At 40.0% G+C, this 219,022-nt stretch overlaps 4 protein-coding genes across 6 annotated transcripts; 2 read left to right on the top strand and 2 right to left on the bottom strand.

Moving 5' to 3' along the window:
- Window positions 1–5,322: 5,322 nt before the first annotated feature.
- Window positions 5,323–105,956, top strand: si:dkeyp-23e4.3 (rho GTPase-activating protein 7). Of its 3 annotated transcripts, none has more exons than XM_051399906.1 (17): window positions 5,323–5,564; window positions 78,950–79,021; window positions 79,143–79,224; window positions 80,429–80,492; window positions 81,661–82,289; window positions 82,641–82,854; window positions 83,243–83,632; window positions 85,845–86,209; window positions 87,920–88,093; window positions 91,283–91,442; window positions 91,740–91,938; window positions 92,136–92,349; window positions 96,592–96,706; window positions 96,817–97,053; window positions 98,372–98,601; window positions 99,629–99,802; window positions 104,271–105,956. In XM_051399906.1, the coding sequence occupies exons 1-17, from the start codon at window positions 5,444–5,446 to the stop codon at window positions 104,377–104,379; spliced, it is 3,549 nt and encodes a 1,182-aa protein (XP_051255866.1). In that variant the 5' UTR covers window positions 5,323–5,443; the 3' UTR covers window positions 104,380–105,956. The 3 variants fall into 3 exon arrangements, with proteins under 3 accessions (XP_051255866.1, XP_051255865.1, XP_051255867.1); XM_051399905.1 differs by having other exon boundaries at window positions 87,917–88,093; XM_051399907.1 differs by lacking the exon at window positions 5,323–5,564 and adding an exon at window positions 66,901–67,102 and having other exon boundaries at window positions 87,917–88,093.
- Window positions 105,957–111,180: 5,224 nt separating this feature from the next.
- On the bottom strand, window positions 111,181–134,755 carry rars1 (arginyl-tRNA synthetase 1). The gene is made up of 15 exons (XM_051399908.1): window positions 134,587–134,755; window positions 133,171–133,305; window positions 132,109–132,297; window positions 131,503–131,611; window positions 130,593–130,693; window positions 130,274–130,395; window positions 129,924–130,044; window positions 128,901–129,030; window positions 128,460–128,564; window positions 127,718–127,896; window positions 125,956–126,065; window positions 123,931–124,036; window positions 117,482–117,654; window positions 113,781–114,028; window positions 111,181–111,518 (listed from the first exon to the last, which is right to left on the bottom strand). Exons 1-15 carry the CDS (start codon window positions 134,629–134,631, stop codon window positions 111,409–111,411), a joined length of 1,983 nt encoding a protein of 660 aa, XP_051255868.1. The 5' UTR covers window positions 134,632–134,755; the 3' UTR covers window positions 111,181–111,408.
- Window positions 134,756–135,650: 895 nt separating this feature from the next.
- wwc1 (WW and C2 domain containing 1) lies at window positions 135,651–189,647 on the bottom strand. Its single transcript, XM_051400779.1, has 23 exons — window positions 188,548–189,647; window positions 174,747–174,856; window positions 174,352–174,555; window positions 173,546–173,622; window positions 172,152–172,231; window positions 166,161–166,290; window positions 160,908–161,054; window positions 160,499–160,569; window positions 159,539–159,784; window positions 155,878–155,967; window positions 153,220–153,908; window positions 150,128–150,245; window positions 149,145–149,315; window positions 148,672–148,864; window positions 148,176–148,316; window positions 147,570–147,622; window positions 146,495–146,652; window positions 146,411–146,433; window positions 145,632–145,802; window positions 145,398–145,490; window positions 143,633–143,863; window positions 143,364–143,482; window positions 135,651–142,125 (listed from the first exon to the last, which is right to left on the bottom strand). Exons 1-23 carry the CDS (start codon window positions 188,664–188,666, stop codon window positions 142,059–142,061), a joined length of 3,501 nt encoding a protein of 1,166 aa, XP_051256739.1. The 5' UTR covers window positions 188,667–189,647; the 3' UTR covers window positions 135,651–142,058.
- Window positions 189,648–194,298: 4,651 nt separating this feature from the next.
- On the top strand, window positions 194,299–212,226 carry arl10 (ADP-ribosylation factor-like 10). The gene is made up of 4 exons (XM_051401894.1): window positions 194,299–194,612; window positions 201,063–201,246; window positions 206,192–206,367; window positions 209,614–212,226. Exons 1-4 carry the CDS (start codon window positions 194,475–194,477, stop codon window positions 209,785–209,787), a joined length of 672 nt encoding a protein of 223 aa, XP_051257854.1. The 5' UTR covers window positions 194,299–194,474; the 3' UTR covers window positions 209,788–212,226.
- The last annotated feature ends 6,796 nt before the right edge of the window (window positions 212,227–219,022 follow it).

Genomic DNA, 219,022 nt, shown 5'->3' with positions numbered 1-219,022 from the left:
TTCAGGCTTCCAGCATTATTAAAAGACAACTCCTGGACAAGGTGTGATGACACATAGCAGAGACGTGTCTCATTTTTTGGCTCTACTGGTGACAGTCTGTTGGTCCACCATTTTGGTCGGGATTAAAATATCTCAACAACTTTTGGATGGATTGCCATGAACAGGAGCTTCCACTTATCCAGTTAAATAACTCAACATTTACTAGATTGATCTAGGAATTTGTTTTTTAACCAAATACCAGCGAAACTAATCGTATTCCCTTGTCCCCAGAAATGAAGGATTTAAGTGATCCGCATTTTGAGTTAACGTTCCATGATCACTTTAATCATTTTAATAATGATTTTCTTTCCAGGAAATCCCTGTGTATTTACATAGGGCTGATTATTTGGGGATTTTATTTTCAAGAAGGATTTCAGTCATTTTATTATTTAAAAAAACCAAGGGAAAAATCCATTTTTAAAAGCACCATTTGAAACACAGTCTCTGTGGTCCATAATCAGCTATTAAAGCTACTACGAGTAGTTTTTAACTGGTCTAAATTGAATAATGATGCCTCTATATGACCTACGTAAACACACAAGATCATAAGCGAGAAGACTTTCTACTTCTATATAGTTATATTTAATACCTGCCACCTGATCGGATTCAGTCGGATTCTCCTTGAAATTAATTAAACGGGACGGTGGAAACACTACCACTTCTGTCCACAGGAGCCACCAGAATCAACAAAAAAGGAAAGTTCCTTGTTGCTGCTTTCATTTGCATTTTTTTCTCCCTCACATTCTATTAATAGGAGGCTACTGAGATGTCCTTATCATAGAGTTTCGCCTAATGTGAACTGTGCTGATCAGTGTTGCAGGGAACACAACGTTTTTTGGGGGATTGTGGGGATATAGCAAGAGCAGGTTTTACATTCAGGGTAGTTTAGCAGAGGTGTTACACTCAACGTGGCCTTTGCTGTGACAGTCTGTCTCTGCTATTCTTCTGTGAATGCTAATATTACATCTGTAAAGTATAATTGGACAGGGTCAGTCAATCGTGTAAAAATAATAAAAAAAAGAGTGCATTACATTTACAGCCCTTGACAACTGAATTGATATTGATATAAATAATGATAAAATGAAATAATCTTGATACAAGAGAGGCAATAGTTTCACTTTGAGATAAGGGAATTCACTTCATTTGTCAGAGAGAAAAAAAAAGAAAGTTAAAGCATAATTTAACAAAAGAAAAGACAAATATCCACTTTAATGCCTTACACCTGTGTCTTTTGTGTCAATTTTATTATGTCACTTTGGTTTGACAGATCATCTTTGAAACCAAAGGCCACACAGCTGAATCCTGCAGCTACTAGACCGTCAAAGTGTCACAGAACAAGGAGCCGAACTCCCACCTGCTTCCTCAGAGCGGTGAGTCACTCTGGATATGTGCATTAGTTAGACGCATACAAATGCAAAGGGATGTGCTCTGTCACAAGTAAGACTGTGCCTCTTTTTGTTGGCTGCTTGGCATTTCACTCCAATCCACAGTGAGGGGAGTGCAAATCGTAGTGGCGCAGCATGCAGCTGAGTGCTATTTAATTACCTGCTTTTGGAAAACCGCTGGGAATGCAACTAATTTAGGTCTTGTTTGAAGGGTAAACAAATGTGCCAGTAGATGTCTCCCATCACCCTCCCAGCAGAGGGGGGGGGGGGAAGCTGCTTCCTATCACAAATATTATAATAGCCGTCTGAGAAGCTCTTGGAGGGGATTGAAGGCGTGCAGTAATAGTGACATTGAATGGGTTTTTTTTTTACTTTGCATAACACCACAGTGAATTGATCAAGCCGGGGGTTGAGCTGATATTCAAATAGCAAGCTTTGTTCAGAAACACTTGAGTGTAAAGGCTTTGGAAACAAAAGCAGGAGAATAAAACAGGAAAGACACTTGCTTTGATACTCAGGCACAGTGTTTCAAACCTGCAGGTGTAGCAGCAAGCTGAAATGTTGCCTTTCATGCTGACAGCTATGCCAGGTTTTGAGACTTCAGGTGGTGGATGTCTAATTTTGGAGCTTGAGGAAATAAGTTATTGTTCAAATGTGGAAATTCTCCACCGGTTTTACTGTGGATAAATTAGAAGCCAAAACGTCAACATAATTGCTAAGTTCAAGCCAAGTTAAGTGTTTCAAAGCTGCACAAAGTTGATGATGAATGTGGTCTCTGTTCCATTAGTGTGACTGTTTCTGTTGTTGTTTTGTCTAAAGCAAGTTGAAGAATTTATTTCATGTCAGGTTTTCAGCATTTGTCCATTCAATACAAATGTCTGTGCTGACACATTGGCAGCTTTTATAGTGGAGTCCAGTGGGTTTTAAGTATTTTGCATGCAGGATTAGCGTTTGGGGCGTTTGGTGCACTCTGAGTGCCCCGAGTTGATAAAAGGTTTTTGTCCGTGGTGGTTTGCCTTGGTGTTCAACGTCTTCTGCTGGTTCCTGTCAAAAACCTTTTATATCGCAGTGCTGGGTTCTCTTCATTTGAAAGTGTCACTAGATCCAGTTTTCCATGACCTTCCCTCAACCTCTGAATTATTTTGTCTCTTATCCAATGACATGACAGAATATTTCTTTCTTCTTTTATTAAATCAACACTGTACTGCAATCGTGGCCCCTCCTGTTGAAGTGGATTTTGTGTACTAATGAAAATCACTTCACCGATCATTTACTAAATGACTTCAGTGACCACACATACCGTTTCCCTTTCCATTACTGTTGTTAAGTTGTAAGCTGATAACACAAATTCCCATAATGGCAGTGCCAGTCAAGTCAGCAGGAAGTTTGTTGTTGATGAAAACAAAATTGGCCAAAATGAGCTCTCAGGTGACCAGGGGAGGGCCGTAAACGTATTAAAATTGCTTTGACTAAAATTGCTGTATGTACATGTTGATGAGACCCACTGATAGCAGCTGTTCCATTAGCATTAAACTGGGTGAAGGAGCAGAGTTAAATGATGTGGAAAGGCCAACGGGCAGGGGACTAAAGTAGGGTGGTGGTTTGGAACCGACTAACCAAAAACGCCTCCATCTGATACAACTTCCAACCATATTGACCATTTGAAAGTTTTGGATAACAAGAAATTCCTTGAATCCTTAAATTTGAAACCATCTCAAATACACTCATGATATTAGCATTTTTATCCAATGCAACCATCCTAAACCCCCCCCAAAAATCCAGATTTTTCTCAAATGATATGAAAAAGTGAGCATATCTTCAGAACTGTCGTGATTTATTTTATTAGCTAAATAACATTGTCCATATTGCTACCAAACATCCTATTTTCCATCAACAGATTGGCTCCATAAATTGAAGTTTAATCAAAGTAAAACTGAAAAAAATAAATCACTAAGTAAAATGAGCGGTTTGTGCTGACTTCTGCTGCTGATTTGACAGCTGTTGGTTTTCACTTGTTGAGTGTGTGGACGGAGCTGTGCTGTGTATGTTAATGTCTTTAATTCCACTCAGTCTCTGCTTGATTTGTCATTACAAACACATTTTGCATGGTGAGTGCTGTGTAAACAATTGTGACAGAGAACGTGATCATTTTATCAACTTAACCGAGAACATTTCTAACTTGCACTTCCCACCTGCACAAAGTGGACCCGGTATTTTACAGCACTTGGCTGTATTGCCCTTCAGTGCTCCAGTCACATTTGGACAAGGATTAGGTAGTGTTTTATGTATTAATTATTTGATAGGGTTGGGTTAAGTGTTTTGTGCATTTCCGATACCTATGCAGCACATTTTTTGGATACCTTTGTTCCAGATACTTGACGTCAGAGCTAAACATTTCAGTCGGTACTGTAGAAATACTGAAGTTCAGTCCCTAGATAGGACTGAACCACTTTGAGAAGGTCTACTCATTTACTTTGGACCAACTGCAGTGATGTTACCCCTTCAGTCACTATCCCCCTCTTTCTCTTTCCTCCACACATTCATAATTTCCCTCAGTTTTTTTCCTCCTTCCCAGCAGTACTGTCCTGTATTGTTTATGTATTCTCTCTCCCAAGAGAATATGTGTGTTTAAACAGATTTTAGCATTGATGATGATAATGATGATGGTGTGTGTGTGTGTGTGTGTGTGTGTGTGTGTGTGGTGATGCCTGGGTGGTTCATTAAGGCTAACTACATCTGACAGATGTGGTGGGCTAAGGGTTGAGTTGAGTGTGAAGTCTAATTAAGTCTCAAGTCATTGGGACCAGTCCAAGTAAAGTCTGGAGTTGCTCGAGGTGGATCTAAATCAAGTTTTAAGTCATTCGAAACAAGTCTGAATCAGGTCCCAAGTCAGCTCTCAATTGAGACAAGTCTTAAGTCTGTCTCAGCATGAATCAAGTTTGTCTTAAGTTTGAGACAAGTACAAGTCATTACAAGACAATTCCAAGTTAAATCTCAAGTAATTCAAGACAGTCAGAGGAAGTTACATGTCTTTTGAGGAAAGTCTCAAGTAATTCAAGTCTCATATGAAGTCACAAGTCCTCAAGGATGAAGTCAAATTTTTCCAGATGCCGGTCATTAAAATTACAAAGCATCTGGGACCAATGCAGAGGCCTAACAATTAAATATTAAAGGTCTGTGTGGTTTTGCAAGTGGAGGGGGCTTGCCAAACTCAAATCCTTTCTGCTTTACACACAAACACACAAAGCTTTTGACAGAACACCTAAGACTTGTCAAGTCCAACTGAAATAATGACAAGGCTTGACAATGACTTGAAACTTGAACGTTTTTGCTGGTTTGATTGTGTGTAAAGGAGAAATAATTTGAGTTTTGTGTTTATAATACTGTGTGTGTGTGTGTGTGTGTGTGTGTGTGTGTGTGTGTGTGTGTGTGTGTGTGTGTGTGTGTGTGTGTGTGTGTGCATGCTGCTGATGTCTTTAACCCAGGTTAGATGTCATTTCCTCTCTTCAGGCTGGCCAAATCCTTTAACTTCCCACGCAGACACACGCACTAAAGACTAACAGACTCACTCTCGCTCTGCTTCGCATTCATCCTCTTCAAAACGCACACAGTACACACTCACACACCGTCATAGTTTGTTCATCCACATAAACAGTTCTTCACACACATTTTCTTTTAGTCACCCTCCCTCAAACACACACACACACACACACACACACACACACACACACACACACACACACACACACACACAACTTTCTGAGGAGGGAGGTGTAGGGAGGGAGAGGACAGGGGTGTTTCACAAATTACATGCAGACTTTTTGCATCAAGTGTCAGCCCCCCTGCCTCCTCTTCCTCCTCCTCCTCCTCCTCCTCCTTCCTCACTTTGCTGAACTCTTAAGTCAAACACACCCTCTGCATGAGCCATGACGGAGCGAACGCTGCCCACATGGGTTAGAAACTCTCCAGAAACGCATAGTTTTTTCAGTGGGAATATGTAACTGTTGAACGTATGGAATATGGCTCAGACCCCGACGGTAAAAACTCCACTGCGGAGATCCTTCAGCGAGCATGTGAAAGACTCCACCAACAAGGCTTGGGATGTCTTCTGGAAGGGCGTGAGGGAGAGGCGGCTGTGGGGTGAGTTGGGATATGATGTGAATGTAGATTATTCAGCTGGTTGGCAGCTTGGAAAATTGAGTTTACATAGGTTGCAGCCGCATCTTGGTAGCAGTAAAGAGTCGTTTTGTGGAACTAAGCACAAACTCATTATAAGGTTATAAGGTTGATCTTCTGGTATGGTATATGTAATTTGATATTAAAATATCAATATATATATGTATTGTGATTTCAAGTTAAAATGATCATATACTGTTTCATATGTTTGTTCTGAATCCATCATCTAAAAAACTTGGTATGCATTCACTAATTCAAGTGCAGCTCTCAAGCAGTGATGTTACTCCTGATGAGAAACAATAAAAGCATCCAGAGCAGGTACAGTTTTCCGAACTGATGCTGGAGCTGTAGACTCCTTTCGACATTTGCAGTCCAGTTGATCGTGAACTGTGGCTGACACACTGTGACAGACAGTCACCACTATGCTGCACATTGCCTTGGGGAAACATGTTTTTTTTAACAGTTTACACCTATCCTGCTGTTAAAGTTTTTTCATTAATAAAGGATTCAACCCTGTTGAGGCTTTTGGTGGATAGGGGCAAGGTCAAGACCATTTCAAAGAGTTGGTGGAAGAGTTGGTGGAAGAGTTGGTGGAGCCAGTGATTAAAAGTACAGTTTCTGCCTTGACAATTGCAGTGAAGGAATATGTCATCCAATGTAAATGTATGGCTCTTTAACATGTTTTTAATGGCACAGAGACATGAGTTGTATTAGGCTTTGGCTACACTGGTACTTATTAGGTGGATACGATTATACAAATAGAAAATAACACCAGCCTCATCTGTTAATATTTAAAAAAACTGTTATAAAAGCTGTTATAATATTCTGGTCAGCTCTTGCTTTTTTCTGTCCATCATATAGTTGCAAGGCAGCTCCACCAGCATGTGAGCTGTAGCTGTGACTGATTGTGGTTTCACGTCTCATTGAAGCAGAGTGTTTTCCAGTGTTTGTTGCACAGTGAGTGTGACTCACGTGTTGTGTTGATACTCAGGGTGCTAAACGACGTCTTAGGCTCCAAACTTCCAAGAATCCGTGACCTTCACACGGAGAACTAATAAGTCTCTCTCCATCTGACAGATCCTGAGAGGTTAGAAGGTCTCAGAGCTTCATGGCACTGAACCTCCTCAGCAGGCATCTGGCTGCGTTTCATCACTATTAACACAAAGCAGGTTTTAATACATCAGTGAGCCTGAGACACACCGAGCTGTGGTGTGTGGTGAGAAAACGGGTGTGTGGTTAAGCTGAAGCTGCAGAGAATGGGGTTTGTCTGATTTTCTTGTGGGTAGATTTGTGGTGTGTGTGTGTGTGTGTGTGTGTGTGTGTGTGTGTGTGTGTGTGTGTGTGTGTGTGTGTGTGTGTGTGTGTGTGTGTGTGTGTGTGTGTGTGTGTGTGTGAGAGAGCCTGTGGTCTTGTTAGGTGAACTGACTGGAAAGTTAATTCACTGAACTGGTTGTAATTGTTAAGGTGACCCAGAGGGCGACACTTTTCCTCCACCTTCTGCAGCAGGAGCAAGTCTCAGGTGTAAACATGAGGGAAATAAAAGGAACTGACAATAGAAACCTGTAGAGGTTTAAATGAACTGCGGTGGTAATCTAAATAATGTTTTTGCTGTACGTATTTAATTTTTTAGCTCTTTTTTGAATGGAATCATTGTAATTTGATTCAATTCACTGAGCGTTCGTGTAAAGGTAGCTTGCTATTGAGCCAGTATTGCTAGGTTGATAGGTAGCATTGTCCTGTGAAACCATCTTGCTGCTTTCTGGTGTCACATAAGGCTGGCTTTTACTGATTGATGTCATTCCTTTTGGCAGTGAAAGGTATTTTTTAAATAGTCTTAAAAAAGTATGTGTGAAAATGTCATAAATCTATTATTTCTGTCAGTTTTTTTCTTACTATTTATTGATTTGAGGCCATCAAGCACATCATTCAGTAGCTTATTACTTTCCCACTCTAATTGTCTTTTTGATTATTTTATTATATTGACTCATTTTTGTTTCTCTTTTATGGAACTTATCTGAGTTGTGGAGTTGTATTCACTGTAAAATGCAGTAAAGAGTGTCTCTTTTTGTAGCTGTAAAAGTAGCCTACAACTTTTAGATGGGTTGGGACAGAAAAGGATGAACTTTAAAGGGCAACATACACCAGCACTGTATGGCATGCCACCCCTTGTTTACTATGTAAGCTTGTACACCAGCAGTCGGTTGACAAGTGTCTGCCTGCTTGGGATACGCCGCTGTCTTATTTCCCAGTGTCGATGCTTGTCTCCAGAGACACAGCCATTATATCACATCATAGTATACTGTTGCCTTAATCATATCTCTAAAACCACGTCAGTGTGCAACCGGCCTCTTTTTAACCGTGTGTGTGCTGATTCTAGTAGGTAAACACTGAGGACCCTGACAATGTGAAATCATGTTTTGTGACTGTAAAAACCCCCCAAAATCACCCTTTCCATAAACACACACCCACACAGAGTATGGAGTATAATATGTTACTGCGGCAGGCTGCAGGACTGGTGAGGCAGGTTTTTCTAAGCTGAGAAGCTTTTAGTCACGATGCTGCAAAATTCAAAACAACTACCTTCAGGGGATTTAATGAACTTCAGTCATAAAGTGAAAAGTTTAGAGTTGAATAATCCTTCTGCTGTACATTAACGTCCAGACCCTCACTGAGTGCTGCTTAAACCTCAAGGAATAACTCTGATTCTTTGACTACTACCTGTGTGTATTTGTGTGTGCCTGTCTGTGAGTGCATGAATGAGTGTGTATGTGTGGGAACAGTATTTTCGTGTGTGTGTGTGTGTTTAATTCAGACAGCTGGTTTTGCTTTTTCTGTGAGAGCTGATACCAGGCTCCAGCTGTGTGTACACATCTCTGTGTGCGTGTGTGTGTGTGTGTGTGTGTGTGTGTGTGTGTGTGTGTGTGTGTGTGTGTGTGTGTGTGTGTGTGTGTGTGTGTGGCTTGGTTGGATTAAATCAACATATGACGTTAGAGCAGTCCTGCTCACTGATTGGCTGAGATGGATTATGTAATCCTGTGCTTCATAATCCTGTAGCACCCACACAAATTTCAAACACAGCAGAGAGAAAAACAGAGAGATGGAGTTTTTATTCACAGCAATGGTTTGGCATTTAACTGTGTGCACTTTACATACATTTATATACAGTATTAAATACCTTCCAAACAACCACTGGTTTCCAGTCATTTCAATATGCTATGAAAATCAACCATCAGTAAATCATAAATAGAGATACCATAAGCTTAAATCATTTAAGGTGAGATGTAGGTAAGAATTCAGTAATGATTGCTGAAAAACTAATATGAATATATTTCTTAATCTATATTATTATTTATTTATTTATTATTATTAATTTAAATTAATATTATTTATGAATTCCATCAAATTAAACTTAGAGTTGCTACAATAAATGACATCTAACCAGGCGTTCTACTAGCCAATCAGAACACAATCCAGTCCATCACTTGAAGTGGTCACAATATACCAGAAATTAGCCATCCAGTCAGTTAAAAGTCAGTTTAGCCATATGATCTAAAATAACTTATTAGAAATTGAAAAGGAGCACACAGGGAAATCTGTGTGAAAATTGTGTAGTTTTCCTTTAAGGCACTTATACATCAGCAGTATCATATTTTCTTCCTGAATATTTTGGTCACCTCCCGACAGCAAAACCGACAGCAAGACCTCTGATGTATACTGCGCTGGCTGTCTATGTAAGTAGTCTGTCATACATTTTTTCCAGCTGTGCCTTACAGTTGTGGGGTCGAGCAGCTGACAAAATTGACTTCCTGCAGACCATTACGGATAAGTCGTTTGAAAATGTGAGGATGTCACATTTCGCAAATCTGTGAAAATGTGTGGTTTAACTACATCTCCTATTTGGGAAAAAAAAAATAATAATCCAACACACACACCTCAGAATGGCAATGGATTGACAAGAGAGAAATCAACCCAGTCTGCACTTTATCAAAGCTGCTACTCTGGTGATAGAAGATGTTTTTTTTTTACTTCTTTTCATAACCGAACTGTGTGTGAACTGAACCGGATTTGCGTCTCTCCTGAGGAGTGACGACCGTTTTTAGCTGCGGTGTGAACACCACCCGTGAGAATGACTGCTCTAATCCTCGTTTCTGCCTCTTACTAGTCATCCTCCACTTTTCTTTCATCGCTCACCGTCTGAGCCTCTCCTCCACAGGAGCATCTCCTGTCCATTCTCCTTCATCAGCCCGTCCTAATATTTACTCCTCCGCTAAAAGGTTGTCATAACTCACAGCCCAAATATGGTCTTCCATTCAAACATCGAAGGTGATGCTCTTCCAAACACAGTCTTTGCCAGACGCACTCTGTAAACGTTGTTGTAACTTTTTCCTCACGCCTGGACGGACTCATCACCAATATGACATTATGAAATTCAAACGTCACCGCCTGATGCAAATTGAAATTTAATCCAGAGGCCAAGACGTCTGATGAGGCTGAGCTACATGTGCAAATATCCATTTAGTCAAATATAATGTTAGACTTTTGATAAGCAAAAACAGTCTTGTCCTGTCCTTTTGTTGAGCTGTAGATGATGTCAAAGGATTTAAAAGGACTAAATCCAGATTCATAATGGTTTTACTGACTTATTATATACTTGTGCTTATTATAGGCTCTTCAGCAGGATTACTTAATGTGACAGGAGGTATTTGGTCAGGTTTTATAAGGCCAGTGTGCTGCAAGTCCACACAGTATCTGAAGATTTTCAAATAAAATGTGTGAGGAAGTGCAATTAACCTTTGCACTTGGGTGAGTGGAGCAGACAGAAGCCAGGAAGTTTGAACTGAAGTTCAGCTGTTATTAGAATTTCTCTGGTGATCAAGTTGTTCATGTGTAGTATCTGCATGAAACTAATGGTTGTTGAGAGATTTGGTTGAAGTGCAACAACCGAGTCTTTGTAGATTTGAGCTTAGAAATAGGAAAAAAACTTTTACTTTAATGGGTGAACAAAATAACTTTTTCAAGTTGTCAACACGTGTTTGGGTGCATTTACCACAACTAGGTTTGTGATACTGGAGGAAAAATAAGTTGTTTTAAATATGAGTAAATCCCACAACAACAGTAAAAAACAGCCAAGTTTACAGCCATGAAGAATGCTGGGAGAAGAGTTTTCAAGCTGAAAACATAAAACGCATCATTTCCTGTCTGAGCGTTTTTCTTTCGGAAGGAGACCCAGAAGCCACCACTGTTTATTTACATAAACAGGCAACTAATTATACAATAATTTTACAGTTTAACAGCCTTACATAATGAAGTGGTTCTTGAGGATAAAGATGATTAAAACTGAAAATGAGAGAGCAGAGAGACACCAGGGCTCCCAAATGTGATAGGAGGAATCAATGTGAAAGCTGGTGTTTATTCTGCTGTGATCAGAGACGGGCCAAACTAAACAGCCAAGTGGGGAAACTGGAGTGGGAACCCGGGGAACACACAGAAAACACACAGTTCTTCCTCGTGTCTCTGCAGCTTTCACAGAGAGAACACACACGTAGTCACACACACTCAGGCACAGATTCTTTATCATCAACTTTCAAACAAACACACACACACTCACTCAAAGTTTTGTGTTTGGTCTTGCATCTTGTGTGGTAAATTATTCTGGTTTGTGGCAGAGGGAGCAGAATGAATGAGAGGGGGAAGAGTAAACGTGTGTGTGTGTGTGTGTGTGTGTGTGTGTGTGTGTGTGTGTGTGTGTGTGTGTGTGTGTGTGTGTGCATCTGTCTCAGCTGCAGAAGGATGTGAGGAAGAGCTTGTGTTACAGAGAAGGACCTACAGGGTTTAAACACTGGGAAAAAAAGGGAAAATAAACAGTTTTTTGGCTGGGTTATATCAGCATTTACAGTGAACAGTAAAATTCAGGATTAAAATCAATCCATCGCAGTCGAGTATTACCTTTTGCAAGTTTTTTGAGTTTTTTAAGTTTTAACCATTGTGCCCCTTCAAACATCAGCCGCAGTGAGTCTCTCTCGATAATGTCCACAGGCTAAAAAGATCTGATTGTACTGTCTGTACTTAGATGGTGTTTTCCATTAAAATTAACTTTAGTTCCCAAACCAGTTCTGTTCAACATTCCTGGAACCTTTGTGCTATCTAGCGAACCAGCCCACATTTCTGCTAGTTTTGAGTAGAACCATGCTTATAGGATACATCATCAACAGAGGGTGCTTGACCTGTAGAATATGACAGTTCCAACAGTGACTGACAAGCACTTGGCGACAGCAGCAAGGAAAAACTTTGAGAGAGAGAGAGAGAGAGAGAGAGAGAGAGAGAGAGAGAGAGAGAGAGAGAGAGAGAGAGAGAGAGAGAGAGAGAGAGAGAGAGAGAGAGAGAGAGAGAGAGAGAGAGAGAGAGAGAGAGAGCTACCTATAGTAGCATAACTGACTATAAGCTTTATCAAAGAGGAAAATCGTATGCCTACCTTAAATGGAAAACAATTCCAAACCTCAAAGCCCAAACATCATTACTAAACAACATTATCTTGGTATTCTCAGCAACAGGTGGCAGTTGGCCGTACAGGAAGTGTCAAGAGCAGAGATGTGTGGGAATTAGGATCACCAGTAGCCAAGTCACGTTGAGTGTACAGAGGTACTGAATCTCAACGAGTACATTATGGGCTTCTACAGCTACAGTAAGCCCTGAGAGGAAAACATGTCAGCCAGTCATCACACAAACTACTTTAAGTAAGCTAAACTTTGTCACAGTACTGAGTGATTTCATAAAAATGTTTAAGATTATAGTGCTTCCATGTCAATTGCAGGCAGTTAGTTCTGTAATTTATAAAAGCAGCGAGCAGGAGAAAGTGATTTCTTTGTTGGAGTCAGAGTACAATACTGCGTGTCCTGAAAGCAGTAATTATCCAGTATTGAAATAAAAAATATACACCGCATTCTAAATTATTATGCACAATGGATTTAAGTGTCATAAACATTTAATTTTTAATTTTTCAATTAAACTCATGAATGGTATTGTGTCTCAGGGCTCTTTGGATCATTGAAATCAATCTCAGACACCTGTGATAATTAGTTTGCCAGGTGAGCCCAATCAAAGGAAAACTACTTAAGAAGGATGTTCCACATTATTAAGCAGGCCACAGGTTTCAAGCAATATGGGAAAGAAAAAGGATCTCTCTGCTGCCGAAAAGCGTGAAATAGTGCAATACCTTGAACAAGGTATGAAAACATTGGATATTTCAAGAAAACCTAAGCGTGATCATCGTACTGTGAAGAGATTTGTGGCTCATTCAGAGCACAGACAGGTTCGTGCAGATAAAGGCATAATGAGGAAGGTTTCTGCCAGACAAATTCGTAGGATTAGAAGAGCAGCTGCTAAAATGCCATTGAAAAGCAGCAAACAGGTATTTGAAGCCGCTGGTGCCTCTGGAGTCCCGCGAACCTCAAGGTGTAGGATCCTCCAGAGGTTTGCAAGTCTGCATAAACCTATTTTTCGGCCACCTCTAAACAATGCTCACAAGCAGAAACGGTTGCAGTGGGCTCAGAAATACATGAAGACTAATTTTCAAACCGTGTTGTTTACTGATGAGTGCAGTGCAACCCTGGATGGTCCAGATGGATGGAGTAGTGGATGGTTGGTGAATGGCCACCATGTCCTAACAAGGCTGCGATGTCAGCAAGGAGGTGGCGCGATCATGTTTTGGGCTGGAATCATGGGGAGAGAGCTGGTAGGTCCCTTGAGGGTCCCTGACGGTGTGAAAATTACCTCTGCAAAGTATGTAGAGTTTCTGACTGACCACTTTCTTCCGTGGTACAAAAAGAAGAACCGTGCCTTCCGTAGCAAAATGATCTTCATGCATGACAATGCACCATCTCATGCTGCAAAGAATACCTCTGTGTCATTGGCTGCTATGGGCATAAAAGGAGAGAAACTCATGGTGTGGCCCCCGTCTTCCCCTGACCTCAACCCTATTGAGAACCTTTGGAGCAAAAGATCTATGAGGGTGGGAGGCAGTTCACATCAAAACAGCAGCTCTGGGAGGCTGTGCCTAAGTACATTTCTTTCTTTTTCTTCTTCTTCTGAGTCTTCCTTTATTTGGGGGGGGGGTCAGTATCGATTTAAATCCAGGCATTTTCTGAGCTATTTCTGTTTTGGTTTGGATACGCTGGTGAATGCCTGGTGAACACCACAAAGTGAGGGCATGCAGTAAAAAAATACAGGTATGTGTTCCCAATTTACATCCTTTCAGATACTTGAACATGTAAATTTGATGCCTTTTTCGGTATCTTTCTTCTCTTCCCTTTTTCCCTCTGTCTCTCTTTCCCTCTCTTCATATACGCACTGTGTGTCTCCTGTCACAGCTGCCTGGATTTCATCAGAAGTATTACCTCATCAGAGCACCAGTACCACTTGCCTTCCTTTCTTCCTTTTACGTACCCTCCTCTCCTTTCTTCTCCACTCTTCTTTTTTAACTTTCCTTTCGCTCTGCTTTGCCCTGTTTCTCTCTGTTCGCCTCCTGTCCTTCTCTTCTTTCCTGTCTGTTTGCTGTCACTCTGACTGTATTCATACGACAGGCTCAGGGGAGTGCCGAGAGTGTGTGAGGGCTTTTTACTATTCCGATGGAGGCTACGTTACAGTTAAAAAACCTTTCCAGATGGGAAGTAAAAAAAAATTCCCAGCTGAAGAAAAGAAAGAAATTCCACCTGGAATAAAAGAGTCAAGGCTTCAGAATTGGGTTTCTTGACACACACATCAGGTTCCCCCTATGTATTCTTTCAGCATTCATGAATATTTTACGGTATTGGGCCCTCCAAATCATTTTTATCAAAAATTGGTTAATTCCTTAAGATGCAATCTGTGAGTTGGAAAATAGGAGTCAGGCCTTCCCCTCCAGACTGATTTACTGATTGAAGCTGAAAAGAAAATGTGGCTCTAATGCTGCAGCAGATGAGTCAGAAAGTGGCTTGGTTTGCTGTGCCATTCAAGAGCCTGTTAACACTGGCATCGACCACATCTTCCTCTGTGAGTGAATGCGCGTGTAATCATTTCAGGGCAAATCGCTTTGTGTTTTTCAACCTTTACGTAGGTCCAGAGAAAGTCTGATGAGCAGGTGGAGGCAAGTCAACAAGCAGCTAACAGTTTACCTTCGATTTCTGTTCCACACAATAGGAAAGATGGCCATTCTACCATCCATTCGCCCATCCATTTTGCTCCACTTATCCCTCTCTGCATCATGGTGGAGGCAGGCTGAACTAGACAGCCCAGACATCCTTGTCCCAGGTCACAACCTCCAAGTCCAAAAATCTGTGCCTATTTCTCACAATGTAATTGCACGTCAACCAGGGTTAATGCTCCACAAAAGCCTCAATTTTATCACATACAAAACAACTACAACAAAGTATGTCATTTGGAAATGAACTATTGTTCCATACAGAGTAATGTGAAAGGAATCTGAAAAATATCACTTAAATCATTGTGTATTTGGAGTGCTCAACTCAGATAGTATTTTGCTAGCGATAACGTCAGCAAGCAAGCTAAAGTGAGTGAACTTAACTTTGCTGCATTGATCTTGCATTGGTTGCTTCATAACATTAGCTGATAGAGTATTTTGCAAATGGAAACCAACCAAATCAGTTGTTTTTGTGGCTTTAGGTCACATTAACTAGTGTTGCACACTGTTGACAAAGTAGGGAAGCTGAAGAAAAGGCACAGGAGTGCACATAAACATAACATCCTTTGGATTTTCTCAGAAACTGGCAAGTCCTTTACATGGACTGTTAGGCAACCAAGAAAGTCAAGGATGGTCTAATTTTTAAAGTTACATTACAATCCCTACAGCAGTGGCAATACAAACCAATTATTGCATGTAAATTGCTTCACGTATTCTTACATACTGTACCTTTTAAACTACTTTAATTTATTTGTAGGTTGGGAGTTACACACATACACAAAAAGTTAAAGGGCATAAGATTTTTGGGATAAAAGTTTTATAAGAATCAATTAACCTAGCCTACAAGTAAAGATACAACTTCAAATAAAATTGCGGACATTTTTGGAATCAAATAAACACAACTGATTTATCCTGAGTTGTTTTGAATGCATGCTAACTCAAACATAAAGCCAGAATGCACTTTTAGGTGTTGAAAGAGTTTATCAGCTCCAGATTGTTGTGCATGCAGTGTTACACCGTGTTTTAAGAACTTGTCAGGGTCACATCCACTGAACACTGCACATCCTGTTTATGCAGATCATGTGACCCCTGGGCTGAACCACAGTTGTTAAACTCAGCAAGCCTAGTGTTTGGTTTAATGGTTCAGTGGCTGTGACTGCCTTCATCAAAACATAGCGCTGACCCCGGAACTCTTAATGGACAAGCTGAGTGTAAATCCTGTGGTCTAATGAGCTGTTTGCTCTGTTTACAACTTTGACCGTGGCAGCGCAGTGTTGAAGAAAAGAATTTATAGACTCTGCCTTCCCGATAGAACGTAACAGCAAGGCAGTCCCAATGACAAGCCAAAACTTTATTTATATTGGGCCAACTTAGTCTTTCAATCGGCCGCCAACATATTTTAAAGTTGGACCTGTGTGGTTTTGTAAAGTGGTACCAATATTCAGGATTCAAGTTGCCAGTATATTGTGTCCATTTTCCTGCCAAAATTGGTGACAGTGTAGAAATCTGAGATGGAGCAAGTGTTCTGCACTCAGCCTTTAAGTGTTTTGTTGGCATTTTCTATCTCTTGAAGAATACCAAATCAGTCCAATGCTCCATTAACAGTAACACACAACTTCTCAGTAGTGGAAGTCTGCTGAAAGGACCAGGATACCTGTGCATACACTGCTGCATACACATAAAAGCCTACAAACTGTGATTTCCCCCCATAAATATGGTTATCTTCTGATGAATTTAAATTTGAGATAAATTTACATTGAACATTTACATTTTTTTTAAAGTATAAGCTTTAGTTTTACTGCCAACCTTTACCAGCATCAGAATACATTAATAAATTATAGTTGTTGCATAGTTGTAGAAACTGACCTGTCAATCAGTTTGGTCTTGGGGCACTGTTGTTCATTTTTGCCTTTAAGTCACTTAAATGAACCATTATACACATTACCACAGTGTCACATTTATATTCTGCTCCTTAAATTTAAATAAAATATTATCTTGTACATCTTTCATACACATTTCACCCAAATTCAGCCAACATATTTGGCATATTGGTATCTAGAATCCACTTGAAAGTTTTGAACATTTGATTAAAGTTTATCCACACAACAATTTGTTAGAGAGGTTGACATGGTTAAGAAACAGCTGCCTGTGTCTCCATAATGAAATACAATGGAAAGCACCTGAGGTTGTATTAAAGCATTGGAGGGACAGGGCTTTGAAAAGGAAGAGTGAAAAGAGGAAAAATATGCTGTTGGCAGAAGCCAGAGTCCCATATTCTACAGTATTTATTGTGTGGTTTTATTATCTAGGAGGAAATGTGCTTTAGAAGCTTCCAAAGAGAGAAGCGAGGGGAGGAGGAGGCCACCTGAGAGCCACAGAAAGACCCAAAACGACTGCTTTTCTCATCACCTTGCTGTAGGTTTTCAGAGCAGAAGGGTGTGGCTGTAAACCAGGGCACAGCAGAGGAAAAGCACTTATCTGAAATGATTCTGCTCTCCGGGAGCAGCAGGGTGTTCTATGGCTTAGAGTGTGTGTTTATTAAAGCCAACTTTTCATCCTGAGGCAGAAACAGTTTTGCCAGTTTCAGTGTACTTTTATTCACTTGATGGAATTCTCTTCACCTCTTCTACCTGAAACACTTGTTTATTTTTGTAATCAATTTACAACTGAATTGGCAATTTAAAATACATGTGTAGGGATTAGGAAAGATTGTCTTCATTGTTGAAAGAAACCACCAGATCATGCTGGTTCCTGCCTTGCTACTGAATGTGAATATACTGTAGGTTGTTATAAGGTGTTTAAAGAACTAACTAATTCAGCGTTTTTTTTCTGGCAAGTCTTCCGTAAACGCATTACGAGTCCAGCTCTGTGTTAAATACCGTCCAGGCCAGATTGAGGAGTGGTAGGAATGGAAACAATTTTCAATTAAAAAAAAACATGAAATAAACATTTAATTATACCAGCAATGAATGAGGCTCCAAAAATACTCGTCTGATAATGCTGGAAAAACTGTGGCAATCATGCTGAAATGTGGTCGGAAGCTTGCCATTTGTGCCAGTGCAGACATGCCAAATTCAGTGAAGCATTATATTAAGAAAACCTCTAAAATATCCTTTGGTAGCAGACTATAACATGTTTGTCTTGGTCACTATGTCAGATGATGGCAAACAATTAAGCATAGCGTAGTTCAGGCAGGCCACAAAGTCAGGCTCAGCTCTCAATTCCAGCTATATCATATGATCACAGCTAATCGTAAACACACATCAGCTGATGGCTCAGCTGATTTCTCCTAAGCTTCCTATTGGAAGCCATACACAGTCAGCTGACAGCTCAGCTGATTCCCTCAAGCATCCAATTGGCAAATATCATTCATGGCGTCTTATTTAAGCTGCTTTAGCCTGCCTATCTTTGCTGCTTCCTCTACAAGCTGTTTTGCAACCCACCTTCACCCCTGCTCCTCCTTTTTATGTCATATCTAATTAATCAATGTCATTTTCTGATTGTCATTAATGCTTGCTCTGTTCTGTACTCTGGGGGGTCTCTGCTGCCGCTATCCTTGTCTTCAACTTTTCCATGTATGCACATGGAAGGGCCTTAAGGTTTTCCACGTAGGGACGTGGAAGGGCAAGGAGGTCCCAGAATAGAGCCATACCGTCAAATGTAATATTCTGCTTTGGAATTAAAGTTATTTTGACAAAAGTGGTCCTGACTGAACTTCTTTACGTATTGAACCCAAACAGTCATAACTTTCAGGAGCAGGAATGTTGGCATGGAATCATATTATCATCCATTATTGATATAATGGAATCTTTCTGCCGAATTGTGGCATCCAACCACATCTGCAGGGTAAAGTGTTTTGAATGACCACACTCAAACACGCTTGAAAAGCCTGCCGTCATAGAGAAGGGCAAGGTGCAATTAGTTGAGTATAATACCGCTGACTTTCAGTCTGTTCTCAAAGGCATTTATGGTGCTGTACTTGGTTGTACTGATAAAAGGACGGAAATAGTTGGGGAAAAAAAGACCAGTTCAAATCCTGCCATTTTTCACACCAGGCCAATCACAATACGAGGTGGTTGTGCCAGTGGGATTGTTTCAGAAAGGTATAAAAATTGTCAGAACAGTGTGGGGAGAGGAGGTTTCAGACGCCGTTTCTACCCACCTAGCAAGCACTTTGTTTGAAGCATGCTGACCCCTCAAAGGCTCATTTATACTTGATCCAGATGGCCACACATGAAGGAGGGGGAAAAAGCCTGCCATCCTGGAGAAGGGTGAGACGTGATGATTGGTACAAATGGGGATAACAGCGGACACTTTTGGACAATCTCTCCTTAAAGGCATTCATGGTGTTGCACAGCTATAATCACAAAAAGTGACAGAAACAATGTGAAGAATGAGAAGAGAGAGCTTGAGAGAGAAATTCAAACCCTTCCCACTTTCATCTTGGCAGACCTTCAAATTGTCAGTTCTGTAAATTACTCAAATTGTCAGAGATAGTCCCTCCTGTTCTGCATTTGGGAAGGGGGTTTCAGGCCCTCTTAGGCAATCTGACAAGCACTTCATTGGAAACATAATGAGGCCTTTATAACATTTGATTTCTGAGATTAACTCAAAGAGGTTTTAGATTTCAGTAATTTATGGTGTTGTTTTACTGAACTGCATTATGATGTCAGGCTTACTCATACATTACGTTATCAACAACCTCAATGACCTTAATGACCTCCTCTCTGACTCAACAAAAACATGACATGTTGCAGAAATAATTATTCCGAGTCTGTTGTATTGGGTTGTATTTTTCAGGTGTCCAAGATATTGTGTTCACTCCCCTGCAGTTTTTCATTTGTTTCTCTAACCTCAGCGCCTTTGTGAATTGGACTGAGACAGTACCAGCCTTGTCCTCTCAGGATGATATTCGACAACAGTCAGATCCAGGCACTCTTCAACTTGTGTCTGTTTCAGTCACCGGGAAATGAAAATTCACTAACTTTTTAGTTTTACACGTCAAACCGAATCACCCTGTACCTTTTTGGTGCTCATAAGCTGATTAGCTCGTCTTGTTGTTTAAATTAATCCCTCATGAACCTCCTGTGTCATTGTTCTACTTCCTGCTGCAGGCCTAGTTTAAACTAAAGCCCCAGCATGATTTGTGTCATAGTTTTCATGTCCACAGACTGTTCGGGTGATGAGCTCTTGTTAATATTTGGCGTAAAAGAGAAAAAGTTGAAAACCAGCTATGCACCTTTCTCTTCAGTTTATGCATGGTTTGATTGCTGCTGTTCTTTCACAATAAGTTATTTAGCGTATGTGCCTACCTGAATGGAGGTTATGTTTATTTTCATATCTATAGAAACTGTATTTTGTTATTATTTATGTATCTGTGGCTGAATAACTTTCCATATGACTACCCAGGAAAAAAAAGAATTGACTGTTTATTTCTTTCTTGCTACTCTTCCAATCCTGTACAAGGACACAAAATAATGGCCCAGGCGACAAATTGGTTGGTACAGTGCAGGAAAACAGCATTGTGTTGGTGAGGCGGACGGCAGCAAGTGCTCTCACACAGTGTTGCCCCCAAGCAGACCTCATTCTCCCTTTTGTTCGAGATTGCATATGCTGTAGTTTGAAGAGCTTCAATCTCTGGGAAAAACTGCCTTTTCCAGTTTTTCTTCTGATTAAACAGCTTTTTAAAGTTAGTATGTGGATGGATTAGCTCATGTTCCCATCGTACATACTGTGGCCAAAGCACTGAAATTATATGCCGTTATTTCTGCATACTGTTATAGCATTTTGCTCAAGAATATGAATTTAATTGATATTTAAGCTGTTTGATGAATGATTTCTCCAAAAGATTGAGGAGAGCATATTGGCTATTTGCAAATAATGCATCTCCCATCACTTACTGACTTTTATCCTGTGTGCAAAGTACAAACATTCCAGATATTTTGTTTCTTGATACAAAAGTCTGCACATTCTTTCCCGGCACGTTTCACGTGTCACCTCTCCAGAGAAATAATCAATCAATACATCCCTGCTACTGAACCTGTGACACAAGGCCAAGATGAATGAAAACATGTAACACTCACAAAAAACAGTTATCATATGAACCCTATATATTTATTCTTTCTTTAAAATGTTTAAAGACAGTGTTCTCATACTTCAAGTTCAGATTTTATTGTCGCTCATTCACATAAGAGTATACCATTGAGCTAAAAAAAATTTTTTACCTTTATTTATTCAGGGAAGGTTCACAGAAAGGAAGCCTCTCTTTTGCAGGAACACCCTGATCACATTCGCACAGTTCCACATTGATACCTGGTAGCTGCCCAGTACAACCACAGAGCAGCTCCACTGGAGTGGTTGGGCTTTGGGGCCTTGCTCAAGGGCACCTCAGTGATGGTAATGAGGGTGAGCCAGGTGCTGTCGCCTCACTTTCGACCTCCCAGTCATGAGCTCATGTCTCTTTAGGCCACCACTGCCCCTCTGGGATAGGTGGTTGGATCAATGCCCAAAGTATCAATTCTACCACTACATATTGTGGTTTTGAATAGAATTGAATTGATAGCATCAATAGGATCGATCTACCAGGGCACATGAACAGTGCTTTAGCTGCTTTTAACAATGGAAAATACCCATATCAACACATAGCCCAAAGCAATTCCTTAAGAGACCTATGAAAAAATAATATACATGTGCACCTTGACATAATAAAATAAATATTAGATCATTATAAAAGAGTGAATGATAGAGCTATAACCATAACAGAGTTTACAACACAATCCAACAGTACAACTGCTTAGTAACACACAGAGTCTAACCACAGGGTCAACCAAAGCCGCATTATGACACCAAAACCCGGTTTCTAGAGTCCAGGATTACACTTTTTAAAATGAGCTATAAACACAACATTGACATACTGTCTCCTTAGAATGCTGATGTGGTAAAATTGTTAGCAAATAGTTGCCTATTTACACACCCAGCAGACAAAAAACCACATTAACATTCATTTAGAGTCATATTTCTGGACAGTTGAAGAAAAGTCAAATATTTGCTAACTTTGCTGCTGGGCAGGTAGTATACCAGAAAAACTGCCGCCTGGTGCAACTGGTAGTGAGGTTTATGAGTAGTGACAGTGAATAAGTTGCCAAACAATGAGCTGAAAGTCGTTAATTCTACATGGGTTCATCTCTATGATCACCACCTTTCACATTACAGCATGAAGAGTTTCCACTAACAACCACTACAGTCATTTTTCGGGTAAGGTTGGTCTTCATTTGGCCTCCCAGGAGTTCTGTCAGTTGACTCGTGTTGTTTGAAAACTGCCAGACCTCTTTTATAGCTGGGGTTCGTGACTGGCATCCAACATAATGTGAGCCACCATTGTAGCAGAGTCTGTAATTCGGGTGAAGTTACTAAGCTCTTTTCCATAAATTGTCTAGGTCCGGTCATAGACTGTCTCATACATTTTTATGTCAGTTTAGACTCACTGATGGCCTGATCGTTTGGTACAGCATAAAAAGTGAATAGTCAGATCATTTAGATATAAAAACACCTCATTTCAAACTGAGCATCAGTATTCTAAAAAGTATAATAGCCAATAGTTTGTTCTGTAATCCTGCTGACAGTCTAACACATGGCAATGAAAACATAACGTCCTTGGCATTATGGATGTTTCGGGGGTTGATGGTTAACCGTCCCAACAGTAATGTCTTTAGGACTGAACTTAACTCAATTTTGCTGCTATATCTTTCCTGAGTGTCTTCAGAGAGCATCATACCTAAAACATAAAAATGTAAATTATGTTTTGTATTTATTTTTCAGTGTTTGTTTAGGCTTAAATGGGTTTTGGTCGTTGTGGAATTACTCCTGATCATTATGTGCGTCAGTAAATGATTCACTGTGTGAGACTGCCAGTCATTTGACATTTCAAATGTTCTTTTCTTAAACTATTGAGTATGCAACAGGAGGCCTGCAGTTCATACATGTATTCATGTGTTGTAAATGCGTAATGAAGTGAGAGTGTTTAACTCTGTGGTTGTTCCTGCCCACTGATGCGCATCTCTCTGCCACTGCAGGATTTATATGTTTACACTGTGCAAGTCTGATCAAATAATACCACAGCTGTGTTTGAGAAGCATCATGACAGACTTTCACTTGCATCTGTGCACATACACACAATCAGAGCATAAAAAATGCAGAATATTCAATTAAGTAAAGAGAGTCAGACTTGTGTTCCAGTCATTGTTTGTTCGCCTAATTTGTACATTTGTTTTTAACATTACAACTTGCATTACTGTTATTAATTGCACTGCCATTCAAACATGTTGATTTTAATAAGAGCTGCCTTCTCATGGTGATCATATTGCGCTCTACAAATTCTCCCTCCACTCAGTATTAATAAATAAATGTCTGTTGGCCTGTGTCTAGATTCAGACACCTCAGTCCATAAGTATCATCTGATATTAGATGTTTATCAAGAGTTATATTGAGATGAAGTCTATTGTCTGTTTTTAAATGTTCTTTGTTGGGGTTGGGTGCCAATATGGCACTGGTTCCTATATGACCAGTATCTACCAGACCAAAACACAACACATATCGGTGCTTCATTTCGGTGCTACTTAAATTCCTGAGCTGACAAATATTGACTTCTGGTGCTCCAAAAAGGATGTTACAGGCAACTGAGACATCATCACACATTCCCTGGTTGACATTACACTTGCTCTGATAGAAGCTAGTAGCTACCTTAAATGTGGCTAAAATGCCTAAAATGTTCAATTTGTAGTAGTAGTAGTTAGTAATGAAGCAAAGTGTTAGTTCAGGCACCGTGTAAGCACTGGTACCATTTTATCGGTAGTATTGGTAAGTATCGTTTTAGCACAGTTTTGGGAAAAAATGCAAACAATACCCAACCCCAGTTGAGAATGATGGAGAAGTCATGTTTTCCAGGTATTTGGTCTCAAATCACCCCTGGAAAAAAATATAATTTCACTTTATGATTGTGCCAAATATAAAGTTAACTGATCACCAAATTCATTCTGAGGTTGGCATGTATTCTTTAACCCAAAACCGCAACTGTGAACCTATTCTTGGTGCTATAGGAATCAGAGTCTTTAGGATTTATCGTCTGGGAACCATGAATGTCTGAGAAATTTTGCACCAGTCCATCCTGTAGATGTTAAGACGTTTCAGTGGAATCCAATGACAATACAGGAAAAGCCAGGGGATTTCCAAAGACACAGCCTTTTAGTAATCAGGGTCTCTGTCAACAATCCTCCTTGTTCTGTAGCTTTTTTATCTCATGCATGTACACTCATTGATGCAGACTGTTCACACTTAGATGTTTTATTAAATCTGCATTCCCGTTGAGGAAGATCTTTACTGAGGTTTATGGGTGCTGTGGTGGTTTTTTGTCGTATGCCTGCCTGTCTCACCGTCATTCATATCATCACAGGACAGAATACTTTCTCTGGTTTTATGGCTTCATTCTAAAACCACTAACAGATGAGTAGATGCTAAGTGGTTCTCAGCAACAGTAAGAGAGTGTCCATATTCACTATGTATCTGATTGTGTGTGTGTGTGTTTGGATGATTGTGACAGGATTGGCTGTCTAACAAGTAGCTCTGTTGTTAAGGAACTTCTGCGGTCGAGTACAGACTCCCACGTCAAAGCACCAGAACCTTATGGCCCTAAAAGGAGTCGGGCTGTCGGGTGAAGACGAACGCCTGTGGTAAGGTTTGTGTCTGAACGAAAGCTCCTCCTGAACCTGGCATCTTCAAAACAAAAGCTTTATCCTCCATCATTTCTTAGCTGGAGGGTGACTGGCTCTGTATGCAGTCATTTTTCAGATGTGTCCGATGTGTTTGGCATGTCTTGCTGCTCTTGTGACCTTTGAAATTAGTCGCATATGATAAGGTCATATGATGAGTCAAAATAAAATAAAGTGTATGTATTCATGGTAATGAAGTAACAGTGTGTTTTATAGTTTTTGGACAAGAGTTATGTGGCATATAGAAATAAGATATAGGCTGTCAGGCTTTGATGCACACATAATGCTTGTTAGTAGAATAAATTCATTGTGGGTTTTGGTCTTGGTGGGATTTGTTGACATTGAGAAAAACACCGAATATAGCCAGGCCATCACTTTGAGTAACTGCTACTTAAGCTGAAAATTACAAATAATTTTATACTGGTTGGTTAGGGCAAAATGAAACAAAACAACCCCCTTCCCTAGCAGAATTTGGCTTGTGAAAATGAAAACAAAATGTCAGTTCAGCCCAATCATCAGGCTTGGCAACTTGAGATTTGGCTGCAAAACATTTACAACAACCTTTGTAATACAAGAAGAAACCAAAATCATATTACCCTATTCACAATGACAGTGTTTGCTTGTTGTTTGTCTTCTGAATCACATTTTCTGTGCTCACAAATGTGATTCTTTTCGCCAGATCACTGTACATTGTGGTTTGTTTCCTTCAATGTACCAATATTTTTTTAAATGGCACCTGCTCACAACTGCAGTGTGACTCAAATTGACTACAAAAAACAGTATCAACAGGAATTCACTGTTATGGATGACCTACAGCAGTCCCAGGTCAACGAGCCTCCCCGCAATGCTGCTACAGCCCCCAGGAGGGCAAAGACCCACAGTTTGAGAACCACCGACCTAGACTATTCCAACCACATTTCAGTTATTTTAAATGCAAACTCTAAATAATAAATAATACTTGAAAGGTAGGAAATCCATCTAAGCAGTGGCCTTAAAATGATATTTGCTAAAAAAATGCAAAACCTGTGGCATCCGACAAAGCATTATTCCAATTTCACTATAAATCATGCTTACAGCTCTGTAGCTATCCCACAGTGTCCTGGTTAGACTTCATTTCACTGCAAATGTTAATTTCTTAATGATCATTTTCTCTATTACATTTCATTATGTTCTCAATCCCAATCCCGCTGTTTTGAAACTCTGGGTCGGCCAGCTCATCAATCTTTAATAATGAGTTTGTTTTGATGCCGACAGTCGATTTGTCAGAGTTGCTGTGTGAGGTTGTAAGGTCCTCATTTACCTGGAGGACTCTGTCTACCTGTCTGAGCCCAGCTGTGCCAGACTGATTCCTTGAGACGGCAAACAACAGCTCACAGTTTTAGTTTAAGACCTCGACTGTGGCCCCGAGTGTTTTGCATAAAGTGATACAGTAAGTCAGCTGTGTAACATTGCATTGTTACTCATTCGGGAACTCCAGCCCCAGAAGCTTCTCTGTACAACGGGAACAATTTCACAACTCCCTCTTCACGCTCTCACACGTCTTTTATCGTGCATTATTCCCAGCAAACAATTCTTCTCTGATTATTCTGTTAAATCATTGTAATTCAAGACTGTGAAGTCTTTCAAACAACAAAACAACCAGATCATTTCTTGTAGGTTCTTACAAATGAAAAGAAAGCAAGGTGTTGGTTGCCTTTGTTTTATGTCTCTTGAGAGTGGAACCGGATTACAGCAGACACACAGAATTTCTTTTATGGCTGTATCTGTGAACTGGGCAGTATGGCTTCCACATTAATCCCAATCTAGTTGCTCTTTTTGGAATCCTGTGATACTAGAGGCTGAGGATTACTCATCACCTGCTGCGTCGTTGGCTCCCGCCGCTCGTCGGGGTGGCTGCGAACCCCTCCGCCGATTCATCTTCATGCAGCGTGAATGTGGTCGCTGCTGATAAAGCGGGGATGCAGCGCCGGCGTTGTTCCCATCGGCAGGAGAGGAGGTTCTGACAAAAACAGGAGGGGAGGGGGGAGTTGGATCGGGGTCCAGTGATGCTGCAGAGTCCGTTGCGCCATCTCACTTTCATTATCCACCTCAGTTTTGTCACCCTCACATCTCTCAGACCCCTTTTTTTTCTGTTGACTGTCTGTCTTCCACTGCTCCTCTTGTTAGTTTTCTCTCCTCTGCTGCTCCATCTATTTGGCCTTCTCTTTCCTCCTGTTATTACCTTTTCCATTTTCCTCTCTGTCATCTTCTCTTCATCGTTGGTCTCACCTTCCTTTCTTTTCCTCACCCACTGTCTTCCCTGCAGCCGACAGTGCACAATTAGATAACTCATCCCAAGATAAACACACAGCATACATTTTGTACAACAACAGGGTACCATATTCCTCACCTGGTCCGTGCTTGTGTAACATCCAATGGGTCCCTGGGCGTTAATATACCTGGGCTGACTACCCAATTAAAGCCTATGGGGGAAACGGTTTCCCAAAACATACATACATTACATTACATTACAGTACATTATCATGTAAACCTCACATTAGGGATGTCACAAGAACTGATACTTCAGTACCAAGTCAATGCCAACATTTAAAAAACTTGACGGTACTCGCTTTTGCAGATATTAAATGGTGATCGGGGGCAAAAAAACTTGTTGGGACATTTTGTATGTTTGGAATTGGTATCGAGAATCGTGGAATTTCACTGGTATTGGTATCAACTACTAATATTCTGATATTGTGACTTCCATACCTCACTTTAATGGAGACTTTTTTATCCCATTGTTTTCTTAATTCAGAGAATAGGAAGTCTTTTCAAAGCTTGAAACAGAGAGTGCAGCTAGGAGAAACTGACACTTCCTCCCCACTAAAATGTTCCTCATTATAAAGTAGACACCCTGGAGGGGCCCTTGAGGACCCCCAGGGGCCCTTGATCTGTAATTTGCTACCATCAGACTGCTGATAGTGGAGTGTGAGAAAACCAACACAGCTAACTTCATGACAGCTTTATTAAAAACAAAACAAGATGTTCAGCTGAGACGTGTGTGTGTGTGTGTGTGTGTGTGTGTGTGTGTGTGTGTGTGTGTGTGTGTGTGTGTTTTACTATGTGTTTGTGATTGCGTGTTCTGTAATGATCTGATATTGTTTTATGGGTTTGTTTTGCAGTGTGTGTGTGGTTGTGGTTAGCAACAACAAGCCTGCAGGGATTGAGATGTGGGGAGAGAAAAAAAGAGAGAAAACCCAGCCAAGAGGCTCCATATCTGCCAGGGAGGGAATGGAAACACAATACACACAGCAGCCAAACACACACACATAGTGTTGCAGTGCTTTGCAGCAGACCTCACCTCTGCTGAACTCTCAGAGCCAAAAATCAGGATCTGTGACTCTTGACTTATTGAAAATCTGAAGGAGACAGACACACACACACACACACACACACACACACACACACACACACACACACACACACACACACACACACACACACACGCGCTCTTCTGAAGATTATCCTGAATTTGTGAACTCTAAAAAAGATGCTGCCCCAGCAACTTTTGTTTTTGGAGGAAGTCAACCTGCTACTCTTACCGTCTCTCACACCAGACCCCTCTGTTAGGCGACATTCAATTTGCAGTTATCCCGTTTTCCATTTGCAGTTAGTTGGCTAAATGTGAGACTCCAGGGATCTGAGGAGCAGAGTGAAGTTGAGCTATTATTGTGGTACTTCATTAGGCCAACTTAACTTTCCCTTGTTGAGCCAATATTCAGCGTGGATTTTGGTAAGTTGAGAAATTTGGCAATGAAAGTTTGATTTGATGGTACTGATGGTTGGTATTGACGTCATAATGTAAAAAATTAAATGTCTGTCAAAGTTTGTGTAATGATGGAAAAACTGTCAGAGATTGACTATAGGGGTAAGGAGAGGACCTTTTTACTTAAATAATTATTAATTACTGTTTTTCTTGTCTTAATACTGATATGTTTACATGCATCAACCCAAAATCCAATCACTTGTAAAGAATTTCTAACAATTATTTATTAAACATTATTTTTGAACTGCCCTATGGGATAACCCAAATATATATATAAACTACTATAACTACTATAATATATGAAACTACTATAATAAGTAACAATATTACACAAAGTTGGTCTGATTTGATTTTGGATTATTAATGCTAAATCTTTAAGGTTTCATTTACATATAAAAGGTAACAGATGCTGATTCCCTGAAGACGCTGATGTGAAAAGCATAGACATTAAAGGCAATATCTCCTTGTATCTGAGTCCAAGGAACAACTAACAAGCATCAAAGCGACAGACAGCCAGACACTTTTACACTTAATGATTGAGAGGGTTTCAGATTTAAAAGGACTTAAGGAAAATTGGGACTTTGGCCTATATAAATAAAATATACTTGACTTTATTTGACGGCTGTGGAAGGGAACATTCTTACTAAATTGACAGACATAAAGTTGATAGAGCAATTTACGGAGGGATTTGAAAACCAAGAGCAGAAACTTCTGCTCGGTCTATTTTAAAATTGGTAAAAGGACTTTGACACAAGTGAGATGTTGTGTTCTCTCTGCGCTGCTGCGTTTTAATGAACAAACTGGCTTCAGGCTAATGACACTGTTAGAGCTGCTGAACATAGTTAAAAGGTCCATCCAACAAATCCATCGTGTCATTACCACATTAATTTTCAGTTAGTAATATAATTACCATGAAGGCAATCATCAAGAGGACTGGAGGCTCATACTTGACTCTGTGCTGTGTTTTGCAGCCATGTTTTGGGGTCAGATATTCTGGATTTGTTCATGGCAAAAAAATGTTAATGGTTTCACTTTACAAGAAATATAAAACTTTATTCCAGTCTCATTATTTGAGCTGCATATTTTAACTTCAATCTCAAAGCCGTTTCGGTTAAATTAATGGCTTTATAGACTATTTATTTAGTAAAAGTATTTAATTGAAATGAATTGGATGACTACATGATCTTTTTATGTGCAATTTTGGAGAGAAAAAAAACACAAGGCCTAAAGCAAACGTATGTGATCTTGTGGTGCCTTTTGTTAAAACTGCAGTTCTCACATTCTGGATGTTGGTTTTTGTGGTTGGCTGGTGTTTCCGCCTCTGATTCAGAGCTGGCAGCTTTTGAAAGCATCGCACAAACTCCACCCAGCTGCTCCATCACCACCTGGCCGGGATCCCTTCAACAAGCGCTCCCATACACGTGTGTGTGTTTGTGTGTGATTGTGTGTGATTGTGTGTGTGTGTGTGTGTGTGTGTGTGTGTGTGTGTGTGTGTGTGTGTGTGTGTGTGTGTGTGTGTGTGTGTGTGTGTGTGTGTGTGTGTGTGTGTGTGTGTGTGTGTGTGTGTGTGTGTCTTTGCATCTGTGCAAGTGTCTTTCTGTCTATCAAACTCATACTTGTGTGTCTGTGACTTCATGTTAATACTTCAAACAGTATTCAATTCACATTGTTTATAACTGAATAACTTTGTTGCCTTACGTGAGGTCATAGCTTAAAGCTCATCTTGGATAGTTTTCAGTGACTCATCATTTTGCTCTGTGAAAATTGCTTTATAATTTTATCCCAATTGAGACGTCCACAATTATAAAAGTGACAAAAAACTCTTTTGACAAATTGATTGCTGGCATGAAAACCTCCAACTCATTATTGAGCAACTATTAAAATTTCCAGCTTTAGACATTTGTGTGAATATGTTCCCTGCTTTTCAAAGGATGCGACCATTTTCATAATCACTGTCATAATCGTCAGTCTCATCATTGTCTCAAATGTGTGCAGCGTCTCCTTTTAATGGATGGAGAAATTCAATAAAAAATTACCCTTAATTTAGCCCACCATCTGTTACAGCCAAATCCTGATTGTCATCATCATCATCATCAGTGAATAATGGAAAACTACCAAACAGATTTGGCCGCTGCCCAGCAGTAGTCTGATTTTCAAAATAAGTCTTTATGCAGTTACTCTACATCCAGCCTGAGTTAATACACCAGAAAGTACTTAATTGAACCATAAACATTGGAGCAGAACAACATGAGTAAAACTCAGATTAAAAGAAATAACTAACACCAGAAAATTCCAAGCAAATCTTGTTGGGGATATAATATCTAATATGAAAGCAGAGCTCCAGTAGTGAAAGATTACTATCATCCCTTTATGTTCAAACACAGATGTTTCCATGTTGTGGACTGTAAATGTACAAGTAATGGGCACTCTTAAAACAGTATGAATAACTTTTGATCCAACATAAAGAGCAAAGTATTTTCAGTAAGGAACAAAATGTACCAAGTCAGTCTGAAATATAGGTTTAATAAAGCTTACAGTAGGTATGGTATTAAGCTAAAGATAAGCACACACTAGTGTCATTACTGCCCCCCCTAACATCAACCTGGTTCCCATTTCCCAGTGTTGATGCATGTCAGCACACTAAAAAAGCACCAATTGTATCACATTGTGTGTGTGTGTGATATAGGTAAGGGATGTTATCAAATGTAATGACATTAATGGAGTATTGCTGGCATCTTTCATCTGAAAACCTTGCATGTGTAATATTGCTGAACATTGGTTACTGGTGGGAAGTCAGTGAGGGTTCAGGGTCTTGTAACTACACTTTCAATGTGTTTCAGTAAGAACGCAGAAGGGATTTTTAGGTGTGGTGCTTAGAAACAGAAAGATTCAAATCAGATATCGAAATTTAGATACTTATGAAATTAGGAGCCTGAGCTTGCTACATCAGGGCGTTTCCACAGTCAAATTTGTACAAGAATGAAAATGTTCTTCCTCCTGCACACTAGTCCTGAAACCCCTTGACTCAACCAAGCATATAGGTGAAACTACGAACGAAAGGCCCTGTCTAGAGCCAAAACAAGACCCTGTGGATAAAAATTCTCATTCTAAGGTTCTTATTTTCTGATGTGTTGATGTGTTGAAGTCTAATGAAAACATACCTATGACTATAATATTTAGTTTCTGCTAGATCTTCCTAAATGTTACTCTCTGGACCTGTAAGATTGCTGAGATTGTTTTATAAACTGCTGTGTTTTGCTGTCCGGAAATATACCTAAAGCAACACGCCGACACCAACTCAGACCCTTATGTTTTTTTAATGCAGGACAGGGGATAGCATGAACCTCTGCATGTGTTAAACTCTATTCTACAATACTAAAGGTGCCATTTTTCAATCTTAGTAATATATACCTAATCTGTTGTTGTACAACACTTGATCATCAGTGTCTTTATCTTTGCGTTATTTCCTCTCGTTTTAAACCAACCAACCATTTGGCTGTTGTTTGTCTGTAAGCATGGCAAATGCTTACTGGTAAAAGCCTTTATTGACAGTAAACGCACCATGTGTATTTGTACTGAGAGTCGGACACCTAACATAAGGCACGATGGGTAGTGTGTTTGTTATTTTTAAAGCAGAGTTACAACCCGCGGGGCAGAGTGAGTGAGGGGAAGTAAAGCGTCTCCAGAGCCCATTTGGGATCAAATGTTTTTTCTCTTTAGCTCATATTTGTTCACTTTGTCTTTTCCTCCCTCCTACTGCAGCCTATTTCTTTCACTATTTCTCTTCATCCAAAACATATTCTGGTCATTAAGAGTCTATTTGGTGTCTATCTTTCTCTCTGGTTCTTTCTCTTCTTCTGGTAGCGACCATTAAAGTTACATTTTTTCGGTTATTTTTCAGCTCTCCTTGCCTACATTTTTGTTCAAAACCAATGCATCAAACTTCCTTCCTCCTCTATAGTCAGTTCAAACAGTGTAGACCAAAAAAACATCCAAAAACAATAAATTGATTGTACAGTAAGATGCCTCCTTCCTCTCCCTCATTGATTAGAGATGTTCCTGATTGAAGCAGCAGTGCTGTTCTTGCTAGTATTGTTTTGTTCTGGAAAGCTGTCTCTGAGCTGTCGGGGCTCCTGTCGAAGACTCTGCCAGCGCCCTCCACACCGCCAATGCCAGACGTATTGTTGGAGAACTTTAGTATGTAAATGATTTGGTCTGGTTGCTTCAGTTCAGTCATTTAGTTTGATGAATAGCTTCAGGCTGTTAGATTAGTCCCAGTGATACACCACTTTCTCATTGCTAAACAACAACAAAGAAACACAACTAAAACTATATATATGTTGCATTTATTACACACTTTGTTGCATTCAAACAAACGTCGAAAATAGAGTAATAATAGTAAGTAAAAAATGATCATGTGAGTTTGGCAATTTGTTTAATTACATTTAAATATTCATCAGAGCTTACTTAAATGTACCAGCAATAATACGTACAATAGAGTCCCTGGCTGCATAAATTGGTCTCTTAGTTCCAATGAAAGGATGTTAATGCTACAGCATACAATAATATTTCAGACAACAGTGCTCTTCCAGCTTTGAGGCAACAGTTTTTGTCTGTCCGTTTCCTGTTTCAACATGACAATGTGCGCACAGCCAGGTCCTTAAAAAATATTTTTCTCAGTTTGCGTGGAAGAACGTGAGTGGCCTCAACCCCACCCAACAGCTTTGGGATGTACTGGAATGGCGACTCCAACATCAGTGTCTGACCTCATTAAAGGCGCCTGTTCCATAATAACAATCTTACAAGTTCATTGCATGTCACACTGTGCGAGATGGATCTAATAAAGTCTTTGTTGCAACCTGTGTGAGATTGAACCTACAGTATTACTATACATTTCATGTTGTGTTCGATTTGTTTGTACATGTAGGTTGTAGCAGCAGTGCCATTGTGGGATTTTCTTCCTACTTTGTCTGTCAAAACACAGTCCGCCTTTAATCGACCAAGTTATAAGGTGGCTGTTGTTGGGCAGTGCAATCTAAGACTACTAACTTTCAATCTATAGGTGCCTTTATGCTCTTATGGCTCAATGGGAGTAAATACCTGCAGCTTGGTTCCAAAAAGAGTGGAGGCAGCAAATTAATTCACATGCTAACAGCATATGTCACTATCACATCTGGCTGAGATGTTTGAAGGAACACATATTTTCTTTGGGTGTTCACTTTTGGCATTTTTTGTAAGCTACTGTGGTGTGAGTAAGCATTATACTACACCAAAGACATAGAAAATAACACCCTTTGTGGAAGAATTGACATTCACATTGTGGCTTTCTGTCTTCACGTTGTCATATATTTTTGTACGTCATGACACCTGGCTGTGTATTATCTCTTATATAACAACCGATCTTATGGAGGACAAACGGGCTCTCCAAACGTTCTGTCCTCCATTATGACTCATATTCTTCTGGTGTTGGTTACAGCCTCAGGTGACACTGACTGCAGCAGTAGCACTGACTAAGCCAGGGTCAACTCAGTTCTCCAAACTGAATGCACTCACAGTACCAAAACAGCGCTTTAAAGCCATTCAGCAAATGGCTTGTCACGCTATGCTAAAAGCAGGACAGAGGGAGGCCCTCCTCCTCGGCTGCTACTTAAACATTCAGCTCTGTGAAAGTTACTTTCAGATGGTTTTATCTCCTGCATAGCGTTGAATGTATAAAAGCATCAACCAAATGTGATCTGATATCAGCCTCTGTGGTGCGGCTGCAGACTCATTTCCAATGAGAATTTGATCACAAGGTCTCTGGTGTCTGACTTGGAGAGAATACTGACTCGACTCCCCTGGACCTCCTCCGGATAAATAACATACACAAATTCTTATATTGAGTGGTGTTTTCCTTTAAGTGAAGTAGATGGGTATCATTGAGGTGACCGTAGGTTCATGGAAGCCAGTCGCGATCCTGGTTCTCATTACATTGTGATGCGGCCCCTTAAACCTCATTCGTCGCTGCAGGGATGGACAAGATGAGCAGGGTACAGCCGAGACGAGGCAGGAGGCTGAAAAACAATCTGTTTGTGTCTGAGTTGCTGCTCGGAGGGAGATCACTGTCTGAGGATCAGATTTAGAGTCCTGCTGGTTTGTAAAGTAAAACATACTGTATATATGAGGATTTTCTTATACTTTGGAGATGACATTTGTGTTGCAAACTTGTTAGAAACTGGTGGATGGTTTTCCAGCCATGACTCATCCAAGAAATATTGGAATACTGTTATTAAGAAACACACATTATAAATCCACATATATCTTCCTATATAACTTCCCATTACAATCCTGCGCAACCAGGAGTACCACTCCACTGAACCCTTGGCCACTGCAGACTGGTGTAAAAGGACTCAATAGTGAAATGGTTGATTATAACTTAAATTTCTGACTCAGTTGCTGCTTTCATGCAGTAGTGTTCCCAGTAAATCAAAGTAAACACTGGCTCCTTATTTACAATTCATAGTACACCACAGGAGAGCAGAAATTCAATGTTAGTCTTTTGAGAGAGCCTTGTTTATCTAGGACAACGGGTGATATTTGTATTTCAAGTAATATATAAATCAACATATATATGGTATATGTTTGTAGGTTATATAACATATAGTACATTTAACAGCAACCATCCAAATTAGTTTCTAACATGATTAAGAGTCTACAGCCACACTAGTGGCTCTGTGAAGTGATCACATTGACAGTGATGATTTGACATAACCCTAACCCAACATGTTGTTGGGTTTATGTACAAAAACTGTGTTTATTTAAGCCATCTCTCCACCACACTACCTCCATATGCAGACTTTATCACTCTTTGTACTGCATCACTAGACCAATGGGAAGCGGAGGGCCACTCACCAGTCTTATGACAACATGAGACCGGGTTGGATATGATAACAGCTAATGTTTGCCATGGATTGGAATATATGAATGGGCATGTTACAGCTAAAACGGTTTGTTACATTGCTTTTTAATTATGCTTTAACTGATTTGTTGTATCCCCTGATTGTAAACTACTGTCGTTAGCAACTTTATTTTTTCTTCCTTTAGTTCTGTTTGTTGAAGGAAAATCTTTGACAGTTAAATTTTTTATCACAGTAGATACAGTAGAATAGTTTGAAGTAATTCAGTAAAGTAAGTCATATTAGAAGATACATTTATTAATCCCTCTAATCCCTAATTAAATGTTTTCACTCTGTTATTTTACACACACATGCGCAATGAATGGTTTCTACATCTACATTAATGTATGGAGAGATGTCAGAGCGAGGGGGCTCCTACGTAGTCAGGCAGTTTAATTGTTAATATGAAAGTTTTTGATAAATGTATGGAGCTATAAAATGGAATTGTTTTCTGTGAGAAAGTTGTTGCATGAAGCAAATTATGACTGTTAGATTGACTGTTGTTACATTCTCTCAACCCAAAGCAGCTTGTGTGGCTCATTCAGGAAACCCAGAGGGTGAAAGTGAAAATATGCTTTAATGTTTAGTCCCGGAGTAGCACAACAACTCTCTCACATTTCTGGGGGTCCCAAGCTGAAAAACTTGAGACAAAGTACGCCGCAGGAGTTTATATGTCAGTTAGACAAAATTAAGAGCTCTGCGGGTCTGACAGCGCTTGCCTCCCAGCCTTGAATGAATCAGTTTTTCCTTTTTCAGAGGAGAGTGCGCTGTTCAGTCGCCTGTCTGAACTAAAAGCTCAACATGAAGATTTATGATAAAAGCCTGAGAAAACGACTCTTATCATGATCTATTTCTGAAAAAACAGCATTGAAAAACAACGGGGGCTATCCAAAAAACACAGAGGCGCAACTTGAGGAAAGATTCATGATTCATACAAATGAGCTGTTACATTTCTTAATAGTCAGAATTTTTATCAAAACAGCAACTTGATATTTATTTTTACACTGATGATAATATCTTGTTTGAAATAGGACTCTCAATAAATTTTAGCTGGTTTTCATGCTGTCCAGATATCTCTTATCAGTCCTAACGTTGTTGTAACCTCAGACCAAAGAAATATATCTTTCACTTAAAGTCCCAAACCTTGCAATAGGGCGAGGTTATATATTATCAATCAAAGAAACAGAGAGAGAAAACTGTATAAAACAAAGAACAGTTTGTGAAACACATTGCATTCCAATAGGCCAATTAGGACAACAGACCTATTTCACAGCAGCAATTTGACATGAAGTAGTAGGGTAAACACAAGTGTTACCAATGATACTTATTAAGGTTCAGTTAAGGTTAGTATCATTGCTAACAGTAGCCACCACTTTACTGGTCATACCAGACCAAGTAAGGCTGTAGTAGCAAAAAGTGTGATAAATTTAGCAAGGACATTAGTGGGTCCCCATTTTATATTCCTTTCATCCTGTTCATAAGGACACAGGTGATGCGTTATGCACTGCTGCTGTCAGTTTCAGGGAATTCAACTTTTTGACAATTGGAGACTTTAATGCAGCAAGAAGCACAGCAAGGTATGAGGAACAGGACTAGCATCAGGTAAAAAATATATTTTATGAGGATGGAAATGCACTCAACATGGTTCTTGATCTGTAATGCGTAATCACTTTAAAAAGTGTTTGTGCTTTTTCTGTCCCGTTGACTTTTATTTCTTGTCAGTCTCAACACCAAACTTGCAGTTGCCACGGTAACCACTGTTTTCATTGTAGACACCAGAGGTTCAAATCACCTATTTTGATGTTTGCGTACAAGGACTACAATAAGCTAAATTAACCTTACTGCTCTATTTATTTTCATTATTCTATCAAAATTCTGGTGTGATGTTATCCTACAGTCTGAGGGCCTTAATTGGTTTACGCAAAGAGTACAAATGTTTCGTTGACTTTTGGTTTATTGGTTAATTCTGCTGCCAGGCTGAAGGTTATACCAGGTGGTGAATCATTCGTTCTTTCTGTCTTAATAAATTCAAGAGTCCACTTTATGCCACCTGTGCAGCATCAGTGGTTTTTGGCAGTGGTTCAAAGCGTCTGGAATTCTTTTGCGGTCCTAAACAAAATCCAGCACCTAACAGTGAAACGCATTATTTCAGATGTGAGCAGACACTTCACTGCCTGCAGTTGTTTTTGTCTGTATGATTGTGATGAAAACAGAAACAGAGAGCAGAAAAGACAAAGGAGAGGAGCTAAGGTATCAGTGGGTGGATTTTGTGATCCAAAGCCAGCAGAGCAATGTGTGTGTGTGCGTGTGTGTGCGTGTGCGTGCGTGTGCGTGTGTGTGTGTGCGTGTGTGTGTGTGTGTGTGTGTGTGGTCAATACGATACCAAAACAAATATATTCCCAGGGTTAGGTTTAAGGGTTAGGCATTCAATGTATCTGTGTGTATCTTGAATGTTAAAAGAATGTGGAGATAAGGTAAAACAAATAAAAAAATCTGACCAAATTTTATTTTATAAAACCCATTAGCAACATATCTGAGGAGATCCGGTGCATTATCAGCAGCACCACTTGCATTTTGTCCCACTTTTCTCTGCACTTTCTATCATCAGAAGTTTATAAATCTGTTATAAATCTGCTCCATTTAATAAAGGTTCTTACATTTTTTGGAAAACATAAGAAAATGTCTCTACATACAGCACTGTAAACTGAGTGAGTAAAGTTTGCTGTTTATCTGAGGTCACCTTATCAAGGACACACTGTCATCACAAACTGCCTGTTTGGTTGATGCTGTAGCTCAACCTAGTAATGGAATTTCAAAGCTTATGCAGTTCCCCCAGTTGCTACAACAGACAGGTGTTCAAGCATCTAGCAATCACTTTTGTTAAGCACACTGGAGCCTTGAAAGACCTCAGACATGTCTTTGGCATTTCTACACTGACATTTCTCATTATTTATCGGCTGACAGCTGATAATAATCTGCAATAATCAAATATCAACTGACCTATTGTCAAATTTATCCATCTAGCCCTAGTTAATGTCTTGGTATTGCAAATTGCTTCAAAAATTTACATTGCAAACAGAAACTACTAATAGGTAACATAGGGTGACAAGTTAATAGTTTTTAAGTAATTTCCAAGATGTAAATTACTCAAAACGTATTAATAAAACAAATAGGAACCAAAAAACTAGACTTCTGCAGATAATGTGTGGCAGCTCCGACACGTAGTGACTTCACTTGAGCCAGTAAATAATGGGAGTGAAAGCCAGGTAAAAGCAGCCCGATGAGGTGAAGGTCTTTCCTCTCTAACCTCTCATTTCTTGCGTCCTCTGTGTCTCTCATGCAGTTTACCTGACATTTTATCGATTTCATGCACCTGTCCACACTCCCAAAACCCTGCTGTAAACCTGTAAGCCAGTATGTTACTCTATATGGATCGGATTTTTTTTTTTTTTTTGTGCAGGGAAACTCTGTGAGGTGCCAACCTCTCTGCACCAGTGCCTCCGAGGCATATTCCTGCACATTTATCATACTTGTCGGATAAAGTGACTCTGATTTAGATCTCCCCCACTTTCCTCTTTCTTCCTCTGAGCTTTTCACATGGAAATGGCTTATTCTCCTCTTCCCTAGCCCGTCTTCTCTGTAAAAAAGAGATGCATTTATCTCTGGGTGGCCAAGCTTTTGCTCCCCTTATTGCTTCTTGTCAGCTGTTTTCTCTGCGTACACGCCAACTCCATCTGACCTGCTTATCCAGCACTATCCAGAGCCGCTGTAGCCCGGGAGCAAACTGTTCCTGGCCCGACTGAAATCCATCATGCCACCTGGGCTCCTTATCACGTGGAGAGAAGGATAGAAAGGAAACATGGGTGGTCCTAACACAGGGATGGTGGGGGGGAAAGATAAAGAGCGAGTAGAGGAGAGAAAGATCATAGAGGAGGCAGAAGGTGGAGAGGAAGAGATAAGAAGAAAAGGGGGGGAGAAATGGGGAGAAAAGATGTGAAATAGACCAACAAGAAGTAGAAAGTAGGGGAGGGTTTAGGGGAGATGGAGAGGGAGTCGGGGAGAGCAGGAGGGAGAGATGTAGTCTGAGAAGCAGCTTAGGAGCTGTGACGGGTCGGATAAGGCAGAGATGCGACAGTCTGGGAAGACGTGCTGCAGATAAGATGGACGATAAGCTACAAGCAGCACAGGGTGAATAAACAGCAGCAGGCTGCGTTAAAAGAGAGCTTGGTGTGAGTGCCAGATTGAGAAGAAAAGAGAAAGGCGCCCAGTAAACCTTTTAAAAGTGCCCCAATTAGCAGGAAGGAGGGACATTTGGTTACGTAGGTCCACATAAAAGTCCGAATAAACTCTTTCCAGATTATAAACTCTCTTTTTTGGGGGGATTTTGGATTTCTACCAACTTTCTGCTAATATTCTCCTGAGATTTCCTCTAACTTTGTCTTCTTATGCATTTATGGAGTTTTTCCATACCTTTTTATAGCACAGCACTCAGGGGAAATACTTTTGAACCGCCAGTAAAAGATTGCGATTGCCAGGTTGGGGGTTTTTTTATCGCAAAGTTTGAGGTGACAAAAGCTAAAACTATTTAAACTTTTTAGGGCAGTCAGTTAGGTGCCAAATACAACTTGGTTAGGTTTATGTAAAGATGAAGGTTTCGGTGGAAATAAGTACTTTGTTAAGGTTAGAAGACATTTGTCATCACGATGAAAAAAACATGGTTATGGAATGAGTGCGGCCATCTGTAAAAAAAAAAAACCCACGTTGATTATCAGTAAGAAACAGGAAACAAACAGCAGGTTCCCTTGTCAAAGTTTGACGAAGTTATAATGTTACAATGATCTGTGATGTAAAATGATTGTTAATTTGTGACTTAAGTTTGAAGACAGAAATTTGACTGGAGAGTCATCCAAATGAATCGCAGTTCGTAGGGAGACTGAGCCGACTTCACTGGCAGGAAAAGCTGACTGGAGCTGATTGCCATTGCCATAAAGAAGAAGGGATGGCTAGCATGTTAGCTGTTAACTATAGTGGTTTAACAACTAGCCCCAAATTTAAAATGAATAAATAACAGATGTGTGTGTTTAACGGCATACACCTGAGAGTGTCATTGTTTGTGTGTAAGAGCAGAAAAAAAGAGAGCGAGAGGCTGCAGGTGGAGAAACTAAATGAGCTTCTGCCCTCCACACCTGCTCACTCTCTCTCTCTCTCTCTCTCTCTCTCTCTCTCTCTCTCTCTCCCTCCCTCTCTCTTTCCTGTCAGGCACCTTGTTAGTGCTAAGACATCACTACAACTACAGTCCACAGTGACAATACACACACACACACACACACACACACACACACAAATTGCAAATGTGTAGACACACATGTCAATATAAAAAGATGTATGTATGTATCTGCACTGTAAACATACAGACACACTTTAACACACATACAGCAACACTGAACTGCAGTGTGTGTGGATTTGTATCTAGCAGTCTGTGCGGTGTGTGTGTGTGTGTGTGTGTGTGTGTGTGTGTTTGTGTGTGTGGGCATTAGGATTCTGTGGTGTTCATCTCTTTGCACGACTCGTCTCATAAATCACACACAGCATGACATGAGATTTTGCCAGCTGCACTCACATACACACATAAACACAACTCTGTACTTGTGAGGATGGTTATTGGCATAATGCATTACCTAACCTTACCCCCAAAACTAAGTTTTAGGGCCCTATTTGAATTGTACAATGACAAGTGCAGAGCAGCAGGCGTTGGGCGCAAGGACTATGTGGGCATCCACAAGCACACCTGCTAATTCTTTTTCGTGTTTGTGTAGCAGCGGAAAGTGCAAAAAGGCTGGGTGAAGGTGAATATAGATAGCCAGTCACATCACTGGTCTCATTGCTCTAAAACAATGAACGGAAGCAGAACCTTTTAACACAGTATGAAGAAGCTGCGGTTGATAAACAGGTGTGGTATGTTTTCAGTGTAAACTCTGAGACCCAATTAAAACGTTTTTTCTTTTTTAGGTGACCCCTTCGCCTTTTGTATGAACCAATCCCCTCATTTAAACTGCCTCATGTTTGAAAAAGTCCCACCCCAAAATGTTTTTATGTTTTTTTTCTTTTTTATACCCTGAGATGAATTCTATTCCATTCAGTTGTATTTTTAATGGTTGAGATGACAAATACACATGAAAACTACCCAAAAATGTTCCAACTCAAATGCACTAAAACTAAAAGCTGGTCTTGACAAAGAAATAAGGACAGGACACACACATACACAGCATGGACAGTCAGTTGATGGCCATGAACTGATAATGCATGCAAACAGAAAAATACTTGCTCTGTATGCTTGACTACACACCTTTCTGTCCTTCTTTCTCACTAATTTTTCTGACACACGCACACATTTTTGATACACACACACACACACACACACACACACACACACACACACACACACACACACAGATTCGTGCCTCTCCTCTCTCACAGTCATTTAAGGTCCCAGCAGCTCTGATCAGATTTCAGAGTCAGCCGAGTGTGATGATACAGACGAGCTGCAGCACATCAAAAAACTGGGCTCACGCCGCTTTCGGTGTGTGTGTGTGTGTGTGTGTGTGTGTGTGTGTGTGTGTGTGTGTGTGTGTGTGTGTGTGTGTGTGTGTGTGTGTGTGTGTGTGTGTGTGTGTGTGTGTGTGTGTGTGTGGTTCAGAAAGAAGCCAGCAAAAGTGTTTCCCACCTGGGATGTGAAGCATTAGCTGTTTAACAGAGCATCAGGGTCAAAGCTCTGTGCTGCTCTCGGAGTTTCACCAACTGCTCAGTTTCAGGTTTTAACAAACGATGTCAGATCAGAAAATATCTGACCACAGATGTAAAAGCACTTCTACGATTTCACAATAAATACTTTTAATGCTTCACATGGAACCGAAAGAACATTCTGGATGAAGAAATTATGCTAGATACACACATGGCCATTGCTTTTAAGAGCTGATCTGAGGTAAGTGTGTGCTGCCACATAGGTTATTTGAGCTCATTGGTCAGTCGCAAGCTTGTGTAAGCTTGCATATAGACGAATTCCATATGTTTCCATGACTGCCATGCACACTTTATATTTTGACTTCTAATTAAATAAGTTCTTTACAGGAAACATGCTTAGGACATTGTTCAAAAATGATAGACCCATAAAATGAAGTGTGACGTTGCTCCCTCATTTGCATATTTGAATATAAAATAAGTCATACATTCACATAAATGCTTTGATGGACACTCAGCTTCTGCTTTAATTTGATTGTCGACCCTCTCCCTCTTTTAAACACTTTTCTTTTGTCATTTTGTCACTCTCCATCACTTCTCCTCTCACACAGCAGACCTCTCCTGTCCATTACTGAGCTCTGAAAGCATTCCACAGAGAGAACAGGACATGTGTCAATCATATGGTTGTCTCAGGCTTTTTAAGAGAAAAAGGCCCACAGTCATTTCGGTGTGAGTGTGAACAACGCTCTCATCTCTTTCTTTTCCCTTTTTGTGTGTCGTCAAATGTCGCTATTATTCTCCCGCAGCGTTCAACTTGAGTTGACCCATTTGATTCGAATGGGTGCTCATTGGGCACAACGGGACACAATTGAAGGTCTCTTGGACGAAACAACAGCTGAATCAGAGGTGAAACTATTGTTCCAGCTAAGGGTTTTAGCTGAATTGACGGATGACTTCATTTACTTCTTCTCTTCTGGAACATATAGATTCAACTGAGGTCCTATTGCAGTGTTCGTCTGATGAAGGTGGATGCTCTATTTAAAAACATGTAGATGTTTTTGCCTTTAAACATTTGTTGAGGTGGAGATAAAACTTAGCAAAATGCACAATTTAATGTCTAATGAAAGTAAAGTAAGAGCCGTTGCAGACTGTAGTGATTTTAAAGTTCACTGATGGTCAATGGAAGTTCAAATTCATATTTGATGAACACAAATCACAACACCCTGTCCAGTATTTGTTTGTATTACAGCAATCAAAAATTATTAGGGCTGTGTATTGGCAAGAATCCGGTGATACAATATGTATACAGGGGAGCTGTTGTGCTTCTGGCTGAAAGAAGATGCCAATCACTGTAGTTTACAGTGTTGCAACAAACACTGCTCAAAAAGAAAGTGAAGACAAACATGGTGAAACTAACTATTAATTTTGTCCCAGAAGTTATAAAAAGAAAAAACTTAAACTACTGAATGTTTCTGCAGCAATTTGTACAATTTACAACAGAATGTCCAGCCCTAGCTCCTCTCCCTGCACAGACTGGTAACATATACCAGCAGTAAACTAGTAAATGCATCTCAGAGGTCAACTCCCACCAGAAACCTTCCAGGCACTGAAGCCATTAGTGGAGAATGCACACACAGGAATACACAACACATACTTGAACCCACATGCTTAGAATCAATGTCCTGTTGTAGTGTCAATCTCCTCCCACCAGGTGTAGTGTTAGAGTCACACAGTGAGACAATTAAAGAGAGGAAGAGAACATTAAAGGAGCTAAGAGACAGAGCGGAGATGAATGGACTGACTGACACAGACGCCGATACAGTACAGACTCCAGAATAACATGTTTGCAGGCAATAATCATGCGGCTCATTAATCTGAAATAACTTAAAAGAGTTTCCACACCAATAATCAGTGTGGGTTCTGCTCCTGGTGGCAATCTGAGTTATATATATGAGGACAGATGATGTAGAATTTACATTTAAGGAGAGACTGTTAATAGCACCAGTGTGGAAAAAAAAACTTGGAAAAACATGGAAAACTGATATTGGAAAATAGTAAAATATGTCATGTTGATATTTCAAACTGAAAGAGCTAACATACTGGAAATATTTTGGAGAGTTTTCTAGGGTTTTAGATCCTTTCGGCACATTGTTTTGGTTTTACTAGCAACTTTATTTCGGTTCGTATTGCTCTCATCAGCGTCATTTCCAGCAGCAGCTGTTCATGGTTCACAGTTACCAATAGCTGGTGAAGAAAGCAGAACATCTAGCAGATAAAGAGCTGGATATTTCCCTCAGGAGATGGTGGAGACCCAACCAGAGCTAAAAGGAGAGAAAGCATTGGACAACATTCATCAGATGGACACAAACACACGTACAAATACTAGCCTTTCTGCTAGATGTTTTAATTTGTTAACATGTTAGTCATGTGAACTTTTTAAGGTGATCATATGTGATCACATGGCCTCCACAGCTTTCTACCTTGCTACTCAAGGGACACACTACTGCTATACCATTGACAAAGAATGTTGGCATTAGAAGTAAATTGCGAGGTGCAGCTTTGTCCGATATTGGGCCAGTTAAGGGGGCGATACTGTGCTTTAATTTCATTTACAGTTTGTTACACTCTAAACAAACTTTTTGGCCAGTTGGGGGCAGCAGGAACACATTCACATATCACCTTTTAAGCTGAGATGGTGAACTTGTTAGCAAACAGTTGCTTATTTACTCATCCAGCAGTTAGGAGCAACAGGATCATTCATTTAGAGTCATGTTTGTGTTCACCTGATGAATGTAAGTCACCATTATGTTACCAGCGAGTCTCTAACTGTGAGCTATGAGCTGAAACTCACTATAAAGCTCGGTAAAGCCGAAGGGAGCTGCAGATTCAGCTGATAACTCTCTGTAGGTTCACAATTTTCAGAGACACCTTTCATATTGTCACATTGTCATTTGATACGTACAAAAATAGTGATTATAGGCGCTTTGCCCCATTCAGCAGCAGTTTGAGGCTTTTCAGGTTTAGCTTTGACAAATTTGAAATGCTGTCAACTCCTTCTACACCAATATGATTAGTTTTAAATTCCATCACAGCAGCAGCTCTTACATAAGAGGAAGGTGGTGTTTCCCCCTCTCTCTCTCCATCTTCCAGCACTTCATACAATTGAGTTTTGCTTTTCACAATATTGATTCTTTAATGTTTAGTTGATGGAGTGCTTTGTGTTGGTCAGCAGTTTCACCAACTGCTGATGGTGTGCTGCCAGTTATTTCCACCTGCTTCAGGCTGCTCTCTGGTGTTTTCTGCAACATTTTTCTCCGCAAAGACTTCACCAAATCAGAAAGTCCAACAAATCGGTTACATGAGCCGAAGGGGGACAGTAGCTGCATTTAACACATGAAAAGTTGTGAATGAATTGCATGTGAAGGGTGAAATTGAGGTTTTGAATGCATGTCTGAAAAGTGATAAACATAATATGAACTTCACAGGGAGAATTTCATTATTGCCCTGCCCTAAAAGGCCTTATTTCCATACTGCTTAACTCAATCTGCATTTTGTAGCACAAATCAAATGACTATTTTTTGCTCTGAAAGCCAACAGACTGAAACTTCCCCAGATTTTTATTTTACAGACACAAAATGATCAAGAGAATATACATCTGTGTTTGCAAAATGTATGAAATATACCCTAACAAGCCCCATGAAACTGTGATATACCAGTGGATGTTGATTGTAATTTGGCTCAGAAATGTTGAAAACAACAATCATACACCACCGAGGTCCTATATTCTCCCAGAAAGCACAATTAGCTGCTACTGACGTGTTTCTGCAATCATCAAAACACTCACAAAAGGCTTTTGTACAGTAGACAGGAGACTAAAGGCAGAGTTTAAGGTTTTTCAAAGCAGGTTCGTTATAGTAACATGTCTCATTATGTTCTTTTTTCCTGCAAGTATTTGTATTTAGCAAGTATTTAACTGAGCTGAAAGGACATGTTCTTGTAAATGGTGTAACACTTAAGACCTTAACCACAGTACGTTCAATGACTGGGTGACTTCATGCATGCAGGTGTAGTAGTAGTTTACCTTTGTGACAGTTTACATTGATTTTACGTACTTCAGACTGCCTCTGAATGCACATTTGTTCTTATAAGGTTCATTAGAGGGAGCGCTGCAGGTTGAGGGGTTCATTTGTCTTTCTGTGAAAGAGGTGAACAACATGATCTCCAACCTTTTAAGAAGGGGAAAAAAAACCTTTACCACTGAAGAGTTTCATTAGACTTTGGAGGTTTTCATCAAACATCAACTAAATAAAATAATACATGAAAATATAATAATGTTAATAATTAAAAAGACAGCTAAACTTTAGAGTTATAGAAGGTGAAAATGTGTTTTTACCCATCAGATTGTTTGAACAAGAACTGTTAAGCTGCCTCTCATTAGCGACCTAGAGTATAATCAAATGTAATCATCTCATGACTAGGCAGAGAGATTTCATGCTATCTAGTTGAACTACTCTTCCTTACAGCATTGATATTCAGTGACCCAGTTCTATGTTTTCGGTGGAAAAATAATCTGTTGGTGGATATATTTCTGTCATTCTATACGTAGAGGATTATATATACAGCACTGACTTACAGATACTGTAAGAAAACCACACACACAAAACTAGGTCTAGGACCAGGTCAGAGAGCCTTTATGAGGTCTGTGCTGAAAGCAACCCACACACACTCACCCAACACACACACTGTGGAGCAGATCTAGGAGCATGGCTTCTTCACTCTTAGCTCTGCAGGGTTTGTCTGCTGCTCTAATCATTTGGTTCCGCTGAGACTCTGTTAGCGCAGTGTTAGCCTACATACAGTATGTCTAATTCTTCAGCCTTTAGCACATTGGCCTCATTTCACTGTGGGTTGACAATTGATTTTATGGCTAAATGTTTCTCAACAGTTTGTGCTTTCAAACCACTTTTTTAACACACGAAGTAGGACAGTAAACACTGCTGGATGTTCCAGTAAAACAGATGTTGTTATTTACACTGTGATATCAATGCTAAAGGAAAAGCCCTTCCCAGAAAACACTGCGGTTCCACTTGCTTTTGGTTCTCAAATTTTTCTCAAAGATAACTATTTCCTCACTTTTTTCTCCTGAAACACGTGGCCCTGATGTATTATATATTCTTCTGCACTGTACAGTAAGACTGTTCATGAACAGTTGTTTTGTATGTTACAACATTAACTTTATGTGTTCTCCTTTGAGAAAAGGAAGACATTTATATGTTTTCCATCCATACAGAGTGACTTGTTTCCAAACAGCCAATCAAATCTTTGCATAAAGCGGTAGCATCACCAGCAGGCTGCTGCACAACACAAGGGCTACAGGCTCTGAACAACAACCAGCATCAGCTTCCCTGCTAAAGTCTCCTCCTTATCTAACTAACGGACACACTTCTCATCCTGCGCCAACAAACATTCACTGGGAAAAGTGCCCTGCCAATGCCAGTTTGCAGACTAGATTGTTAATTTGCTGTTCAGCAAATGTACCTCTTAATGTCAAATGTACCTCTTAATGTCACTTTGGTCTGGTTAGATGCTAGTGTGATCCCAAACGTTCCCATCCTAGGTCATCAAATACCGATTTTGCTTTGTCACGACCCTATACATATACAGAAGCATAAGGTACTCTTTTGTATCTGTATGAGTAGCCTTTTTAACATTGTGAAAGGGTTGCAGATTCATTAGGTGTAGGCAAGAAGACTACTGGTTTTGGTTTAAGAAAAGATCATGATAGAGCATAGTTTAAAACTTTAAATAGGACAATGTTTACTTTTGGTTTCAAATGGGACACAAACGCTGGTCTCCTGGGTGAAAGTCCTGCATTTATTTGAGCCATAAATACACCCCCCCTTCTCTTTCTTTACACTACGTTACCTGACACAGATGAAAGCATATTATAAAGAATATTTGTATTCAGTGTGATTTTAGTATTTTTGCAGTACTTTTGCCCTTCTTTGTCTCTCATTGTCACTTTTTCTCTCTTATCCTCTGGTACTCACTCTCACTCTCTCTTTCTATTGCCATCCGTCCATCTTTGCCACCACTGGCTCATCTGTTCTTCCTCGCTGCCGCTCTCTTATGGCCTCGCTGCTCATACCTTTAATGTCATGATCTTTAGCAGCCAATGATTTTCAATAGCGAAAGGTGGCCTGACCTTTTCGTCAAAGCCTTCTTTCCGAACCCTCCTAATACAAGGCGGCAGGTTGTTGTGAGATTCGGTCTCCTGGCTTTGGTCTCCAGTGTTGGCAGGATGTGAACTGTATACAAAATGTTTGGGGAAATGGCTCATTTTATGAAGTAGACTTTGTGAAGGGGAAAAGCCAGGTGAAGGTATGGACTCCTGATCAATTTTTCATCTTGTGAATCCTCATCAGTCAGAAGAACAGATTTAAATTGTAAATTTTCCCAATATCGCAAATATTTTCAGCTAAATCAGCTCTTAAAGATCTATTGTAAACTACCTGCTCAGCGCCAAATGGCAGACAAACCAAGTCTGAAACTAGCTGACGAAGGTAGTGGTAAATATCCGACCGGACTTACATACTTACAAACATAATGTTCCTTTGTGTCTGCTGGATGGGTAAGTAGCCAACTTACATGTTAGAAATAACAACTTTGTAATGTAACACTATGTCAGAGGTGTGTGTGTGTTTTTCAGGTTGTTGTGCAATTCCTCTGCCCCTCCAGCGGATAAAAAATAAATTAAGGCAGCTTTAAAACCCATATTTGCACACAATTTTTCAAATCTTCCACTGATGGCATTATAAACATTGATCTGCTTCTTTCATCCTTGATTTACAAGGAGTGCATGATGTCCCCTGCCCAGTCCTGCCACCTCTGTATGGCGAGTGTATTGCAGCATTTGTTTGCCTGAGAGTATCGAAACTGGCAGGTATCCAGAGTTAAGGTTTTACACTGAATTCCTACTTTAGAATTAAAAAATGTAGCATTTGGCTCAATATAAAATGACACTGATTATGAGATTATTTCCCGTTTTCCAGCACCTGTTATTTGAAGATATGAAACACTTTTAGATCAGTCCTGTGTGAAAAGTTTCCCTGAGACAGTCCAAAGAGAGGATAGTCACCATCCTTCCCTCTCATAAAAGTGAAAGTGAAATACTTGGAACAGAAAACCCACATTTGTGTAGCTTGTCCATCAGTCATACTGTCAGGCTCAGGAGGATTTTCTCTATCAATTAGCATTTTTCAGGCTTTGTCTTTTCAACTTTTTTAGATCCTCATCATCTGTGACAACAGTAATTCTTTGTGGTTTGACAGATGATTCGTTCCCCAGTGTGTTTCTGCAGTAAAGATGTCTGAAGAAGATTTCAGTTTGTTTTCACTCGTCATGAATTTATTTCCTTCCAAACCAGAGCCGTCAGAAACTCCTGTAGTTTACACTTGGCCAACCTATGAACAGAGTTTTAAAGCTTACTAGCAACATGAGGCTAAAAAACAACCCACTGTATAATGCAGTATTCTGATGTTACACCAGTACTCCATTAAAAAATAATCTGCTTGTTCAAATATGTATGTTCAAAAATGTGTCTTCAAATATTCTAAAACCCACATTTTTACAGAGATCATTTCCATAAAAAAAAAACTATCATCTTATGTTCAAGCCACTATGGTACTGGATAAAAGGACACTAACTCATCCTGTAAAATACTTTGTCAAAGATAATGCAGCGTTGTACTAACAACATAAATCTTCAATTAATAACCCAGGGTTTTATTTGCTTCAATCAGTGACCTCAAACTGCCTATTCTTGGGACAGGCGTCTATATGGGGCAGACCTATAATTTCATACACACAAAAATAAGAATATTATGAAATTATTTATCTAAATTTGTCTGAATATTACTTTTATAAAAGTCAAGAAAAACGATTACGAAGCATTCATTTTATCTAGGAGTGAAACCTAAACATAGAAAAGTGGGGACGCTTTTATTTTTTACCCAGCAATGTAAAAAATACGACCATACACAACAAAATGGTGTAGGAAGAAGGGAACATATTGTTTATGCCAGTATCTAATTGAGATCTGTGTTAATTCGGGAGCTTATAATTGAAATTTTATACTATACATGTACAAAAACTCATTAAAATTGTCATATAGTGTGTTTGCTAAGGTGCTAGCTAAAGTGTAAACAAGAAATGTCATACCAAACGTTATTGAATTTGGAGAACTTGTTTAGTTCTGTGGTGACGTCTACGTTAAAGCATAGTTAGTCTGTGAATGCTAACACTCATTTACCAACAACCTGGAACAGCTTCTGCTGCTGCAATAACTTAACCTTTTGTATGAGTGGATGACTCAAGTAATTCGAAGCTATAATTTCGTAATTTAAGGGCATCAATTATTAAATCTAGGTAATGAATAACTAATATGTGTGCACTAATTATCAGAACATGTTTACCCTTGATATCTGCTGGGCTCTGTATGATTGTGAAATATTTTAATATTGTTTCTGACCTCCGCAGTGGATGAGGTTCATTACTGTAGAAACTGCTGAAAATGCTGACAGAAAAAAGAGAAACAGAAGGAAGTCAGAGAGAGTTTACAGATAACTCACCAATGTTAATCTCTGCTGCATTTTGGCTGAACTGCCGGCTGCAGATTTACTGTATTCAGTGTCAGAATTAGCACCATCTGCATCCAATAAGGCAATTAAGTACATCTAATATGTTTGGCAGGCTAGTTGACCTCAATGGATACACACTGACAGTAAAAGCAGAGATGTTTGGGTTGTTCTTAGTCGATAACCCACAGGTAAAGGTGGTCTGTAAATGTGGAAATTGTAGTCTGAAAAGTCTTAAATGACATCAGGTCAGCTGTTGGGTGGAAGTTTACATCCTGTCAACCTACCGCCTGAGCAGCGTGTGGCGTCTGTGGCGCATGACGGCTGCATCTCTCTCATGCATGGCTATCACACAGAAAGAGTGGTGTCAGCTGTATGGACAGATTTCTTGACAAAAGTGCTTAAAAAGTCAAACAATACATGTGCTTCACATTTTAAATATGGGTTTACAAGCGTGGTGCCACTGCAGTAATAGCAGTTGTTTACTTCGACCTATATAAATGTATTCTTCTATAGTTGGTTGGGAAAAAAGAAATGGAAAAAGCTTTTCCAGACATACACTACACTTCATGAGGCTTCTATATTGACAATAAATGCCATTCTTTGCCATTCTTTCATATTACACAGTAGCGGCGACAGTTAAAAGCATGAAAATTACTGATGTCTCAGATCTCAGCTGCTGCTTCAGTTGTCAACATAGTTGGTCTGTCAATCTGCACTAAGTTACTTTTCATCTGTGTTGTAATGAAATCGAAGGAACCCTGTTGATTTTTTGATCAGAGCAATGTGCTGATGAGCATGTCTCCAAATCTTGTGTTATACCCACACACACAATTACAGGTGAAAAGTGGTAGGTGGTAAGTGATATAAAAAGCATTCAACATGTTTACAAATGCACACAATGGGCCTCATGCAAGACCCTGTCATACGAATAGATCTGTTCGAGAGGAACATAAGATCAATTTAAGAGAATTTGTTCAGAGTAAATGAGCAGTCCAGAGCTGTCATACGAGCCATGTACGGATAGTCTGCCTTTCTTTATAGGGGGAAAACACACATGGTCCAGTGTGCAGGTTCTATTGTCAGAAACGGAATATGACATTCATAGGTATATTTTCATTTGTGTATAATCACCATGTCTCTGTGTCGATGGCGTTTGCCATGTTGAAGGGGCAAAACAACCACTGGCTGTAGATAGGGGCACTCGTTTTGCAGCCACCATAGTTTCTCCTTCATGCTTGGAACATACGCCAATAGATACCACTAAATCCTACACACTGGACTGTTAATCTAAATATTAAGTTTAAACATGGTGAAATGAATTCCATTCACTCAATATTCATATTCTGTTTACCACACCATCATCATCATGGCATGTCATGGATTTTTTGATTATTGTTTGTTGGTTTTTTGACTCTGGTAACATTTTTGTGAGTGAAACTTTCCTGAAAAGGGTAGCATGTAGGGGCATTGATAATGCTAATGACCACCTCCTCAAGAACAGTTGGCACTCATGAGGCTGAAACGAGTTTGGTTAAGTTTTGTTTAGTAAGGGATAATGCCCAGCGAGGTGTCCATTATAAGGAATTATGGACTATATGGAGGCCAGAACTGTCCGACGCTCATTATTAGCATTAGCATATGCTTTAATAATAATATGCTGTAGATGCTGTAGATAGACCCATTGTTTTAGTCTGAGATGCTGGTGCTCTAGTGCTACATCTAGTGGTTCTTAATTATGTATATAGCACCTTTAAGGCAAGCGTTCTCTCAAGCTTAGCAGTGCAATCAAATATCGAGCTCTGTGTAAAGAAGACGGATTGTTAATCAAATAATTTTCCACCAGAACATGATTTATTTTTTCAGGTATTATCACGTTACTTCAAGAGTTTTGAACTTTTTATAGGTCTGATATTTGCAAACTGCATTGATCCATTAGCACTGCGTGAGGGTCCATATTATTAAGTCTGGCATTAAAGGCAAATGTCAGAGGGATTACAGCCCCAAAGCTCAGGTACTGACTCACCGTGGCAATTAAGATAAAAATGAATGCATTTTTACTGTTCCTTCGAGCTCTTGCGTGGTTTGCCTAGTCTCATCAGTCTCACTGCGCCTCATTATGTTCACTGTGATTCAGAGAGCTCGACTACAGCATAAAAAGATGCCTCACAGTCCAGTGTGTATAAAAGACAGTAACTTGGGTTCCCCAGAACAATAATCTGTGTGAAAAACAGACCAAATCTGGTGCTAAAGGAATACTCCACCAAAAACTTTTTAGTATCAAACAGTCAACAGAAAGCTTGAAAGGTGGCTCTGAAAAGTTTTAGGCTGCACAGACACACAGAAAGACAGCATTAGTCAGCATGCTTTCTCAGCAGCTCCAACGGACCCCAATAGCAATCCAGTTCACCACACCACTACTGCAGCTCCTCCACCATGCATTTGTTTGCTCGGACTGGATCATTAATATGATTCTTATGAACAGTTTTTATTTTTTTTGTTACCTAATAAAATGTTGTGCATCTAGTGATGGAGTTTCAGATTGCAACTAACTGAACACTGCTGGCATCCATATTTGGCATCTTGAGAACAGTGAAATGTGTAGGAGAAACTATGCTGGCTGCAAAACTTGCAAAACCCAAATGCCCCAATATAGAGCCAGTGTTTGGTTGGTCCATTCTGGGCTACTGTAGAACCATGGTGGTTCAACATGGCGGACTCCATTGAAGGCTACCAGAGGTGACAAAAACTAAAGGCCAGAAACAACAATCTACTTGGCAGGGACAAGTTAAGTTTTTAACCAGTACAACTGATACTATATTGAAAACTGTATTGGTAATGTTTCTAGTAATAGTAATCTTAACGTTAACCTGTTTATATTTTTGGGATTGTGTATATTTGGATTTGCACCTTACCTTTAACCAGTTGCCAGCTGGCAGTAGACATAATATACATAGTGTCTGGAGCACACTGCATAGTGACTGAGAAGTAGATTATGCTGCATGAGTGGTTTGATAAGTCTTTGTGGATGTTTTGGAAGCCACAGCTGCCACCCGCCACAAAGAAGAAAGCTTTGAGAGCCACCTTTCTAGTCTACAGTTTGATATTCAAAGATAGGATTTTGGTGGAGTATTCCTTTAACAGTCCAGTGAACAAGAGAAAGGGCGAAAGAGATGAAACAAGAGATGCACTGCGAGAGAAACTGAAAAAGAAAGAGAGACAGACGAATCCGACGCAGACAGATAGTGATACTGAGTAAAGGAGAAAGATTGAAAAACATAGAAAAATAAAATCCAAGGAGAGGCTAACGGAGAGAGATGAAAAGAGAGATTGAGAGTGAAAGAGTTATCCACGAGCTGTATATCCAGGTCACTTCAAAGTGCAAAGAAACTCAAAAGCAAAGTCTCGTCCTGGGCAGACAGCCAAGTCTGACCTGCCCCTCCACTCCTTCCATTAACACCCCTCCCCAAACCCAAAAAACTGCAGGAGATTTAGTGCAACTGCAGAAAGTGTATATTAAACATTGGCAGCTTAAATACTGCACCCCATTAACACTTCAGAAGTGGATTATGAATCACCAATAACGAAGCGGCCTAATTTTTTCTTGTTCCCAAGTTATCAGTCATTGTTCCCATCAAAGGTTTATAGTCCCCAGGAGGGGACAGAACCGGAGTAGTCGGCCCCACCACAGTAATTGTAAGTTGGGAGTTGAATATGAAGTGGAATTAAGTTTTAGAAACAGAGTGAGTAAGAAAGAAAGGAAGGAGGCATCGTTCCTGAAATATTAGTCTGCGTATGAGACTTTTATGTTGTCATTTTAATCACCAGAACAGGAAGACATCTTGTTGCTACAACTAGGAATTTTTTATTGTTAATTTGTTGGATCATCCATACTTAATGTGTGGAGAATGAATTAATCTTTTGTTATTAGATATTTTACATTCAACTTATGCCCGACAGACTTCTAGGAGCAAAATAATCTTAACTCTGGTGGACTTTATTGTATATAAGAGATTGGAAAATAAAAAATCGTGTCTTCTGCATGTCTTATTTAAGCCTACAAAGTTTTTACCATTTGCTTTTCTGTATTAATGGTAAATCTGAAAACATGAACATGGCATTTACCCCAGAAAGTCTAAACTTCAATCAATTGAAAGCCGTTTTGAATTTTGATGCCCCAGGAGGACAGCTATTTGTGCTCCTAAAGAAAAGCTTGTTGAATGGCCGAGTAGTTCCCAGGACCTTCCTTGCAATTATTTATGTAACTTTCCAAAACCAAATATCCAAGTTATACCCATTTCACTTAGCAGTCTGCCAGGTGGAGGTGTAAAAGTAGATCAGTAACTACTTTTGTCACTTTGCGTGTGAACATCCGAGTGCAACACCATAAATGGTTGCAGTTTGGTTAGGTTTAGGCATCAAAACAGCTTGGTTGGCTAAAATAAGTAGATTAGTTACATCAGTTAAGTTACGTATGTGAGTTGGTGATTCCAGAGTGTGTGTTTTCAGAAGACAATGGGCCTTTGGAGCAGTGGGCGTTTGTTCATTAGACTGTTGGACAAACAGGCTTTTGGTTCATTGGGATGTATTTTGGACAGTTGGGAATAATGGGCCGTCAGAACAATGGCGTTGCATCGAATGTCTTCAGTGAGAGACTGTCTGAAAGTCTACTCTGTTATTGCCATTCAAACAATTCATTGCTCAGAGTTCTTGAAGCAACTTTTCACCCCGCCTTCAAGTGTGGTTATTCTGAACAGGTGTAAACACTTTTGACTTCAGACGTATTTTGTAGGTAACTCAGTCAGCATAAAAATGAATGGCTGAGCTACAGCTGTAGATTTAAGAATTTAGACACGGACTTGAGTTCATCTGTTATTTTATTTTTTTCTTTCATTTGTTCAGTAATTTGTTCAATTAAATCTATTGTTTCTAAGCCTAACACCCACAAGAAAACAATTGTATTTACTCCTTAAGACTTCCTGGCCCTCAGAGTCCACCGGCTTTTCTAAAGTTAAAGAGGTATTAAGTCATTTAGAGTCTAGACAGGGAGTGTTTCTTCCGATACAGAGTAAGTTTTTGCAGCCAGAAATCTCAGTCGTTGAAGAAGTAGTTGTTTAGTCTCTGGTATTGATCTGCAAACCCTATCAACCCTCTGCAGATGGGGATTTTGTGCTGCGGGGCAATAAAATCTTATTGCTCCTTTAAAGCAGAATGAGGTTGAATTAATAAAGTCAACAGGCAGGAAGTCGGGGAGACAGACAGACAGGTAATCAGATGTACTATATGGTTCATACAGCCCGAGCTATTACACTGTAATAGGCAGACAGACGGGCAATCACACAGCCATTCAGGAAGGGTCAGTTAATCACGGGGGATTTCCTGAGCAGGCGAACAGGACGGAGCGGTCAGAACAGCATGTCTCTAAAAGGCTGTGTCGTGATGTGGACTGCAGCGTGCTGGGCGGGGACATCCTGCAGTCACGCTACAATGACAAAGACTCAGAGGAGTGGATGCTGGTGTTGTCACAGGAGGCCTCTAGAAGAAACACGTAGAGAGACTGTTTTGCATTTTCACAGCACTTCCCCTTAATCAGGTTTCTTTTTTTAACCACACAAACATTGCTCTTGCAAATGATTTAGGTTTTTTAAATGTATTGATCCAAACATGCAACGGCAAAAAGCTTTGAGGAAAATGTGGAATTGTTCACTGAGAGCTCAGCTCTGTGTCATTTCATAACATGTGCGTATAAAGGATTATGCAAATACAGGACTTGGAATAACTTATAATAAAACTTATAAATAAACTAATAATTTGCACATGTTTTGCTTAAAGGCATACTCCAGTGATTTTGTATTGCACTATTGTATAGTTGGGGGACTTGCAAGTCACTAATTATAAGGAATGGTTAAAATGAATGCTGCACAGATCGAGATATTATATTATTTTTATTATATAATTGAATACCATCTTTCATTATTCTCTCCCTGCTTAGTGAACTGCCATATTTTGACATCCCCAGTCTGCAATTCATACTTTCTGTTCTATCTATCCTCTTGAGTCATTTTGTCAGCCTTAACTCCCTCAAGAGGGTTAGAAAATATTATACAACACCCAGAACACTATCTTCATGTGTAAAATCAGTGGAGTTAAATATTTATATACTTTACACTGGGAAATGTCAGTTTTCCATTTCCATTTCACTCCCCCCACGATTCGATGAATATCGTGCGAAATCTACTCACTAGTAAAACTAACACCTCCATGTTTCAAGTTTTGCCCACATTTAACAGCACAGAGGCACTTGAGCGACCCAAACGCTATCCAACTGCCCTTCTGGTTGGCTCTCATACCCCCACTGTTCGGTGCCACCTCGATGTAACCTTTCGCCAGAAAAACGAACTGTCATAGCGGAGGTTCCTCTACTTCACTGAAACCCTGAAAGAGTCTTCACACACTATGGCAGGTGCTCTGGTGTTTTCTGTTTGTGCCCGGTACTGTGCCCCTGTGTTTACTCACTGTTTTTCAAGATATTTTCGTATTTGATGTTGTTCTCTCATCTCATTTCAAAGGAAACATGTTGCTATCATACATGGAAATTAGGCTTTCAGACAGGCTTTTACTGTCAATTTGATGGTAATTTTCATCTCTGATAATGACTTCTGAGAAATGTGTCTTGGTATGACACACACTCACAGACACGATACATGCATAGACGCACAGTCACATACACATCTGCAAAAGGAAAGTACACACCATTGCGCTCAGAAATGTCTCAGACAGAGAGAGGAAATCCCAAAGGTCAGCCATCTTGGCTTTGCTCATGTACTGATTGTGGGGTTTTCCTATCTGTGGAAATACTATTAATAACCACTGAAACCAGATAAATTCCAGTTAAGTGTTGGCGCGTCATAGACGTTACAGTTAATAAGAATAGAATAAACCACTCATTGGTAAAGTAAACTGGAAGCTTAGCATAAAGGTCTGTGCAGATTTAAATAGGAACAGGTTTCTGTGTCAGCGTCAAGTGCCTGATTATATTATATGAAAAAACTGTAAAGCTTGCACATTTCGATCCTAGTTGGACATTCGTCAGGTCATAGAAAAAGTACAGAGAAATAATACGGAAGCATGTACTTCAGAATATCAATATACACATTACATCAGATAAATCAACACATATATCAGAATCTACACCACTATTATACATACATTCAAGTGGCTGTCTGCCATGACTGTTTGACCACAATGCAGCACTAAATGTTCTCAACCAGAGAGGACTGAGGACAAGGGAAGCCTCATTAAGAAGGCAATGATGGTTGAGAGAAAGGAATTCGCACACACACACATAGTGACAGTTACCACTTTGTGTATTTTCCACTGTTAGAATAAAAGGATTCTCTGTAGTGGTATGACTGTGCGGGCTGTGGAGTGTGTAGGAAGAAGTACGGTGGCCGCACAACTCTTGAATATTTCATAGCTTTGTTATTTGTTGACACTGCAGTTAATGTGAGCCCGATTGTCTGCTGAAAACCTGGTCCATTCATGGGCATCCTGCAGGTTTTGCTGTCTAAGGAATTAACTGCACTTCTGAGTCTTGCTGTTTCTCTCCATCACTCCACTGTCATTCAGAACGTGTTGGTAAACGATGCCATGAATCCCTTAAAGTGACTCACACGGTGCCACACCTAAAGAGAGACAGCACTGACGGACTGGAGCAGGGGGTGACACCTAAATCAGAATCAGAATTAGAATCAGAAATACTTTTGCTACATATACTCCAGATGTAATAGACATACAATTTATTAAGAATATAATGGTTTAAAATGTACAGTGTAAACCAGATCAGTGCGTGTGGCCAGAACTGGGCCTTTATCTGGTTTTAAACTGAAAAAAATTTGCTAAATGTTTATCCTTTTTTTAGCCGTATGAGTGCACAAGTTTTGAAATTGAAAGCACAGCAAAACTGTGGCTATTGTATTGAGGTTCTGCCTCACTTTAATGGTACAGTACTAGAGAAACAAGAATTTAGTGGTTTCGATGCCCCTGGTGTGAACCCTGCTGGACGACCAGGTCAGGCAGTGGCATTGAAGGTTAGGTTTCATGTTGGACATGACATTCCAGCTGAAGGTGTTGATAGATTCTGGGCAGTGGGGGTGGTGAAGCTGCTGTTGGAGTAGGATTTCCTGATGGGAACTGTCAGACCTCTGACAGTGACCGGCGTGACCTTAGGCACCAAATGCAAGTTTCCCTAAACTCTTCTGAGCTGAACAACAGATTTATTTATAGTGCAGCAATGCGCTTTCGAATGTCTTAAGGCCCCTATCACACAAACATAGCTCAGCTTTAACAGAAACAAATGGCCAAATTCTTCTTGTAAGCAGCAATTTCTAATTTTGTCATCACACAACTAATATGGATCCTACAGTTCCTACAATGATCATTTAAACGTCATGCCTCCAGTTTGTAACAAAGGCTTTCAGTTAAAAATGTATAGTCTCCAAGCCCAGGGTGAGGAAGCCCTGATTACATTATTATTATATTATACTAATATAATTATATTATTAAGGCATTATGCTCCAGTTTCCACAAACTGAGTAGTGCTGCTGATCAAGAGTAAACTGGAGTGCCCCATTAATGTTAACACAGGTGTGCTGATATTACAGGTGTAGTTAATAACATTAATATTTCACAATATGCAAAATAAAAAGAAATCTTTTCAAAATGGAGTGAAATTTCAATAAACTACTCTGCTTTAAAAATGCTTGGACATTTGCGGTCGTGAAGTGGCTCTAGGTTCAGCTTCATTCCCTCACCATTGTTCGCACTTGGACTTTTGTCAGAGGAGGATGTCAAACATTGCACCAGTACGGCCCAACTGTCACACTTGGTGTTTAGAGGAATTTTGGAACAACAATCATGCTGAAAGCCTGGTAATAACATCTCTGAACATGGTGCCAGGGGCTCTGCTGACCCTTGGCAATGTCCCCGGGTTTCCATCCACTGCCCAGAACAAAACAACAGAGGACACTTTATTTATAGTGTTTGTCAACCAGTACAGTTGGAAGGGTCAGCTGTGGGGCGTCCCAGTGACTCAGCAGGATATAGGCGCCTGTCGAACTGTGTGTGAAATGCTGCAGGGCCATGTATGAATCTTTTATTTGCCTGTATTTTATCTGCCTATTTAGTTTATGTTTCTGGTTTTTGTATTCATGTCACAGGTTTATTTATTTAGTTTAATTCATGCTTCTACATTATCTTTTTCTCCTATGTCCCATTACCCTAATTTCCTGAATGAATTAAATGTAATTGCAATGAAAAAAATAGATAAATAACTTAAAAATAAACATAAAATGTATTGCTTTCACATTTATTTTGTAATCATACTTTAATAAATTTCTTTGTAAACGGCTCTTTCTCCAGTATTTATTTTCTAGTAACAACTACACAATGGCCAAAAGTATGTAGACACCAAAATATTACACCCATATGTGAGCTCTCAAGCTGCAATGAGCATACAGTGATTTTAACAACTCACCATTGCTGTATTGTTGATTTTAAAATAAAGCTGCTGAGTGATGCCCTTTTCCTTAATTCATTTTCATCTTAAATTAACTATGGAAATGTCCTGAACATGCACAGTGCTTTTGGTCCCAGTTACACTTACAAACAGATGCAGACATTCGCATCCGCCCAGTCCAAATACACTCTTCTGCGACTGGCTATTTATCAAAAAGAAAAACATAGCTGACAGTATGGTAATGTTTGGGCTTTAGCATGGAAATAAGGATGAACTCTAGAAGAAGATAACAAGATGGTAAGAAGAATGCAATCCATCAAGTAAATCCCCAAACAGCCATTTCTGCTTGTTATATTAACAACACTGAAGCTGAATGAGCATTTTTTTTGGAACAAACAGCTCTCATCTATCAGTTAAGTAAACCAGTTGGTGGTTCAAACTTTATTTTCTTGTATTTTTTTTTACATTTTTTAAAATCCCAATTAAAAGTAAATTAGGGATGCCTAATTTAAATATTTACTGCAGTAACTGTCCTGCTACCTGTACTGTTAGCCTGGAAAGTGTTGCAGACAGACAGAGCTACCTTCATGACACAATATAAAGTACTATTTCCCCATCCACTTCTGTATGGTCATGACTAACCTGTAGGAGAGATCCCTTACTAGCTTCCCAGCAGTGAACATGGCTAATTGTGTCAATAATTTTCCCCTTGTGCAACCAAGTTCACACTTTCCATGCCAGCACTTGCTCATTTGTTCTAGATATGTAGTAGACTGATTGCCATTTTGTCAATATCTAAATGGATAATTTGTTTTGTGTAAACCAGGAGTAGGCAACCTGCGGCTTCCGAGCCACAGGTGGCTCTTTAGCCCCTCTCCAGAGGGTCCCTGTGGCTTTGACAAAAAATGATTTGGAATTTAGGCACCCTGATAACTGACCTGGTAGAGCTCGAGTCTCGGATTCCAAATTCCAAAAAAAGGCTTGGAGGAAAATAGAGAATTTGAAACTGCATGGGCTGATTGGTTTGCTGCTGGCTCACTGGTATGCTTGATCTGCAGTGAGACGTTGATATTATAAGGCTTAAATAGGTTTTGCTTCTCTTGGGGGGGGGGGGTTGCCCTAAACGATGACAATTGATGCAATTGATCATTTTCAGTCGACGAAGGTTTTTTTCATGGATGTAGCTAGATAGCTATCGAGCTATGTAGAGGAATGACATCCACATTCTTAATGCTGCCAACAAACCTCTGATTGGCTTGGTTGTCTCCCAGACCTATTTAAATTTCTGAACTAGTCAGAGATGTGAACAGCAAAGTAAAAACAAAGCACCAAGGCCATCTCTCTCCCTCTTTCTCTCTATCTGTTGAATACAAGACCAGTACATTCTGGCGTTTGACACCTGGGTTATACACACCTAACCCAGAGGAAAATAGCAGTCTCACTTATACTAGACTTTCGTGAGCAGCTGGGTTCTTTGATGAAAGAGAATGAAAGCTGTATAGAGCTCCAGCTGCTCAGCACACAACCTTTTCCACAATACCGGGAATCATTTGATTGAGAGTAGAGAGAGTGGGGCTTTGAGATAAAGTGCATCACAGGTCTTTCTTAAAATGTTTTCTGTTTACAAAAAGTAAAAAGAAAGTAAAAATGAAATTATTTCGCCAGTGTTTTGGAGAAATGGCACCTTTGCTCACAGGTGTTATCAGAAAACAAAGGATGCTGTAACAGCAGCCTGGATTGTTAAGAAAATCGTGATAACCTCTCCATTTAACAGTTTTTGCAGTATTTTGTACCTCACTGTCCCCATTAAGGGGGGAAATGAATGCACTTGAATGGTCTTACTCTTGAGTTTTCTGACAGCAGCAAGTTAAGCATTTGTTTTTCTTTGCTTAGTCCTTACAGATGCAGCGTCCCCACCTTACAACAACTTTCTGGCTTTGTACCCCATACATAAAGACTTAAAACCCATCTCCAGGCCTCTTTGCTATTTTATTTTACAGAGAGATGAATGCTGTTTGTACTTCGCCCTTTTGGGCAATTGTGAATTCAAATAAACAACATTTTGGGTTTCGTATCACAGGAAGACATGCCACTGTTTGTAATACTTTCTTAAAGATCCCAAAGATATCAGAAACACTTTTCTTGCAGTGGCAAACAGCAAAAAAAAAAAAAAAACTGAAGGGACCGAAAATAAGACATCAATCTTCCAGAGACTCCTCTGAATCCAGATAAGGATCATTATGACAGAAACATAGTGGCAAGGAAATGAAGGCCAAAACTGTCTGCCATGTTAGCTGCCAGAGTATCCAACCTTTGGTTTTAGGAGTTGCACTCCTCATAAAGACACTTTCCAAATGAACTGTTTGTCGACGGCCCATTGCTTCACACTCTCAGATCATTCCTAAGTGCTAATAAAGAGCAGCTCTAAACAGATTCCCAATTAATTGATTGTGACCATAGGAGGCTGCTTGAGTCGGGATCTGCCTCTTTCGAAGCCGTATAGCAGTGTTGAATGTAGTGGAGAATATTGACTTCCACAAAGAAGAAAAAAGGATTTCAGCATTTAATCAAAATATTCATGCCTGGGAGGAAGCTGTGGTTCTTGTTGTTGTGGGGGGTGGGGGCTTAGCTGGAACGATGGGTGTAACAATCAAACTTTTACTTGAATTACAAACACAGAAGGGAATTTGCTATGATGTGTAAATTAAGTCAAATATACTTGTTTGTGGGAAGAAAATGCCATCATTCTGAGTCAAAACAGATGTGTGTCACGCTGGCAGCCACAGAATTCATGACTCAGAGAGCCAGCTCAAGAAACAAAAACACTTAGTGTTATTTTCACCACCTTGTTTCAAAGAAATCTGGTCCTGACTGTCTTGTACTAAAATAGACATTGGTGGGATTGCTAAAGAAAATACATTTTTCGCAAATATCGCGCTTGTATTCAATCCACACCCACTGTGTGTCCTCTTTACAAGTCCTCATACCTAAATGACAAATAGACTGTTTGGTTTTTTTTTTAAGTTTAGGCAACAAGCACTTCTTGTCTAAGCTTATGGAAAATCAATTTTGACGCCCGCCCGACCACCCACCTCAGCCTCCCCCCGAAGAGGTTTTGGTATATCATCACACTATTTCCTCTCTTGCTTCTGAGAGACAAATTGAGCATAGCGTTAGTTCAGGCAGGGCACGTGGAAGGACAAGGAGGTCCCAGAACAGAGCCATACCGCCAAATGTAAATTCTGCTTGGAATATAAGATATTTTGACAAAAGTGGTCCTGACTGAAACCTCATTATTATCCTCCTGACTTCAGTGCTCCCCTGACTTTTCCTCCCTGACAGCTATTAGAAGAATTGCCATGACATCCGGCTCAGATTCATGTTGAGGTGATAGCTTAACATTTCATCTATGGGCTGCAACACAACACAAGAATATCTTGATTTATGATTAAATACAATGACAAGCTAACTTGGGGTTTATTACTGATTAGCAATTCTCAGTGCACTAACACAACAAACTAAGATGGTGAACTTGTAATTTTAAGCATGTCTGCACACATTCAGCTCAGAGCACAGCGTTGCCTATAAGCACAGCCTCACAAAGCTGCTAGCATGGCTTGTTTGTCAGCGTGTTGTTCTCACATGAAGGTGCAGGTTTGGTCATTCACATTGTGTTTTTACATGTGGATGTTACATAATAATTTGGTTGGTGAGCTATATTATTACTGTCTACCTTCTAAATTTACAGTGAATTTACTGGTTACTATCGTATATGATGCAAATAATTATTGTCTACTGTATCATTTAACTCAATCATTGTTTGTTGTTGTTTTTTTATTCATCAACTTCAGTAAAGCCAAAGATATTTAGTTTACAATTATGCAAAACTGAGAAAATCAGCAAATCCTGACAGTTGAGAAGCTGCAACCAGCAAATGTTTTAGTCAATTTGTTACTAAATACTGACTTTGGGTCCATGCTGTACTGTATGTAGAAAGGTTAGTTTACCCTGTCTCTTTCTCTGTCACACGAACTCAAACACACGGAGATGAAGGGAAGTTTTGTGTTTTGTCGAGTGTGTGCTGCAGTGTTCAGAGGGAGGGACACAGTTCAAGAGAGCTGACCGCTTCCTGTCCTGCTGCATCGGAAATACCAGGCCCAAAGCTTCTGAGAGTGGATTCAGACTATACACACACACACACATACACACACACACACACATATTCACAACCACACAAAATAAACTCAAACACGTACACACCCCAGAGCACACATGCAAGCAGCAGTGAATATGCAGCAAGGCTACACTTGTGAGAGTAAACACAACACATTACATCCTTATGTACTGTAGCTGCCTCCCTCAAACACCAAGACACACACACACACACACACGCAACTGACACACACATATCTACACAAACAAAAACACTGCGCGTGCACACACACACACACACACACACACACACACACACAGTAACTCCCATCCGCTGGGAGTATTGTTGGATTCTTCCTCCTCTGACGCCTGTGAGGCTCTTACTTGGGAAAAGGAAATGCAGTCTTGTGTAAACTTTATACACACCAGAGAGCGAGACACACACACACACACACACACGCACACGCACACACACACATACAGTGAAAAAGAGTCTTTTTGTTAGTAGAGCCAGAGGTCAGGCCCTGAGCTCTGCTTTAATCCTGATTTCTACAGTCAACATCTTGTCAGCTCCAGAGACTGAAGGCCTTTCCCCTCTATGACTTTGGTATGAGGGCTCAACTGCATGACTAAATGCATGAATAAGCTAAAAGAGGTTGAAAAACAAATGTCATTGGTGGCAAATTATTTAATGGTTGTAAGGTTCTTTCAAAAACTGTTATAATGTATTCCACTTCTTAGTCTGTTGCACATAGAATTTAGATTAAAGCTGCAATAATCAATCTCTGTGCTTTGCTGTCTTATTTCTAATTTCCCCCCCCGTTTCCAGCCTTTAAGCTAAGCTAAGCTAACTGGTCGCTGGCTCCAGCTTCATATTACGCTGACAGATGCGAGAGTGGTATCAATCTTTTCATCTGACTCTCCGCCAGAAAGCAAATGAGTTAATTTTGCTGTACGACACTCTCCGTAAAGTTTACTGCATTGTATGAGTATCACACTAGCTCCTGATTTGCTACCCAAACGTTAAACGTTTAAGCTGTCTGAGCAAATAACTAATGCTGTCATGTTTATCTTCCTCAAAGAAAAAAGTTTCTCTGTTTTGAAGTCTAAGCACCCCTGTGTACCTCTGTAAGACCTTCAGAGTGTGAGCTGCTGGGGAGGTCTGCATGCCAAATATCCCAAACGCTTCTATAAATTATAGATGTAAAAAATCACAGTAAATATAAAGCAGGCAATAGAACTGATTGAGGGGGAACCTGCTGCTCTGTCTGTTCAGAACAGCTGCTGCAGCTGTTGGGGTGGAGTTAGGCTGTTCACACACAAATACGTAATAATTAATCAGTTAGAATTAGGGCAAATTGATTGATGACACTGACCAAACTGTTACCTCGACATTGTTGCTGTAACAGCAGTGGAATGTGAGAAATATCTAATTGGGTTTTGTATATTTTCCACAACCAAAAGTTTTTAGAGTATAAAAGAACTTCTCAGACCTATGAAATCTTCTCAGAAATGTTTCCAAAGAGAAGACATTTCGACCTCATTTTACTCTTCCTCCTCTTGCTCTGTGACTCTCAACAGACTGTGAAAAAGTCCATTAGTTGTTTACATACTCCCACTTTCTCCTCCTCCACTTGTGAATTAATGTAGCGAATCACGCTGACTGCTCTCCTCTCCTCTCCTCTCCTCTCCTCCGAGGGAGTTATTCACATTTAAAATCCCATAATCAAACACCTACACATTAAATGAAAGGCCATTAACGCTAATGGTATACCTTGGACTGAGCCAAGATGAAACCTTGAAGAACTACAGACTATTAGGGCACGGCAAGGACTTTATCCTCCTCGTGTGGAGTCATTCTCTCAGTCGGATATCTCTTTCATTTCATCTGAAGTGGCTCTTTTTCAAAGCCCCCCGTCACCAAACAGCTATGAGAAGGTCAGAGATCGGAGCTGGTGGAAAGTATTCAATCTGAAAAAGGAGAAAATCTTGTTAATTTCCCCTCTCTCTCTCTCTATATATATATATATATATATATATATATATATATATAATTTCATCATCTGAGGGTTGTGATGCAGGGCCCGAACAGAGGAGAATATTGATCTGTATCATGAGTTTCACTGTGGACCTCATTTGAGGCAAAGTGGAACTTCTGACTCCCCGTATGGCCCATTTCAAATGATAGTATTTTAAAAGGAAAAAAATAAAAAATTGCTAGCCTCAAAAGCCAGCTCCTGCCCTGTGGAAATCTGTGGTCACTTATGCACCAAGTGGGCAGCCAGCTCACTGTGGGATCCATCATTTCCTCCCAGGGAGAGTCAGCAGCATTCCACTTTTACAGATTTTATCTCCCAAATTTGAATGCCTTGTCCATGACTTCTTCCAAGTCTCATCCAGTCACAGAGTTTCTAACACATTTCTGTCTCCTCTGGCAGGCGCTCATGTGTCTGAAGTGTTTTCCCTCGGGTTATTTTTAGGATGCCCCCACCCCCCTTTCCCCTAGTGTTCAGATGGTCCGGTCCGGGCCAGAGGAAGGGGAGTGGTAGGGGAAAGGGGAAATCTCCAACAATGACTTCATTAACATGATGCCCAACATGACCAGTACAACTGGACTTTACTGCTCCATTACAACACTGGATATATGACTTTTCCCTTTGGATTAAATTCTTTAAATATCAATTTTTCTGATTATACATGAGTTCTCGTCTATTAAAATGGAAGTTTGCTAAAGGTTTCCTCCATCCAAGACTTCAGACCTCAGAAGCATGTTGATCACAAGTGAGTATAGTTCAGTTACAGCTCATATGTTGGCTCATATGTTGTGTTATATGACAGGCGGGGAGATAATGAGAATCTTAGCTTCTCAGTTCTGCCTGTTTTCTTTCTGATGACAATTGACAATTGGTGCTTGATGACATTCATTAGGGAGATGATTGGTTAATTAGCCTAATAAGTGATATGTAATGAGGACCTGATTGAGCCTTGATTAGACAGAATATGACTCCTGGGCTACTTATATAAGTGTTTTCTGGTAGTGCTGAATTAACTAAAGAAAGACTCCACATTATAGGGTACATAAGATGCTGGAATTATGCTTAAGGTCTAGTTTTTTCAACTGTTTTTAGACTGAATATGTATCAGCAGATTTAATCAAAATGTAATAGGGTTGGTTTTGATTCATGAGGCAGAAAAAGGAATTCAAAGCACTCCGGTATCAACTGAGAGTTCTTTGTTGTTTGAAGGCCGTGGGCCTGAAAACATCACAAGCACGGTTTTGAACTCTGGTTGAATAAAAGCTTTTTCTCTGGCAGGAAGAGCGTAGGAATCACTCTGAATGTGTGTGGGTTATTTTTAAAATGTGAACTGTTGGAGAGAACTGATCACCTGCTAAAGAAAACTGTCCAAAAATGTAAACTTTGTGGTATGAACTCGGGTCTAAAAACTTTAAAATGTACCTGTCTGAGTCGTAATGTATGAAAATCAGATGCAAATTATTTTAAAATAGATGCCTTTATTCTGAAATTTGTGCCCTGATATCTGCAGTTTTGGTTTTATTTTGCTTTCAACAGTAACATTTGTGGACCTCACATTTTCACTCCTGTTACATAACATGTAGAAGTAATTTGTTACTTCCTCACTATTCTGTTGTGTGTCAGCAATGTGTGAAACATAGTTGAGCTACAATAAGAATGTTATTCAAAATATCAAAATGTCCACATTGAAGGTTTATGCACAACATTTTTTAGTTGGTTAATCACATAATATCCACATATGGGAAATAAAATATGGTTAAAGGTTAAGAGTGTAGGATTTTGTGGCATCTAGCGGTGTAGTAGCAGATCACAACTCTGTCACTTCCCACTCCCCTTTCAAGTGCGCAGGAGAGACTACGGTGGTTGCAAAACATGGGAAAACGTGAACTCCCCTATCTACAGCTAGAGTATGGTTTGTCCCTTCTGGACTACTGTAGAAACATGGCGGTTTAACATGGCAAACTCCATGGAAGGCAACCTGCAGCGTCTGTAGGTAGAAATGGCTCATTCATTTAATTCTGGCTGATAGATCTTCCTAGATGTTACACACTGCACCTTTAAATGTTATGAAAACTAAAACCACTTTGTGAGTGAACAATTAGTGGGACTCTCAATTAGTTGGATTGATAGTAAAAAACACTTGCAGCCTTATGCAGTAACTTTGACTAGTACAACACTGACAAGTAGACAAGTCACAAACCAAGGAGGCAGTTGTTAAAGACATGATGCTTCCCACCATTTGGGATGCTTTGTTGTGGAACTTAATGATTTTTACTGATGAGTTTAATATAAACAGCATTATGTTTTCCCTAGGCTTAGTTCATGTTTGTCATATATTTACATTTTAGTCACAGAAGTAAGTGCCTGTTTCTTTGAAAAATTAGATTTCTGAAAAACCTGGAGGGCCACTTAACAAAACTTCTGAAGGTATTTCCAGAATCCTCTGAGACTATTCCACAAAAATATTCCATCTGCTGTGCAATAAAACAGCTTGTTAATCCAGTTCTCAAGTTGTGAATCTGTTTCCTAATCTATTGCCAGAAATTGCACATGCCTTTGCTCTACTGAAAAACACAACTGGTAATTTCTTTTTTTAAAATTTGCTTCATATTGTATAAATTAAGCAAGGACATATGTCATTTCTGGCTAACATCTTTGTTTGGATTAAAAAAAACTGAGTCAAAACTTGAAAACTTTGAAAAAACTATGTTATCATTCAGGGAAGGAAGTCTTTGAGGACCTTTTAGAACAGTTTTGTTAAAGGACTAATTGGGTTGAGTTCCTCTATGATAACATGTTATAGTTCAGCTTTTTACCTACAGTCTGACTTTTGCACTACTTACATTAGTGATTTCCTACTTTCCAGAATGCCTTTCAAATTTGTCCATGGATTCCTCCATGTTACATTGCATAGTAAGAACACAAAAAGTGTTCCCAGTCAAGATAAAGGAAGAATAATTTCCTATTGCTTTTTGCTAGAAACATCTGGCTGGCACACTTTAGCACCCGGGCCCCACTTTGGACGGCCTGCCTTTGATAGTTTAAAAAAAAAAACTACTCTGTAAGTGATGGTAATCTCAGTGTAATTTCATCAGTACATACAGATATACAGGCCAAACAGGCCCCCCAAAAGGTACAATAGATAGCATTAATAATATCAGTATATCAAAGGACTTTTTTTCTTTAATTACTGAACTTTGATATATTTTAAAACTATGCTGTCAAATCCCAGACTCATGCACTGTGGGCCATGCAGGTGTTTTTTATGCCCTAAAAATTAATGAGCAATTGTGGTTGTACAGTTGATTTTACCTAAATGCACAAGTGGCTCATTAACTATCTAAACATTAAACACCCACAGGAAAAAATAAAGTTTTAGATTCATTGTACAGGTGAGAAATTTAGTAACCCAAGCTATCTGCAGTTGTTTCTTTACTGTACGACTAACACCTGATTAATAACTTCTCTGTGGAACGAGCAGTTCTTTCTCATTTGTTTTGATCATAGTTGCTGGGGAGTTCTAAGGTTTGAAAAGGACCAAAACATGGTTGCATAAAATGTCACTAAATCTAACTAAATCTAGCGTACAGACTTCCCCCTTATTTATATACAACACATAACAGTGGGTTTAGTTTGCAATAGCCAGTGCCATTTGAGATCTGGTAACAAAAACAGAAACTACAAAAAGCACAGAAACAAGTACTGTAGCTGCCTGCTAAGCTACAACCTTAAAAATGGAACTTCCTTTTGTACTGAACTGATGTAGCCTGAGCAATGATTCGTTCAGTAGTGAAGTAATATAGATATATTTTTTATTCTATTTATTTATCTATTTTTGTATTATTTAGTTGGATAATCTAGTGGAAATTTTACATTCTCAGATTCAAGCAAGTTGTCCACTCAGGTTCAGGAAAGTTTTAATGTCACAGCAGTTATATTAACTTCTCAGGCCTCTGCTGTACGGCCTGGATAAAATGATGGTAAAAGGCTAGCCCAATTGCTTGCAGAGTAATTTGGCAGTAATTTCCCACTAACAATGTCTAAATTCTAGCATATGACTCATTGAGCCTTCCCACAGTGAGTGAAGCAGAATGGCCAGAATGATTCAGTGCACAAAGCAGAACTGATTACATGGAGGGAAAAGTTCATATCATTTAATGTGGCAGGTTAAACTCTTAGTAGCCGCTGGCAGGTAAACTGAAGAATTAATTTTGGAAAAACAGGTGAAGTGCTACAATTTTAAAGAAAATAAAGAGATGAAATAAAAAACTCCTCTCCATGCGGTTTAGTTTGTCTTGGCTTGGTGACAGCTGGTTTTCTGCCCGGTGGCACACTGCTGGGCTGTGTCATATCTGTTTCTATGAAATACCCCTGTAGTTCCTCCAATTTGCTTCACGGTAACATGAGAGTGTTTATCTGAACTTAGTAAAGCCATCTTTCCACTGGCATGAAGGCTTAGGACAGGCAGTGTTGTTAGCAACGGAGGGCAACAGCATGTAGGAATGATTATAGTCTACCTACGTATGAGCTAATGCAGCTATACCTGCCAGCTGAGGTTGAGCCAAGTCGTACTCTGTGTGTGTGTGTGTGTGTATGTGCATGTGTGCGTGTGTGCGTGCGTGCGTGTGTGTGTGCAGCCTGGTCTAATGAAATTTCATGAAAAGTCTGAATCATGATATTCCAGTATATTAGACTACCAAAAAAAAGAATAAAATGACCAGTTTATTCAATAGAAAAAACCAAACATTGAAGGAAAGTGAATAATAAACTGAAGTTGGTGAAGCAGAAATATGTTGTCTCTGTTTTCCTAACCTGTGACCCCTTAGATTTGACTTGCATGATCATGATAATCTGTCCTGGAAGTTAACCTTTGGCTAACTCCTTTGCATGGCAAACAGGTGAAAGTTGTGCTTTCAGTCCACACTGTTATCACTTAATCTCTCGTAGTTGTAGGAATGTAATCTGACTCGGTCGCTGATGTTTCACAGCAGCTGTAGCTCTCTGAGCTGATGGTCTGTGTTAAGTGAATTTATTTAATTTTTTTCAGTGACAATAGACAGGGATCAGGATCACCGTCACCGAGGGCCTCATGACTGTTTCCATTTTTACTGTGGAATTTGCCCCTGAATGACTGCTCCTGGTTTATCCAGGTCTGTCATGGTCACTTAAGGTCATCCACTTCTTTGCAGAATAAAGCACCAACTACATTTATACCATTTCAGAATAAAATCTGATTCTGATTTAGACTACTTTTCGCCTGAAACTAAATTCTGCAGTGTGTGTTTCTTGTTGTTCGATTAATCAAACTTTTGGTTGCATTGCTTTTCCCAGGTTGACTACAGGCTCGAAGCAAGTCTGACTACTTCTGTGTGTATTTTTGAAGATGAAATGGCAGGATTAGCTGGTGGCATTTTATTGATTACATAGTGAACTTAGTATACTCCCAAAACTCGTCAAGGCCGCTGGTTCGAAATGAGCCACTGAAAAGGTCTCGAAACTAAAACTGGGTCAATGCATGCACATTCCGTCAACTTTCCTTTCAACACACTGCAGTAGATACCTGACTACTCCTATTGGTTTTGGCTGAAGTGTTTTATTATTTTAACAAGAATAAAGTAAGAAGTGGCTACATTTGCTTTTTCCCAAGATCTATTCCAGTGAGCGGGTCTGAGTCATGACAATCTGTGGGAGTAAATTGTCTCTAATAGCACAGTAATTGGCAATCAACATGAAGGACTTTAACCTCTTCAACCTCACAGACTGCATGGTCCATCATTACAAATGTGTCCTTTGACAAGCATCAATCTGCTTATTTTTTCTAGTATAGTTCAAGTGCTTACAAGACACATTAACAAATCTTTTTGCGTGTAGTTTAATTTAATATATTATCTAAGTACAACTAAAGATTCTTCAAATTCTTTGTGAATTATTATTATCAAAGGATGTGTAGCATGCCAGGGTCTTCGTATGCTTTATGTTCCTTCTCATTGTTGCTTCTGGCACAAAGAAAAACAATGATTCTGGGTTCATGGCATCTTCCAGTTGAAGCAAGGGAGCTGAATATCATTCAGGAGAGCTCTTTGCTGAGGCAAAGTCCTAAATAATGATGATAATGTACAAATTGAAACATCAAAATGCAACACTTTGTTTGGTATCTTTTAACGGATTTTAGCTTTTACTCTAAAAATTCTACTTTATATGTGTGTTCCTGCTGTAATCACCACAGGCTTCTGTGGATAGGAGGGTCATCTAAATGCCTGAAATTAATGCAGCCTATTATATTGGCTGAAAAACATGCACCCGGGAGGTTAATACATTTTTGTTCCCTTTTGACAAGTGTGAAATGCTTTTCTTTCCTGCTTTACACTTTTAATTTATAATGTGATTACTTTTCCTCTTGGATAATTAATGGATGCTCTATGTGCACACTGACTAAGTTCTTTAACAGTTCACGTCTGATTTTTTTTTTTAACAAATTCTCCTGGTTTGTCCAGTATCCAGTTCTCATTTATACATTGTATTACGAGAACTGGACTCCAAGATCCTGCCCATTCATTTCAATGAAAGTTGCTCATCCTCCAGGTTTTACATATTATATATAAATTAAATTATTTATAAATAATAAAACACATTTCCTCTGGATAATCAAAATAAATTCTGTTGTGCCAGCAGGCTATCAGTCAAGGATGTATAATGAAGTTTGATTAGATAGAAGGGACATTTTTCTGTAGTCTTTCTATTTTTTAGTTCACAATACAACATCATGGCCCACATCAACATACACCAACAGCAGTATTTGCCCCTACGGCCCTTCATGAGTGCAGACATTTTAAACTTCCCCTCTCTGAGCTGACTAGACTGGACTGGCAGGGGAATACCAGTAGAAGACAGTGAGTTGGAAGAGGGAAACCATGTTCGCTGATTTGACAGCTGACATACCTCTGATCTTCAACCACACTTCTCAAGCCCTGTGAGACAGTCATGATGAACTTCAAGCAGAGCAGTGACTGCACTTTATCACTACCAGCTATGCAGGTGTTTAGCAAGGTATAAAAGTGGTGAAAGCCCTTAAAAGTCCGTTAAATATTGGACATTGACGGAAAGGGGCCTCTCAGAAATATGTTGTTTGAAACAAGAGGAGAAAGCTGAGTTTGTTCGGCTTTGGTCCTTTGCAGATTTGGTCCGATAGCGGACATGTAGCTCAATGAGGGATAAGACTGCCTAATGTAGTGTGCGACGAGTTGCCCTGACACTCATTCACTTCCACTTGAAGCAAAAGCTTGACATTTTGGGAAATGCGCTCACTTTTTTACCAAGTGTTGAGAAGATCGATACCAATATCACTCTTACGTCTGCATGTCCAGAGCATTAGCTTGAAAAAGGGGTAAGGGAAGGCAACTGGACCAGTTTCCAGACAAGCAGCTGAGAAAAAGCTTTGCACATAACACCAGTAAATGGCAAATTGTTGTTTTTACGCTTCAGTTTATGTACAGATTTTGTGTCAGACATTGACTAATCTTTACTTCTTTATTGTGATTTTTATGGGAGAAAAATCAGCATGATGTGTTCACACAGATGTGGCCATGTGATTTTAATTCCTAAAATGGCAGCCAGGTAATGATTGTTGCTAAGAGATAATTGTTGGTTGGTAATGATGATACATAATTGTTGAGAATAATCTCATATTTGACATCTATCGAAAAACATCTTCTTCTTGTTAAGTAATTAGTAATGATTGCCCTGATCAAAAAACTCTAAACCTGTAAATTACCCTAATGTCTGGAGAGGAGTAACCCTGTTACTCCAGGTCAAAGCTTTGGTGTCCACACAAGCATAAACACCCAAACACAAACGGTCCACCGAGCACGTAACCCCACCATCCACAGTTCCTCTCAGTATCCAGACACACACTGTCCAGCTTCCTGGCGCTAGCAGGGCGGAGTTGCCCTAATCACACATCCAAATCTCTTATCAGAGTCCGGAGGGGCCAAATCACAACTTCCTCAGAGACAAAATCATTTGGAAAGGGAAGAGGCCACTGCCTGCTGTGGTCATGCTAAAACGGGAGCCCAGTAGATACAATCACTTACGCAAATGCTGAGCCGAGTAGAGAGGGGCCCTTGAATGTGGTAGTTGAAGTCAGTGAACAAACACACAGGCAGAGTATAAAGTTTATTGTTGTTTCTGACAAGTGTGGAGTGTTTTGTTCCTCTCTGGACTCATATTTCACTTGGTAATTATGTCAGGAATGTATTCGTCATTCATCATTCTTAAACATGTCACTTTCTTCTGAATACTTTTCTCCAAGACTTGTTTCGCTTAAATGACTTATTGTCACCAGAGACCATTAGGAGGTTGGTTGTCTACTCAATCACTTGTGATGTATCCGGCAGCTCTGATGTCATTCACTGGCGATACAAGTACTGTATGCAGAGAACAGCAGGCAATGTTAAAAATACATAATACATTTAAAGGTGAGGTAAGTGATTCTGAGGAAATCCAATATCGTGACAAATACCATGGTACAGTGTGAACGACACAGCGAGTAATGTAACTAACGTTAGCTACGCTGTGGGTTTATAAATTGTCGCTAAAGTTGCTGCTGTGGGGTTTCCATGCACAGAGGCGGTTTCTCAGAACCAGCACACAGCAGCTCTAGACAGCAATGCTCGCAACTCTTCTTCTACTATAGCTAACATCACAACAACAGCATATCTTGGAAAACTATAAAGTAGGCTGAATGTCCGTGGGCAAGTCATTTGACATTACCTGACACACAAATCCTGGCTGGAATAACAAGTGTTGTGTGGCACAGTCCAGTACACTTTGTTTTCCAATTATAGACCAGGTTTTTTTTTGTGTGCTCACAGAGTAGAAAGCTAGTGGTCCGTGAGGAGATATTTGCTTGAATTTAAAAGAAAAAAAGCCTATTGGATTAGATTCACATTACCTGGATGAATAAACAATAACAAGTCTTGATCTAGGAAAATAACACAAGTCATTTGAAGTTTTCCACAATGCAAAATGTGCACCCGAGTCCACTGTTTTCCTCTATCAACACACAAAAGGGCATTATCACTGTTATACCAAGTTTAATGAACCAAAGAAACAAAGGGGAGGCTGTGTTTAATTAACGGAAGACAAATAATCTGGGAAATCATCAAGACTTATTGAGTCTGTTATCCTTTTAGCAGACAGAGACTAACTGGCTAGGCAAGCTGGCTAATGTTTGCAAGCAATTTAACTTAAACTGTTGGTCTGAACCAGAATTTATTGATGTACAGGTGTTTTGCTATTACTTACTTACTATTATCATTTATTAGATAATAGTGTGTGGGGTTTTTTTACTCCTTTTTCCTAAACATGCCACCAAAATGCAAATAACCTTGAAAAAAGTCAGTAGAAATATTACTATTTCACCTTTTTTTTAAGTAACTTTAGCTAATACCAAAGTTTCCAGCTGTTTTAGGAAATTATTTAGCATGTTTTAAAAAATAAAATACTACACATTTGTGACTTTTTAGACTTCACTACCCACATGAAAGAGGTGAATTAAATCTAAAGTCTGAAATCCAAACTGTCTCCTGCCCAGAAGTAAGTTGGCACTCCTTGTACCAAACACTGTCCTCACAACATTGGATCTTTTTCCTCCTTCCACCTCTTTGGCATGGTGATCTTTGGATGATCACAGACAAAACAGCTGGTAAACTCAAGCACACTGGGTGCCTGGCTTCCAAGATAGTGCCATGTTTCATTTTCTGTATGTCTTGCAGCCTTCTGGAGCCTCCAAGTTGCCTAGTGCAGGTTAACACCTTGTAAGGTATCAAAGAAAACAAACTTTTGTGTCGAGGCTTTCCCTTCTGATCCTGGTTTGACTCACTCTTTTTGACTTGAAGTTATATCTCACTTCTATGCACAGTGCAACTGCAATCCATTTCTATCTACAACTACGCTGGAGTGATTTGGGTTTGAATGCTTTACTCAAGGACTCCAAGATAATTTTCCCTACTAAGATTTTCCCTGCTGGCTTTATGACTATAACCTCAAACCTTTTTAAAAGAAGTTCCTTCTCTAAGCTCTGAGCCACAGCTGCCTTAAAGCAGTATATTAGACCTGTTTAAAGTGGAAAACTGGTTTAAATGACAAGAGCTTTTAACTTGTGACCCCCAAGGTTGCAAGACGACAGGCTGTATTTTTCGGTGTTAGTAACGGATCAGGACGATGCTCGGAGTGATGTCAGCGGTGAAAAAAAGTGGTGTGGGTACCACGCTTAGTTCAGGGCTCTAACTCTGGTAGATCCTCACATCCCCTGGATTTACAGACCGCCGCTTGGCAAGCACACTTGATCCCTTTTCTATCTCAAATGTCACATCTCCATCGCGATGCCGGAAAATGGGCTCTGCACTCAGATGTTTAACCAGCAGGACATTTGAAGGGTCAGGATAAGCACACTTGTGGTAATTCCTCTGTATTTAACCATTCAATCTTTCATTTCTTTGCCTATTCCTCACTTTAAGTCAGTTGTCATTTTGATGATTGCCATCTCCGCTGAATTTCCCACCAGTGTTTATATATGTGGGCCATCTGCTTTGTGTCGCACTGTTCTTCTGACCCCCGGGGCATCTGGGGAAGCAGTGAGACCACATCATAAGCCAAGTTTCCATCCTGCTGTCAAGTGAATTTTAAGCAAAGTTTTTGAAAAGTCACAAAAAATAAGATGTGAATGAGGTGCCTCTCCTTCATCTCAGCTGGAGTGAATAAGCGGGCTGTAAAAAACACAACCACCAGACAAGAAGTGTTTGAAGAACCGATCAGTCATGGGCAAACTGCTGTTGTTGTTCTTTAGTGGAGACTAATGTCGGCCATATTTCATGCTGTCTGAATATGAAAACAAGAAATGCCCTTGGCGGTATTCTAACTGTGACAGGCCCCTTACGCATGGAGAGAGAGCAGGTTTAACATTTCAGGGAGGGTTGTGGTGGACAAATATTTTGAGACCTCTCAGAAAAGCCAAATCCTCTTCTAAGCTGTGCACCCAGACTGAGAAAATGATTTTTGTGGCTCCTTATTGGAAACACCCTCAATTGGGAAAACATTTTTATGCTTTGAGTAAGAATGTTTTATTGTATTTTTTTTCAGTATAGTACACTCAGTATTTTCAAATACTTTGAGTCTCCACAAAAATTCTTGACTGCGGTGGAAGTTTTTTTAGTTGTATGTGTTGGTATATGTGCCCCATGCCATTGTTCAGACGGAACACTATTCCAAAACCATAATAGTCCGCAAACTTGTCCCATTAAGCAGCTGAACTAAACTGACATAAACGTATTTTAATCCAAAAAATTATCTTTTTTCCTAAATCTAATCAAGTAGTTTTGATGCCTAAACTTAAGAAAACTGACTGTTTCACTGTGTTTCAACATGTGTTTATTATTGTTACCTTGACAATGGAGGTCATTCTTTACTGCATGTTGAAAACTCCAGGGAGAGTGTATATTTTTGGAGCCGTGGGCTTTTGTTTTAGTGTTTTTGTTTTGTTTTAATTATCAATAAATATGTGTTACTTTTAATAGATTTGATCACTTTAACTAAAAGGAGTACAGAGGAGCAGTAATTTAATCCCATCGTGTTCCTGACATTGCTTTAAAAAACTGTAGCAATTAGTAATGGGAAATACCACAAACTTTTTGATACCAAGTAATACCAGACTGGGAATCACCAATACAAATACTTTTCAAAAGTATGGATATAATGTACTTAAAGTAAGTACATTTAGAATCACATAACAGTAAAATTTACAGAGTAAACAGAATATAATATAATTTCAGTTCTACTTTAAAAGTATGGATGCCTGGATACTTTCTACCTTTGGGATCATGTCTTTCTTTCTCACTGGTTGCATGTGTGTTCTTTAATTTCATCAGCGCAGGTTTGAACAAATGTTAATGTAGCAGATAGTCCTTCAAATTTCAAAAAGGAACCACATTTTGTTACCATTTTGTTAAATATAGAGGATGGGGATTGTGCTGGTTACCCTCTTCTTTGATACACCAGAGAAAGACAAAAGTGAAGGTGCCTGTGGTGTGTGGGTGTGTTTACATTGTTATAATATCTCAGGATTGGCCCAAAGGTTGCCAGTGGTCAAAATGTTAATTTTATTTGCATAAGAAATTCGCAATCATGTTTACACAACATACATTTGAAATCAATCATTTTTCATGGGCATCACCAGCAAATGAGTTACACGTGAGAATAACAACTCAGAAGCTGAAGCAAGGCAGATGGAGAAGATGAAGAAGAGGGAAACATGGGGAAAAAAATCTATTTTCCTTCTCTCTCAGAAGCTTCCATTCCCACACTCAGCCAATTAGCAGTAATTAAAATGGCCTCTTCCAAGAGTCACACATAATTAATAGCCTGTATGTGCTTCCAGTTTTTCCTCCCTCAGTGGTTTTTTTTACCCAAATGCAAATGTAATTAAACTTAATAAACAGATGACTGATTAAGTGCAAATATTTGCCCTCTTAAAGCGGGCAGAGCATGAAATGATTATAATTGAATCAAATGCTGTTTTCCTTCTCGCTGTTTGCAGAGATTGAAGCCAAGGAGGCCCGTGATTGGCTGCAAGCGGCCGGCTTCCCACAGTATGTGCAATTATTCAAAGGTAAATATGAGGCTGTCAGTGTAATCCTGTGTCACACAGCCTGCAGAGTCAACTCCAAGATGATACAAATGATGATCTCAGGCAGCATCTTATTGTTTCATTTGTCTTGTTTGTGTGTCAGACTGCAGGTTCCCTATTGACATCGAGTGGGCGAAGCGTGATCACCACTTCTTGGACAAGGATGCCCTCGATTCGCTCTGCAGGTAATGCACTTATGCAGACAACTGAGTATACAGGTGCACTTCTACTTCCATATGCTCTACAGAACACAATATCGTGAACAGCTTTTACAATTGAATGTCATCCAATACACCCACGCAGCAGAGTATACAATCTTTAAATACAGTGTTCAGAGAAGTGTTCATTAAACTCTAGGGTTACTGTATTATAAGTACAGTATCCACTTCAGCTCCCCACACACCTTATGTATATCACAGTTACAAATAACCATGAAATTTCATACTTTTTAGTCTGAATCTAAGAGCCTATGTAATTTAGAGGATATATTTGAGGGATATAGAAGGCTATTATCGATTTGTGAGCAAAAATCTGTTAACATATTGATTTATATACAGCTGTGTATTGAGAATTCTATCTAGTATAATTATTGAAATCAGTGTAATGAAACTGTAATTGAGTGAAAGTCGACGCCCTCTAAATTAACACAGCGAAAGTGAGTCTGCCCTGTTTGATGATGCCAAACTGAAAAGATAATTAAGAAAAAAAGTTCATGCCTACAGCGTCAGTCAGGTTCAGCTCTCTGCATCACGGCTACAGGTGCAACAGAGCTCTTTTGACCGCAACCAAAAGTAACAGGATGCTTTTCAATGTTTTAAAGAGTTCAGTCTAGACCTGCTCTATTTAAAAAGTGTCCTGAGTAACTTCTGTTATGAATTGGCGCTATACAAATAAAACTGAATTGAATTGAATTGAATTGAATTTTCTGCTGCTTAAATGTGGTAGTTTCACTGGGCAGGAACACTGTTTTTGCAGGAAGAACCTGCTACACGATCACTTACTGATTAGTGGCCAATACGATGCACCACTGAAGCAGTTGGAGGTTTAGTGCCTTGCTCAAGGGCACCACACTGGCGGTAATGAGGGCAAGAGCTGCTATTTCCTCAGATTTATCCTGCTGGTTCAGGGATTAAAATGGCTGCCTCCTGGTCACAAGCTTGCTTCTAAAAGGCCACTGCTGTAGCACCTGCAGTACTATCATATATGATTTATTTCTGTATAAAAACATAAAATGTTAGTGTTTTTCAGACAGTTACTGTTGCATTTTGAAACATACTCGTTGTATAATATACAGTAGCAGCATATATATGTATGTATTGCAGGTCACTGTTAATAAATGACACTTCCAGTCTAACTACCATCCACTTTTCTCTCTTCTTCGTCTTTAAGGAGATTAAGCACTTTAAACAAATGCGTGGAAATGAGGCTGGAGCCGCGGAGATCCAAACGCAGGGTGAGTGTTGAGAGCAAACACAGAGAAACTCAAACACAGCAAGACTCTCATATAGAAGCAGCCGGAGCCGTGGGGGGTGGTGACATACCATGAAATCTCCACATTAGGCATCACTTGATTTTGACTGATGTAAACTGATCAGTCCTCCTCCTCCTCCTCAACAGCTTCTCTTTCTAGGAAAAAGTGACATCCAGGAGGTGTTCAGACAGGAAAGTCAGGAGGAAACAGAAGTATAAAGCCTTCAGTTTTACACCTTTTATATTAAAGTTATGTGATATTTAGTTATGATATGATACCTCAGGCTGCATGTTAGTGACTAAAGTGTAAAGGTGAATCTGCCTTGCAAACATTTGGTAATCAAATCAAATTTGTTAACTACTATTTGTTCTATATGAATGCCAACCAGGTAAGCAAAAGTAAAATAACAAAATGTATTTAAAACAAGGATAAAAATCTCAATATAACACACTTTCTGGCCTGAAATGTTAGGAATGAACTCATCATTCAAGACATCCTTCATTATTCTGTCTTGTATTCTGTCAATCTAATATTGATTTCTGGTAAATTCTTGAAACAAGTGTGTTTGTTTTAAAAATGTGTTATGTTTCATTTGTTATGATAAAATCAGACTCTAAGGACTTTAGCCTAGAGGTGTTTCTCTTGTATCAAGTTTGATAATATTGCCAATAAAGAATTGAAGCAGCAGATGGTCAAGGCAAGGGTCAAACATCTTACATTTCCCATAATGCAACTCAAAAGCAATTTTTTTTAAACATTCCCTGCCTGGTCTTGATGTGTAAAATCTGTAAATCTGTCTCCTTTTGCTTAATCCATAATAAATAAATATTTTATAGTCAAAACAATCCAACTCCACATACTCATACTGTAGATACTGAGTGTAGTTTTTTGCTTTGTGTGATGTTTATATGATTTAGTTTGTATGAATGTATAATGATGTTCATTCTTGTGTGAATTATTAAGTTTGTGTGCATTTCAGGCCTCCTTTCTTGTTTGAGTGCGTGTATTCTGTTTGCAGATTGTTGTTCAAGCCTACATCTCTCCTCTGTATGTATTAGCGTCAGTGTTTGTATTCTGTTTGAATATTTGTGCCATGTTCAGATTTCTGTGAGCTCCTCTCTGCGTGTCTGAACCCTCCTTGTTCTTGTAGGGAGACGACTGTGATGAAGAAGACTTCTGTGCCATCAGCCCCAACTGGACCTATGACAGGCGGACACGACGATGGCGACGCCTGGACTCCACAGTGGACTTCCTCCGCTTGTCTGACAGCCCCACCAGACCCCAAGATGTGTCTCTGTGTGATGTCAGCGACCGACATGACGTTTGCTCCATCCACAGCTCCAGCAGCACCGAAAGTGAAGGCCAAGATGGACACCACAAGAGTCACGCTGGTACCAGCACAACAGCCTCCGCAACTGCCACTGCCAGCACCACAGATGACCAGGAGACCAGTAGGAGCTCCTCCCGGTGTTCCTCCACCAACAAGACCCCATCCCTGGACACCTCGTTCAGTGGACCCCCGTCCCCCAGTGGAAGCGGTGGAGGATCATCCAGCGTGATTCTGGAGGCCGAAGGCTGCTTCCCAGACAAACCGCCCAGGAAGAAGGGCACCTGTCTGCTGAGGAAGATGGAGAAACTGAGGCTGAGGGGGACGACTGGCCTCCTCCCTTCTGCTCACAGTGGTGGCAGTAAAAGCAGGAGTGGGGCCCGGCACGCTATCAGTGGGCCTGTTCTGGTCCAGGAGGAGGAGAGGATGGAGAGGCTGCACTGCCCCTCAAGGTGAGCTGGATTACAATCTTTAAAAAACCCAAAAGTTCATTTAACAGCCTTTACTACTACTAAGAGCTACTTCCAGGATGATCAAAGACTCTGCTGTCCATCTGAATCATCAAACATTTTCTCCGCTGCACCATAAAATTCATTTTTAACCAGATCCCCAAGTTTCAGCTTAACCAAAAAAAAAAAAAAAACTATTTTCTACTTCTATTTAGACTAAGAAACTTTGGAAACATGTTAGATATCTTTTTCTTGTGTCGTGGATGGAATATTTTTGATCCAGAAGTACTTGAATTACATATTGTTGCCAGTGCGGCTCTAACTGTAGAGCTCTACCTTCCTGAATGTCTCCAGTCTGCAGGGTCGACCCAACAGCCGTGCATCTTCCTCCCCGTCGTCTACTCACACCATCAGCAGCAGCAGCAGTAACAGCCACTCAGAGAGCAGCAGCACTGTCAGCACGCCCAGCCCGGTCACCAGGGTCAGGAGTAACTGCAAGCGCTCAAACAGCGGTGCCGGGGTCGGTGGTGGAACAACCCGGAATAACCAGAACCACACAGGAACAGAGGTCAGTCCAAGTGATTGAGGAAAAAAGAGTTACCATAACCATACTTATGGTAGTCATGTGTGAACTGTGTGCACTCACAGTTTTCCTGTACTATGAGATATTATTACCAACCTTTTAGGTGTGACTTTTAGTTTTAACTCCAAATAAAGTGAAATAAAGTAAATAGAGATAATCTGGATGCACTCTTAACTTGTTATCCACATGGATATGTTTTACTTATGTTAGATTGAATAGCTTGTATCCAGTTTTAGACCTATGCAGAGCGGTTCCTTTTGACGCTAAGTGGTGTATACAGTATTGGGTAATCATTATAGTATTTTTATGCACAATAATATGCTAAAGTAAAGCTGGTGATTACTGTCACTCATCCATCTATTCCCCATTTCAGGACTACAGAAACCAGATCAACAATAACAACAACAGCATCCACGAGAGTCTGGTCTTCCAAATCCCCCACGGACACAAACCGGGGACCTTCCCCACCTCCCTCGCGCACAAACACACCATCCTGTCCCCCATCATCGACAGCACCTCCGTCAACTGGAGGACTGGAAGCTTCCACGGTTACCGGGGGCGACACAGTTGCCATCATGGCACGTCATCGCTGGCCACTGGTGACCCGGACCCCTCATCTTCTTCTTCTTCGTGTGATGTTGGGGCCCCCAGCCCGCTTGCTGCGCTGGATCATCGGCTGAGTATCTACGACAACGTACCCGACGACCAGCAGCTGTCTGGAAGTGAAGGCGGCAGTGGTGGAAGTGTCAGCGAGGAGTCAGAGGTGGGTCAAAAGACTATTATTCCACTGCTACTTCTAATCATTAATTTATTTTCTTTCAGGGGAGAATAAGGTTGCCTGGCATACATTTTTTGATATTTTGCAAAGAAACAAATTGGATTTTGGTCAGCTGATACTGCTCTCTTTATGCAGGTGTTAGTCACACAGTTACTTCCAGCACTTTTCATGCAAGTGCAACACCATAAATGTCTTTGAGGACAGACTGTGTGTGCCATAATCCCCATTTGACGAAGTATTGCATCAGTAACACAAAGTCACACAAAAGACACAGAAACTTTTCCTTGTTGTTTTCCCCACTTTAAAGTCCTCCCCTCAGGAACACGTTAAAACATTTTTGCCTTTAGATGTAGTCACAGACATGTCTTACATCCCCGTTCCTTTGAAGCATCCAGAGGCCTTAACAGTTTCCATTCTTTAACAGTTTTTACTGATTAGTCACTGCATCTAATGCCAACAAATACATCCCAGTATGTACAATAACTCTAACTAAAGGCCCTACAAGGACCTTCGTGTTGTTTCTGCTAGCCCCTGTGGACCAAAGCGGTATTGTTTCTACCGCCTTGTTTCATTGATTTCAAGGGGAATCCGACTGAATCTGACCTGGTGGCAGGCAGACTATCTGTGTAGAAATAGCCAGTCTTTTCCCAGGTGATCTTGTTTCTTGGTCATATAGAGGCATCAGTATAAAATTGAGACTTTTTCATGAGCAGTTAAAAACTCCTTGTAGGGTGTTTAACAATATTGTTAAAGTCAAATTGTTTTAGTTTAGCTAGCTAATCAAAGAAGAGTTAATATATCCCCTCCGAAAATGGAAGATGGCAAAAGAAAGGCTGTGGTGCCACTCATTCACCTCCATGTTGTTGTAGTAGTAAGGAAGTGGTATTTAATAAAAGGCAACTGCAGGGAACAAAGCTCCTTCTTCTAACTGTAGGAACAGTGGCACAGCAGAGTGGAGCTGTCCAGGTGCTGAACAGGTGACCTCTGTGGAAGGGGGTCTGTCCATGGTGCTGAACCTCTGACTGTCACTCTGTTGGATGAGTGGATTCAAGGGCCCAGATTTACTGTAGTTATACCTTTTGTTCCATCGCTGTGACTAAGTGACTTTGTGGATGTAGAGATTCATTCCAAAATGACAGAACAGGTCAGAGAGTGATAAACGGAAAATGATTACTTGGTGAAGTAATTGATGAGTCACTGTCTGGGATCAACATGTAGAATATGGTTATTTTGTGTAACAAGGCTGTGAAATTCTGCTTTTATAGAGTGCAAACCAAATACAGATTCATACATATCAAACAGGCAACACACGCAGGAGTCTCTTTTCTCTCTCTCTCTCTCTCTCTCTCTCTCTCTCTCTCTCTCTCTCTCTCTCTTCTCTCTCTCTCTGGCTCTCCACTAAAGAGAGAATAAAATCCCCTGAAGAACTCTTAAATGAAAGTCTATAAAAACACAGGTAATTCAATCGGGGCTATCGATTCTGCTAAGCTAAGGTCCATATGGAGTTTTCTCATAAAGCCGGAAATCATTTTGTGAGTGCTCGTATCAAATTCCAGTTTATATTGAAACTATACAATAATCTCTAACTAATAATATTAATCATCTTGCTTCAGACGTGTTTCTTTCCAAAGTAGGAAAGGAGCCATTTGGAATAAAGTTAGAACCTTCTTTGACAAAAAGATGGCAGCCATGGAAGCAAAAGTTGACATAAAATATTATAGAAGTCATTAGGTAATGGCTTTTTAAGGAACCCGTTATTTTTACTTCTGATCCTTGGAGAAACTGGGTAATATCTGTCCTCTGAAAGGGATATATTGCAATGAAAACCTTAATTCACAGAATCCTAAATTCTGCTGACTCAGCTGACTGGGAAATGTCTCTTATTGGCATTGTAATTCAATTTTAATGATGCTGTGTTCGCTTTTTCTTGATTTTGAAAAGCCCCTCATCTAAAGTTTGGAAAAACATTCAGAAAGATTGTTTGCCTTTTTATCCTTAAAAAGAGACACAATTTAAAAAATGGTAATTGAACAATGTAATATTTGTAGTTGTAGTTTGTTATAGTGAAGTTCCTTATTGAAACTAGTAAGTACAGTATGTCCTGTAAGCTTCCAGTGTCGGGTATTAACTGCTTTTGGTGAGAAAGTCTCTTTTGTGGGAATTTTCCTGTAATTTTTTCCCTAATTCCTTTCCTCAGGTGAGTCGGCTGTTGGCAGGTGAAGACGTTTTCTCAGCTCTGGACAGCGTTTTGGAGAGGATCAGCGACCTCCAACAGCTGGTCACCACCTGGTCCGAAAATCTATCCGAGGACGACTGTCAGAGAGGTTCCTCCTCCTCCACATCTTCCTCCTCCTCCTCGGCGTCTTCCTCTTCCTCCCAGGACTCACCTACCCATGGCTCCTCGGCTGCATCCCCCTACCCCTCCTCCCCCAGCCACATCCACCTGGAGGTGCAGCATCCGGAGGAGGCAGAGGAAGCGGAGGAAGAGGATGCAGATGGCCATGAGAAGGTACCGGTGAATGGACAGGAGCCGAAGACTAGATCACCACAACCCAGAAGCAGGTGAGAACGCTTGGAGTATAATGCAAGAAATGATAACTGTTATTAAATAAAGTTTTATTTATAGAGCATATAATATTTTACGAGCAATTTAATTTAAAGTGTTTCACAAGTGTTGGTAAAAACCGATCAGGGTTGTTAAAAAGATAGTCGATATAAAGAACTCAGGAACAGGAGGAGTGACACTTAAGTTAAAAGCACATTTAGTATTCAGGTCAAGGAAACAAAAACTAATTATTGGACACTTTAAGTGACTCTGGACATTTGTAAATGTAAGCCTTTGTGTCCAGAAGAGCACTAATAATGGCAGTTATGGGGATTTATTCCCTCAGGCATCATCCAAAGTAAAGGTGGAGCTACTGTGAGGCACTTAAGATAAAATCAGTAACCTCATGGTGAATAGTTTTGATCGCCTCTTTATGGTGTTGCTTTTATATCTCTTAGTTGTTGTATATTTATTCTCAGAAATAGAGCAATAAAAAGTTATGAAGCCTCTCCTGTAATGTAAAGTCAGCCACATCATCACTGTTTGCTGATGGACGCCACTTGTTTCTCATTTTCTGTTCTGTGTATGTTTTACTGGCTTAGTTTTAATATACGTCCCCAGTTATGTGTAAGTGTATGTGTGTGTGTATGTTTGTGTGTGTGTGTGTGTGGGTACTGTACACACATGTATTGTGTCTCTGAACTTGCTTTAACCACACTGGCATCATGACAGGATGCTGTTGGTCCAGCACTTTTATACAGCAGCCATGTTGACATGACATGGCTGCTGTGAAAAAGGTCTTTTGTATAAATGACAATGAATTAATGAAATACTTTGTTAATCCCCTGACTGTTCATCCAGGCCTACCAGCAGGTGGTCCCATCAGCCATAGTGCACTGAGATTAATGCTAACATGGCGTGCTAACACGCTGCTGTAGGCAGGTTACACTAACATTAGCCTAGTAGCAGTCTTACAAGCTTAACGTTACTCTAAAACATGTTAACACCCACTAGTTAAATTACATGTTTACATGCTAACTCATAGTTCAAGCATTTAATTATATGTTAAGAACAATATGTTTTATAACCTACAGGCATTCAAAGCTGACAATGAAGAATTGAGCAAAACAAGCATTAGTATCCAACAGTAACATGCATTATCTAAAATGGCCAATAAAACCCAATAAACTCTTTGGATTTAGGGAATTATATGACTTTGATATCACTCTCAGGACTACCAATTTTTAGACCACTATCTTTCAATATCAATATCCTTTACATGTTTTTCCTTTCAACAATTGTGTGTTCTGTTGTTTAAAGAGCACTACAGCCTAACGTGGCCACTCAGCTACAGGCAGTACTTTATTCTCTTTTATGCATATGGATCTGTTTTATTACAGTATCTAAATAGATCATAACAAATACAGTACATACAGTCTGGCTTTTTGTCTGGTTGGTCTGTTTCACCAAATACAAGGGCTCTGCTGTCAGAGCTGATGAGATCATTTTAATTTTAATTACCTAATATTTTCTGTAATAAAAACTATTTCACCAAGAATATGTTTGCCAGCGCTGGGAGATAATTGGTCTCTATTTTTCTTGTTAAAATCTGGTGTGTGTGTTTTGTGCATGTTTGTTTCTTTGTGTGCGTGTGTGTGTGTGTGTGTGTGTGTGTGTGTGTGTGTGTGTGTGTATTTAATCTGTTCTCACTGCTGTGTTTCCAGCAGAGTGAGCCAGCAGCTGCACTGGTCCAGTGAGCAGAGCCTGCCCTCCCTGCCCACCAGTCCTGGAGTGGAGAGCCAGTCTGTCTCCCAGTTCCTCCTGCTGCAGAAACTCTCTCTACTCAAACTCACCGCTCTGATGGACAAATATTCCCCGTCCAGCAAGCAGGGCTGGAACTGGTAAGAAGTGAGAGGTTTGGTGAAAATTGTGGGTGATTTCACGCTTGAAAATAAATGTGAGGGTTCAGCAGAGGTTGAGGGCAAAATCCTGTAAAAACAACTGTAATCCTAGATAGTTGCTCCTGCACAGCTGCATGGAGAAACTTCTTCAAGGAAATGACTTTGGAAAGGAGGGCAGGTGGGCGGGTGGAGGGTAAATATTTCAAGCAGCCTATTTACAAAATTCATTCATAATTCATGGCTCAGGTGCAACCCTGCCTCAGCTTAAAAAAACAGCAACAGCATGCTTCAAGAGGAATAAACTCCTTTCCCAAAAAAAACCCAGGAAGGACTGCGGGTGCCTTACCTCGGGTCTGGATTCCTGGGAAATAAGAGGGAAGTTCCTTTCAGTTCACTGGTTAACTGCTGGGGCACTGGGGGTTATTTTGGGCTACTTTCTCTTGCTTCAGAGGGTCACACTGTGTTTATGCCCTCTTCTCTGTATCAATTTACATTTCTTTCTCACAGAAAGTATCTCATGGATTACGATGTGCAGAAGGTGGTCGAGGTCAATGTGAAAAAACAAGCGAGATCCCAGCAATGAAAAACATTTGTTTGGAATTCAGGTCCCAGTCCAAGTGTGTCATGTAAAAATTATGTTTATTTGAAAAGCTGTTGGAGGCCTGTGCAGCTTGTTCTGATATCTCGTTTTCCTGAATCTGTGCAATGGAGGTAGCAAGAGCAAAATTAGCGCGACCCATAGAGCCGTAGCCACATTTCTGGGAAATAAGCCACGGTGAAATTTAAGGAAGACCAAGATGTTGGACGCAGTGTGTTGGAATAGAGTTTGCAGACTGCTGCTCGCTCTTGTTTAAAGCGTTGGACTTTTTATTGACATACATGGATTTAATGAGATCAGTGTTTTGCCTCCTACACTATGTTTTTGGAATAAGCCCTCATGCAAAATTGAAACAAATTCATTTTTTAAGAATAATAAAACATTCAGATATTCTGCTTGTTTACTCTGATGTGTTCTGAGTAAACACATGACCTGCTTGTTTTAGGCTTTGGTAGAAAACCAATTTGATTTTTGCCAAGGTTGTTATGCTCAATGAGATAAGGCTGAATGTGGAAACTAAGCATTGAACGGAAAACCCTCCATAAATTACTCTTCACAGATATTCGTCTTTAATTTTCAGGATCAAACATGTATTCAGGGGGGGTTCAGTAAAAACTGTGGCAGCTTTGTGGCAGCAGGGTAAAAAGCATCAGCAGGGCTTCCTGTAGGTCAGGTGTGCATTGTTGTAGCGTTTCAAACTGCTCAATTTTACTGAGTTTAAACTTTAATAAACCACATGAAAGTGAGGGAAAATGAACAGAAATCATGTCAGATCTGACCTGAAAGGGAAAAAGGAAGAAAACCCCAAGTTAACATTAGTTGAACAAAGCAGGAGTTTTAAATGAGCACAAACTCTGAAGTGCAAATTACTCGTTCTTACACAAATTATGTGAACATCATGTTCCTTCGCCTCCAACTGGATTATGCGATACTAAAAATACAATTTAGACATCACCCTCTTTTATTCATCCCACACAATATGGTAAGTACAAGTTAGAGTGGTTGTTTTTAGGCTGGTTTGGGAAAGTAGTGAAATAAAAACAACTTGAGCCAGTGTAATCTCATTGGTTACACACTATTAAAAAGTCGCAGATAAACAAGGTCAAAGTTGATCTCAATAAGAAAATTCTGGCAGACAATTGGTTGGTACCACAATTAAATATTAGGCTACAGCTACAACAAAAGCTCTTTAATTCTCACACATTATGTGCTTTAGATGAGCTGGTAGGCAGTTTTATTAACTTCAGACGGGCCTACCTGCACTATTTCCAGTCTTTGGGCTAAGCTAAGTTAATCGACTGCTTGCTGTAGCTTTATATTTAATATACAAACATGAGAGTCAATCTTACTCTTTACCAGAAGACATATAAGTGTGCAATTGCTTTAGGAGAGACCTGGTTAACACAGATTTGTGCTATCATTATATTGGTGTGTTGTTGACTATTAGCTATACAGGTGCAACCTGTCCGTTAGAGGGTTGTGCAACAATTATATCAAAAGACAGACTAAAACTAAAACTCAACTCAACAGTAACTTATCTGTAAGACACATTCACACACAGTGAGGAATAAGCGTATGCTCTGTCACTGCAGTAGCATTAGGCCAAATGCTCTCACAAAGAAAGAAAAAAATCTCTTTAGGCTTCAACAATTAGCTCAAGTCTTGTCATGTTAATGATTTAATCACTGATGCCAAAACGAGCTCTATATGATTAAAAATACAGCAATTAACTGCTGATTGGGGTGGCTGATACTCTGAGGCGCTTTCCTCAAAATAGCCAGTTTCTTTCTGAGAGCCACTGTTAGAGAAAAAACGGAAAGAGAGCTGAAAAGCATTTAGAGTGCATGTGCGATACCATTTTCTCTGTGTGACTGTACTTCAATGAAAGCTACGGGGCTGTGTTTTTATAACTTTTAGGATGATGAGCCAAGAAGAGGTTTTATTATTTTTGATTGTTGGAGTGCTTTGGACCTCTCTTTTTAAACATGACTATTACAGGACTGCAGTTTTATCCAGAGTGCACTCCACCCCACGGTTTTTAGAGTTAAAAGCTAAAAAGCATTGCAGCTTTCTGTGCAGTTTTCAAATAAAAAATAATAAAAATAAAAAACAGCTGAGTTTTTGGGTCCCCTGAATGTGCATCAACAGTGTTCAATAGAAGAGAAAAGAAAAAATATCAGTCACTGGTTGCTGATATCAGTTAAGAAACAGGAACAAACTTCAACGGAGTCCTTCCAAAAGACCAATCGCTTTGATCAACGTCCATGGTTTCTCCATGCCTGCATGTTTTCCTGCAGAGCTGATTTGAATGGCACACACATTTTAGCGATCACTGGGGACTTATGTAATCAAGAAATGTTTATTTGGCTCTTCCTTCAAAAGGAAACACATCCAACAGCCAAGCCAAGTTGAGCATTTCTTTTTTTACACTTGACTGGTTGAGATTAGAAATTCCCACGACATTTGCAAAACAATTTTTGAGCATACATTAATTTCCAAAACTTTTCCCTCAGCACTGGTCCATGCTGTTTGATTGCTTGCTCAAAATCAGAAGACTGTAGCATCTAATGGACGTCTCTGTCATCATGCAGGACTGTTCCTAAACTGCTGAGGAAGACAAAGGAGACTGAGATAAAAGGCCGGCGGGTCTTTGGGGTTCCTCTGCTCCTCAGTGTCCAGCAGACAGGAGAGCCACTTCCTCCCAGCATCCTCAGAGCACTGGTCTACCTAAGGACTGAGTGTTTGGACCAGGTAATGGAACAAAAGACCACAAGACGCCTATGCGGATTTTAGAAACACTAAGGGGAGCTGGTGACGTGATAAAGTAAAACCTTCAGAGATCTGATCAAATCATTTTGAGGCAGTGACCAGTCGCCTTTTGTTTCTGAAAAAGTTAGGGAATACGAAGACCATTTTTATAATAATAATAATTAAAAGAAATTTCATTGCAGAGTGCTTTTTGTGATAACCTTTTTATACAACCAGAGCAAAAAAGTAAGGGAAAATAACAAAGTATTTAAGTTTTTTATTTCATTTGTTCTCTCTCAGGTGGGTCTTTTCAGGAAGTCGGGGGTCAAGTCTCGTATCCAGTACCTCCGTGAGCTGGTGGAGTCTGACCCAGACGGCGTCTCGTACGACAGTCAGTCTGCTTTCGACGTGGCCGACATGGTGAAGCAGTACTTCAGAGACCTTCCTGAACCCATCTTCACTAGCAAACTCTGCGAGTCATTCCTCCACATTTACCAATGTGAGCGCTTACTACTGTTATCATTGAGAAGATTTCTACTCCAATTGTGATTGCTCACTTTGTAAAATGAGCGGTAAACTTTGATCAAGACTTCCACAGAAAAACAAAAATGAGATCGATGAACCAGCTGTTTTCTTGGCTTGTTTTTTGCAACAGTCAGAATGAATGAATGATACTGGTCAACTTTCTGCTTGCAGATTTTCCCAAGGATCAGCAGCTGGTTGCGGCTCAGGCAGCCATCTTGCTGCTTCCTGACGAGAACAGGGAGGCGCTGAGAACGCTGCTGTTCTTCCTGCAGGACGTGGTGGCCTGCGTGGACGAGAACCAAATGACTCCAACCAACATCGCAGTTTGTCTGGCGCCGTCTCTTTTCCACCTCAACACCCTGAAGAGAGACACCAACGCAGCTAGGTGAGCGGAGACCACAGACACTGTCAAGCTGTTTCTATTTCATTCTGTTAACCATCTTGGAAAAACTGAGGTCAGGTCTTTTTCAAGTGAATGGAAAAGTTTTTGGCACATCTCAGTAAAAGATGGAAGTGGATGGAGGGTGTGTGGTGTCTGACCCACATTGTCACAGTTACGTAAGTCTTAACAGCGGTTACATAAGACCTCTGCTGTTAGGTGTGGAGTCCATTCTGTGTGTCTTGCTTTAATTTGATTTTGGTATTGTTGGCCTATAATAAAAGAACAGCAACAATAACAATTTACATATTCCTCTGAGACTTAGCTCATTAACCGCAAATAGTTTTTATAATATTTCATCTGGAGTTAATTATCTGACGATGTAGTTCGTCAGTGCTGTGATTTCCATCAGTTCCTAGATGTTGAGTGTCCTCGAACACATCACTAAGGATGGTTTTGAGAATTGCCACCTGCTGACAAATAAAACTGACCCAGTTCTTACTGTTTCAGATTAATGAGCATAAACAAGTTTCAGATCTCTACATAGTTGTGTTTATTAGCAGGGATGTGCATCTCCATTATTGAGGCCAACAATCCAACACATTAAAGATATATGAAGCAACTGCTAATGCGATATGATTCAAATATGATTCACCACTACTAGGATGCAGTGCAATTCAACACGATTTAATGCAACACAATGTGATTTAACACGATACAATATAAGGCAAAAGAATATGACGCTGTGCAGTTCAATATGGTGCTGATAGTTTGATTTTATTTATTTTTCTTTTCTTGAGCAGCTTGAGAAGGAAGAGGGGAGGACTCAGTCTAAATATAAAATTACTGGTCATAGATTATTGGTCACACTTGTAAATAATAATGGCATATGGCCTCTACAAATAATTATGAATCAGTCTGATTTTACCAATGCATCCCAATTGCATCCCAAAGAAAGCACAGTCTACTTAGTTCTGGCTTCAGGCTGTGACTTCATCATGGTTCACTTTTAAATCTAAGCCTGTGATTTAGCTTCACATCCCGACTTCAACTTCGGTTAATGTGTGCATGTGTGTCTGATGTGTGTGTTAACTGGTAACCACGGCAGGCTGACATTAAGATGCCGTAGAAACATGTTTTCTTCCTCCTTTTATTGCCTCAGTAGATGTCATGTTTTTCAAAGTTCTCCATTCTCACAGATGACATCACCTCTGGCTTAGATCCAGCTGTTACAGTCTCACACACACACACACACACACACACACACACACACACACACACACACACACACACACACACACACACGTTCTCTTAGAATGAAAAGCTGTCATCACAGTTTACACAGAGACCACATTACATAACCACCACCAATTTCCATCTGGCCTCAACTTCACTCCGTGATATGAAAGATCTGTTCTATCTGCTTTTCAGCTGAGAATCCTGCTTGGCAGGAAGTTATAAAAGGGAGGGAAAAGAGAGAGAGGAGTGAAAGAGGGATAGGGAAGATAAAGAGAGTGGACAGAGTGGAACTGTCGAGAATGATAATGGCTGTGCAGTTTGATTTGAATTATTGGGATGTGAACTTAATTATTAGGAGACAGCCAGTCCCATCAGTGTCCGCAGACCATTTATGTGAGCTCAGAGTTTGTACTGCAGTGAATTAATATCTTAACATCGATGGAAGCAAACATGCAAATATACCTGTAGGCATGGGACAGTATGAACATAATTGTGATTCACTATATTATCCCCCGATAATCATCAAGCTTCGAAATGACACTAAATCATGCTGGAATCACAGAGAGGACACCTCGTCTACCTGTGGTTCTTTAGTCACCTATGTTTTCTATTTCCGCCCATCTGGTTTAACTTTTTATGTTGGGGATACAATGGGCAAGACGAGCCTCCGACCATGGTGACAGGCTTTGGATTTTGGAATGACTTGAAAGAATGTGGGTTCCCTCTTGTCCCCTTATTAAAAAAGATCAGTCTAGGGCTGTATGAGTTAGACAGCTTTTTCAAGGCGAGCTATGAAGCTGTGAGGATATTCGCGATTATCCTGATAATGAAAATGTATTGCGATACGTACATCGTCCCATCTCTACACACCCGCACACTGTGAGTGTGTGTATTTTTTGCACTATTCACATAAAGGAGACATTGATTAAATTAAAGACAAGGCTGATAATATTCTATATATATATTCTGCATTAACATATCTAATGAAAAGACCAAACCCAACAATGTGTTGAGTCTCTTCCTGACTTCCTCTCTGTGGCTCTCAGCTTGGTTCTTACTGAAGACATAAATCTTCTCATCTTTCTCCCCTGATATCTCCATCATCCTCTCCTCATGTCTCCTCCTCCTCCTTGTTTTCTCTTCTCAATTTTATAATAATTTTTTCCCACTCCTCTTCTTCCTGTACTTTCCTCCCTTCCTTTCATCTCCACCTCTTCCTTTTTCCACATTGGCTCTTTTCCTCCCTTCAGGCTGACGGGACAGTAGATGGAAATGACATAACGACACAATCAGCGCTTTGTGCCTCCCTGCTCCTGGAAGCCAAAGTCCCGGCCTGTCAGGAATCATGTCACACTTTGTGGTGGGAACAATAACTCGGAAAATTGACTGCCGCTCGCAGCTGTTCTCCCACAGATCTATGAAATCTCAACTCTTTTTGCTCATATTTCTGCTTTGACAGAACCTACCATCCTATTGAGATGTATACTTTTTAATGGTCTAACCACCCGCCCAGCGGTTCGGTTTGTGTTGACTGTTGGTGTAATTTCCCAGTTTTGCAGCGCTGAAAAGAAAGTGCGCTGTTTGATGTGACAAAGCCCTCTTGCTTCTAACTTTTTCTTAGTCACCAGAAACTACAACAACTTAAAAGATAAAACTTCATGGCAAATAAAATCAAGTAAAACAACTTCCCGTGAATCTTTTTGTTTCCAGTAAACCTCAGTGATGCAACATGAAAGCTTTCCAAAATAACCTGAATCTGTCAGTTGTAGTAATTGCATCTGATTCCTGTCTGCTGCCTGTAAAACCTGCCTCAGCTGACTGGCACAAACACTACCTGCACCATGAAGCTGCCATCGCTGCTGTGACGGAGACATGTCACGTTTCACACCCTCTTTCAGAAAAAACTAAATTATAGGGTAGCAGCTGTGCATCCTCCGCATCCGTCTCACTGAACCCGTCTGTAGGTGGTTCTTTAGAGCACATCAAATATTGACTGCAAGGTTGGTGGTTTGATCCCTGAGCTTCTTTTATCTGCACCAAGTCTCCTTGAGCAAGACACTGAAGCTCAAATGGCTACCCATGTGATAACACTTTTTTTTAGCTTTAGAAGCAATGTATAAACACACAAGTATATTCACTTTAGTACTGTACTGACTTGCACTTTACTTGAGTCTTTTCTTTTTATGCTACTTTATACTTCTACTCCACTACAATTATCTGACAGCTTCAGTTACTTTTGAGATTAAAAGTCCTCATAAAAACATACATTTATAAGAGACATGTTCCCTCTAAAGTTCTCACATGATTTCATTTTAATAACTGTTTGAGGCCCAAAAAAGGTCAATTTATCCAACATTTCACAAAAAAACAAAGACTAAAGAAAGGTTTTTAAAGAAAGAATCCAAATGTGTGTCAGTTTGTTTTTCTTCTTTCCTCTCCCAGTAATCATTTCACAGCTACTCAGATTTATCTGGTGACTCTTTGGAGGGGCTCGACCCCTCGGTTACCACTAGACTTAGACGACACTAGCTAACTCTATATAAATTCGTTCAAACCAGCTTCACCTCAAACAGCTACAAGGACATGCTAACAGGAGACATTTTACTGTAGAACTCCTTTTACTTTTAATACTTTAAGCACATTTAGCTGACAACACTGTTCTTTTCCCAAAAGCAGCTCCAAGGAACGTCTTGGATTCTAGGCAAAACTGACAGAATCAGGCATTACGAATAACTACATAGAAATAGCCAATCTTCTCACTGATGATCTTGTTTGTTTATGTGGATCATATAGAGTCATCATTATTAAATTGAGACCCTTTGTAGTACATATAAGTAAGATTTTAAATGCCAGACTTGTAATAGAGTATTTTTACAATGTGGTATTGATACTTGTACTTAAGTAAAGGATCTGAATATTCCTCTACCACTGGATTCCAGTATGTTTGCTGCCTTTAACTAAAGACAATAAAACCTTGACCTTGTTCCTGTGTTGTTGTTGTTGCTGCAGGTCGAGTCACAGGAAGTACAGCCTGGGCCGCCCAGACCAGCGGGACCTGAGCGAGAACCTGGCTGCCACCCAGGGATTGGCCAACATGATCACTGAGGCTCAGAGACTCTTCCAGGTACAAAAACTGTCAGCCTGTAACCAAACAGCAGCCTGAGTTGTTTCATTAATGTATGAAAAACATTTTTAAAGCCAAAGCTGAAAATACTAATAAAATCCTCTCTTTAGCTTCCAGAGTTCTGGCCCGGTCAGTGTTTAAGTGCTGCAGGCCCCCCTGAGGACTCTGTCTCTGAGGAGGGAGGAGGCCCGGTGTCCCCCAGTCAGAGCGGAGGTGAGGAGGAGCAGGAGGAGAGAGGGAGCAAGCTGCAGCTGAGCACCCAGCACCTCCTGAAAGAGGCCAGGGAGAAGAGCCGAGGTTGGGAGGGCCACCCGGCTCCAGAGCACGTGGAGCTGATGTTCAAGAAGGTAAAGAGAGAGAGGAGGGACGGAGTTAGACTGACTGGGAAGATGTTCCAGTTCTACATACTAATCGATAGAATTTTTGAGTGTCCTGTTAATGTTCACTTTTGCATTTTAATGCACAAAGGAGGTGAGGGAGCTACTCACAGCCACAAAACGTGGAATCAGGTTGTTAGAAAGCTCCAGGAAGAAGAAGAGAACAAGTTTAAAATCTTTAAAAGTTTAATAGCAATTTTCCAAAGTTTGACGTACATCTTGAATAATTTCCTTTTAATTTAAAAGTAATTTTAATATTGATTTCTTATATACTGTTACGACTGTGACTAAGGGAAACAATAAAGAGGAGACAAACAACACCTATGATTTGCAAAACAAAGTTTATTGCAAAATCAACCAAACAAAAACAAAGTGGTGGCTGGTAACTGCAAAAATCTATGAAAATGTCCATTTAGGTAAACACTGTATATTGTTGTACTAATATGAAGAATGGAACTGGAGGAAGGGATTAACAGTGAATTAATTTTGAAGGAAAAGTGAATCAATTATTGGGGGGAAATAATTAAATACAGCAACAAGGAAGGGACAAAAGGAGAGACAAAACATGGACTGAAATGTGAAAAGAAAATTGGATTAAGTAAAGTTTTTCATGAAACACATTTATAAAAAACTGAATATGACCAATTATGCAGCAATAATAACATTTTTAAAAACTAAAGAAGTAAAATAATGAGGGAAGAGAGGACTGATTAGGAAGAAGGAAATAAAAATGAGCATGAATGAAAAGTCCTGAGTCATATCTACCTCATTTTTATTAATAATTTTTATGTTTTTTCAGGCATTTTAGATGCAATGGCTGTAAACATAATGTGTATTTATGTTTGTTAAACAGCCTTAACTGAAAAGTTAAAGTCTTAATTAAAGAGAATTAAAGAGATGTACTAAAAGTCCCCAGCTGGAGCCATCTTAACATCAAAAAGCCAAATGTACACTGGAAACGTTACTGGTGGAGTCCTTCTCTCCATACTGGCTCTGAGGTGACCTTTTCCTCCATATGTACAAATGTTATGAGCTAAAATGAGGCTCCAAAGCATAGCGTTAGGTGTATGGTCCAAGCAACAAACCTTCAAATCACTACATGGCTGTATCTCTACATCACAGCTTAGAAATGCTCCCTCACAGTACTTCTCAGATGATTTGATGATTTTCTGTTCAGGCTAGTTTTCTGCCTTACTGAGAGGGCAGCATGGCATTTAAAGGGTCAGACAGCTGTGTATTTTAGCATCCTGCTGGCTTCGTTGAGTTGTAATTCTCCACTTGTCTGCAGATGGACGACGGCTGCCCACTGTGGATGTGGCGCGGCTCCGTGGAGGTGGAGGCGCCCCAGAAGGAGCTGCTCCACCGGCTGCTGAGGGAGCAGGAGCTGTGGGAAGGAAGCCTACGCCATGCTGCCATCATTCAGACCTTGTCCAAGGACACAGAAGTCTACCGCTACCTCCTCCAGGGCCAGGGCCATGGCCTGGGCTCCCGGCCCCCACAGGAGCACCTGCTGCTCAGGTAATGAGGCAAGGCAAGGCAAGCCCCAGGCTTTACGGGCCTCTGGGTCTTAACCTGCTGAGCTCCACAGAGAACGGAGGACAGAGGAGTCACAGCTAAAAATACTCGTTTGTCAGTTTTACTTAAAGTTGGAGACAGCAGGGTTGGGGGTTTTTTTTTGTATGTGTATGAGTTTGAATGGGGTTAATGAAATTTTAATCCAGCCCCGGAGTCAAATGAGAGATGACAGTATCTGTGTTTGCAGCTGGATCACATCACACTGTGCACCTCTGTCATATCTTCTCTCTTAATGGCACCATACATGAACTTTGAGTTACCCGAGAGTAAGACATTAAAATTTAACACTTGCAAATCACAAAGAAATGTTCTTATTGTTAACAAATCTCAGAAAAAAATACAAAAGCCACCAAGCACAAGTAAGTTAGCACGTCTCTCTTAATACTTTCTGACTTCCTGTCTGTGGCTCTCAGCTCTCAGCACATTACCTCCTCAAATATATAGTTTAATTTTTAAAAAGGCTCAGTGATTTCCTTAAACAGCAGGTCACTGTCACATGCATACAGGAGAAAATAGTGCGCAGACATTTTTTGGGGGATGATATGGGATGTGATTTTAATAGTTTTGTCAGGACAATGGAGCTCAATGGCACAGAGGAATGAAATATATCAGGCTTGTTTATGAGTATCACCTTGTTACTTATCCTTTAACACTTTTAACTTATAATTCATCCCACAGATCGTTGTTGTGTGTCATCTCCTATTTTCTTTTCCTGTAAAATAAAATGTATAAAAAGTGCTTTGGAAACAGAAACGTATGATTAGTATTTTTACAAAACAGTCCAGGTAGCAGTTATTATCTGTCTTTGTGTGTGTGTGTCTCAGCGTCAATCAAATGCTTGCAGGGCCATTTTCATTTAACACAACTTGGAACTGGAACAGACAGTAATCAGCTAAAATACAGGCTGGCTAGTCAGTTTCTGTCACATTTTGATTCTCCTTCCTGATTATCTCTTCTCTCTCCTTCTCAGGACCTGGCAGGCAGACCCATCCCTCGGCCCTCTGTACCTGTCCTCTGTATCCACTGAGCACCCTGAGGTGCTGCTCGAGGGGGTTAGGGCCCAGGTCCACTCCTGCCTCTACTTACTAGAGCCCACCGGAGCCAGGAAGACCCGACTGACTCACCTCTGTCGAACAGATACCAGGTAAGGAAGGAAGGAAAAGTAGAAGAAAGAGTGAAACTTTGCTCATTTTAAAAATGAGTGTGAGAGTATGATGGCTAAAGGTGAGGGAGGGGGGGAGAAAGAAAGACGCGCCCACTCATATTGAATAACTGCCAGGATGCTGGGAAAGTAGAGTTATTTAATTATCAGGGAGGAAAGAGGAGAAGCCGGCTGAGGCTGCAGTAGATGTTGCAGTATGTCTGAAGGATAACTGCAGCATAGAGACAGTCAGCAGATATTTGTGTTGTGTTTTCTGCTCTTGGTCGACAATGAAGACTGACAGAAAATATTACAAAAAAGAACTGTTTTCTCTCTGACTCTTGCTGGTGTTGGATCATGAAAATAGTTTTATTAGTCTGTATTTTGAGATGTCTGAAAGTCCTCTGCTGCCACCCCAGTAAAATTGAGCTTGTTTGTGCTTTTAAATGAGTTGAATTTGAAAAAACATAACTTCTAGAGACGTCGTGCAACAACCAGTCACACAGACAGATAATGTCTTGATCTGAATGAATTGAGTAACAATAAAAAATCACCTAAAATATACTGTACATCTATGGGATGATGTATAACGTTAACAGTTACTTACAAATCAAGTTGCACCTCCCTTTCACATGTGTAGTCCTGGTTGGAGCTGCGGTAAATCACTTGGCCTCCATGGGTGTCGGAGGCTGCGTTTGGTTCAGTCTGTTATAGCGCTGCTTTAATGACATGTCGTCACCAGCTGTACTGTTCATATTTTCTAATTGAAATGTGTGATGTTTTTGTCTAGAAGCTTTGTGGTATGAAGACCTCTTATTACTTTTACGTGACATTTTTGTGCTTGAAACTTGACACAGACAGAACAGGTCTACTTGTACAATAACTTGAGGGCACTGGTTTCCTCTACATCATATCTCACAAACAAGTGACAAGTTCAGTTTGTCTTGGTTTCTATATCCACGCAGACCTCTCTGAACAGTTTTCACTGAAAATACCTTCAAACAAAGAAATTGAAAACTATTCACAGCTCCATTGTATTGTGGTGGAGGCAGAAACTGCTGACCTTGGCATATAAAACCTCTCATCTATTTGCATGACTAGATTCTTCTGGGGATGCATTTTTCAGTTGGTTGGAATTCCTTTTAAATCACTCACCATATCGTTTTTTAAATGAATAATACTAAATTTACATAAAAACATGTTAAAATGTTTCCTTTTTAGCCCAAAAATTTACAAAAACACAGGTGTTAATTCCTGTACTAAAAGACCAATCACTCAGCATGGCAGATATCAATATGTCTATTTTATTTTATAACTTCATAGTTCATTGGCAGAAAGGTCCTTTAAGGAATAAAGACAAGACAGAAGTAAAACCAAGGGCAAAGTGAGGTGCAGGAACTACAGAGAGGCTGAGAGGATTTAAGGCTGTGAGAAGCCTATTAAAAGAAATATCTGGAGAGAGCTGTTAGTCCATCTCATCCGTCTTAATTGAGCCCGTTCTGTGTTTTTGACCTCTGCCAGCATCTATCTGCAGCACAATCACAACCTCCCTGTAGGTGAGCACATGAGCGAGAGGAAGTCGAGGAGGAGGAACAGCCCTCCTTCTCATGATTCATGCCCTTTGAAACTAAGTTCCTGCAGATTTTCTGCTGCTTACATGATCAATTTGACTCTCGGCGGAGCCCTGCAGCTCTATTTGTCTCAGTTGATTAAATGAAATGAACCTCAGTGCGACAGAAAACAGGTGGCAGCAGCTCTCTCACAGAGGGCCGGGGCCTCATAGCATCTCTTTCATTTAACTGCACTGTAGTTTGTTTTTTCTCCAACAGCCCAGGCTGCAGGAGAAAGCAACTGCAGATTTGGTCAATTCCGTTATAAGCACGCACAATGTTTCCTCTGCACAGATTCAATATAATAGAGAGGCACAGAGGGATGGGAAAATAGATGAAAGGCTGATAACAGATATTTGTGGAGGCTGATTCCTGCCAGAACCCCACATACAGTGGGTACATGTGATATAGTGTGTGTGGGATGACGTGAATGTCTTTGATCCTACACAACTGTCATTAAGACCGCAACACAATGCTTTGAACTAAATGCTAACATCAGCATGCTAACATCTCCACAGTGATAAAGTTAATGATAGTACATCTGAGGCTGATGGGAATGTCATTGCAGATATTTAGTCACAAATAAATAAAAGTATTATTTTACACATTATTACCTAATAAAATGGCATTATGTGGAAAGTTGTTACAAATGTGGACCTCATGGTGGCACTAGAGAAACATTAAAGGGGATCACCAAAGTCATAAGGATCCATCTTCTGGGAAACATGAATGCCTGACCAAAATGTCACAACAATTTATTTGATAGCTGCTCAGATATTGGAGACTAAAGAACTGACATTGCCACCCCTAGAGAAATGATAGTAGTCTGACTAAAAATGATGAGACTCACTCATTTTGTCTCAATGGCTTATAATTTGGAATAAATCAGAATTAGAAGATACTAACTTAAAATTATTATAGTCAAAAATGTTGTATTGCTACCTAAAAATGACAAGATAGAACCTCATATCTCTCAGACAGTCAAAACTTTGATCAACTTTTGATTTAGGGATCCTAAATCCTCAAGGTCAGTCATGAGTTTAATTTACTAACTTTCTGTGAATAGTTTTAATTTCCGCGTAATGAGATTCCATGAGAAACAGACTGAACTGGAATCGAGGCATTAGTGAGTGAAAGTGGTGACTCGTGACATTAAAAAGAGGGAAGGCAGAGACAGATTTGATCTATAACTGTGCGATCATCTCAGTAGGCTTTTAGTCGGCCCATTACAAGCGTACTGAAAGGATCATGCCAGCGCGCGCTCACAGCCTTGTGTCTCTTTCTAATTTTCTGATGAGTATGTGCCGAGTGTGTGGAGTGATAGGGAATGGCCGAGAGCTGAACTGCTGTTGTTATCAAGTGTACACACATTCACGTTATCCATAGCAACGAAGAGTGCGTGTGCAGAAGTGAAATAAGCTTCAAGATCATTTACAAGCAACCAGCAGGCATCTGAGCCACATTGGCCTGCCAATGCTCCTGTTATGCAAGAGTGATCATGTAAGAAAGAAGTGAAAACACCCAGAGGGATGAATGCCTTCCCTCTTTCCCTTTGTCTGTCACTTCCTCTCGCCTTTAATTTCCTCTCATGACTGAGCTCAAGCTAAACGTCTGTGGTGCGCCAGGCTGTCTTGGACTTATTTGCTATGACATTAATTTTAAGTGCTTGTTAGCTTTCAAGGCAAGACAACAGATCCACAGCATCAAGGTCAACGGGGCTTTTTACAGTACAGGCCCGTGGAACAGATCCTATCGCCTCCAGAGGAAATTAAATGCGTTATGGTCTCAGTGAGTGAGAAACATCAAGGATGTTTTGTTTGGCCTGGAGTTTGTCTGAAACTGCAGTGAAAAGAAAAGTTCAGAGACGCATATAAGATGCATAAAAGATGCAAACACATAATTTGTTTCGGTGAGTGCGCTGAAACAAGTACAAGTAACAAGTAAAGTAGCTGTGGAAGCCAGCCATTACACACAGTTTTCAGTAAAAAAGAGCATTTACGACACATTGTAATATAAAACAATGATAGCGAGGGTGTAACTCCAGACACTAAGGACACTAAAGACAAGTGTAACTTCTGATATTAATGATACTGCAGGTGTAAATACTAATAAACATAGCATGGTTGTAACTACCAACATTAAAGATACCGCAGGTGAAACAAACATTTAAGATTTTAAAGATTTAAGTGCAGGTGTCACTTGTAAAACACAAGATTTCACAGGAATAATAACTCATATAGATAACATAGTTGTAAACATAACTCATAGCTCAGTGTAAACAAAACTGTTTGGCCTGGTGTAGCTTGAAAGACTGGACGTCTGAAAGTTGGCAGACTAAGTTGCATTAGAATATATAATTTCAAATAGTGGCTCATAACCTCCAGTAGGAATGAGCACTTAACTCAAAGTTTGTACGCGTGTCACTGCAGTGTTTTTAAAATGTATATGGGAAATGTTTATTAATGACTGGGATATGAAGATGCATTTATGTTTATCCCCAAAAGCCTTTAACCATGTTATAATCTTTAATCTTAGAGATAATATGCATGTGGGTGTTCCCTTTAATGGGGGGGGGAATGTCTTTACAAGATACATGTTACAATTACTGTATAGAAAACATTGTCCTCGACAAACCGAGGGTGTACGGGTGTTTTTCTCCTAATGTTTTTAACAATATTGAATATTTTATTTGTATAGATGCTCGTGAAAGACTAAATGTGCACTTCTGAAAAGGCAGAGGATTCTTCTTGACTCATTGTGGAATTTATAGCAGCTACAACTAAAACTTCTGTGGTAACTTCTAGTTGGTTCTCTGTTCAAGTGTGTCTGTCTGACCTTCTCTTTGTCTGCTTTATCTTCAGGGGTCGGTCGCAGGAGTGGCACAGCAAAGTGAGCGGACATCTTTTGGCCTCCGGTCTCCTGGCGATCCGAGACTCCTTCAGACCAGACCAGAAAGAGACCAAGATATGAGTGATTGCAGAGGTGGAAGCTAAGGACTTGAACGGCATCCCTTTCAACCTTAATGGCAGAATGCTGGAAAGAAAAAAGGGAGACTACAGCATCATTTTCACAGAACTTTCTCCAAGTTTTAAAAGTGAACTTCATGGACCAGAGCACAGCAAGAAGGGAAGGTGACCTACAAGGGCTTCCCTAAACTATTTGTGTCGCTTTGGCTTTGACTCTTTGAGTTTCTGTATGCGTTCACTTTTTTGTCTGTGACCTTGCAGATTGCCAGCAGCACCTCTGCACTCCCTGCTGCGTCTGTTACGCTTCACACTCAAGTTCACAAAAAAATGCAAACCATGGCGAGCTTTGACAAAGGGCGTTTTGATGGGAGGGTGAAAAGCTGAGGCCTGATTTGACTTCTAACTGAGGAAAAAGGCCGAGATGGAACAAGTGGACAGCGTAGTGAAATTTGTTACTTAGTTTTTGTACCTTAAAATGTGTTCTCAAGAACCACAAATTCTTCATCGAATTTGAGAAAGAGACAGGGGAAACACAATGCAGCTGCCTGAATTAACACAGGAAATAAGGACAGAAAACAACAGAAAACATCAGGAAACATCAGGAAACAGACCTTTAGCCACCAGACATTTGGCTTCGGTGGAAAGTAAAGAAGGGAAGAGGAGAGAGCGGATGCTGAAAAGGCAGCAGGGCGACAGAATGTGTACTAAACCTATGATTAGGAACAAAGCAGCGTCACAAAAAGAAACTAGATCCAGCTGCCCTGAAGACCTGGTGAACGGTGCAGCCCCTCGATGACGAAATTTTGTTTGGAGTCCGATGCCACGACGACAGTTTTCTGGGCGGAAAAAGCTCAGAAACAAAAAACACTTCTGTACCGCAGAAAGCTGCCTCACCTGTAACTATTCACAGCAGAAAGAGACGCTTTGGTTTTGATTTTTGTGGTTCATTCTGAGACAATTATCCTAGTACTAGAGCCAGATGAACTAAACTGAACTTTCAACCGCCAATGGATCTCTTTGTCCCAGAGCGACTGCTTTTTTAATTCGTCCCTGTGACTTTGACCCGTTCTAAAATGAGACCCACGTGTGTGTGTGTGTGTGTGACAGTTCAAAGACGAGCGATATCTACCTCTCCACAGGACAGCGCCACAGTTGCGTGACTTTGAAGCGCGACAAAGTTGTAAATTCGACAGAGGCCTCGACACGCAATGGAGGACTAGCCCTTTTTTTGTCCTTCCTGGGCACTGTGACGGATATCAAACCAGACAACTTCCTACATTTTTTAACATCTGTATTTATTCTTGTCTGTCAAGAGTGTTATGTACAGTCTTATTTCATGTGGCACTTCACTTTCAAAGTGCCATTGTTGTGAAGTAGGGCAGGTGTGTGCATGTAAAGTCATTCAAACACCATATTTCAGATTATTTAACTTAATGTATATCTAAATACAAATCTCTTATATCTAAATACAAATCTTTTATTTAATTTCGAGCTTTCGGAAACGTTATATTGTTTGTGTGCGTGTGAAATCTAAATTTATCAGTGCCAAACACCTAATTAAAATGTTTATTTCTCTCTGAATATGTTTCCTGTTGTTTTTTTTTCTCTCCTCTGTGACTCGTCTAAGTGCCAAACAGATTACTGACTGTAATTTCAGAGGAAGGTGGTGGAAACAGCAGGCAGTGTGACGATGAGGTACCACACTGTGCCACTGAAGCGCAAGAGATTAATAAGCCTGGCAGTGTGATCGCGCCGCAGACTTCCAAAAAACTCCAGACTCTCACCTCTTTCTCCTTTTCTCATGCTCACAACACCCACTTGTATCTCATTTGCATAAAGCTTATTTACATATCTTATTGATTCATCTCAGAGATCACATAGTTGAAACACTGATAAACACTCGGTGCAGAGGCACTCCGAGCGAGAGACAGATGCCGAGCCACAAAATGTGATGTAAAAATATTTCTTGTGGCGAGGACATCATGCCCCGGTCTAAACAGGATTTTAAGGAAGAGGAATAATTTATGCAAATTACAAATAACAGAAGCATAGAAGTGCCTACAGGCACCTTTAATTTCTGTACAAGTCTGTTCCTTCCATATGGTGCTAAAATACCATGAAGTGAACTTGGCATGAACTCGAGGTCAAAGGTTAAAGACAAGTGGTAATCTATAAAGTCTGTAACCAGGATATCAAGTTTTGATCACATACAATGTGTTTTTGTGATATTAACCTTAAATCAAATGACTGTTATGTGAAAGGAGCCGCCCGCAGTGCTGAAATGACTGAATCATCACCAACTCTGCAGCTTCTTTTACCTCAAGAGCCCATTTGCAGCATGGTTCCGTCTCAGTGCTCTCGTCAACCTTGTTTCCAGCTGTTTTCAGCGAAAATGCACTGATAAATCCACCTGCACAGCACCAAAAAGCAGACAATGTGAGCATTTAGCAGCTAAAGAGCCAGATGTTTTTTTCTCAGGAATTGATGGAAATCATAGAACCAGAGCTAAAAGGAGGGAAAATATTGGACTTACATTAATTAGGTGGACACAATCACAACTCCATTAGCTGTAACAGAGACAATGTGATAGCTGCTAGACAGTATGTTGCCCCCTAGTGGACAAAAATCAATTAATGCAACCTTAAGTTAATGTACCAAAATAGAAAATGCACAATTACAAGTAAATGTTTTCTGAAGTTATGCTGTCACGTAAAAACCTTATTCAAAACATATTCAGTTTTGAAGATCTCACCGTTTTCATGCCAGTGGATGGAAGAAAGGAATGAAATTTGAACATAAGGACTGGCACAAGGATAGAAACTATGGAAGATCAAGAACAGCAGGATGAACCTACAGAAGACAAAAAAATATGGTAAATACAGAAGGAAGGAATATCAGGAAACAACTAAAAAGATAGACGAATGGGAGGAAAGCAAGTGGCAACATCTGTACAACAAAAACTGCAGTACCTCAAACAGCCACTTGAGGCTGGCTACATGAATCTCATTTGGATTCATGTTTCAATTTTTGTTTGGACCACTATTCACTCCTCTTTTAGCTATGTAATGCATGTTCTGAGGAAAAATATTAGCTGCTAAACACTCAGTTGTGTTCACAGGCAGTTATTTCAGGACACTTTTCCAATACAGCTGACTAGAACTTCATAAAAATCTAAAATCAAAACCACAACATTGAGCTGCAAGAGGCTAAAATGGGGAACTGCAAAATTCTCAGTGGGTTCATCACTATGTACATCATCTTTTATATTAAGTCATTTGATCCACTGTTAATCTGAAAATGTTTTAAGCACAAGGACATGAAGATTGTTCTGAGTACTTGAGAAAACCCTCCTCATATTTACCCTCCTTTGGTTTGCACCAGCTGCACCACTAGGATGCCCCTACACTTCTCTCCTGACTGTTAATTCAGAGGCGTCTTCCTCAGCGGTGAAGATGCTGCTCCTGGAGCCTCTGCAGGCAAACCTTCAAACAGGCCACCTCTCTGTCACCATCCTGCCTCTCTAATCCACCCACCACAAGGTGCGAGAGTGAGGGAACAAATATCAGCTGAGTCCAACAGATGATGAGATCCGTCGATCCCATTGAGGTGGGGAATGTTATTGCTTCCGCAGGTGTTATTGAAGAAGCGTAGCAGGCGTTCTCCTCCTGGAGCAACTGTCAAAACACCTTTAACACTGTCCTTCAAACAGCAACTGCAAAAAAAAAACCGAAAGAGAGAAAATAAAAAGACACCAACTCTGTGAAAGCTTAATGAATCTTTCATGAAGCTGCTGTGGGAATTATTGCCTGAGAAGGTACTGAGATGAGCCAGAAAGTCCTGGGACATATGGGAATGTGAGACTAGTAGAAAGGAGAGATATTTCATAAGTTTCAAAGGCAGGTCAAAGGCAGGTGTCTTCCCCTCATCACAGCTTAACAACTTTTCTAACAACTATGGTATGACTTATGGCGATTCCCGGAGTCATACAACTTTTATATCTATGGAAGTGCACAACTGTCTGGTGGGTAAAGGCAGACTTCACAATTACAGGCTTACAGGCTGCCTCAGAGTGTGTGTGATGTATAATTAACTTCATCAAGTGGGTTTGTTTGCTTTGCACTTTGAGTCTCTGCAAACAAAGCCCACTTACTCACACAAGTCAAGGAAGGCAAAGACTGTAATTGTCGTTGTAAATGTAAAAAGCAGCTCAAGTCAAATGCAACTTTCTATATGTCAAACTCTAGGATGCACGGGGGCGGATGCTGCGAAAAACAATTAGAGTTGAAATGCATCCGGACCTATTATTTATGTGATCAAAGCATCGTACAAACTTATTCTGAAATGTGGAAGATGTTTGTATAAAATGAGACAATCCAAGTGAACATTGGTGCAGCATGTCTCTATCACTCATTTTCAGGCTATGTTGAGAACATTAGCACTGCATCAACAACAAAACAACATGCAGCGTCCCCATTCATGTCAATAAAAAAACAATTTCTCGGCACAGTGGGGTCCCTGACACAGGAGCAAAGAAAACACAGTAGAGGTTGATGGACCTGATTTGAAATGGATCCATGGAAACGAACGAGAATCCAACATGCATGAATTAATGTTTTTTTAAAAAAAGAACAGCAGCCGTATTCACAAAACATTCTCAGGCTTAGAGAAGCTTCTTACTGGTCAAGTTGGAAGAAACTTCTAAAAATAAGGAGCGTGTCGTGACTAACTTTAGAACTCGAGAGTCATTCACAAAAGCATTTGAGTGCTAAAATCAGTTCCTCCTCTTTTTGGCATTTTCGCTTTTCAGGACAGTAGAGAGACAGGAAAGACAACGGAGAGAAAGAGAGGACAACAAGCAGAAAATGGCTTCAGGTTTGAGACGTTGTACAGGCTCCACCCGGCAGGCTACCCAGCCCCCCTGCCCATTGTTCCAGCAACCCATTATTCCAAAACCCCAATAGGCCGAAAAATGCGCCATTGGACCGAAAACCCATTTGTCTGACATCCCATTATCCTGAGAACAAAAGCCCACTGCTCCGAAGGCCTGCTTTTCCAAAAATACACACACTCTGGAGTTTTTTCATCTTAGTGTATTTAGAAGTGCAAGAAAATCCTCGTCATGGTAACAATAGTTAAGGTGACTGTCATCACTGGTAACAATAATAAACATGATGAACATTGTGAAAGGAAAAAGAGTTTGGTTAGATTTAGGAAAAGATCTTGGTTTGGGTTGAAATAAGTACATTAGTTACATCAGTTAACTAACGTATACATGTTAGTGATTGGAAACGGGCCTTCAGAGCAGAGGGTGTTTATGTAAAAGCAGGCTGTTGGACAAATTGACTAATGGTCCAATGGGACCCGGACCATAAGTCCTTTTGTGGTTTCAAAATGGGCATGGCATTGCATGCAAATTATTCAACTATTCTAGTAACTATAAAAAATAAAAATAAAAAAAAACAGTTTTTGTTAAAGCTTTTATATTTTAAGTATTTGTTGCCTTTATTTGTCTCTTGACAGCAAACTGAATATCTTTCAAATTTTGGACAGTTGGTCAGACAAAACAAGACATCTGATAATGGAATTGACATGAAATCTCACTATATTCCGAAATGTATTATATACCAAAAGATTAATTGAAAAAATAATCAGTAGGTAAATTGATGATGATAGATTACAGTATAAACATGCAGGTAGTGTAAAAATACAGTTACAAAGTGCTTAATAAGGCTGTGTTTTATGTGTGTGACGCAACTTAAAAATCTACTTAACTGAATTAGTTCATTAAATGACTTTTTCTGACACAGACTGACCACCTGTCAACTAATCACTGTAGACAGAGTTATTAAGTGTAAAAGGCTATTTCAGGTACCCCTGGTTGCCCCTGAGCCCCTGAAATCCCATTTATTTTTCCCATGGACTACTTTAGATGACTTACAGCTGGAGCACTTCCAAGACTTGGATCATCATGAAACTCTCCTGGAATGAATCATCAAGATTAATGACTGCATTAGAAATTACGTGGTTCTTTGATAAAACATTGAAGGTACAAGAAGCCTGTGGACATAAAAACCTTGAGGTAGAAGATAACTACGACTCCCAATGTTAAGTGAAAGTTACGTTTTTGAGAAAACTGATCTGCAGCTTTAATCAGCTCACTTTCAATTTCTGCATCAATTTTGGATGAATTCAGCAACTAGAGTCTCAAAGTGTTTTGAAATTGCTAAAGCTCTGCTTTCTGTCTCTAACTTCTTTTTATACAACCAGCACCCGAGGCTCATGGGTATTGTGGTATAGACGAGTTCCACCATGCCGGCCAAACAGATATATGATTGTTACATTATCCAGAAGAGTCCTGTGTTTCTATGTTCAGTACCTGAGGATATTATTTACAGTAACAGTTGAAATGTGAATACATAATGTGGAAAAAAACACTTCTCAAACATCACAGCTCCATAGTGACACAATGTAACAACAAACATCAACCCAACTCCTTCTCTTAGCTTGGAGGCTTTTCTCAGTTTCTTCATTAAAAGTTGCTCTCAAGTAAAATACCTTCTCTTAGCTAGGAAGTTTAAGCGCCATTTCCAATACAAAGTCACTGTTTGGCTCAGCAGTGAGAGTTATTTAGTTCAGCTCAGAAGGAAGTGACTCAGACAGAGCTTTTTTTTTAAGCTCGTGACAAAATGGCAGTTGAAACTTTTCTCATTCGTCTTTTTAAGTATCAGAATAGTTTTACGGTAACAATAAGAATTCTGGCTTCATAAGTGAGACCCACAATGTGAAAATGATTGACATCAGATAGTTTGGTTTCATATTGGTTCTTTATTAAAAAAGAAACTTCACATGAGATGTTAATTAATCAACTCCCAGGTTGGATATATTAGGTGTGGAAATGAACTTTTTAAAATCCAGTGAGTTTTGGCTGCGACATGAGTGAAAGAGACTCCTGCCACTTTTCCCGGTCCTGTTCTGGATTCTGGAACTTGGATGAAGAAAGACGAAGATAGAGGCAGGGTGGAACACTGTGACTTCACATCTTCGATACGGGGTTGATGCCCAGGATGTCAAAGCATTTGGCCATGATGGCCGCTGTGGCTTCACAGAGCAACATCCTCCACATGTTGACCTTCACCACCTCACCTGGAGACAGAAAGAGACAAGAAAGATTTTATAAGTGGATTCAAATGAAACTATTGGGAAGAGAGCCCCTTTATCCACCAAATTAGCTCTGGTTCTTCAAGTCCGTAGCTGAAGAGGGGCAGCCTACACTAATTTTAACGCTGTTCATAATGGTGGTACTTGAAAAGCCTAATATTTTTTGAGGTGGCATGCGGTGTAAAAAGTTTGAGAAACAGAACTAGTGTGATCGTACATGTACTCCGATGGAAAGAAGAAAGAAGCAGACAGGTAAGGATAAGAAAGAGAGCAGGGTGAGATGAGGTGAAGAGGTTGAAGAGAGAAATAAACAGACATATTGAGAAGTCGGACAGATCGGAGAGATGAGAAACAGAGAAACAGTCAGAAGTGAAGCACAGAACGATACCAACAAACAATAAAAGGTTAGAGGGCACATTTAATGATGCGACAATCACACAGCAGCCGCCCACCCACCGACCGTAGCATGAATGAGAATCAATGACCCTGATGTCTGCATCCACACGTAACATCCATGACCAGCCCATCAGGACAAATTGCTACACGGAGCAGAAATCCAATAAAAATTAAGTCCGTAATGAGCAGCAGAGGCTGCATTAAACGGACAGGTCGTTAAAATGTCGATGCTCATCGACAGACAACAAAATTAGTTGTAATTTTCACAAACAGGCCGAGACATTCAAGTACACAGGAGTGTGAAGCCGGTGCTGAAGTGAAGCTGACGAGGAAGAAGCTTCAAAGAGACAAAAAGAAAAACAAGCTCAGCAGACATTTCTATTTTAAATGTGTTGTTCCATTTTAGAAACTACTTTTTCTCGTGATTATTTGATGGTTCTGTCTGAATATTTATACATCCAACATTTTCATTTTCTGACTCAGGTGCCGTATCCACATAATGTCCTAAAGGCTTCGGCTGGATGATTATGAAAAACTTGCATAGTTGTGTTTCAGGAAAGGAGCCTTTTATGTAGCGAATTTGATTTGCAGAGCTTGGAGGAGACGGCAGAATATTTTGTTTGAGACAGAGATGTAAAATAATCTGTAATTTTATAATAAAATGAAACGTTTGACCACTGCAACTGTACTTTTGGTTCAGCTCAACTCAGCTCAGCTCAACTATCCATTAAACAAAAACACGTGCTCTTCAGCCCAAACTTTGTTCAAAAGAAAAACTGCAATGAATGAATAAATAAATTGATCTGATATCACGACAATCCCTGGATTAGCTGATAAAATTGGTTCTGTATGTAGAAGTATCCCATCAAAGATTCGTAAGCTGGTAATAAATACCACAGCCTTAACTGTGCGTTTGCAGAATGTAAACTCTGAAACCTCTGGTCCTTAAACCCAACAAATTCAAGAAAACGCCACACAACCACAGTCGTGATCTTGGCAGCAGTTCACAGCTCTACCTGGCCTCAGGTTTGCTGTGTGATTGAACGCACCAATCTACGGATCCCCGGAAGCCCAAAAACATAACACGGTCCATCTTGTATGTAAATAACTGATAGCTTGTGAGCACAAGATGGACCAAATACAACAGGCCTTTATCATGTCAGCTGAAATGAGCAGAAACATATGTGGACAGAGCAGTGTTTTGGCCATCAAGTGTAAATCTATCTGGCTAAGAGACTTGATCTAAAGAGGTTTATTTTGCCATTTGATGATCATGTGCCCATGTTGGCTTCTGACACTATGTTTCAAACACATTTCTGTTTGTTCAAACACCCTTTGAAAGACACATACATGTACATGTTTCTAAACTGAAGTGAAAATGAGTGAAGTTCATGTCTGACTGATCTTATTGTCCGTTCACACACACACACACACACTCTCCATCAGTCAGCAAAGCAAAATGACATAAAATAATAACCTCCAGCTGGGGTTACTGCCACAGCGCTAACTGAGAATTAGTATAATTAAACAGCTCTAAGCCTGAAGTGCTAGCACTTCAGCGCGCCGTGGGGATAAAATGCTAACAGGAACAAGTGGAGGGTTAACAGTGTTCAGACGGCTTTTAGTGGAAACCCTCTCAGAGTGCAACTTTCTGATAACTTGATAACTCCAAATGAGAGCTGACATTGAGGAATTCCTGCTCTTTTGTTTTCTTTTTGCACTTTTGAGCTCAATATCACTCAAAAACAAGATATGTGATTGATTGTCATCTAAGAGAAACTGGGAGCTCTGACCCACCTGTGCAGAAATATACATAGTTTACAAACACATCTTCTCCTCCACACAGCGTACCTGTCTGTCTGTCCTTCTCCACGCAGTAGCAGCTGTCGTAGAACTCGGTGAAGGTGGTGGCGAGCTCGTACAGGTAGTCGCAGAGCGTGTGGAGCAGCAGGTCGTCCAGGATCTTCTGCAGGATCTCTGGGAAACGGAGGATGCACTTCCCCAGCTTCCACTCCTTCTCGTGGTCCAGGAGGACCTCGGAGGTCTCTGCTGCTTTCCTCAGTGTGGCCTCGTCAATGTTAGCCAGTCGAGCTATGGACCTATAGGAAGTCAGTGACAGCCTTAATAACAAGGTCACGCTTTACGTTGCTGTAAGTTTAAACAGCTTAAAACCTCAACCGACCACTGGTCCCCAAGAAACACTTGAAGAGCGTACAGCAACTCACCATAAAACCACAACTCCTCATTTTTAGATTCCCTTTATACAAATTAAACAAACGAGATAATGTGTAATGATTTAGATGTGATGGAAGGTGTATTTTTGAATTCAGTCAGAGTCTTAATGCCACACTAATCGTCCACTGGCTCCAAATCCACACTCTAACAACATAACACTCATCTAACAACGGCAAGAGAACAAATAAGCGTCTTTCCCAAAATGTGGAACTATTCCTTTAAAAACTGTTTTAACATGTGATTACGGTATTAGAAAAAAAAAGTATTGTGCTAGTTACAGACTTATCTTTTTTTAAGATAAGATAAAATAGACTTTATTGATCCCACAGAATGTTTCACCTTTTTAAGTCATGATTTGTAGTTGAAAATATCACGTGCAGGTATGAAATCACAGAATTAGGTAAAAATGTATCAATCAAATCAAAACTTAAAATAGAAAACAAACAAACTGCTACAAGCCAGTTCACTTTGATGCTTTCTGATAACTGTATCTAGTTATCAGAGAGCGTTGGTGTAACAGCAGAAAGATCTGGATCAAGGTACAGTGCAGCCTGAGATCTTTCCAGTATTTACCAACAGGAGTCTGTTCCTTTAGTGCCAGAGACTAAAAGAACTGAGACTGTGACACAGCTGCTGCCTTTCATGTCACCATCGTTGTGATAGCAAAGAGTTTTCAGATCAAGAGAAACTTGCCCGTGTTAAAGAACCGAGGTTATTCTGTTGCAGATCAAACAAACAACAAAACACATGCCTCTAGTCAAGCTGATTTAAAGAGCTTGTTTTATATCTGAGAAGCAGAGATTTGTCAATTTGTTACTTTGGTCTTCTGAAAACTTTGGAGCAGTTTAAATATAGCTTTACCAATACTGAATTTTTTTCCCCAACACAAGCAAAAAAAAAAAAAAAGATATGTACTGAGAAGGACACTTTTCAACTAGAAAATCAACTCGTCTATGTAGGGTTTCCAAACTGCCCTGATAGTTCACCTGGTAGAGCTGGCTCCGTGGCCCTTCTCTGTGCGTCATCCCCTCTCTCTGTCCCCCCTTTCCTCAGGAAACTGATGGTGAATGATCGTGTTTGTCTCTACTTGTAAAAACTCAGGTTGTCTTTCTTCCCTGAAACTGCAGCATGTTTCTCTAATTTCTGTGAAGTAAAGAATGTACATTGTGATCGAGCATTCACTTCAGCTCATTTCCTTCAAGCTTGAAGCCCCCCCCACAGCAGAGGTCTGTCTGTGTGTCTGTCTCTTTTTTGTCTTTTCGGACACTTGAACACCCACCAGTGAGCGCTCTATTGACTGAATGCAGGAACATCGAATCCTCTCAGGCAAAACTGCCCAACCCCCCTCCCCCTCCCGCAAAAAAAAAAAAAAGAAGAGAAGATCAATCTTTGCTGGGCACTCTGCCACCCTGAGTCTAACACCTCCAGCGAAGCTGGAGAGGAAGGAGATCAACGCAGCACTCTGCAGCCAGGAGACGGTCACTCGATACGGGGGATAAGGGGTGAGGAGAAATTGGGTCTCGCTGACTGGAAATACCCAGAAGACTAATCCCTTGCCACAAGCACCCACAGGGGCCAGCGAGGCTGATCTGATATGGGTAATGAAAGTATACTGGTACTGGTGAGAGGGTCTAACAGGAGAAATGTATCTGAGGAACTCAATTTAACTTTCAAGATACTTTGAGCGTCCCACGGTGACCAGCTGGTGTTTGAAACTGATCGAGTGATTCATATTACTGTACAGTGTCAAGCATCTCATGTTCCTTGATTAATAGGTTACTGGACAGTCATATTTTCTTCTGCGTCACCGTTTGTGAACTTATTATTCACTGTTCGATTGCAGAGCTGAGTCGTGTCCTTGCTGTTCTTAAATCTTTATCATTACTGGGGTTGGTCCTCTCTTAGCTCATCAGCCTCGACCGTATTTAAGGCGCCAGTATACTCAGAAGTGTAAGTTGGATGGTCGAATGGCTTCGGAAGCCCCTTCCCGCTACACCTTTCCAATATCTGTAAGGAGTCTGTGTATTTCTGTAACTTTCCAAAACCAACGCTCGGACATTCACACTCACTGATGAGTCCGCTGTGTGCAGCTCTCTCTAGCTCTCTCTCTCTCTCACACTGTTGGCACAACCATCCCCGTCACTTTTCAAGTGCAACACCATGAATGTCTTCCAGCAGAGGATGAATACACATCATTTTTTATGCAAGCAATATCACGCCACCATAAAGTTAATGGCTATGACCATCCAATAGTGTCTAACACACTGAAAGCACACTATGTCAAAAAATGCAAAAATGAACTATTGGATGTTAACATGTAGATGTTACGTTGTTTTTATGCTTGTTACCGAAGGGACATTAATGTATTAGATTAGCATGCTAATCTTTAGGAAGGCCTATTTAACATATTATGGAGGCATTAACATTTTAGCCACTTGGCTTATTCATATGCAGTTACTGTATTAAAAAAAATTAACATGGAATATTTAGCATGTCCTATACATACAATTAACAGCGCAACGTGCTTAACTTTAGTGTGTTACGTGCTAAATTCTTAAATATGTTAGCATCAGTGTCAAAGTACAGGATTAGTTTCAGAGGTATCCTGTAATCGACGATACAACTTCTGATGCATTGGTGGCGCTACATGAAAAGTTTATTTACTGTACTTCTGACCAAAGTGTTGGACCCATTAGTAGCCCACAGTCTGTCATGGAGCAACACTGTTAGCATGGCTAAAAGCTATTATCCAACAAGTCAGCTTAGTGTGCTCCTGTGGTATGTTTTATGCATATATTCTGACTTTTATAGGTCATGATAGGGTCTGTTTAAAACTGTTTCAGTGCTGTGTTCCTTTTGCACAAACAGTGTCGCACAACAACTGCTGACAAGGGCACTGTGGCATCCGCATGTACAAGAACGCTGTGACTGCTGGTAAACAGTGAAACAGTTAGAGCGTCCTCTTATGTTCCAGAAAACTGGAGATAACATCTTCTGATGGTGGCGTGATACGTGTAGAAGATTAATGATTGATGATGTATTAGGGCTGAATATTCTGTTTTTTTCCTGCAGAATTAACTCTGCGTTTATTACATTTAATTAAAGTATTTTCTGTATCTGTATCTTGTGTCTGCTGTTGATTACCTCTTACCAAATGAAATTGGCGTTACGAACAGGATCTGAACCAAAATCAAAACTTTTAAGAAGTTCAGTATTGAACTTTTGCAGTAGCGCAGAAGCAGAAACTTGAGTCAAAGTGTGAACATCACAGAAGCAGAAACTTGAGTCAAAGTGTGAACATCACAGCGAATCCTCACCTGATGCGGGTGAAGGCGTAGAGGAGGTACGCTGCTGTGTTACCCCGGTCATCCAGCATCTTGTCAAACGAGAAGACATAGTCGTTGATGCGGTTGTGGGAGAGGTCGGCGTATTTGATGCAGCCGAAAGCCACAGACCTCTGGGCTGTGGTCAGCTCCTCCGGGGTCAGGACCTGCAGAAAGAAGTTTACAGTTTCATTTAATAAAGCAGACATATTAAAGAACACAGGTATGAAGTTGACTATCTTTCCAATCATCATCCCCCCCCCAAAAACACACTTTTTTTGAGCATTAAATATTCTGATAACTCTGCAGCTTTTATCAGCTTGTAATTACTGCAGGTAGTACTTCACCTTATGCTTCTAACAGTAAAACCAGTGAGTTGAATTTAATCCAAATAATGAATCTAATTCGCTAACCTCGGGCGAAGATTAAATTGACTTATTAAGTCATAGCCTTTCCTTGAATCTGCATGTGATGTGTCTGATACCACAGGGAGTGAACAGTGAGGAAGAAGATTACGCAGAACATTTTATGACAGTGACTCGACTGGAAAACAAAAAAATTCCAGTCAAGCAGAGCGTAACAGACCGAGGAAATGACATGACCGTAAATGACAGGACAAAGAATGACAAAACAGAGCCCAGCATGATGGGAAATAAAGGGTTAGGGCGTGACATGATACGTTATATAAAAGTTGTGTAAAGAGGACAAGAAAGGACAGAATAGTTAAGGACAGATCATTTATCAAGCCAGTCATTCGGTTTCTGGTTTCTGTCACTGTAAGTCAACATCTTTGGGTTTTAGACTGTTATTTGGGCAAACAGGCATTATGAAGATGTCACTTTGGGCAATTCTAACCATTTCCTGACATTTATATAGACTAAATGATTAATTAAAAAATGATTTACAGATGAATCAAGTGGTTTTCACACTGGGGGTGTACAGCCGTTGCAGGGATGGGCACACATGACTAGAGGAAGTGGAGCAAAAAAGTTTAATTAAACGCTTTTCTTTTGGAAACAAACAAGACGGCTCCAATGCTAGCAGGGCAATACATATTCAGGTTAGCAAGATTTATTCAGGCAACAAAACAAGTTAAGTCAGATGGACAGATTTTTGACAGGGAAGAAAGTAAAAACTGCTGATGCTCTTCGATCAGTCACATCAGTCAAATCCAAAATATGAAGAAACCTGTCCCGCTCTGCAGCTCACCGTCAGTACAGTGGGAGAGGCTTGTGTTTTCAATGTGTAAACTGTTTAGGCAACTCATTTCATTTGTCACATGCACAACAGAAACTAATGAGAAGCATCCATCCATCCGAATGACCGAACATGTTCATGATACAGTTCATGTTCTTGACTCTGTTGTTTCAATTAAATTTGATTGAAATTTGCAATAACTTTTGTTTTTCTTTTGTTACCAGTTTCCACAGAACTGTCAAGTGTAATCGATAATCAATGCTGAAAATAATGGTTGGTTAAAGCTAGGACTAAAACTAATTATTTTCATTATTGATCAAGCTGGCAATCATTTCGTCTCAATTCACGGTTCAGAAAATAATGCAAAAAAACTACATTGTGTTGACAGAGAGCTTGCTGAGGGCTTTAGATTATTTTTTTTTTTCCGTCATAAAACGCCCAATTATTAAATTTAGCATCACATATGAAGCTGCAAATCCTGACATATGAGAAGCTGGAACCAGAGACTGTGTGACAATGTAGCGTGCTAAATAACAAATTGTTGCAGCTCCAGTTAAACCCCCTATGACGAGCCCTGAGCAGGACAGGGTAGATCGTAACTGACATACAAGGACAGGACCTAAGAGGTCAGGGTACAGTGTGACACAACAGGACAGGGAATAACAGAAGAAGACAGGAAAGGACAGAACATAACAGGATACAAAAATATACCACGAAAAAAAAAAAAATAAAATAAAATATAGGACAGGAGTAAATAATAGAAGACAGAAGAACATAACAGAGTATAATACAACACAACTGGAGAAAAGGAATCTTAGCAGCAGCGGTGCAGACGGAGGTTCACGGAGGCCAGGGTCGGGGTTTGTTTTAATGAGGCAGGGTTAGCAGATGGTAGACGTGGGCACCGACCCAGACTGAGAGCAGAGTGCCAGGCCAGAAGGGCCTGCAGGGAAACTGTGTTGGCAACGGTTTCCCACAACCTTCTCAGCATTAAAATCATTGCAGTTCAACTGGAAGTCAGTGACTGTTTACACAGCACCAAATGCTCCAGATAATACTTAACCAGGTCAGGTTCTGTTGTTTCTTACTTTTTTTTTTTTTTTTTTTTTTTCCCCTCTGCAAGTTTAATTTCAGATACAAACACCTCAACATCAGGAGCTCCAACATCAGAAGTTGCGAACACATCCGCTCAAATGAACAGGAGTCAGGGTTTGCTGTGTGAAGTAAACATAAAACCAGCTAACAATTGCCTTGGGATAAAGGAAAAGGACTGTCAACGGATGCTTTCTGGGTTGAATTCAGAGACTAGCGGGAACAATATGAGGTCAGGAAGTGAAAAAAAACATTACAAATCTCCCCCCAAAAAAAAAAAAAAACCACAACTTCTTTAACAAGGCTGACAGGAGCACGGAAAACGGTGAGCGGAGGGGGGGGTCGCAGCAGCTTAGTTTGTGTAATTTGTGAGAGTGAGTCAGGGTGCACACTCATCAAGCTTTCCCTGGTTGAAGCGAAAGTTCAGAGGAAGTGATTGTGGTGAAATCTCGACACTGTTAAAAGTTTGTGACTATTAATTTCATAAGCTAAATGTCAGGGAGAACAAATGACATTAGGGTCAAAGGAATTTCAGCTGAAACGCCTTGGCAACAAAACACTCAATTTAAGGAAGGAAAATTTGATTCTTTGGAGCATTTTAATGCATGTATGGAAACTATTTTGTAGCCATAGGCTCTGGGGTCGGCAAAGTTGTGGCGGTTGTTTCTGGGGCTGTTCCTTAATAGTCGACTAAACCATTGGTCGATGCCCTTTTCAATAGTCAGTCGCAGAACCTGTACCCAGACCAGGGAGGTAGCTTAGGAGCGGCGCCGGAATGAGCACTAGGGCCAGAGTGGGGCGAGCAGGCTACAGAGATCAGCAGCCTCCCAGTGACCACAGCTCACATGAAGTGCTCATGTGAGGCCCAGGACACCAGAGAGGCAGGTACAGGAGAGAAGTAGAGAGCGTGTTGATCTGTAAGTAACGTTATACATCATCCATCCTATCGATAAGTCTGCAAATATTTGTGGTTGTTGAGTTGGAATTTTCCCAACCTGACCAATCACAGCTCCTATGGTCCCTACAGGGCAGATACATGTCCCTGATGTGTAGTTACAATGTTAAAGAGACAGCCATAGCATAACGTTAGCTCAGCTTGTGTCACTGATATCTTAAGATCTAGATGTTCCAGACGTTTTTACCAGGAGTCAAATTAGCAGAGTTCTCCTCCTCTCCAAAACAAACAAACCCGGTATTTAAACCCATTAAAAAAAAAAAAACACTGAATAAAGCAGTTTCAAGTGAAAAATCAGTGTTCCTCTGACGCTGCTCTGCAGACATTCCAGGGGGACTGCTAAGCTCAGCCTGTTTCTCTGATAATTTAAGATCCAGACATCCGATAACTAAAATCCTTCATCTGGTTAAAATATATAGTCAGAAACGACCAAGATCTAAAAAGGTATATCATAAAAAAAAAATCTGGCTAAAAACTGGATTAAAATTTATATGCATTATAAAATTATAGATTTCTCTGGGTTTGAACACTGTTAGACCGTCCACAACTCAACAAATTATATAGCATAGGTCCAGCATTTTTAGATATTTTAATGTAGAAACTTACATATTAATTTAGTAAGTAAATTTTGCTGATAATACTTCTACTTAAGTAAAGGATTTGAATACTTCTTCAACCACTGATGAAGTGTTATTATATATATATGTTATAATTCAGTTATCAGGTGATGATCACTGACAAGTTTACATCCATTTCTTAATAGCTGAGTTTTTCTCTTGAACTAAAAACACAAATCTGCCAGAGATTGACGTGTTTTCAGCAATCGAAAACAAGAAATGTCAGAAAAAGCATCGGTGTGGCTGCAGACGTGAGGAGGTTCCAGCTCACACAAGATAGAGCAAGAAAAGTGGAACATGATGAAAAGATGGAGGGGAGGAAGAAGGAGAATCAAAGCGAGTGCGTGTTCAAGAGAGACCGCATCCCGTTGGGCCGTCCTCACAGCTCAGCAGATGAGAAGATTTCTGGTGTCGCGGTTTCATATTTCAGTCATCTCGGAATGTGATCAGAAAGATCCAGGATTTGGCTCAGTTTCGTGCAGGATGAGAGCGAGAAGGATTAATGGCTACTGTAGAGTGAGACGGTCATTACTGTAAAATAAGCCTCGTCATTCAGTGTGAATCGAAAGCCTGGGCACGGAAATAATGAGCCGCTCACCAGACCGTCTCCCTCTTGCTTATCAAAGATTCAACATTTGACACGAAATATTGATACAAAATGATTCTAATACAAGCTAAAATAATGTGAAATATTCTGCCAGAAAAAATTATCACAGCAGACTGCAACGAAGGAGGGTTTCTGCAAGAAAATTTGAGCAATTATTCTGAGGAGAAATTAGAGAAACGAAGCAGACGTCCTGCAGATAATTAAATATGAAACAGCAGTACGACTGTTAGAAATAAAACGCTTTCATGACGATTAAATATTCACCACAGACATGTAAACGCCTTTAAAAATGAAATAAAAAACAACCCAACTCCTGAGGTGCTGCAGACATGTTTGTCTTCTTTGATTTGACCTCTAACTTTTTCCTTTTCTCCAAAATGAACACATTTTCCCCCAATTTCAAATCTTCTCTGTGTCAGTGTGCTGTTCAGAAAGTCTAAAAAATAAAAACTGAACTTGATATTGACTAGCACTACACCGACTGTGTGCTGAAAAATAATGTCTCTGCAGAACCTTCTTTGTTTTCTTTTCTTGTTTTTTATGTTCATCCAGTTGGCGGTGCATGAGTAAGAGTCAGAGGATCACCAAAGTCAGAAGGATTCCTCCACTGTGTGCTGCACTGACAGATCTGACCGACAGTGGTTTTAATAGGAGAGACTGTGATGGAAAAATGTTGTTTGTTCCCTGTTCTACACAGATTTTACGTTTTTTTTAACTTAACATTTAAAAATTTTAAACAATAACTCTACAATGGATTTCGGAAAGAGGAAAAATGCATCACATCACATGGTGTGGGAAAAAGCATGTTGTTACCACTAGTTGACAGGGCAAGTCAAGTTCTCTAAAAGCTGGTACAAAAGTTAGCCAACATAACTCAGTCTGGAGACCTCAAGGCTCCTGTTTAATTCTCCTGGTAGCCTCTCATATAGCCTGCTTTTTTAAAAGACTTTTTCACCTTAATTGGAAAGTGGACAGTGTACAGACAAGCCAGGAAAATGAGGGGAGAGAGGTGTCAAAGTCAGGGTGGACTGAATGGATGTAGGAGTACGTAGTATAATATATATAGGCATGTTTTCACTAGTGTATAATCACCTGAAAATAAGAATCGCTGTGTTTTGTGACCCTTTTACATCTACAGGAAAGGACAAACCAAACACTGGCTCTAGACAGGGCCTTTTTCATTTTTCTGGAGTTCCGTGGCCACTGTAGTTTCTCCGTATTAATCTGTAACCTACGGCACTCAATCCTACACAGTGGCCCTTTAATACACTGAATTCCTTAACCTAAACTAACTTGGCTGTTGCTGTCTGACCCCTTGCAAATGGGTCAGTTCACCAAACCAGCAGCCATCCAGATAAGTTTGGTTTTCTTTGTCTCTGAGATTTCTGCCAATACGGTGCCGGTAAATGGAATTTCATTGGCGCAGCGGACCTTGAGTTATGATTAATTTGTCAAACTTCTAGTCCCAGGGCCAAGACTTAACTTTCATGCTCAATTGCTGCTGTTACTCTGACTATTTCTCTGTCAGAAAGTAGTTCCATTGTGTATTATCTACAGTTTCTGGAAAGAAAAGTTGATTCTATAAAGATGAAATTCTGTGAGCATCACAAATTAAATTCCCCTCCATAGTATTGGGGTGGAGGCAGGAATCTCAGACATTAATATCTTAAAGCCTGGACAAATAAAACACAAAACCGTCTGCATGGCTAGAGAAAATGAACTGACTTTTTAATAGTCATTTCTCCAACGTCTGGTCTCGACTTCGCTTTGAACCCACTCTACTGTGTACTCATTCACCTTGTTTTTAGTTTATGAGACAGCAAATGTGTCCTACAGCGGAGGGCAACTTTTTTTATGATGTTAACTAAAAGCTCCTGCATAGGTAAGAGAGAAAGGAGACAGATTTTTTGTTTCTCCACCTTTATTTCCTTTGACAGCAGCCTTCGTTTCTTAAGAAAATGAAAACTTTTCTCACCTTGTCTCTCTCCTTCTCTTTCAATTTGTCCATGGACCTCTTCAGTCCCTCATCCAGCAGGTCCATCAGTCTCACCGTGTCTCCAGAGCGGGTTTTAAACTTCTTCCTGAGCAAGAAATGAAAGAAGCAAAAGGTTAGGTGAGACTCTTTAAGTGAAGAAAAAGTACAGAAATCCCCAAAACATACAATCTGGCAAACAAAAGGAAAGTTTATGAGACTGCGCATGAAGTCGGGCGTCTCAACATCCCCAAACAGAACTTTCCAGCAGGTACTGAGGTTAGACTTTCTTTCGACAATAATTATCATGACAAACTATTAGATTACTTCCACTTGCTGACGCCTCGAGGCGATACATTTTGTACAATCAAGCAAATCAGATGAGCATTACAAGCAGAAGATGAGCCAAAAATTTAATAACCCCCCCCCTTTCTTCTCTGTTTACTTGGAGCTTTAACAGCTCCCCCCGTGGCTGTGTTAAGCCCTTATTGTCTGGATGAGCGATTATGAAAACAGCATGATAAATTTCTAATGGAGTTTGGAGTAACGCAGACATTGTGGGGCCAATTTACGCCCCCTCAGGTTACTGTGGGACGTTTAGCAGCACTTCGTTATGGCCTCTGCGAAGCGTAACGTCAACCTCTGCCTGGGCTTGGCTTCTTCTCTGGACGATTGATCAGGGACAGAACAACAGCGAGACAGATAGTGCTCAAATTATAGAGCCCGCTCACCTATCAGCCACGCAGTAATCACCGCTTACTATTAAAGGAAATAAATAATACACAGGGGAAGATATGTCTTACACACTGTAAGAACAAATGAACTGACTGGGACGTAAACAAAGACCGGGACTTAAGTCAAGAAGGAGAGGAAAGAAGTTAGGAAGGAGGAGGACAAGATCAGGACTGAAAATGGAAGACGGAAGAAATAGAGGAGAGGAATGACAAGGAGGAGAAGATGATAAGGAGGGACAAGAAGACGAAGGAGGAGAAGACAGAGGAGGAAGAGGAGAATAAGAAAGAGGGAAGCCACAGTCTCGGCGATGTATCAGAAACTGATCTTAGGAAAACTTTGTTGTTGTTGTGCAACTTTTAATTACCATTGTCCACCTACTGCAGGACTTGTCTGTTCCCTCCAGCTCCTCACATGCTGAGTAATAACAGCTTAGCATTCCTGGAGTTCAAACGCGGACTGTACGGTTTGTGGAGCTGCAGCTGTAGATTTTCCTTTTTATTTGTCAATGCAGTCCTGTAGTAAAGTTCGGTTTTTATGCTTGATAGTAAATGTCATAAAAACATGAAGCAGTGGTGGTAAAGATACAGGGCAAGGACATTCAGATGATTATAGTGAGGTGGGGGAGAAATCTCGGTCTTCATAGGAGCTGCTTGTCTTTGTTGGCGCTCTGATGACAGCGATTTGGGTTCGTGTTAAACTGTTATTAGTCTGTCCGCAGCTACAACACTGTCAGTCCTTTAACGCTGACGGTGTCGACACTGTCAGTCGGGCGCTTTACAGCCACAGAGCCTCCATATTTAACCCTGTAACATCCCCCAGTCTTAACTGACTGATCTGTGGATTCATGTAAAAGCCTTTGTGTTATGTCCTTTAAATTCCATCATGCAGACTGAATTTTGGGACGATTGGGGGAAAGTCATTTATTTTCGCGTTCTTGCTGAGAGAAGATGAACACTAGTACTTGTTCAATAAGTATAATGTTAGAGCTACAAGGTGACATGTCCTGATCTTAAACTTAATACCAAATTACTAATCCTAGGAAGTTTAAGTCTAGCTTAACATAAAGACTGGAAGTAGCTTGCCTGGCTCTGTCCAAAGCTCTCCAAGGAACTGTTCCAGCATGTAACTCGTGTTGTCTTTACACTTTAGGTTTCGTGCGGATTAAACAAACAAGATATAACGTGTTAACATGAGCTTTAGAGGAGCTGGTGGGCGTATGTTTTTTTTTGGTTAGAACCAGGTTTTCATTTACAAATCCAGACCATAAAATCATCCGTTACAATTTAAACTCACTTGTCTTCCCCCAGCACCACTCCAAAGCCTGCATGCTCCACGCGGGTCACCTGGGGGTTGTACCAGCCAATCATCTGAGCCGCAGCGAACACCAACTGGAAGTGTGTGGCCTAAAAGAGAAAAACGCACACACAAATTCAGTGGCATATAGCATAAATGTCACGTTATCCTTTCCACCAGCTGCAGAGCGCCAAAACACACACACACACACACACACACACACACACACACACACACACACACACACACACACACACACACACGGACTGTGTGCAAGTCAGCTGAACATGTCTGTGTCCATTTTTGAGACGTTGTAGTCTGATGCGGCATTTTTTAGGACACTACTCTCCAGCCACGCTAGCGGCTCCGTGTGGTTGTACACACACACGGCAGTGCTCGGAGCTAAATGCAAACGTTAGCAGGCTTACAATGCCAACATCCTGATTATTATCCTGTATAATGTTTACCATGTTCACCACCTTAGCTTAGCATGTATTTGTGTATGTATATACAGCATGTGTGTGGACTTTGTTTTATTTTATTGGCCATTTATTGTTTTCATTTCATTCTAATTTAAAATATTTTAATATTGGTTTATATATATATATCGTCTGTGTGTGTAGCATGAAGGGGGATACAGCTGTGCAATTCTGTACTGTATAATGACAACAGTAGTTGAACACTAAGTACAGCTAAGGCTAATGGTAATGTCATTAGTTTTGGAGGTATTTGGTCTTTAATTATTGGATAAATTAACATTTTGACCTGATGATGGTGCTAGACGACAAGCCAAAGTTATTTAAATTCATGGTGAGGGGGAGAGAAACGTCTGAACCAAATTTCCTGGATATCCATCCAATAGTTGTCAAGTGATTTCACTCAAATGTCAACTTCGTGATGGTGCTAGAGTCTGTATCAGGATCACAAGAGTCAGTGGGATTCTTCCTCTAGGAGACCATCAATGTTTGTACAGAATGTTCTCAGACTCCTTAGAGTAGATGTTGAGATATTGTTATTCTCATCTGTTATACGAGTTAAAACTTGAACGGCAGAGACGCAGGATACAACCTGTACGTCATTCATCCTTTTCTGTCCTTTTGCAACACATTTAAAATACTGTCACCTTGGTAACGTTACGCACAATCGGCTTGTATTTAGTGCTCCTGTTAAATTAAGTTTCCTCAGCTTTAGTTTAAATAAGACTGCAGATGCTGAGCCCCTCCCCTCCCTCTCTTCCTTCCTGCTCTTTTGCTTGCTTCTGCTGAGAATGATGTCGTCTGTCTTCATAATCCCAACTTGCTGTCTGTGACACAGACGATGACTCCAACTTGTGTAGGAAGCACCAAATGATCATTTTCAGAGAGATTATTTCAGTGATGAGTTCTAACTATGTCACATTATTATCTACAGTGGGGAGGGTTTGTGTCTGCAGGACACCAGGCGATGCTTCATCTATACTCTCACTACATCAAAGGTAATGTTATTCCTACAACACTGAGAGGCTAGAGTGTTACACAATAGTTTGTCCCCCATGCCTAACACCACAGTCAAAAGTTCTGCTTTTGAAGTAGTGAAGAAATGTAAAACTTATTGTTCAGGACTAACAGGACTGAAACTGGTCCCTCTGCTCCATATTACATATTTTAGATTCCCCCTTTGTTTACCTTTTTACTTCTAGATTTCTTTGTTTTATTTTTTTTGTCCAGCTCCTGTCTTTGTAAACTCCCCCATCCAAAATTCCCTATCCTCGCTCTCCGCCCACCTGTCCACTGTCTGTAACGTAGATGATGATGTCTGCTTTCTCCGTGAAGATTCGCTGGTGCAGGGCTGCGAGGTCCGATGTGTCGTAGGTGTAGCCGCCGTCAGATTTGACGATAGTGAGGGGGATGGACTGACCCGGGGGGAAGACTATCTTTCGACCCTCGTCCAACTGCACAAAGCCTGAGGAGACAGGAAATACAGAGAAAGAAACAAAAAAAAAAAAAAGGAAAGATGTGTGGATGAGGGTACACAGGGGAGCGAGTGGAATGGAAATGAGAAAAAATTATGGTTTTAAAAGAAAAAGAGTAATAATATGGGTATAATTGCAGGGAAAAAAGAAAAAGAGGAGATAATGAGTGGAATGGGGAATAAAGAAAGTGCAGAAAAAGAAGGAATTGAGGGTAAAAAGAAACAAATTAGACAAAATAAAGAGGCAGAAGGGAAGGATGAGATCATCTATGAGACAATATTGCCCTCTGGTGGTCACACCAGGAAACAGACTACTATTCCAAAGAATGACCAAAACCTATTGAATGTTGAGAATGTTTTCAGTGTTAAATGCTTCAACAAAGCCTTTAATAATAACCCAAGTACAAACAGGCACAACTTGAACATTGTACCAAGGAAACAGGGACTTAAAACACAGAGTTTTGATCTTACAGTGGATCAACAATAAGTGATATCTTGGGAAATGAAATGTCCTGACAAAAATGTTGACAGAGTGAAAACATCAGTGTCCTGACCTTTCTCCTCCAACTCCTTCACCACCTTCGTCATCATGTCCTGGTAGTAAGACTCTCCTCTCTCGATGATCTGGATGTCCAGGCAGTCGTAAACCCTCTGAAACTCTGAAACACACACACACACACACACGTGTTAGGTTCAAGACCTATTTGAAAAACTAATTTAGGAAAACATTGATGATTGTGATTGTGATCGAGCTGTGATTGAACACAAACTGACAAAATGTAAAGTTGTGAAGATGGAACGGTTCAGTAGCTGCACTGCATGATACACAGTGTGTATTCTATTATTGTGCCCTGGATCTGCTGGAAATATCCAATAAATAAAATAAACTACAAAGCAGAGCCACAAATACAACATGTACTGGAAGTAACTTTATGTATGTTTTAGGGGGCATTATTCCTTTAATATTACAGTCTTACAAACAGATCATTTTCTACCTTTCCGGGAAACATCACAGATGAGGTTCCAGCCTTTAATGAAGTCGGGCTCTTTGCTCTGTAGTTTGACAACACACAGATAGGCTCGCTTCTTGAAGTCCTCCTCCTCATCAAAACGCTTCTTCGACTCCTGGTTGAGGGGGAGGAGGAGGAGGAGCGGGAGGAGTAGGAAAAGAAAAAATGACAAAGAAAAGAAAAAAAATGAGAACATAAGACAAAAAAATAAAAAAATAAATAGGGGTGATGATAGAAGAAGTAAATGATGTGTGGAGAGAAATGAGGGAAGACGACAGCAGACTCAACAGATAATGTTTTGCATTTATACATATATAGTGTTGACAGATGCAAAGTGCTATACTGCAGGCACACAACAGTCCACAGAAAGTTTCTAAATACTGACAAATTTCATTCATTTTACTTTTATAATTGACATTAACTGTCATTCACTGTTAATTTAATTATTTTATCAAACCATTTCCCCTCTGTGAACTATTTTTGCACACAAATACTTAAATTACACTACCACAGGTGACACTTCAGAGATGGATACAACAGTACATGAAAGTAAACAGTCATGTATGTAGGCTACAAGAAGACAACAATAGTAATTTACAGAATTTCTAAACAAAGCACCTAAAACAGGGGGCGCCTGGTTAGCTCAGTCGGTAGAGCTGGCGCCCCACAAACACAGCGACCCGGGCTCGAGTCCGACCCGAAGCCCTTTGCTGCATGTCGTCCTCCCTCTCACTGCCCCCCCGCCTCCCCACAGCCATATCTGTCAAATAAAAACGTAATAATAAATAATAAAAAAAAAAAAGCACCTAAAACGGATTATTTTAGCTCCACTGAAACAAACAGTTAACTGGTACTGAGTGGCTATGCCTATAGCTACCTAAAGTTGCTTTAAGTTTAAATACTTTAAGTTAAAGTCCTTTCAGATACTTTCCCAGCATTCCCTGTGGCTACAGACAGTGAGCAGCAGCGTGAAACAGAGAAACAGAAACAGCTGGAGTTATAACTGACTTTGTAGAAGGCCTGCAGGTCACTGATGGGCGGGGAGACGGTTAGGTAGTCTGGGAATTTATCCTGAAGGTGGGCAATCAGCATCCCAAACTGGGTCCCCCAGTCTCCTACGTGGTTCAACCTGAGAATGGCATAAACAGAGTCAGAAACAGACAACATACCAGAGACTTCTTTAACTACAGCTGAGACCCATACAGGAGTAATTCTGAACTTTTATGCGTCTAGAAGCAAAAACAAAGCTTGGAGATACAGTACAGTTGAAGGGCGTTGTACAGTGAGGTTAGCCTAGCTGAGCAGTGTGAGACTGTGTTTCAGGTGCAGCAGGTTTCGTGAACAGCGACTGAACTGACCTGAGAACGTCATAGCCCAGAAACTCAAACAGCCGACACATGCTGTCCCCGATGATGGTGGAGCGAAGGTGGCCCACGTGCATCTCTTTGGCAATGTTGGGAGAGGAGAAATCCACCACCACCTGATCAACATACACAGATACATCTAATAAGTAAACAATAAATAAGAATAAATGTTTCAATTTGAATATTAACAAGTTTTCATTCTCAAACTATAATGTGCAACAGAAACAGACTTTGGCAATTTAACCATGACATAGATGAAGCTATTAAATGTATCTGTGTCTAGCTTCGTGCTTCATGAGGGAGTGTGAAGCACCTTCTTCCTGGAGGAGAGTGGGGGGGGCTGCACGCCGTTGATCAGCAGGTTGCTCAACAGTCTGGACACAAACGGCCTCTTCAGGTGGATGTTGATGAAGCCTGATGACATAAGAGACATCAGAGGGGGCGATGAGACTGAATCACCGCTTATACTGGTGCGAGAATATAGAAAAATACTAGAGAAGCTTCAGTGAGGAGTCTGTCTGACATCTGACATTAACACATCTGCTGACTGAAGAGCTTCAATCAACTGTATTTCCACTAATGCCTGCAATCTATTAGTTTAGGTGCTTATTATACCTGGAAGATTTCAATTACAACTAATTCTTTAAAAAAATGTCATGATTATTCTGATATTTTAGTGGGTTTTTTTGTTAAATAAGAGGGAAAAAAACCTTGTTTAAGAATGTTACTGTTATTTAATTAGAAATTAATAAAGTTATTTTATCTTAGCAGCTTTTACTAAGACAATCCAAATACATTTGCTACGAGTTGTTGGTAACTCTTTTCATCTTGTTCATTCACAAAACTTTCTCAAAAGCTGCACTGAAATTTGACCGACTATTAAAAGTCCTACAATTTTAAATACAATCAATTCGCTCCATGGGAAATAAACAATTACTTCTTTAATGTTTTGATGATGAATGATTGTGAATGTAAACTCTATATTTTTATTTAATTTGGTTTTATTTTTTACGTTTTCTTTCATTTCTAGTGTGCCCTACATTTGCCAGATAGTGTAATGTTTGTATTGTAATAAAAAAAAATATGTATGTTATAATAAAGTGCAGCAAGCAGCGAGGAAAAGTCGGCTGGGAACTCTCTCCAACGCTGCGTCCAAAAACTTTCCGACATTAAAGGCAAGTCTTTATGATGAAACACAGTCATGTGTTTTTTTGCATCCGTACCCGGTCCTGCGATTTCAGTTTTCTGGATGAGTTCGTTGTCCGGAAGGTTCTGGATGATCTTCTCTGCGATTTCCCTCGGGTTGATCTTCATTCCCTTTGCCTTCAGCATCTGCAGCACCACAAAGTCAGAGAGAGTTTTACAATTATTAAGCTGAAATAAAAAAATAAAAAAAACCCTCTTCTCATGCCGAAAGAAACAAACAGCTAAACAATGTGTGTAGTAACTTTTTTTTTTTTTTTTTTTTGCAGTTTTGCAATTTTTAAATTTGATGCATTATATTTTTATAGATGGTGAAACCTGCGGTGATTGTGCTGGTTCAGCAGTCGGCCACCCACAGAACAATATTAAACACCGCACTGTTACAATAAAAGTACACAAACAAAAACATTCAATGTTGTTAAAAATTGGGATATTAGGTCCGAGTCCTTTCTGAGGACAGGTCTTTTTATTACTGCAAAGAAAAGGCTTATTAAAATGTCTTTTAAACCTTGAACCATGACAAGACCATTAAACAATTTCAGGACCTGCAGACTCACGGAAACTGTAATTTAACCCCATTTAAAGAGTAATCTTGTATAATCCACAGACAGACTTGGCAGTCTCACCTGGGCCATGGCCATGGCACTGTTGCACTGGTAGTCTCCAAATTTGGCCTGCTGGTTGGGCGCGACAGCCAGTGGAGGGTTGTCCAGCTCGGGGCAGGAGGCCCGGATGGCCTCGCCGAAAATCTCCTGGAGCCGATGGTTGATGTTCAGCATGGATTTACTGCAGTAAGTCCTTTCTTCCTGCAGGCCCTGAGCACATAAACATAGTGATGATACATGAGGACGAGGAAGAGGAAGTGCAACATAACATATTTAGCCGTATTTTTTATGAAGATGATGACTGCCGGAACAAACATACTGTACCGATGGACAGTAAAGTTTTATGTTTTATTGTATTTTATGATGTTTTGAAAAAAAATCTATATCATATTACTTCTGGCAGTAATCATAAATGAAGGAAAATGCATTTGTTTTTCCTCTGGTGGTGGAGTAATTAGCTGTTATGTTGCACACGAGTAATTGTTACTCTGTAGAGACTGGAAAATGTGTATTGACACATAATGTATTGACTAAGTTATCTGTTTTGCCACTGCCAACGCTCCCTCGGATGCAGTGACGCAAAACTGATCGTTTCTTTAAATAAAAAAGTGTCATGGGGCAAAATGCTCCAAAGCGTGTGCTGTGAGGAAATATGACCCCGAATACAGTGTTTGGGTTTGTAACGGCGGGTAGTGGCGCTGAGCCGAAAGCACGGTGTGTGAATGTGAGACGCTAAAACCTTCGAAGCAACAGAGACACAAACATGAAGCACCTGGGATTTGGTTGGGAAGCCAAAAGAACTTTTCTTAAGGAAAAGGGATGAGCTTTCCAACCAACTCAGTCCAAAGCCACTTTTAAAGCGAGCTATATGGTATTTATTTGACACTGACATGTTTACAGCCATGTTTATTTTTTCTCCTTAGGGTTTTTTTCTCATTTATTTGGGAAGGTGATCCTCAGAATTGTATTTATTTATTTATTTATTTATTTACTCAATCTGCAGTCAGCAGCAGCTGGAGCACAGCAGGAAGCAGAGTTGTACCCATCTATAGAGCGGAGAGCGCCCCCTGCTGCGTCACTCACCCTCTTTAGGATGTTGAGGCGGTACTTCAGCCTGGAGTTTTCCTCCCGCAGCTCATCCAGACGTGCTGATGAGTTCAGGTTCTGTGGGTTTTTTAGGCTCTCAATCTCTGCAGAGAGACTCTGGATCTCCTGCTCCTGAAAAAAAAAAAGAGATATATATTCAGTCATAGTTGTCTGACTGCTAATAGATCGTTCAGCATACTTTTAATGGTGTGAATTTGTCAAACAAATTTAGACATCCCCTAAATCCACTGAATTATTAAGTGTAGCTCTAAAACTTAGAGCATATACTGTGTGACTAAATCCATGAACATAAACTTTTTATTATCTTGATTTTCTCTGAGGGAGGGACCCACAGTGATGTATGTCAATAAACAATACTGCACAATTTTTTTCTTATCAGAAACACAAAGCAAATCACTGCTTTTACAGCAGACTTTAAATCAATCTGAAAAAAACTTTGAGATTTTCAACAGTAAATGTGAATCATAAACATTCAGCCTACAATATTGGGTAACAGCAGTAAAAGTTTAAATGTATTAAGCAATCACTGTGTTCCTGTCAGGAGGAACTCTGATAATAAATTAGGCCATGTTGAGTTTCACATTAACACTAAAGTTCAGTAAGTCAGAATGAAACCAAAAGCTGCTTCACTGTCGGCACATGATGCAACAAAAGTTCAGATTGCAAACTGAGTACAAAGTGTGCTGGAAACTTCATGTGAATTTAATACATATTTTATTATATGTCGATGATTCATTATTGATTGTTTAATTGTAAAACAAACAAAAGAAATGACATACATTTCCTCCTGGTTCCAGATTCTTAAATGTGAGGATTTGCTGCTTCCTTTCATACAGGATAATTATATCTTTAGGGTTTTAGACTGTTACTGTTACTTACTGAAAATCACTAATCAGTAAGGTATGAACAGTGTGATATGTGACTTAACAGTTAAAGCTAGTGCAAAGGGTTATTATCTTTATTATCTATAGAGGTGAATTTACTAGCACAATATTTAATTGAATTATCTGCTCATTTAATATGTTCTAGATTGTCAATAGGGTCGCACATCCATTAGACATCCTGGTAAAGTAACAAAAAACACTCCTGACAGCAACATCCTGCTACTCGTGGATGTGCCATCACTTCACAGTGGGTTGGTTAAAAGACCTGACGAATGACAGGAAAACTAGTTACATTTTTACTAAAATAAGTGGGGTTTGGTTTAAGGCTTCACAGCCGAATTAAAGATTGGGGACAACCTTCTCAGCAGACCATCTTTTATTTGTTCGGTCTTGCCGTTTTTTTGTACTGACAAGACGAACAACTTTAAATTTAAGGTTTTTTAAATTGAGTTTGGCGCTGCGTCTGCCTCTGTGGACCGGGTACGTTGTCCACAAACGGAGCTCTTACCTGCTGTTGCAGTCGGGCTGTGTACTCGGTTACAGAGTCTCCCATCTTTCCGAAACACTGCAGAGAGACTCTTATGCCGGCTGGATGTGGAATCTCGTGGCTGATGAAACAAACTGCGAGGAGAGGAAGAAGTTCACAACTTTTTTTATTGTACTTCCGGTACTGGATACGTCGTCATGTTCTTGTTCTTGTTCTTCGTCGTTTTTACTGCCCATCGTAGGAGGTGGACACCGCCACCCCCTGGATGTATGTGGAAACTACATACAGAAATGTACTCCAGTACAGTACTCAAATACAAATGTAAGGCAGATATTTCATTATCAAGAGGCGGATCTAGAGGAGGATAGGGAATAGAAACTAAAACTAGGTGTGAAAAAACATTTTAGTTAACTGGAATGAAAGTAAAAGCTAGACTTGATAGTGTGTGCTTACAAAACAAACTAAAATAAAATAAAAATACACAAGAAATTATTTATTTTTTGTCTGTGTCAGTTTGGTAAAACTTCAAAAAGTTAAGTTTGAATTGTAATACATATTGTGAACTTGTGAAGCTTAAACCTTGCTCCTGACAAATACCACCCATATTATAATTAAAAAATAATAATACTGAAACTAATAAACTCTAGAAACTAACTGAAACTAACCTGAATTGAAAATAAAAATAAGAATAAATGAAAAATACTAAACCATAATAACTATTTTATGTGACTATTGAAATATATGTTATATAATAAATAAAAGGTATAATAAAAGGCTGAAATAAAATGTTAAATGACTCTTCCCTGCTCTCCCCAAAAAGTCAGACTTCCCTACTAGAACATTCATACTGTCACTAATAAAATGAATTCTGTAACTGGATTCATCCAGGCAAACCTCAATCATGTCATCCATTAAAAATCTTGACTGCAACTATTTATTTAAAATGTTTTTTTCATTGTCAAGAAGTCCCAGTTATCCTGAAAACAAAAACGTGCAGCACATCCATACACAAAGGGAATAAGAGATAAATATAAATAGTACAAAATGTAATTTTATAAGAAACAAAAACCCACAAAACATCAAAATAGAAGAGAAGAACTTTTTTTTATTTGTTGTGAAACTACAAAACATATTGTTTGTTTGGTTTTTTTTGTGCTGGTGAAATATTTACAACTCTGGTCGACAGTACAGTGTCTGAGAATAAAATTCACAGCTTTTCGGGACTCTCGCGATAAAAAGAAAAACAGGAAAAGCACACCCAAATCACAAAGTGCAATAAATACATGCTGTATGTTTCTCATAGCCGCCTCCATACACAATACCAGGTTCATCACCAGTCGTAACACAGATTCATTAGAAAAAGAAAAAAAAAACAATAATCAAATGAGGAAAAAATGCACTTAAACTTCAGAAAACAAACAAGAAAACAAATAAGAATTATCACAACCTACAGGATGAAAAAAATAATTTTTTGTGACTAACAGCATTTGTCTTTTTTTCTCTGAATGATCGTGATTTCTCGTAACAAAAACCTACATTCCTTCATCCAGATGTTGTTATATATAAATGAGTCTTTTCTGATTTAGGAGGTTAAACAATATTCGGTCGATCATGACAAAGTTCAACGGACTTTAAAAGAGACAGAACTGATCCTCAAGACTACACAGAGTCCTATTCTTCAGAACTACTCGCTCTACAGTGGAGGAAAACAAAAAAAAAAAAGGTTTACATTAGGAAAATGAATGCAAACGTTTCTCTACATTTCTTTCAGATCAGACGATGGCGGCTGGGTTTGGACATTTAAGACAAAAAAAAAAAAAAGTTTACGTGTTGCTCTCCGAAAGGCACACTCTCACATAACTCCAAAGGCTTTCATTAATTTCACAGTGTTCCTGCTACAGTAAAACCCTCAACCCTCAGAGTGCACAGCTGCATTCACACTGCGGGAGGACGCAGAAACCAGATCTGACTGCTTCTGTCGCGGGACTCCAAGATATGTTGTAACTTTCGTATATGGTTCCTCAATCTGAGACGTTCCTTATTTACGGCCGCGTGACCTCCGCCTGAACAGACCAGTTAGAACTCCTGTAAGACGCTCCAGTTTGGCATGACGGTGGAGCCGTTCAGTGTAGAGAAAGTGAGGCGTTAAGGTGTCGACGCTGCGAGGAAAAAAGATGCGCCTGTGCAAGCTGAGGCAATATGTGCTCATCCCTTCGCCTCATGACTCCATGAACAGGAGAGACTGGAGGAAACTAACAAAGAACCGAAGCGAGTTCTAGGGCCACTCAAGAGTCTGAGCTGTTGACAACGCTAAATGTAGCATTCTGAACAGCTAAAAAATCCTTTCATGTTACATTTAATCGCACCTTCAGGATGCATAATTATCTAAAATGTTGCTAGGAAGGAAGAAACTGATCTCCAACGGACCCGTGTGTTTGACCTCTTCAGCTCCGCCAGGACACCGACATCCTCCGCCAACATTACTCTCTTTCAGAGGCTGTAGCGGGGCTCAGTTTTAAAGCTAGAGTGAAGACACTGGTATCGTATAGAACCAAATGACCTAAGGCATCCATTGGTACCAGAAGGTAAAGGTGGTGTTGGTGCTGGACTATATTATACTGAGGTGTCCATATCACATTTACAGTAAGTAAATGTTTGTAATAAGTGTAGATTAACAAGAATATAAGGCAGGTGTCTTAAGCAGTGGTGGAATGCAGCTAGATTACCTCAAGTACGGTATTTAACTATAACTCTGAGGTACTTGTACTTAACGGTATTGTGATATCCTACTTTGCACTTGAACTCCACCTCATCTTAGAGGAGATATTGTACTTTCTACTCCACTGTGTTCATCTGAAATCATAGCAGATTTAGGTTTTATATACTGTCTTAAGTCCCCAATGTACTCCAAAACGGAATCTGTTGATAGTACTATGGGTGTCCACACGGACTAAAAACAAACTTTAGAGAACTCGAAAACACGTGGCTACGCGGGCTGGTGAAGTATTATCTGGAGCATTTTAGTTTGTGAACTTCAGGTGTTTAATCTTTGGTATTGATTGTTTGTACAGCTGCTGTTCAGGAGTGTGACTGTTCAGACGGATATCAGGTATCGGCCAGAATCAAACATTCAGTTCCAGCAGTGTGAACGCAGCCTCAGTGCGAACGTACTCCCAGCATTTGATTCCGTTCCCATCCAGTTTTACCTTTCGTTTAGTCTTTTTTTTAGACGAGGGATGAAGAGCTGTAGTGTTTTAAGTATTTGTGGGATATTTATTATTCTTATAGACACTTGTGCAAAATATTCCTACGTCTAACCTGAATGTGTTGTGACTATCTTTCTTTAACTGTGGAATTGAAACATTTACAGTATTTAATTATCAGAAAACAAGGCTGATTTTAATTTTTGGGACTCTTTAGGAGACTTCTGCAGGGTGACATTAAAAAAAGGAGCAAGAAGTGGAAACTTTTAACAGGGAAAATAGGTCAAAGTAAACTTCCTCTGTTGGTCTTACACATACAGACACCAAAGGCAACACATGAACTACAAAAAAAAGGTTGTAGGTCGACTCTCCATCGGATCTAGAGTTCAAGCATTCTTGTGAGCCGCTGTTCATCTACAAACAGTGAAACAGAGAAACATCTGGAATGGCAACAGCGGTTAGCTTTGTGTCAGCTACATCGTTGTTTGCACCGGGAATGGAAACGCGATTATATGAAAGGTTTGTGCCGCGTGATGGACACCAACGCACCCAATATACATGTTTAGCATGGTGACCCAGCAAGAAGAGAACCGAGACGAAACAGAGATGAGTCGATTAAATCACAACAGCATGTCACAAGTGAGGGACCTCCATTTGACTTTTAATTTCACGTTTTTCTGCACTTTGAATAACCCCCTGGAGGAAAGATTTTGAAACTTTTATACAAGTAAAAATCCTGTTCTTTTCATGTTCTGATCTGCTACTCTGCCATATAGCCATTGCTTATTCTGTAAGTTTCCAGTTTTCTCTGATCTTTCCTCTACTTTATTTTACTTCATTGTGTTTCCTTGTTGAATCTCAGACTGTTGGACCTGTTTTCAATCTGTAATGTTCAAAATATTGAATTATTTTGTGTCCAGTAGGTGTAATTTAGTATGTTTCATTCTCCCAACCTGCGTGCTTCTACTTCAGTCATTTTCTATATTTCCCAGAATGCCTTCTAACAAGTTGTTGCCGTCAGCTATAAATTTCAGAAGCAAAGTTTTCTTTATATTCTTTTTTTGTGTTTAGTTCAGTAGGTGATTTGTTATCCTGCCATCTCCCCTTTCTTTTCCCTAGTAGCAGAGAGAGAGTGCAGGGGCAGAGTTGTTTAGTTGTATATGATATTCTAGTCTACTTGACTCATTGATCCTTCATCTGACTGAGGTTTGAGTCTTTTGCCCAGACCATGGCTGTTTTTCTCTCAGTCCTGCCCTTCTATTTCTATGATCATACTGTAGCATCTGTGCTGCTGAAAATGCACCCCCAGACCAAGCCACCTCTGGAACAAAACATTTAAGGGAGAAATAACTATCGATATCCTGTGCTTTTTATTATAGTGCTAGTAGGGTTGTCTTCCTTGTTTAAAACCTAATGGTTTAGTTTTACCTAATTCTTTGTCTGTAAGATTTTTCAGTATTTTATTTTGATGATTGCAGCCAGAAAACGGTGCTGCCTTAAATCGAGATCTCTCTTGCAGAGATGCAATATACTGCTCACCATTATTAGTCAGTTATTTATTACATTTGTTGCTCATTTGTTTGTTTTCCTAAACGTTTTGTGAACTGCTCACAAAGGCCCCTCTGCGGATAAATGCTTCTTTGTGCCGTAGTCACGACACTTTATATAATAAGAACACAATGAGGTAGAAGCACAGTAATGAGAAAGCTTTTCCAGCACATATTGAAAACTAAACCTCTCTTTTCGTTGCAATGCATTCTGGTGTTTATCCTTCTGCTGCTTAAAATATCTCAACATATCAGGTCTTTCAGGTCTTCTACGTGAGTCCAGTTATCAGGATCATTTTGAATCTACAGTGAAGAATTTCAGAGAGATGTTGTGCATTAACGCAGGTGAAATGTACCAAGGACAACCTCTCCAACAGCTACTCAACATCCAGGTACAAACATAAAAAGGCAGTAAACAACAGACGTGCCGGAGTCGAGGTCTGCTGCTGATTTAAAGTCCAGTTGCCTTGGAAGCAGAGTCAGACCTCAGTAAGTCTCCACTGAGTTGAATATAAATCACATCCCAGGAGCACGTACAGTTATCCGACTTCTGACTACAGACAAAGAACCATTTCCATGCTTTCTAAATTAAAACACTTGCTCTTATTTCCCAGCCAGGTTACAAAAGCTGATGTTGGATCTATAAACTGATTACCTCGCTAATGGTTGCTAATTTCAGAACATTTCTTTCTCACCTTTCTGCACCCACTGGACACGAACACTATGGAGAACTTCCAAGGACTGGCAGTACTAGGAAAAGTTATACGTACATGTAATATATGTATTGATAGATTAGAATCTTGTCTGTTTGGTCATCGCGCTGATTTTAAAACAGAACATATATTACAACGCGCAGCAGAGTAACCTTAGAATAATTCTCAAACTTCACCACCTGAGCCAAACAAAACCTGACAACTAATTATTCCATCTCAGTGAGAATATTCCTTTCTGCCAGTGGTTGCAAGACAGTATAGAACTTGTAATTAATTGTGGGATGGAACAAAAAGTAACATTATAATCTAATCACTTTATGGAGACCTGAAGTCATGTGCGTGTCCACCTGATGAATACAAGTCCAATATTCACCCTCTTTTAGCTCTGTTTTTGGTCTCTACCAACTCCTGAGGGAAATATCTGACTCTTTTGCTGCTAAATTCTCACCTGTCTTCACCAGGTAGCCTCTAACTGAGTCTGTCTGCTGTTTGGTAGTGAGCAGGTATTACACATGGGGTCTTTAGCGCTTACCTGCTACATTGGTGGCCTAAAATGACACTACCAGTTGCGGACTGTAAGCGTTGAGAAGGACTGATAATTACCTGTAGGTTCAGACCCCTTTCACATTAAGATAAACATCAAGATAAGCAGCTTTGAAGACTCGATTGATTTGTTCATTTTTGCTGGGGCACCATGCTAACGTCCAGTTGCAAGAGACATGAGAAAGACTCAGATACAGTATGTATCCAAAATATCCAGTTAGAGAGTGAAAACAGAGGGAAGTCTAAAAAATAAACTGACCAAACGTAGTGTTCATATGTCATCAGGGTAGAAAACATTTTAACCAGTCAATCAAGTGAAGATCAGGGGAGCGGTCAGGCGGCGGGGGGGTTAGTCACTTCCTTTTAGTCATACAATCAGTAAGTTCACAGTCATCAAAAATACATTTGATCTTCACTTCCTGTGTGTGTTTCGACAATCTTCATGTACCTCAACAATCAACAATCATTCCAGCGCGAGGCAAAGGTTTTTGGATTGTTTTTGTTTTTACTTTCCAAAAACCCACATCAAGTTTCTTTTTTTAATTTTTTTTTTTTACCTCGTTTCTTAAAGTGCAGACTATCCGATCAACTACCTGAGTGTTAGTGAGAGTTAGCGCTGTTTCTACACTTTTCCAAGTGTCTGTGTGTGTGTGTGTGTGTGTGTGTGTGTGTGTGTGTGTACTGGTGACAGACGAGTTTAGACTTCACACCTAAAACAAGAAGAATCTCACCTCCCACTCAATGATTAAAAACTGCTCTTCTATAATGAGATCCAGTTCATTTAATAATGTCTGTAAAGACACGCTCCAGTTTTCCTCTTCTGTTCTGGTATCGTGTGTCGTGTAGTGAGAGATGCCAGAACTGAAACAGAAGCCATGCTGATGATGCTTATGTACAACCATCTGTGCTGTCAACATTGTACACATCAGACAAGCTCCAGGTGTGCTTAAGTTTGTCTGCGTATAAACTTTTCAAAATGCTCTCACAAACACATGACTTGCAGGTTTTATCACCTGCTTAAGTTGCTTATTTTGCTTTAGTACCTTTGTTTTCTGTGTTGTTTTGTGCTGTCGACATACATATATATTTTTTGCCCAAATGTGTTATTTTAGTACAAAACCCTTTGTATGCACATGTGCAGCTGTGTGACTTTGTGCTGGAATGATTTTAAACACCTAAAGCCTATAAACAGCCTGTTAGTAACAGAAAACACAACGCCATAAACAGAGTTAAAGAGAGGGTGAAATAATAATAAAAAAGCTCTAGCAGTGCTATCACTAATTTACAAACAAAGACTATCCACATTAGAAATGCTGAGCTCTTTAAAAATGTGTTTCTTCACGGTTTTTCAGTGTTTTTTTTCTACTAAACATATTATTAGTATTATTATTATTTAAAATTCTTCATAACACCGCCAAACATTTGCTTCATTTGTGTTGGGAACAGCAGACTAAGACTCAGGAAGGGAAATACTTTGAAATGCTTCTCTACACATCGTCAGCCGGCAGGTCGGGGATGCTGGTCTTTGCTCGTGTGAAGAAGGCCATCTTCTCTCTGAAATTAACACAGCAAACAGAGCGGTGACATTAAGACAATGAGATATTGCAAGGCCAAAACCAATGTGTGAATTTTAGTTTCAAAGTGTTCTGAACAAAGTTGGGGTGTCAAACTTCAGGACTTTTTAGAGTCTTTACTTTGTTTAATTTTTGTCGTAGTTTTTCTTTATTATAATTATGCCATTTCTGTCAGGTTTATATCTAAATCAATGGTGTGAGAATATTTGTATTGTATTTTAAAGTCTCTAAAGACTTCTGATACTAATTGGTGATTTGGGCCTTTATAAATAGAACTGACTTGACTTTCTTCCTGGTCCTTCACACTGTTTCTGAGCTCCAAAATGGATTTATAACAGGAATGTTCTCCACTTACTATGGAAAATAAAGACATATGTAAGATCTGAAAATATGGGGAATCCATTTTTGTATTTTCTTGGGGTGGAATTCACAGGGTACATCTAGATATTATATATTATATATCTGCCCAGCATAAACAGGCAATTCTGTGATAATCTACATCAGGTCATGATATGGGTTAATGAGGACTAGAAAAAAGCCCCTAAAATTAGCAATTATTAGTAATCAGTGGAAAAGTAAGATAAAATGGAGCATAACAAAACACACTGAGCTTTTTCACAATATGTCCTCATGTGGTGTCAGTCAAAATCTTAAACAGCTGGAAAAAGGTTGAATTAGTAACTAATATATCATAATTTCTGTGATTATTATTTGTCTCACCCTACAGTACATTTCTGTAAAGAACATATTCTCACAGTATTCATCAAAGTCCTTTGTCTCTCTCTCTCCCTGTCTGAAGTGCTCGGCTGTTTGTTTTTTTTAGCCGTCTGCACTTTGTATGTATATTCAGTGCTTATACATTCAGTGTAAACTTATATGAAGTATATATGAAAATAATGTGTATAATTATGTGTTTTTAAAGAAAAATACTGTTCATTATATTTGACTGATTTTAATATGTGGTGTTTTGTATGTGCGTGTCTAATCTGTTGTCATGTTTCTTTTTTTAATGTTTTGTTTGGACCCCAGGAAGAGTAGCTGATGTTCTGCACTAGCTATTGGGCACCCTAATAAAATAGATTAATACTGTGTGTTCAATACAACTGAAAAAAGATTTCTTGCATTTCATCTTGTGTATTTTGCTGAAGCTCTTATCTACAAACACACAACAACTGACTCTCATATGTCAGATGAAACCTGGTCTGCTGTCTCTCTCACCTGAAGGTCTGGACCTCGGGGACCTCTTTGCGGCTCTGGCCCCTGATCTTGTGCACGTCCTTGGCTGCTGCCCTCATCATCTTCTCCACCCGCTTCTCCTGCAGTTGCTCCTCACGAGTCTGAATGAGACCAAGAGCACATAGGCATTCATATTGGTTGGAGGATCATTTACAAATGTAATTAAAAGTGCCCCCTAGAAGATTAAAACTTGTGATAAAAAACCCTTGGATGCCTTGTGTCTGATTAAATCTCACTCAATGGTCACTCACCTGTTTCTCGGCCTGCTTAAGGAGCAGCCGGAAGCGTTCGTCTTCTTGGACCCAGGCCGGCAGCTCTCTCTGGCCCTGCTGCCTCGCCTTCTCCAGCTGCATCTTCAGCTCCCGCAGTACCCGCAGCTCCTGCGACAGCCGGGCCTGCCGCGTCCGCGAAACCTGCAGGTCCAACTCCAAGTCCAGGGACGTTCGCAGAAGACCGTCCAGACCTTTAACTTGAATGGGAGGCTGAAGGGAGGACAGGGAGGGATACAGTTAGGTGCTTCAAACACAAACACACTACGGTGGCAACAAACATTTTCATTATCGGTTAAAGGCAGGCTCAGTCACTCTAGAGAAAAAAAATTCCCCACGTTCACTAGTCAAGGCTGCAACTGCAAAATAACTGAAAAAACTCCCTGATGCAGCCTGTGAGACAAAAAGATTGAACACATTTATGTAACAGAGACCTGGGCTGAAAACCCAAAAGTTGTTCATTTGCTCACTGTTAAAGCCAGGAACGTAGAAAAGGGCCTAAAAGTCACTCAAGTGAACAGTAATACCCTGAATTATTTGCTAATACTGTCACCAATATGTGATGCGCGTATGTGAATTTCCCGCTGCTGTCGAGCCCCAGGTGGGACACTGGGGCAGATATTGCTGCTTGCCTCTAAATTAATAGAAGCTGGCAAATGTCAGAGCTGCATTAAATATTCAAACGGTTATTAAATATTAAGAGTCACTTCACTGGGAGTGGTTGGGTGGCTTTAAGACTTAAAAAATGCAAATAGGCTCTCCGTGTCTCCCTGGAGAATGGAGACGATAGTTAATGTGTCGGTAAACCTGCTTTTGACTTCACTATTAAAGTGTCAAGAAGCAGGAAGATGACAGTAGATATACAGCAGATAATAGAGGGGAGACGTCAAATCACTGAAGCTGAAACAATCAAACTGCTGGAGTGAAGCATACTGAGATTTACTGCTACGGCTTGAATGTCATCTTTGACTCAAAAAAACAGCCACAAATTTGGTAATTTACATTTAAGTTTCAAAATCTAGCTTCTGTTTGTCATTACAATTAGCCAGTGACATTGACCAGTAGCAGCACAGAACGCTCTGCTGCGCACAACTGTTAAGAATGAGAGAGGAATGACATCGGTGCTGTCGAGTGGAACAGTAAAGTCGGTTCCTGGTACAAGGTTATCCCCTATCCAAGCACCTAAGTGTGTCTCATAAGTCTTTAAAGAAATTAAACTATGATTGGTTGTGGTGTCACGTCACGGCAAGAATTTATGACACTACGATCTGACACAGTGAACATCTCAAAAGACAAAAATATTAGGGCTGCAATGATTCCTCGAGTACCTCGAGTAACTCGATTACAAAGAATGATCGAGGAATTTCGTCTGCCTCGAAGCCTCATAAAGCTCACGTTTTGCATGGATTCTTTTTAGTGTGACACAACGTGCTTACGTCACAGGCTATGCGTCCACTACACACGGAAGAAGACGGAAGCGGGCTCTGTAACGTGTGTGGACAGTTTTTCTGTACAGAACGGCAGACGCCTGGACTGAAAACTGAAAACAGTGATCTGTCTTGTTTCGTGTATGTTTTTGTGTATATTTATAATCGGGCTTTAATTAAGCAAAAGTATGTTTTATCCGATTACTCGATGAATCGATGGAATATTCAATAGAATACTCGATTACCAAAATATTCGATAGCTGCAGCCCTAAAAAATATATTGTCTTTCCAGAGAGATGGATCAGGAGAGAAGTTTCTACCTTCTTCATGCGCATGCTTCGTCTCTCTGAAGCGTTTCTGACAAACGGAGACTTCTTGGAGAGGGTGGAGCTGTCGCTGTCACTGCGGTTTATCTGGAAAGAGAGTGAAATATGAATTCCCATCCTCACTGTATATTTGTCAAATCTTTAGGAGAACAGAAAAGGTCTGTTTTTCTCTCCATCTGAAGTGTTTTTTTATGCTGCTGACATCAGCTTTCAGTGAGTGTCAGTTACCCTGCAGATGTACTGGCTCTGAGGTCCAGGGGAGAAGGTCTTGGAGCGGATGATGGTGTTTCCCCTCATGAAGGGGTTCTGCTGGTGTACGTCGTGGCGGCGCTCCTTGGGTCGAACCACAGAGCAGTGGTGGGACGGCAACAAGCTGTCCATGCTTGTCTCCTTGTTGACCTGGACAAAGAAAAGACGATGATGATAAATTGGATGGAAAATTATATCAATTTCAACCCTTTAAGAAATCGGAAGGTTCTATCAACCAATGAGAAGACGGAACAAAACATCAAATACCAAGAGTGGCTTTAAGATTTGTAAAACTAAAATTAGACTCAAATTAGCCTCAATTTCAGCAACAAAGAATGTTTTTAGATATTTTTGACTTCTCCAGCACTTCTGTCCACTGAGGACAAAAGCTGCAAGAGGATGAGTTGAGATGACAAAAGACAAAAAAAAAAGTACTATGATGACAATGGGAAGAACAACTCCATTGTAGTCCATTTCCTGCTCCAGTGGCTGTTGAAATGTGTTCCTTTGTCTCTTTTATGATGGGTTCTTCTCTGTATGATTGTTAAAGGTCAGTGAAAATTGCTTTTTGATTCTACAGGACTGACATCCAAACTTGAAATTCGCCACTACAATTTTTTTATTTTCTTTCCATTTTCACTCCAATGTAGCGGCACCAAAATGCGTTCCTAGTAATCCGAGGAAATAATGAGTTTGCCACAATCCAATACTACAAGTACACCATAAACTTTATTCTTTCCTCAAGCAACTAAAGTTACCTTTTCTGTGATGGCTGCTGTTGCTGTTGGAGGAGGAGGAGGGGGAGGAGGAGGAGGAGGAGGAGGAGGAGGAGGAGGAGGGGGGAGGGGATTTTGTCGACTTGTCGTCTTCCTCCTCCTCCTCTGCTTCCCATTGGCTGCTTTCAGGATAAAACTCATCCTCTTCCTCCAGAGGTTCCACTCCCTCTGCGCCATTTCCTTCTTCATCATCAAACATGTCTTCCTCCAAAGCGTCGCCATGCCTGACGATCAACAACAGAGAAGAGGACAGGATAAACTTAGCTTCCATCTCTATTACTTCTCATATACCTTTTCAGTACCAATTAAAACATGTTTTATGTACATGGCTGTGAAGCAACTAAAGTTGGCACTGAGTGCTTGCTCAGATTTATACTCTTCTTTACTTATTCTTCAATCACATACTTTCTGATTTCGAAAAAATTGCCAATTTTAGACTATTTTATTTAGCTAAAATTCTTGTTCTTCTAGCACAGCTTGGAGAGCCTCTTTTGTCAAAGAAAATAAAAGTTTTATTTGGTTTACTATAAGTGGTCTGAGAGAGTAAAGAGGTGACATTGAAGCTAAATTATTGTTAACTTGGTAAGAAGAAGATTTATTTAGCTAAATAAGATGAAAGCTAAAAATGTACGTAGGTTTTCCTTCTGTAAAATTGAAGCAAAATTCAAGTTAGTATTTCAGTGAATGAAGAATGATTGACTAGTTGGTCTAGTTCCTTCTGTTCTGTTGTACACGGGGGGGGAGGGACACCTGTCTTCTTTCCAAAGTGTATGTGTGTGTAAAGGGCACCATAGCCTCAGAACACCTGGTGACTGTCATTAAGATAGAGGGAGGAGGAACGGTGGAGGTGTCAACAGTCGGGGGGAGATGTATCCAAAATGTAAGCAGCTTTATTTACAGTCTGAACCTGTCAGGTAACATTCTGTGTTTGTTTGTCTCCTCATGAACAGTAACTGACTGTTTTAGTGAAGTGCTACAGATCATCTTTCAGTGTGAAAATAATATAATAAAAATAAAAAAATTGCTCAAGTGGGACTGGATAAAAAACGGAAAATAAAGGAGGACAATGGAGGGTCAAAAACAGGAGTGAAGGGGGGAATACATTTAAAAAAAATATATGACAGAAAGGAGAAACACTCACCACTCATCGTCCTCAGGAGCTCCAACTCTGGAAACACTGGAAATCGCCGGAGTCTGAAGCACAGAACACACACATCAGGAACAAACAGAGATTTATATTGGTGTGTTTACCAACAATCAAACAAGAAAACTTTTACTTTAGTGTCACACAGTGACAAACAGCCACAAACGAAGTGAATTGAGAATTGTTTAAAATGACAAAAAGAGCATTATTTTTCTCAAATTCAAACTGAGTAGGAGGGAATCCTCTGCTGACCAATAATTCCTTCCTTCATACTGACATGACAGTATTAAGTATGGGGGCAGTAACCTTTTGACACATGTTTTGTTTAATGCAAAGTATTTTTATGCCCAATTAAAACCACTTAAACAGGCACAACCACTCATGTCAGCACAGAGGGAAATACTACTTTTAATGTTACTCTGGTTTAATAAATGAGGAAACTGGCCTCACTAATAATAAGCAGCAGCAGGGTTGCTGTATACTTTTTAACTAAATCACTGAGCTGTAATGAATGTTAATATCCACTTCTGGATGTCACTCTGAAAGTCAGACTATCGGCTCATATGCGAACCGACAGTACACTGGGTGACAATGTGTCTGTACCCTGTCAGAAGCGCCGGCTGCTCGGCTCTCTTTGTCCTTGTTGTTCATCTCGGGCATGTAGACGCGGCTCAGCAGGTTGTACCACTTGGTGCATCTCTCCTCCGAACAGCTGACATCAGCCAGGCTGATCTGGGCTCCCGCCTGGAGAGGGGGGAGAGGAGGAGAGAGGTAAGATGGAGGGACACCGCAGCTCATAGTGTCTGTTCAGAAAGCTCTTTGAGTGTTGAGTGCAATAAAACCATCAGATTAGTCCAAACTGCCACGAAAAACAAAAAGCAGCAAGAGAGTTTCCACTGTCCTTTTACATGTAAAATCATTTTTATATTGTACTGATTTTAATGTAAGGTTACCTTCAAACTACAAACACACAATTAAATGTTGATTGTAAAAGGATGAAAACAGGAAAAAGTGGAGAAAAACTATATCAAACTGTAGCTCGAGCTCTACATGTTCCCTGCACCGCAGATGTAAAACCACACAGGAGACTTCTACTAACCAGACACTCTTCGTGGCCCGACTTTCTGGTGTTGCAGATGTCGACCCTCAGTGTCTTCTGCCGCAGTGCACTGTGGGATATCTGCATGCTGAACACCTCATTGACCTCCACGATGTCCTGAGGCAGAGAGCCGCGGGTTCGGAAGAGGCAGCGGGTGGCCTCCACGCAGGGCAGCACCGCCGAACGCACATACCTGCAGCACACACAGGTGAGAGTGTTAGCATGATGCTGTGTGGACACATGAAGCATCAAATTTGAATTTAAGGTTGAGACGTCAATTACTTCTTTGCCAGAAAATACTGAATAGATGCTGTGATGACTTGTTGATTGTTATTGATGATGATGAAGTTTGCAAAAGCACCACTTCTTGTTGACATGCGTTTTCTTTTTTCTTGGTTTTGTACATTTACATGCATTTACACCTAAATTACTAAAACAAGTGTAATCTTATAATCATAGGTACAAGGACGTACATTTTCTGGTCAGCTGGCAGACAGAGGGCGCTGCAGTTGGACAGCTGCATGACATAGATGGTGAAGCGCTGGTCTCTGGACTCGTAGCGGAAGCCGAGCTGCACCTGAGAGCAGCCCGGCGCCAACCGCTCATCATAGGAGCTGAGGAGGAGGTCTGCAGGGAGGCCCGGCCTGGAGGAAAAACAAAAAAACAGTCACACTTATTTCTGAGTAAAATAACATCTAAACTGAGATTTCAAATGTTTATTCTCTAAAGCTGTGTAACAGCAATGTCATCATAAAAGGTATGATAGATACAAGCTATTTAGTTGGAAATACTGTTCATTATGAAAAATTATTAAGTGGTGGATCCTGATATCTCCAAATGATTAGAATTTTAACAAAAATTATAATATTGTCAAGTTCAGGGGGGAAAAATGTTTAAGTGCGGCGATCAAAGGAGATTTATATTGTTTGAAGACATGACATCTACTCACTGTTTTCTTGGAAAAACTACAACTTCACTACATTACTGCACATTTGCTGCTACATTGTCATAATTGTGACATACACAAGTAGTATTTTTAGAGAAATTAAATGTGCTAAAAGACTTTTAGGGGGAATAAAAAGGATAAATTAAAATATATGTAAAAAAGAAAGTATGCGGGCGCCCGGTTGGCTCAGTCAGTAGAGCTGGCGACCCATGTATGGAGTTGCTGCAGCGGCCCGGGTTCGAATCCGACCTGCGGCCCTTTGCTGCGTGTCAACCCCTCTCTCTCTGCCCACCTTTCCTGTCTGTCTACAGCTGTCACTATCCAATAAAGCCAATAAAAGGCCCAAAAAATAACTTAAAAATAAAAAAATAAAAAAGTATGCAGTCTATAGAAACAAAGTTTCCATGAAGACATTTGACAATGGCAAGACTACAGAGGTCAAAGGACAGAGAGTTCAATATTCTGGTTGTACATCATACAAAAAGTATGGTAGATAAAAATTATTGGTACCTGCGCTCTGAAGGCTCGTACACACCGCTATCGCCAGCCACTGATTCGTCCGACACTGCTGAGGTCACGCCCATCTTTTTTGGCCCCGCCCCTGTTCCACGCAGCTGTGGCGCCGAGTCTGAAGAGAAAAGGAAGAGGAGAGATGGTTACACTGACAAAGGATTTGTTTTGTTTGATTTGATCAGTCTGGTGATATTTTATATTTAGGGTATAGTCAACAAATCCTATGACATGAAGCGGGAGGAGCCGGTGATCGAACTGCCAACCTTTCTGATTATTAGACGACCCGCTCCACCCTCCTGAGCCACAGTAATAAATCTATCCAAGTTTATTTTGACCCAATCCCACATACACAGTCCTGCTGCCCCATGAACACCAAATGTGTATTAATCACCACTAAAAATAGCCCCCGCCAAAAATGCACAATTTCCTCCGGTTTCCTCGCTGCAAGTGAGTTGAAAACCTGGCCACAGAAAAGAAACCGTTCTCCGAGCAGTCTTAGATCAGGAAGTTAGATTAAAACTCCTTATTTACACCAACCTCAACCTGACTTGGCCTTCATCAGGACGGTGATTAAGACCATGAATTATTTTCCCCCTCCAGTAGAGTAGATGAAAGAGTCGAAAAAGATAAACCAAAATGCAAAACAGCGTCCACCTGAGTACTTTGGTATAGAGTCATAGAGACTTGTTGAATCACTGATACTGATCAAACCCTCTGTCAACACTTCACAGTTATGATATTTTTGTAAACAAGATGCTGTCTTTGTGTAAGTGTCTGACTGTAGTGGAGAAAATAATAATCAAGTTTCCAAGACACTGAACAACTGTTAATACCAAGTTTTGTTCCCACTCTGGAAAGTTATCACAGCTATCCGGAATGCACACTTGCACCCAAAGTGCTGGTTGTTGCCAACACGGTAGTACCACTGAATAAAATGAGGGGGCTGCCTTTATATGTTGACATTGTGCTAAGGTTGATCACTGCCCGTACAGAGCTAGAGCCTGGTAATACGTTCTGCCCTGGTAGCAGGTATAGAGAGTGAACAGGAAACCAGACACCACATTCACCTTTCACCAGAGGTTGCAACAAGAACCTGAGTCACGTTCAGCTGCAGTGGGTCCTGCTCAAACTTCAACTGACCATTACTACAGTTTAGCGGTAATTCATTCAAGGGCCAAAGACTCAACCTCTCCACAACTGTTCCACTTAACTGTTTAGTCCAGAGGTTTTCCAACACAGATATGAGAGAGGAAAGTTAGTTATAGCAGTTTGGCCGCTGATTTTGCTCATGGAGGAAACCAAGGTATTAAAGCTAACATTTCTTCTTCTCTGACTCGACTCAGTGTTTCTTTCTTACTTTTTAAGGGATATTATTATATTATATTAATATCCAATCTCATTAGTCCAAAGCTTATAAACATCCATAAATCCATTTAGAAAACATAAAAAGATGCTCCTTATAACTCAAGAACTTCAGAATCATAATTTTTAAGTTTTCTTCATTAACATAGTAATGTGTTATCCACAGTGCAGTCTGTAAATTCATCAGACACAAACTGCTAATAGCTAATTCCATGTACTTTTGATGTGTTGCTTTGTCCTAACCAAAAGTAAAAAAGCTCCAAGATAATCAGTTTACTATGATGTCAAAAAGAAAAAATCCTCACGCCTACGAAGCTGGAACCAGAAAATGTTTAGTTGTTAAATAATAATTATTATCAAAAGCAATTTTCTATGCATCTAATAATATCATTAATTTCAATTTCACATCAAATCAGTTCAATTAATCTCATTTTACCTCTGTTTACTTACTGTATATTGACCGTGATACAATAATTACCTCTGACTATTTAAACAGGTCAAACTATAACACAGGCAAGTAAACAAAAATAAACCCCCAGAATTACATTTCAAACATGAGTTCAAACAGCACACACACGCACGCACGCACGCACACGACCCGACGGCTGTAATCCAACACGCTCCTAACCTTCACCTCCTCACTCTTCATTGCACCCAGTAGAAATCAGGTTTCACACACAGTATTAAATTTCTCATCACACACATAGCGAGGAGGAGGATTCCTGATATCCCGCTTTCCAATAAAGTTGGAGTGTTCTCTATGACGTCTAGTGTAACAGAGATAAAGGCGTTACATCACCAGCCTCTCTGCCTGTCTCTCTCTGTCTCTCTCTCTTATTGCTGTTCATTTATTGGAGATAATTCATCACAATTATCATTCTAATGTTATTAACTGGGATTATCATTTGAGTCGTTATCCTGCAGGCCTCCTGAGTTATCATGCAAACTGTTTTGTTGCCATTGTGATGTAACATGATTGCTTGGAGGATAAGAGACTCTTGAGTCACTCACAGGTTTAATGACAAGTCAGATTATGTTGTATTGTTTTGTTCAGCCCTGAGCATCATGCATCTTCTGACTGTGAGATGCTGGATGCATGCTTGTTTGTGTTTTAGTATTCTGTTTTTTAAGGTTACTTATATATATTTTGTATCTGTTCCTGTAACTCACTTTGCTGCTGTGACACTTCCATTGCCCTGCATGGTATCTATACTGTAAACTGAAACACTCAATAAACTGAAATAATTGGTGTGGAAGAACTTGACCGGTCTGCACAGAGTCCTGGCCTCTTCCACCTTTGGGATGAACTGGATCATCGACTTTCAGCCAGACCTTCATCATCCAACAGCGTTGTTGGGCCTCACTAATGCTCATGCGGCTGAATGGAAGAAAATCCATGCAGCCAGGTACCAAAATCTAGTGGAAAGACTCAAACCAGAAGAGTGGAGGCTGTTATATCAGCAGATTAATGCCTGTGGTTTCTGACTGACGGGCTTTGGCATCCTTGCTGCCTTTGTGTAGCAATGACAGCGTTCCCTGTTTGACTCTTGACCTAAAAACTTTGCTCCAGGTTATCTCTCTCTGTCTCCGTCCACTTTTTTCTGCCTCTCTTGAAGGTTATTCTATTACAGGAACTGGCTTTTCTGTTGTGAAGATTATGAGTTTGAGCGTGACAACATTTTGGATGACGATAACACAGAATATATGATCAAAAGCTTCCCGTTTACCTTTAACCGACTCGCCCAACGTGGTGTTGTGATTCTGTTTCTCCTCCAGCCCCCTAGGACCTTCGTGCTCTTCCTGCCGCTGCTCCTGAGAGTCCAGGCTGAGTTCCAGTTCTGCTAACCTACTGTGGAGCTCCAGGTCCAAGCTCAACCCGCCAGGCCCCGTCTGGCCTGCGAATGTCTCTCCAGACAGGAAACTAGTGTCTGTGACCAGCGGCGAGCACGGCGGAGACAGTGAGGAAAGGGACGATCGTGGAGATAAAGAGCTCATGGAGCGAGGGGTTTCTGACAGTCTAAGCGCCTGGATCCTGGATGACCCTGACTCCACTGCGCCACCACCGCCACCACCTACACCCCCTCCAGCAGAACAACCCGTGTCTCCTCCCACCCTGCCTGCTTTGCCCTCAGGCCTCCCAGCGTCTTTCCCTCCACAACCCGTCACTACTTCGTGTTCATGTATCGTGGTGATGGAGCTGGAGGGGCGGTAACCTCCCTGGCCGCCCTCCTGCAGGAGGCTGTCCAGCTTGTTCTGGAAGTCCGGGTCAGCCAGCTCGGGCTGCTCCAGGTAGAGGTCGGTGAAGCTGAGGGAGGAGGTTGAGCCCAGGCTAGAGGTGGTGGCTAGCGAGCCACGGCTGGACGTTAGAGAGCCTCGACTGCTGCCGGACGAACAGGACAGAGTGCTGGCCGACAGGCTGAAGGAGAGAGGAAGACAAAAACATAGAGTCAACATGATCCAACATGACATATCAGAAATCTCTTGAATCATCAAGAGATTTCTCCCGTTCCTAAACAGTTGTTATCAAGTAATGTTAAAAGGTGTGATTCAAGTTGGGCAAACTGTGGCACATAAGGCTGAATCATTGGTGTTTCTAAAAAAGCGGATGTCGACCCCTACACTTCTTAATTATTGGTTACCTGTTAACTGTGGAAAATAAAAGAGCTTAAAAAATGGTTACAAAATCCCTAAACTGCACCCATTTAGAGTAAGTACAGTACCTCAGGGTCAGTTTTTAATTAAAGTATATGTGAAGATACAACACAGATAACTTCACATATACTTTAATTAAAAACTGACCCTGAGGTACTATACTTATAAGCTTCCTTTATGTCTCTATGGAGGTTTTCAAATGTAATTTATCACCTGTTTCTTCTGCTGTTATAAGCATTATAAGCATCTTACATGTTACTTTGGGTAAGAGCATCAGCTTAACATCAAATTGAAAAACAAATTCATTTGATAGCTTTTATAAATAGCAATTATATCAGCATTTTACTATTTTACAGTGAGTTAACTGAAAGAAACTGGACAAAAGAGACGAAAAAGAGAGAGGTTTGGGAGAAAACAGCTGAGTTAGAGAAGTAATTGTGACAATGTGAGTTTCAGACAAGAGGGAAGAAAAGGTAAGATCAAAAAGAAGAAAGCTACGTGTAGAGTTTGAAGCAACACCGCAGGCAGACTCCTGTCTCTGACTCTGTTCTTCTCTTTTTCCTACATTTTCCGTTCCTGTTATCTCATATTCTGCCCTTCTTTCCCTTTCTTGTCTCCTCTAGCCTACTCTGCCTCGCCACTCCTCTACTTTTCCTTTTTATTGTTCCTAAACATGTTTAAGAATAATGTGACTTAAGATTTTTTTGTCAGTGAGATGTTTTTTCCCCGAATCTCCCAGTCCAGCAGGCGAGTTGTTCATCACCATTTAAAAGCTTCAAACCAAATGAATAACTGGAAAAACAGATAAATATTGGAGCAGAGGGACTACTTAAAAAGGAGGAAAGTAGAGTCATTTTCTTTCTCCCCTCTGTATGTCCTCTACTCTCCTCTCCTCTCAGGCCTCCTGTCTCTACCTCCTCACACACTCCTGGCTCTGTATGAGCCGCTCTCTAATTAAGGCAAAGGGGCTCGTTAGCGCAGACAGAGTTCCTGTCCTCCAGGGACACTCAGACCAGGAGGACAGACAGGATGAATGAGCCATGAGATGAGAATAGAGAAACTCACCTGAGGAGGAGACAGAGACTGACTGACACTGTTCATTTCACTCTCAACTTTTCAGATCATCACTGTTGAACTGGGAAACCAGGACTGTTAAATATTAAACGATTCTGAAACGTGTGGTTCTTTCAGCGACCTTGCATCATCTCATAAAAATTCTTGAGGATTCTCTGGGTTGGGATGGAAAATTAGATTTGTTGCGAGATCATGACTGAAATCAAAATGACGAGGAGAACAAAATGGCTTTCATCTTAAGCAAATGTTTGGTCGTTTAAAGGCTAAATACTTCCACCACCCCACATTTCTCAACCTTCCCTTCACTTCAAAGCTCTGCTCTGTCACTGCCTGCTTTGAATATAATAACTAAATTATCATCTTTAATGTCCTTGTAAGAAATCTGTTGAACTAAATGATACATTAAATAAATGGCTGTGTAAAAAATAAATAGGAGAAACATGACTGCATTTAATTAAAGGTACATTAAACAGTTCTGACTGCTCGAGTTTCTTGACCCAACTGACTCATTCACATTAATGTCACAGTGTTCCCAGAGCTCAACAATTATCTTGGTGAGTGCAATGTTACTATTAAACTACAAAATAATACCTAAGTTGTAATAAACGGTAATCATGCTTTAAGGCATTAAGAGCAGAAATGGAATGAGATGAACAAACCTTTTGAGTTGAGTATGTAGTGATGTGGCCAGTCGAACCATCTCCTCCAGCTCTCGGACTAGCTTGTTCCTCTTGCAGTGAAGTCGCAGCCTGAAATGAGTAAAAGGAAAAACTTTATTTGGCAAACGAATACAAAAATATATAGTTTATTTTTTCAGTCAGCTACAGACTTGCAGGTGTGAAGTAACATCTTATTCTCGTCAATTCAATCTACAAAATCTGATCCTGAATCGCAATGTCAACTGCTTCCAGGCTGAACATGAGTCACCTTAATATTTTGGGAATTAAAAAAAAACTGTGAACATAATCCTCCATCTCTGCTAACGCTGGAGGTGTGAGCACTTGAATAAAAGTTAACAAATATGACATGACGGCGACGATGTGTTGGGGTATTGTGAGCAGCTGCTTTGTGTTCAGGTGACAGCGGTGTCATTTGTTTGTATGAGCTTTGTCTGGAGGAAACAAGTCCATTAACAGCTGTTACTGTGATCCATGGTTTGACTGGAAACAGGCCAAAGTGAGGAAGTCTTTGATCAGGTTACAGAAAGCTGCTGGTGCTGGTGCTGGTGTGTGTGTGTGTGTGTGTGTGTATTTGTCTCTGACTCGTTTTTAATTGTCATACAAACAGACATATGTCTGTTCATGAGAAAGAAAGGTGCATGTTCAGTGAACTACCGCAAAGGTATCAATGTAAAACTGTCAAGCACCAAAAGCTGGCGTCAAATGTTGGTCAGATTCATAATTTGGTTTACTACTTCCCTCATTTGAATGAATTTTAGACAGTTTTTTTGTGGTTTTTTTGACAGTTCATAGCAACATTTAGTTTTAACTTATTTCTTTTAATGAAAAAAGTTTTCTAGAAAAACATATTTAGCCTTTGTAACAAAGTGGTTCCTAGTGCCAGTGGAGAGTAGAGGTCATCCCAGGGCCACTGTGTTCGGGAGAACCGCAATCAACGCAAATTATATTCAGTCTAACTAGGTCCGCTTCCATTGCATCTGGCAGTGACATACGTGGGTTTGTCAGAAAAGGTGTTTGATGATTTGTCTGAGTTTAAAGTAAATTTAAGAATTTTTCAATGATGTTTAAAGGTGATGTAATATTTCATATCTTTTGGCAGAAATGGAATTAGCTATTACCAATTCATCGGTATGTTTTCATTAGTGTTTAAGAGATGAGATAAGATGATAAGATATATACTTTATTAAAGTCCCCTATTGGAGAAATTGTTCTTTTCACTCTTTTTTTTATACACACACACAAGCTGAAATGCACACTTCATGCACTTGTGGACATGCAAACAGGGAGAGAGATGGTGGAGTGATGGGCTGCCACGTTAGCAGCGCCCCATGAGCAGTTTCTTGGGGTTAGGTTGCCTTGTTCAAGGGCACCTCGGCAGTCGGAGCCGTTTTTATCTACACCGGGAGCAGGACGTCTTCCAATGTCTTCGCTATGTTGAACCGCCTTGGTTCTACAGTAGCTCAGGGCAATTCACGTTTTTCACTTCAATCCACAATCTTACCACTAGATGCCATAAGCTCCGACACACTGGTCCTTTAAAAACTACGTTTGTGTTGAATTTTGTGTCTGATTTGTTTTAAAAACGTGCACTGAGAAACAGCAACTTTTTTAAAGGCCCCTACACAGAGGCTTTTTGAGCTGTTTAGAGGTCTTCGCTGCGTGGGTGTGTTTACTGTCTTTACGAACATCTGCCTCCCTTCTTCTTTTAGTTTGATTACGTTTTTTTAGAGAAGGGCAACTTACACATCTGACACTCTTATTATAACCTCACACAATAACAAGAGCGGGGGTCTAATTAGCCAGAACAGCTGATAATACCTGTTTGAGTGAGTAGGGCCTTTAAAACCTCCAGAGCTAATTACTTTTCTGTACTCAAGAATCCCGATTCTGAGAATTCCACATCTTCAGAACCTGCAGACACAGAATGCATGACTGTGTGCATATTTCTTGCGTTTGTGTGTGTGTGGTAGGGTGCGTAGGTGGACCACAAGAAGTTCCTTTTGTGACCAGGCTCTGCAGCCTCTCAGGTTACAGGAACAGGAGACGAGACACAAAGAGAGACTGAGCTCAGGTAGAATCTGACCTGAACATCGAACAACAAGAGTCCTGTTAGAGGTTGAAAGAGAGAGGGAGAGGAAAGAGGGGAGGACAGACGTAGGATCTCGCTGGTTCTGGTTTAGCTGCCTGCTGCTATTTAAGAGAGAAGGTTGTACAAAACTAGAAAGAAGAAGGTAAAAGAAAGATTTAGGAGAGCAGGGACAGATGGAGGTATAAACTGGAACTGGAGAGGGGGGAATAAGTGAGAGGAAGAGAAACAACAAGAGGAGGAGTGTCTTCTATGTCATGTTCATCTCTAACTCCTAATAATCATCAGGGAAGTTTGACGTCTCTAAAGGCCAAAGGAGTCCAACAGAAGTAGAAGGTCAGTGGTTTCATCAGCGGATGAGACAATAATGACCACAGTTACACTCAACACACCGCTGTCATCACCTGCTCTAACCTTCTCCATGACACTGTTCTTCAGTCCACCTTTAGACATGTAGTAAGAGCATAACAAGAACAGACAGCTGCTGTTGGTTCTTAGTCTCAGCTAATGTCGGTTATGCTTTCATCCAAAAAGGACAAAGAGATAAACCTTTTTGTTGGACCTCCCTTTCTGTATTTATTATTATGACTATTACTGTAAGTATGGTTACTATTAGTAAATTGTCTGTTGTCTCTCTTTTCACTGTTGTCCTCATGTTCATACTATAATAACAAGAAGAGATTTATATCAAACAAACTATTTCTTACAGAGATCAGTTGGACCGGGACCTCTGAACATTATAAGTACGGTCAGGTTCCAATAGCCGGTTCCGTTATGGATCTGGTTCCCAGTTGGCAAAACACAAGGATACTTTTATCTCTCCTCACTCTTTATTAGCAAAGAGCAACAGAAAAAATAAAAGTTAGCAGCTTCTCATTGTTAGATTAGCTCCTCTGTCGCTAATGAAAAAGGAATGAATGAAAAGTTTGTTCTCTGTAGTCAAAGATTGTTTGTGAGTGAGAAGATGCATCAATTTGTAACACGACTGTACAACCGTGAATGGACTTTGTATTTTTGTAGGTCAACAGGGATCAACACAGTGGAGAGCCTATTCTGTATAGACGTGATCAGCTGATCACCTCCTGTCCATTTGAGAATCTTATCTAATTTAATCTGATCAGCTTCATGGTTGTGAATCAGAGGGTTTGAATTAATTAGCTGATATGTTTAATAATATTTAATATATTCTGCTGCTCAGGTTGTAGCTACTGGTTGTAAAGATTATTTAGACAGAACTGTCACGTTTCTGCCTTCTCAGCCAACAAAAGGTGATTTGACATCTTTGAGTCGGACTTATTTTAGTCTTTAGTTACTTGTGAAAGTTTAAAATTAAACCTAAAAAGATTTCTGAGAAGTGGATTCGATACTACTCTTGATTAGATAAATGTTTTTGAACCACGTCCATATTTATTAGTAATAAAAAAGTTTCAGACTTCAGTCATGATGTGTCAGCAATTATGTGTTCTGCTCTGAGATTGAAATGAAGAGCTCTGAGATTTGGATTTTTAGGGGGCTGTTAAATGATCTGAAGTAATTTCTGTTTAATATTCTCACCTCTCAGTCAGAGCCTTGCTCTGGTTGTCTCTGGCGGCCTGCAAGTCTCTCTCCAGACGTTTCTTCTCAGACTCCAGCTTCTCGGCGTCGTTGGGCTCCAGGCGTTGGCGAGGGCTGATATACTGCAGCTCCTTCAGCAGCTCCTCCTTCTCGTTGATGAGGATGAGGCGGTCTCGCTCCGGGTCCAGCAGCCCCGGCCATGCCTCGCTGTCCAGTTTGGCGATCTGCACCTCAATGGTGGCAATCCTGAGAAAGAAAGCAGGATTAACGCATTAACTTTATTAATCCATAATGGGGAAGTTGTTTCTTCACTCAGTGTTTTACACACATAAGCCCAAAAGACAGACAGACAGACAGACAGACACACACACACACACACACACACACACACACACACAGACACACACACACACACACACACACACACACACACACACACACACACACACACACAGGGCTTATAGGTGGAGTGATGGGCTGCCACGTAGCGGTGCTCTGGGAGCAGTTAGGAGTTAGGGGTTAAAGGGCACTTGAAAGTAGAACTGGCACCTCTCCAGCTAACAGTTTACACTCCATACTGTGGTACGTGCTGGACTTGGACCTGCGACCCTCCGGTTCCCAATCCTAGTCCCTACAAACCGAGCTTTCTCAGGATCAATTATTATTATGGGCAATGTGTTGACCATCGTGAAGATTTCCACAGTAAAATTTGTTTATTAATCGTTCTATTTCCAGATCTTTCATAACATGTCGTTCAGGACTTTAGTTGCTGATTAGTCTGCTGGTACAATAACAAAATCTAATCCAACATTTGTAGATCTCCAAATGATAAATTACTCACAAAACTAAACAAACAGCGATTATAAAGGCACACATACAATAAACAGCAATATGCATGACTCTAGATATAAGCACACATACGAACACACACACACACACTTCGATCTATCTAAAATATACCTCCTCTTGGCCTCCTCGTATTTCAGACTCAGACGGACTTTCTCTGCCAGTTTGTTGGTGCTGGTCATAAACTGAATATAAACAGAATACAATATCAACACAATGACATGGAGGATGCGTTGACACATATCAATTCATAAACCAATGGCAATATCTGATTAAACTGAAAATCAATGATTTGAACATTTTCAAAATTCATACTTCATTGTACTCTAATGTTTGATACCCTGCACAGCTTTTAAAAGGGGTGCCCATCCTTGTCAGCACTTGACAAAAATGTTAGACTACATTGAATTTAGTGCTGACTGAAGAAATCAAGACCAACATTATGTTTCTGTGTGGCCTCTCCAGAAGCTACTTCCTCTCTCCAAGGTGAAGAAGTGAAACTGAAGATCTGTCCTGGACTCACCTCAGCGGGGATGTCAGTCTGGGAGCCGGCGTCGGAGTACAGCCGTGGGATGGAAAGCTCTGAGTTGGCGAGCGAGGGACTGCTGCCCCACAGCTCTTGCTGGGAGCCCGAGTCCAGCTGGAAACCGTCCTTCAACACCGCCAGTTTCTGGATGAACAGAAGAGACAAATGGCTGCTGGAGATTATATGAATCAAAACATGAATGATCTGCGGGGAGAAACTGGGACACTGCAGCAGGAAACTACAGAAAAAAATGATTAAATAAACAAGAAATGACTGTATTAAGTGAGCGAAATTAAGACGTTATATTTAACAAGAATGAGCAGCCCCTTAAATGGTTTATTGCTTCAGAAGCACATCTTCTAGGAACTGAAGCTACTAGCTACAAGTTTGTCTTCCTTGCTGTACAAAGTCACCTTAGGGCTGTAAAATGACAAAACTGCAAAATGTAAAAGACTACGTCTTCTGTGTTTGCTGCATGTTTCCCATGAGTTATAGTGTTGCTGCAGTGACAGCTGCCACAGCGATCCTTTTATCTTTACAGCCGGGATGGATATCTTATATGACTTTGCCGTTCGTTTTGAAGCCTGCTGTGGAATGCACCTTATCTTTACACTTCAGATGAGGCAGAAAAACAACATATCAATTCTGTGATAACTGTAGTGCTTATTTATTTGGAGGTTGCAGCACACCAAATGACTCTGCGTTTCAGACTCTCATCCAGAGCCCTGATTTAGCAACATTTCAGCATAAAGCTACATGTGGATGTTAAACATAATGGCAGCTCCAAGTGGCAGCCAGAGATAAGCATGATTTTTGAGTAATGAAATATTTCAAATACAGATTTAAACACTGTGTGCTCGTCATGCCTACATTCGTCTTGGAAAAACATGATCACAGCAGGTTCAGCTGAAGCAGTTTTTGCTCAATCGAACAGCTGTTAGACTATTCAAAGGGGGTTCTTGCACTTCAAGAAGTGATAAGAAGCCAAGAAGATTCCTCATCAGTCAGCACACAGTTTATCTCATTTGGGTAAAGGGAGTGGATCAACTCAATTTAATTTAAGGATGGTCCTCTTTTTTTGGTGCCTGTTGCACTAACCTCTCTCCTGTCTTCCCCCATCTTTGAACCCTCTTAAATGGTAATAAATGAGCTAACGCTTCATTTTACAGATCTATATTTACCTAATAATAATCTGTAAATTACTAGCTGGGATAATTATAGGTGAAATAAGAATTTCCTTGAAAGAATTGCTTTAAACCCAAATGAAGATTAATTTATTGTTCCTTCATTATTTAAGGCTTTTTTCTTTATATATATTAAACTGTATATGTATGTTTGGCTCAAACAAATGACACTGGTTTAATCTTCCTTTTTTCAATGAATTCATTCTTAACTATATAGATTTTCTTTATTTTTCACACATCACATTGTCTCAGAGCCCAGGGTGACATCTTAAATTATCTTTTTGTCTGACCAACACCCCAAATCCAAATATACTCAGATTATTATCACAATGTTTGCTTGAGTTAAGACAATTAATTAATTATAAAATTTTCTGTTGATCCACAAATTAATTAATTGAGGGATTGTTTCAGGTCTAAACTGTAGCAGTGAGGTATCTCAATAAGAATACACTGTACCTCTCTCTCCTTTTTTCTAGTTGTGCAAACAATTTACACACCCACAGCCATATCAATAAACATAGATGCAGAGCACACAGGGACACACACACACACGTGAACAGACAATCCCACAGACTGAGCTGTCAGCTGCAGATGGTAAGGGAGAGGGAGGGGGAGAGATGGGCGAGAGAGGGAGGCAGAGAGAGTCCACAGAGTAGATTATGTATTATTGAACACACTTTCCTCCCTCTACCTCCAAACGAATCTGCAGCCAGAGCTGATATTTTCAATCTATATGTGAGAATGGGGGTGTATGTAGGAATATTGTCAACACAGGGATGTTTTTAAATCAGAACTGGAGTCTAAAAATGCTCAAAATGGTAATAGGAGATTTATAGATAGCTGCTCTACATTTTCTACCCTTTAATATGCTGTGCAGACCTGTTGATGTGCAGTCATGTTTGTGCCTGGAGCAGAACATCTGCACAGTTAAGAAAGAGAAAAATTGTTTCTTCAAAGATTAAAATCGAACATTGAACCTAAAGGAATTCTCATGGTGATTTTTTGTGGAACAGCGAACTAAAAAACTATTTGCAAGTCATTGCGTCAGAGCCACAAGCTGTAAATCAAACAGACTTCTTGTTCATCTCCACTCCCCTCATCCCTGCAGACTAGTATACTATACATCTGCAACCTGTGAACTCCAAGTCCCATCATGCAACTTTAAAAGACACTGCAGTCATGGTGGAAATATGGATGAGCTACACTGTGATGCTGTCACACACAATAAAGGATGAGGCAGAGGAGGAGAGAGAGAGATTACCATTCAATCCTCTGCTATATTTAATGGAGTAGTTTGTGTCTATTCAGTTAACTGTAGTTTAAATATAACTTTATCTGGAAGGACCAACAGTTTTGTGAGACGTTATCACGGCAATAGATGAAGAAATACCCAAAGCAGCTTCAAAGGAAAGGTGAAAGAAAAGCACAGATCAGGCAACCGATGCATGTTCAAGTCATTCAGCATCCCCTGGAGTCCAGTTAAATCAATCATTATTAATATATGTATGAGTGTCACACAACTGTAAATCTGCCTGAAGCAGGTTGTCCTCAATACTGAGTGAGTCCAGCAATGGACCTGAAACAAGTCAGAAGGAGTTCCAAGCTTCAGAGGCTCAGATTGGAAAGACTATACATACAACACGATTGGCCAACTGAGACCAAAATGCCGCTTTTTCACCATCAGACCGAACGGCATATTTGGCATAACATCCCCAGTGTGAAGCATGGCGGTGGCAGCATCATGCTGTAGGGATGCTTCTCTGCAGCAGTGATAGAAAAGCTTGTGAGGGTGAAATAAAAGCAGCTAAATACAGAGAAATCCTGGAGGAAAACCTGATGCAGCCTGCGAAAAACCTGCAGTTGGGGAGAAGATTTGTTCTCCAGAAAGACAATGAACAAAGATACAGAGGAATTGGCTTAAAAAGAACAATGGTAATGTCCCGGAGCGGCCAACTCGGAGTCCAGATCCCAATCCAGTCAAGAAATTTGTGGCTGGACTTGAAGTACACCGTTCCCCAATTTTGCCCATGCAAACTGACAGAACTTGAGCAGTTTTACAAAGAAGGATTGGCTGTTTTTGTTTCATGCCACTGAAAATGAAAATCTTTGGGTTTTGGACTGTTGGGTCTTTATTTTATAAACAAAACAATTAACCAAAAAAACAATAAACTGAATTTTTTAACAAAAACAATCCTAACTGAAATAAAGACAGACAGCCCACAGATGCTCCTAACTCACCCACCCAGAGGAACTCTTTAAACCACATAAGCTACAACGGAAATAAAACTCCCATGGCAAAAAAATGTTGCTGCCATCAGCAAAACAGTTCTCACTTTCCAGAAAACCCATCTCAAACGGATCCTCACAAACACAGCCTCATCTTCTCCTGAGCGAACGTGACAGGCTGTCATCACAACGACCGAGGTGCGACACTAAAACACCACCTGCCTCTCCCTGTAGCCTCAGCTCCTCCGAGCCACTAAATCTCTTTTAGCACATCTGGCCTTTCTCTCCCAGCAATATAATGTAAAGTGTTTTAACACGCGTACAGACTCTCCTGAGAGTCATCTGATGCCCTCATCTCCTCCACTCACAGTCCGCCTTCTTTTTTTTTTTTTCCCCTTGCTTCATTCCCTTGTTTATACTCCTACTTCATAATGTAGTATGCTGTTCATTTTCTATTCGTTCTCTTTATCGCAAATCACTCCCCCCCACAGCTTTATAAGCAGAGTTTTATACTGTACCTCCCTGCAAAGTCCTTCGTGGGGTAAATAACCGGGAGTTTTTCAATTCTGGTTCTTGGCATGTTTCATTTGATCTATTTAGTTTCCTACCGAGCTGAATGCAGTTGAAATACGTGTTAGAAGGAAAAATACACACATTATTTGCCCAGTTGCAGGAACAAATAAAAGGAGCTCAGGCACACAACAAGAACACAATAAATCATTTTTCAGGGTCAACTGGTGTGACGTGTGGATCTTCCATCTCAACTCATTTACCCTCACAACCCAAACTGATCTACCAAAATAAAGGAGCAAAGTAGAGACACCTTGTAGCAAGATGAGGTTGTTCAAGAAGCTGAAGTGACCAAAGAACTGACTGCTTGAACACTGCAGTGAAAAATAAAGACTACATATTTTGCTTTGATTAGAAAATAAAACTTGTTACTACGATTCAATTGTCCTAAATATTGAATCCTTTTCTTTATGTGGAAAAATGCACATCATGATGTGGCCTTGTTGTGATTTCTGACATGATCCACATGGCTCTTAGTATCAGATGTCAGTATTTGGATTATCTGTCTCTTCTTTCCTCCTCCTTTTGTTAAGAGCTGATCAAGTCAACATCTTGCCTTCAGCAGTCTTTAAACAATGCTAACCTTCTACATACAAAAACAGATATGTACTTAACTTTACTCCTCTGTATTTGAGTGTTTTTGGCTGAAATGTATTTTTATCTTAGATAAGTGAGATAAGCTATTACAAAAATATTTGCCAAATTACTACAATGAAAGTACCTCTGCAATAATGCCCAAATGCACTAAATTAGATTTTTGATCCGACACAATGCAATTCTACATTTTAATGTAACTCCATAAATAATTACATTCAGTTGCTAAAGGGTCTAAATCAGACCCCTACAAGGAACTTTTGTGTTGATTCTGGCAGCCTCTGTGGACAAAAGCAGAGTAGAGTTTCTACTGCCTCGTTTCATTGATTTCAAAGGGAACACTACCAAATTTGACCCAGTGGCAGACATTAAGAATAACTATATAAAAATAGCCAATCTCCACTGATGGTCTTGTTTGTTTATGTAGGCATCAGTATTAAATTGAGACAAATTGAACAAGCATGATGTCCTTAATCTAAATTATTAAAAAGACGATATTATACTGTTTTTAGAAAAACTTCCACCAAACTGGGACACATCAAACTACCAAGCTGAGATCCACAGTCATGGGGTTTTGAGTCGGGTTTGGTTGGCTCAACCTCCTTCTGCGTTCTATGAAAACATTTTTAAGAATGACTTTTAATGTGTGTTCCCTCCATTACAAATGTCTCTTTACCTGCATGAGTTCCTGTTTCTCTTTCTCCCCAGAGCTGATGGCGTCTCGGATGGAGCGGACCTCGCTGAGGATGGCCTGCGCCTCCTGCAGTTTGTAGCCATACGGGCTGTTGGACACCTTCTGGTCGATCCTGGAGGTCAGGGGGAGGTAGCAGAGCCAGAGGGTGAGGTAGGGAGGGAGAGGTAGGGAAGGAGATAAGAGAAGTTCAGTTTGGATGATGATTTAGAACAATGTAAGCATCAGCGGGTTTAAACAAATCATCCTGTAAAAATATGCCTGACTGTCAGCAGCTTTGGGCAGACATGGAAAAAGTCGGTTTCAAATATCTAATGACTTCCAATTATCTGCTTTTTTAATGTTTACACAGGGAACTGAGTCATCTGAGCACACACACATTAGAGCAGCACTCTGACTCATTTCCATAAAGTTATACTAAGTGAATTCCTCCCAGTGTAACCACAGCTTTTTCCTAGCAGTTAGTCAGCAGAGGCATAGGAAGGCAAAACAGCAGTCACTACTCATTCACTTTCCTTACACATATTAACTGTGACACTGTCAATACTGCGTGTCCATAACAAGGATTACCAAAAGTTTTACTTAGTTATTGTTTAAGAAAATACTGTTTGATTTATAATTATGATGTTTTAAAAACTATACTGTTTTAACAAATATTTTAAAAAAAACTATGATTTTTTTATTGATAAGAAAACTTGGGCACTGTTTCGGACAACATCAAGCTCTTCCTGTGGAGTTGTCAATGTCTTATTTCTCTAACTTCTAGTCTCACGGTTCTCAAACAAGTGCCACTAAGGCCAGAAAATATGCAACGTCTTTGTTTTCCCAAAATCAATCGCTACACTGGCTCATTTCTCCGTTGAGCAGATCAGCTGATGTAATAAATAGATCGACAAAAGACTGGAAATCGGCCACCTCAGAAAAACCTGAATTTTCATCAGCTGCACATTCATATGGGGTTTAGACCACTAAAGCAGCTTATTGGAATAGATATCTTTTTCTCACAGTTTTTGTTTGCTATTCAAAACAAAGTACTATACACCCACACATGGTCAACTACTGTGTGGCAGAAATGACCTCTGTATCACCAGTAAAGCCGATCACACAATATGTGACAAAGTGTTGTCTCTAACCTGAATTTATTTTGTACAGGGTTTCTGCAGGTTTCACTTTTTATTACCCAACAGAAAGCAAATTAATACCTCTTTCACAATCATATGAAAGTACTCAGGGACTGCACATTCCACTTTCCCCTGCTTATTTGCACTACACCGCACTACCTCACCTGTTTACCTACTTATTTATTTAACCTATTGTAAATCCTGTAAATACTCAAGTGCCCTTGACTGTTGATTGTTGATTTTATGTCTTTTCTATTTATTTAGTATATTCCCGTTTGCACCGTGGGTCCGAGAGGACTGAAATTTCCTCTGTGCTGTATGTCGTGCATGAATAGCATATTTGACAATAAAGCTGACTTTGACTAAAGTGGAAGCAGGAAGATGTGGCCTAGGATTATCTCTTATCATATAAAATTTTCAGTACTTTCCAGCTATATATAACAATAATAAATATTATATATATATATCATTAATTTGATTAACATGACCTGCACATGGATAAAGTGAGAGAAAATTGATGGATGGATTAACCAAATAAGAATTAACAATTCATTTAAGTTCACAAGTTCTTTGCTAAAATGGACTTTTACTGACTATGAGAAAATGGGCTTCCAGGCTACTGTAACTGCAGCAGTCACAGTATTTGCTGCAGGTCTGATGGTTCTGACAGAAACCTCACAAAAATGGACTGAACAGCCTCCGGCAGCACAATCCCATCACAACAGTCCAACTTTTAGTTTATAGGTGTGTTAACGTCTCGTGACAACCCATGACCAGGTACAAAAGCATTTTATAACATTATGACATTACTACCTACAGGAGGCAAGAAGAAATATCTAAGACTTGTGTGGATTAAATATAAGACTTTTTAATAGCCTGTAAGAGTACCTTATTATTTTCTCCTTTTTTTGAGGAAACTGAATTCTTGTCAGGACCTACATATACCCGTTGTTAGGTTACTTTTTTCAACAGAAAAGGGAAAGATTTGTAAATGAGAAGAGCTAAACTGAGAGTACTGAGAGTATTAAAACAGTACAGGTGTTCATGTAGAGCAGGAGGTGATTCAGCCAAGCAAACATGGCTGTCTGTCCCACTCCTGTCCAAACCATATAATGGCTATAATGAACTTTTCTTTGTCAAAAGAAGAGGTTTATCAATTTTACTGTTTACTTAGCCATTTCTGTGTGGACAAAACAGCCTGAAAATGCTAATGTAAACGCAGATTGTTCCACAAGTAAAACGTGTTTTCACACAGACATTTTGATCAGTTTCTAAGTACAAGTTCAAATGTTTGCTCAACTTGTAGCTTCCAGGTAACACACATGAGAGCCTGTTTTCAGCTGTGGGCAGTCTGGGAAGACCCTGCTGCTGCAGGAAGAACAGACAGAATAGACACTGCAGGAAACAGCCATCAGAGGCAGCATCAGCTATGTAAACCCTGTCATCAGCAAGTCATGCATGCATCTGAATAACAGGTCCTTCCACATTCTTCAGAGAGGGACGCGGGGGAGGGAGGTTCGGACTGAGAGAGAGAGAGAGAGAGAGAGAGAGAGAGAGAGAGAGAGAGAGAGAGAGAGAGAGGAGAAAACAAGGTACAGAGAGAATGAGGAAGTGAGGGAGGGAGCGAAGCACTTATCTGTAACAGGCAGAGAGAACAAGTAATCCTCTCTAAGTCCTTCTCAAACGTGGACTTATGCTGAGTGAAAACGGTGTTATGAACCTTTTTATAATTAAAATCACAATGACCGCTTTACAAAAACAGAGAGAGCGAGAGACATTTGACAGAGACTCACTAAGCCGAAACATTTAACTAACCACTGTCACACAATTTAAAGTTTCCATAGTATATTTTACGTTTTAAATGAGAAAAATTGTCTCTTTCTTGCACTAACTAGGTACAGTTGTGGTTTCATGGTCAGGGGAGCTAGCTATTACCATGGCAACCAGAGCTCCTGCTCCTGTTTTAGAAAATATCTGCTATTCTGAAGTGTATTCATACAAAACACTGAATCTCTCCCTGTTTGGGTACTGGATGACCTGTGACCTCAAATGGTAAAATTCACACCTCTGGGCCGAAGAGGCTGTGCCCTGTCATGTATAACTCCTCATATGTTACAGTACATATGGCCTAAGTATACTAAAGCATGTATTTTTGAGGCTGATATCAATATTGAAGACTGATATTTTTAAAAAGATGATACACTGACTGATTTTTTTTTTTTCAAGAGATTCTTCTGTGATTTGGTACTACACTTCCATAAAACAGAGGGGGTACTGAGAAAGAATGGTCAAAATATGTTAAAAATCTGTAAAGCAGAGGCCGCGATATCCTGACTTTTAGCCTCTATTGTGGGTCAAGCTCCAACACTTCCCATCATGGCATTCGATAACATAAATTACATGATTAAAATGATCCGCTAAATCATATGAACAGAGTTTTCCACATACTTTTGTCCATACAGTGTATTATATTGCCACTTTTCTGTACTACATATCAAAAAACATCATTAAAAAAAAAAAAAAACTCCTGTACACCAGTATTTTGTGAAATCTTATCAGGAGCTGAGTGTTCGGCTGCATTCCAGTCTAAGCCTATTCGTATTTCGGCAAACAGTGATTGGTTGTTGAACGCCGTCTGATGACTGTAACAGGAGAGGAAAGTCACGGAGGAATGCTGTCCAACCACTCTGCCTCAGCTACTCTTTAATCCTCCTGACACTCTCACTGTGCTGCGTGAGGCAAGACAAACAGACCGGACATTCCTGTTCAATTCAACATTGACCGAGAGCGGATCGGCATGCCGGCTTTCCAATGTGGTGAATTTCAAAAACAAAATCACAGACGGCTTCGGCCTCAGAGATAAAGAACAAATAGAAGAATGGATCCCTTACAAATCAAGATTCTTGACTGACGGCCTCACTGCTACACCTTGCACTTTTCTAAAGAAAGCTTCATATTCTGGGGTGTAGAAGTAGGTCAGATAGAAGGGGTGTTTCCTTTCAAATCCACATTCTTCAGCTGTTGTTCCACTTGTGCGTTTATAGAGGTGTTAGTGTTTAATGATTGGATGGAATGTGTGATAATGCTGAGGCAATAACTGAGGTGATAAGCGAGCCTACTGCACCGAAGCCTCTCACTAACTTGCATCAGTTCAAGCAACACATTCACATTTACTGTTTACATGCTGTTTAACAGGGCAAATTCCAACAAGTTCAAACATTTCAAGAAGGCTTGACTCCTTCATCTCTACTGTACAACGATATTTATGTGATGTGTCACAGATAAGGATAAAACAAATTAAAGGTAAGAGCTAGGTAGAGATTTGACTAAGATGTCTGAGGACATCCACACTGGGTCTGCTTTTTCTGAAAATGCTTTTATATTGGATCAAGAACAAGAAAATTCGCTAAATTTTTTCATCTTCGCCCACTTTCTGTCAGCAGACCACCAAACAACTGATAAGAGTTAACGTGTTGGAGCAGTCGGATGGTTAAACCCACATTTAGTCCACCTCTACCTCTCCATGATCATTTGTGCTGTGTTTTAATACAGTCAAACTCAAGGTTTAGTTGTTCTTACTGACATTTTTGTTTCTGTTGTCAGGTAAATAAATGAGCAATAAACAGTGATTTGCTACCTGTTGACAAGGTGAACATTAATTCTGTGGCACTGAGAAGTCGGTCAGACATTATGTTTCTGTCTGACAATAAATAAGAATATAGATGAATGATGTCTATATTGACATCTAAATTAAGTGATCACAGACAGAGCTAGGGGAGACAGGAAGTTGCTTCTTACTGAGAGATGGAGTTTGAACATGAGAGATTTCTGTATTTTCTTTTTTTTTTAAGTCTCTGATCTCTCGCTGGTTTGAAGTGGGCAAGGCAGAGTTGGGAAAATGAACCAATCAGGATTCAGCAAAAATATGAATCAGAATCTGTCAGAATCTGACAGTCGGTTTGGTCAAAGCCTACTCTTCTCATCCACAATAAAACACAATGGATATTTCAGAATGATCCACTCTAGAGACCTTTTTTGAGCTGTCAAAAACACTGGGTTAGTCTGGACGGATGGCCAAAACTAAAGAAATTGACAGGGAGAAGGTGCTATAAAGTACTTGTTATGCACTCAAGTACCTTATTAAACAAAAATGCCATAAAGTCTCTGGTTCAAGCTTCTCAAAACTCTTTCATATCATTCTAAACTGAATCTCTTTGGGTTTTGGATTACTTGTAGGACAAAACAAGACATTTGAAAATGTCACATTAGGGCTTCTGGCAAGTTCTGATGGCCGTATTTCACTTAAATAGCAATAATTATTACTTGCAGTGCTAGTTGTTGAACTTTCTGCACCAAATATTTTACTCACACCTTTAAAAAGCTAATTCCTAATAAGGAAATATATAATTACACTACATTAACCTTTAGGAGATGGCTGTAGACTGTCCTGACAAACTAGAACAGGTCTGCATAAGAACCCTCTCTACCAAACACTCAGAGTTTCAGCAGTAAATGTAAGGTGTTCTGCAGGCAGAAGGTGAAACTGTAAAGACTGAGGGAAGGTCACACACACACACACACTTGCTATTCAAGTCAGATTCTGACTGTCTTGCTTTGCTCGTCAAATTAAATTAGGAGGGCCGTTGGTAGCATAAAGTGTGAGGATCAAATCCCAGAATCAGCTGTCAACAAATATACCTGTCAACGTGCCCTTCGGCCAGGATTCAAGGTGCAGGGGGAAAGACTGGAAAGATTCCAGGAGTGAATACGAGAGCACACATGAACCACGGATACCCCCTGTACAAAGGCAGGTAAAAAGTGCATCAGTTTGAGGATGTCAGGATGCAACACTTACTCTTTGAGGGTCTCAAAGCCTTGTTCTTTGTACAGCAGCTCCTGCTTCATACAGGCCAGGTCTCGCTTCAGCTTGTTCACCTGAGACAGACATGAGAAAAACTTGTTGAAAAACTGTGAAATATTTGAAAGAATGTCTGGTGATATCTTAGATTTTCTTTGTTGCTAACAAACGCATGAGACTACCATGTCTGTGATACTCAGAATCAGAATCAGAAATACTTTAATAAGTATTTATACTCAAGCTTCATATGTCTTTACTGAGGGGTTACATGATTTAGTTTTCAGCACAGAGAGGAGTTAATAGTGCATTCTTTGGGGACTATTAATCCACATTTGGTGCACTAGTGAGTGTTTTCTGCAGCAGGGCATGTGGGACTAAGTCAAAATAACACACTACAGTGTGTGTTCATGGTCATGAAGGAACATGTCAGTGCAACAGTGTGGCTCTTTGATATGTTTAATAGTGTTTGGACAACAATGGAGCTCAATGGCACAGAGGAAAAAGATATATCAGGCTTTGATACACACATAATACTTGATAACAGATACCTTAAGTGTTGGTTTTGGTCTTTTCGTGAGATTTGTTGACAATAAGAACAATATCGAATGTCACCAGACTGAGCTTAAGTTGAAAACTTAAAACACAAATAACTTGTAGTATTAAAACAAAAATACAATTAAAACAGCAGCTTATGTGGAATTCACACATTTCCGATACGGCAAGAATGAGTTGAATATGAGGTCATGTGGTTTCAGACCAATTAAACTGCTGAACTTGGGGGTGTGTGACTGGTGTTGGGTGTAGGTGACTCTACTACATATTTGATCCACTGCCAGGAGGAGTGAATGTATGAGGTGGTATGCTGTTTGGAACTATTATTACAGTATGTTTCTGTCTCTCTGTCTCTGTCTCTCTGTCTCTCTGTCTGTCTCTCTGTCTCTCTCTCTCTGTGTGTGCCCTGTCCTCTTATTGAGAGGAAAGTCGTCTTTCCGTCCTGGAAGAGGGATTCCTCCGCTGTGGCTCTTCCTGAAGGTTCTTCCATTTTTTCCTGACAAAACGTCATATTGTGTTGTTTTTTTGACAGATATTGCAATACAATTAGTGTGGAAATTATCATTTTTGCCATAGTGAAATTTTCACTAAAAACCCATTGAAGTCATGATGTGAGGTTTGTTGGGGTCTGTACCAAATAAACATATTACAATACAATCTAAACTAAACAATTAATTGATTAAAGGACAAAAAACACTGACTGATTAATCAGTGATGAAATAAACAGTTAGTTGTAGCCCTAATAACAAACGTTTATGTTTAGTTGATCAGGTATCAGCCAGATGTAAGGTATCCAAGTGCGATGTCACATGGTTGAAATAGGAAGGAGAGGCTCTTACCCGACTTTTGGCTGTGGCTATCTCTGCTTTTAGGATGTCTGGGTCGTACTTGCTGGACGAGGACGATCTGGAATTCACTGCAGGAAAGATATGAAGAGAAAGGAGAGGTGTTAAAGAACAGACCCTTATATCCTTTTCTTCTTTGGTTTTTTTTTACACCAGCGAGAGACAGACAACCATGGTCTTGATTCTTTATGTAGGTCATAAAGAGGCAACAGTATTACATTGCACTTATCATATAATCTTATTAATTGATTTTCTATCTTTTGTTCTTGTGTTTATCATTTTATTTTATGTTTGCCATTTAATTACATTTATTTTCATTTATTTATTTTCATTTTTTCCATTGATTTAATTTTTATTTTCATATAAATATTTTTTTTTAAAATTCAATTTAGGTTTTTTTTCATTTTTTCTTCATTTTTCCCTTTGCTGTCTCTCTTTATTCTTTAATTTTGCTCTTGAAATCCATATGTATGTATAAATATTTCGAGTGATTATAGGTGTAATGAGGGAGTCAACCTGTGCTTTTGGTCCTCCGGTGAGTCAAACAACCACACACAGGCAAGTTAAGTGTGGTTGTTTGACTCACCGGAGGACCAGTGTGCAGTTTACACACATTGGTCTGGTTTTTAATCATGTACTCAGGAAAACGAAGACCTTTTAACTTTCGTAGTTTAACAAAGCTGTGGGCCTTGACTTCCTGGGAGGGATCTTTTCCCTCTGTTGTGGACAGTATTGTAGTGTTACATCACTGTGTTTCCAATTCTCACTTCCAAAATAATCCCTAAATTTACAGTACTCACAGCTGGTCTGTGACGTCGACTTGTCCCTCCACGCATCATTGAGCTGCCGGTACTCCTGCTGTGCCAGGCGGAGCCTCTGCTCCTTCACCTGGTAGATCTCCTTCTGGGCACTGAGCGCATCGCGGGCCACAGCCAGGTAGTCCCGCAGCATGGACTCCTGCTCCCGCTGCCATTGGGCCCGTGGGTCCTCCAGCTGGGTGCTCTCTGGAGAAAAGGAAGAACACAACAGAGAATACAAAAACATGTATCAGTGATACAGGTACCAGAAATACTTTAAGAATGGACAAAGAACAGGAATGATAAGGAGTGAAAAGTGAGAATAAAGATGGGACTGAGTTGAATAGGGGTAGTTGGATGAAGAGACAAACAGTAAGCATAATAAAGAGTAAACTCACTGGTGTTGTGGTCGACATAGTACGATCCGACGACGGGGTCGTACGCCTCCTCCCAACCGATTGGCAGCTCATCCCCAATGCAGTCAGCAAACGTCAGAGGCTTCGTCTGCCTGAAGAAAACAGAATCAGAAAACAGAGTCAGAAACAGAATCGTCTCCACTTTGAACAACAAACGTCACCGACCTTGTGAGTCTGAGAGACATCTCAATTATGAATCACAACATTGAGTGACATGTATATGAACATGTCCCCGGTATGTTTATGTATGTTTTATCAAGATATGTTCACATAAAATAATAAAACACACACCGTTTTAATAGAGCAACAATCATTATTCAGCATAATTAATATCAGGATAATCAATTATCAAAATAACTGCTTGAGTTTTGCATACAAGTAATAATATTGGTCTAAATTAGGGTTGCAGCGGTGTACCAGTATCATATTATAGAATAAAGCATTTGTTCAACCCCTGCTTTCATTCCTTTAAGGGTCATTGTAATTGATGATAATAATAACCACAACTATGTCATACTGTATATCGTCATACTGTGAAACTGTGATATTTTCTGAGAAGGTTATTGTACCGTGAAAATGTCATACTGTTTAGGGGTGGGTAAAAATATCGATTCATCATTGCATTGAAATATATTTTTTCCCAATTCAATATCGATTCATTAAATCCTCTGAATCGATTCAAGCCCCTGGCCAGTGGGGGCGCAGTGAGCAACACCTTTGTGTGACTTGCATTGTACGGACAGAGGCCGCACTCGACCACACAAACAACATGGCAACCGAAGCAGGTAGCAGCAGTGTTAAACCAGCGCCTTCAACTTTAAAAGCAGACGTTTGGAGTCATTTTGGATTCCAGTGTAAACCCAGAACACAGGAAATAGACAAAAGTAAAGTAGTGTGTAAGCTGTGCCAGGCAGTACTAAAATACTGCAATAATGCAACAAAGTTGTGCAACCACTTGAGCCGCGGCTAAACCTGTGGATTCAAAACAGAAGCAACTTGACAGATCCTTCCTTTGCAAACTGCCGCCAAACTTTGCCCGCGCACAGAAGATAACGGAGTCTGTGGCCGTCTTCATATGTAAGGACCTACGACTGTACGGTGTCGTGGAAAACGGGGGTTTTAAGAAGATGGCATACACACTCGAACCATGATACGCCATACCAACATGCAAACACATGACGGAAGTCGCCTTCCCGAAGCTTTTAAAATTATCAACAGGTACTCTAATGAATTATTTGTGTAATTCTACTTATTATTGAATCGATATCGAAGCATTTAAATCAATATGGAATCGAAATCGAATTGTGACCTAAAGAATCAAAATCGAATCGAATCATAAGGTTCTTAACAATACCCAGCCCTAATACTGTTGCAACCCTATCTGTAATATCTCCAATGGAAGATACATGTACATGCATGTGTTTGTGAAAACAACACAATCTCATTTGAACCTTCTAAACACTCTCTCACATTAACTTTCTCACATTCAACAAAGCAGACAAAGTGAGACAACAGAAACTATGTCATAATTAACCTGACAATAAACTAACTATCCAAACTTTTAACTCCAAATTCATATTTCATAGCTATTGATATAAAATACAAAAACAACAACATCAGGTAAAGTATGCAATGCGTAAAGTGTGTGACACTTGATAATTAATGAACATGTGAAACCAGCTTTTTCACATACCCGACTGCTGTCACAGGTCATGTTCATATTTCTGTCACCACAAAACTGTGCTGTGCAGTTCACAAACAACTGCTGATCAGTGGCAATTTGAAAGTAATTCATGCTTTCAGTCATTATGAAGCAAATATGCCAGGTATTAGCTGCTGCTTATCTGTGTTTCACATTACTGTAAATTAAAAAAACACCTTTTATCTATGTTTTGACAGACTTAATAAACTGTTTCAAGACCCTGTCAGCTCCACGAGGATCGGTAAGCGTCCCTATTTTCACACATTGCCTTCAAACTTTCAACTGATGATGAAAAATGATTGACACATTAACAACGTAATGACTGTAATGAATGGCAGCAGCTCAGTGTGACTCTTTACAAATCACTGCTAAACCACAAAATGATGTTAATGAATCAGAACATTCGGATACATTATGTACGGCTGGGTGCTGAATCCACAACAACAAAACCCTAAAAGTCATCATCAAGACAGCGCAACAATTAAATGAGTTATTAATGCATAGGCATTATGGGTAGACACCTTCCCTCAGGGAGCAGAAAGTTATCACTGTACAAATCTACATGACGGTTCACTAAAATGTATTGTTTACATTAAAGTTGTTCTGATACAGAGTATCACAAATCGGTCCAATACTGCCTAAAATCCAGTATTTCGGGTTTCAACAAGTAAACATCTGTGCACCCCTAAAATGGAACGCTGCTACTTTCCTGTAGAAGTGTCTCGTTCACCGTTTTTCTCCCCAGGATTGCCAAATCATCACCCGCCCTTACTCTGACAAAGGGTTTAACCCGACCCAGACCATAGAACAATGACAGCAATCATACAGGCGTAGTATAGTAAAAGCTTGCCCAAATAAAACTTTTTAACGTACATGTATCAGATCGGTACTCACTATCAGACGATACGCAACATTAGGGTATTGGATCAGTATGGAGAAGGTATAAAAATTGGTATCTCTTGTTTATATTGGGATTATACTTTACAAAGTGATATATCTTACAACATAAAATTAATTGCCAACCATTCTGATAGTTGAAAGGGCAAAAATTAATTGGTTACAACCCCTCAAAAAGGTGAGAATTTTCTGGTTCTATTTGTCTTCTGTGATAGCAAATTGGATATCTCGAGGTTTCTGACTTTCGGTTGAAAAAACAGCAATTTGAATTTTTTTTCTTTTTAATATATTCTTTATTAACCCTAAAATGATGTTATACATAGAAATCTGTGATCAGCTATAACAAAACCAAACAGTGTCAGACCCACATGGTTAGAAGTCTGAATAATGACCAAACTAAAACATGGATTCATCCTGGCTCACTGTGTTTGTGTGAAAGCAGGAGGTAGGGTGAGAGTGTGTGTGTGTGTGTGTGAGAGAGAGAGAGACTGGAGGGGGTGGGTAGTCTGGCGTTTCACTGAGTCGTCTATTCACCTCTGAGGGGGGAAAAGGAGAAGGGTGGGGGTCCCTCTACCCGGTCACAATAGGAGGAAACCGGCCCGTGGCATTCCACAAGCAGGGCTGACGCATCGCCTGGAGGTTTCTGGGGCAACCCCCGGCCTTACAGCGGCCTTATACCGACTTCACAGCAGCCACGATGGTGAATTTAACCACCTCTACATTTTGCTTTGACATAACTGATCAACTAAACATTTTAATCCTACCATGTTGTTCTCTGATTTCTATGTAATGAAGGGAATATGTGATAAAACTAATGGTATATGATATTAATTAGGACTGTAACAGTGTACTGCATTAAACTATTAGGATCCAGACCATATCCTTTGTTCTTCTAGTCCCATACAAAGATTAGACTTCAGAAGACTTATTATAATCTTTATTCATACACAAATCAAAGGAAATATCGAATATAAATAGGATAGAAGTATTACCATTAGTCCCATTAGTACTCTTCCAAAGGGTCATTGCTCCAATCCAAGCAAGACAATAAACTATTCTGGGAAAACTGTTTTCCATTACACAAAACACAAAGAAAACATTTTATTCTTAGAATTTGAAAATCAATCTGTATCTAGAAAAGCAAACCAATTCACTGAAGCTTGCATTAGTGTTAATAACAAACTTTTCATTAGTTTAGTGGTGACTGTAGCTGACATAATAATTTCACAGACTAATGGGACAAGCTGCTATGTAGCCATGAATGTCCAGGAAGCATTTACCTTTCTTCATAACTTATTAAATATCAAAAGAGTGCAAAGCATTTCTCTGTAATAAACCATCACTAGCCATCAGACTAATCTTATTTCTAAAAAGCATTTAGCGACCAATTTTGGGACTTATTCACACCATTGAAGAAAATACGATAAATATGAAATTGTAATTGATTCCCACACATGCTGCACATGCTCACAGGCGACAGTAGATGTGGAGAACGGTGTAGGTAGGAGCAGAGACACTTTTTTCTTACTCATTCCAGAGGATGTTCCTATAGCTTGTAAATACGTGAATAGTTTGTTTGGCCATCTCCCTCCCTTTGGAGAGCTTTTTCTTTTACTTTTTTACAGTAAATATTCGATGTCTGCCATTGGGAAAGAGTTGGCAACACTGAGTGACACCGTTTATAGAATCTAAAAACGAGAAGCCTGCTAACACCACTGATCCTGCCCTTTATTTAGTAGGGCAGTGGTTTTCAAACTGAGGTCCAGGGACCAACAGGGGTGACCAAAGAATAGTTTAACTTTTATCACATATTTTTTAAGTACAACAAGGAGAGAAACAGCGATTGCCATTTTGACTGATTTTAAAGTATAGTAAAAAGTATTTAGTATCGGTATTGACACATCGTTCTCCTCAACTCTCCATCAACAGTATGTGAAATATTAAATTGGATGAACAAACAAACATAAGGAAAATCACCTCTCATTGATTTGATCATGACAGACAACAAACGGAGTAAAAAGCGAGACTCTTGTCTTTGGCTTTTCTCGTCTGCTGCCTCTTGTGTTTTGGGGCTGCAGATAAACACAAACACGGAGCAGCAACTCACTGCTGAAGAGAGAAACTGAACTGGGTCCTTTTTCAGCTGATGAATAATGAAAGGGGCCCAGAGAAGACCCCCTCAGCTCTGCTCTAAATTTAGCTCAGGAAGACAGGGAGGCTTCTGCCAACCGCTGATCCCAGAAAAAGCCGGCTGGTTGGCTGGCTAGGTATCCACATCCCATTATTTGATTCCTCTCTCCTCTCACCCATTAAATCCTATCCCATAATCGCCCAGCCGAGGGGAGTCGCTGACCTAAACTCGTCGCTCTCCGTCACAGTTTCCCTCAGAGCGAAGGACCAGCTGGCAGCGGCGGGCCCAGCCTCCATTTCACTGTCAGTCATTCAATAGCCACTTGTAGTGCGTCTCACATGCTTCACTGCTTTAGTGCTCAAGCTAATGGCTAATGTGGTAATATGTACAAAACCTGCTATTATGGCAATATATGAAATATCTTGACAACAATAAGCTTGAAATACTGTTTGCTCTGGTACTTGTACACTCTTCTCTACTACTCTCTACACAGGCAAATTCAACAGGGAGGTCAGCAACAGACACAGCAACTGCCTTTTTCAGTTGGTTGGAATGGCAGGATGGTTATTTTTTTAAGTTCATGTTCTGGTTATTAAAAACTTCACAGAACGATCTAAACTCCCCCCAAAATGCTGATTATCAAAATATCTGGGACGTGTTAAGTTTGAGTGCCTCCATAACAGACTCATTTGAAGTTGGTAACTTTGATACCAGATTGGGATCAGATTGCTCAGATGAGAAAGTCTGTTGTCACATGGATTGCTTGCAGTGTTGCCAGTCATCCATGTGGACTGACTGCTGGTTGACCAGTCCAAATGCTGCAATGTCACTCATACGCATTTTTCTGGTGGGTTAGTCAAGCGTTACTGGTGAAAACATTCACATGCATAGCACGCACACACACTCGCACACAAAGTACCTGTGGAATCCCACTGATCTTGGCATACACACAGACCGTCAGAGATTGGCCACTCGACTAGAGCCAGGGTAAATAAAAACAAAAATGTGTGCAGTAAAGTTTTATTTTCTCTGTACATGTAGTTCTACTGCAAATTAGCCACAGTTAGTGATTTTCAACAGACCTGATGATGATCTTTATCCTCCCACTTATGGTAACCCTGCCTTATATAACTGCTTACCCCACCAATTAATAAGTATGGGTTTCAGTGGAGCGTGTCACATGATGGTCTGCATGCTTTTTAAGAAGCTTAAATTCTGTGAGGAAAACACAGAATTCTTCTGATGTTTTTGGCATCAAAGTGGTCAAAAATTAATTTCCAGGATATCAATACTGGTTCTATATCAGCCAAAGCCCAGTACACACACACACCCCGACCTCCAGGTTTCACATACCAAGGTAAACAGCCTAGCCGGGCCCCAGTGCTCTAATGCAAACTGACAAAGCGTGCGGCAGAGTGCAAACACACAGGGAGGCAGGCTGCATATCTGAACGGTGAGTCAGACGACAACGCAGAGAAATTTTCATTCAGAGCACCATATAAATTCCTCAAGTCGAGTTATGAGGCTTCCAACTACATTTCATAGGCGCTCAAGGTCCAGTAGTAAAACAATCACACATACACATGCTCACAGTATAATCCATTATGCTTAACTCTCACTGCAACCAAATAAAATTATGCTTTTTTACGATGAATAAAAAAATGTTATCGGAAAAAATGACAAATGATGGCAAAGATCTGGCTCAGTTTTTCTGCACATTACCCTCCTCACACCAGTGACGGCGTGTTATCTAGCAGATAACATTCCTTTACCCTGACAACATGAATTCAATGCGTCACTGCAAGGGTGGATAAATGATATTGCATTTTATAAGGGCTACATAGGCAGCTTGGCTTAAAAAAAAACCAATAACCTGGGATTTTCTTTTCTTTTCTGTCTTTTGTTCCCTGTTTTGTTTAAATTTTGACTCATTTGCAGAAAGATTAGCATGCTGAGTATGTTTTAGGAGCCAATACCCACCTATTAAATGAGACTGCATAACAGAACAGAACAGAACATCCTGTTAATGAAAAAAAATGTTGTTTTCTTTACTGTACTTTAAGCAATGGTTGTTTAGAAAAATTAACAAGCGGCAAAATGAGGGTTGAATGTTAAAAATCATTGCCTGTAATAGACAATTTCGCATGAAATCAGCACTACAATCTGGAAGTTCAGTACAGTTGCAGGCACATTAGCTATTCAAATAAAGAACATCAGATATGTGTTACACTTCCTCTGAGGGCCTCGAGCAGGACGAGATTAAAAAACACACACACACACACACACATAAAGCCGTCTGTGTCAAAATGAGACTAGCTGTCTTTCTTCATTCCTAACGTGCAGACTATAATGGAAATTTTCACATGACTGAAGCAGTAAATTCAAAGCTGACTGATCCTCAGTTTCATGTTCCTTCTCTCTCTTCTCATCGATGATCATTTAAAACTTCACAAAAATATCATCAGAGAACAATGGCTCTGAGCCTCCTTGCAACTGGTTGCTTGCAGCCCTTGTGATGTAGGAATCAAAGCTTATTTCATTTACTGCACTCGTGCAACATTTCTGTGGGTAATAGCATTATGTAAATACCAGGACTGTAAATGTTTTGAGGCTGAACAGGTGCAAAAAGGTTTTTTGCTGACATTGTAATGTGAAGCAAACAGCAGATGTCGATACTCATCAGTCCCGTGAAATGCCAGCAAGGTAATACGAGGTAATACAAACTATGATTAACCACTACGAACTAACAACCTTTAAGGAAAAATACACTGGAAAACCTTAAGTATAGGTGACATCCTTACAGTTCTATTTGTTGTTTGTTGTATTTTTCTTACTCCTGTGGCATAATAACTGATCAAACTAAAGTTTTTTTCAGTAAGTACAACTAAGTTCAATACCGGGAAATATTTTAGCAGTCTTAACTGTCTGCCTCCTCTTCCCTGCAGTGAAGTATAGCTTCAGTAAAATCCCAGCACTGAAGAGAATAGAAATGTTTCTGTATCTGTAAATGAGGCAGGAAAAAGAAAAAACACGTGCACTACTGTCTTTGGTTCAAATTAGAGCTGCGACTAATGACTACCTCAATTACTGATCTATCTAGATATTTTTTTAATGGCTTGTTTAGTCTAGATTTTAGAAAGTAGGGACAAGTGTGAGCTCCAACAGCTCCCAGTATCATCCTCCAGTCACTTAACTTAAAAGGTCAGTATATAATGATGTATGAAAAACTGCTCACATTGGAGAAGCTGGAATCTCGAATATTTAGCAGTTTTATTTGACAAATTATATGTCATGTGCCCATTTAATTCCTGACATATCTGTACAATACTAATTGGACATACGTGTTGGCTTATTGGCTGCTTTTGGCTGCATTGACAGTAATGTAATAAATGTTTTGTTGTGGTAGTTTAGCGTGGCTGTGATCACGTGATAAGAAGTGGCAAAAAAAACTAAAGAAAGAGATAATGGGAGATGGGTGTTTAAAATAATGAAAAGAGATCTAATGAATTGTATTAACTAAGCCATTAAATGACTAATTGTTTCAGCACTAGTTCAGTTGAAGGGGTGTGAATCAGAGCTGCACCGGAGAAAAGAATAGATATAAAAAATGTGCATTTGCAGAGAGGTTCTTATTTTTGCACACAAGAAAAAAACCACACTGTGAAATGTGCTCTTATTGTGCTGATGACTGCCGTCTGACTACACATTCCAAGTTTTTGGGAAACCACTTTCAGGTCTGTATTAATGCTGTTGTTGTGAGCTGCCACACATAAATAAGTTATAACATGGTTGGTTACGTATTAAAAAAAACTACACTGCAGCGGTGTGCGAACCAGCCTCTGTTCAGATCCTAGTTAACAGTTTGCGGGGCCTCACGCTGCACTTTGACCCTGTGCACCTTGGCAAGCAGTGAAAGGGATTTCAGATGAATCAGGCCTTTGGTTGGCGAGTCTGCGCGCTGCTCGGTCCTTCACGTCGTGTGTTTCAGGAATGTGTGTGTTTTTTAAGGACTTTGTTTGGGAAGGTTTCTGTGCTTTCTTGCTACATCTAAATGCCTAGGTGTAAAGCAACCAGAGAGGTTTCACTAAAAGGAGAGAGAGTCTCTAATTGCACCTGTCACTGTTTAGACAGCAACATCTCTTATTATATTTATCATTTCACTTTGTTTGCTTAAATTCCATGACAGTTCACTGTGTGCCACTATTGATGATTCGTGGCACAATGATCAGGTCTGAAATTTAAACTAGAGTTGCTGCCATATAAAACACAATGACCTGAACAGAATGTCACATTGGTACACAGCACAGGTGACTGACATCTGAATATATCAGTGGCTGGACTGAAAGACAACAATGAGACAATTACAGCAACGCATGAGTATGACTAAACATCACATCAGAGAGGATCCAATATGCAGACTATCAGTGTGCAATATGGATATGGATGATACAGTATATTTTCTGGAAATTCAACTGAACAGGTTACCAAATGTTTGTTGGCTCCAGATATTTTTGGGGCTTTTTGTAAACTACGCAATTAACTTATTAATCAAAAAACATATTATTAGCCAACCGCAATGCAGACAGTGCAAAGATTAATCTAAGACAGTCCAGCATCATAGTACCAGTGTGACACGAACAGACACAATAAAATTTTAATTCTGGTATCATGACACATTCTTATCTCATGAGAAATGTGTGCTTTAGATTGTTGTCATTAGATAAAACACAAAACGTGAGACCATTGGTCCTGTTTTGATATAAAAGTATGCAAAAAGTAAATAAATAATCTAACCTACGTGAGCAGATCAATTTTATAATTTCATGATATTTTTATGGGAGTCATTTTGCCACATATGTAAAACTAGAGTTAACGGCCCTGAGAGGAATTCACATGACAGCACAGCTAAAGTCAGAGGAATATTGTTAGAGGATAATGACTGGGACTCTTGGTCGTTTGCCTGTAGTGTTGAGTCATCGTCGCTGTGGATAACAGCATCAACTACATACATAAAATGTGTCAAATACAGAAACAAAAGTCTACCATGTTCTCTCACACCAAACCGTCACACAGAAAAGAAAAAGAAACAACCTTTAAGCCTCCAGAATTCCAGACATAAGCCATTAAAGGGATTTGGTGTCAAAGTCCGAGGGGTCTTAAGTAACTGGTAAAGATGAAAAACGAGTCCCCGTGAAAATCTGCCCTCCCCTCTACACTGTGTTTTTGTACAGGCGGGACTGTGTCGTGTAGTGCTGCATGCTTGGTACTCTAAGCCTATTACACTGCTGGATTTCTAGAAGAGAGAGAGGGGGAAAAAAAGGTAACTCACACCTCCAGACCTGATTTCTAATTACAGGAATGTAAATGAGCAGGATGTACCCTGGGAGAAAAAACAGCGAAGAAGAAAATAACTCAGGAACTCAGGAATCTTTTTTTATGGCCAATCAGTGCATCTGGCTTGTTTGGACCGACTTTAACCAACTAAATTAAGTATTCTGTATTTTTTAAATATGTGGAACATTTTAGAGAAATCTTTACCTAAATCTATCACTTATTCAGTACTACATATATAACTTTATACGTATTTATAAAAAAAAATTGCAACAGAACTTGTGTCAAATTGATTATATTTTGGACTAAGAGTTACAACCACCTTCTTACTAACTGATCAAGTGTATTTTACACAATAGCCAAAGTAGTTTCCAACTAATTATCCCAGGACTTTTTCATAAAGTATTAAAAAGGATGACAGCTGGGGGGGTTTGCCAGCCTAAGCTCCTCAACCAGGTTGTTGTTAAGCTGTCGGACACAGACGGCAAAATCAAAAAAGGCCTTAAAAATTATTTTAAGTGAAAATCACATGATACGATCGAAAACCCCCAGAAAAGCTACTGAAAGGACGTTGTGGTGTGATTGTTATCTCCACCTCCAAATTGTCTGAAAGCAGACAGAAAGGCTGAAAGGCCTTCATCCATTTCACTATAGTGTTCCCGGGGAAGCAACTGGCTTCCATTGATTTCACTATGGTGGGTGTGACTTCCAAACAGTCCATACATTTTATATGGAGGTTCCACTTGAAACTTGTTTGAGATGTTGTAATCCATCACACTCATCATTTCAACATTTAGTCAGTTTTATTTATTTGTTCAAGTTGCATTTTTATTGTAATAGTAATGTTAGGGTGTCCTAAAACCAAATTACATTATAAATTTCCCAGCATTAATGTGTGCTGCTTATTGTTTGTTTCCTGGTTGGTTAGAAGTTATCCCTTGCTGTTCACAATATAGCTCAGAGAGATTTAAGTCTGTAGGTTTATTCTTACATCACACTGCAGTAAAATGAGCGGAAACCATTGGCTGGCTGGAAGGCATGAAACCAAAAACAATGCTATGCTATGGTAACATAAACATGATTTGTTGCTAACTGGTAGGGTTATTGGCATGGTGCTTTAACATGTCAATTCATGTTCCTATTGATGTGTTAATACAGGACATACAAAATAAAGCCGGCGGAGAAACACATATGAATCAAAGTATAAATAATTACCTGGGATATTTCCTAAAAGGTACCGACTCTTGAGAGTTGTTCCTGTGAATTCTAGCTCGTTCTTCCTCTAATGGTTTGAGCAAGAGAGAGAAAGTCCTGCCCTCTGTTTATTCCCCGTCTCCTATTTCAGGGCTAATGAGACATCACTTATGAACAGAGCACGCTGTGAAAAGGAACACCTTGTTTATCACAACCCAAAATCTTCTTTATGCATTTTACACTAAAAGGATGTCGGGGACTCCCAGCTTCAAGGTCGAATTTCTAACTCAAATTCAAACAGACTGTAGTTCCAAAAAACAGACATCATTTCTGCAGGCAAGTCAAGTTCTCATTAAGACTTCCTCTCATCATTATTCTGCTGTTCATCCCTCAGACTTTCTCAATCTTCGAGCCCATCAGCTATCGTCTGATGACGATTCAGCCTCTGTGGGCGCCAGCCAATGTTTTGGGGCTTCCAGTGTAGCCAGCAGATATCTGGAAAACACATATGTGCTGGCTACATTTCTAAGCTAAGACTTCGTCTTCTGATTAGCAATGAATGCAGCTAAATTAAAAACAAAACAAATAAAAAATCTATCAGATGATAGCCAGAGATTGCAATTCAGCCAGTGTGTTCTGCCTCTTTTGCACTCCACATGGACTGCATGCAACCAAAGCTCGCTCGAACATGACTGGTCAATACGACTCGGACTACAAATGGAAAACAGAACGCCTCTGATGTCAAAATCTTGGTCCCTTGCCTACAGCTTCTGTATTCATATGCTGTATCTGTTTATCTGTCAGTCCTGCATGTTTTATGAGTTGCTTGGTGGTCCAGTGATTAACCAGCTGACAGTACTTACTGCCTGTCAGTTAGTCTTTAGTTCGTCTTTTAGTTATTATTTAAAAAAGTGAAAGATGTCCATCACAGTTTCCTACAGCCCAAAGCGACACCTACAAATGTCTTGTTTTGTCCGACCAACAGTCCAAAACCCCAAAAGATATTCAACTCACTATAAAGTTAGCAGGGCTGGACCCAAATATTCGACTATTAGATGTTTGTTTGTTGGGTGGGTATGTGGTTGATTACTACTGAAGCTCTGAAGCTCAAACAATGGTGTTTGGGAAAGCTCTAACAGTAAGGAAGCAAATTCTCACATTTGAGAAGATAATTAACATCAAATAGTTTTGTTTGAAAATTGACTTTTTCCTTCACCATCACTTGTTCTCATAATCACCTGTCTGTAAACAAGAGAGACTCACAATATTCTTCAGAAGACAAATTATAATTATTACTAGTCTGTAGATAAACTTGTGATGTAGACAAAGATAAGGCTTCACTGATATTTACATATTACAGAGACAGTCTAAGACGTTGTAATGTCACAAGAATATTTGCATGTAGTCTAAGCCCAAGAGCAAATATTCGTGTGACATTGTTTACAGCTTCACATTATGTCCCATTTGTACATCTTGTGTAAACAGCTTGACAAAGGGATGTGACAGGTCATCAGGTTTAGTGACAGTCATACTGGTTTCAGTGAGATAAACGAGCCGAACGTGGGTCTGTGGTGTAAGAGGGGTATCATTCAGCATCTTAATCCGTCATCACTGCTGCTCTACTTGGTGTTTGGAGTTTTATCCTTATCTGAACCTATTTTCTGCAACTATTGAGATAATCTATTAATTGTTCCAGTCACTCCCGGGCCATAATGTACACTACCACACTCTCAGAGTCTGTTTACTAACATTATAATTTGCAGTTTCATCAGTATAGAAGATGCTGATGGAGAACCAAAACATCTGTCTGCTGGCACTCTCTGTACTATTTCCAGCTATTAAGCAGAGCAAGGATGAATAACTGCCTTTTAGAAATTATTCTCCTTTTGTTCAAAAGCCTCCTTTGAGTCTTTTGAACATCAAGCAACGTTTGATTTCTCCTTGCTCTCATGTCGTCTCTGCTGATTGGGATCTATGGTCCTGCTGCCAATCGCAATGAGGGACTGACAACAGGTGCAACAATCTGTCCAATGTGTTTTTTGGGTAGAATATGGAATAAAATATATTCAGTTTACTGGCATAGAGGACTATAGAGACTAGAAAATATTCACATTTGAGGAGCTGAAATCAGAAAATTTGGACATTTTTTCTTTAAAAATGTACTCAAAAATGATGATGGATTGTCAAAATAGTTGGCAATTAATCGATTAATCAACTGATAATTGCGGCTCTAGTTGACTTATAAAATAAAAGCAATAAATGTGTGTGTTATGATGATAAACAGGGGAGTAAAATGTATTCATTTTGATGTGTTAAGTATAAACACATGAATATGCTCTGTATAAGTGCATAGTATTGCCAATCTCCTACAGCCCTTGTAGTGTTATGCATAAGTCAAATTTCTATTATTTTAACAGGATAGGTGATTTTTTTTGATCATCTGCAGGAGGTTAAAGGTCACCCATCTTCAACATCTCTAGCTCCTCTCTCTCTCACACACACACACACACACACACACACACTCCTACCTGTCTCTGGGATCGATCCAGCTGGTGCACTGGTTAATGTGGTCAATGTAATACACTTTGCCATCAAAGTCTCTGGCTTCCTCCCAACCCTCAGGTAGTGGCAACTCCTTCCTTGGCATGTCAGGCGAGTCTCCATGTAATTAACTCCTCTCTACTCAAAATCATAACGAAGGGAAACCATCGCTTTTCTCTGTCATCATCATCATCATCATCATCATCAGAATATCAGCAGTTATTCCCAATACTCCAGGCCTGGCGTGGTTTGGATTAAGCCATAATAATAATCCATAATAATCCAGAGATTAACAATGAATCAACCCCTCAAACAAGGGGGGCTTTTTTTAGAAACTATCTCAGAGGATAAAATAGTTCCAGTTAGCAGCACTTGTGCACCAGTTCATCTCTATGTGAGTGTCAAGACATCCGTGATATCAACACAACAGTCATAAAACAAACCCGTGCTGCTATTTGATGCGTTTTTCCACACGTGAAAGCATGTTTTTACTACTTTTTCCCCCCCCCCCCAAAAAAAAAAATAACTTTCAGGCGGCCTGGTGACAACTTCTGAAGAACAATTTATCCCCGGTCCACAGAACACGGACGGTGCTGGTCCGCTGCTTGCTTGTGTCAGAAAGGCAACCCCTCAACGTCGAAGTCCGGCAACCGCCAGATAAAACTAACAAAAAACACAAAAACAAGGAGGGTAGTAATGTGTCCGGAGCAGCGGTGTTTCACAGTCACAGCCGTCCAAGTGCCTTTAAAAAAAATTCCTCACAAAAATCCCCAAAACTGGGCTCGTTTCTTCTTCTTCTTCTTCTTGCCTACAGGCCACCATGTTTAGCAGCGGTAACCGATGCTAACCGCCAGCCGCGGGGGTAACCAACAGTCTGAACACCGCTGAGAGAAAGGAAAGTAAAACGGCTGAATCCGCGGCCGTTAAATGTTGGGTAAACCCGCGAGAAACTTGTGTGTTATTTTGTTAAATTTATCCTTTTTAAAAACCGGACGGGAGTGGGGGGGTGGAGCTGCTGCTGCAGCGGCGGTAAAGTCTTTCCTCAGTCCCGACGACTTCGGCCGGTCGACCGCTGTCAAGTTACCCTTACTCATTCAACATGGCTTCCGGGTGTACTTTCACAATAAAGCCACTGTTGACAAATTCAGCCAGCAAAATAAGACTTCCGGTCACATTTTTTTTTTTTTTTTATCCTAACTATCATAAGATTTTAAACACACAATGAGACTCACATGTTTTTTTGTTGTTGCTTAGATTATGGATGATGATGGCACTATCAGTGTGGGTGTTGTGTTGATGAACTGAAGGCCTAAATGTGCATTATTTCTCATTTATCACTGCATTGTCACTTTTGTAAGCTGACATCAGTATTCTGCTGTTCTCACTAAGTTGGAAGCATAATTACTTTCCTATTCCTTTCCTATTGTCTTCATAGTGATGTGGAACTTTTTTTAAATAAAATATCCAACAAACTGGCAGCAGCTTTCCCTAATGATGACAAACTGCACCCTCCTCCTGTTGTATGTACAGTGACGTGTATATCATATATAATATCACAAGGCTTTAAACACACAACCTGACTCAAATGTTTGGTTTTTTTGCTTAGATTATATCTGATATATATCAGTGTGTGTGTGTGTGTGTGTGTGTGTGTGTGTGTTGTGTTGATGAGCTGAAGGCCTAAATGTACATTATTTCTCATTTATCATCATAACTCTTGTTTACCATCTGTAAGCCGACATCAGTATTCTGCAGTTCTCACTAAGCGACATGCATAATTACTGCCTACTCCTCTCCTATTGTCTTTATATGGACCTTATTTTTCATTCAATTTTCAATAAACTGGCTGCAGCTTTCCTAATGATACATCCGGCTGTTATTGTCACTGTACAGCTTATAGCCTAAGCTTATCAAAGTTTTGTCCTTCTTGTTTTGTCAATTTTTCTTATTTTTATTGTTGTTTTTAGTCCTATCTATCTTTTGTATTTATTTTTTAAGGCTGTGGTTGTTTTAGACAGTTGTTGATATTTTTTATTCATTTGGTTTCTGCTTCATTCATCTTTTATATACATATATATATATGCATACTTTTTCCGATATATGTATATTGTGTTTTATAGTCAGCAGCCCACTTTTATGTTTCTGTATTAACAAACTCTCAAGCCCACAGCGTCCTCTGGAGGTCATTGTGCTGAATTACTACATGCTGAGAGATGAAGACTGACTTCAGCTCAGTTTTACAGGCTGCATCTCTGGTATCTCTGGTCTGATTTGGATGAAACTTGGAGGGATAAAAACCCTGTGTTGCGATATTTAAAAACCCACGGCGTTTGCTTGGAAGGTGACACCAATTTAAGGGCAAAGGAAGCAACCTGATCTGATTTTTATTCCAAGAAGAATCTTGTAGATTTGAAGGACACTGAAAGAAAAAGTATGAATGTTGAACTGAAAGTTATTTGCAGACACCATTGATCTGATTTGGACAAAGTGAGATGAAGCACTTTAATACTCCACTAAACTGCTGCTGATTAGACTTCTGGATGTTGCTGATTGGCCCTGCGCTCTGGTTGTGTTATCAGATACACTTTGCATGATTATTCACTCAAGTAAATTGCCTCTCAGTTAATGACCAGAAGGTCCTCTTTCATATGATAGTGTCTTTGCGTGAGAGAGTCTGTTCTCTGTCAGCACTCAGGGATCATTTTTTGGGTACTTTTGTGTCTGTAAATCCATAAATAAAACCAATCTGTTGATGGCTCAATTGGGTCAGTGCAGGTCCAGTTTTGATCACAACGTGTTTGTATTTTGTCTAACTAATCTGTACAGAACATACTTCTACATTCAATTCCCTTGAGTTGATTAATTGTCTATTATTTTTGTTGCAGTATTTTGTTTTACAAACTATTAATTCACAAATAGATCAATTCACTTTATTTCCAGTTGTGGGATGTAAGTAGTCCACATTTACTCCAGTACTTGAGTCTATTCTGTAGACTTCTACCCAACTAGATATCTCAGAAGGAAATATTGTACTTTTACTACATTTATTTCACACAATTATTTTTTATATTAAGATTTGACAAACAAAAATCAACCAAATTTTAATGGTGCATTGTTATTTGGCTATAACTACCAGGAAATAAAGTTGCAAATCCGGCTCCACCAAATAAGTACATTTTGCTGATAGTCTTCATACTAAATGTACCTTTTACTTGAGTATTTTTACCCTGTGAATGTGGCTCTTTCTGTGCAGCTCTAATGGTCTCCGAGTCAGTAACCACAGGTGATCAGGTGCTCTGGTAGCTCATCTGGTAGAGCTGGTACCGCATGTGGAGTCCTTGCTCCACCGCTCATGCTCTCGATTCCCACCTGTGGCCCTCAGCTGCGTGTCATCCTCTCTCTCTCTCTCTCTCTCTCTTCCTTCCCTGTGTATCTTAAGCTGTCTAAAATATAATACACAAGAGAAATCTATAAAAGGACTCGACTGCAGATGGAGCACTTCTCCTCCTGATGGATGGACTCGATCATCACTGTGATCTGACAACTCAGCGGTTCAACGCTGTTTATCCTGCGAGTTGATGAAGGGGATCCAGCTCTTGTGTTTCAAATATAGATATTACATTTCAGCTGTTGATGTGCCGCTGACATCCCTCTACTCACCGGCGAACCGGCGGCGGGCGGGGTGCACCTGGTGCCTTCATGTCATGTCGGAAATGAGATATCAAAGATTTGTTCTTCAGGCGCGAATGAGCCCACAAAATTCAAAATTAACCTCTAACTGTAATGTTTTTTTTTTTTATTTTCCAACGTTCCAGAGTACTGTTATGTTGAAAATTAACCAAAGGTTTGCATATTTTTGTTTACTCACTGAATCAGATTACAACATACGCCTAACGTGAATGTAACGCTGTCCTCTATATCTGCTTCCTTCCCTGTAAAACTGAAACATTCTAGCTACAACTGAACCATCTCAGACTTCAGACAGTCACCTTTCAGGGATGTCACAGCTGGTATTTTGCCTTCCTCTCTGGGATGTGGCCACCAGCAGGTTAAGGACCCAAGGTCACGTCTTTGGTAATATTTCCAGGATATTTTGGGTCTTACATTACTATTACATAACATGATCATTGTATTATTTCAAACTAAATATCTTAAAATCTGATTATTTATTGGCAAGAAATTGAATAATTGAATGTGTTCCGGCAGAATCACAATGTAAATGGCTTTGAGACAACATTTAAACAGTACTGAAGGGTGATTTTCTTTTTTACAGCTAATATAAATAATAAAGATAAATAAAATATCAGATTTAATGATTTTTAAAGGAACAATAAGATGATTTTACAGAGTTAGGTTGGTGGCTAGTCCATAATTTCATAGCTGGATGGGTGGGCTTCTGCTGGGGGAATTTGGACTCATGAGAAGCCCTGGTACCATCTGACCTCACTGAACTATTACAGCTCATAATAAGCATTGTTTGTTTTAAACTGTGGGAAACAACATCTGCCATGATCATATGTCAGAATATTATAGACAGTAAGACTGTAATTAAATAAATAATCACTGAACTGAGGAGGAGGAAAACCCTGGACAAAAATCAGTGCCTCCCATGGGACACTCTGGACTTATAATACAGCACTTAGACACTGAACTCCTTTGGACTCTCTGACTGTCTCCACTTTATACATGTTTACTGATGCACTTTATTCTCAGACTCACTTTATTAAAAAAATGGTTATGTAATGTATTATAATATATAATGTGTAATGAGTAAAATTTAATAAGGTTGATCAAAAAGTAACTGGTTCAACATGAACAGAGCAGCTTCAACAGTTTGGTCCTTATTCAGTGCAGGTTTACCTTCAAAGAGAGCCTTTGGTGGATTATGGCAATAATAAGCAAGTAGCCTACTGTATTAAGTTCAAAATTGAGGTACTTGTACTTAACTTGAGTAATTCCATGTTGTGCAACTTTTTACTTCTCCACTATATCTCAGAGGCAAATATTTGAGGCTCATTTATACACCACTAAATTTCTCTGACAGCTTTAGTGACTTTTCAGATTACATTTCTTCCATGGCCTTCCTGTCCAATAAAAAACATTTGTTGATTTAGATTTTTTCTGATAAACTGAAGAATGAAGTGTTCATTTATGGGTTGGAAAAAAATCTTCTACTTGAATAAATGAATGAATAAACTATTTCAAATCCTCTTGGATTAGCTGGTAAGTGCATTGTCACAAAGCTGAAATCTGGGCTGTTTTTCTGAGCTCAGGAAAAGTTGACTTTTTTAGAAATACGCTGCTCTCACTGGACAGTGACACTACTAAACATATGATGATCTTATAGAATTCGATGCATTGCTGTAGATTAAGCTACCCAACAGTATATAAAGTATGTTAAATTAGCTCTGCAGCTGTAAAATGCAACATACACAATAATGCAGCTTTAATATTAATCCAAAAACATCACATATAATAATAAAACACTGAGAGGGACCATTTTACTGAGTGCTTTGAAAGGCTACTGTAAATAAATGTTGCTGATAAAACCTACATACTACGATTTTTACTTGTAATAGAGTACTTTCACAGAGTGGTATTTGTACTTCTACTTGAGTAAAAGATCTGAATACTTCCTCCAACACTGACACACGCATCTGAATATGCTAGAAGCAGCCTTTCCAGATGAGCGGCGCACTTTACAAGCAGCACCTGAACGCAGCATTTCCCTTCTTGAGCGTCTCGAAACAAAAACAAGCGGAGCGAGCTCGGTCACATGTAGAGCGAGCAGCGGCAGCAGAGCAAGAGGAAGGAAGAGGGAGCTGCAGTTGGTCTGAACACTGTCGGAGTGTAGGAAGCAGTGAAACCCGCTCCAGGCTCTCCGGTTCCAGTCGCCGATCGGTGCCCTCCACATATGGTTCTCCTCCGGCACATCTCCATCGCCCTGACCGCCGCCGTGGCTGCCCTGGGCTCCGCTCTCTTCATCGCCTTGAACTTCTTCTACAAGAGGCGAATATGGTCACCACAGGCAGAGTACTGCACGATCAAAGAGGTGAGCGAGAGAGGGTTAATCATTGTTTTGCATTAATAAATACACGTTGTTTTAATAATCATAATTATCATAACTATCTAACTTGGACGGGAAGAGACTGATATTACATATGAAACATTTATTACATGTGACAAACTGAATGAAGAAATCACTGCAGAATTAATATAATTATATTAATATAACTGAGGTGATGAGGAGGAGGAGGAGGATGAAGATGGGATGGGTAGGATGCTTGGTGAATGCATGACAGTGGTTGTGATGGAGTTAATATTCAAAAGATGTGAATGGCGAGAATGATGCTGATGAAGAAGAGGAGGAGGAGGATGCTGCTTGATGATTAACAGACATGCTAATGAGGGAGATGATGAAGATGATGGTGGCACTGATCAAAAAGATATAAATAGTGAGAATAATGATGATGAAGATGTAGATAATGCATGAATGATTGCAGTGGTGGTGATGATGAAGATGCTTTTGATGCCAGTGTTGCAGATGATGATGATAGTTGATCTTAAAGAAGAAGATTTGAAATACGAAATGGATGATGAAGATTGTGGATTTGATGATGGTGATGAATGTGGTGGCGATGATGACGAAGAAGAGGTTGATGGTGAATATGGTAGGTAGAATGATGACACTGGATGATGATGAGGATGGTGTTGATGGTTTTGATGATGAAGAGGGTGATGTCACAAGAATAATGTCAATGGTGATGATGATGACACTGACAAAGGTGACTGTAGAGATGAAGATCGTGATGAGGAGGAGGATGGTGATGATGAGGACGGCAAAGAAAAAGACAAAGGGTCGATGGTGTTGGAGAAGAATTTGAAGATGATCAAGGTGTAGCAGTATGATGATGATGAGGGTATTGATGACACTGATGAGGAAGATGATGGTGGTGATGCCATCATTGACGATGACGGTGGTGAAGGACGAAAGAGGACAGAGAAGAAGAGGAACGTGAGGATGACAAAGAACATGAAAAGAATGACATAGCATTGTTGATATCGATGAGGATGTCATTGATGATGAAGATGATGGTTTTGATGATGAGGACGGTACGTGACGAAGAGAGAGATTTTAGTAGTTGAAGATGAGAACGATAAAGCTGATGGTACAGATGATGATGGTGATGAAGAAAAAGAAGATGTGGCAGCAGTGGCTTTAATGGTGAGGAGGATGATGAGGAGGAGGATGATGATAATGACAAAGGTGACGGAGGTGATGAAGAATATGAAAATGAAACGACGATCATACACTGATGATGATGGTGATGATGAAGACTGACGGAGACAACGTGCCAAGGAGACTGATGATGAAGAAGAATGTGAAGATGACGACGAAGATGTGAAGAAATGACGTAGCAGTGTCGATAACGATGAAGATTGCATTGGTGACACTGATGATGAAGATGATGGTTTGGATGATGCCACTGATGATGAGGAGGGTACGTGATGAACAGAAAGATTTTAGTAGTGAAGATGAGGTTGACATAGGTGATGATGGCGACGATGGTGAAGATGAGGCCGACAAAGCAAAATCTAGCAAACAGGTTGATGATGTTGGAGAAGAAGAAGGTGAAGATGCCATGAACGACGGTCCCGTTGATGTCGTTGACGATGAGGACGCCGCTGTGTTGTGATGAAGAGGAAAATACTAACGGTGAGGGTGACAATGACAAAAGGAAGCTCATGTGGCACCGGCCTTTAATGAGGAGGCTGTCGTCGTGGACGATGACGAGGGTGAAGATGTGTGAGCAGGCCGATGATGATGTCAGACGAGGAGATGATGAAGACGTTAATGTGTTTTTCAGCCTCACGTCGGGCATCTGAGGCGGTGTAAGTCTCAGTCTCCTGCAGACAGACAGAAAGCAGACAGACAGAAGCAGCCAGGTGACTGAGGGTCTTAATGAAGGATTCTTCAATGGAGCACTACAGCTGCAGCCGGAATCTCTTAATAAAATCTATTTGCATGTCTCTAATCTTGTTTCCTACATTCAATCAGCAGCAGCCTGTAATAGGCTTAGCCTGCTTTATCTGGCTCAGCCTGTCTTTAGAGGATAATGTTGTCAGTGTCTGCCAACCGCTCGCTGCAGCGGGGATGTAAATGTTCTCATCCCGGGAGTCTACCGAAATGTATTGTAATCACGTCTTCGGCTTCGGAAAGCAGAGGGCGGTGGGGGAGTTGACAAACAGCGTGTTTTTGACCTCGGGGAGTTTCATCAAGTGGGAGGGCTGCACATGCTCATTTACAGAGCAACCACTGAAACAGGAGGAAAAAGATTCAGTGGCTCAGTAAACTGTACAAGCGGCATCCACAGGCCACAGACCAACTATTAGTATCTATCTTCACTGTCTGGCTCCATTTAGATGTTTGTGTTTTGTTATTTCTGCAGCTGCATGCACAAACGTAGATGGCTTGGCTTCAAGGCGAGACTTCAGCAGCAGTTACAGTGGAGTTTAAACCTATAATCTTTAAGGTTTTCATCATTTTAAACCACGTTTTTTGATATTTTTAAGCAATAGCCATATGGTGTCTTTAGATTACCTCTTCATATAGCAGTTTTCATTGTCAGGGTTTTATCACACCTGAAACAAAGACCCCCTCCACTAACATCATGAAAGATTAATACACTTCTATGAAATAAAACATTAATATTCAGTGAAAGAGAGCAGAGGTGATACTTCAAGCCAGATATAGAATAAGTGGCTGTTGTTTTGGCCATAAAGTTTGGAGGACTTGCAAAAGACAGATTTGAATAAGAATGACTAAAATCAAAGAGGTCGGGATATCTTGACTTTTTTTTGTCCCTGGTGTTGGTTAAGCTCCAAAACCACAGCTCCTACTCTTCCCATAATGCAATCTATCTTTCTTTTATCTGATCCTTGCTGCCTGGGGCCCACGTCTTTTAATCTTTACACTCCCAGCATGTTCCCAGTTTCTGTTAATGAATTTATGCTCCAAGCTGAGATAACCACGATGACATCACTATGACCTCACCAGGGTTAGTTTGTTGGACTTCCACAAGAGCTACAAAGACATTACACAACCTGAGTCAGTCCACCTACCACAAAAAATACACCCATAAATACCTCTAAAGCTCACTTTTTAACACGTTGTATCTTGTTTGACCAATGACAGTTTGTGGCTTTAGGGGAGGTGCTGGAACTATTTCTTGTCGAACAACAGTTGGTGCACTGACTTTGTTCAGTATTTGGAAGGCTCGCCTTCCCGGTGTGGTTGTTTGGTTTGGTACCATCGTGCCTGTAAAGAAACCTGTTCTCAGCGTCTGCACTACAGCCACGGATGCTGCACAGAAGTGCTGGGCAGATGAATGCACTGCTATTCTGTAGGAAATAAAGTAGTGCAACCGATTAAACAAACGTGATACAGCATCAATCAATCAGTGAACTTTAAGAGGTGCTTGTGGGTGTATTTTTGGACTTTGGACAGAGACAGGCTAGTGTTTCCCTGCCTCCAGTCTTTATGCTATGCTATGCTATGCTAAGCTAACCACATCCTTACTCCAGCTCCATACTTAACACAGAGACATGATTGATATCCATCGTTTAGTGCCTGTTCCATCACTCAGTAAACTCTTGAGTGTAACTTAAAAAAAGACTCTAATACCACGTTAGCGCTATCGCTCCTGCTGCTCAAACACCTACCGCTGAATGCAGCAAGCTCAAGCTGGTTATCTGTGGGTGGATGAAAGGCCTTCAGGGTAATGTAGCAATTTATTAACTGAAGTAGAAACAGACATGGTAAATCACAACATTTAATCACAGAAGAACTCCGGGACTGATGGTATGTGACAGTGATGTTAGAGAATCATAGTTTCCATCACCTCTCTGTTCTGTACTCTCTACTATTTAGTGCTGCAGGCGAGCTGGCTTTAATGCTTCTGTGTTTAAAAGCCAGTGTGTTGCTCAAGTGTCCTTAAGCAAGACGTTAAATTCCTGTCAGATCCAGCAGTTGATCTGGGGTTTTTTTCTCCCCCGTGGAAAAAAAAAAGAAAAAGAAATCAATACAGTATCACTGCCTTTTTATAAACAATGGCCAAACCGACATAACTGAGTTTAAAATCTAAAAGAAGAAGTCAGTCAAATATTTAAACTGACAAAGGGAGCAGGAGATAAATGGGCAATGTGCTGGCTTGATTTGAAAAATGTCAGATCCATTTATTAACCAAAGAAATGTCACAGAACTATAAAAGAAAACTGTGAATGTTTTGTTGTCATAATCCTTGGACAAACATCTCCTGTATAATCTCGGAGATCCAATCCAATGACTGGAGCAAGTATGCAAGAATTGATCACTTTGGACAAAGTCTGTGCTGATAATGCGGTAAAAAACGAAGAGAAAGTGGTACAAGCTCTGCAGCCTCAGCAGCTACAGAGCTGCTTGACGCTGTCAGGGTTTGAGGTTTGTTTCCCAACGGACTGCATAAGCGAGGAATACAGGCGGCAGAGCAACTGTGTTTATCTGATGATACTTTTACCCAGCAACACCAGTCAGTGATTACAGCCAGAACCATATCAAACAAAACTGAATTCATCACCAAAATATCTTAAATTCTTCATCACACCTCTTTCTGACAATTGCAGGGTAGGGCAGCTGTGGTGCAGGTTTATGTGTCAAGGAATCTAATTAGTGCTGAGTCTGAGCGTATACTTCAGAAAATGATCTTGAAGCCTTGATCATCCATCAACAAAGGGACGTAAAGTGTGATATTTTCAATAAGAAAGCTAAAACGGCATCTCCAAAAGGGCTGATATGAATTGCTAATTAACCTCCACAGAACCGCAGCCGCACATCAGCACACGGCATGAATAAAGACTAAACCTGTGTGACTTTTAAAAGGAGATGAGTGACGTGCGCAGGGTCTCAGAGGGATTGTGGTGTTGCAGGTGCAAAGAGAGCATGGAGGTTTGAATCCAGCTGCTAACCTTTACTGTGTCAGCTGCTTGTCTTTTTACAGATGCAGGCGCCTCAGTGGAAGACAAATACTCTCCATCTCTGAACGTTCTCTCAAATCTGACCTAAATATGTAATAATGTAATAAAGAGGATTGCTATGATGGCGCTCCGCCTTTTATTAAAGGAGAATATCATGAGTTCGCCCTCTGGAGGTTTGCGGTAGCTGTCTCATTTTTCTGTCTTTTGAAGTGCACACCGAGGGTCAAATCCCAAATGTCCACAGCATTCAGTTTGATACATAATGATGATCTAATCATGAAGCTGATAGATAATTGGTGCTTGCTAATCTGTGAAAAGTACCTGAATCTGGTTTTATACTATCACGTTACAAATAATGGTTGTTATTTATGAAATGGTAGAACTTGCCCATCGCAGAGGCCACAGTGATATGTTCACATTAGTTTGTTTGACCAAAACAAGTATATTCAATTTACAATGGTATAAAACAGAGAAAAACAGTAAATCTTCACATTTGAGAGGCAGAAACCAGAGAATGTCTTCAAATATTATCAATATTGTTGTGGTGATCGTTTCAGCACCAAGTACAATCGTCCACTTTTCTTATAGGTCCCATATTCAAATGGCAGTCCTGAAATCTGTGGTTATTGTGTTCAGTATTCGTCTGCATACATTGATAGATGTATTTATGCGAATACACCAACATATCGTCTGTGTAAATGTCTCTCAGATGTTATGAGGTTGGCATGAAAATTCGGTGCCCTCGCCCCGGAGTCAACAGGTTTATTGAATGGGTTTTTGATTAGATGCCTGAAATAAGGTCTGTGGTCAACACAAGTTTAAGAGATTAAGCTTTTTGCTAAAACATGGCTAAATAAGACAGAGGTTGTTGGTGACATTAAACATTAGCACGCCAAACATGGAGACTTATCTATTCACAAGTCCACCTTTACAGCCTTGTTGTGCTTACACTCAGACTCCTGCTAACTATTCTAACTTAAACTTTTCAACTGATTTGTGTTACAGGATTTAATTACAAGTTGGATGTTGAAGTAATGCAACCTTGGTGTAGTTCGTTTATAGACTAACGTTAACTTTCGGTGGTATTCAGTGGTAAACTTTTGTTCACCACAGAGACTCCAAAATGCAATGGAAAAATCCCACTGTTTTTTTGGTCGAAGGAACCAGGAGGAGTACTCTATAAATACAAAGTACAGCTGAGGCTTACGGGAATGATGGTGACCAGAAGAGTCTATTATATCTCCTAAAGCCATCTTTTAATTTCAGACAACCCAAACTTTATGTTCCATTGTGTTCGGATTATGCTTTGGTTGATAGTACATAATGTACGTCAAAACATTTACACTATTAATTATATAACCTCACTAGTCTTAAAACTGAGCAAATAACCTCGTTCAGTGTTGAATAAATTATGCGTTTTAAATTTTTGCCTCCAGTCTGCATTTCTGAACATTTCTGGACTTTGATCTTCTTTGTTCTTTGCCTGCAGGAGGAAGAAGAGCGTGGAAAGCGTCAGGTCCTGGTCCTAGGTCTGGACGGGGCCGGGAAGAGCAGCATGTTGCAGGGTTTGACCCCTGGGGAGTCAGCGGCTAAGAGAGGCCGCTGCCGGCCCACCCGTGGCTTCAACTTCATGAGCCTCAACGCCCCCGCCTGTCAGCTCGACTTCCTGGAGAGTAAGACTCTTTTTATTCCTCGAATCAAACACTACAGGATCTGTGTGGACTCAAGAAGGCATTTATGTTTCATCAAACAGCATGAAGTAGAGAATTGGTGGAAGCTTTTATCCCTCTCTTCAGTACAGTTGGCCATTTGTTTCATTAAACTTGCATTGCTCCAAACAACGCCACAGAGATGCAGATTTGAGTGCATATTGTGGCGACTGAGTCTAAGGCAGTGTTAAAAACTCATACGAATATGCTGATGATTAGAATATAGAGTAGTTAGCATGCTAATGTTATAATTATAACTAACGACGATATGAGGGCGGTGCGAGTGAACCAAAACAGTAAAAGTAACCGGACAGCCAAACAATGAGCTGAAACTCACAATAAAGCTCCATGAAGGCGAGGGGAGCTGCAGATTCAGCAGTTACCTCTGTGTAGGTTCATCACTACCAGAGACCCCCTTTACATTGTCACACTGTTTTCACATTATCATTTGATACATTATTATAGACAAAACATCTATTATAGCAACTCTAACTGTTGGTATGTAGCTTCAGTGGTAGTAAATTGTCATCCGACCCCAGCTGTTGTCCATCTCCTCCCTGAAGGCTTACTGCATCCATCACTGCCAGCACAGAGGCAATCTCTGGCACTTGCTATATTTTCCTTATTTGTTCAGTAACTGAGGGAAACTTCCAGCAGTTTCTGTTTTCAGTATACGGTATGGAAGATAACACTTAAACCTGTTACAGATGAACCAGAGAAACAAACTAACTGCGACCTCGCAAATATCATTTCATTTCACTCAAAAAGAACATAGCGGAAATCAAATCATGTAGGTCCACAAGGGATAGGCAGATGGTTCCAGTTAGACTGTAAATACAGACAAACAAGTAAGTACTGCTAATTAGCATTCCACTCAAAGCTACTGCGCCGCACTAAAAATAACCTAAATGACTTTGCTCTTCATTCAGACCAGTCTGAGTGAGAGACGCTCGGCTGCAGTCGGCCTCAGGATGGGTTTCTGTGGATGTGTTCGGAGGAATGTGTCACGCTCAGCGGCTTATTTATTCATGATCTGAACACAGAGAACGGTGGGCGCCTTGAATCCGTTTCTCATTTCTGAAAGTAAGAGGAACACATGTCACCGCCCACTCAGTCAGAATCCCTTAATGGCCCGGTGCAGTAAATGTTGGAGTCTTTGTCTGGGTGACATTGATGCAGAGTCATGTTGACAGCTTACTGCACACTTACACACATCAGGAGCAGTACAGTGCACAGGGACTGACGAGTTGTCTTTATGAAGTCCACTGGGGAAATCAAGCTAAAAGCCTTTAAACTAAATGAAAAGATGCAGATCAGATGAGTCAGAGAAGTCGTTTTTAGGCTTTGAGCGGCAGAGATTTGCGTTTGAACTAAAGGGAAGTGAGAAAAACAGCATCAGGAAGAAGTTCCTAATATGTTATATAAACTGTGTGTGTGGCTGTGGCTATATTCTCTTCTGTCCTCTTTAATAGACATTGTTATCGTGATTTGAGGAACTCCCTCAGCCTAGGCTCACAAACTGACATGTGCCATTAAAGTCACCCTCCAGTAAATATTGTTCTTCTACTTGTTCCTACAGTCGGGTGTTTGAGCTTCACTGTGCAGAATGTATGTGTTTGACGCTGATGTTTTCACATTCATCTGCTGACAGTGGAAAGTTTCTCTGTGCTCAATGCAATCTGATCTTAAGGGACAGGGCTTACAAGCATTCATTGTGACATCACAGATAGTCTGCAAGTCAGTGCTGGTCCAGTATGCTGCTTATACAAATGTGATGTAGAAACCTGAAGCCACCAGTGCACATACACTGAGAATGGACCTCTCAGCTTTTTATCAGCAACAGCACGACAAACATGACCTTGCTTTTCTCTTGAACGATTTGTCAGCACACATTCTGTAAAAATACTGTATTTAAATGTCGGGTTTCCGCCCCGGGTCGATAGTTGATGCCTGTGAGATCACAGCAATACCTCTGGAGATGCAATTTGCTGTCAAATAACTGGTTAAAAAAAATGCTGTTTATATTTCCTAAGGTTTGTGCTGAAAAGTCATATGATCAAGTTGTGGAGTAACGTACAGAGTGTCAAGGTCACAAATAAGGCTAGGAGAAACACAAATGATTGTGGAAACAGACTGCAATACAACACCTGAATGCCTTTGGATGCATGTGTTGGGATTCAGCATAGTTGGGGGTTGAATTTAGTTGAACTTTGGATGCAAAACCTAGTGTAAAAACAAACCAGTGTGTGGTACTGGTCAGAGTGCAGCCACAATCTGCATTGAAATTACTGCAGATTGTTTTGTCCTCAGAGCTACAACTTCATTCAGTATATACACATCAGTCACACCCATATGACTCAGCGTCTGCTGCGTGCGTACATGTGGGTGTGTATCTAATAAGGAGGTGTAGAGCAGGAGGACAAGCATCCCACTGAGCTTCCTCTGACTATAAAACACAAGTTGGCCACGGCACTGAGCGTCAGGTCCACCAACTGCACCACATCAGGTAAACAGGTATTTATTGCTGCCTCATCACATCAGCTAAAGGTACATCACTACCCAGTTTCCTAGCAACATTCTCCATTAAGTCCAGCGCTAATGAATTCTTGCTGTGCTGCGCTGAATTCGGAGGCGGCAAAGTCATACCTGCCGGTGTGTGAGCAGTGATTTGTTTGGCCACCGAGCGCAGTTGGTCGTTTCAGCCCCAAGTCAGTTCTTCTGCACAGCAGGATTGTGGGAAGTTAGAGCTAAAGTTGCTGTGAAACTTTCCCCATCATTGAAGCTGGTAATGTGTCCTGTGACTGTGTGGGGTACAATTATTGCACTTTGATGGTCGTTTTTCTGGGATAGACTGAATGAAACTTATGATGCCACTTTCTCATATAACAATCAAACAGTAATTAGTTAGTCAAGTGACTCAGTCGACCATTAGTCCACAGAGCAGGATAGATAAACTGTGTAAACAGGCTACACATTCCTCCAACACCCACCAGAATTAAAACTCCTGTTTGTTTCTTTTCTTTAGCTTTCTTTCTCTCTTTCTCTCTCTTTTCCTCCTTCCTTTTCCCTTCTTTCTACACACACACACATATATAACAATACATTACATTACACCTCATTGTTGTTGTTTTTATCCATTCTGTTTATTAATTTTTTCTCATATTCACGCCCCGTCTTTGTTCTGGAGTGGCAACACCTAATTGTGCATCTGTAAACGCACAATCTGGTTAAATAAAAGAAGGAAAAGAGAAAAACAAAACACCCACCGGCTCTCAGATCTAACCCCTCCATGTTTAAAACGTGCCGACAGAGATGCTGCACAGGAATCATGCACAGTTATTTTCCATTAAAGGCAAAGATGAGATACACTTGCAAGAGTGCGAGAGAAAACGTTGAGAAGAAAAAAAAAAAAGTATATAAAACATAAATCCTAAACCCTCAAAAAGAAAAAATGTCATATATTGCTCAGAGCCTCGCTGACATATTATGTCTGGAGGCAACAAGACGTAAAAAATAAATCAGACCAATTTCCCCAGCAGGAAAATGTGGATATAAATAATAGTTAAGTGCCGTCCTAGCCTATCTCATCCCTCACTGAAAACTAGATTAGTAATTTCATTTGATCCGGTGCACATCTGAATTTAATCTGTGGCCAATTTGTTTAATGAAGGAATGCCAACAGCTTATCTAATTCCACAAATTGATCTGTCCATTTATCTATTTAACCGTCAGATTTATTCGAAAGCAGCCTTCTTTTACTGTAACACAAAGGTTAGCCCTTGATCAAGGCAACGAGTCAGGGCTGTGTTTATCTTGCAGTGACAGGTTTTTTTTATAGATCAATAAAAGAACATTACAGATCTTGTTTATTCCTGAATGCACTAGTTTTTCTGCTTGCGCACACCCATATGGTATTCTGGGTAATTATTAAACCCATATTATGGAAACTCCCGCTGAGAGCTGCTGTGACACAGTTCAGAGACGAAAAACTTCATAACAGGCTGGTAAGACTTGATATGTGATCACTGAAGTTGCTTATTTTTCTCCAAACAACATTATACGAGATCAGACCATGTAGAGCAACTTCTGTAGCAACCGATTTAAGAGCTGCTTTTGTAATTTTACACATTTGTTTTGAAACGTAGAAAAAAAATCTGAAAATGTGAAGGCAGTTTTAACTAATTACCTCACGCAGCATAATTAACCTATTAATGGACTATTTTGGCAAAACTACAATCCAAACGGGTGCACAGAGATTCATTCTTGACCTTGGAAATACATATTTGTGATAAAAAATTCTAAACTTTCAACCACATGCCATGGTCTTCTTTGGCGAAATGTAACATAAATATGGAACTTCTGTCATGTGATAACAAAACCATTTGACAAAGTTTAATACCTGAGCGTATTATATTCACTGGAGAGGGCCGTGGGACACGTTTGAACGTTTCAGAACTTTATCAAAGATGGAATTGAATGGGTATTCTGGAGAGTATTCATTTAAGTTATACAAACAATTCTTTGAGGCAGAAATCTCACCCAACTTCCACTTGGTCATGACTGCCCTGAAAAGTTGGACGCAGAAACACATCTTGTGTTCAGTCTCAAAACTCAGCATGCAAACACTCCACATATGTGTAGTGATGTATGTCTGCAAAGTCTACAGTTTCTAAATGAATGTAGAGTAAAAATGACAAAATATATGCAAAGCTTTCATTAATTTACGCAAGAAGCACCTCAGAAGATGTATGTTTATAGATGAATGGGCTTGGAGAAATACCGTGTATATGGAATACTTGGGTGGTATTTGTATTTGTTGGAAATTATTTACCTCCATAGAAATATAGGTAAACCCTGATGAGCCTGAAAGTATATATATAGAAATATGTTTATGTTTTCTCTGCTGCAGTTGGTGGAGCGGAGGACCTGCGGCGCTACTGGTCGGACTACCTGAGAAGGACTCACGTTCTGGTGTATGTGGTGGACTCCTCGGACAGGAGCCGCTTACCATTGGCTAAGGCTGAACTGCACCGCCTGCTGAGGGTGGAGCCCCAGCTTCCTGTGGTCGTCCTGGGAAACAAGCAGGTAACCCAGATGTCCTGTCTATCTCTTCTTAAAGGTCCAAAGCAGTGGTTTTTGCATGTTTTAGCTCATTTAATAAAAACCAAGCCCTAAATACAAACCTGTGATTAAGAATTTTGCAAACCTTGTGGTGTTTTAGATTTGTTTATGATTTTTAAAATTATTTTTCTGCCATTATTGGCAGCCAGCCTGCATCAATTCAGTTACAAAGTCAGTTACACAGTTCAATGCAGGCTAATTTTAAAGTTTCCAGAGTGTGCCAATTGATTTTGAAACCATATGGAAACCAATGCCTGCTAACAGTAAAAAAAAAATACATAAAAAAGTCAAAAATGGAAGTATACATACAGTAGACTCTGGTTAATGACATAAAACTGACACAGATACTGGTATGAACCTTCAAGCTCTTCCTGTGAATATTAAAGGACGATATTGGTGAAAATAGAAAAGGAAACAGGACGTTAATAGTCAGTTCTTCTTTAAAGTTAGTTCTCACCTAAAAAGCCATCACCCTCTGGTAGACTGATATTCTGGTAAAAAAATAGTTTTCAAATTTCAAGCAGAAGTGCACAAAAAAGAGCTGATGTGTCTGAGCGAGCAGGTCTGCGTTGTTTCCTCTTCATTTATCCAGCAGTGATGATCCATCAGACTCCTGAAATAAACATTTCCACATTTCCTCCCCTGCTCATATTTCTTCACTTTGCGCGGCCCTTGTGGAATTATACATGACCCTTCGAGGGAAGCAGGAATATTTGTCACATCTGCTGTCAGAGCGCTGCAGCTTTCATCCTCTCAGCACTCTGCGCTACTCGCCATATTAGCAAGGGAGGAATCTGATATAAAACTCTGTACACTCGTTGTTAAGTCATTTCAGTTAGGCTTAATCTCACAATGGTCTGTACAGAGCAGGTGCAGTCAAGTTTTGCAGTACCATAGTCAGAACATCTGGAACAGAAGGCATATTGAACAGATTTTTCCTACTTTCATCTTTAGAATTAATAAGGAAACTTGTAACATCAAACAGAATATCTATTATAGAAAGGAAAGACAGACATGCGCCCTTTTAAACCTATTCACTATTGATGTGAAAGAGGCTACAAAAATCTCTCTTTCAGGTTACTAACACAGGTAAGCTTTGATGTTATACATCAAAATGTTCAACATAAATAGTTCCCAGTACGCATATCTTCGGTGATTTGCAAGTCAAAAGACGTGTAGGCATCTAGGTTAAAAGTGGGCTAAATTTGGCTGAATAATGAATGTTAATTAGACTATGTTTATGTCTATGTTACATAAACCATTGTTTTGACATCAATTAGATGAGTGCTTTATCATGTATTTGGATCTGCTTCACATTAAAATAGTCTTTTAAATAATATTGGAAAGAAATTCCAGTTCTCAATTATATATATATATATATATATATATATATATATATATATATATATATCTGTATATATATCAAAATGTCTTTGTTAAACACTCATAACCAAACTACGCTAGCGTAGCTGCGAGTGGAAAAAAATGTAACAGTCACTCCCTATAGCTGCAAATGGAAGCTGTGTATTGAGATATAGAGCTGGACAGTGGAGAAATGTATTATCTGAGTGGTTTCAGCATATAAAAATAAATCACTGGACTCAAGTGTGTTATGTGTACATGGATGCTAAAAAATAAAAAATCATAAGGACACTACTCCAATTTTGGCTTCTGCACGAAACATCTACTCAGGAATTAATCACTGAATTGGAGTGCTGTCCTTTTGTTTCCCAGAGTACACCATGGGTATGGGTGTTGATTAAAGTACTAATAAAAACACTTGAATCAGGTAGTTTTTAAAGCAGTCTACTGCCATTATGTATAACAATAATGTAACTTTGCCAAAAAATAAAAGAAGACGTGCTGTTTACTTTAATGGCCACCGACCTCAAACAAGTTTCTTCCACACTGAAATGAATGAAAGTCAATGGTTGCCTGTATGAAAGACAAAAACCTTCATTCAGCTTACAACAACTATAGTTTGCGTTGGAAAAAAACTGGAATGGACCGTCTCTAATATAATGAAAGTGCTCCAAACTTTTGACTGTTATTGAACTACGGCCTGAACCGTTGTCATGCTGTGCACATGACGCAGGTGTAATAAAAGAAATAATGTCTTCAGTAGGAGAAGCTCTTTTTGACAGTGATACCGACTCTCACCCACCATCGCTTTGTTCTCTGCCTCAGCAGCTCGCTCTGTTTAAACAGTACAAAGGATGTTTCCAGCAGAACCTGTGAGTTAGAACCGATGTGGTGGTGCGAAGAAACGAGGCGGACATCTATAGACTCTAGCCTGGGTTGAATGGTTTGTGTGGGAGGGTGGCGTTAAATCCACTGTCTTCACACGCAGGAGTTTGATCAAAACTGAGCCAACCAACGTTTGAAAGTATGACACGTAGTTATTTGTAATGACACATAGTGAAGTATTATGTAAGTTAATTTGGGGAAGTCAAGTTAGCTTTTTGAGGTGGAAAACATCTGTTGATTTTTTATTTATACTGCAATTGTAAGTAGCTTTTATTTATTTGGGATAAAGTCAAAACTAAACCACTTGTATGCTTGAAAGGCTCTCGAAGTGTAGCTTTCTTCTGCACAGAGGACTGTCGGCATGAATTAACTAGTTGCAGCTGATTCCAATTCTGATTCTCTGTCTTATATTTACCCAGATAACTGTATTTTGGCCAAACAGTAATTTTAACCGAATTGTGCCAAAACATAGCTGAATACACAGATTCTGTCTAGTACAACAGGGTCAGTCGCTCGTGTTGAAACCGTAATAAGCTAACATAGTTGCCTCCGACAAAGATGTAACACCTAAGCTCAAATTGAAAGTGTAGGCTATGCTGAAAATGTGAGTATAGGGTTGATAGAGTTGGACAGTGGAGAAGTTTAAATAGATATTTTTATTTACATTTCTATACCTTTCTATGGACATTTGTATACATTTTTACACAAGAAAATCTCATATCTGTCATTTTGCAGATGGTCATTGCTGATATAATTCTTAATAAAAGGCAATTTGATTTATTAAGCACATTTCATTACAGGGAAACAGTGTGACAATGGACATAAATACATTACAAGGTCAAACAACACTAACTACTTGAGCCAGTGTCTCTATATGCACGTTGCATTGGTTATGGTCTTTGAAACAAGGAGACAGACTTTTTGTTGTCAAACTGAGTTTAACTGTTTTTACTCCGTTCCCAGGATAAGCCCAATGCTGTGAGTGTGTCGGAGCTGCATGAAGCCTTGTCTCTGGACTCCGTGACCGAGGACAGGAAGCTGTTCCTCTTGGCTGCCCAGCTGGGCTCTGACGGAGCCCTGAGGAACTCCTGCCGGGGTCTGGACACCTTCCAGGACCTCCTGCTCCAGCTCGTCTGATCTCACCTCCCCCCATGCAGGGCAGAAGAGTAGGAGCTGGAGGGATGAAAAAACAAAGGGATGGCTTAAAGCAATCTTCCTCCTCCTCTTCCTCCTCCTTGTTTAAGCTCTGGCTTATTTGAGGCAGAGGAGGAGGAGATGACGAAGACTGCAGGAACTGAGGCAGTGAAATTACTGAATCAAAGGAGACTGAGAAGATGCCAAGACGAGATTGAGCACAAAGCCTTGCAGTGCCTCCTCGTCTTCCTCCTCCCCCTGTTCAAACTACGTCAGTTCGGCTTTAGAAAAAGCGGCTTCTGAAGGCGCCTTCAGCTCATCTCGTGTTACACTTTTCTTTTTCGCACGTTACTCACCGCAGAAGAGGAGGTGCAGAGCGAGGAGGACGAGGACAGAAGGTGGGACAGAAGGACGAAGGTTTGTTCTGTGACTCAGAACCAATATGTTCACCTCCTGCCAATGATTCAGACTTTGGACTAGGCTTAATGTCAACCTGTGACAGGTTCATTTAAGCATGTATAATACACACAAGCATGTATATAAACTGAAATATGTAACGTTGGCATATACTGATTTCATCTGGTGTGCTGTTTCTGAAAACCTTTAGTGTATGATCAGAGAAGTCATCAGAGCAGAACAGGTAATATTCAGGGTAATATCCCCCCCCCCCACTAAAGCTGCACAAGCTCGGTGAATTCATTGACTGGGTGTTTGGTAGATACTCGCTGACTTTTACACTGAGGCTTTTCTGAGATCTTGGGGGATTTTCGGAGGGAATTTAGAAGGACCCCCTGACATTTTGAAAAGCAGTCCGGTAATTCTCTTCTCACGTTGTGATCAGATTGTGAGAGAAAGTTTTTCATTACTTTCTTCGCAACACTTTTAAGCTTCTTCATTTGAAAACCAATTCCAACAACACTACACTACACTACATTACAGCGCACTACCACATATCACTCAACTGTCTTTTCCCAATATCAGCCAAATAAGGTAAATACATTAAACCTACAATCAGAAGACACTGACGCTTTAAACAGAACTATGTACAGACACAATCGGTCATACAAGGTCAAAATGTTCTTAAAGAAGAAACCTTCCCCTCAAGGAAAGTAAAGATAAGATCTGATTTCAGTTGTACTCATCATTCTGTGTTCATTTAAGGATTTGAGCTGAATGCTTTCAGTCCCTTTAAGCCCTTACACACCCTTAGACAAAGATTAGTATCCATTTAGACACACATCCTTGAATTTAAATGCAGATGTGAGGTATTTGACTTTAGTGCTACTTGTACAGATAAACTGGAATTGGCTAGATTCTTAATGCTGTAGGCTATGTGTGCAACAGTGTTTAGTAATGACGCACAATTTTTTAATCAGCGTGAAGTTGTTTTCACAGTAACTAAGACTTGGTTGGTGGTTTGTTGTATGGACACTGTCTTTATAACCACTGACTGCCTGTTATTCTTGTCTTTATGTGTTATGTAAATGGGACTGTTGTGTATGAATTCATGCATGCCTTTATGTTTTGTTGGTTTCTTTTAAAAAATAATTTACGTATTTAAGTTTCCATTGGTTAATCTAGTCTTAAAGGGGAATTCCACCCTTTTGGTGGTGTTGGGCAGTACTATATGTAATGTCCCTCAAGGATTTCACAGGATTTTGGTGGGATTGTTGTGGCCTAAAATGCCTAATTTTAATGAAATGTAAAAATATTAATAAAATATTTGAGATTTTTTTATTTGTATAATTAATAAAAAATTTGAGGCGACTTGTTCCAGTGAGAATAAAAGTGCACTTTTTGGACAGGGTACATGTGAGACATTCGTGTTGCGCAGAATTCACAGAGATTGATTGAATTAGCTTTAATTGTTGCGATCAAAACATCTCAATTTCCTGGAGCGACTGATTTGTGAAAACAGTTGTATATAGCCTTTCCAGGGGGAGCTGTGTAAAGTCCGATAAATGGCCTCAAGTTATGTGACTTGAGTCAGTCAGGCATCAGTGGAAGACTATAGATCTGGAGGTCTGGAGTTAGAAAAGTAGTGACCTTACCAGACCTCTGTATCCTGCTCCTGATCTCTGCTGCAGGCTGGAGTCTCCAGGCTACATTAGTCGCTACTAGCACAACACACATCAATCTCTTACCTAACTATCAGTGGTCAAGTTGCATTGTGGGTAATGTAAATGTCAGGTTTTGACAAGGAAGCAGAATGCATGGAATAAAAAAGATTAAGTCTCTGGTTCAGATTTCTTCTTTTTTTTACTGTTCGTCTAACAGTGTTACAGAAGTGAAATGTCAAATAGGTGGAGTACTCTTTCAATGTGTTTCTCTAGAAACAATGGAAAACAGTCTGTAACTGTGATGAGATAAAGTCTCTTGTTTCAAACTTTTTTTTCATTCCTTGCAGTATTACTGTAATAAAGTAGTATACCCAAACAAGAACATGTTTAATCTTGTAATCTCATTGAGATTATAATCTCTTATTACAAGACCATGGGAATATAACTGGAACATTATGTACTCAACCTATGTACACAAAATATACTACCCTTCTCCTTGATGTACCCAATCTGTGGTTACGTCATCCCTCCCCATTCAGCAAATGAACTGGCTCCCATTTATCTTTCTTTTAAAGTACTACTCCTTGTTATCTCTCCACGGCTTAACTAAATGCTTACTATGTTCCACTGATGCTTATCTACTCTCCATCCCTCTCTTAAGGGTCTGCACAATGGGTGACAGGCCTTCAGTGTAGCCGTTCCCAACCTGTAATATGCTCTCCCTCAGCGTCTGCGCCACGGCTCATCTGTTGCTTCTTTTCAAGTGAAAATCCACCTCTTTAGATTTGCTTTCCTGGTGCTTTGTAATGTATTTATTATGAATGTATTATGTTTAATTCTTTGATGTTGTTCTTTTATCTGGAAAACTCAGTACCATTGTTCTATTCGTGCCTGTCTTATCTGGTTTTGTGAAGTGTCTTTGGGCAACTTGAAAGGCACTTATGAATAAAATGTAATATTATATTATACTCAAACAAGTTGGATTATCTCACCCCACTAAAAACAGTATGGATGGATCTACATTGTAAGACGTCCCATAACACAAGGGTTCCCAGACTTTTTGATTTCAGAGACCACCACAGTAGATGCACATTAGACTACGGACCCCCAGTTAGAGAGGATTTTGTCTTAAAGGTTATTTATTCCTTCTCTTGTTGTTCCCACTTCCAAAAAAGGGTGATAAAAGTTAAAATAATCTATTCCTCCTTTTGCTGGATCCTCCAACTGGACCCCAGTTTGAAAAACCACTGCCTCTACATAACAAGCACAGACTTGGAAAACAAGCTCTGTCTCTGCTGACTGAGCATGTCAATGCAAACACAAACACAGATAATCTATAGGCCTCTATAGCTGGCTGACCTTGTGTTTTTTGTTTTTTTGGTGGGGCGATGTTTCACAACTGGTCGAACAGGAAGCTCTTTCCGCTGAGACGTCAATCTGGCAGTTACAGTGTTTTCACGGCATGCTGTCAGGTCTGCAGGTTACTATGACCGAGAGGCAGCGTGACTCAGTCCATGAAAACTTACAGCTTGTAGATGACAGCTCCTCATCTTGTTAAGCCGTGTGTCATCCGATGAGAACCAAAATTAAATAAATGATTCATAATGTCGTTAAGTACATGATGTGAAGTGAAACCCATTAAAGCAGAGTTTTGATTACTGTCATGCTTCAACAGTTCACATTTGAAGGGTTAAATGTTCCTCCTTGAGAAAATAATATAACTCCTCAGACCTGAATTTATTTTGGACAAGTACAAGGTCTTCATGCCACAATAACAATATTAATCTTACATTATGATGTTTTAAGGATCATAAACACTCAAGGGTGCCTGCAGTCTTAATGTGTTGTATGTGTTCAGACTGAAGATTTGAGAAACATTTCACTGATGGGAAACCTGCTGTTCAACAGTCTTCATAGTTTTTGAAGGTCCAATGTGTAACATTTAGGAGGATCTATTGGCAGAAATGGCATATACGGTAATATTAATTAGTTTTCATTAATGTATAATAACCTGAATACATGAATCGTGTTTTTATTAACTCAGAATGAGCCGTTTTTTATCTTCAAACACCACAGGTTGCCTTCCATGGAGTCTGCCATCATACTGCAATGTTCCTACAGTAGCCCAGAACAGACAAACCAAACACTGATTGTTTCCAAATCATCAAATACAGACGCGAGCGCTTTCAGCAATTTGAAACTTCATCACTAGATGCCACTAAATCCTACACATTGGCCCTTTAAGTGCTGCAAACTACAAACATATTAGGCTAGCAGCCTCATGAGCCTGTATTGATTATCACACATAAACTCCAGACAATGTTGAAAAGATAAAAATGGAGAGAACAAAAAGCAACAAAGGAAAGAACAAACTTGTGGTGGACTTAACAGGCCGTTTCTGACTTTACAGCTCTACACTGTCAGACTTGGCTCAACGTTCACCAGTAGATGGACTTTATCATTCTCCTTTGCTCTTTAAATTTTAGCTGTATTAAACTTCTTTACTAGACTATATTTGAAACTTAATGATAAACATTGACATGCTAACGTTGGAATGTCTCATGTACTTGCTGTTATCATCAGTGGTGGAAGTAATACTCAGATCCTTAAGTTGATTAAAATACCACAGTGTTAAAAATGCATTGCAAGTAAACGGCAGCAGGAGTCGGTCCGGTTGCCCTGAAAAACTTCATGCCTCACAGAGCCCTTCCCAACAGCATGGGCCTCACCAGGACCCCGGTCCCTCTCACTGTGGATCATCTTCTCAAAGACTTCACAGCTTCACAGCCTCAGGGGAGTGCGCCCCAGGCTTCAGAGGCAGCTGGGATGCTGTCTAACAGCGGGATGGAAGGCTAGTACACCACACTCACACTACTGTCCCCCATCAGAGGTTGGTCATAATGCTAAGGATTGAAGGGGCATAGGTGAACATTAGTGATCCTTTATGTAATGCATTAACAACAAATGCAGGTGAGGCAGGTATTTAGTCATTATTTTTAGAGATATTGAACTAAAAGAATAAGGCGAATAAGTAATATTGATAAGATCATAGCATGGTTTCACATTTATTATTGATAGGAGTCACATTTCATGGCGAGGTCGAGTTATGTTCTTGGCTGGACGAGTCTTAAACACAATATTTCAGAAAATAACCACAGCTACCAGTGTGAAACACTGAACAATCATACCTAACATACCTCCAGTTCAACCTTCCTTTTAAATACTGAACGCGCTGAGGATGTTTTCTCAATGGTCAAACATGTGACTCCGCAGGAACAAGGAGCTGTTCAGTGGAATGAGAAGGTAAATGATTGACAAAAAAAACAAAGGTCAACGCGGCAGATGTGGGTCAAACTATTTTTTTGCCGTTAACATGTGCAGCAGATAATCTGAAACAACAACAGGAGACATAAAGATAAAGCGCTCCAGGTTCACACGCTGGTTTTAGCATGTGACTTGTCAGTTTACCAGACATTTTTTTACCAGCTGATTTCTTACACGTCATGTAAACCAGAAACTGGTAATCAGTATCAGGGACTAGTGAAACCGGATTTCCACAGGTGCATTTTTCCTGCGCCATCAGTGTGCTTTAACACGCCCAAAAAAAGTAACAGGTAGCAGCGTCCTCTATGACTAATGCAGTCAAAGGAGGAGTCCGTCATTCAGGAGATAGATAGTTGATTGCTGAGTCTCATTTCCAGTTTGTCAAATACCGACTTGGTTGCTTGGTTGGTTTGGCAACCCAAGGCATCTGTATTTAATGACCTGGGAACAAGAATGCCACCTGTTGTGTTGGGTGACTCGCTCCAAGCCACTTTGTTTCCCATTTACCAGACCCTAAAATGTCAGTATTACCATTAAATCTACGCAATAGCTCATACAAACTGTTTATTCAAACTGAAGTTTAAGTCTTTCATCTTTAAGCATTTCGAATCAGCTTTTTATTACTACTGCTCGTTTCTTTTCCAGCGTTGACTCAGTGAGCCCATTTGCAGATCAGTAAATCCTAATCAACACCAGCATGACCTGAATCGCCACCATGCCTACTGTTGTTGCATTTCACGAATAATGATGTCCGTTGGTCGCTCTATTTGGCGCCATCGCTGTTGTATCGTCGCATGCAAACATGTTAAAACAGCCATTGCTTCTCTATATGTCAGCGGGCTAATTTGCCTAATCTTCACAGGTCTTTAGGCCGTGGTGGAAACACAGACGACAACGGACTGAAGGAACCTTTTAGTTCCTTAATGAGCAGTTCCTGAGACTAAAAGTTCTAGATACTTTGGATGAGAACGTGGCTCATGTAAACGTGTTGCCTGATCACCTGCGTAACCTAATTTCTCTGAGTAACCTGGTTACTGAAAGGTTCTCTATGAGTTTCTGACCTCCACAGAGCCCCCTGATTCATGTTCAGGTCAAAATCAATTATTGTCATTTCAACATACAGAGAACGAAATTTCCTTTCTCGCAGGTCCAGTGGTGCTATAATCAATATAAATAATACAAAAGATACAGCAATAACAGGCATCCATACACACTACAAACGTTAAAAAATGTAGTAATCTGTATGTCAGTATGAATAATAAAACCGTACAAAACACTAAATGGATATTATAAAAAACATATAAATATACAAATATAAGAACAATAGTAAACTATGCTTAGGACGAAGGACTATAAATTATTAAATGTCACTTTCATGACCAAATACTTTAAATTAATGATGTTCCCATCAGACCCAGCTGTACATAGTGTTAAGTGCTATTTAGCAAATGTCATTAGCATGCTAAATTATAAATATATACAAACTAAGAAAGTCAATAGTAACGTTTTCTGCACACTTAGATCTAGATCATGCAATGCTTTATTTTGCAGGCTTTCAGTATCAGACATTCATCATTTTGTATGCTCTGATGAAGGTCATACAGCCCGAATTCTTATTAGATAATGTGACATATTGCATGGATCTAAAGCTTTACTATCGGTTTGGACACACAGAGGCTTCCACACCTAAGATTCAGCTGGGTGGAGCAGTTTTCATCCTGCATATAAACTAAGAAAGTTAAAATAGTAAAATTATGATTGTCACTATGAGCCTGTTATCATGTCAAATACAGCTCCACAGACCTGGCAGCTTGGGTGTAAACTCTCAGTCGTAATTAAATTGTTGCTTTGGTGAACTGATGAAAATGATCCACCAAACTGTGAAGTAGTGGATAGACAGACAGATCTTTATTGTCATTGTGCTCAATGAAGTAACTGTCAGTTTCTGTGCTTGGCTGTTATTAATGTGTTTAATAACACTTGAGGAGTGTTTCGGTCCCAGCTGTGCTTCTAGGTTTCAGTGCTTAATGTCATTTCAACTGGATTCTTTATCAGAAGCAAAATGTTCTGTCTATTAGAATATTAGAACATCCTTGAGGAGAACATGCTGCAGGTGCTGAAAGAAGACTGAGGGGAAGTTTATCAAAGTTTTTCTATACTGATTCTCTGCAGCCATGAACGAACCCTCAACGGGGTTTAAAGTACAGTTTACATGAGTCAGTCATGAGTAAATCCATAAAGAGGGATGTCACATGACTCAGTCTTCATACATGTTCCATGGATGACAGTGTTAGATGTGTTTTTAGAGAACAAACTGTACATAATCATAGACATTGAGAAACTACATGCTGTGCTTTTCAAAGATTAAACTGCTTCCACCAGCTTTATTGCTCACATTTAAATTGGATGCTCTTCTCAAAGTGATGTATGTTACTATCTAACTGTCAAACTACCCTCTGTTGTTTATTTCACACTAGTTCTCCCCCCCACCCAAACCGTCAATGCATCCACAGTTTTACATCTGATGATGCATTTGTGTTGCTGGAAATGTCAAATTCATTTCTAGGACTCCAAGGCTTGGCTGAATTAAAGGCCCAGTGTGTAACATTTAGGAGGATCTATTGGCCCAAATGGAATATAATATTTATAGATAAGTGCAAGGATGTTGATTGTTGTCTGTTAAAACTGGACAAAATGTGTTTGATAGGTTCAAGTGTTCTAGACATTTAGGTTTTTAACAAGTGGTTGGTTTAACTGCATCAAGGACGTATATCTCGACAAAAGCAGTTAATATGTAAAATGCTTTGCACACACTACAGCGCTAATAGTGAGATGCCACCACAGTTGCTTGCTTACGATAGTAACTAAAGCTGTAAATAAAAGACGACAGGGTTAAATGAGCCATGGCACATTTTGTACGGTAAATCAAACTGTAAAACAAATTTCTAACTACTTGCAGGTTTCTTTAGATTTCATGTTCAGCACTTTTGTGGCTCACACATCTTTTGACAAACTTTACCCCAAAGTATGAGCTCCGGGAGGGGAAGAGCTTAAAAAGAGTTTTGTGTGTGTATCCAAAGCCTGATAGATCTCATTCCCCTGTGCCATAGAGCTCCATTGTTATCCACAAGCCAGCAAAAACACATCAATGTGCAATGAGAATCGCAAAATAAATCCAAGGGCTTGAAAGATAATCAAAGCTTTCTGAAGCTTTTTACCTTTTCATACTTTCTTCTTTTCCTCTTGTGAATTAAATCATTTTACCTCTTCAAGCGTCTAATAACAGCACTAATTAAACAACAAAAAATGAATCGTTTTTGGCTCAGACGTATGCAACTGGTGCTGAGGGGCTTGTAAATAAGCCAAAAAGGTTTGGAACCACTGCACTAGAGCACCAAATGTGGATTAAACCGCTGCTGAAAAGAGTTCTCAAATGCACCATTTCCTCCCATTTGAGTGACGTTCCAGAAAAACTACAGTGAACCTACTGAACCTTTTGTGAAAATGAATAATAATATGTAAGTGTTTACATTTTCAGTAGGAGCTGAAAGCCACAGACAGGAAGTCAGAAAGTATTCAATTAATGAGAGACAACACTGACACATTGTTGGTTTTGGTCCTTTCATGGGATTTTTGCAAAATATTTTATAACACCAGACTGATCCTGTAAACCTCCTTTCCCCAGAGACAACCTGACTACACATCCACTCTTGAGAGAATCTCATGCCAACTATCTTGGTGATTAGTTTTTTTTCTCAAACACTCAGCTGTGGACTCAAAGCTTTCTTTATTGTTTGTCACAACATCTTCAGGGTCAATTTTCTCTACTCTTTTATTTTCACTTCTGTCTCCGC

The sequence above is a fragment of the Dicentrarchus labrax genome, unplaced genomic scaffold (genome assembly GCF_905237075.1).
Source record: "Dicentrarchus labrax unplaced genomic scaffold, dlabrax2021, whole genome shotgun sequence".
NCBI classification, from domain to species: Eukaryota; Metazoa; Chordata; class Actinopteri; family Moronidae; genus Dicentrarchus; species Dicentrarchus labrax.
This window is presented reverse-complemented; position numbering and strand designations above follow the sequence as displayed.

What these genes read in the sequence shown, in the direction of transcription:
- rars1 (XM_051399908.1), bottom strand. Translation starts at nt 134,631, where the DNA reads ATGGGAGACTCTGTAACCGAGTACACAGCCCGACTGCAACAGCAG. An exon ending in GAAGGAGTTGGAGGAGAAAG is followed by an intron (nt 127,897 to 128,459) that starts GTCAGGACACTG and finishes CTGTCTCCTCAG; the next exon opens with GCTTTGTGCAGTTGGACGAG. An exon ending in TACGCCTTCACCCGCATCAG is followed by an intron (nt 114,029 to 117,481) that starts GTGAGGATTCGC and finishes GACTTCCTATAG; the next exon opens with GTCCATAGCTCGACTGGCTA.
- wwc1 (XM_051400779.1), bottom strand. Translation starts at nt 188,666, where the DNA reads ATGCCAAGGAAGGAGTTGCCACTACCTGAGGGTTGGGAGGAAGCCAGA. An exon ending in AGACTGACATCCCCGCTGAG is followed by an intron (nt 160,570 to 160,907) that starts GTGAGTCCAGGA and finishes GTTTATATTCAG; the next exon opens with TTTATGACCAGCACCAACAA. An exon ending in CGGGCCACGAAGAGTGTCTG is followed by an intron (nt 148,317 to 148,671) that starts GTTAGTAGAAGT and finishes CCCCCTCTCCAG; the next exon opens with GCGGGAGCCCAGATCAGCCT.
- arl10 (XM_051401894.1), top strand. Translation starts at nt 194,475, where the DNA reads ATGGTTCTCCTCCGGCACATCTCCATCGCCCTGACCGCCGCCGTGGCT. An exon ending in TCAGCTCGACTTCCTGGAGA is followed by an intron (nt 201,247 to 206,191) that starts GTAAGACTCTTT and finishes TCTCTGCTGCAG; the next exon opens with TTGGTGGAGCGGAGGACCTG. An exon ending in TCGTCCTGGGAAACAAGCAG is followed by an intron (nt 206,368 to 209,613) that starts GTAACCCAGATG and finishes CTCCGTTCCCAG; the next exon opens with GATAAGCCCAATGCTGTGAG.
- si:dkeyp-23e4.3 (XM_051399905.1), top strand. Translation starts at nt 5,444, where the DNA reads ATGGCTCAGACCCCGACGGTAAAAACTCCACTGCGGAGATCCTTCAGC. An exon ending in ATTCCTCCACATTTACCAAT is followed by an intron (nt 91,939 to 92,135) that starts GTGAGCGCTTAC and finishes TTCTGCTTGCAG; the next exon opens with ATTTTCCCAAGGATCAGCAG. An exon ending in AGAGACACCAACGCAGCTAG is followed by an intron (nt 92,350 to 96,591) that starts GTGAGCGGAGAC and finishes TTGTTGCTGCAG; the next exon opens with GTCGAGTCACAGGAAGTACA.